General features: G+C 47.7%; 3 protein-coding genes, 1 long non-coding RNA gene, 1 other non-coding gene and 1 pseudogene across 8 annotated transcripts in view; 3 read left to right on the forward strand and 3 right to left on the reverse strand.

Annotated features, from left to right (window-relative positions):
• Positions 1 to 4,320, reverse strand: part of PARD6B (par-6 family cell polarity regulator beta) — a 19,636-nt gene extending 15,316 nt beyond the window's left edge. Inside the window, exon 1 of the mRNA XM_025399623.1 lies at positions 3,766 to 4,320. Coding sequence (XP_025255408.1) covers positions 3,766 to 3,831 — 66 coding nt within the window. The 5' untranslated portion in view covers positions 3,832 to 4,320. The remainder of the gene's footprint in view (positions 1 to 3,765) is intronic.
• Positions 4,321 to 22,222: 17,902 nt separating this feature from the next.
• Positions 22,223 to 22,329, forward strand: LOC112633842. Its single transcript, XR_003121610.1, has one exon. It is a non-coding gene; the product is annotated as a U6 spliceosomal RNA (small nuclear RNA).
• Positions 22,330 to 49,759: 27,430 nt separating this feature from the next.
• On the forward strand, positions 49,760 to 151,931 carry RIPOR3 (RIPOR family member 3). 3 transcript variants are annotated; one of them, XM_025400582.1, is made up of 23 exons: positions 49,760 to 49,887; positions 50,364 to 50,642; positions 107,116 to 107,234; positions 116,828 to 116,974; positions 121,014 to 121,092; positions 126,146 to 126,169; positions 126,460 to 126,513; positions 128,386 to 128,535; positions 128,696 to 128,759; positions 129,097 to 129,140; positions 129,314 to 129,439; positions 129,518 to 129,663; positions 133,220 to 133,349; positions 135,355 to 135,927; positions 140,527 to 140,657; positions 141,975 to 142,098; positions 142,730 to 142,865; positions 143,519 to 143,680; positions 145,047 to 145,208; positions 145,696 to 145,898; positions 148,654 to 148,737; positions 150,198 to 150,288; positions 150,734 to 151,931. In XM_025400582.1, exons 2-23 carry the CDS (start codon positions 50,640 to 50,642, stop codon positions 150,832 to 150,834), a joined length of 2,853 nt encoding a protein of 950 aa, XP_025256367.1. In that variant the 5' UTR covers positions 49,760 to 49,887; positions 50,364 to 50,639; the 3' UTR covers positions 150,835 to 151,931. The 3 variants fall into 3 exon arrangements, with proteins under 3 accessions (XP_025256367.1, XP_025256366.1, XP_025256368.1); XM_025400581.1 differs by lacking the exon at positions 49,760 to 49,887 and having other exon boundaries at positions 50,238 to 50,642; XM_025400583.1 differs by lacking the exons at positions 49,760 to 49,887; positions 50,364 to 50,642 and adding an exon at positions 101,089 to 101,427.
• Positions 115,911 to 116,267, reverse strand: LOC112633134 (annotated as a pseudogene).
• A 1,379-nt stretch (positions 151,932 to 153,310) lies between the features above and the next one.
• PTPN1 (protein tyrosine phosphatase, non-receptor type 1) lies at positions 153,311 to 227,133 on the reverse strand. Of its 2 annotated transcripts, XM_025398757.1 has the most exons (10): positions 226,547 to 227,133; positions 176,415 to 176,505; positions 172,825 to 172,925; positions 169,411 to 169,509; positions 163,397 to 163,534; positions 159,409 to 159,618; positions 158,711 to 158,872; positions 158,116 to 158,339; positions 156,580 to 156,775; positions 153,311 to 155,369 (listed from the first exon to the last, which is right to left on the reverse strand). In XM_025398757.1, exons 1-10 carry the CDS (start codon positions 226,607 to 226,609, stop codon positions 155,346 to 155,348), a joined length of 1,308 nt encoding a protein of 435 aa, XP_025254542.1. In that variant the 5' UTR covers positions 226,610 to 227,133; the 3' UTR covers positions 153,311 to 155,345. The 2 variants fall into 2 exon arrangements, with proteins under 2 accessions (XP_025254542.1, XP_025254544.1); XM_025398759.1 differs by lacking the exon at positions 176,415 to 176,505 and having other exon boundaries at positions 226,547 to 226,814.
• On the forward strand, positions 159,684 to 167,073 carry LOC112632771. Its single transcript, XR_003121441.1, has 2 exons — positions 159,684 to 160,548; positions 163,028 to 167,073. It is a non-coding gene; the product is annotated as an uncharacterized LOC112632771 (long non-coding RNA).
• Positions 227,134 to 286,927: the final 59,794 nt, after the last annotated feature.

Consider the following 286,927-nt stretch of genomic DNA (forward strand, 5'->3'; position numbering starts at 1 on the left):
GGAAAAAAAACCAAGAGAAATTGTTATGCTTCTTGTAACACAACAATAGGATTAAGAGACCTTTTTACATGAACAAAAACACTGAGAGACAAAATTAAGATTCAATCAGCAATTATTCACTATGTGAACCATTTACAACTGTTTTATCGCCTAATCTAGTTTGCCCTAGTCATCCAGAATGCATATGGACTCCCTTCCCCCAGTGTCTGTTGGTACATTCTAGAAATGCAAACTTAATTTTCATAGTCTATTTCCCTATGAATAATAATTAGGAAATTTTATGACTTAAAGACTGTTCCAGGGTTATTAAAGGACATCACCATGATTATTAAGAATCTTCCCAACCCTAGAGATACAATTAGGAAGATAAATCAGTTACCAAAGAAAAGTCACATACTAGCTGGTACCACAAATTGAACTATAGGTATATTTACATTCTTCATTCTTTTATTATCATTACTATTTTTCCCTTCCACGTGTGAAGATAATAATGTTGACACTACTGCTTTATTGCATTTTTTTATTTTTTTGAGATAGAGTCTCCCTCTGTCACCCAGGCTGGAGTGCAGTGGCTCAATCTCGGCTCACTGCAACCTCCACCTCCCAGGCTCAAGCAATTCTCCTGCCTCAGCCTCCAGAGTAGCTGGGATTATAGGCATGCGCCACCACACCCAGCTAATTTTTACATTTTTAGTAGATACAGGGTTTCACCGTGTTGGCCAGGCTGGTCTTGAACTCAAGACCTCAGGTGATCTACCTGCCTTTTCCTCCCAAAGTGCTAGGATTACAGGTGTGAGCCACCGTGCCTGGCCAACACTACTGCTTTACATGAAGAAAAAGAGATCCTAAAAATGGACCGGAACCCAGTGTGGTGGCTAACACCTGTAATCCCAACACTGTGGGAGGCCTAGGTGGGCATATCACTTGAGAACAGGAGTTAGAGACCAGCATGACCAACATGGCAAAACCCTGTCTCTAAAAAGATTAAAAAATTAAAAATAGTAAAACAAAAATGGACCAGCTAGGTGCAGTAGCTCACACCTGTAGTCCCAGTACTTTGAGAGGTGGACGCAGGCGGATCACTTGAGCTCACATGTTCAAGATCAGCCTGGGCAACATGGAGAGACCCCGTCTCTACAAAATAAATAAATAAAAATAAGCTGGGTGTAGTGACGCACGCCTATAGTCTTGCTACTCAGGAGGCTGAAATGGGAGAATCGCTTGAGCTCAGGAGGTTAAGGCTGCAGTGAGCCGAGATCATGTCATTGTACTCCAGCCCCGGTGACAGAGCAAGATCTTGTCTCAAAAACAAAACAAAACAAAAAGGACCTGCACACTACCTAGTTTTGGTTATAAACTCTTAGCAATCAGTTTCGTAAAAAGCTGTGATATCACTAAAGCAATGTCAAAGAAAATACTGTTTCAAAAATCTGTCCAAATATTTTTTAAATATGTATCAGCAATATATATTTGAAACATATAAGGTGTCACAGACACATTAGAAACACTCCTTGCCTATTTGTCAACAGCTAGAATAGTGGGACCGACTTCATTCAGCACATGTTCCTAGAATCAGTGCATGATTCTATTTAAAAGACACAGTTCACTAAAAGCGCAGTATGGCAGTTCAAATATACAACATGTAGTTTAGAAGTAAGTGAAAGATTCACAAGTCAGTTGACAAGAGAAAGGCAAAAAGCCTGAAATTCCAGTTTTAAAGCACTCAAGGTTTTCTTAGTACTAGAGATAAATTACTATTTGATTGTACTTATCAGTATACTTAGAATTCCTACTCATTTTTTTCTATGGAAAAAAATTAAAGACTTGCTACCAAGATTAGTGCTATAAACTTAAAATTTTAAGATGATGCAATATCACAAGTGTTTTTCTTTCCATAACCTCAACACCCACAAATCCAAACTAGACTTATAACAGAAATGCCGTAAGAAGGTTCAACCACTGGGCATGGAACCACTACTGCCACTATACACCGCTAGTGGAAAAGCTCTGCTATATATTTTGGGTCATCTTAACGCTATAGCTCAAGCAAGTCACTTCAATTTGCTATGCTGTGCACAGAGGACACATGGACGTGCACATTCCTTAAATTGCTATAACTACACTTCTATTCTTACTAATTCTGAAACTAGTGCCAATCCTCATATGAGTTAAGTGCCAAATCTTTTTTTTTTTTTTTTTTTTGAGATGGAGTTTTGCGCTTGTTGCCCAGCCTGGAGTGCAATGGTGCGAACTTGGCTCACTGCAACCTCCACCTCCTGGGTTCAAGCGATTCTCCTGCCTCAGCCTCTCAAGTAGCTGGAATTACAGGCATGTGCCACCACGGCCGGCTAATTTTTTGTATTTTTAGTAGAGATGGGGTTTCACCATGTTAGCCAGGCTGGTCTGGAACTCCTGACCTCAGGTGATCCACACGCCTTGGCCTCCCAAAGTGCTGAGGTTACAGGCGTGAGCCACCGGCGTCCTGCCTCAAATCGCATTTTTTTAATGATGTTACAAACGAATGTAGATTTTCTCGATGTGATTCTCAGTTACAGAAACTTAACAGAACTTGGCTTATCAACCCTAGACAATAAAACTATTCTACCCAGACGCTCTAGGAAGCTTTCCTCACTCCACTGGACCTCACTCAAATCACTCCTTCATTTTACATACTCCTTGGTAGTCTTACAATCTACGATGCTCCATTACATTTTTTTAACTGATGTACTTTCAATTTTCTCCTTTTCTGTGTTTTGGCCTTCTCAATTCTATTTTAAATGTTCTCAGGGCCCAGCCAGTGTCCTGTTTTGTATTCTGCAGTGCCTAAAAGTTATTGTTAAAAAGGCATGAAGGCTTTGCAAAAAGCAGCTTGGGGAAGTCATAACCTTTCTGAGCCTCAGTCTTCTCAGAGAATTGGACTGGATTATCTAAGCTCCTTTTAACTCTTTAACTCAAGAAACGCTTGCTGAAAATGTTCCCGTGGCTGCCCATCACCTTCAAATTCCACCTCAAAACCCCCTTTGGAAGGCATTCCCTAACTAATCCCTCCCTACAGACTACCCTGCTCACCGAGCCTTGAGACTTAGAAATTCAGTGAATACCGCAGTAATCAGCAGCAGACTGGCATACCGTTGGTCAAGGGGAAAAGTACTTGATGTGAGTAGGTAGCAGGATGGAATGAAAAGAGCATCTAGACTCAAACTGTAAAGTGCTACTCCAACGTAAGGTGATAGTGCTAATTTTACAGATTAAATGCAAAGTTAGTGCTAGAAAGAGCGCCAGCAGGAAGCAAAGCGAACTTTTAAAGGGTTGTTTAGTTCACTGGGCTCTCTCCTTCGCCGCTCGATGCGCCCCTGAACCACAGAAAGTGGGAACAACGGGGTGGTCCAGGGCCCACACTCACAGCCCAGCAGGCAGGATTCTCCTACACCTTTTGAGCCGCCTCGCATTCCACTCAGTGTGTGCCATCCTCGGGTATACCTTGGCCCCTACTCCCGTCCGTGAACACGGGAATGAGATTTACGGAATGAGATTAAATGCTGGACTAGGTCTTCTTCCTGCCGGGGCCAGGGGCGGACACTAGCGCCCCCCGATCCCCGCCGCCCCCTCCTTGGCAAGTTTATTACCCACAGTCTCCCGCCCGCACCGTCCAGAACCCGGGGCAGCTCTGCCCGTCGCCTCCCACAGCGCTTCGAGCCTGGCCCAGCCTCTCCCAGGCCCCGGCCCCCCAGGCCCGCCGCTCCGCCCAGCCCGGGCCCCGCGCACCTTGCTCTTCACCTCCATGGTGCCCAGGCAGCCGCTGCCCGCCCCGTGCCGGTGGCTGCGGTTCATGCTGAGCGCCGAACTCCGCGACGGCCTCCTCCGGTCGGGCGGTCCCTCAGGAGCGCGGGGAGCGAGTGCGCGACCGGAGGTCTCGGAAAGCGGCTGCGGCCCGGGCGCCTCCTCACAAGCACCTGCAGAGGGGGCGGCCGCAGCTCCTGCGTCTGCACTGAGCTCCACTCCGCCAGCTACTCACACAGCGGGACCGAGGGTCGGACTGGCGGCGCGGCAGGCGGGGAGGCAGCTCCCTCCCTCCGGGCCCCGGCGGCGACGGCGACAGCGCTGGAGGAGGAGGAGGGGGCGGAGCGGAGGCCACAGGCGCCGCAACCTCTCTCTCGGCCACCTCCCCCGCGAGCCCGCGCGCGCGCACCCGAGGCAGCCACAGCCGCGGCGCGCGCGCGCGCTCACCTGCAGCTGCCGAAGCTGCCGCAATCGCTCGCGCTCCGCCCACACCCAATAGGAAGCGCGCACCTGCGCCCGCGGCGCCAACCAATCGATACACGCCTCGCGCGGTGCGTGGGCGGGCCTCCTCCTCAAAAACCCCGCCTACCACCGCACCATTGGTCCTGCGCTACGAGGGAGGGGCGGGATCACCTGAAGCCATGGACCTCCGCCCCGCATCAAGCCGGAGAGACAGAAGGCGCATGCGCGGGTTCTGGAGTTTCCGCCCCGGGAAGGCACGCGGGGAGGCCTGCCGGAAGCGCGAGCGCACCTGAAGAAGGGCTCGGCTGGGTGGGCCTTTTGCGCACGCGCGGGTGCGCGCCTCGTTGCCCGGCGCCGCCGGGGGCTCGCGCCGCTTGGCGCGCGCCAGTCACAGGCACTGCCCGGGGATGGGATGCGCCGCGCGACCGATTGCAGAGGCGGCGCGGGGCTGTTCGGTTCCCGCCGGTCACCCCCACCGCTTCCAATTTGGGATGCTGCAGCCCCCAACGACGCCCCTCCACTGCCCCTTATCGTCGCTTAGGCGTCCCGCTGCAACTCTTGGTTACAAAATTCAAGTTTTCCCGCCTCTGCAGCAGTTGCTGGGGGAGAAGCTTAGGCCTCTCTTGGCTTGATTTTATCCGAAGAGACACCCTGCACACCCTAAGTCCGTCAGGTCGAAAGGGAAGGAAAGTGGGCTGAGGCGCGGGAAGGCTCCTTGCAGGCCCAGCCTCTACTCCGGTCTTTCAGGGCTTTTTTTTTTTTTTTTTTTCTTTAAACCTATTAAGTCTTCCTCTTCCCTTCTCCCGCCATTCCTTGGCCATTCGCTGTTTCTACAAATGACAGCCTCTAGGTTGTGTTCGTTTCCCGGAGTGACCAAGCTGTGTCCCAGAGCAACAAGACGCTGAATCCTCCTCTCTGAACGTCCCAAAGCCCGGCCTCTCTTCACACAGACCCTGTTGGTCATGGAGAGGCGAGGAGAAGACTGAAGATTTTGGCTGGAGGAGATTCCCAGGTCCCAAGGGCTCCCTGTGGGACCTGGGAATCCAAGAGCTGTTGAAACCTGCAAGCCAGGAAGGGGGCTGGGGAAATGGAGGTGGAGGGGCAGGTCCAACCTGAGATGTGGCAAGAAGAGTGGTTAGGATACCTTCCTCCCCTCATCTCCCTTCCCACCCTGGATGCCTCCTACCACTTGTACCCCTGTTTCCCAGCACTTGTGACAAGTTCCAGGTTTCCCATTTTTGTGTGCATCTGAGTTTTGTGAGTAATCCGCCTCCAGCCTAGAATGAAAGCTCCCAAAGGCAGGGACCGCTTGTGCTTTGCTGGCCTTGAGTAGCGCAGAACCTGGCTCCTAGCGGGTCCTCAGATGTGTCTTTGCTGGGTGCTGCAGCTGAGGGTGTCCGTTCTGCAGGCTCTTTGCCTCACCTGGGTTCAAAGGTGAGAAGCTCATTTTATTCCCCCCCTGGAGGATTTAGGTCACCAGACGTTTATGGGGGAATTTAAGGTTTTTCTGGCCACCTGTGGCAGCACAGGTGGAAAGGACACCAATCCAAGCTGAATAATAAATAAGCAAGCTGCCTCCCAAGGCAGCTTCGAAAGCACATAGGAGGTGACTAAAGCTCAGCCGGAAATAAAGTGCGTGTCAGGGAAACTGCAGGGCCTGTAACTCCCCTGTTTGGACTAGCACAGCAGTTCCCAACTTTTTTGTTTTCAAGACCCCTTTACACTATTAAAAATCATGGAGGACCCCAAAGTACGTTGTTCATGTGTTATGTGTTTCAGTATTTATCTTAGAATTAAAACGGATGTATCTAAAACATGGGAATACACAAGCATGCATTCCAACTGTCATCAGAGTGATGATGTCATCACATGTCTTGTCCCTTCTGGAAAACTCTATCGTATACTCATGAGACAATGAGAATGTGGAGAACAAATGATGTCTTAGTTTTGTGAAAGCAGTTTTGGCCTTTCAATGACCCCCGTAAAGGGGTCTCGGGGACTCCCAGAGACCACACTCTGATCATGGCTGGACTGGAAACCATGTCACCACCTTTAGAGAGCTCCGTTCTTAGGTCTCCTCCTCCTCTCCCTGATTGGCAGGGCCACACCCTGGGAGCAGTACCCCAGTTCTGTGTGAGTGAGTGTTGGGTGGTTGAGTTTTACTCCTGTTATCAGTACTGATTTATCAGGCCCTCTTGAAAAGGAAGTTCGTGGGTGCCAGTGCACCTGCGTGGGCCCTGCATTCCTGGAGGTGTTGTCACATCCTCTCTCCCTTCCCCGGGTGTGGCATCCCTCTTTACTTGGACTTTCCTTTCTAGAGGGAGGGCCAGGCCAGAGCTTCCTGGATTTCCTAAGGAAAATTATTTCAACCCGTGTGCCTGGGTTGTATAAGGAAGAAATGTGGAAAATAGTTGGAATTTGATAAAGGTATTGTGAAGGAAGAAAACCCTTTAATTCTGAGAGATGTTAAGGCCACAAGTGTGTTCACTGGGCCTGAATTTCAGCCATTCTTGAGAAGCATGATCAGCACAGACAAGGATATTATATTCCCGTTTCTTCCATTTGAAGGCTAACCCTAACCTTATTTCTCTCCATCATCCCTCTCCACCCGCAAATCCTCAAGCTAAAGCTGATCAAGACTTACATGTGGCCTGAAAAGCTAGTCCCTTGCCTGGGAGAATTAATACTCAGTGGGTTAGGGAGATAAGTAAGGTGAACACATGACATTCGGGACTCTCTAAATTATAGGTTCACAAAATTGTTAGTCCAGAATGGGCTACCAGAGATAATCATGCCCATACACTGTCAGGCCTCTCCACTCTCTGAAAGAAGTAAGTGAAGTTTACACTCCTGCTTTCTCCTCCTTTTCAATACTCTGTGTCTTTAGGTTCTACAAACACCCTGTCATGTTTGTCTGAAATCTACCTTGTGAGGTGAAAGGAGTTTGTAATTTTCCACAGTTAGTTTTCTTAATTCGTTATCGTGTAATGATTCTTCTTCCTTTCCTTCTTCCTCCAACTCTTAGGAAAAAAAAAAAAAGAGGTGGCAAGAAGTCATCTGTATTGCTGGTAAAAATTTTTTCAATAAATTTCTCTTGCCAGCTCTTTTTCTCCTTGATTGCCCAAGTTCCAACTCGATGGAACTGGTTAATCATTCTTTGAAAAATAGTTGAAGTGTGTATTTACGAATATCAGACTACTCACCGAAGCATTTTAAGCCCTTTAGTAGAGGCGGAATTAAGTCACATGATCAATTTTCTGGTTAATAGCTTACAATACGGTACTGCTTTTTGCGCGGGGCCGGGGTGGTGGTGCTCACAGAGAGACAAATGAATTGTTTTCTGTAGCCTTTAGGATGTGAGAGCCCTTTTAGGTAAAAACTCAGCTTTGCAGGAGGCCGTATGTGCCAGGCACGGTGCCTAAGCCTTGCCCTTGGCTTGGCCTGCCACGGGTTTGCTTTCTGACCCCTCTCTGGGACTCAATTTCTCCATCTGTAAATGCAGGACCTGATGAGATCATCTCCACAACCCCTTCCAGCTCTTAACATTCTGTGGTACTCCAGGGATAATGGAGATTGATCATTATTTCAACATTACCAGGGATGAACTGGAATGAAAAGAATAATCTTTCCAAAAGGGTCAACAGACAGGCTGCAGTCATCAGCCAAACTATTCCACTTCCCAGGAGGTGCTGATGAAGAGAGTTGATAGTTAACATTTATGAGACCTACCAGGTGCCAGAAACTGGCTAAGCTGCTTTCTATTTACTTATTTAATTTTAAGTTGCATGATAGAACTTTGTATTTGGAGGCACTCAGATCTTTGTTTTTTAAACTGATAGACATTTATTTGAGTCATTGCTCTGCTCTTTGCTGTCTGGGTGACCTTGACCCTGTTCCCTTAACCACTCAGAGCCTCAGATTTCTCCTCTGTTCCTCTATAAACAGAAGTAGACAGCAATGCCTACCTCACCAGATTGTTGCAGGGCTCAGATGGTACAGATATTAGTGGGTTTCATTTAGCAAATAATGTTGCCTGCCAAAGCCTTTGAAAGGAATTCCTTGAAATAAAATGGAAATGTGTAATAAATAAACGCTTCTTTTTGTTTTCACACCAGGTAACCTCTCAGTAGACATCCCTCAGAGAGGCCAAGAGCAGTCATTAAGAGCATGACTCAAGCCAGATACCTATAGTTGAGTCCTGCCTCTGCCATTTTCTAACTATGTGACCTTAGGCAAGTTCTTAACTTCTTTGAGCCTCTGTCTTCTCATCTGTAAAATGAGCATAATAAGACAATGAATTGTCTTAATTCACATACAAAGCACTTAGGATAGTGCCCAACAGAGAGTAAGGATGCCCTAAGTGTTACATATTATTGTCATTATTGCTAATTATTTTTATTACCTACTGTCATAATATAATTCATTAATGTAGCATGTATGTAATGAGCCCCAACTCTGTATATAACGTTGTGCATGGAGATAAAGGAAAACAACAACGAAAGAATGATGCTGGGATTGATTCCTGCCATTGAGCACTGTGCCCTCCATGGACAGACTGCTCCAACAAACGTTCCTGGAGCACCTACCATGGATCAAAGAAACAGATGTGAACGCAACAGAGTGCTTGCCTCCAAGGAACTCAGAGTCGAGCTGAGAAGTCAGACCCATGGAGAGGGAACCACAAACCCCCCTGGAGATGGCGGGCACTAGACTTGACCATTCAGGGGTCACATGTGGTTCTGCCACCATCCTGCTGTGGAACCCTGGACACCTGTCTCAATCTTTGTTTCCTCAGAGTAAAATGAAGATAGTAATAGTATCTACCTTCTTTGATTTAATAATTATTGATTGAGGCTGGGCGTGATGGTTCATGCCTGTTTCCTAGCTCTTTGGGAGGCCAAGGCATGAGGATTGCTTCAGCTGAGGAGGTCGAGACCAGCCTGGGCAACATAGTAAGACTCTGTCTCTATTCTTTTTCTAAAAAAAATTATTTTTATAAGGCCAGGAGCAGTGGCTCACGCCTGTAATCCCAGCACTTTGGGAGGCCGAGGCGGGTGGATCACCTGAGGTCGGGAGTTCAAGACCAGCCTGACCAACATGGAGAAACCCCATCTCTACTAAAAAATACAAAATTAGGCGGGTGTGGTGTTGCATGCCTGTAATCCCAGCTACTTAGAAGGCTGAGGCAGGAGAATTGCTTGAACCCGGGAGGCAGAGGTTGCAGTGAGCTGAGATCTCACCATTGCACTCTAGCCTGGGTAACAAGAGCAAAACTCTGTGTCAAATAAAAAAAAAAAAAAATTATTATTACTGATTGAGTACCTATTATGTACCAGGTACTAGTCTATTTTTTTTTCCTTTTTTTTTGAGACAGAGCCTCATCCTGTTGTCCAGGTTAGAGTGCCGTGGTGTGATCACAGCTCACTGCAACCTCTGCCTCCCAGGCTCAAGTGATCCTCCTACCTCCAGCACACGTTCCAGCCTCCCAAGTAGCTGAGACTACAGGTGTGCACCACCGCTCCTGGCTAATTTTTAAATTTTTGTAAAGACAGGGTCTCACTGAATGGTGTGAACCCAGGAGGCGGAGCTTGCAGTGATCCGAGATCGTGCCACTGCACTCCAGCCTGGGGGACAGAGCGAGACTCCATCTCAAAAAACAAAGCAAAACAAAACAAAAAGACAGGATCTCACTATGTTGTCCAGGCTGTTCTCAAACTCCTGGACTCAAGCAATCCTCCCACCTTGGTTTCCCAAAGTGTTGGGATTACAGGCACGAGCCACTACACCCAGCCCCATGTAGTATTCCAGATGTTAAGGAAATTGTAGTTTAAAAAAAGGACAAAATCCTGGAGCTGACATTTGCAAATAAATGAATTTAAGTATGTAGTGTGTTAGCGATAAGAGCCATGGAGGAAAATAAAGCTGGGAAGTGGGATGGGAGGCCTGGGGTGGTGGAGTGAGGAGTGAAGGGAGAAAGAAAATTTAAAGTAGGGTAGCAAGATGGCTTCTCTGGGACATTGGAGGTGAGAAAGTGAGCCTTGTGTTTCTGCAGGTTTAGGGGGCCGGGACTCAGGATGGGCGTGAGGATTAAGGGAGATAAAGCTCACTTGGTGCCTGGCACACAGCAGGGCTCAGAAAGCACCAGCTACTATTTTAAGCTATTACTCAGTGCTAAGGCCAGGGGATGAAAGGAGAGGAGTGGGAGCAGAAGAGAGAGAATGACTAAGTCAGCCCCGGGGCGGGGGGTCTGGAGTGTTTCACGGGTGAAGTGACTTAGCGCTAGGGCTGAAGAATGAGTAGGAGTTTGCTAGAGGCACGGCGGGGAGGAGGCATTCCAGGAGACGAGCTTCACAGGCAGTGGTGTGGGGGCAGGGAAAGAACATGGTGTATTCCCCAGCCAGCGAGTAGGGTGTGGGCGCGTGCTGGATGGGGGCCCTCTCTGGAGATCAGGACTGGAAAAGTAGGTGGGAAGCAGATTGAGAAGGGCCTCGGAGGCCATGGTGCAGAGTTTATGCTGGGAGACTCCACACATTTAAAACTGGGGAATGAAATAATCAGATTTGTATTTTAATAATATCTACTGAGGAGGCAGGCAGTGGCACAGCAAATTAGTAAGTCTTGCAAGGAAGGCTGTGATTAAATGGCCAAATGAGTGGTGTGGCCTGGGGGGTTTAGGGAGGAGGGAGGGTATGAAATACATTCATGTATTTTTTCATTCATTCAGCACGTATTTATTGAGGTCTAGCTAAGAGCCAGGCACAGGCTAGATGCCCAGGTTACAAGGGTGACAGACCGTCAGCAAGTGCACCAATGTGGGGTGGAAGGAGAGGCTGGGTGGGGACTCAAGGGGACCAGAGCTTCTGCCCCACAGGAAGGACTTACCTCCAATTCATATGGCTGCAGCTGCGTGGGAAGGAGGGCTTTGAAGTGGGCAGATCTGATTCTTTAAGAGAGGCTGGATTGGTTTTGTTTGTTTTTTTCAGAGACAGGGTCTTGCTCTATTGCCCAGTCTGGAGTACAGCGGTGCAATCATAGCTCACTGCAGCCTTGAAACCCTGAACACAAGCAATTCTCCCACTTCAGCTTCCTGAGCAGCCAGGACTATAGGTGTGTGCCACCATACCTGGCTAGTTTTTTACATTTTTTTGTAGAGATGAGATCTCACTATGTTGCCCAGGCTGGTCTGGAACTCCTGAGCTCAAGCGATCCTCACTCCTTGGTCTCCCAAAATGTTGGGATTACAGGCATGAACCACTGCATCCAGTTAGAGACCGGACGTTTTTATATGAAACTTCCTGATTTTTAAATGTTGGCAACTGATCAAACCGGGTACAGTGACTGAAATGAATGGAGCAAGTGTGTGTGTGTGTGTTGTGTGTGTGCTTGTGTGCGCACGCACATGCGTTCTGCTTAGGTAGAGGCATGAGCCACTGTACCTGACCAGGCCTGGAGCTTCGAGTGAAGGAGAAGAATGGCTTAAAATGAGACTGAAGCTGGACATGGTGGCTCACACCTGTAATCCCAGCACTTTGAGAGGCTGATGGCAGATCGCTTGAGGTCAAGAGTTCGAGACCACCCTGGCCAACATGGTGAAACCCCATCTTCACTAAAAATACAACAATTAGCCGAGCGTGGTGGCACACACCTGTAATCCCAGCTTCTTAGGAGGCTGAGGTGGGAGGATTGCTTGAACCCGGGAGGTGGAGGTTGCAGTGAGCCGAGATTGTGCCACTGCACTCCAGCCTGGGCGACAAAGCAAGACTTCATCTCAAAAAAAAAAAAAAGAGAGAGAGAGAGAGAGACTGACTGTGGCCGGATCATGCAGCCTCTTGCAGGCTATGACAAGGACATTGAATTTTATTCTGTGGTCATTGAGAAGCCATCTCAGAACAATTAGAAATAATTTTAAGATCTGTGGCATCTGAATCAGACCGAGATGATGGGAGTTAAAGGAAGAGGTGTTCTGGGCAGGAGAATAGCAAGAACAAAGGTTTGAGCAGAGGTTGATCAAGGTGAGGACAGTGAGGCAGGCTGTTCACATGGAGGTATGTAAAGACAATGGGAAGCCTTGGGAGATGACATTTGAACGGGCAGGCTGGCGCCGTTTTACGGAGATAATTGAGGCAAGATCTTTAGTCTCTTCCAGATTTTATCTTGTAGGCCTGAGTGTCCCAAATGTGCCTGAGGAAAAGAATTGTCTTGGGTGCTTATTAAAAATGCAGATTCCAAGCGCCTCTTCTGTGATCTCATGTCTGGTAGTCTGGAGTGCGGCCCAGGAAACCTATAATTATTCTTATTTTTTGAGACAAGTTCTCATTCTGTGCAGTTGCACAATCACTACTCACGACAGTCTTGCCCTCCCAGGTTCAAGCAATCCTCCTACCTCAGCCTCCTGAGTAGCTAGGACTACAGGTGCGCACCTCCCCACCAGGCTAATATTTTGTATATTTTGTACAGATGGGGTTTCACCATATTGCCTAGGCTGATCTCAAACCCGTGGGCTCAAGCAATCCACCTGCCTTGGCCTCCCAAAGTGCTAGAATTACAGATGTGAGCCACCACGCCCAGCAGTGAACCTGTAATTTGGACTCTCATCCTAGTGATCCTTATCTCAAGCAAGTTTAGGAAACACTAATGTAAGTATTCAGGTGTCATCACAGGTTTTTGACCTGGGAGTCAGAAATTGGTGTGTTAAGATAGATTTGAGGACAGAGAGCTGCAGGCAGGCCTGCATTTGAAGAGGCCCTGGGAAGAGGAACTTGCACAGAATGTGAAGGTCTGGACTTAGGTTGTGGAAGGGAACTGTATTTGTTTTTTTGAGTGTTTTGTTTTGTTTCTGAGACAGAGTCTTACTTTGTTGCCCAGGCTGGAGTGCAGTGGTTTGATCTTGGCTCACTGGAACCTCTGCCTCCTGGGTTCAAGCAATTCTTGTGCCTCAGCCTCCTGAGTAGCTGGGATTACAGGTGTGCACCACCACATCTGGCTAATTTTTGGATTTTTCGTAGAGACAGAGTTTCACCATGTTGCCAGGCTAGTCTCAAACTCCTGACCTCAAGTGATATGCCTGCCTCGGCCCCCCAAAGTGCTGGGATTGAGCCACTGTGCCTGGCCAGGAACTGAATTTGTTCACAAAGTACCACACGCTGGGTGGCTTAACACAACACAATTTTGCTGTCTCACAGTTCTGGAGGCTAGAAGTCTGAAATCTAGGTATTGGCAAGGTTGGCTCCTTCTGGAGTCTCTGAGGGACCGGCTGTTCCGTGCCCCTGGCCCAGCCTCTGTGGCTGCGAGCAATCACTAGTGTTCCTTGACTGGCAGCTGAATCACTCTGATCTCTGCCTCCATCATCACGTGCATCATGTGGTGTTCTCCCTGTGTGTGTCTGTCTGTCTGTCTCTGTGTCTATTTTTATAAGGGTACCAGTGATTGGATTTAGGACTTACTCTAATGGCCTCATTTTAATTTTTTCTTTCTTTTTTTTTGAGATGGAGTCTCGTTCTGTCACCCAGGCTGGAGTACAGTGGCGCGATCTCGGCTCACTGCAAGCTCCGCCGCCTCCTGGGTTCACGCCATTTTCCTGCCTCAGCCTCCCGAGAAGCTGGGACTACAGGCGCCCGCCACCACGCCCAGCTAATTTTTTGTATTTTTAGTAGAGATGGGGTTTTACCGTGTTCGCCAGGATGGTCTCGATCTCCTGACCTCGTGATCCGCCCACCTCGGCTTCCCAAAGTGCTGGGATTACAGGTGTGAGCCACTGCACCCGGCTACCTCATTTTAATTTTAATTATTATTATTATTTTTTTGAGGTGAAGTCTTGCTCTGTTGCCCATGCTGGAATGCTGTGGCGTGATCTTGGCTCACTGCAACCTCCACCTGCTGGGTTCAAGTGATTCTCCTGCCTCAGCCTCCTAAGTAGCTGGGACTGCAAGCGCTCGCTACCACACCCAGCTAAATTTTTGTACTTTTAATAGAGATGGGGTTTCACCATGTTGGCCAGGCTGGTCTGAACTCCTGACCTCAGGTGACCCACCCACCTTGGACTCCCAAAGTGCTGGAATTACAGATATGAGCCACCATGCCAGGCCTGACCTCATTTTAATTTGATTACATCTGCAAAGGCCCTATGTCCTAATAAAGTCTCATTCCCAGATACTGGAGGTTAAGACTTTATCTTTTTGGGGAACACAATTCAGTCTACAACAGGGACATAGTAATGGAATAATAATCAAAATACTCATATAATACTGATCATACTGGCTGCAAACACTGTGCTATGCATCTCACAAGCATTCCATCCTCACAACTATTTAGTGTTAATACACCATGTTTCTATTTTTCAAAAAAAGAAGAGCAGGCTGGGCGCGGTGGCTCACGGCTGTAATCCCAGCACTTTGGGAGGCCGAGGCGGGTGGATCACGAAGTCAGGAGATTGAGACCATCCTGGCTAACACAGTGAAACCCCGTCTCTACTAAAAATACAAAAAAATTAGCCAGGTGTGGTGGCGGGCGCCTGTAGTCCCAGCTACTCGGGAGGCTGAGGCAGGAGAATGGCGTGAGCCCGGGAGGCAGAAGTTGCAGTGAGCCGAGATTGCGCCACTGCACTCCAACATGGGTGATAGAGCGAGACTCCGTCTCAAAAAAAAAAAAAAAAAAAAGAAGAGCAGACTGAGTCTTGAAGAGGTGAGGCTTCCTGCTCAGAGCCTTGTCACCAAGGCAGAAACTTGGCCAGAAAGCACAGTTGAAGCAGGAGAAGGAAGAGGAAACAGAATAGTGAAATGCTTGGAGCAAGGGCTCTGGAGTCATACTTGGGTTCAAGTCCTGGTTCTGCCACTAGGGGAAGCGAGCTGGCCTCCCTGACTCAGTTTCTTCATCTGTAAAATGGGGATAATAATGCTGCCGGGCGTGGTGGCTCACGCCTGTAATCCCAGCACTTTGGGAGGTTGGGGCGGGTGGATCACAAGGTCAGGAGATCGAGACTATCCTGGCTAACACGGTGAAACCCCATCTCTACTAAAAAATACAAAAAATTAGCCTGGTGTGGTGGTGGGCGCCTGTAGTTCCAGCTACTCGGGAGGCTGAGGCAGGAGAATGGTGTGAACCTAGGAGGCAGAGCTTGCAGTGAGCCAAGATTGTGCCACTGTACTCCAGCCTGGGTGAAAGAGTGAGACTTTGTCTCAAAAAAATAAAAAATAAAAATAAAAATAAAATAATAATGGTACCTATTCCTTGGATTTTTCATAATGATCCAATGAGCTATTTTTAAGGGGTTTGATATAGTGCCTAGTATTATACATAGTAAGCGCCCCCAAAATTGTCACTATAATTCATATTATTCAACTATTCGGGTTTGTTTTGTTTTGTTGTTTTGTTTTGTTTTGTTTTGTTTAGAGACAGTCTCACTCTGTTGCGCAGACTGGAGTGCAGTGGCACAATCACGTCTCACCGTAGCCTTGACTTCCCAGGCCCAAGCGATCCTCTCACCTCAGCCCCCCAAGTAGCTGGGACCCCAGGCATGTGCCACCATGTCCACCTAATTTTATTTATTTTTTTGTAGAGACGGAGTCTCACTATGTTGCCCAGGCTGGCCTCAGCTCCTGGGTTCAAGCGATCCACCTGCCTCTGCCTCCCACAGTGCTGGGATTACAGGCAGGAGCCACCACACCAGGCTCTTCAGCTATTAAGAGACAGAGGAGGAGTGGACAGATAAGCAAAAACCATCGTGGGCATTCACACAAGGGGAGGAGCCTATTATCCCCATTTTAACCTTTAAGTTACATGTCGCCTAAAAATTGAGGAAGAAGAAAAGCCTGAAGGATTTGTTGAAAAGCTCTTTGATGGCCGGGCGCGGTGGCTCAAGCCTGTAATCCCAGCACTTTGGGAGGCCGAGACGGGTGGATCACGAGGTCAGGAGATCGAGACCATCCTGGCTAACACGGTGAAACCCCGTCTCTACTAAAAATACAAAAAATTAGCCGGGCGAAGTGGCGGGCGCCTGTGGTCCCAGCTACTCGGGAGGCTGAGGCAGGAGAATGGCGTAAACCCGGGAGGCGGAGCTTGCAGTGAGCTGAGATCCAGCCACTGCACTCCAGCCTGGGCGACAGGGCCAGACTCAGTCTCAAAAAAAAAAAAAAAAAAAAAGAAAAGCTCTTTGCCTGGCACTTAATAAATTATCTTAATGGCTGTCCCATGACTGGCCAGAACATGTATTTGGAACTTTGGGAAAAAAGTCAGTGTAGTGATAGGAATAAAAGGCATATCATGGGCCCCCGCAGAGTGGATATTGAGGAAATGAGGACCACAGGCAAGGAATCAACGATGGCTGGAGGCAGCCACAAATAATAACAGAAAAGATGAAGGAACATTAAAATGTGCAGGTGTTGGCCGGGCACAGTGGATCGCGCTTGTAATCCTAAAACTTTGGGAGGCTGAGGCGGGCAGATCACGAGGTCAGGAGTTCAAGACCAGCTTGGCCTACACAGTGAAACCCCATCTCTACTAAAAATCCAAAAAATTAGCCAGGTGTGGTGGTGGGCACCTGTAATCCCAGCTACTTGGGAGGCTGAGACAGGAGAATTGCTTGAACCCGGGAGGCTGAGGTTGCAGTGAGCCAAGATCATGCCATTGAACTCCAGCCTGGGTGACAGTGCAAGACTTCATCTAAAAAAAAAAAAAAAAAAAAAGGGCAGGTGTTGTTTCTAAAGGTACATGTAGGCTGGGCTTGGTGGCTCATGCCTGTAATCCCAACACTTTGAGAGGCCGAAGTGGGAGGATTCCTTGAGCCTAGAGGTTCAAGATCAGCCTGGGCAACACAGTGAGACCCCATCTTAAATAATAAATAAAAATTATTTTAAAATTAAAAATAGATAAATAAAATAAAGGTACGTGTACACTCTCATTTCATCTTTTTTTTTTTTTTTTTTTTTGAGATGGAGTCTCACTCTGTCACCCAGGCTGGTGTGCAGTGGTGCGATCTTGGCTCACTACAACTCCCACCTCCTAGGTTAAAGTGATTATGGTGCCCCAGCCTCCTGAGTAGTTGGGATTCCAGGCACGTACCACCATGCCTGGCTAATTTTTATATTTTTTGGTAGAGACAGGGTTTCACCATGTTGGACAGGCTGGTCTCGAACTCTAGACCTCAAGTGATCTGCCCACCTCAGTCTCCCAAAGTGCTGGGATTACAGGTGTAAGCCACCACACCCGGCCTCTCATTTCATCTTAAGGTGATGGGCACATATCAGTTTGCTTGTGACTTTCCCAGTTTTAGTCCTGAGAGTTCCAAGAAACCTTCTAGTTCCTTGCACACCCTATTTTATCTTCATCAAAACATATGGATTTAGGTACTGTTATCATCCTCAATTTACAGATTGGAAATAAAGGCACAGAGACGTTTAATAGCTTGGCCAACATCACACAGATAAGTGGCAGAGCTGTGCGGTATTGAAACCCGAGCAGTTGGGTTCCAGAGTCCTTACCCTTTTATATAGCCTTTTTTATGGTCAAATGAATTTCAATTATTGGTTTAAAACTCTTTCTTCCTTCATGAAATACATCATTTTCTTTGGGACCAGAAAGCATGCCTGTGTCTTTTTCCTCCTGCCTGGAGATAATCCTACAGGTAAAAAGTCAGTTAAGAGTCAGGTTGCAATGCCTGTTGGCTTCCAGGAGCCTTCTAGAAACATGATATCCTCCCAGGGATCTGCCCCACAGCCCCAGTGTCTGATCCGAATTCCTCATGGGATTTTTTAAGGAGGAGGAGGAGTGGTTAACCATGGAGAAGAGTTTCCAAAATGAAAATAAACCAATAAACAACATGACTTGTTAACGGAGATCCAGTGACTTCGCCTTTTTAAGTTCAACACGAAGGCGGGGAGAACGAAATCATTTATAGAACTCTTTTCTCCCCCAGGAGATATTTAAGAAGTGAACATATTATTTGATATTTAAAGGAATGCGAAGTTTATGTAAAATTATACCAATGATGACAGAAGCTTGAGAACAACAACAAAGCTGGCCAGAGTTGATGCCCACGGTTTCAGGCTGAGAAACACAGCAGAGGACAAGAACAGGGCAGCACGAACGTCATGAAAATGGGGTGATGGAGAGAAAGGCAGGGAGCCTTTCTGAGCTGGGAGAGCTTGGACAGGGGACCTCACCTTTCTGGCTCTCTAAAATTAGATGCTGGGCCGGGCACAGTGGCTCACACCTGGAATCCCAGCACTCTGGAAGGTCAAGGTGGAAGGATCACTTGCGCCCAGGAGTTCGAGACCAGCCTAGGCCACATAGTGAGACCTCATCTCTACAAAATTAGCCAGGTGTGGTAACACACGCCTGTATTCCGAGCTCTTCAGGAAGCTGAGGTGGGAAGATCACTTGAGCTTGGGAGGTCGAGGCTGCAGTGAGCTGTGATCATGCCACTGCACTTCAGCCTGGGTGACAGAGGGAGAGCCTGTCTCAAAAATAAATAAATAAAAAGTAAAATAAAATGAGACACTGAGAGTAGCTACTCCAGAGGGTTGTACTAAGAACTCTACCACACTGGGTGTGGCGGCTCACACCTGGAATCCCAGCACTTTGGGAGGCTGAGGAATAGAGGATTGCTTGAGTTCAGGAGTTTGAGACCAGCCTGGGCAACATGGGGAAATCCCATCCCTACAAAAAATACAAAAATTAGCCGGGCGTGGTGTTGCATGCCTGTAATCCCAGCTAATTGGGGGGCTGAGGAAGGAGGATCACTTAAGCCCAGGAGGTTGAGGTTCCAGTGAGCTATGTTTGTGCCACTGCATTCTAGCCTGGGCAACACGGTGAGACCCTGTCTCAAAAACAAACACACACCACACACACACACACGAAAAAAAAGGAAAAAATGGAATTCCACTAGCACTGGGCATGCTGGCTTATGTGTGTAATCCCAACACTTTGAGGGGTGTGGGAGGATTGCTTGAGCCCAGAATTTTGAGGCTGTAGTGAGCTACGATTGTGCCCCTGCAGTCCAGCCTGGGTGACAGAGCAAGATCCTCTTTCTTTCTTTTCCTTCCTTCCTTCCTTCCCTTCCTTCCTTCCTTCCTTCTTTCCTTCCTTCGTTTTTGTTTTTTTTTTTTCTCAGAGTTTTGCTCTTGAGGCTGGAGTGTGGTGACACAACCTCTGCTCAGTGCAACCTCCATCTCCCGGGTTCAAGCGATTCTCCTGCCTCAGCCTCCCGAGTTGCTGGGATTACAGGCACCTGCCACCACTCCCAGCTAATTTTTATATTTTCAGTAGAGATGGGGTTTCACCATGTTGGCCAGGCTAGTCTCAAACTCCTGACCTCAAGTGATCCGCCACACCTCGGCCTCCCAAAGTGCTGGGATTACAGGCATGAGCCACCATGCCCAGCCGACCCTGTTTCTTAAAAGAAAAAAAAAAAAGAAAAGAAAGCATCCCACCAACTAATAAAGATCTTACTTAACACTGTTTCTGGCACATGGCATGTGCTGAATAAACGGTATCTGTCACTAATCTGGACTTCTTTGGGTTTCTATTTTGAATTGTGATTAGAGAGAGCCCCAAGCTTGTGCTCATCAAAGGCTCACTGTGTCAGGCCCAAGCTAAGGGTTCTACACACATTGTGCTATTTAATCCTCACATTAATCCAGGTACTATTATTATTATGATCCCATTTGCAGATGTGAAGATTGACACTTTAGAGGGGAGAATAAATAGGTTTGCCTAAAAGATTTATACCATGCGGAAGGGGAGTAGCCTGGGATAAGGACTGAGGGCTGCTCTGACATTGCTCTCTACTGCACAACTTTGCAGGAAAAAAAAAAAATGCAATTTTCCTAATTCCAGAATTCCAGGTGCCTTTTTTTTTTTTTTTTTTGAGACAGAGTCTCGCTCTGTCGCCCAGGCAGGAGTGCTATGGCACAATATTGGCTCACTGCAACCTCCTCCTCCTAGGTTCAAGTGATTCTCCTGCCTCAGCCTTCCAAGTAGCTGGGATTACAGATGTGCGTCCCCACACCAGGCTAATTTTTGGTATTTTTACTAGAGACGGGGTTTCACCATGTTAACCAGGCTGGTCTCAAACTCCTGACCTCAGGTGATCCGCCCGCCTCGGCCTCCCAAAGTGCTGGGATTACAGGCGTGAGCCACCGCACCCCACCCCAGGTGCCTTTACGTATAAAGGGACCTACTTGTTTCTGGAAGGTGCCAGTGGGAATTTCCAAAGCGGAGCAAGGTGTGCCTGGCACTTTTCTTGAGTGGGGAGTCTTTTCTCCCGTTTAGAGGCAGAAACTTTAGGTGGAAGCTGTTTCCTGCACAGTTGAAGCACTTCAAGGTAGACTTGAGGAACTTGTGCCCTAGGACTAAATCCCCCTCACTCCTCAGTTTCATCATCCTGGGGTAAGTGTGTTCAAAAGCCTCCACTTCAAACAGTAGTCTTTGACTGGATGTGGTGGCTCACACCTGTAATCCCAGTACTTTGGGAGGCTGAGGCAAGAGTTCGAGACCAGCCTGGTTAACGTGCTACAACACAGCAACACCCTGTCTCTATAAAAAATTTAAAAAATTAGCCAGGTGTGGTGGCGTTCAACTGTAGTCCCAGCTACTCAGGAGGCTGAGATGGGAAGATTGCTTGAGCTGGGGAGGTTAAGGCTGCAATGAGCCATGACCGCACCACTACACTCCAGTGAGACCCTGTCTCAGAACAAAACCCAAAAACCAGCAGTCCATAAAATAGGATGTTTGTGCATGTGGGTTGTGTTTCCTGTTACTTGGTGAAAATGGTAAGGAGAATGTTTATCTAAGTCTACTAACCTAGTTTGAGTTTTGAAACCACGAGCAGTAAATATTGCTTGTTATTTATGTGTGGCTGTTTTTGGTATTCTTTCCTTTGTTGATCAGTTCTATGACTTGGGGGAGAAAGGTCTCCCACATCCGTCTTTAAAATCAGAAGGGTGCAGGTTTAGTGATGCGCATTATTAAGTGTGGCCATGAACTTGACATTCTAAGCTCTCACCCTTTGAATGGCTCTCAATGAGAAACCTGGAGTCTGGGCATTTTTCTTCATGTGGCTGATTCTCTCACACTCAGATAGTCATTCCTTCAGTGATGTATTCGTTCATACACCAAACATGGAGCACCTGCCACAGCTTATTTTTTCTTTAAATTCTTCTTTATTTAAACTTAAATAGAGATGGGGTTTTGCTATGTTGCCCAGGCTGGTCTCGAACTCCTGGGCCCAAGCAATCTGCCACCTTGGCCTCCCAAAATACTGGGATTCTAGGCGTGAGCCACCACGCCTGGCTACCTTCCTCACTTTAGACAACTCTTTCTCTGGCAGCCCAGTGCCTCTCAGAGTGCTAAAGTACTGGTTTTTTAAATTGTCCAAATGTTGCAGGTGGATACTGCTGTAAAATACAAAAAAATAAATTACCAGAAAAATAAAAATTTTAAACCTCAAAGACATACAAAATACAAATTTTAATTTTTTAGTTTAAGATTCAACAGAGGCCCGGCACGGTGACTCGCGCCTGTAATCCCAGCACTTTGGGAGGCTGAGGCGGGTGGATCACTTGAGGTCAGGAGTTCGAGATAAGCCTGGCCAACATGGTGAAAGCTCGTCTCTACTAAAAATACAAGAATTAGCCGGGTGTGGTGGCATGTGCCTGTAGTACCAGCTCCTCGGGAGGCTGAGGCAAGAGAATTGCTTGAACCCGGGAGGCAGGGGTTGCAGTGAGCCGAAGTCGCGACACTGCCCTCCAGCCTGAGCAACAGAGCGAGACTCCGTCTCAAAAACCAACCAACCAACCAACCAACAAAAAAGAATCAACAGAGTACATTTAGAGTAGTATTGTGCTTGAGGACACAATTACAATACAGTGTGGTAAATGTCCTCATATGTTTGAGACCCCAGATAATAGGAACATAAATAGTTTTGTGGGAACCCATAGGATTCAATTATCTATGTAGTAGAAAAAGCCTTGAAGATTAGATTCTGGTGCTTGGCTCAGCAGCAGAGCTACTCAAACTGGAATGATACAGAGAAGATTAGCGTGGTCCCTGCACAGGGATGACGCACAAATTTGTGAAGTGTTCCGTAAAAAATAAATAAATAAAAATTTTTAAAATTAAAAATTAGAGTCCAGAGGCCTCAATGTCTTCACTTGTCAGATAGTCTATTTCATAAAGTTATTGGGTGAAGGTGAAGCATCAAGCACTAGATACACCTAAATCTGAAGAATTTTAAGCAAATCTCTCATCAAGTTCCATTGGTAGTTTAATAACTCAAACTTGCTGGGTGCGGTGGCTCATGCCTGTTATCCTAGCACTTTGGGAGGCTGAGGCAGGAGGATCACATGAGCCCAGGAATTCAAGACCAGCCTGGGTGACATAGGGAGACCATGTTTTTATAAAAAATAAAAAATTAGCCAGGTGTGGTGATGAACACCTGTAGTCCCAACTACTAGAGAAGCTGGGGTGGGAGGATTGCTTGAGTCTGGGAGGTCGAGCCTGCAATAAGCTGTGATTGTGCCACTGCAGTTCAGCCTGGGCAACAGAGCAAGCCCTGTCTCAAAAAAACAAACAAACCAACCATATATATATATAATATATATAATTTATATATATATTCTTTATATATACATATATATAAAAAGAACTCAAACTGCTTACTCAAACTGACCCAGATAGACTTGCCTTGTAGAGCATCCTACAGATAAAAATATTTTAAAAATAATTTTTATTGTCCAGGTGTAGTGGCTCATACTTGTAATCCCAGCACTTTGGGGAGGTCGAGACAGGCAGATTGCTTGAGCCCAGGAGTTTGAGACCAGGCTGAGTAGCATGGTGAAGCCCAGTCTCTACAAAAAATACAAAAATTAGCTGGTGTGGTAGTATGTACCTGTAGTCCCAGCCACTCAGGAGGCTGAGGTCAGGGGATCGCTTGAGCCTGGGAGGTAGAGACGGCAGTCAGGCGTGAGCCGTGATCGTGCCATGACTTGTGACAGAGCAAGACCTTGTCTCAAAAACAAAACCATACCCAACACTTTGGGAGGCCAAAGTGGGAGGATCACCTGAGATCAGGAGTTCAAGACCAGCCTGGCCAACATGGTGAAATCCCATCTCTACAAAAAATACAAAAATTAGCTGGGTGTGGTAGCACATGCCTGTAATCCCAGCTACTGGGGAGGCTGAGGCAGGAGAATTGCTTGAACCCAGGAGGCAGAAGTTGCAGTGAGTTGACATTGCGCCACTGCACTCCAGCCTGGGTGACAGAGTGAGACTCCATCTCAAAAAACAAACAAAAAACAACCCAATAAAATAATAATAATAATAAATTTTATTATAAAAGTAGAGCATTTCAGGCCGGGTGTGGTGGCTCAAGCCTATAATCCCAGCACTTTGGGAGGCTGAGACGGGCGGATCACGAGGTCAGGAGATCGAGACCATCCTGGCTAACATGGTGAAACCCCGTCTCTACTAAAAAATATGAAAAACTAGCTGGGCGTGGTGGCGGGCGCCTGTAGTCCCAGCTACCTGGGAGGCTGAGGCAGGAGAATGTCGTAAACCCAGGAGGCGGAGCTTACAGTGAGCCGAGATCGTGCCACTGCACTCCAGCCTGGGCAACAGAGCGAGACTCCATCTCAAAAAAAAAAAAAAGAAAAAAAAAAAGTAGAGCATTTCATAGGGGGAAAAGAAAAATCTCTCCTTACATTTTTTTTTATTATGCACATACAAATATAGCAATGGGCTTACACCATGTATAATTTGTTTTTTGTTAATGAACCTTTCTTGTTACACTCAGTCATACATCACTGGTGATGCTTTCATTTTACCACCTATGTGCTCTTCCTCATTCTTTTTAGTTGCTGTGTAGTTTCCCAAGGTATAGTGTATCACAAGGCAGTCTTATGATGGTGAACATTTAGGTCATTATTACTCATAAGTGTTGCAGTGAACATCCTGTGGTATATCCTATGCACTTATGTGTATATTTCTTTAGGATAGATTCCAAGAAGTGAGCGGGTGTGTCTTTTTTTTTTTTTTTTTTTTTTTTCTGAGACAGGGTCTTACTCTGTCATCCAGGCTGGAGTGCAGTGGTGTGGTCATAGCTCACTGCACCCTCGACTTCCTGGGCTCAAGTGATCCTCCCACCTGAGCATCCCGAGCAGCTGGGATAGGACTACAGGTGTAGTCACCACGCCCGGCTAACTGGTTGTGCCCTTTTTTTAAATTTTGTATGCACTGCCAAAATCATCCTCCTGAAAGATAGTACCAGTTGTGATCAGTTGTTAATGTTGGAAAGTTCGATGTTGAACTTTATTCTGCAGATCGAGAGGCTGAACGGGGAAGAGCTTGACAGGGTCACATGGTGGGAGGGCGAGCCAAGAACACAGCCTCTGGACTCTATCCAGCAAGATTCCAGTGTTCCTGTCATCCTCTTAAAAGCCCCGTGGCTACTTACCTTGTCTGGTATGATACTCTGCACAGACTCAGGTGGGAAGGCTTTCAATTCATGTCAAATAAACCTCTGTCCTTGAGATTGTATCTTGAAGTCCCTTGTCAAATCATCCTCCAGCCACAGCTAGGTAGAGGGGGTGAAGCACAAGCTTTGAAGGCGGCCACCTTGAGTTCCAATCTCGGCTCTGCTCTGGCTGTGATTGGGACATGCTGCCTCAGCTTCCCCAGGTTGGACACAGAAACCTCACCAAGCAACTGCAGGGATACAATGGGAACGATGTGTGTGAAAGGCTCCTGGGAGGTGTTTGTTTTCTTCTCAGTCCTTCTCACCATGGAGTCGAGGACGGGGATTTGTGGTTGAGGTTTCCAACAGAGGGCACTGTCTGAACTGCAAGTGGGGAATCAGAGCCAGAGAAAGGAGCTGGTGTAGTCCTAGAATTTCGATTTAATTGAGGTCAGAGTCATTTTACTCATCACTGCTGCACAGTCTTTAGGGTGATATGGAAAGATAATGTTTCCGTGGGTTTGGAGGTTATTTAAGGACAAGAAGTGGCCATGTACCAAAATTCCATGGACACTCCCTACACTTTAATCCCTCTCTGAACTCTTTGTGTCCTAAGTGTTATCATTTGTCTTCCACTGCTCTATCTCCCATGTAATCCATCTCTGTTAACAGCACCACTATCTCTCCAGTCATCCAGGACTCTAACTTTATTTTGAACCCTCTTTCTCTGTCACTCCCCATATCCACGTGGCTGCCTGATTCTAAACCTCTAACATAGCCAGGCGCAGTGGCTCATGCCTGTAATCCTGGCACTTTGAGACGCTAAGGCAGGAGGATAGTTTGAGACCAGCCTGGGCAACATGGCGAAACCCTGTCTCCACAAAAAATGCAAAAATTAACTGGCATAGTGGTGGACGCCTCTAGTCCCAGCTACTTGGGAGGCTGAGGCAGGAGGATCACTTGAGCCTAGAGGGTTGAGGCTGCAATGAGCTATGATCATGCCACTGCACTCCAGCCTGGGCGATAGAGTGAGACACTGCCTCAAAACAACAAAACAAAACAAAACAAAACACCAACCTCTAATAAGCTGGTCTTCTCCTGTTGGCATGTAGCAGCACCCCCAGGTCAGATACTCATAATCTCCTGCCAGAACTAAAAGCCACATCCAGAGGGGTTGCAGGAGGCCTCTGCTGAGGGCTGCAGAGGCAGCAACCTGCCCTGCCCCCTCCGTTCCCCTCCCTTACCCTCCCTTAGCATAGTACTTAGTTCTTTCCAGGGTCTCTAGGCTCTGGCCCCAACCCCCCACCTTTGGTTTCCATAATAATGGCTGCCACTCATGGAGAGTTGACTGTGAAAGCTAAGGCCTTTATAGGCAGGATGTCATTTAATTCTCACAACCGCCCTAGGAGATAGGAACTATTATTATCCTCTATTATGGATGAGGAAACTGAGAGCCAACAGGGTGTAGCAACTTAAGGTCACACAGCCAGGAAGTGATGACGTTAGGATTTAAAGCCCTGTGTGTTTTACCTGAGTTTCCCAAACAGTGGTCCCAGCATCCCCCATGGGTGTGTTAAGAGGGTCCCATGAAATGTCAAAAATAGCAATGGCTTCTGTCTCAATGTTTACTTTATTTATTTTATTTTTTTGAGACAGGGTCTCACTCTGTTTCCCAGGGTAGAGTGCAGTTCTGTGATCATGGCTCACTGCAGCCTTGACCTCCTGCACTCAAGCCTCAGCCTCCTGAGTGGCTGGGACTACAGGTGTGTGACACCACACCCAGCTGATTTTTTTTTCTTTTTTTTTTAAAAACAGAGACTGGCTCTGTTGCCCCAGCTGGAGTGCATTGGCACCATCTCAGCTCACTGCAACCTCCACTTACCGGATTAAAGTGATTCTCCTGCCTCAGCCTCCTGAGTAGCTGGGATTACAGGCATGCACCACCACGTCCGGCTAATTTTTGTATTTTTAGTAGAGACGGGGTTTCATCATATTGGCCAGGCTGGTCCAGAGCTCCTGACCTCAAGTGATCCACCTGCCTCAGCCTCCCAAAGTGCTGGGACTACAGTCGTGAGCCACCGTGCCTGGCCATCAATTTCTACTTTCAAAAGATCAATAGAGTTACTATTTTAAAAATTTCCTTTAAAAACCTGGTGGCATGGGGCTGGGCACGGTGGCTCATGCCTGTAATCCCAGCACTTTGGGAGGCCAAGGCGGGTGAATCACAAGGTCAGGAGATTGAGACCATCCTGGCTAACATGGTGAAACCCCGTCTCTACTAAAAATACAAAAATAAAATTAGCAAGGCATGGTGGTGGGCGCCTGTAGTCCCAGCAACTCGTGAGGGTGAGGCAGGAGAATGGCACGAACCCAGGAGGCAGAACTTGCAGTGATCCGAGATTGCACCACTGCACTCCAGCTTGGGCAACAGAGCGAGACTCCGTCTCAAAAATAAATAAATAAATAAAATAAATAAATAAATAAATAAAATAAAATAAAATAAAAACCTGGTGGCATGGGAGCTCCCGCTTGCCCAGGGAAGGCAGATCAGGTGAGCGTGAACATCATACAGCCACCTACCTGGTTTCTGTGAAACACCTTGAGCACCATGTGGGTGACACAGTGTTTTAAGAATCAAATGACTTTCCTTTTAGACTTATATTGCTTACTTTATACCATAGTAGAACACTATTGGTTCAATCTGACAAGTTAGCGAGGAGCTTGAGAGGCTGAAAAATCAGCATTAGAAAAAAAACGGAACTCCCGACACCCCACCCCGCAGACAAACAAACAAAACGCGGAGGCCAGTCGCAGTGGCTCACGCCTGTAATCCCAGCACTTTGGGAGATCGAAGTGGGTGGATCCCTTGAGCCCAGGAATTCGAGACCAGTCTGGGCAACATGGCGAAGCCCCAACTCTACCAAAAATATAAAAAATTAGCTGGGTGTGGCGGTGGATCACCTGAGGTCAGGAGTTCAAGACCAGCCTGGTCAACATGGCGAAACCCTATCTCTACTAAAAATACAAAAAATTAGCTGGGTGTGGTGGTGCGCACCTGTAATCCCAGCTACTCAGGAGGCTGAGGCAAGAGAATTCCTCCAACCCAGGAGGCAGAGGTTGCAGGGAGCCAAGATCGCACCACTGCACTCCAGCCTGGGCAACAGAGTGAGACTCCATTTCAAAAAAAAAAAAAAAAAAACCACACACACAATTTAAAACACAACATGCAAGTGTTCAAATTGTAGTAGACTTCAGTAAAAGGTGGCTGTTAGGAGGATGGTCCTTTCACCAGAAAATATGCTCCATGAAGGTAGGGACTGTGTCTACTTTTGCTGCTGGATAAAATGTGTTCCTGGCACATAGGAGACTCAGGAATTATTTACCAAATGAATGAATGTTGATAATAGGCTGGGCGCAGTGGCTCACAGCTGTAATCTCAGCACTTTGGGAGGCCGAGGCGGGTAGATCACGAGGTCTGGAGATCGAGACCATCCTGACTAACACAGTGAAACCCCGTCTCTACTAAAAAATACAAAAAATTAGCCGGGCATGGTGGCAGACACCTGTAGTCCCAGCTACTTGGGAGGCTGAGGCAGGAGAATTGCTTTTACCTGGGACGCGGGGGTTGCTGTGAGCTGAGATCGCGCCACTGCACTTCAGCCTGGACGACAGAGCGAGACTCCATCTCAAAAAAAAAGAAAAAAAAATGTTAAGAATGTTGATAATATAGCTGTCCCAAAGATGAGATGCAAGATGTGATTTTCTGTTTAGAGGCAGAAACTTTAGGTGGTAGGTTTCCCAGCACAGTTCTCTTTAGGAGAAACTAAATGATGACCAAGATTTTCTTTTCTTTTTGAGACGGAGTTTCACTCTTGTCGCCCAGGCTGGAGTGTAATGGCATGATCTCAGCTCACTGCAACCTCCACCTCCTGAGTTCAAGTGATTCTCCTGCCTCAGCCTCCCAAGTAGCTGGGACTACAGGCATGCACCACCACGCCCGGCTAATTTTGTATTTTCAGTAGAGATGGGGTTTCACCATGTTGGTCAGGCTGGTCTCGAACTCCTGACCTCAAGCGATCCACCCACCTCGGCCTCCCAAAGTGTTGGGATTACAGGCATGAGCCACCGTGCCCGGCTGATGACCAAGATTTTCTGCCTTTTATAATTGGTGGCACACTCTCTCCTAATTATTTCATATAGTCCTTATAATCATCTTGTGCTGTGGCTGGATGAAGTGGTGTTTCCTCTTTATAGGGAGATTCAGAGAAGTGAAATGCTGTGCTTAGGGTCCCACAGTAAATGACAGAGGGCAGGTCTTTTGGACCTAAATCCAGTTCTCTTTCTACTCTCCTCCACTCTCAATACACCAAAGGAGGTCCAGAGATTGGTGACTAAATTGATCAAGTTCAGATCCCCCATCTGTGGAGTGAAGTTTGTTTGTTTGTTTTTAGAGATGGGGTCTCACTAGTTGCCCCAGCTGGAGTGCAGTGGCATGATCACGGCTCACTGCAGCCTCAACTTCCCAGGCTTAAGCGATCCTCCCACCTCAACTTGCAAAGCAGTTTGTACTACAGGCACAGGCCACCATGCCTGGCTAATTTTTAAATTTTTTTGTAGGGATAGTATCTTGTTATGTTGCCCAGGCTGGTCTTCAACTCTTGGGTTCAAATGATCCTCTCACGTCAGCCTCCCAGAGTGCTGGGATTACAAGCGTGAGCCATCGTGCCCAGCCAAGGAGTGATATTGTGATTGGCCCCCACTTCTAAATGCTGAGGACCTCCTGGTCCAAGCACCTCTTCTCTTCTTTGACTTCTTTCCCAGGATCTCATCCTGGGTCATGGCTTTCGATACCACCTGTGTGCTGGTGGCCTTCACACTGATATTTCTGTCCCCAGCCTCTCCCCTGAACTCCATTCATGCATATATAGTTGCCTACTTGGCCCTTCCATTATTTCTATCTAGTAGGCATTTCACACTTAACATGGTCCACACTGAACTCCCCACCTCCCTCTTCATCAAGAAGCAGATTACAGCTCCATCTTTGCAGTTGTATCTTCCAGATGACTACCATTAGAATTATCCCTAGGCTGGGTGTGGTGGCTTACGCCCGTAATCCCAACACTTTGGAAGGAGGATCACTTGAACTCAAGAGTTTGCCTGGGCAGCATATGGAGGCCCTGTCTCAAAATCAATCAATCAATCAGGCCTGGCATGGTGGCTCAGGCCTGTAATCCTAGCATTTTGGGAGGCTGAGGTGGGCAGATCACTTGAGGTCAGGAGTTTGAAACCAGCCTGGCCAACACGGTGAAACCCCATCTCTACTGAAAATATAAAAAACTAGCCAGGCATGGTGGCGGGCGCCTGTATTCCCAGCTACTCAGGAGGCTGAGGCAGGAGACTCGCTTGAACCCAGGAGGCGGAGGTTGCAGTGAGCTGAGGTCACACCATTGAACTCCAGCCTGGGCAATAAGAGTGAAACTCTGTCTCAAATAAATAAATAAATAAAAGTAAATAAATAAATCATAAAAATAACAAAGGAATTATCCCTGACTCCTTCGCTTTTCTCACCCCTCAACATCCAGTCCTATTGGCTTGACTTCCAAAATATATCCAGAATCCAACTATTTCTCACCACGTCCACATCTTCTACCCCGTTCCAAGCCACCACCATCTCTCGCTCGGACTCTTGTAGCAGCCTCTTCTCTGGTCCCTCTGCATCTACCCTTGTCCCTCTCCAGTTGATTCTATACAACAAGCCAGAAAGGATTCTGGTAAAACCTGTCGGATGGTGTCCCTCATCCGGTCAAAGCTTTCTGAAAGCTTCTTATCGCATTCAGAGTCAATGCTAAACTTACAATAGCCTTCCATCTCCTGTGATCTTTCGTCCTTTACGCAATCTAGCTCCCACACCATCTCCCGCCTTCAGGTCCTTCAAAGTTGCCTCTGCCACTCCCTGAAGCCCCCAGCTCTCTGCTTCAGGTCAGATTCTGGACATATTTACTTGCTTTGTCTGTTTGTCTTCCCTGCTAGAACCTGAGTTCCCTGAAGGCCTCCGTGAGAGGCACAGACTTGGTTTTTTTCCTGCTTTATTTCCAGTATCTAAAATAGTTTTGGTCAGGCTCAGTGGCTCACTCCTAGAATCCCAGCACTTTGGGACCCCGAGGTGGGAGCATTGCTTGAGCCCAGGAGTTCAAGACCAGCCTGAACAACTTGGAAGGACTCAGTCTCTGCAAAAAATACAAAAATTAGCCACGCATGGTGGCATGCATCTGTAGTCCCAGCTACTCTGGAAGCTGAGGCAGGAGGATTGCTTAAGCCCAGGAGGTTGAGACTGCAGTGAGCCAAGGTTGTGCCACTGCTCTCCAGCCTGGGTGACACGGCGAGCTCCTGTTTCAAAACAAAAATAAAATAGTTCTGGCATATAGTCTGCACTTATGAGTGAATGGGGCGATCAGTCAAAATCCATATGGTTCTAAGAGGCCGAGACTACCTTGGCCCAGACCCAAGGCAGCACGACCTAACTTTACCTTTATCTGGCAAAGAGGGAGCCAACAAATGGCACTGGTGGTGTCAGCCACAAAATAACACAGATTCCATGTTAAGGTTTGATCAGGATGCAGAGTAGGATGCAGAGTAGGCTGGGCGCGGTGGTTCATGGCTTTAATCCCAGCACTTTGGGAGGCTGAGACGAGAGGATCGCTTAAGCCCAGGAGGTTCAGGCTTCTGTAAGCCATGTTCGAGCCACTTCATTCAGCCTGGGCAACAGAATAAGACCCTGTCTCAAAACAAAAACAAGAACAAAAACAAACAAAACAACAACAACAAAAACAAACACAACAATCTCTCCTGGCCATTTGAATTCACTGGGTCTGGGATGGGGCCCTTAAATCAGCCTTTTAATTTATTATTTTATTTATGTATGTATTTATTTATTTTTGAGACGTAGTCTCACTCTGTTGCCCAGGCTGGAGGGCAGTGGCGAGTTCTTGGCTCACTGCAACCTCCACCTCCCGGGTTCAAGCAATTCCCTGCCTCAGCCTCCCTAGAGTAGCTGGGATCACAGGCAAGTGCCACCACACCTGGCTAATTTTTTATTTTTGTATTTTTAGTAAAGACAGGGTTTCACCATGTTGGCCGGGCTGGTCTCGAACTCCTGACCTCAAGTGATCTGCTTGCTTCAGCCTCCCAAAGTGCTGGGATTACAGGTGTGAGCCGCCACTCCTGGCCTATGATTTATTTCTATTTTTTGAGACAAAAGTCTTGCTCTAGTGCCTACTAGAGTGCAGTGGTGCAAACATGGCTTACTGTAGCCTCCACCTCCTGGGCTCAAGCAGTACTGTCACCTCAGCCTCTTAAATAGCTAGGACCACAAGTGTGTGCCACCACGCCCAGCTAATTTTTAAATATTTTGTAGACACGGGGGTCTCACCATGTTGCCCAGGCAGGTCTCGAATCCCTGAGCTCAAGTGATCCACCTGCCTCGGCCTCTCAACATGTTAGGATTGCAGGCGTAAGCCAATTGCACCCGGCCAGGACTTTTTCCATGGCTGTTAAAACCACAAGGTAAAGATTCAAGTGTTTTTCTTTCAAATGTATTATATAAAAAGGATTATATCTCAACAGCTGGAATCCAAACAGAATGAAACAAAAATTCAATGAATATGTATTTGTTTTTGATGCTTATTGCTCAGAGCAAAGTAAGGGAGGTTAAGCAGCAGAAAGAACCCACATCTCGTATTTAATATTAAGCAGCTGTCATCGCCCCAATTGATATATTGTTCACAGATTATGGTTTCTCTGGCACCTAAAATATACACACTCTCCATCCCTACATATAAGTGTCAAGAGTCCTTAATCATCTCCTGTGTAGAGCAGATTATATTTCCCAAACAATGAGCACAATTTCTCCCTCAAGAAAACTTATTGAAAGATGTGAGAGATTGGAATGTGTAATACAAAACAGAGATGCGGAAAAGAGGGTTTCCTAGTTCAAGAGGAAGAATGACTTTATTGACTGTAAAAATAAGGTCTGCATGCCACGAGCTGGCCTGGACCCATCTGTGTACCTCTTTTTCAAACAGACCTGAGATTAAAAACTGGCCAACAGCCAGGTGTGGTAGCTCATGTTTGTAATCCCAGAACTTTGGGAGGCTAACGCTGGAGGATCTCTTGATCCTAGGATTTTGAGACCATCCTGGACAACAGAGTGAGATTCCATTTTTTTGTAGAGATGGAATCTTGCTCTGTCACCCAGGCTGGAGTACAGTGGTGTGATCTCAACTTACAGCAACATCTGACTCCTGGATTCAAGCTATTCTCCTGCCTCAGCCTCCTGAGTAGCGGGACTGCAGGCACATGTCACCATGCGTATTTTTGGTAGAGACAGGGTTTCACCATGTTGTCCAGGCTGGTCTCAATCTCTTGACCTCAGGTGATCTGCCTGTGTAGGCCTCCTAAAGTGCAGGAATTACAGCCATGAGCCACTGTGCCTGGCCCATCTCTACAAAAAAATTCTTTAAAAACATTAGCTGGTGTGGTGGCACATGCCTGTAATCCCTGCTCCTCATGAGGCTGAGGTGAGAGGATCACGTGAGCCTAGGAGATTGAGGCTGTAGTGAGTTATGATCGCACCACCGTACTCTAGCCTGGGCAAAAGAGCAAAACCATGTCTCTTGTTTTTGAGACACAGCCTTGCTCTGTCGCCCAGGCTGGAGTGCAGTGGTGCCATCTCAGCTCACTGCAACCTCTGCCTCCTGAGTTCAAGCGATTCTCCCATCTCAGACTCCTGAGTAGCTGGTATTACAGGCACCCACCACCACACCTGGGACATTTTTGCATTTTTAGTAGAGACAGGGTTTCACCATGTTGGCCAGACTGGTCTCGAACTCCTGACCTCAAGTGATCCACCAGCCTCGAGGAAAATAAATGGAAAGTGCTGGGATTACAGGTATGAGCCATTGCGCCCAGCCGACCCTGTCTCTTAAAATGAACAAATAAACAAAACTGGCCAGCCCTTTCATAGCTGTGTGGCCTTAGGTATGTCACCTGGACTCCTTTGAGTCTTGGCTCCTATTAAAAGATGCTATTGCCTCATAGAGAGGTTGTGAAAAATGGAAGGATAGGCTTTTTGGTTAGTTTTGTTACCATAATTGTTGTTTCCTGTCTTACCTGGCCAATGAATCCCAGCAAACCTGGGCACTTTCTAGCCCCCATACCTTTGCTGGTGCAACTCATTCTTCCTAGGCTGCCCTTTGAATTTTTGTATGCCCTATGCTGACCTGCAAAGTTCTGCTTAAATGCCACCTCTTCCAAATGCCTTCCTGGATGCCACCAGTCAGAAGTAATTTCTCCCAGCTCTTATCTTATCAACCCTCCATGTGATTGCGCCTCTGGTTACAGAAGTTAGTGCAAACTGCTCCCAACGCGTTGCTGCCAACATTCCTGTGAATGGCACCGCCTCCACCAGCTGCTCAAGCCCCAAGCTAGGCTTGTTCCAAATGCTTCACCCTTCATCGCCTTTTAAAGCCGTCTGTTTTTGCCCATCTCCAGTTCATCCCCCACAGTGATCCTTCTAAAACGCAAACCTGTATTGCCACTGTGATGCCTAAAGCCCTCAATGGCTCCAGATTAGTCTAGGTGTGCCCTCCTTATCTCTGCAGCTTCATCTTTGTTTTTTGACATATCATTCACGTGCCATAACATTCACCCCTTTAAATTATACAGTTCAGTGATTCCTCTGTTTTGTTTTCCTTTTTTCTTTTTTAAAATTTACAGATGCACTTTTTGGTTTCATACGTGTGTTTGTTTGTGTTTTTTTGAGACAGAGTCTCGCTCTGTCGCCCAGGCTGGAGTGCAGTGTCGCGATCTCGGCTCACTGCAAGCTCCACCTCCCGGGTTCATGCCATTCTCCTGCCTCAGCCTCCCGAATTGCTGGGACTACAGGCACCCACCACAACGCCTGGCTAATTTTTTGTGTTTTTAGTAGAGACAGGGTTTCACTGTGTTAACCAGGAGGTGTCGATCTGCTGACCTCGTGATTCGCCTGCCTCAACCTCCCAAAGTGCTAGGATTACAGGTGTGAGCTATTTGTTTTAAGAGAGGATTTTGCTTTATTGCCCAGGCTGGGGTATAGTGGCTCGATCATGGCTCACTGCAGCCTCAACCTCCTAGACTCAAGTGATCCTCCCACCTCAGCCTCCCAAGTAGCTGGGACTACAGGTGCATGCCACCACCCTCAGCTAATTTTTACATTTTTTTGTAGAGATGGGGTCTTACTCTGTTGCCCAGGCTGGTTTTGAATTCCTGGCTTCAGGTGATCCTCCCACCTCAGCCTCCCAAAGTGCTGGGATTACAGGCATGAACCACCACGCCCAGCATCGGATGTGGTTTTTAGATTCACAGAGTCGTACAACTCTCATCACTATTTAATTCCAGAACATTTTCATAACCTACAAAAGATGGCCCAGACCCACTGGCTGTCACTCCCTGCTGTCTCCAGCCCTAGTCCCCGGCAGCCACCCATCTACATTCTGTGTCTCTAGATTTGCCTATTCTGGACATTTCATACAATTGGAGTCATATGAGAGGTGGCCTTTTGTGTCTGGCTTCTTGTTCTTACCAAAATGTTTTCAAGATTCATCCCCATTCATTGTAGCATGTATTAGTAGTTCATACTTGGTTTTGTTTGTTTGTTTGTTTGTTTGTTTTTGTTGAGATGGAGTCTTGCTCCCTTGCCCAGGCTGGAGTGCAATGGCACGATCTTGGCTCACTGCAACCTCCGCCTCCCAGGTTCAAGTGATTCTTCTGCCTCACTCTCCCACGTAGCTGGAATTGCAAGGCACCCACCCTCATGCCCGGCTAATTTTTATACTTTTGTAGAGACAGGGTTTTACCATGTTGGCCAGGCTGGTCTCGAACTCCTGACCTTAGGTGATCCACCCGCCTCAGCCTCCCAAAAGTGCTGAGATTATAGGCATGAGCCACCGTGCCCGGCCAGTAGTTCATACTCTGATGGCTGAATCATATTCCATTGTACGGATAGATCATATTTTGTTTATTCGTTCCCTAGTTGATGAAGATTTTGGTTGTTTCCACTTTTTGGCTATTATGAATATGATGCTATGAACATTTGTGTTCAAGTTTTTATGTGAACATATATTTTCATTTCTCTGGGGTATATACCTAGGAGTGGAATTGCTGGTTCAAATTGTATTCTATGGGTCGGGTGTGGTGGCTCATGCCTGTAATCCCAGCACTTTGGGAGACTGAGGCGGGTGGATCACCTGAAGTCGGGAGTTCGAGACCAGCCTGGCCAAGATGGCAAAACCCCATCTCTACTAAAACAAAATACAAAAATTAACTGGGCGTGGTGGCAGGCGCCTATAATCCCTGGTACTCAGGAGGCTGAGGCAGGAGAATCGCTTGAACCCTGGAGGTGGATGTTGCAATGAGTGGAGATTGTCACTGCACTCCAGCCTGGGCAACAGAGCGAGACTCCGTCTCAAAAAAAAAAAAAAAAAGAATTGTATTCTATGTTTAACCTGGAGACTATTTTTCATGGTGGCTGCATGGTTTTGCATCCCCACCAGCACTGCATGAGCGCTCTGATTTCCCCACATCCTCCTCTGACATCATCTCCTGGCCCTCTGAGCTCTTAACTCCATACCTCCTGTTAGTTCGTACATCAGCCTGGTTCATCTTCTCACACAGCCAAAGGAGGTGCTTGAAGATGCCTATGGTTTCAGCCCTACCAGACATAGTGCCTCCTCGTCTACCCTGAAATGAAATTCATAAATAACATAACCTACCTACCCAGATCATGAAAACATGTATGTGTAATTCTCAAACTATAAAATCAAGGAGAATAAATGGAAAGTCACTTATAATCAAATCATATGTACTTTAATGCTGGAAGGTCTGATGAAGTATCCAGGTGCCTGAACTCACAGGGGAAAAGGCTTTGCAGGTGACAGTGATCATTGCAGAAAGATCCAGGTGTGGCGCATTGTGGCTGCGTGGAGTTGCTGCCAGGGCTGTTACTCCAGAGCAGTCATGAGTGCTTGGTGAATTCCTGAGCGAAGTTAAGCACAGGCCTTTCTCCATTTATGTGGTCACTGCATTCCAGGAAAATTCAGTGTTTGTTAAAACCATGCAAAAAGTGCTCTGTATTTATATGTAAAATGGAGCCAGGTTCTAGATTGACCTAACCCCTCCTGGTAAGAATCACCTGTGTAGGTTCTTCCCCTCAGCCTCAAACATTCTTCCCTCCTCTTGCATCGGGTCACTTCACCAGCTCTTCCAGCTCACACCTTTTTATTTTTTAACAGAGTCTTGCTCTGTTGCCCAGGCTGGAGTGCAATGGCTCAATCTCAGCTCACTGCAGCCTCCACCTCCCAAGTTCAAGTGATTCTCCTGCCTCAGCCTCCCAAGTAGTTTGGACCACAGGCATGCACCACCATGCCTGGCTAATTTTTGTATTTTTAGTAAAGATGGGGTTTCACCATGTTGGCCAGGCTGGTCTTGAACCCCTGGCCTCAGGTGATCTGCCTGCCTCGGCCTCCCGAAGTGCTGGGATTACAGGTGTGAGCCACCATGCCCAGCCGGGCTTCCACCTTCTAGTAGGCTAGTCCAGCTTATTTCCCGTTTGTAGTCTTGAAGTTCCAACAAACAGGCCAGGCATGGTGGCTAATGCACTTTGGGAGGCTGAGGCGGGTGGATTGCTTGAGGCCAGGAGTTTGAGGCTGTAGTGAGCCATGGTCATGCTACTGCACTCCAGCCTGGGCAACAGAGCAGTACTCCATCTGAAAGAAAAAAAAAAAGAAAGAAAGAAAGAAAAAGAAAAAGAAAAGAAGAAATTCCAAAAAAGTAAAAACAAAGGTGGAAGGTGCAAAGTGGAGGCCTGGTCCCAAAGTGGTGCACGGTCATTTCCGCCTCATCCGTGTGTCAAAGCATATCACAGTGACAACCTGCTGCAGGTGGTTGGAGAGATAGGCTCATCTTTGATGGGAGAGGCAGCACTGGCCCATGCACGGGTTCCAGGAGGCCTGCTTACCGGGACGCTGCTTGTAGTGATTCAGGCAGCAAGCTCCCTGGAATGCGCTCTTCTGCCCCTTGTCCTGAAAACTGAAGGGCAGCTGTGGCTCTTTCTTACTGATGGAGGATCCTCTGGGAGCCTGAGCCTCCCCTCTGGTCTTGGCATCTCTTTGGGCCTGAAGATGGAGGTGAAGAAGGTGAAGAAGATTAGGGTTTTTGTTGTTGTTGTTGTTGTTTTGAGCTGGAGTCTTGCTCTGTCGCCCAGGCTGGAGTGCAGTGGCTCGATCCTGGCTCACTGCAACCTCTGTCTCCTGGGTTTAAGCCATTCTCCTGCCTCAGCCTCTGAGTAACTGGGACTATAGGCACACATCACCAAGCCCAGCTAATTTTTTGTATTTTTAGCAGAGATGGGGTTTCACCGAGTTGCCCAGGCTGGTGTTGAACTCCTGAGCTCAGGTGATCCGCCTGCCTTGGCCTCCCAAAGTACTGGGATTACCGGTGTGAGCCACTGGCGCCCGGCCCTTTTGGTTCTTTTTGAGACAGAGTCTCTCTCTGTTGGCCAGGCTGGAGTGCAGTGGCTTGATCCTGGCTCACTGCAACCTCTGTCTCCTGGGTTCAAGCAATTCTCCTGCCTCAGCCTCTGAGTAGCTGGGACTGCAGGCATGTGCCACTGTGCCTGGCTAAGTTTTAAATTTTTTGTAGATATGGGGGTCTTGTTATGTTACCTGGGCTGGTCTCAAACTCCTGGCCTCAAGCAATCTCTTGCCTTGGCCTCCCCAAGTGCTACGATTACAGGTGTGTAAGCCAGTGCACTCAGGTGAATATGTTCTGTTCCAGATTTTGTTTGGGTCTTGTTTGGTTTCATTTGGGAAGAGTGATCTCATTTTTGCTTTGGTGGCTTTGATATTTTAAGTCATGATATTTTATTTTCTTGCCACTTGCCTTGTTTCTCTTCCAACTCAACTGCAATGAAAAGTCAAGGCAATGGAGCAATCCAGCTAGTTATTCTGTAGATTTTGTGGCAAAAGCACCTAAGAGTTGAGAGCATGGACTCTAGAGCAAGACCCTTTGAGTTAGAATCCTGGCTCTGTCACTTATTAGCTGTGGGACCTTGGGAAGGTGCCTCAGTTTCCTCCTGATCATGGAGGAATCCCTGATCATGAGAATGCCATTGCTTGGGAGGGTGGTGAGGATGGAGTGAGGTAGTTGATGCAAACCCCTAAGAGCAGTGGTTGGCACCCCCGGGAAGCCCCCGAATCTTGGGTACCAGGATTATGCACAGAGTAGGCACCTCCACAGGGCAGCGGGGAAAAGAGCCAGATCAGAGTGCTTGTGTAGAGGTCAGGGAAGCAGGGCACGGCCCCTGCCGCAGATGTTTCTCAGGGGTGGAGGCAGGGGGTTGCGTGGGGGAATAAAGAGGATGGCTTAAATATTATAAAAAGCAGTTTGTCGGCTGGGCGCGGTGGCTCACGCCTGTAATCCCAGCACTTTGGGAAGCCTAGCTGGGCAGATCACTTGAGGTCAGGAGTTCCAGACCACCCTGACCAACATGGCGAAATCCCATCTCTACTAAAAAAACAAACAAACAAACAAACAAAAACAACTTTGCCGGGCATGGTGGTATGCACCTCTGTAATCCCAGCCACTCGGGAAGCTGAGACAAGAGAATTGCTTGAACCCAGGAGGCAGAGGCTGCAGTGAGCTGAGATTGTGCCACTGCACTCCAGCCTGGGTGACAGAGTGAGACTCTGTCTCAAATAAATAAATAAATAAAAATAAAAGGCAGTTTGTAATCTCTTAGGGCATTCATGAAAGAACAAAGCCAGCACGTATGGTGACTCCTGCCCATAACCGGGTCTCATTCTAGCCCTATTACGAGGTATTTGTGCTTTCAATATAAATTATAAATCTAAACAGATGCAGGGTTTGTTTTCTCCCCAAAGCAGATTCCAACCAGCATGAAACCAGCCAACACAAATAAATTGTGTGCTTAAGTCCATTGTTTCCAAAAACATGTAAACTGTTGGGTTGCAGAAAGTCGCTTTGAAGGGGCGTCTCATTAGTGTTCCCAGCATGAGGGTTCAATTTAGGTGGTACATATTTGAACAGTGTGCTGGAAATTTGTGGCAAAGAAAGACACGCATGGGGTGGGGGCGGTGGGGCCAAGAGGCCCTTATCAAATCGTACAGGATGCATTTAGGGGCTGTTGCATGAAGTGGCAGCTCTGAACGCAAGAAGAACTGTAGAATTCCTCAGCTGGCGGAATCATTTTGGGAATGCAAAGATCGCTTTCAATGTTGTGTTTGTAAGGAAATGACAGTCACCAAGTGGAGAATGTCAGGTCCTCTGAGAAACCCTGTGGGCACTCATGTGCAGAAACTATTTACTTCACTGGAATTGGTTTCTGAAAAAATTTGACTTTGCAGATCCCAAAGGGAGTGTGGCGAGTGTCTGGGATTTTCTTTCAGGTCAGGACTCGGCCTTTGCTAATCTCCAAAACTGATAAGGCCTCCAGATTTCAGGGCAGATTCATTCCTCTGCTGAACCAAGGTTTAAAGTCCTGGTTGAGGCCAGAGGGAGATCTTGTCATTCCAAAGGCCTCGCCAGCTCCACAGAGCCGACTCCTATCTGATAGATTAGTCACATGGGATCAAAGGGTCGTGGAATGAGGCTCAGGATGGGCGAAGATGACAGTAGCGGAGACGCCTAGGAGTGATGGATTAGAATATTTATCTCCAGAAACACTCCAGCAATCTGACCTTTCCCATCAGGGCAGAAGGTAGATGGGGTTGATCATAGGGGGGAATTTTTGTGCCATTATCCTCAGGTAAATGATGGATTTTACCAAGTAGAATAGGTTTGGAGACTCTTCCTTCTGTTAAGTACCATCCCCTAATCCTCTCCCCAAACTCAGACTCTGTCTCTGCTCTTCATCCAAAGGATGCTTGGGCATTGGGAAGTAACGAGTCCAGAACGGCGCAGCCAAGAGTGACGTTGCCTGGTTCCAGTCCGGCTTTTCCATGTGAATTAGACAAATGACTTCAAACCACCCAGTATTTATCAAGCACCCCCTCTAGGCACAAGCATGCTGTGATGCGCGTGGCAGTCGTGACACAGAGTACTGTAGCCCTCGGTGGCAAGGTTTGCAGGCATTCATGTTCAGACCACTGGGATTGGTGATTCTCCTCTGACTAGGGCTGGCTTAAATGCTCCCTCTGTGGTCTTTCCTCTCAGGTGGAGGAGGATGAGAAAACAGGCAATATTGTGGGATGATGATGATGAGGATGATGATGATAATAACAACAACATACATTTAATAGAAGCCAAGTATGTGTCAGGCAGCCTCACCTTTTTACATATAATGTTTCAGTGCTTCTCACATTTAACACGTATGTGAATCACTTAGAGATCCTGATAAAATGCAGAGGCCAGGCACAGTGGCTCATGCCTTTAATCCCAGCACTTTGGGAGGCCAAGGCAGGCAGATCACCTCAGGTCATGAGTTTGAGACCAGCCTGACTAACATGGTGAAACCCTGTGTCTACTAAAAACAGAAAAAAATTAGCCAGGCGTGGTGGCGTGCGCCTGTAATCCCAGCTACTCCTCGGGAGCTGAGACAGGAGAATTGCTTGAACCTGGGAGGCGGAGGGTTGCAGTGAGCTGAGATCGCACCACTGCATTTCAGCCGGGCAACAGAGTGAGACTCCGTCTCAAAAAAAAAAAAAAAAAAAAAAAAATTGCAGAATCTGGTTCTATAGTTTCGGGGTGGGGCCTGGGATGCTGCAATCTGCTGGTCTATATGCACATCGAGCAGCCAAGTATTATTTACCTAATGCTCACAGCAGCGCAGTGCGGCACTGTTGTCATCCCTATTTTACAGATGAGGAAATGGAGGCCCGGAGAGGCCAAGTTACTTGCCCAAAGTCATGCAGCTCGGAAGCAGAGAAGCCGGGATGGAACTTCAGGGCCCATGTGCTCACGCAGTTCTGCCCTGATGGGGCAGCCAGGATGCTTGGTAGAGGAGCACTGTGCCCAGAGTGGGGGCTTGGAGAAGGCTTTGGGAGATTGAGACTCCTTAGCTGGATTCCAGTGGGTTAAGAGTTAAGGTATTAACCAGGTGAAAGGCAAGGTGGGTGGGACCTGGAAAGATCCAGGCTGGGGGAACCACAGGACACAGGAGAGAGGCTGGCACCTTAAAAGGACTGAGGTTCATTTAGTAGAAAGGGAAAAGTAGATTTGGGGTCAGAGACCAAAAGGCTGTGCAGGACCCTTAGGCTGCCAGGCATGGCCCTCCCCTGAGGGCCATATCAGAGGCTCAATCTGGAAAGATCAGGGAACCTTTCTGTTCTCTCATCCTTTAAGACCCTATTGACATACTTTCCTGGGACACCCCCTTGGTCCTCAAAGGCAGAGGCCCATCCCCCTGCCTCTACTGCCCTCCCCCTGCACTGAGCGCTTGGTGCTGTGGGTCCCAATTTTTTTTTTCTTTTTTTTAAGACAGGGTCTCACTCTGTGGTCCAGACTGGAGTGCAGTGGCGTGATCTCGGCTCACCTCAACCTTTGCCTCCTGGGTTCAAGCGATTCTCCCGCCCCACCCTCCCAGTAAGTAGCTGGGATTACAGGCACACACCACCACTGCCCCGCTAATTTTCGTATTTTTTTAAGTAGAGATGGGGTTTCACCATGTTGGCGAGGCTGGTCTTGAACTCCTGACCTCAGGTGATCCACCAGCCTTGGCCTCCCAAAGTGCTGGGATTACAGGCATGAGACACCACGCCTGGCTGTGGGTCCTTATTTATATGTCTGTCTCTCACTAGCATATTTCTTCCTTTAAAAAAATTGTTTTTTGAGATGGGGTTTTGATGTCACCCAAGCTAGAGTGCTTGGTTCCATCACAGCTCACTGCAGGCTCCACTGCTCAGGCTCAAGATTCTCTCACTTCAGCCTCTGAGTAGCTGGGACCATAGGCACACGCCACCATGCCTGGCTAATTTTTTTTTTTTTTGAGATGGAGTCTCCCTCTTGTTGCCCAAGCCAGAGTGCAGTGGTGCGATCTTGGCTAACGGCAACCTCTGCCTCCTGGGTTCAAGCAATTCTCCTCTCTCAGCCTCCCGAGTAGCTGGGATTACAGGCACTTGCCACCATGCCCAGCTAAGGTTTTGTATTTTTAGTAGAAACAGGGTTTCACCATGTTAGCCAGGCTGGCCTCGAACTCCTGACCTCACATGATCTGCCTGCCTTGGCCTCCCAAAGTGCTGGGATTACAGGTGTAAGTCATTGTGCCCAGCTGCCCGGCTAATTTTTAAAAAGTATTTGTTGAGATGGGGGTCTTGCTATGTTGCCCAGACTGGTCTCAAACTCCTGGGTTCAAGTAATCTTCCTGCCTTGGCTTCCCAAAGTGCTGGGATTACAGGTGTGGGCCGCTGTGCCTGGCCTTGAGTATTTCTTCCTTGTTCTAGCATCTTGGATGAATATCCCTGCCCTCTTTACATGGTGAGGATGCTCTAGCATGGAGAGAGGTGCAGAAATCATTTGACAGTGTGAGAAATGCCACGGCATTTGGAGAGTGTATGCATGTGGAGGCTTGGGAGAGGGAGAGGGACCCTCTGGTTGCCGAGGGGTGGGAGATGAAAGGTGGCCCCTGGACTCACTACAAGGTTTACAGATGCTTTGAGCTCTTGAAGTGCCCTCTGCACTCTTCAAGGACACCTCTATGGGGGAACTCTCATGGATGGTGAAGCTTCTGGGGCAACAGAGAGTGGGTATGGGTGCTCAGGGACTTGCAAGGTCGTTTAGAATCATCCCAGGCCAGGCACTGTGGCTCACACCTGTAATCCCAGCACTTTGGGAGGCCAAGGCAGAAGGATCACTTGAGGCCAGGAGTTTGAGACCAACTTGGGCAACATGGTGAGACATCATCTCTAAAATATATATATATATAGACCGGGCACGGTGGCTCGTGCCTGTAATCCCAACACTTTGGGAGGCCGAGGCAGGTGGATCACCTGGGGTCAGGAGTTCGAGACCAGCCTGGCCAACATGGCAGAACCCAATCTCTACTAAAAGCCGGGTGTGATGGTAGGCGCCTGTAATCCCTGCTACTCAGGAGGCAGAGGCAGGAGAATCGCTTGAACCTGGGAGGCAGAGATTGCAGTGAGCCAAGATCTCACCACTGCACTTCAGCCTGGGTGACAGAATGAGACTCTGTCTCAAAAAAAGAAAAAGAAGGCTGGGTGTGGTGGCTCACATCTGTAATCCCAGCACTTTGAGGCCGAGGTAGGTGGATCACCTGAGGTCAGGAGTTTGAGGCCAGCTTGGCCAACATGGTGAAACCCCATCTACTAAAAATACAAAAATTAGCCAGGCCTGGTGGCAGACACCTGTAATCTCAGCTACTTGGGAGGCTGAGGCAGGAGAATTGCTGGAACCTGGGAGGCGGAGGTTGCAGTGAGCTGAGATCACACCATTGCACTCCAGCCCGGGCCAACAACAGCGAGACTCCACCTCTCTCTTTCTCTCTCCCTCTCTTTCTAATATATATATAATTATATTATAATACATATTATCTATCTAGGGTCTACCAAATGCCACCAACTCAGTTCCCACCTTGACAACTTTGGCCATATTCCTTTGCCACCTGGGCTCTTATGTACTTAATATTTGTATTTAAATTGATTCACTTCCTCCCCCCACAACTTTTCATTTTGACAAATTTCAAACCTACAGTAAAGTTGAAAGAATAGTGCGAAAAACATTCAGATACCCCCTTAGCTAGATTCACCAATTGTTAACATTTTTGCCACAATTTGCTTTTTCTTTTCTTTCTTTCTTTTTTTTTTTTTTGAGACAGGGTCTTGCTCTGTTGCCAGCAGACCCTGCCCAGACACTGCCCAGGCTGGAGTGCAGTGGCGCAATCATGGCTCACTGCAGCCTCAACCTCCCAGGCTCAGCCAATCCTCCCAACTCTGCCTCCTAAGTAGCTAGGACTACACCTAAGTTTTTATACTTTTTTTTTTTTTTTAATGGAGGCAGGGTTTTTCCATTTTGCCCAGGCTGGTCTCAAACTCCAGGGACTCAAGAGATCCTCCCTCCCAAAGTGCTGGTATTACAAGTGTGAGCCACCTCGCCCAGCCTACAATTTGCTTTATCTTTATTTCTCTCCATATATACACTTAAACAAACAAACAAACAACAACATGGATCTATGGTGGGAGGCATTAAAGATACTTTAAAAAGCTCTCTTTCTTTCTTTCTTTCTTTTTTTTTTTTTTTTTTTTTTGAGATAGAGTCTCGCTCTGTCGCCCAGGCTGGAGTGCAGTGGCATGATCTTGGCTCACTGCAAGCTCTGCCTCCTGGGTTCATGCCATTCTCCTGCCTCAGCCTCCTGAGTAGCTGGGACTACAGGCGCCCGCCACCTCGCCCAGCTAGTTTTTTGTATTTTTTTTAGTAGAGGCGGGGTTTCACCATGTTAGCCAGTATGGTCTCGATCTCCTGACCTCGTGATCCTCCCGTCTCAGCCTCCCAAAGTGCTGGGATTACAGGCTTGAGCCACCGCGCCCGGCCTTCTTTCTTTCTTTTATTTATTTTTTTGTTTGAGAGGGAGTCTTGCTCTGTCACCCAGGCTGGAGTGCAGTGGCATGATATCAGCTCTGCAACCTCTGCCTCCCAGGCTCAAGCAATTCTATCTCAGCCTCCCAAGTAAGTGGGCCCGTGTCACCACGCCCGACTAAGTTTTGTATTTTTAGTAGAGACGGGGGTTTCTCCATGCTGGCCAGGCTGGTCTCGAACTCCTGACCTTAGGTGATCCACCTGCCTCAGTCTCCCAAAGTGCTAGGATTACAGGGGTGAGCCACTGCAACCGGCCTTAAATAAGCTTTCTATTTCAGAATAGTTTTAGATTTTCAAAAAAGTTGCAAAGATAGTACAGAGGGCTCTATCCCCCCTCTACGGATTTCTTGTTTTTCTTAACTGTTCATCGTACATTATATGGTACCTTTGTCAAGACCAATGAACCATTATGGATACATTATTGTTAATTTGACTTTATACTTTATTAGGTTTTTGTTAGCTTTTCTCTTATCTGGTGGACTTACTTTTAAACTGAAAACAAAAAACAAAAAACAAAAAAAAACCCCTAAAAATAGAATGTTCATGGAAAACCATGATCAATTGCCAAACACAATCCTAGCTAGATGCTGTTAGCAGCGGAATGACATAAGCGTGGGGCCTGCTTTCTCTCTGTTAAAAAGGGAGATTGGCCAATGTTAGGTGTTAAAGACAGGCTAGATCAAGCTGAGACTTTCTCCCGGCCAAGTGGCATTGAACCAGCATGGTCATAGGAGCGAAATAGCTTTCTCATTATGAGATTCAGTGTTTAGTGCCCAGTCTGTGTCATCTAAAGTCAGCTTGGGTGGCACCCCTTCAGGAGCCCACCTTTGAGAAACACTGAGTGGTCTGGCTGTGCCACATCTGAAGAGGGTTGGAAACCCAGACCTGAGGCTGCCAGGCTCCAAGCCTGGAGCTTCCTTCTGCCCTGGAAGATGGGGTCAGGGCTGGGTGCCTTGATTAGTGGTGGTTGAGGGGGATGGGGGGCTGTGGGGAATGTCATTTGTCTTCTCTAGTAACTCCCCCAGCTGTTTTTCCAAAGCTGGCAGGCATTTAACAAGTGATGGACAGAAAACAGCACACTGCAGAATTCTGTCCACAGCTCCTTGTCACGAACACAAGGGCCATTTATTTGCCCGTCCTGTCGGTGAGATGCATGCGGCCATACTTTTAGTCAGTGAGGGGGTCGGACGTGGCTGAAATGAAATGGCTTTCTCAACTGCCCTTTGCATAATGTCTGAATTTGTTCATATTCATTCCTTGAAAATGCCGCAAAGTGGTTTTTGTGTTTTATTAGTTAGAGTAGGTGATATTGCTTCCTGAAACCAAGACTTTGCTTTCCAATATGTATCTGCCGTCCTCATTTCCAGGAGACTTCAGCCCACTACAAACTAACTCGGACGGCTCTGCTGCCCTAAAGGAATTTCACTCTGGAATAAGTCACTGTTGGCTCATGGGTCTGGACATCTAACCGGAGGTGATTCAAACTAGAATGTTTGCAGAATTTCTGGGTTTACCCCTAAGGATTGCTCTTTCTTCCTTATTTCCTTCCTTTCATTTTTTTTCTTTTCATTTTCTTTTCTTTTTTGTCTCTTTCTCTCCTTCCTTCCTTCCTCCCTTCCTTCTTTCTTTTCTCTCTTTGTCTTTCTTTTTGGTGGGGGTGGGGGGTGTGTTCTTTTTCTTTTTCTTTTTTTTTTTTTTGGGACAGGCTCTCACTCTGTCACCCAGGCTGGCAGGCTGGAGTATGGTGATGCGATCTCACTGTGCCTGTAATCCCAGCTACTCAGGAGGCTGAGGGGGGAGAGTCGCTTGAACCCGGGAGGCAGAGGTTGCAGTGAGCTGAGATTGCACCACTGTACTCTGCTTCCTGAGCTCAAGCAATCCTCCCACCTCAGCCCCGTCAAGTAACTGGGGCTACAAGTGAGAGCCACCATAACCCGCTAATTTTTTTTTTTGTACTCCTCTTTTTTTTTTTTTTTGAGATGGAGTTTTGCTCCTGTTGCCCAGGCTGGAATGCAATGGCGTGATCTCAGCCTACTGCAACCTCCGCCTCCTGGGTTCAAGTGATTCTCCTGCCTCAGCCTCCTAAGAAGCTGGGATTACAGGCATGTGCCACCACACCCGGATAATTTTGTATTTTTAGTAGAGACGGGGTTTCTCCATGTTGGCCAGGCTGGTCTTGAACTCCCGACCTCAGGTGATCTTGGTCTCCCAAAATGCTGGGATTACAGGCAAAAGCCACCACGCCCGGCCTTTTTTTTGTACTTTTATTAAAGATGGGGTTTCACCATGTTGCCCAGGCTGGTCTTGAACTCTTGAGGTTAAGCGATCTGTCCACCTCAACCTCCCAAAGTGCTGGGATTACAGGTGTGAGCCACCATGCTCAGCCTGTTTCTTTCTTTCTTTTAATTATTATTATTTTCTTTTATTAATTTAAAAAATAGAGACAGGGTCTCACTATGTTGCCCAGGCTGTTTTCAAACTCCTGCCCTCAAGCAGTCCTCTCACCTCAGGTTCCCAAAGGGCTGAGATTACATGAGCATGAGCCCCTGTTTCCTGCAGAATGCTATTTATTTCTGACCTGACGTACTGTAGAATTATTTTAGTTAGTCCGAGGAGGTGAATGGTTGTGATGAAATTTTCTCCACATAGGGGCGCAATGTCCCTAAAGAAGATAGATGGGTCAGGCGCGGTGGTTTATGCCTGTAATCCCAGCACTTTGGGAGGCCAAGGTGGGCAGATCACTTTAGGTCAGGGGTTAGAGACCAGCCTGGCCAACATGGTGAAAAGCAGTCTCTACTAAAAATACAAAAATTAGCCAGGCGTGGTGGCGGGTACCTGTAATCCCAGCTACTTGAGAAGCTGAGGCAGGAGAATCGCTTGAACCTGTGAGGTGGAGATTGCAGTGAGCCAAGATGGTGCCACTGCACTCCAGCCTGGGAAACACAGTGAGACTCCGTTTAAATAAAAAATAAAACACATTTTTTAAAAAGAAGGAAGATGGTTGGGACAAAAGTAACAGATCCATCTATTTTCACTTTTAGAAATGAAAGGATTACAGGTAAAAGCGTCACTCCCAAATTCTTTTCCCAGAGGTAGCAACTCAGTTTGGCTTACATCCTTCCAGCCTGTCTTGCTGTCTAAGCGTTTCCACAGTGTTTCATTTTATGTGTGTAAAGGGGGAATGTTACACAATCAGGATTCTACCAAATGTATCCTGCTGACCCCCTTTTCACTCAGTAATATGCCTTGGAGACCCACCTCTGCTGTTCAGTGCAGACACAGCTCTTTTAAAACTGCTGGCTCAGCTGGCACAGTGGCTCACGCCTGTAATCCTAGCACTTTAGGAGGCCAAGATGGGAGGATCACTTCAGGCCAGGAGTTTGAGACCAGCCTGGTCAACATAGTGAGACACCATCTTTATTTAAAATAATTTAAAAAAAAAAAAAAAAAAAAAAACAAAAAAAAAAACTTGGCTGCCTCATCCCAGCCTGGGAAACATGACAAGACCCTGACTCTATGAAAAATGTTTTAAAAAAATTAGCCAGGTGTGGTGGCTCACGTCTGTGGTCCCAGCTGCTTGGGAGGCTGAGGCGGGAGGATCGCTTGAGCCCAGCAGATGGAGGGTGCAGCGAGCTGAGATCACGCCACTGTACTTCAGCCTGGGTGACAGAACAAGACCCATTCTCAGAAAACAAAAAAACAAAAAACTGCTGCCTGACGTACCATATCTTTCACATCTTGTTCAAGCAGTCATTATTGGATGAGTATTTCAGTTATTTCCCATTATTTCCTATGATAAGCAGCTCTCAGCAAGCACCTCTGTTCCTGTCTCCTTGTGCACAGGCATAAGCGATGTACTGGCTGGTAGGAGATGCTCATCTCTGGTTTTCAGAGATCTTTGCCAAATTACCCTTCAGAGTCTGTGTGTGCGCTTTAGTGGGGAGGGGTATCCATTCCTGTTCTTTGGTGCTGTTTATTTCTGGTTTCTTTTCCACATTAGCTGCAGAGTGGAAAGGAGCCAAGGGGAGGGAGAGAGAAATCCGTCTCTAGGTGTTCCAAGGCCCTGGATGTGCCACAGGGCCGGCCTCTCCTCCGGAGGCGGTAAATGGCTGCTTTGTTCTTGGGTTCGTCCCTGAGCAGAATCAGAACGCAGAGACCTGTCAAGTGGACAAAAGAAGTTGTGCCCATCCCCAAGCTTGGATCCCACCCCTTGACCCGGAGAAACTGTTAACTTTGTAGGAGTCGCACACACACCGGTGTGACGGGGCATGGGGTGAGCGCCCACCCCGAACCCTGAAATAATTAAGTTATAAAAAAGAAAAAAACATAACAAAAGAGCCTGACCCTCACTAACGGATGTAAAGGAAAGAACCAAGCTGACTCTCCATCTAGGAGAAGTGGGAGGCGCAAAGGGGGAAAGGGGCTTGGGGGAAACCCAGGACGGAAGGAAGGGGTGTGCAATGGATCAGATCTGGATTGAAGAGGGGGACAGATGGGAAAGGGGAAAGAAAGGAGGGAAAGGAGAAAGAGTGAGGAAGGTGCTGGAGGACAGTGACAAGGTAAGAAGAGTAAGGAGAGGGCTGGAGGAGGGAGGGGTGGCCAAGAGCAGTTTCGGAGGGGTAGGCTGCGTCCCAGTCTGTTTGTGATTAGCACGCAGCCTAGTGCAGAATGGAGTAAACAGAAACTTCCAGGCGTCCCCTCCGCCCCTCTCTGAGGCAAAGCAGAAATCAGATGCTCTGTGATTAATCGTGGAGGATTCAGGACACGACCACAAACGCTGTGCGGACTTGAAATTAGCTGCCTTTTCCCAGTCCCCTTGCCAAAATGGGAGTGGGGGGTGGGACGTGAAGGGGTGGGGGCCCCGCCTGCGGGGGGCCAGCATGGAATTCCCCCCGGCAGAGCTGGGAGTGACACTGACAAGCAATCGGCCGCGTCCAGAGCAGCAGGCGGCATCCGGGGGGAGCGGGGCCGGCTGGGGGGCTCCAGGAGGGCTTCCTGGAACCCCAGCTCCATGGCCGCCTGCACCCTGACACAGGCCAGATAAGAGTCCCGGCTGCATTATCAGAGCCCGGCAGGGCACCGGCCTCCCTGCACCAGAAGGAAGACTGGGGGCGCAGCAGGTCCTCAAGGCGATCTTCCCAGAGAGCGAGACCCGCGGCTGGTGGCCAGAGTGGATGGACTTTGCCGAGCCCTAGCTCAAGTCCGGGAGTCCCGGGCCAGATGGGGGCAGACGCTTGCTGGCGGCAATAGAGAAAGTGAGGCAGCTGCAAGGAGGGCGGCGGGACTGCACTTGAGTGTCCAGACCTGCTCGATGGTGAGTGTGAAGTGACTGCTTCCCATGTGTGCCGCGACGCCGCCTTGTGTGGACAGACTTCTGGAGCTGGGGGTGACGGCGGGGAGGCAGCCCTTCCTCACAGGCCACCTGGAACTTCCAAGGCCAGAGGAGGGAACCTGGGTTGAGTCTGAGCTGGGATGGCGGTATCGTGCTGTGTGGTCTTAGGCAAGTTACTTGCCCTCTCCAGGCCTCCGTTTGTCCATTTCTAAAACCGTGGTTGAACTGGGTGATCTTTAAGAGATTCTCATGATGACAGCTATTCCTTGTGCATCTGCGATAAGCCAGGCACTGTGTAGGCATTTCTGAAGCCTCCGCTGGGGAAATCCCTGTAAGCCCGCTGTGGGGTAGGTATTATTGGTGTCCTCATTGTACACTGAGGAAACAGCAGCTGGGAGAAGCGAATGGACTTGCTGAGGTCACACAGTCCGTCAGTGGCAGAAACCAGAAAAGACCTAGGTTTTTCCGACTCTGCTTTGGCTAAACTCTTCTGCACACCCCCAGTATTCTGTATTCTGTGCTCCATGGTTCTGCAATTATCCCAAGCAGCAGGAGTGAAGGAGAAGGAGGTGTGGATGGAACATCAACTGCAGGAGGGAGGCAGAGGTGGGACAGGAGTGACAGGCTGACACCGGCAAGCAGCCTTTTACTCTCTAAAGGATGTGTCAAGCCAGGGTGGGGGCTGGCGGCCCTGGGATGGGGCAGGGGCTCCAGGCTTGAATGACGAGCACCCAGTGCAATTTCCTAGATTTGCTGCCTTGTTGTAGGAGGCTCCTGGGGGCATGAGAGAAGAGGGTTAATATGTCAGAGGTGGAGAGAACTGGGGGCAGGGAAACTGGCATATGCCTCAACTAGGTTTTGTTCCAATTTTATTTTGCCTTTGCAGAAAATCTGTTTCGAATCACTCTGGGCCCGTGCAGCGTTTTTGGATGAAATAGAATTGTGAAACGCATACAGCGCTTTCCACATGCCTCCCCTGGGGGGAATCACATATTAATATTATCGTAAGCTATTTGCATATATATTCCTGCAGCTGTGGCTGGCAGCACCCAAGAGATAAGAGACAGATAAAGTCAGCTCGTGTCTCCCTGGCACGGAAAGGGAGGGTGCAGGTTACATTCAAGAGCCAGGAAACACACAGCAGGTGGGGAATCCCTGGGGTTCCAGGCATCAGGCCAGAGTCAAAAGTCCCAGCACCCAGATGTGGCCTTTTCTTTTTTCTTCCCTTGGAAAATTCCATCCTGAAGCAGCTCTGTACTGATCCAGGCCTCCTTTCCTTTCAGGGACTGGCTGTGAATCCCCCACTGCCCACCTTGGGGACGAGTCAGCCCTGAGTCTGTGGTCTCAGCTCTGGGAGCAACTTGTCCAGAAGCTCCCCCAGTCCCAGGCAAACTGGGACAATTGGTCACCCTACCGAGTTCCACCCTGGATTTTCTTTGTGACCTTGAGCAAGTCACTTCCCTTCTCTCAGCTTCCTCATCTTTAAAACAAAGGGATTATTTTAGGAAAGCTCTACAATCTCTCTGCAACCCTCAGATTCCATGAGTCTGGTTGAAGAGCACTTAAGTTCTGGGTGAGGGTGTCTGAAAGTAAGATGAAGTTTGGAGGGAGGCCGGAGGCAGTGGCTCACGTCTGTAATCTTAGCACTTTCAGAGGCCAAGGCAGGCCGATCACCTGAAGTCAGGTGTTTGAGACTAGCCTGACCAACATAGTGAAACCTCACCTCTACTAAAAATACAAAAAATTAGCTGGCCGTGGTGGTGCGTGCCTATAGTCCCAGCTGCTCGGGAGGCTGAGGCAGGAGAATCGCTTGAACTGGGGAGGCAGAGGTTGCAGTGAGCTGAGATCATGCCACTGCACTCCAGCCTGGGAAACAGAACGAGACTCCATCTCAAAAAAAAAAAAAAAAAAGAAGTTTGGAGAGGAGGAAAATCTCCCCGCCACTTCCCTAGAGAAGTCCAGGATGGCACTGGAGGAGGCTGGAATGAAGGTGGGCTTGGGGAAAAGGACTGATGGCCTGTGGTACCATCGGCACGGGGGTCAGTTGTAACAACCCGATGGCCCTGCAGCTTCTGAGGAGCCTCATGGGTTGTTGAAAGCGTGTCATGATCTTGTGGCCCAGCGTTTGTACTGAGTGCTTTGACCCAGAGGCCCACTGGTTGCTGAGGTTTTCCCCATTAGAACCTCAGTGCTCCCCCAGGATCCCCCAGTTCTTCCTGGGGAGCCCCAAAGGGGTATTTCACGTGCCCTCGCGAACCAGTCTCTTGTTTTAGTCATCCTTCCTGCTTCCTCTTTCCTCTGGGGCCGTTTGGAGATGCTTCCCTGCCCAGCACAGCAGCGCCCACGATGCCGTCTCTGTAAACTCCCAAAGCTTCCCGCTACTTAGCGCTTGAGATGCCCTGGGTTCTGGGCAGATACGAAGATAATGGCTTCCTCCTCAGTTCAGTGATATTCTTTGCCATGTTGTCCCCACACAGAGGTGTGCTGGAGTTAGCTTGTACCAGCTTGTGAAAGCTGATTGTCAGATTTTCAGGAATTAGGTGAATGGGTTGCTAAACGCAGCCATTGTTAAATATTAAATTATATGAACTTACAATTAAATAAATTATATGAAAAACAAAGGTAATCAAGGCTGAGTGTGGCGGCTCATACATGTAATCCCAGCATTTTGGGAGGCCGAGACAGGAGGATCGTTTGAGCCCAAGAGTTTGAGACCAGCCTGGGCAACATAGCAGGACCCCATCTCTACAAATAATTTGAGAAAAAACTAGCTGAGTGTGGTGGTGCGTGCCTGTAATCCTAGCTACTCAGGAGGCTGAGGTGGGAGGATTGCTTGAGCCCAAGAGGTCGAGGCTGCCATGAGCTGTGATCTCACCACTGCACTCCAGCCTGGGCCACAGAGCAAGACACTGTCTCAAAAAAATAAAAATAGATAAACAAATAATTAGAAATTTTTTAGAAAGGAAAATATTAACTGGTATTTCTGAAGAATTATACTCCTTCATCAATTGTAACCATAGGTTGATTACAGATTTTGCTGGGGGCAAAAAATCAACAAAACTGCTACCTGTGAATGAAATGATTATATTACATGTACAAAAAAGGGTATTGTAAGTTTTATTTTTATTTGTAAATTGTGTGCTGCACATCCTTTATTTGAAGACAATTTTTTTTTTTTTTTTTTGAGATGGAGTCACTCTGTCGCCTAGGCTAGACGACAGTGGCGTGATCTCGGCTCACTGCGACTTCCGCCTTCCAGTTTCAAGCAATTCTCCTGTCTCACCCTCCCAAGTAGCTGGGATTACAGGTGCCTGCTACCATGCCTGGCTAATTTTTTATATTTTTGGTAGAGATGGGGTTTCACCATGTTGGCCAGACTGGTTCAAACTCCTAACCTCAAGTGATCCACCCACCTCAGACTCCCAAAGTGCTGGGATTACAGGCACGAGCCACTGCGCCCAGCCTACATCAATACAATTTATAATAAACCGAAGTAGTGTGTGTGGATATGCAAATATATGTACTCGCCCATGCACACACGTGCACCACACACTCACTTTCCGGGGGAGAGAGCTGGTTGCTAAACCTTTGCCAGCGCACCACTGGTTCCACAGCACCTATGGTCGTGTCCGGGTTGTCCAAAATCCTCTCACGAACAGTCCTCAGTCCTCTTCCAAAGGAATTCAGACCCCAGGCACAGGCCTTGGATGCAAATCTTTCAACTTTCTCCTCTCACTTAAACCAGCAGCCCAACTGCTCTCTCTTGCTGGAAGCACTGGAGTGGATGCCGACATATCGGGTGGGGTAGAGACCCTGTCTACACTAGCAGCATCTGGGCCCCAGCTCCACTAGCGACAAAGGCCCTGGGACGCACTCTCCATTGCGTCCACTGTGTCTGCATTCGCAGGGCATTTTGAGTCGGTCCGCAGCGGCTCCCGATTAGTCCTGTTCCGTTTCTAGTCTCTCTCCTGCCATTCTTTGTTTTCATGCACATCGAATGATGCCCTAACAGAAACGGCATCTTGGAAGAAGTCAGAGGAACAGCTAAGCCAAACCTATAGGAAAGTTCAGACAGCTTGCTATTTTTAGAAACTCTAGGAGCCAGGTGGGCCCTTTCCAGTTGTAAGGGCCTAAGCCAGCAAGCACGAGAGGAAAATATTTCTCATTCCCAAGTTCCGCTCTCTTATAGTCCAGGCCAAAGAGGAGGCCCAGGTGGGACATTAGCTAAGAGAAGCGCGACTGCACTACAAGAGGAGAACCATGCCCACGGCAGTTTAAAAGAGAACTAAAACGTGCATTTTTTTTTTCTTTTTTTTTTGTTAACAGAGTCTTACTCTCTCACCCAGGCTAGAGTGCAGTGGCGCCATCTTGGCTCACTTCAACCTCTGCCTCCCAGGTTCAAGAGATTCTCCTGCCTCAGCCTCCCTAGTAGCTGGGATTACAGGTGTGCGCCACCACGCCTGATTTTTGTAGTTTTAGTAGAGATAGGTGTCTCACCATGTTGGCCAGGCTGGTCTCAAACTCCTGACCTCAGGTGATTCGCCCACCTTGGCCTCCCAAAGTGCTGGGATTACAGGTGTGGGCCACCGTGCCCAGCCTATTTTAAAAAAAATTCTATCCCATCAGGCCAGGCACAGTGGCTCATGCCTATAACCCCAGCACTTTGGGAGGCCGAGGCAGGAGGATCGCTTGAGACCAGGAGTTCAAGACCAGCCTGGTCAGCATAGCAAGACCCTTGTCTCTACAAATATATTTTAAATAATTAGCTGGGTGTGGTTGCATGCACCTGTGGTCCCAGCTACTCAGGAAACTGAGGCAGGAGGCTCACTTGAGCCCAGGAAGTTGAAGCTGCAGTGAGCCATGTTTGTGCCACTGCAATCCAGCCTGAGTGACAGAGTGAGACCCTGTCTCAAAAACAAACAAAGAGAAACGAAAAAGAAATTCCGTTGGCTCACCTGTCAACCTGCACCCAGAGGCTGACAGCTCTGTGTCACCTCCGCTCCCTCCACCCTGGTCCCAGTGGCCATGGTGTCTCTCTCTGGACTATCGCAGTTGCCTCCTCACCAGTGTTTCTGCTTCTCTCTTGCCTCCCTCCTGGTCTACTCTCCGTGTGCAGCCAGCGAGGTCCTGTTGAAATGAAATCAGATCCCGTTCCTTCTCTGTTCAGGACACCTCCTGTCTCCAGCCAGCCCTGGTCCCACCTTGCCCAGAGCCCAGGCAAAGTCCTCACCACGGTCCACAAGGCCTGCAGGGCCCGGGCCTCTCTGACCTTGTCTCTCCTCCCTCCCACTCCCCACACTTGCTGTTCTTGAGGTCAGGCACAGTCCTGCCCCAGGACCTTTGCAATCGCTTTTCTCTCTGCCTGGGTGCTCATTCTTCACATATCCACGTGGCGCACTTGTTCATATTGCCCAGGTCTTTACACAAACATCACCTTCGCAGTGAGGCCATCCTGACTCTCCATTTAAAATTACAGCCTTCCTTCACCCGCTGGTCTTCTCTATCCCTTTTCTGGTTTATTTTTCTCCTTACCACGCATGTCTCATCATCTAACATACATATATATTCTTATTTTCTTAAGTGTCCCCTGCTGGATGCTGGAACGTGAGTTTCCTGAAGGTAGGGATTTTTTTTTTTTTTTTTTTTTGAGATGGAGCCTCACTCTGTCACCTAGTATGGAGTGCGATGGTGCAATCTCGGCTCACTGCAACCTCCGCCTCCCAAGTTCAAGTGATGCTCCTGCCTCAGCCTCCTGAGTAGCTGGGATTATAGGTGCACACCACCACGCCCGACTAATTTTTGTATTTTTAGTAGAGACAGGGTTTTGCTATGTTGGCCAGATTGGTGTCGAACTCCTGACTTCAGGTGATCCACCCGCCTTGGCCTCCCAAAGTGCTGGGATTACAGTTGTGAGACACTGCGCCTGGCCTCCTTTTTAAAAAATGGACCTCAAGTAAGCAGAATTGACCGGGCACAGTGGCTCACGCCTGTAATCCCAGTACTTTGGGAGGCCGAGGCGGGTGGATCACCTGAGGTCAGGAGTTTGAGACCAGCCTGGCCAATATGGCGAAACCCCGTCTCTACTAAAAACACAAAAATTAGTCAGGCGTGGTGACACGAATCTGTAATCCCAGTTACTCGGGAGGCTGAGGCAGAAGAATCACTTGAACCCAAGAGGTGGAGGTTGCAGCAAGCTGAGATCTCACCGCTGCACTGCAACCTGGACGATGGAGTGAGACTCCATCTCAAAGAAAAAAAAAAGAAAAAGTAAGTAGGATTGAATGATTCATAATTCCATAATGACGTACTGAAAGGGCAACTGAACAGCTCCACCTACCTTTCCATCTAACAAGCTCTTTATAGTTATTTATAAAATGATAAACACCTGTGAAGCCACGGCCCCGCCTAAGTGCTGGAACTCAGACAACCATTTTACATCTACTTCTGAACTCTTTTCCCATCTTGCCTCCCTCCCTCTCCCACTGTGGTAGTAGCTGCTTCTTGAATTCTGTGTTTAGCTTTCCCTTGCCTTTCTAAAAATTGTGGTAAAAAACACAGAATTTACCACTTTAGCCATTTTAGGCGTACAATTCAGCGGCACTACGCACATTCACAATGTTGTGCAATTATCAGCGCCATCCATTTCCAGAACATTTTCTTCTTCTCTATTTCCCTTGCTTAAAAAAATAGTTTTATCACTTACATGTATGCCAAAATAATGTGTCATTTACTTTTACTGCTGTTTGAACTTTACATAAAGATATATCTTGTCTTCTGGCACGTACACGCAGACACACACACACACACACACATACATATATATTTTGAGACAGGGTCTCACTCTGCCACCCGGGCTGGAGTGCAGTGGTGCAATCTTAGTTCACTGTAGCCTTGACTTCTTGGGCTCAGGTGATCCTCCCACCTCAGCCTCCCTGGTAGCTGGGACTACAGGCATGAACCACCACACCGGGCTACTTTTCTGTAGAGACAGGGCTTTGCCATGTTGCATATTGCCCAGGCTGGCCTTGAACTCCTGGCCTCAAGCAATCAGCCTGCCTTAGCATCCCAAAATGCTGGGATTATGGGTGTGAGCCACGGTGCCCAGCCCCTGGCACTTATATTTTTATAAATCATTTTATTGCTAAAATTCATTGATATGATTGCATAACACTTGTTCATTTACTTTTCCCTGCTGTGTACTATTCCATGGCATACCAGCATTTATTTTTCCTGTCTATGACCACGTGGGTTGTTTCCATTTGTCAGTTTTGTTTGCTACATAAACGGTTCTGCTTTGAGGGTTCGTGTACTGTCCCATCGCACACATACAGGATTGTGTCTCAAGTATGTACCTGGGAGTAGAATTGCTGGAATATGAAATCGTATGCTGAATTATCTTCCAATGGTTGTACCAATTCACAAGCCACCCTCTACACATGGCATTTGTCAGATGTCTTACTTTTTGCCACCTGAATGGGTGGAATTTCCCCTAGATCTTGACTGACACCAAGGACGGGGCTGGAATGTCCAAAAGCCTTGAATGGGCTGCGTGTTCGTGACGTCCCACATCTTTGTGGCACAGCTTCTCCTGGAGGAGAGCCAAGCCTGGCAGCTGTACTACAGAAAGGAACACGCGGAGTAGGGATTACAGATCTAATAACGTCAACTTTTCCTTCCTCCCCTCCACCTCCTTTTATTTGGTCTGGTTCTCACCGTGTGTGGGAAACGGTGTGGTGGGGAAGGGGCAAATCCTTGGTCCGTGACGGGCACTGTTGCATGCACTCTACAGATATTGCTATTAATTATTTACCCCTCAGATCCTGCAAACAGAGGTGCCCTTAGAAGCCCCACTTTACAGTATGGAAACTGAGGAACAGAGAGGTTAAGTAACTTGCCTGATATTACACAGGGAGTAAATGGCAGAACTGGGTTTGAATCCAGCTCTTCTGGCTTCCTCCGAGGTTTATGCTGCCTTTCAGTAGTGCCTGCAGTTAAAGGTTGCAGACTCCTCAGTCCTACAGACTTGGGTTCAACCCTGGATCCCCTACCACCTCTGAGCAGTTATATCACATCTCTGAACCTCAATTTCTCTAAAATGAAAAGAGCCATCTTTTCCAGAAGCCTCATTATATGTTTTTTTCTTGTGCCTTATTGTTTCTTCTCTTTTCTTCTTTTGTTTTTTGAGACAGAGTTTGACTTTGTCATCCAGGCTCAGTGTAGTGGCACGATCTTGGTTCACTGCAGCCTCCACCTCCCGGGCTCAAGCAGATCCTCCCATCTCAGCCTCCTAAGCAGCTGGGACTACAGGCATGCACCACCATGCCCAGTCGGTTTTTATATTTTGCAGAGACTGGGGTCTCACTTTGTTGATCAGGCTGGTCTCAAACTCCTAAGCTGAAATAGATTCACCCACCTTAGCCTCCCAAAGTGCTAGGATGAAGGTGTGAGCCACTGTGCCAGCTCTTGTTTCTTGTTATGTTATATTCCCCTTCTTGAAGTTTCCCTGGAATATGTTCTTTGGCTTACACCTGTCAGAGCTTATCCCTGGAGCTGAGGGGGTATCAATGCCACTCACACTTGTACCTGCAAATCAGGGTGCCCTCCCACCCCCTGACCTAACAAAAGTCAAAGGCTGTTCGTAGGAGCAGGAGATAGGTGCTGGGCGTCAGGAAAGCAAGTGTCCACTCTGGGCTGGCTGGGCTGGTTTGGGCCACTGACCTTCGTGACCATTGTATTGTGAAAGAGGCTGCTCTGGTTGAGCTGTAACCAGCACAGGCAGCCTTTGGCCAGGTCGGCATGAGATTACCAGCCGCGCACGGGCGGCTGCACACAAGTCTGCAATACCTATTCTGAAGGGTAATTCTCTGGGATAAAGCATGTTTATATTTTTTAGGGAGGTGGGGAAGAAAATTCCATTTCTGTTGCCAATTAGTTCTGCTTGAGAACAGCTTTTCTCAACACCAACATATTGGCTGCCCAGACTTGAGTTCTGTTGATTAACTCAAAGTGGGGAAAAAAGTGATTTTTCTTTCCTTCCTCCACCCCCAACCGTGAAACCCGGCTGTTAGTGATGAAAGGGGTCCTGTGGATCATTTAGTTTTCCTTGTCATGACTCCAGGAAAGGCTATAAAAATAATCAGTGGGCCCCGCTGGCCGTAATTGACTGTAGAGAGAAGTTGGCTACCACAGCGCCTGAGTTATGAGAATCTGTTTCAGATGCAGGCTTCAGTTGAGCCTCCTCTAATGACACCTGCTCCCCAAGGCCAGCGGAGGGTGGGGGTGCTGACGCTTGTCTGCACACTTCTCTTCCTTCCCAGGTTCCAGGGAGCTCCTGGCAGAGCGACCCAGGACAAAACAGAGATGCTGGGAGGATGGGACCAAGCATGGGTCTGGCGCCTGCTGCTTGCACCAAATTTCAGGTCTACTGTTTGTTTGTCTGTTTGTTCTGAGACAGGATCTCACTCTGGTTGCCAGGCCGGAGTGCAGTGGTGTGATCTCAGCTAACGGCAGCCTTGACCTCCCAAGCTCAGGTGATCCTCCCACCTCAGCCTCCCGGGTAGCTAGGACTACAGGTGTGTGCCACCACGCTTGGCTAATTTTTGCAGTTTTTTAGTAGAGACGGTTTTTTTTTTGTTGTTGTTGAGACGGAGTCTCACTCTGTCACCCAGGCCGGACTGCAAGGGCGTGATCTTGGCTCACTGCAACCTCTGCCTCCTGGGTTCAAGCGATTCTCCTGCCTCAGCCTCCCAAGTAGCTGGGACTACAGGTGAGCGCCACCACGCCCGGCTAATTGTGTGTGTGTGTGTGTGTGTGTGTATTTTTAGTAGATATGGAGTTTCACCGTGTTTGTCAGGATGGTCTCGATCTCCTGACCTCGTGATCCACCCACCTCAGCCTCCCAAAGTGCTGGGATTACAGGCGTGAGCCACCGTACCAGTGGAGATGGGATTTTACCATGTTGCGCAGGCTGGTCTCAAACCCCTGAACTCAAGCAAGCCTCCCGCCTCCGCCTCCCAAATTGCTGGGATTACAGGTGTGAGCCAGCGTGCCTGGCCCAGTCCACTGTTTGTTGACCATGAATCTGGGTTCAAGGAACTTCACTTCTTGGTGCCTCTGTTTTGTTTTTTTTTAAATTTTATTCTTTTTTTTTTAATCATAAACTCAACCAAGTGGCACCTTCATTTTATATATTTTTAAAATATTATATATATAATATTTTTTGAGGTATATATAAAATTTTTTGAGGTACATATGTTTTAAAATATTATATGTGTGTGTATATATATATGTCTCTGTGTGTGTGTGTGTGTGTGTGTGTATATATATATATATTTTTTTTTTTTAGACAGGATCTTGCTTTGTCACCCAGGCTGGAGTATAGTGGTGTGATCATGGCTCACTGCAGCCTCAGATTCCTGGGCTCAAGCAATCCTCCTACTTTAGTCTCCTGAATAGCTGGTACTACAGGTGTGGACCACCAGGCTTGGCTAATTTTTTGAATTTTTTGTAGAGATGAGGTCTCACTTTGTTGCCCTGGCTGGTCTTGAACTCCTGAACTCAAGTGATCCTCCCACCTGGTATCATTTTAAAGGTGTCATTTTAAAGAGATAATAATGGTTCCTCCTCCTAGGGTGATGTAAGGATTAAATGAGTTAATAACATGCAAAGCACTTGCAAGCAGCCCCCACCATGTGCAAAGTCCTGTGTAAACAGCTTTTGTTATTTATTCAAGACTCCCCCACTCTTCCTCCCTTGACACTTGAGTCGTATGTGGTGCCAAAATATCTTAGTCCCGTCCCCTGCTGATGGACATGAGATCAGTTCCGATCTTTGGTGATCACGAATAGCACTGTGCTGAATAACCTGTGGCTTGTGTGCCAGCCCCTCCACTCACTCCTTAAGGTATGTGACCCCTATAATAACCCTGGCCTTGGACTTTCCTTCCTGGAGCCTGCAGAACGAGGAGAGATGTGTGGGCATGCGGCCAGCTCTGGCCTGGCATGCAGACAGGCCTGTGGGGTGGGGCGGGAGGTGGGGGCAGGCCCTCCCTGAGCCAGGTGGGACAGATTCCTACTGTGTCCCTCTGGTGAGTGAGGAGCTATGGGGTGAGTGTCAGAGGGTTGCAAGGTCACCCAGCCCCCATATTCCTGGCAAATGCCCTTATGTGGTCTGGAGAGAGGAAACCTGTACTGTGCCATCTGGGCTCTGCCCATTTTTTTGTAATCCTGTTCCTCTAGGAAGCCCGCTGGGATCTCTGCTCCAACACACTTTGCTATATTGGCCACTGGTTTAGCACCCATAGTGGTTGGTTCTCTTCTTGCGGAGCAAAACCCATGATGATTGAGAAAATGAGTTCTGGAGTCAGGAGGCTGATTTTGGTCCCAACTTCCCAGCACCTCCACCCTTGCAACTCCTGTGGCTCGGTGTCCTCATCTGAAAGCAGACTAAGAAGACGAATAATAAGGCCAGGCACGGTGGCTCATGCCTGTAATCCCAGCACTTTGGGAGGTCGGGACAGGTGCATCACTTGAGGTTAGGAGTTCGAGAGTTTGAGACCAGCCTGGCCAACGTGGTAAAACCCCATCTCGACTAAAAATACAAAATTTAGCTGGGCATGGTGGCACGTGCCTGTAATTCCAGGTACTCGAGAGGCTAAGCCGGGGAATCGCTTGAACCAGGGAGGCAGAGGTTGCAGTGAGCTGAGATCGCCCCACTGCACTCCAGCCTGGGTGATAGAGCGAGACCCTGTCTCAAAAGAAAAAAAAAAAAGCCAGGCATGGTAGCCCATGCCTGTAATCCCAGCACTTTGGGAGGCTGAGGCGGGTGGATCACCTGTGGTCAGGCATTCGAGACCAGCCTGACCAACATGGTGAAACCCTGTTTCTACTAAAAACACAAAAATTAGCTGGGCGTGGTGACACGAACCTGTAATCCTAGCTACTCAGGAGGCTGAGGCAGGAGAATCACTTGAACCTGGGAGGCGGAGGTTGCAGTGAGCTGAGATCGCGCCATTGCACTCCATCCTGGGTGACAGAGTGAGGCTCCATCTCAAAAAATAAAGAAAACAAGAAAAGTATAATAGTAATGGCAACAAATTCACGGGAAGGTCTTGTGTGGTCTCAGGGACATAATGCAAATGGGGTTAGACCCTGTGTCTGGCACAAGAAATATAAGCTGGTGTGAGAAAATGACCCATCTATGGGAATGCCTGGGCCACAGGCAGTTGCAGCCACCTCTGAAGGGAATTAGGCCGAATTCCCAGGAACTCGGTAAATCATCCACCCTCAGAACTGAGTTTTCTCTAGAAAATGAGGGTGCTAATGATATGTATCCCACGGGTTTGATGTGAGAATTAAATGAGACCAAGCACATATTGCTTTGCGTTTACACTGTGGTCTTGTTGATATTATTAGTTATCCGTGTTGATAGTTGTGAGCATCCTTCCAGACACTGGCACGATGTGGTGCATGCAGCTGGTGCTTAGTGACTGCAGATGGATTGACGGACAGGGCCAAGTGTGAAGTAGAATCTGGGCTGGGTGTGGGTGGCTCGTACCTGTAATCCTAGCACTTTGGGAGACTGAGGCAGGAGGATTGCTTGAGCCCAGGAGTTTGAAACCAGCCTGAGTTTGAAACCAGCCTGGGTATAAGCAAGAGCTCTACAAAAAAAAAAAAAAAAAAAAAAAAAGGTAGATTCTGGAGGAGGCACTGATAGAGGGTGCAGCCCTCAGGGAGAATAAAGGGAAAAAGCCTGATGTGACCTCACCTGTGGGTTTTTTGTTTTGTTTTGAGACAGAGTATTGCTCTGTGGCCCAGGCTGGAGTACAGTGGCATGATCACGGCTCACTGCAGCCTTGACCTCCTGGGCTCAAGTGATCCTCCTACCTCAGCCTCCAGAGTAGCTGAGACCACAGGCGTGCACCACCATGTCCGGCTAATTTTTGTATTTTTAGTAGAGATGGGGTCTCGCTGTGTTGCCCAGGATGGCCTTGAACTCTTGGGCTCAAGTGAACCTCCTGCCTTAACCTCCCAAAGTTCTGGGATTACAGGCATGAGCCCCCACACCCAGCCCTAACCTGTGGTTTTATAGTCAGCTACAGCTTAATTCTGGGAGATGATGGGCCTTATCCCACACACCATGGCAAGGACGTGACACAGCAGGAGGCAGACCCACTTCCCCTGACTCTCAGGGCAGCAACCTTCACCCTGACCTTCAGCCCCATGCAGGAAGCAGCCCGTGGGGGCAAGATACAGTGTCCATCTGTGGCCAGAGCCCTTGCACATTTTTGACATTTTTGCATCTTGGGACAAAAGGCGAAGAAACTCAGATGAACTGGTTCTTGTTTCCTGGTGGAAAAACATTCCTGCTCTGATGGAATCTTCGCTGTTGTGTGGTTTTGCCTGTGTTTGTGTCTCTCCCTCACTACCCTACAGTTCAGCAGTGGCTATTCTAGAAAACTCATAGAGGGTAGATCCAGGAATGATTTCTGGGATTGTCTGAGGATATTTAAGGGGCCAGAGGGCTCCCTGCACCACTGATGCTGGCCCTGGATCTCCTGCCCCTTCTGCCATTGGACTTGCCCTGAATGAGTGAACAAGTGAAAGAGCAGACATTTGCTAGACAGCTGCTGCCCTCCAGGCACTGGTGTGCTGGTGTTCCACTGCCTGGGGGCTGAGAGCCACTCAAAGCATTCGTATTGGGAAGTTGGCAGGGATGGTCTGGTCAACAGCATGGGCGTTGGCATTGGCGTCAGATGAACCTGCCTTTGTCAGTCCCTAAATAGGGTGGCCTTGGACACACCTGCCTGAACCTGTTTCCTCAACTGCAAAATGTGAATACAGATAGCACAGTGTGGTCGGTGAGGACTGAGCAAGGAAGTGGCTCTAGCACTTGGCACAGAGTTGGCCCTTAAAAGCAGGCTTTAGACCAGGTAGACCAAATTGAAATCTAGATCCAGCTATGAGTCCCTTAACTTCTCTGAGTCTTTTTTTTTTTTTTTTTTTTCCTGAGGCGGAGTCTCGCTCTGTTGCCCAGGTTGGAGTGCAGTGGCCAGATCTCAGCTCACTGCAAGCTCTGCCTCCCAGGTTCACGCCATTCTCCTGCTACAGCCTCCCGCCACCTCGCCTGGCTAGTTTTTTGTATTTTTTAGTAGAGACGGGGTTTCACTGTGTTAGCCAGGATGGTCTCGATCTCCTGACCTCGTGATCCACCCGTCTCGGCCTCCCAAAGTGCTGGGATTACAGGCTTGAGCCACCGCGCCCGGCCAACTTCTCTGAGTCTTGGTCACTCCCTCTGTAAAATGGTATAGTAATAGTGGTGGTTTCCTCTTACAGTTGTTGTGAGGATTTAGGTGAATTCACACATATGATGCATTTATAATGCAGGGAACCTAGTGCATAGCAACCACCTGCATTAGCTGCCTAGGACTGCTGTAATGAAGCACCTCCAACTGGGTGGCTTCAAACAACAGAAGCTTGTTCTCTCACAGTTCTGGATGCTAGAAGTTTGAAATCAGGGTGTGGGCAGGGCCACTTTCCCTCTGAAGACTCTAAGGAAGAATCCTTTCTTGCGTCTTGGCTTCTGCTGGTGGTCAGGGATGCTTGTTGCTCCTCAGCTTGTAGCTGCACCACCTTTACCCACCACTTCCTGTGTGTCCCGGCTTTTTTTAGACAGGATCTCACTCTGTTGCTCAAGGTGGAGTGCAGTGGCCTGATCATAGTTCACTGCAGCCTCAAACTCCCAGGCTCAAGCAATCCTCCCACCATGGCTGGCTAATTAAAAAAAAATTTTTTTTAATTTAATTTAATTTATTATTTATTTATTTTTTAATAGAGATGGGGTCTTGCTATGTTGCCCAGGCTGGTCTTGAACGCCTGGCCTCAAGTGATCCTCCTGCCTCAGCCTCCCAAAGTGCTAGGATTATAGGTGCAAGCCACCGCACCTGGCTTTTAGTTTCTTTTTTAGAGACTGGATGGGTCTCAGTATGTTGTCTAGGCTGATCTTGAACTTCTGGGCTCAAGCCATCTCCCTGTCTCAGCCTCCTAAACCACTGGGATTACAAGTGTGAGCCACTGTGCCCAGCCCCTATCCTCTTCTAATAAGGACACCAGTCATTAGACTTAGGGCCTACCCTAATCTAGTATGACCTCATCTTAACTGCTTAGATTTGCAAAGACCCTATTTCCACAAATGGTCACATTCTGTGTCTCTGGGTGGACTTGAATTTTGGGGGAACACTGTTCAACTCACACCACCACCTAATCAATAGTAGCTATTATGAACACTCCTCTTACGACAGAATTTGCTCAATGCACACTATGTGCTGGGCACTCCTCCAAACTCCTTTTATTCCTCTTCCCATTTAATCCTCTCCGTGACTCTGTGAAGCAGGTACCAGGATTATCTCTGTCGAGGGCCAGAGAGGTGAGCTGATTTGCCCAAGGTCACACATGTTAGCAAATGGTAAATCTGGGGTTGGGACTCTTTTCTCTGTGACTCCAAAGCTGGCAAGGTTGTGAGACCCTCCAATCCCGTCCCAAGAGCTTAGAGTCGGCTGCACATTCTATGCCGGAATCCCAGGCATCAGAGATACGCTCTTTCCTGGCCCACACCTCCTTCCAGACACATCTTCCCCAGAGAGGCCGTAAAAAGTGGGGGGAAAGGAATCTTGTCTTTATAATGGCCAACATGGAGTTCTGCTCCTGCCTTGGACCGCTCGTGGCCGGCTCTCCCGTGGGTCGAAAGCGGTGTGACTCCCGTGCATGGCAGAGCTTGCCAGGAGTGTATACTTCATGCCTGACATCTGGTAACATTTTGGGAGTCTTGACTTGGGGCTACAAATGGAAAAATGGTTCATGAAGGTGTGATTTATTCATCATCAAGATAATGCTATTAAATAAATGCTCACAACGATTCGCTCCATCGGGTCAGGGAGCCCTGACTTCCCGGGCCAGGCCTGGCGAAGGCCCTGGCAGGGCAAGGCTGTTTCTTTGATGCTGAGGAGAGGGTGGAGGCGTGGTGAGGCCGGACTGGGGCCTGATGGAGGCAAACAGTCACGCTGCCGGATGATGAATGGCAGTTTACATTTTAACATGCCTGTGTCTTGGACGTGGAGTAACTGGCTTTGGCTGATCGGGGGTGGGTGCAGTTAGGAGCCTCTCACAGCCATGAGCTGGAGAAGAAAGGAAGGTCATTTCCAGAGACTGGGGCTTTGGGGCCTGGAAATAGTTGCTCTGTCAGCAGGGAGAGCCAGTGGGTGGGTTGGAGGCCCCTGAGAGAGATCAGGGGCTCCTGAAGGGCAAAGCCAGGCTGCCCACCTTTGCAGGGGGTAGCTGGCAAGGGTGTAGGAACCAGCCACATGGCAGAGAGCAGTGCCCCAAAGCCAGGCTGCCTGGGTTCAAATCCTGCCTCCCTCACTGACCAGCTGGGCCTGGGACAGTCCTTCCCTAACATAGGGACCATTACAGGGCCCACCTCAGAGGCATCTGTGGGCATTGCAGGGGCATATGGCACCTAGGGGTCTTCACTAAGTGTTAACTGCAGTTGTCACGGTGGTGATGGTATCTAGAGAAGAGTGGAGGCTGGGATGCAGAGAGAAGCAGCCCTGCTGTCTTCTGGCTGTAGATCAAGGACAAGAGTTACCTTGCCTTCTGTACAGCAAGTAGGAGCCTTCTCCTGGACCTGCCTCAGGGCAGTGGGGACATCCACCGGTCCGGCTCTCAGCACATTCAATGCTGGGGTTGGTTACCACCCAGCTTGGACAGCCCACATAAGCAGCATCACTGGGCTTACCCCCAAATCTCTATGCACTACAGGTGAGTTGCCATGGGCTGGCAAGCAGTCCCCACACCTGTGGACATCGAGGATCTGTCTTCACATCCCCTTCTGCCCACATGGCTCCAGACCAGGAGGAGACGGGAGGACAGGTGTGCACCTCTATGGGCAGCCAAGCCTGGGGTGGTGGGTGGGGAAGGTGTCAAGTCTGATGCATGTCTGTTAGGGTTCCGGGCACTGTGACGTGCATCCAGGTGGAAAGTCCATTCTCCTAACTTGGAGTCTGGCATCTGTTACAGCATGAGAGCTGGGACCTGACCCTTCCCCTGTGTCCTTGTTACCCCCAGGACTGGCCACTGACAGAGCTGTGGTCAGGCTGTGGGACTCGGGCCAGCTGGTCGCAGCCTTCCCACAAGAGTCAGTTACTGGGGCTATCAGATGCTGTAGCTGTTGGTTTGTTTGTCTCTGTGGTGCCAAACTGGGCCAGCTTTTAGGCAAGAGCAACTTCATGGGGAACATAATCAACGACAAAAGGATGGCAGAATGTGGCCTGGGGGTTGCCCAGTGGAGGGCAGAGGGTGCTAGGTTGCCTGGCCATGACGCCTCTTCAATACTGAGCTCAGCAGGGGGCTCCAACCCCTTTTACTGCAGGACTCTGCTGGCTTCTGACCAGAGGTAGCTCTAAGCACACTGGTCCTTTGGAGCCCCAGGAGGAACTGACTGGGGTAAAGAGGATGGAGGTAGGGCTTCACCTTGGTGAGGGGCTTTCCTAGGGGGACAGCCAGGTGCTTGGCCTTGTGACAGCTGCTCAGTGAGGGTTACTCACAGCCCCATTGGGACTTGCTGATTGGGCTTCACTTCCTGATTCTGTGATATTCACATGGCTCCAGTTAGTAGTTCCATCCATCCATCCATCCATCCAGTCGCCCACCCACCCACCTACCCATCCGTCCATCTACCCACCCATCCACCTAATCATCTACTCATCCACCCATCCATCCATCCATCCATCCATCCATCCATCCATCCATCCATCCATCCATCCATCCATCTATCTTTTCTTCCTTCCACCCATCCATCTATCCATCCACCAATTTACCCACCCACACACTCACTCATCCATCCATCCATCCATCCATCCATCCATCCATCCATCCATCCATCCACCCATCCATCCACCCACCCACCCACCCATTCATTCACCCACCCATTCATCTATTCATTCACCCAACTATCCTTCCATCCATCTATCCATCTACCCATCTACCCATCCATTCATTTTCGTGATCCTCACAATTAGCCTGTATGTTGGGGATGTGCTATTATGCCCATTTTCAGATGAGGGTATGCACATACAGATTAAGAACTGGTCTGAGGGCAGAGCTAATGAGTGGCTGTATTAGTTATCTATTGCTATTAGTTATCTATCTATTAGTGGCTAGAGACTGATTTCAGTTCTTTTCTATGTGGGTATCTCCAGCATGGCAGCTTGCTGTGTCAAAGCAAGAAAGCCAAGAAGTGTGTGTGTGTGTGTGTGTGTATGTACGCTCACATGAGAGAGAGGGAGAAAGAGAGAGAGGTGGAAGTCACTGTCTTTTATAACCTAATCTCGGAGGTGACATCCCATCCCTTTTGCCATATTCTGCTCATTAGAAGTGTCCACTCATGGCCAGGCACGGTGGTTCATGCCTGTAATCTGAGCACTGTGGGAGGCTGAGGCAGGTGGATCACTTGAGGTCAGGAGTTTGAGACCAGCCTGGCCAACACGGTGAAACCCTAAACAACTAAAATACAACTAAACATGACCCTAAACAACTAAAATACAACTAAAATAAACCCTAGACAACTAAAAACACAAAAATTAGTCAGGCATGGTGGTGCATGCCTTTAGTCCCAGCTACTCGGGAGGCTGAGGCAGGAGAATCACTTGAAGCCAGGAGGTGGAGGTTGCAGCGAGCAGAGATCACACCACTGCACTCCAGCCTGGGTGTCAGGGTAAGACTCTGTCTCAAAATAAATCAAATAAATAAATAAATAAATAAATAAATAACAGAAGTGTCCACCCAGGAGGTGGGATCACTGGGGGCCATGCTAGAAACTGCCCACCACAAGGCCAAGCCAAAGTTTGAACCCAGTCGGATCTGACTTAAAACCTGTCCTCCCGGAGGAAGCCAACTACAGAGCCTAGTTCTTCCCCAGTCCCAGAGACCAGCCACCTGTCTGCTGCCACGCAGGGTTGGAATTTAATCACACATTAGCCTCACTTCATGGGTGTTTACTGAGCGCCTACTATGTGCCAGACACAGTGCTCCACAGGATGGTGCGGTGCCTGCCCAGGGGAGTGCACTGCTGGTGACAGATACCCGTGCTGTACATTTACTCACCTGCCACGTGGGTCTGCAGAGAACATGTCTTTCTTTATTTCCTGCAACTGATCTGATATTTCTCACAAAGCCTACTCATAGGGCAACAAGGAAAAAAACTAGATTTAATTTAATCTGATCCAGTACTTTAGAGGCCTTTGGTAATGCTTGGTCTCAAATTTCCTTCTGCTCCTCCCAGCTTTTCTCTAAGCTGGCACTGGGTGGGTGGGGGTGGGGGTGTCCGGTTGTGGATGACGAGACTTCCCAGGAGGAGAGGGGTTTGGGTTTCCAGCCATGTCTGATGCCCAGGATTGCTGTTTGACTTTCTGGCATTTTGGCCGAAACCAGCAGCTGGTAAAACTCATGCTCTGGGCCTAGGCCTGCCTGGCTGACTTGGCCCTACCTTGGCTCAGAGGCCCCTCTTCTTCTCTTTTTTTTTTTTTTTTTTTTGAGACGGAGTTTCTGCTCTTGTTGCCCAGGCTGGAGCGCAATGGTGCGATCTCGGCTCACTGCAACCTCTGCCTCCCGGGTTCAAGTGATTCTCTTGCCTCAGCCTCCTGACTAGCTGGGATTACAGGTGCCCGCCACCATGCCTGGCTAATTTTTGTATTTTTAGTAGAGATGGGGTTTTGCCACGTTGGTCAGGCTGGTCTCCAACTCCTGACCTCAGGTGATCCACCTGCCTTGGCCTCCCAAAGTACTGGGATTACAGCCTTTTTTTTTTCCAGAGCATTTCTGAATCTACTCTCTACTGCGTCTGACCCTTACCTGGGCCATCGACTCCCAGACCCTTCTGCAGGTCCCTCTGCCCCTCACCTTAATGAGGTGTCACCTACTGAGCAAGAACGCATTGAGCCCATCCTGGCCCGGAGAGGACCCAGTGCAGCCAAGGAAAGCAACACACCAGAGCTTCCTTCCTTTCCACTTGCTGCACCTCCAGAGGCCCCACCCCTAAGCTGCTGGAGGGTGGTCTCAGAACACTTTCCTCCCAAGCCCCCAGAGGGTCAGTGCACAGCAGTGGCTTCTAAACCTACTGTCTCGTAGCAAAGTCTGTGTTGATGATCAGGAACTGGATCTGCCACGGTCCTCTTTATTCCTTCTGTACAAATTCAAATATTTCCCAGGTAGCCAGGTGCCTCAGGCCTGAGAGGGGAAGCGCTACTTACCCAGAAAGGCCGAAGAGGAAAGCCCGCTAATATTTTTCAAGCTATTAATATTACCTGTTACCAAAATGATCACACACGTGATTAGTCACGATCGTGGTAAAAGTGCTGAAGAAAAAACCTAAGAGTAATGAGGGTGTAAGGAGAGCGGCCTGACCTAGCCCGGGGCTCAGGAGAGGTGGTCCTGAACCAGGGTTGGGTAAGGGGATCCAGAAGGAAGAGTAGGGTGGCTGGGTGAAGAGGGGAATGTGTATGTGCATGTGTGAGCGTGTGCGTGAGTGCGCCATGTGTGCATATATGAGCACACGTGTGCATGTGGGTGCACGTGTGAGCATGCATATGCAGATGTGTGTGCTGTGTGCATATGTGTATTATGTATATGTGAGCATACGTGTGCACGTGTGTCTGTCCTGTGTGTGCACGTAAGCAGGTGCTGTGTGTGCACATGTGAACACATATGTGCATGTGTGCATGTGAATGCATGTCAAGTGCATGCGTGAGCTGTGTGTGGTGTGTGCATGTGTGTGTGCAGCCTCATCATTTCCCGAATTTTTTTTTTTTTGAGATGGAGTCTCATTCTGTCGCCCAGGCTGGAGGGCAGTGGCTTAGTCTTGGCTCACTGCAACTCCACCACCCGTGTTCAAGTGATTCTTGTGCCTCAGCCTCCCAAGTAGCTGGGATTACAGGCGCCCACTACCACACCCAGCTAATTTTTGTATTTTTAGTGGAGATGGGGTTTTGCATGTTGGCCAGGCTGGTCTTGAACTCCTGACCTCAAGGGATCTGCCCGCCTCGGCCTCCCAAAGTGCTGGGATTACAGGCGTGAGCCACTGTGCCTGGCCATTTCCCCTGATTTGAGGCACTCCATTCTCTGAGTCTGGATTGCTGGGTGGGTGTGTGTGGGAGAGGAACCGCACTGAGGAGAGTTAATCGGATTCTCTGAGGATGAAGTGCAAAGGCTGGGGCCTCTGCAGGAAGCAGCTTTGCCTGTTCATGGGAAGCAGCTTCTGGAGCCTGAGTGGTTGGCACCACCAGGGACCGCAGTGGTGGCAGCAGCAGGGGCAGGAGGAGGAAGGGCACTGTGTCCTCCATTAGGAATGTCCTCCTCTCTTTCCTGCTGGGCTCAGAGCTGAGAACCAGGATACAGGTGGCCAGGCGCCTCTGTCAGCAGACTCAGGGGCCTGGGCAGAGTCAGTTTCCCCACCTGTGCACAGGGGAGAAAGAGATCTGTCTCTGCCAGGAGGATGAGTGGATGGTTCTCCCTGGGCTGGCAGAGCAAGCCTCAGACTGAGGGCAGCCAGGGCACAGCAGGTCATACTCCCATGGCAGAATGATGCTGAGGTTCCCAGGGTGTCCCAAACACTCTTCCCACCCCCTGCCCCAGTCTCATGAGAGGGCCATGGACCCTGACACTGTGACTACCCTCTGCTAGTCAGGCAGACGCTAGTCACAGCGGCATCGAATCACAGAAACAGCCATCGCAGTGGGCAGTATTAGTATCCCCTTTCCTCAGAAAGGGAAATGGAAGCTCAGAGAGGTTACGGAACTTACCCAGAATCACAAAGCGAGCATGTGTCCCACGTCTATGTGATCCCAAAGCCTTTGCTCCTCTGACTCCCACAGCTGCTGTGTGACTTTTCAGTTTCCTGAAAGGGAGAAGAAAACAATTTGCTGTAGAAAAAGCTTCAAGCCAGACTTCAGAAATGCCCAGAGCTGTGAGTTCAGTATCACAGCTCCTGCCCTCACCTCTCTGTGCAGTGGCCGCGCAGTGAGCTGAGCCACGGTGAGGGTGTGTTAAGAACTTAAAGCAGAAACTCGATTTTGAAATGTTCAAGGACAAGGCCAGAAAGGCTCCTTTGGGGATGGGGTGGAGGTTTCAGTCCATTTAAGTGGGCTGGAGGGGAATTTTAACTTTGCCGGCTGATGGTTAATGTTCCCTTCCCAAGGTATTCATGATTTATGCTGATGCTTTAAAAGAAAATTTAGCCAAGCTAGGTTCAGAGTCCAGGAAACTAAGGACAAGGCTTTCAGGAAAGCTTTGTTTGGAGGGGAGGTTAGGAGGGATAGAAGAACACTCCAGATACCTCGCCTCCACTCACCCAAAGGAGAGGTCACCTTATCACATAAGACCGTAAGATAGCTCCCCAGGAGGGATCATGCTCCTAAGATGTTTCTTCCTACGTTCGAAGAAATGGGTGTCCAAGGCTGGGTGTGGTGACTCATGCCTGTAATCCCACCACTTTGGGAGGCTGAGGCGGGTGGATCACTTGAGGCCAGGAGTTCGAGACCAGCCTGGCCAACATGGTGAAAACCCATTGCTACAAAAAATACAAAAATTAGCCAGGCGTGGTGGCACGTGCCTGTAGTCCCAGCTACTTGGGAGGCTGAGGAGGGAGAATCGCTTGAACCCAGCAGAGGTTGCAGTGAGCTGAGATGGCACCACTGCACTCCAGCCTGGGCAAGAGTGAGACACTGTCTTAAAACAAAAACAAAAACAAAAAGCAAGCAAACAAACAAAAAAACAAAGAAATGAGTGTCCTGGCTGGGTGCAGTGGCTCATGCCTGTAATCCCAGCACTTTCAGAAGTCGAGGCAGGTGGGTCACCTGTGGTCAGGAGTTCGAGACCAGCCTGGCCAACAGGCAAAACCCTGTCTCTACTAAAAATACAAAAATTAGCTGGGTGTGGTGGCGGGCGCCTGTAATCCCAGCTACTCGGGAGGGTGAGGCAGAAGGATGGCATGAACCTGGGAGGTGGAGCTTGCAGTGAGCCGAGATTGCGCCACTGCACTCCAGTCTGGGCGACAGAGCAAGATTCTATCAAGAAAAGAAAAGGGAAAGGGAAAGAGAAAGAAAAGAGGGTGTCCTTTCTCTGTATTCCAGGCCTCTTATCTTAGCTGAATTGAAGAAAAATGTGTATAAGGCCCTAGATATTCACTGTCACGTTAATAAACCCTTCCTTGGTATCCATTCTGGGGTCTGAATGGAAAAACGAAAGGCCCAGAATCTGGGCCTTGGGACTCAGCATTACAAGGGACGAGACCCTGATTTATACCAGCTTAAGCCAAGACGGGAATTTACTGGCTCATAAAATTTAGACGTCTGGGATTCAGTTTGGCTTTAGGTATAGCCGGATACAGTGAGGTGTGTGGAGATGGGGGCTTTAGGGCTGATTTTCCTTCACCTGGCTTGGAGGTGGTTCCTCGGCTGAACCAGTCATGGTGGCCAGAAGAATGTGGAGGTGACTGTCTGTGTTCTACTCCATGTAACTACGTGCACTGAACGTGCTGTGGGATCATTCACCATAAGAAACCCGCCCGGCAGTCGTGGAGGCTCACGCCTGTAGTCCCAGCACTTTGGGAGGCCGAGGCGGGTGGATCGCAAGGTCAGGAGTTAGAGACCAGCCTGGCCAACATGAGGAAACCCCATCTCTATTAAAGATACAAAAAATTAGCCCCGTGTGGTGGTGCGCACCTGCCATCCCAGCTACTCAGGAGGCTAAGGCAGGAGAATTGCTTGAACCCAGGAGGCGGAGGTTGCAGAGCACTGAGATCATGCCGTTTGTCTACAGCCTGGGCAACAGGGCAAGACTCTGTCTCAGAAAAAAAAAAGAAAAAAGAAAAGGGGTCTCTGAGCCAAGGTAGAGCCAAGTCAGCCAGGCAGGCCTAGGCTCCAGCAATCTTCTTGCCTCAGCCTCCTGAGTAGCTGGGACCACAATCACACATCACCACAACCAGCTTTTTTTTTTTTTTGTATTTTTAGTAGAGTCGGAGTTTTGCCATGTTGCTCAAGCTGGTCTTCAACTCTAGGGCTCAAGTGATCCTCCTGCCTCGGCCTCCCAAAGGGCTGGGATTACAGGTGTGAGCCACTGCACTCAGCCAGTACCATGGGTTTTGTTTGTTTGTTTTGTTTTGTTTTTTGAGACAGGGTCTCCCTCTGTTGTCCAGGCTGGAGTACAGTGGCATGATCTCGGCTCACTGCAACCTCTGCCTCCCAGGTTCAAGTGATTCTCCTGCCTCAGCCTCCCAAGTAGCTGGGATTACAGGCATGCGCCACCATGCCTGGCTAATTTTTGTATTTTTAGTAGAGACAGGTTTTTGCCGTGTTGGCCAGGCTGGTCTCAAACTCCTAACCTCAGGTGATCCTCCTGCCCTGGCCTCCCAAAGTGTTGGGATTACAGGCTTAAGCCACCATGCCCGGCCGGGTTTCTTCTTTACCCCCTCTTTTTCACTTCATGGTAGACACAACACCCTTTCCTAGTGAGCCCAAACACAGCCTCAGACTCTATCTCAACACTATACCCAAAGCAACCAGTATCTCCCACCTTGGTGTTGGAACCTGAGCCAAAACTCTTCATGATTCCTGCTCCAAGCAGATGGAGATCGAAAAGCGCACTCTGAGCATTGAGTGATCTGCCCAGTGTCACAGGGAACTCAGGCACACAACCCTCCTGACTCAGCCAGCCCCCTTTCCTGTGGGATCCTGCCTGGTGTGAGCCTTGAAAGCAGGTCTGTCCCTCAGTGGAGATTTCCACTCTAGGCAGCAGCTGCACGTGCACATGGAGAAGAAACAGACTTGAGGTCAGAGCAAAGCCAACAGCGCGACTGCCGACCCAGCTCTCAGGGGTGGCACACAGACAGGCGGGAGGGCTCACGGCCTAGCAGCCACACTGTCCACCACAGAGATCTCACTGGGCTTCACGGTGTCCTACCTTAACTATTAGGTTGGTGCAAAAGTAATTGCAGTTTTTGTCCTTGAAAGTAATATATTGGGACCAGGTGCGGTAGCTCACACCTGTAGTCCCAGCACTTTGGGAGGCCGAGGCAGGTGGATCATATGAAGTCAGGAGTTCGAGACCAGCCTGACCAACATGGTGAAACCCCGTCTCTACTAAAAATACAGAAATTAGCCGGGTGTAGTGGCGAGCGCCTGTAATCCCAGCAAGTCAGGAAGCTGAGGCAGGAGAATCACTTGAACCCGAGAGGCGGAGTTTGCAGTGAGCCAAGACCATGCCATTGCACTCCAGCCTGGGGAATAAGAATGAAACTCTGTCTCAAAAAAAAAAAAAAAAAAGAGAGAGAGAGAGAAAGTAATAAGTACTATATTAGGTATTCAAGCATTAGATACAATTAAATCTAATAATGTGCTCGAGTTGACGGCCACTCTCAAATGGTGAGAGAGGTGAGGTGTTTTCCTTCGGGGATGGGGATCAGGGTTGTCTTGGATGGTGGGACAAACGGCTGGCAGCAGTCTAGGGAAGCCAGAAAGTGGTGAGTAAATCCTGAGGTGGCCATGATTCTGCCAGCTCAGCTTTGCCCAATAAAGGGGAGAAAACAGGTGGCAGAGAGCCAGCCGCTTGTTTGCCATAGGAAGGCACTGAAAGGCTGTCCTGACCTCTAGGGGCCTCTTGTGATATGAACGTCATCATTGTAGGGAGCTGACCTTGGGGTCATGTGCTCACCACGCCAAGACCTTCACATGCGTTATGCTGATTAGTATTCACAGAATAGCCCTGGGAGGCAGGTGGAGTTATTCCCTCTGGTCAGATGCTGCACTGGGGACTTGGAGAGGTGGAGTCGCACTGCCTGACCCTGGCTCTTAGCCACTGTGCCATACTCCACGGGCTGGCAGACACTGTGAAGCAGAACAGAACAGGGTATGTGAGTCACCTGACAATCATTAAGCACGTTGTAGCGAGCAGTAGGTCTGGGTAAGGTGCTGGGAGGCAGCATGCGGGAGTCCCAGCCTCAGGTCACTTGCTGAAGGACAGAGGTGCACTGGAGAAAATGTGGCCTCGGAGGCAGAATCACGTCAGTGAATACCTGTGTGACTCACTCAGTTGAGCTCAGGGCCTACAAACAGGTGCAGTCAGCAGTTTGAAAACTTTTTTTTTTTTTTTTTTTTTTGAGATAGTCTCTCTCTGTCACCCGGGCTGGAGTACAGTGGTGAGATCTTGGACCACTGCAACCTCCACCTCCCCGGTTCAAGTGATTCTCCTGGCCTCAGTCTGCAGAGTAACTGGGACTACAGGCATGCGCTATGACACCTGGGTAATTTTTATATTTTTGGTAGAGACGAGGTTTCACCATGTTGGCCAGGCTGGTCTCGAACTCCTGACCTCAAGTGATCCACCCGCCTCGGCCTCCCAAAGTGTTGGGATTACAGGCGTGAGCCACTGTGTCCGGCCTGAAAACTTCTTGTCTAGCACAAACTCCCATTGTACACGTGAGAAAGCTGAGGCTCGGAAAGAATTGATTTCCCCCTTGTCACCATGGCCAGAGAGTGGTGGGATCAGGACTGGGATCCTCCCTGGGGTCCTGGTCCAGTGGATACCCCTGTGGGTCTAGAGAGAAGGTATGAACTGTGATGGAAGGGCAGTGGTGGGCCACCTGAGAGGAGGGTCCTGGGTGGGCAGAGACATCCAGGCACACCAGATGAAGAAATAGCTTAGAGCACTGTGTCTTGCTGTCTGCAACAACTCCCTAGGGGAGGGATGACAGCGGTCACGGCTGCACCTGTGAAGTCCACCACCTGGGCTCCAACCTAGCCCTGCCGCTCTCCAGCCAGTGGCTCTGGGTGAGTCATGTCACCTGCCTGAACCTCCTGGACCTCAGCACCTTCCTCTCAAGTGACATTATCCCATAGCCCATTGCCTGGCCCTTAGTGCCCAATTTCACCAATATGACCAATTATGACTGCATACTTATTTACATTTGGAAATTTACTTTTTATTTTTATTTATTTATTTATTTCTTGAGACGGAGTCTCGCTCTGTTGCCCGGGCTGGAATACAGTAGCGCAATCTCGGCTCACTGCAAGGTCTGCCTCCCGGGTTCACACCATTCTCCTGCCTCACCCTCCCGAGTAGCTGGGAATACAGGCTCACGCTCAGCTAATTATTTTGTATTTTTAGGAGAGACGGGGTTTCACCATGTTAGCCAGGATGGTCTCCATCTCCTGCCCTCCTGGTCCGCCTGCCTCGGCCTCCCAAAGTGCTGGGATTACAAGCGTGAGCCACCGCGCCCGGCTGGAAATTTACTTTTAATTCCTTTTGGCTTTCCCCTTCTCTGAGGGCTCCTTCTTTAGAGGGTCCTGCCCTGGATGAAGACAAAAGCAGACACTCCCAGGTAGTCTGGGACACACCCACGCCTCCCGTGGGTCTGGAAGTGGCTGGGGGAAGAGTGAGTCTGTGGCTGATCCTTTTCCTCATCAGGAGTCAGCTCCTTGGAGCCTCCAGGGATGTCTGGAGCGGCTGCTGATTGCGGAACCAGCTGGAAGGGAAATTAGAAGGCAGATGTGGCCACAATGGAGGCTGCAGCAGTCAGAGCTTCCCCACAGTGTAGTGGGACAGGTGCCACGCCTGGAGCCCCTCAGCCCCATGTTCAAATCCCAGCATCGTCACTGCCTGCCTGTGGAGTGGATGTGATTCCTCCCATGGTCAGCTGAACTGGCTATGGACAGCAGCTGTCCCACGCGGGAGCCCAGGGGAAATGGAAAACATCTCCACCCCAGGCCAGCTTCCCCTTCTCTCCCAGGCCCCGACCTGCCCTTTAGACTCAGGAGTCCCTGCTTCACCCTTTGTCCGGAACCTTCAAGAGACAACACAACTCTGATAACAGCAGTTCTGAGGCTGAGAAGGGGTTGTCGTGGGGACAGCGTGTTCCTGCAGCTAAGCCTTAGCCTCTTTGCCTCTCCTCAGAATGCTTCAGCCCAGGAAAGGGGAACTTGTCACTTGGGACTTACAGGGACACTGTTTGGAATGTAAACTCTCCCAAAGAGCCTCTGCCTGCTTTAGGGAGGAATGTTTGTTTGGGTTCTATGAATCAGAAACCTACTCTACCAATTTCAGGTTTAAAAAGGATGGGTCATGAGGCTATGGAGATGTTTCTCTTGGTTATTAAAAATATGTTAGGCTGGGTGCGGTGGTACATGCCTGTAATCCCAGCACTTTGGGAGGTAAAGACAGGAGGATTGCTTGAGCCCAGGAGTTGAAGACTGGCCTGGGCAACATAGTGAGACTGTGTCCCTACAAACCTACAATTTTTTTTTTTTTTTTTTTTAGACGGTCTCGCTCTGTTGCCCAGGCTGGAGTGCAGTGGCATGATTTTTTGCTCACTGCAACCTCTGCCTCCCGCGTTCAAGCGATTCTCCTGCCTCAGCCTCCCAAATAGCTGGGATTATATGCATGCACCACCACGCCTGGCTAATTTTTGTATTTTCAGTAGAGATGGGTTTTCACCATGTTGGTCAGGTTGGTCTCGTACTCCTGACCTCAAGTGATCCACTCACCTTGGCCTCCCAAAGTGCTGGAATTACAGGCATGAGACACTGCACCCGGTGTCTTTTTTACAAAATTACAAAATTTTGTTTTTTAAATTAGCCAAGTGTGGTGGTTCCTGTAGTTCCAGCCACTTGGAGGGCATAAGTGGGGGGTACTGAGGCGGAGAGGATCCCTTGAGCCCAGGAGGTCGAGGCTACAGTGAGCTGTATTTGTGCCACTGCACTCCAGCCTGGGTGACAGAGCAAGACCCTATCTCAAAAAAAAAAAAAAAAAAAAAAAAAAAAGTTAAATCCCAGAAAACCCAATGACACTAATTTAAAGGAAGATTTGTTGGTTCATGTAACAGAAAGTTCAGGGGTAGTGCTGTGATTTGGGGGTGTCTGTCTCCAGCAAAACTCATGTTGCAATTCGATCCCCAATGTGGCAGTGATGGGAGTCGGGGCCTAGTGGGAGGTGTTTGGGCTATGGAGGTGAATTCCTCATGAATGGCTTGGAAGTGCCACCCTCTCACTAGTGAGTGAGTTCTTGCTGTCACTCTCGTGAGACTGAATTGGTTCTCCATCTAACCCACTGCTGTGAGAGTGGGTTATTATAAAGCCATGATGACCTTCAGGTTTTCCCCTGTTTTGCAGTCTCCCTTCTGTTTTCCCTTTTCCTGAATGTGGTGATGCAACGTGTAAGCCCTTGCCAGAAGTCAGGGCCATCTCTTTAAATGTCTCAGCCTGCAGAATTATAAAATGAAATAAGCCTCTTTTCTTCATGCATTACCCAGTCACAGGTATTCTTTTATAGCAACACAAAACAGACTAAGACAAGTAGAGTGAGTTTCAGGTGAAGCTTGATCCAGCCACTTAGCTCTATCACTGGGATCCAGAATCCCACAACACCCGCTCCTCTTTCTATATGGATGTACTCCCAGAATGACCACCCCACATCCAGGTATCCATGACCTTTTAACTCAAGTAGCTGAACCAGCAGGAACATCCTGTGTCTCTTGATCCACATTTCTGAGGGAGGGAATCCAGTACCCAGGCTCATCCTTTTGGGGCATGCATCTGAAGTCATGTTTGTGGCCAGTGAGTGAATGGTCTCTCCTGGGTCCGGTGTCCGTAGCTTGCTCAGTCATCAGTGGCCAGACCATGTGGGTCACATGCCTCCTCCACCCCCTTAGAGACAGGGTGTCTGAGAAGGGGTCACAAATAGGTCAGTCACCCCAATACCTCCCCAGAGAAGTCAGGACTCAGCTGGTGAGTCTCCAAGGACCCCGTAACTCCTCCCTGGCCTGGAAACCACCCAAAGAGGCCTATTTTGGTCTTAATTTGTAATTTTGGGAGAATTTTAAGTTTGGTTCTGGTTAGAATTTTTTTTTTTTTTTTTTGAGACAGAGTTTTGCTCTTGTCATCTAGGCTGGAATGCAATGGTGCAATCTCGGCTCACTGCGACCTCTGCTCCCATCCGCCTCCCAGGTTCGAGTGATTCTCCTGCCTCAGCCTCCCAAGTAGCTGGGATTACAGGTGCCTGCCACCATGTCCGGCTAATTTTTGTATTTTTAGTAGAGACGGGGTTTTGCCATGTTAACCAGGCTGGTCCTGAGCTCCTGACCTCAGGTGATCCACCCCCGTCAGCCTCCCAAAGTGCTGGGATTACAGTCGTGAGCCACCACACCCGGCCCTGGTTAGAATTTTTATGCCTGGGTATTTCCTGATGTTTTGTTTCTGGTTCATTCAGGAGGAGAAATTCAGACTTCAGTTTAGGAAATGGTTTTAATCACTGTCCCCAAGAAATCGGCCAACAAGTACACGTGTCCACCATGAGGTGGAAAACCCAGAATCATTTTCAGATGGCTGTTAACCAGCGGCAGGATGGCTTCTGCAAGCAAATGCTGTATTATTATTATTTTTATTTCATACCAGGAAAAGGGTTTTATCTTCAAAACAATGTATCCACGTCACTAATCAGTCTGGAAGAACTTGTTTGGCCAAATTTAGAACCCACAATAAGGTCAGAGAGAATAAATTTAGAACTGAACTCTGAGCTGTCAGGGCCAGCAGTTCCGTTTGGCACTGTGTACTTGCTAACTCCATCTGCCACCTTGAGCTTGATTGTATTTCCCCTTTACCTCCCAGGTCCACCAGAATTTGCAGGATAACGTAGCCTTGGAGAGTAAGACCTGGCATCTAAACCTGTCTTCACCATTTAGAAGCTGTGTGACTCTAGGAACGTGTTTCACCTCTCTGAGCCTTAGTTTCATCATCTTTTAAAGAAGGATGGAGGTAATAATAACATCTTATAAAATAACACATTGCAAAGATTGATTAGAATTTTTTTTTTTTTCTTCTTGAGACAGAATCTTGCTCTGTTTCCCAGGCTGCAGTGCAGTGGGGCAGTTACAGCCCACTGTAACGTTGATCTCCTGAGTCTAATCAATCCTCCCACCTCAGCCTCCTGAGTAGTAGGCATGTGCCACCACACCTGGCTAATTTTTAAAAATTTTATTTTGTAGAGATAGGATCTCACTCTGTTGTCCAGGCTGGTCTTGAACTCCTGGGCTCAAGTGATCCTCCCAGCTTGGTCTCCCAAAGTGCTGGGATTACAGGTGTGAGCCACCTCTCCCAGTTCAACCATTCTGATTTCTGTCTCTGAATTTGAGTACTCTAGGAACCTCATATAAAAGGAATCGTACAATACTTGTCCTTGTGTAATGGGCACGTTGTCTTAGCATAATGTCTTCATGGTTCATCCATGTTGTCACATGGGTCAAAATTTTCTTCCTTTTTAAGGCTGAATAATATCTCCTTGCATATATACACACCACATTTTGTTTATCTATTCATTTGTCAGTGGACATTTGGGTCTCTTGCACCTTTTGGCTATGATGGATAATATGGCTGTGAATATAGATGTACAAATATTTGTTAGAGTCCCTGCTTTTGCTTCTTTTGGGTATATACACAGAAGTTTGATTAAGACATTTTATGGAGGCTGGGTGTGGTATCTTACACCTATAATCCCAGTACTTTGGGAGGCCGAGGTAGGAGGATCACTTGAGCCCAGGAGTTTGAGACCAGCCTGGGCAATAAACTGAGGCCCTGTTACTACAAAAAAAAAAAAAAAAAAAAAAAAATTAGCCAGGCATGGTGGTGCACCTGTAGTCCTAGCTACTTAAAAGGGAGGCTGATGCAGAAGGATCCCTTGAGCCCAAGAGTTCAAGGTTGTAGTGAAGTATGATCGCACCACTGCACTCCAGCCTGGGTAACAGGTAAGACCCTGTCTCTCTCTAAAAAATGAAAAAGATATTTACCCTATGTTTGGCATATAGTAAACGCTTAACACATTGTAGCCAATAAAACCAGTATTAGAAAAATACTGGGTGAAATTTTTAAAGTGCAGATTTAAGAATGAGATGTCATTTTTGCCTGTCAAATTAACAATAACTAAAAGGTAATAATCCTCAATGCAGCTGGGATGTGGTAAGATGGGTCTCTCTCTCTCTCTCTTTTTTTTTTTTTGAGATAGAGTCTCACTCTGTTGCCCAGGCTAGAGTGCAGCAGTGTGATCTTGGCTCACTGCAACCACCACCTCCTGAGTTCAAGCAATTCTCCTGCCTCAGCCTCCCGAGTAGCTGGGATTACAGGCATGTGCCACCACGCCTGGCTAATTTTTGTATTTTTAGTAGAGATGAGGTTTTGCCATGTTGGCCAGGCTAGTCTCGAACTCCTGACCTCAAGTGATCCGCCTGCCCAGGCCTCCTAAAGTGCTGGGATTATAGGCGTGAACCACCACGCCTGGCCTCTTTCTTTGTGTGTGTGGAGAGATGGGGTCTCACTATGTTGCCAGGGCTGGTCTTGAACTCCTGGGCTCAAGCGATCCTCCCACCTTGGCCTCCCAAAGTGTTGGGACTATAGGTATGAGCCACCTCGCTTGGCCATAGGGTTCTCTCATACACATCTGTAGCTAATCTTTCTAGAAAGCAACTTGCAGTGCTAAATATGGTATATCAAGGCTCTTGGAAGTGATCATACTATTTGATCAATCATTTAACTTCTGAGAATTCATCCCAAAGATGGAGCCTCAAACATAGACCAAGATTTGGGTCTAGAGATGTTTATCACAGCAATCTTTATAATATTGTGGAAGCAACCTCTATTTCCATCCATAGGAAACGGTTTAAAAACTAATGTATGGACTATTTTGCAATCATTAGAAATGCTTGGCTGGGCACAGTGGCTCATGCCTGTAATCCCAGCACATTGAGAGGCCAAGGCGGGCGGATCACGAGGTCAGGAGATCGAGACCATCCTGGCTAACATGGTGAAACCCCGTCTCTACTAAAAAATAGAAAAAAATAATCAGGTTTGCTGGTGGGCACCTGTAGTCCCAGCTACTCGGGAGGCTGAGGCAGGAGAATGGTGTGAACCCGGGAGGCGGAGCTTGCAGTGAGCCGAGATCACGCTACTGCACTCCAGCCTGGGCAACAGAGCGAGATTCCGTCTCAAAAAAAGAGAAATGCTTACAAGTTGACTGGGCGCGGTGGCTCACGCCTTGTAATCCCAGCACTTTGGAAGGCCAAGGTGGGTGGATCACAAGGTCAGGAGTTTGAGACCAGCCTGACCAATGTGGTGAAACCGCATCTCTACTAAAAGTACAAAAATTAGCCGGGTGTGGTGGCGGATGCCTGTAATCCCAGCTACTCAGGAGGCTGAGGCAGGAGGATCATTTGAACACAGACAGGAGTTTGAGGCCCGCCTGGGCAACACAGCAAGACTCTGCCTCTAAAATGAGGCAATGAAACAGGAAACTGTATATACTATATTGTTTTATGAAAAAGAGATAAATATTGTATATATTTCTCCTATAAAATAGGTACTGTTTGCATTTACTGTTGCTGAACCTTCACTAAGCTCTATATATACTTTCTCTTGTTTACTCCTCCCAACAATCAAAGAGGTAGGTACTATTGTTACAGCATTTTACAGATGAGGAAACAGAGGTTCCAAGTGGTAACATGATTCTCAGGGTTACACAGCCAGCAAATAGCAGAGCTAGGATTCAAACCCAGGCCCTTCAACTCCAAAGAGTATGAAAGAAGAGGACAGCCTGGCCAACATGGTGAAACCCTGTCTCTACTAAAAATACAAAAATTAGCCGGGCATGGTGATGTGGGCCTATAGTTCCAGCTGCTCAGGAGGCTGAGGCAGGAGAATCGCTTGAACCCAGGAGGCAGAGGTTGCAGTGAGCCGAGATCACGCTACTGCACTCCAGCCTGGGCAACAGTGAGACTCCGTCTCAAAAAGGAAAGAACAATTCTGCAGTCAACCCTAACCTAACCATAGGAGTGATTTTTACTTTCTTCTTCATAGTTGTATTTTTTCCCCAAACTGGGAGGAGGTAGAGGGAGCAATTTACTAGATAAAAAGGGAAAGAAAGAAAGAATTGCTAGTTTCAAGCAGGCATCTTTGAAGATAAAACATGAAGGTCTCGTGCCTCATGCCACGAACTCAGTTCGTGTTCATCTTTTTTCTGGTTAAAGAAGAGCAGAGTGTCCTGGCTGAGTCTTTTGGCTGATTACTTAATAATGGGAGGGTGTGCTGTGGACACACACACACACACACACACACAGCCCACGCCAACCGAGACAGGAGGGAGACAAAACCCAGCAGTAGCCAAAACTCTGCTAGATCGATGCAGACTGTTACAGGCGCAGCTTTCCAAAAAGCAGAGCTCAGTGAAATAAATATTTTTCCTGTGAGAAGAGGCTTAAGTCGGCGATCTTAACAACCCCCCAATTCATTCCAGATCCACTCAGAGCAGCTGGCGTCAGCGGGCCCATCTTGATACACTTAGGTTTGCTTGCTAACTGCAGTGAGCCCGTGTGTCTGGCTGCTTTCACCCACTGGGCAGTGTGCCCTGGGGCACTGGGCAGGGGGGCAAGGAGGAGTTTGTCCCTGGGGAACCCTCTTCCCACTCCCTCTCAGCTCCCCACAACTTCTGAGGGTTTCTCACTTTTTTTTCCCCCGTAAAACCACTATTTAATCTAAACTGGAGGCCTGAGAACTCAACCTCTTCTTGGCAAAAGGCTCCATTCTCTTAGTCCTGGAGACAATATGCAGGAAGAATGTACAGTCAGGGACTCAGGAAACATACAAATGGAAAGTCTGGGTTACCTCAAAAAGCGGGAGCTTCACTACCTAGGGAGAAATTCATTGATTGGTTCATTTACAATGGTTGGCTGGGTGCAGTGGCTCATGCCCATAATCCCAGCACTTTAGGGGGCTGAGTTGGGCGAATGGATGGCTTGAGGCCAGGATTTTGAGACCCGACTCGGCAACATAGCGAAACCCCATCTCTACTAAAAATACAAAAAGTAGCTGGTGTGGTGGTGCATGCCTGTAGTCCCAGCTACTCGGGGAGTTGAGGTGGGAGAATCACCTGAGTTTGGGAAGTTGAGGCTGCAGTGAGTGGTGCTGGCGCCATTGCATACCAACCTAGGGGAAAGATTGAGATGCTGTCTCAAAACAAACAAACAAAAACTGCCAAACATGCAAAAACAAAGCAATGTTTAATTGAATCACCTCCTAAGTGTAAGATGTGGAACAAAGCTGATATAAGAGAGGACAAAGCCACTGGAGATACAGATTCATTCATTCATCTATCCCTCCATTCATTCGTTCATGGAAATTTGCTGAGTGCCTCCTATTTGTTAAGTCCTCTCCTCCTAGTGCTGGGGACTTAGCAGTGAACCACGCAGACAAAAACCCTGCCTCCTGGGTGGGTCATGAGGTCAGGAGTTCGAGACCAGCCTGGCCAACAGAGTGAAACCCCGTCTCTACTAAAAATACAAAAATTAGCCGGGCGTGATGGCGGGCACCTGTAGTCCCAGCTACTTGGGAAGCTGAGGCAGGAGAATCAATTGAACCCGGGAGATGGAGGTTGCAGTGAGCCGAGATCGCGCCACTGTACCCCAGCCTGGGCGACAAGAGCAAAATTTCATCTGAAAAGAGAAAAAACTGTGCTTCCTAGTACTTGCCTCCTAGCACTTCTAGTTGGGATGACAGACATCAGACAAGGACAAGGTAATGTATGGAATGTCAGATGGTATTAAACGCTAAAGAGAAAAAGCAGGAAAAGGGAATTGGGAGATAGGGGGCTCAGTGGTCACACTTACAGATGAGGGGCCAGGAAAGGCTTCATGAGAGGGTATATTGAAGTCACAACCTGCAGGAGATGAGGGGAGCGCATTAAATAACAGTGACCCCTGGATCACGCAAGTCCCTTTTCAATGATCTTTCAGTGCTGATTATGCCAATGAGAAATACCCCAGGCGGGTGGATTGCTTGACTCTAGGAGTTTGAGACCAGTCTGGGCAACATGGCAAAACCCTGTCTCCACAGAAAAATACAAAAAGTAGCTGAGTGTGGTGGTGCATGCCTGTAGTCCCACCTACTTGGGAGGCTGAGGTGCGAGAATTGCTTAAACCTGGGAGGCAGATGTTTCAGTGAGCCAAGATGGCATCACTGCACTCTAGCCTGGACAACAGAGGGAGACTCCGTCTCAGGAAAAAAAAAAAAAAAGCCAAGTGTGGTGGCATATGCCTGTAATCCCAGGAGGCTGAGGTGGGAAAATTGCCTGAACCCAGGAGGCAGAGGTTGCAGTGAGCCGAGATCGTGCCACTGCACTCCAGCCTGAGTAATAGAGGGAGACTGTCTCAAAAAAAAAAAAAAAAAAAAGTATAGAATTTAGTGGGTTTTTTTTGTTTTGGTTGTGTTTTTTGGCATATTCACAAAGCTGTGCAACCATCACCACTAGCAGTTTTACCCCAAAAAGAAACCCCATACCTATTAGTAATGACAATGACTCCCATTCTCCCCTCCCCCAACTTCTGGCAATGACTGATCCACTTTCTGTCTCTCTGGATTTGCCTGCTCTGGACTTGGATGTCAGCGGAGCCATACCTTCTGTGGCCTGCTGTGTCTGCCTTCTTTCACTTAGTGTACCGTTTTCAACGTTCATCTGTCTCGCAGCCTGCATCAGGGCTTGGTCCCTTTTATATGGCCCTATCGTGTCCCTTTGTATGACAGCCCCACATTTTGTTTACCCACTCATTAGCTCATAAACATTTGAGCTGTTTTTACTTCTTGGCTACTATGAATAACGATGCTCTGAATGTCTGTGTACAGGTTTTGCGTGGACATATGTTGACATTGCTCTTGGATGTATACTTAGGAGTGGAATTGCTGGGTGGTATTTACATGTAACCATTTGCTTAATTTCATACTTAACCATTTGAGGAACTGCCAAGCTGTTTTCCAAACCAGCTGTGTGCTCTTGCTTGTCACCAGCAGTGTACCAGGGTTTTAGTTGCCCCACATCCTCTCCAGCGCTTGCTGTGGTCTGTCTTTTGGATGATGGCCACCCTAGTGTGTGTGTGTGTGTGTGTGTGTGTGTGTGTGTGTGTATAGTGGTATCTCCCTGGGGATTTGAGCTGTATGCCCAGTCGTCAGGACTTCGGTCAAGGCTGTGCTTATGGGTATAGAGAGGGCCCAGCGATTTCTTTTTTCTTTCCTTTTTTTTTCTTTATTTTATTTTATTTTATTTTTTAGACAGAATCTCTCTCTGTCACCCAGGCTGGAGTGCTGTGGTGCAATCTTGGCTCACTGCAACCTCCACCTCCCAGGCTCAAGCGATTCTCCTGTCTCAGTCTCCCGAGTAGCTGGGATTACAGGCGCCCGCCACCATGCCTGGCTAATTTGTGTATTTTCAGTAGAGATGGGGTTTCACCATGTTGGCCAGGCTGGTCTTGAACTCCTGGCCTCAAGTGATCCACCTGCCCCAGCCTCCCAAAGTGCTGGGATTATAGGCGTGAGCCACCGTGCCCAGCCTCGGTGATTTCTTGAGGGACAGTCAGTGGGGCCTCAGAGTTTGGAACCTGGGAGGATTTGGGGGTGGGATAGGCCTGGGGAGAGTACATGCCAGGGACAGAACTGGGAGACTGGACCCACCCCCTTCCTGGGCCCAGGGTCACCTCCTCCCTTAACGGTGTAAGGCCTTGGTCTCAGGCTTCATTTTAGACCAAGAGAAAGAGGTTCTACAGCAGAACTCTAAATACAAATCCTTCCTCAGGGAAGCCAATGCAAAGGGAATCTTGAGGAGGGAGCTCCACTCAGGCCTATGCCGGACTCCAAGGGGGAGTTCAAAGACATAAGGCTTTGTCTTTGCCCCGCCGTATCCGCAAGAACATAACGCATGTATCATCTACTTTCCCCAAAGTTGTGATTTTCTGTTCAGGTTCCTGATTCCCTAATTGGCCTGTAGCTCCCAGAGCAGCAGATCTGGGCTCCTCCCTATCTTCTTTGGTGTGTGGGCAGTTCATTGAAGAACACTGGTGCATTGGTGTTAGTTCTCAGCTGGTTTCTAATATTTAACATATACAGTGTTTCTTGAGCTATTACTATGTGTCCTTACGACGCATACCCTGCTCTGATGATATCCGTACATTTTATTTCCACTGCTATTTCACAGAGGAGGAAACCGAGGATATAAGAGGTGAGCAAGGGAGTGTGGACAGCGTCCCACAGCCAGTGGATGGAATTGCCAAGATTTGAGCATCGTTCCATCTGACTCCAGAGCCTTTGTCTCTAACCACTAGACTATACTGGGAGGGTAGATTGAGTAGGAGCCTTCCATATTCAGGCTTCCTTGACAGAGGGTGTATTGGTTTTCTATGGCTGTGTAACAAATGATCCCAGACCTAGCAGCTTAAAACAATATCCATGTATGAGCTCACAGCTGTGTTGGTCCAGAGTCTGCTCATCACAAGGCTGAAATGCAAGATGTTGGTCAGGTTGAGTTCTTGTCTGGAGGATCTGGGGACAAATCCCCTTCCAAGGTCATTCAGTTCCGTGGGGCCATAGGACTGAGGTCCCCATTTCCTTGCTAGCTGTCACTGGGGGGCTCCTTTCAGCTTCTAGAGGCCTCCCGTATTCCCCACCATGTGGCCACCTTCATCTCCAAAGCCTGCAATGGAAAATCTCTCTCACGCTGAATCCCTCTCATACTTTGGACCTCCTTGGCCAGTAAGAGCCAGTATTATAGGAGGCTGAGGCAGGAGAATCGCCTGAACCCGGGAGGCGGAGGTTGCAGTGAGCCGAGATCATGCCACTGCACTCCAGTCTAGGCCACAGAGCGAGAGTCAGTCTCAAAAAAAAAAAAAAAAAAAAAAAAGCCAGTCCTATTTGAGGGCTCTCTAATTAGGTCCGGCCCACCCAGGCTAATTCCCCCTTTTGTCATATACGGTAACCATGGCAGTCAGATCATAATATTCCCAGGTTCTGCCCACAATCAAAGGGGTGGAACCTGTGAATATTATGGGCTTAGAGAAGTAAAGCGTCTTTGGGATCATCTTAATATGCCACTCACAGGGACTGGGGAAGGTCTTGGGTGCTGATAATAACAATAGCAATAGCAACAGTGATATTAGTACTTCTTTTCTTTTGCTTAGAACTTTGTGGATTACAGACTCATTCTACATCTGTAATCCTGCAGGAGGCTGTGATGGACTGAATGGGTCACTCTGAAATTCATATGTTGAGGTTGGACATGGTGGCTCACACCTGTAATCCCAACACTTTGGGAGGCCAAAGTGGGCAAATTGCTTAAGTCCATGAGTTCAAGATCAACCTGAGCAACTTGGTGAAATCTCTTCTCTACTAAAAGTACAAAAAGTTAGCCGGGTGTGGTGGTGCCTGTCTGTGGTCCCAGCTACTCAGGAGGCTGAGATGGGAGGATTGTTTGAGCCCAGGATGTGGAGGTTGCAGTGAGCAGAGATTGTGCCACTGCACTGCAGCCTGGCGACACTGTGTGAGACACTGCGTCAAAAAAAAAAAAAAAAAAAAAAATTCCTATGTTGAACCCAAACCCCCATGTACTGTGATTAGGAGGTGGGGCCTTTGGGAGGTGAATAGATCTCAAAGGTGGAGGCCTCATGAATGGAATTAATGGGGTTAGTGCTCTTTTTTTTTTTTTTTTTTGAGATGGAGTCTCGCTCTGTCGCCCAGGCTGTAGTGCAGTGGCCGGATCTCAGCTCACCGCAAGCTCCGCCTCCCGGGTTTACGCCATTCTCCCGCCTCAGCCTCCCGAGTAGCTGGGACTACAGGCGCCCGCCACCTCGCTTGGCTAATTTTTTGTATTTTTTAGTAGAGACGGAGTTTCACCGTCTCAGCCAGGATGGTCTCGATCTCCTGACCTCGTGATCCGCCCGTCTCGGCCTCCCAAAGTGCTGGGATTACAGGCTTGAGCCACCGTGCCCGGCCAACTAGTGCTCTTATAGCAGAGGTTCCAGAGTGTTCTCTTGCCTCTTCCCTCCAAGTGGGGATGAAATGAGAGGACCATAGTCTGCAACCTGGAAGAGGGCCCTCACCAGAACCTGACTATGCGGTCATCCTGATCTCCAACTCCTTGCCTCCAGAACCATGAGAAATAACCCCCAACCCCCACCCGCCGGCTTATGGTTCTCTGTTACACACAGACTGCAGGCTGTAACATATGTGCCTGTATCCCCATTTCACCCATGGGGCGAGTACAGCTCAGACAGGAGACTGCCTAGCTAGCCTGGCTGGGCCTGGAGCCCAGATCTTTTGACCCTAGGCCAGGGCTTTTGGCGCCCAGAGCATCCCCTGCCCCCACTGGAAGCCTCAAACCTCATTACCATCCTTGGAAGGGGGCAAAGTATCTGCTTCCAGCCAGCCTAGCCCTCGGGGAGCACTTCCCTGTAAACTCACCCCATTGGGTCATCCAAATGGCTTTTACAGGAATTGCCTGTGGGCGAGCAACCTCACCTCATTAAGCAGGAAAAGCAATAAAGCCCGAGGGCTGCAGAATCAGCATAGCTCCTGGGCAGGAAGCGCCCAGTCCCTGGGAGTGGGGAGGACAGGCAGGCTGGGCCAGGCTTGGCTGTATGGCCAAGACCAAGGGTCCATGCTCTCCAGAGGGGAAAGTGTCAGGACTGTCACCATTGTCCCACCTCTGAGTGTGCCAGGCATCCTTCCTGGGGGCCTACTTTTTTTTTTTTTTTTTTTTTTTTTTGAGTCGGCTTGCTCTGCAGCCAGGCTGGAATGCAGTGGCATGATCTCAGCCCACTGCAACCTCTGCCTCCTGGGTTCGAGTGATTCTCCTGCTTCAGCCTCCCAAGTAGCTGGGATTACAGGCACCCACCACCACACCTGGCTAATTTTTGTATTTTTAGTAGAGACGGGGTTTTGCCATGTTGGCCAGGCTCATCTCCAACTCCTAACCTCAGGTGATCCGCCCACCTCGGCCTCCCAAAGTGCTGGGATTATAGGCATGAGCCACCGTGCCCTGCCCCTAATTCAATAACATCATATCCTTATAAGAAGAGGGAAGACCTGTGAAGACAGAGACACTGGGAAGTACCATGGGACAACAGAAGCAGAGATTGGCATCATGCAGTTACAAGACCAGAAATGTCAAGGATTGGTGGCCATCACGGGGAGCTCAGAAGAGGCAAGGAAGGATTCTTTCCTAGATCCTTTAGAGCAGGGGTCCCCAACCCCTGGGCCATGGACTTGCACTCGTCCATGGCCTGTTAGGAACTGGGCTACAGAGCAGGAGGTTGGCAGCAGGCAGGTGAGCGGAGCTTCATCTGTATTTAGAACCATTCCCCGTCGCTTGCGTTACCTCCTGTCAGATCAGTGGAGGCATTCGATTCTCAAAGGAGCACAAACCCTGTTGTGAGCTATGCATGCGAGGGATCTTGGCTGCATGCTCCTTATGAGAATCTAATGCCTGATCATCTATCACTGTCTCCCATCACCCCCAGATGGGAACGTCTAGTTGCAGGAAAACAAGTTCCGGCTCCCACTGATTCCACATTATGGAATGTGAGTTGTATAATTATTTAATTATATATTACAATGTAGTAGTAGAAATAAAGGGCACAATGAATGTAATGCACTTGAATCACCCCAAAACCACCCACCCAACCCCCACCCTGGTCGATGGAAAAATTGTCTTCCACAAAACTTGTCCCTGGTGCCAAAAAGGTTGGGGACCGCTGCTTTAGAGGGAGCATTGCCCTGCCAACACCTTGATTTGGACTTCTAACCTCCAGAACTCGAAGACAATAAGTTTCCCTTGTTTTAAGCCACCCAGTTTGTAGCATTTTTTTTTTTTTTACAACATCCCCAGGAAACCATAGAGTACTCTGAATTATTGATTGATTGATTGATTGATTGAGATGGAGTTTTGCTATTGTCACCCAGGCTGGAGTGCAGTGGCAAAATCTCAGCTCACTGTAACCTCTGCCTTCCAGGTTCAGGCAATTCCCCTGCCTCAGCCTCCAGAGTAGCTGGGATTACAGATGCCCACCACCACGCCCAGCTAATTTTTATATTTTTGGTAGAGATGGGGGTTTCTCCACAATAGTGAGACTGGTCTAAAACTCCTGACCTCAGGTGATCCACCCGCCTTAGCCTCCCAAAGTGCTGGGATTACAGGTGTGAGCCACCATACCTGGCCACTACCCTGGATTTTAACCTTAGCAGCACAAAGTGGTAAGATAAGCTATACATTGTATTTTGTGTTTTCCTTTTAATAAAGAGAAAAAGAGCAAGTCCTCGCAATTGAAAGTGACTGTAAGATAATGCAGTGGCTTCCTATGTATAGATGAGGAACTGGAGGCTCAAAGAGGATAAGTGACTTGTCTAAGATTACATAGTGAGAATGAGGCAAAGGCTAGACTTGAACTTATGTTGACACCTCTGTGTCAGTGTGTGGTTGTGTATCTCATAGGTTATTGGCATGTCTGTAAAGAGTCCCAAAATCCTAGTCCCTAGATGTCACTTTTCTTTTTTTTCTTTTGAGACGGAGTTTCGCTCTTGTCGCCCAGGCTGGAGTACAGTGGTGTGATGTCGGCTCGCTGCAACCTCCACCTTCCAGGTTCAAGCGATTCTCCTGCCTCAGCCTCCCAAGTAGCTGGGATTACAGGCGCCCACCACCATGCCCGGCTAATTTTTGTATTTTTAGTAGAGACAGGGTTTTGCCATGTTAGCCAAGCTGGTCTCAAACTCCTGACCTCAGGTGATCTGCCTGCCTCAGCCTCCCAAAGTGTTGAGTACAGGCGTGAGTCACTGCGCCCGGTCCCCTTTTCTTTTTCACATGAGCTCAAAACTTAGTACTATCCTTTTCCTTATGGGAACTACCTATGCTAGCCACATTTCCTGTAATGTGAGCCCCTGTGAAGCAAGCCTTCTTTCCCTGGTGATCTTCATTACAAAATTGGAGATGCATTCCCAACAAAATCATCTCCCAGTAGACCCAAGTAAGAATGTTTGGCAAAGTAGAAATTAATTAATAAACAACTTGTAGCACACAAACTCTAGTGTCTGCCTGGAATATTTTGCAACACTTTTGGAAATTCTAGAATTACAATCCTAGCACAAGCTGTTTATTTCAGGCTGTTAGGCCACATACATATCTCACATGCTTGAGAATCTACTGACTCCACTCAGCATCAGGAATGGAGCCCCTCTTCCTTTTGTGTGGGCATTTATAGTGGCTGGTAGAGCAGGGTTGCAATACCTGGGAAGACCAGGAGGGGTCTGCTTCCAACAGGAAATGGATTTAAGGCTGAAGGTTCTTGAAATTCAAGGCTTTGGGTTCTAGAAAATAAGTCTGTTCCTTTGGGAGGAAATCCACTCTCCTCAGGATGTAGGTTTAACCATCTGACTTAAATTCACTCAGTCTTGGGTCAGACATGGTGGCTCCCACCTGTAATTTCAGCACTTCAGGAGGCCCAGGAGGGTGAATCACTTGAGCTCAGGAGTTTGAGACCAGACTGGGCAACATCGCAACAAAACCCTGTCTCTAACCAAAAATACAAAAATCTTCTGGCATGGTGGTGCACACCTATGGTCCCAGCTACTCAGGAGGCTGAGGCAGGAGGATCACTAGAGCCCAGGAAGTTGAGGTTGCAGTGAGCTGTGACTGCACCACTGCACTCCAGCCTGGGCGACATAGTGAGACCCTGTCTATAAATAAATACATAAATACATGAAGTTGCTCAGTCCTGGAAATGGAACAAAGATGTGAAAGAAAAATCTGACTTTTCCTGCCTCCCTACCTAGACACGATCCTGCCCCAGGGAGGCACTTCAGCTGGGGTCAGAGTGCCTAGGACAGTCTCCCTCTCCAATAGGCACCAGGATGAAAAAGAAACTGCATATTTCACTGTCAAAAGAAAAACTAGAACAGCATGCCGGCTTGATGTGTCTCTTGTAAATTGTTTACCTCTGGAGGACCAGATGGCTCATCTCTTGTTGAACCCTTGACCACTTCCCGTGCTGTTAACAGCCTCCACTGGCTCACGTGGCTGTGCGGGAGTCCCAAGGCCGGCTGGCCTGTGGGGAGTTGCGGGCATTCCAGAGGGCTGACTCAGCAGTCCTGGGCTCTGGATGCTTGAGGAAATGCAAGACAGGAAGGATCTAGGTTGGGCAAATGGTCAGGTGTGGCAGGGATGGACAGCAGCTGGAGGGAGCAGGGATGGGCTTGAACTGTCCATGCCTACAGGGTTCCCAGTGCCCTTAGGCTATGGCCCTAGCATCTCACCCACCTACAGAGTCCTTCTAACGTAGTCCCCATTCACCTCACCTGCTCACCTCTTACCACTCAGATGCCTTGGAATGTCAGCGTTTCCCCTGGCCCCACCTCGCCCTGGCTACGTGTTGGGTGGAGTGGGAGAGGCCGCATCTCCCGCTGCTGCCTTACAGGCCTGGGGAGGATCCACAGACACAGGATGGATTACGAACAGGCTTTGTCCTGACTATGATATGATCTGACTGTGGTTTTTTTTTGAGGGGTAGAACGGGACACAACGGTGCTCTTGCCTTCCTGGGCAGTGGGCAGCGAGCTTTTGGCCGTCCCTGCCTGGGCTCCATCCTTAGACACCACAGAGCAAGGCCTCTCTGGAGCTGGCTGCTGGAATTTTTTTTGTAAACTACTTTATAATAAGAAATAGGGGCAGGGCGCGGTGGCTCATGCCTGTAATCCCAGCACTTTGGCAGGCTGAGGCAGGCGGATTGCCTGAGGTCAGGAGTTCGAGACCAGTCTGGTCAACATGGTGAAACCCTGTCTCTACTAAAAATACAAAAAAAATTAGCTGGGCTTGGTGGCGTGTACTTGTAATCCTAGCTACTCGGGAGGCTGAGGCAGGGGAATTGCTTGAACCATGGAGGTGGAGGTTGCAATGAGCCGATATTGCACCCCTGCGCTCCAGCCTGGGTGACAAGAGAGAAACTTCGTCTCAAAAAAAAAAAAAAAAAAAAAAAAAAGGGCTGGGTGGCTGGGTGTCGTGGCTCACACCTGGAATCCCAACACTTAGGGAGGTTGAGGTTGAGGATCGCTTGAGCCCAGGAGTTTGACAGTAGTCTGGGCAACATGGTGACACCCCATCTCTACAAAAAAAAAAAAAAAGAAAGAAAGAAAAAAAAAGCAAACAAAAAAACCAAAACAGAAATTAGCTGGGCATGGTGGCACATGCCTGTAGTCCCAGCTACTCAGGAGACTGAGGTGGGAGGATTGCTTGAGCTCAGGAGGCAGAGGTAGCAATGAGCCAAGATTGTACCACTGCACTCCAGCCTGGTGATAGGGCCAGATCTTGAAAAAAAAAAAAAAAAAAAGAAGAAGAAAAGAAGAGAAAGATGTACCAATCCAGGTCATAAAAAGTATTACATGTTTATATTAAACAAATTAATGCATTTAACATGTATGCATGTTCTCCTTGAGCAACTAAAGTGGTAATTTGTTTCTGTGCACAAGAAAAGCCTAGAATTAATATATCTATTTTAGCAGTTATAAAATACTATGTTTTTAGTGTCAAAAATGTGCCTTAAGAATTTTTGGTTGGGGTCAGGTGCAGTGGCTCATGCCTGTAATCCCAGCGCTTTGGGAGGCTGCAGTGGGAGGATTACATGAAGCCAGGAGTTCCAAACCAGCCTGGGCAATATAGTGACAAACTAATGGACTTTTAAATTTTTTGTTTATTTTAAAATTTTTTTTGCAGATGTGGTCTCACTCTGTTGCCCAGGCTGGAGTGCAGTGGCACGATCCTAGCTCACTGCAACCTTGAACTCCTGGGCTCAAGAAATCCTGCTGCCTTAGCCTCCCAAGTAGCTGGGACTACAAGTACGTACTACCATGCCCAGGTAATTTGTAAAAATTTAGTTTTAATTTAAAAATTTTACTTATGAGTGACCATGGCCCAGGACATAGCCTCAGGGGATCCTGAGAACATGTGCCCAATTTTTTTTTTACTTCTCTCTATGTTGCCCAGGCTGGTCTCAAACTCCTGGCTTTAAGCGGTCTTCCCACCTCGGCCTCCCAAAGTGGTGGGATTTGGCCAGACATGGTGGCTCACGGATGTAATTCCCGCACTTTGGGAGGCCACGGCGGGAGGATCACTTGAGGTCAGGAGTTTCAGACCAGCCTGACCAAGATGGTGAAACCCCAACTCTACCAAAAAAAAAAATACAAAAATTAGCCAGGTGTAGTGGTGCGCACTTGTAGTCCCAGCTACTCAGGAGGCTGAGGTGGGAGAATCACTTGAGCCTGGAGGCAAAGGTTGCAGTGAGCCAAGATCCAGCCACTGCACTTCTGCCTGGGGGACAGAGTGAGACTCCATCTCAAAAAAAAAAAAAAAAAAAAAAATGCTGAGATTACAGGCTTGAGCTGCTGCATCCAGATCTGATGGACATTTTACTTTTCTTTTGGGGGTTTTTTTTTTTTTTTGAGACAGAGTTTCGCTCTTGTTGCCCAGTCTGGAGTGCAATGGCACAGTCTCGGCTCACCACAACTTCCGCCTCCCAGGTTCAAGCGATTCTCCTGCCTCAGCCTCCTGAGTAGCTGGGATTACAGGCATGCACCACCACGGCTGGCTAATTTTGCATTTTTAGTAGAGATGGGATTTCTCCATGTTGGTCAGGCTGGTCTCAAACTCCTGACCTCAGGTGATCTGCCTACTTTGGCCTCCCAAAGTGCTGGGATTACAGGCGTGAGCCACAGCGCCTGGCCTCTGATGGATATACTTTTTTAAAAAGTCACTGTAGTATTCATGTGGGGCACAGGGTAAGGGCGAGGCAGGGATTAGTCCTGGTGAGTAGGGGTGGAGGTGGGAAGGAGGGGACAAATTCAGGGTATTTCTGAGGAGCAGTGGAATATCTTGACCAAGGCCTTCCTCAGCTGGGGAGATGGAGCCATGCCCTGGGGGACTTTGCAGCCTGGCTGGGAAGACAAGCTTCTCCCCCAGGGAATTAGATACCAGTGGTTAACAGATTAGCAACTTAATCTTAGAGACTGAGAAAGCAGTTTCCAAACTCTAAAACACGGAAGGAAAGCCCGTGACAGATTTGGCCACATAAGTATTTGAAGCTTGTGTCTCTCTCTCACTCACTCTCTCTCTCTCCCCCCACCCTTTCTCTCTCTCTCTCACTCACACACACACAGAACAATTTAAGATTAAAAGGTGAGGGGCTGGGAGAAAACTGAGAAAGGATGGTCATCTAGGATTTATCAGCCGCTCCCAGGAAACAAGAAGAAGAAGGCAGATAACTGGACAAAGGAATAGGAACTGGTAATTCCCAGAAGAGGAGATTGGGAAGCCGGTAAACCTAAGGAAATATACTTAGTCTCATTAGGAATCAGGAAAATGCAAAGTAAACAAAGGCCCACCCCTAAGAGTAGTAGCCGAATGTAAAGGAGGGAAGTGGGAGCAGGAGGAGCCTCTCCTTGGAATGGGGAGGAGCCAGCCAGGCTCTGCGGAAGCAGAAGGAGGTGGGTGTACTACTGCGATGGCACAAACACACGTCCACGGGCTCTCCAGGGGGCCCCACCCTCACCCCCCAGACCGTTTCTAGGAGTAGTGGCTGAGCAGAACCCAGTGGAGGCCACCACCCCGCATTGCGAGGGTTAAGTAAGATGCTGAAGGTCAAGCATGAGGTCCGGCCGGGCACTTCCAGGGGCTCTGTCTCGGCCAGGCCAGTGGCCATGCTGAACTGGGAGCAAGGAGAGTGGGAGATAAAACCCTCAGTTTCAGTTGTTTAGCATGGGAAACGCTAAGCTGATCTGTGTACCACAGCTCCTGGGTGGGGAAGAGATGGGGAGGGAGCCTGTGGCCTGGAGGTGGCTGCAGACAGATTCCCAGGAGGGCTGGGAGGGGTCAAGGGCAGGGTCATGCTATCCTACTTCCCTGGGCACTTCCCTGAGCTGTGGGGGTGAGTGACAGGCTGTGTGTCCAGCCCAGTGTCCGGGATTTAGAAAGAGGGGGTCTGCTCAGCGGGGGCAGAGCACAGGCTCGAGGCCAGACTTCCTGGGTACCAGGAATTCAGTGAGTGAATTCTTTGAGCAATGCCTGGCACTGCACAAGTCCTGTAGCCGTGTTGGGTACCACTGGCATTATTGCAGTTTTCAGGATTTGTTTGTGTGTGTGTGTTGGAGTCTCGCTCTGTCACCCAGGCTGGAGTGCAGTGGTACGATCTTGGCTCACCACAACCTCTGCCTCCTGGGTTCAAGCAATTCTCCTGTCTCAGCTTCCTGAGTAGCTGAGATTACAGGCATGCGCCACCACGCCTGGCTAATTTCTGTGTTTTTAGTAGAGATCCGGTTTCAACATGTTGACCAGGCTGGTCTCAAACTCCTGACCTCCAGTTATCCATCCACCTCGGCCTCTCAAAGTGCTGGGATTACAGGCATGAGCCACCGCACTCAGCCTGTTTCCGGTTTTTGATAGTCAAACAAAGTTGCTGGGCCTGGAACAGCGACCACCAGGTCACCTCACTCCCTCAGTGTCAGGAGTCTGTCTGCAGTCCCCAATTGCTCTCACCTTATCTCAGTCCCTCCTGCCTGTCCTCATCCTTATCACTGCTCCTACAGCTGGAGACCAGGGTGGGGTGCATTTGAGATGGGATCCCCAAGTCAGCCTGTGCTTCTTGGAGGCCCAGCTTCCCCCACTCCCTCCCACGACCCTCCCACGACCCTCCCACAGCCCCATCTTTATCTTCCTTCACCCCCCACGCCCCGTGCTCTCTTCCCCAGCCTGGGCAGGCCCCAGCTGCCTTCCCACCTGGCGCCCCGATACACGGCCACCCCCACAGTGGCCTCAAGAGGCTTCTCTCCCAAAGAGAGACTTTGTCTTCAAGGTGACTCCTGGCTGACCCCTGGCATGGCTGGTGGGAGTGGTGACGGGGCAGTGATGGGGCCATTTGAATTAAAACACCCTCTGGATAATTCACAGAAATTCATGAGTCATCTTTATCTGGGAAAACGCCAGTGGAGTGGGCTGGGACCCAGGGCTGCAGACTGACAGACAGAGGGAAGCGGCCTCCCTGGACCCCGGTCCTCACTCCCGTGCCTGCTGTTGACTGATCTGCAGGCAGGAGGTGTCCCTTTGCCTGCAGTCCTGGGACAGTGGACCGCAAGGGACACTGGGGCTTCCCAAAGAGTTGCTTGTTCTTCTCCTAAATCAGAAATCAGGGCACTCATCGTCTGTCTGTCCATCAGGCCGCTGTCCTCTGCACAGAGACACCTTGGGTGTCCCCTTCTGGCTCCAGGTGGTTCTGGAGGATGGCAGAGCCAGGACCATGGGCTGCCGTGAGGGTGGTTCCAACCTGCTCTATTTAAACCAAGGGTCCTTTAAATTTGTCTCTTTTCATTTAAATACATTCTTTAAAAACAAGCAGGCCGGGCATGGTGGCTCACACCACGTGGATCGCTTGAGGCCAGGAGTTTGAGACCAGCCTGGGCGACATAGCAAGACCCATCTCTATAAAATATATCTCTATATATATATTTAAATTTTCTTTCTTTCTTTCCTTTTTTTTTTTTTTTTTTTGAGACAAAAAATCTTACTTTGTTGCCCAGGCTGGAGTGCCATGGTGTGATCTCAGCTCACTGCAACCTCTACCTCCTGGGTTCAAGCGATTATCCTGCTTCAGGCTCCTGAGTAGCCAGGATTACAGGAGCCCGCCACCACACCCGGCTAATTTTTGTATTTTTAGTACAGACAGGGTTTCACCATGTTGGCCAGGCTAATCTCGAACTCCTGACCTCAGGTGTTCCACCCGCCTCAGCCTCCCAAAGTGCTGGGATTACAGGCATGAGCCCATAATTACAGGCGTGTGCCTGGCCCCAAAATTTTTTTAAAAAAGACAGAAAAACTCCCTGCCCCCAGGAGCTAAGATTCTTGAGAAGGATGCTTGATTAACTGATGAATAAGACAGTCAGAACCGTGAGTTCTTTGAAGAATACGGGTGAGGGGCAAGGCCACATTAGCCAAGGGGGTCAGCGAGGACCTCTCTGAGGAGGTGGCCTTGGTTGTGAGGCCTGCAGGCTGGGAGAGAGTGATATGGAAGTCCTGGGGGAAGGGAGGGGTGTGCCAGGCAGAAGGCACAGCCAGGGCAAAGGCTGGAGGGGGGCTCCGGCTGAGGCCCGTGCTTTGGCAGGGAGGAGGAGTTTGGGTCCTTCTGGCTCTTCCAGTCGCCTTTGGGTGGTCCAGGCAAGTTGTGTGACCATCCTGGGCTTAGTCTTGCCATCGGTAAAATGAACGAGTTGGACTCTTGGACTCCACACTTTCTCGGGCCCCCTCTGGTACAGGCAAACTGGTTCCCAGAGAAGCCTCCTCGGGCGCCCGTCTGTCTTCTGTGTAAACTCACATTCCTCTTCCTGGGCTATTTTGCCATTTCCTTTCATGCGAAACCAAAGGAGCTATTTTGGAAACTCCTATAAGCAAACTAAGCCCTGGCTGGCATTTGAGTGGATAAAAAAGAGCCCTAAGTGAGGGACTCAGGCATAAAAGCCACCCAGCCCCGAAAGCCCATGACGTTAAATTTAGATGTTTTACCTCTAAATGAGGTGAAATTGCAGGTTCCCTCTGGCTGGCAGTGGGGAGGAGACGCAGGGCAGCTTCGGCCAGCAGTGAGCAGGACAGATTTAGCGGGAGTGGGCTCTGCTTCCTCCAGCCACACCTTGGGGACGGAGGTCCAGGACAGTCCCCAGTGTCTGGGAGCATCTGGCATCCTCTCCCTGCATGCACCAGCCAGGTCTGAACGGCATCTGTTCTAAGTGCCAGGCCAGAGAGAGGCAGCGAGGGACACGGAGTGGAAGAGGCTGTCCTGTCTGCCACCAAAGGTTTGGAAACTGCATGACTCTGTGCCTCCCTGCTCTGCCCTGGGGCCCAGCAGGGTCTCTGCCCTGTCTCTCATGCCTGCAGAGTGCTGGTTACCCAGGGCTGCCCTAAGCCCCCCGAGCGTCCCTCCTCTCTTCCCGATGCCTCCCCAGGGACCTCCTAGACCTGCCCACAATCCGGTAGCTAAAGGGTTAATGCCACCCCCAGCAGGCGTGGTGACATATGGTGGGAGGGGACAGGGTCTTCAAGACCCTGCTCCAGCACCCAGCCTCCACTTGCTGCTGTGCGAGTGCTTAAATATCAGGAATGTCACCCTTAGTCGCAGGTGACAAACTGGACCTGTCAGAAACTGTTCGCTGAAGGCTCCTGAGATTCTGGGTCTCAGCCTGGCCATCCCATCCCCAATCATCGAGGGGGAGATCTGTCTCTTTTACCACAAGAAACACAGCTTGGCTGGACTCCAGGTCAACGTCATGGATCAGCCCCACTAGGCCCAGCCGGGAGGGGGCGCAGCTGAGCTGCCTGGGAACCGTCACTGTTCGCCGGTCCCAAGGGGCCCACAGGGGCTGGGGCTGCAACACCCTGAAGCCAATAGAGGTTGGGCTTGATTTTTCTCGGCCACCATCCAGGGCTACCTTTCTAGCTTGGCAGGTCCCCCTTCCAATCCTATTTCCATCCTGGGGCCTCTTCCCTCCTGGAGGAGGTCTGGCTCCTGGGAGGGGGGCGTGTCCTCAGCAGAGCTCCGGGAGCAAGCGCAGCCTAGTCCCGAGGCCAGGCTTTGGAGTCCACGCGCCCAGGTCCACTTCCAGCTCTGGCACTTCCTACCTGTGTGACCTCGGAGGACTCATTTCCGTCCTCTCTGAGCCTCGGTTTCCTTCTTTTCTTCCTTTCCTTTTTCTTTTCCTTCTTTTCTTCCTTCCCTTCTTTCTTTTGAGACAGGGTCTCACTCTGTCAGCCAGGCTGGAGTGCAGTGGTGCAGTCTCAGCTCACTGCAGCCTCGACTTGCCGGGAAGTCTCCAGTGATCCTCCCACCTCAGCCTCCCGCAGTAGCTGGGACTACAGGTGCACGCCACCACACCTGGGTAATTTTTGTATTTTTTGTAGGGACCAGCTGTCATTAGGAGACCCAGGCTGGTCTCGAACTCCGGGGCTCCAGTGATCCGCCCACCTCAGCCTCTCAAAGTGCTGGAATTACAGGCATGAGTCGCCATGCCTGGCATGAGCCTCGGTTTCCTTATCTGCAAAATGGGGGATAATAATAGTACTTGTCTCATATGGTGTTGGAGAATGAAATGACAATTTTAAGTCCTTAGAGCAGGTAGCAAGCAGTGCTAGCTACCCAAGGGTCAGAGGCAGGGCCACCCATCATCCTCAACAGCTGCTGCAGCTTTTGTAAATAAAGTTTTACTGAAACACAGCCATGGCATAATTCATTTACATAATGTCTGCAGCTGGTTTTGCTCTAAAATGCTAGAACTGAGTAGTTGTGACAAAAACTGTATGGCCTGAAAAACCAAAAATATGTACTATGTGGCTTTTTATTTGTTTGTTTTTGAGATGGAGTCTTGCTCTGTTGTCCAGGCTGGAGTGCAGTGGCTTGATCTTGGCTCACTGCAACCTCTGTCTCCCGGATTCAAGCGATTCTCCTGCCTCAGCCTCCAGAGTAGCTGGGACTACAGGCGTGTGCCACCACACACAGCTAGTTTTTGTGTTTTTAGTCGAGTTTCACCATGTTGGCCAGGCTGATCTCGAATTCTTGACCTCAGGTGATCCACCCACCTCAGCCTCCCAAAGTACTGGGATTAAAGGTGTGAGCCACTGCGCCCAGCCTTTCTGTCTGGCTTTTTACAGAAAACATTTGTTCATCTTTGCCTTAGAGTCTAGCACATAGTGGTTATTATTATTATTACTGTTACTATTCCAGCACCCTCCTCTCGGGTTGCACAGCCTGGTGAAGTAGGGGAAGCAGCGTCAACCTTTCCTTCATTGTTTTCTGGTTCAATAAAGATGTGTTATCAATCTTCCATGCACCTGGTCCCTGCCTGCAGGGAGCTCCCTGTCTACAATGGGGAGATAGACAAGTCACCATTCAGAGTCCACTATAACAGAGGAAGTCAGGGGCGTCCAGAGGAAACACCGGACACAGCTAGGAGTGGGGAGGTGTCCAGGAAGGCTTCCTGGGGGAGGGGACACGTGGGCTGAAAGATGAGGAGGGTTTAGCCAGGAAGCCAATCCATGTGGCAATGGCACGTGGAAGAAGGAAGAGCCAGACTTCAGTTTGAAAAATGTGTGTCCTGGTCAGGCATGGTGGCTCACGGCTATAATCCCAGCACTTTGGGGAGTTGAGATGGGTGGATCGCTTGAGCTCAGAAGTTCAAGAACAGCCTGGACAACATGGCGAAACCGTCTCTACAATAAATACAAAAAGTAGCTGGGTGTGGTGTGCCTGTAGTCCCAGCCACTTGAAAGACTGACGTGGGAGGATGGCTTGAGCCCAGCAGGTGGAGGTTGCAGTGAGCTGAGATTGTGCCAGTGCACTCCAGTCTGGGCAACAGAGCCAGACCCTGTCTAAAAAAAAAAAAGAAAGAAAGAAAGAAAAGGAAATAAAGGAATATGTGTGTCCCTGAGTTGCCTTTCACCTCTCAGAGCCTTTCTTTCCTCATAAGAAAAATGGGGCCACTGAACCTCATAGTGCTGTGAGTGATTAATCTGCTGTCAGGTTCTGCAGGTCTGCTCCGAGCCTTAGTTTCCCTCCTTTGTCCTCCTCTATCTCACACTGAGCAGAAGGACCTGGGGCTTGTTTTGAGCATTGCATGGGGAGGAACTGCTTAGCAATTGTCCTTCTTTCTGACCTTGAAGTGGAGTGACTGAGGTGAAGCTCCAGGAATGGCCCGGAAGGCTTCTGATGGGGAGGTGCAGAGGGAGGGGCTGGGGAGACCCCTTTCAGCTCCAGTCCCCAGGCTGGCTCCAGAGCACGTCCCAACTACACGCCTTGGGGAATCCCTCCCTACTCCGTCCTTATTCTCTTGCCTGGCTTGGCTGGGGGGATCAAGCAGTTTGAGCAGCTTCTCAGGCCCTGAATAGGTGCTGATAGGGGCAACAGCAGTGAGGAGCTCCTAAATGTTTAACAAGCAGCAGACAGAAACTCTAACTTGTAGAACTTGCCGCTTTCTGTGGTGTAAATACTCTTACTGTGGCTGATTTCAAACCACCAACATGATGTCAACAGGCTCACAAAATTCCTGAACATTTAACAATGGACTCTTTTTTGTTTTTTTTGTTTGTTTGTTTTGTTTTTTGAGTTAGAGTCTTGTTCTGTTGCCCAGACTGGAGTGCACTGGCATGACCTCAGCTCACTGCAACCTCCACCTCCCAAGTTCAAGCGATTCTCCTGCCTCAGTCTCCTGAGTAGATGGGACTACAGGTGCCTGCCACCACCCCCAGCTAATTTTTTGTATTTTAGTAGACGAAGTTTCACCATGTAGCCCAGGCTGGTCTTGAACTCCTGAGCACAGGAAATCTGCTTGCTTTGGCCTCCCAAAGTGCTAGGATTACAGGTGTGAGCCACTGTGCCTGGCCCAGTTGACTCTTGTGAGCTGGTACAAGCTGGCTCAGCACAGCACAGCACAGGAGGGGACTGTGGGGGATCTCTTTATGGGGGGCAGTTTCAAGGCCCCAGTGCAAGGCACTCCTGACCACAGGTAAGACAAGCTCTGACATCGGGCATCCTCGGGTTCTAAACCCAGTGCTCAGGTGCCCTGCTGGGGCCCCCGGGCTAGTCTCATCACTTCTCTGAGCCTCAGTTTCCTCATCTATGGAATTAGGTCATCAAAAGCTCCTGCTCTTAAGAGGGTTGTGTGGATTTCATAATTTACATAAAGCATTTAGTGCAGGGCCAGCTTAGTAATGAGTAATGAGCACTTGATGAATGATGCCTCAACTTCCCCATCTGTACACAACGCTGCTAGTCATGGGTTCATAGCTGTTCATGGATTCGTAGCCACTCATGGGGCACCAGGCTTGCCACACAGCGAGTGGTCAGCAAATGCTTGCTACCTTCCTCCATCAGGGCTAGAAGCCGCTCACTTCTCACTTGGCTCTCCCTGAGTCACCTGGCTCATCTGGGTCCCCTGGCTCACCTGCAGGGCTGGGGTCTTAGCCAATTGCACAGAGAGAGCCAGCCCTTCTGACGTGTCTCTTGCACACTGTGGGCTCTCAGGACGTGCTCTCCTTGGTCCTTCCAGCAGTCTCCATGGGAGGTCCTTTCTGAATTCCCATTTTACTGTTGTGATCACTGAGGCCCAGAGCCTGAGTAGCACAGCTGGGATTTGAACCCAGATCCACTTTCTTTGTTGCCAAGCTTTCCTGTGTACAGCACATGTGGGGCTGTGGGGTGGGGGATATATGGGAGGAGGCTTGTGGAGGCTGCACAGATCTGCCAGGAGATGCACTAGTAGATGCTGCGCAGATGTGGCTCGATAGAGGAAGTTTTTCCAGGCAGAGGCCCCCAAGTGAGCAGAGGTGTGGCAGGGTGGACTTGGCCCCTGGGGGAAAGAGATGTTGGAACATAGGGGTCTCATCGTGCAGGAAGATGAGGGCCTAGGTGGACTGGAGCTTTTTCATAGGTTTTGTCTGGGCAGTGGGGTCCCTGGAATCCTTGGATTGACACCACCCTGGCAAAGGAGCAAAGTATGAAACTATAGCAGCTGAGATTTAGGTTAGATATGAAGGAGAACTTTCCAGTTGCCCATGCTAGAAGATGCTGACCTACATTCCCAAGGGATAGGGTGGCATTTTCCCAATCTAGAGATGGTTTGGAAAAAAGAGAAGATGGCCAGGGCTCGGCTTTGACCCCATTGCAGGGCGGGTCAGAGACGGGGCAATGGATCGGGGTGGAAGCAGCTTTGACACCAGCAGCCTGGCTTCCTGTGAATTGGGCTTTTCCACCCGCTTCTCAAAGCCCTCCCATGGCTCCCAGTCACCCTTGCCCCATTGTAAGGCCAAGCCCCTCCTTCAGGCTACCAAGGCCCCTCGGGACCCGAGCCCTGCCGGCCTCTCTGACCTCATCTTTAGCCCCCTGAGCTTCTTGCTGCTTCTGGATGACACCAAGGCCCCTCATGCGTCCTGGCCTTTGCTCAGGCTGTTACCTCGGCCTTGGACACCCTTCCCCTTCACCCCACCTCAGCCTTCCTCCTCAGCTCTTGGGTGCCTCTTCACAGCTGGGTCAGATGCCCTCTGGGGACCCCCATCATTCCAACATAGACTCTGTATCATGACTGTTCGGCCCTTGAGGATGGGGGGACTTGGCCTGCCTTGCAGAGTTCACCTGTGTTAGGTGCTCAGGGAGGGCTGGAGGAGGGAGAGGAGTGTCTGTGGGGGTGAGAGGGCTGTGTTCAGGAGGTGCCGTCCTCCTGCTCTGGGAGGCAGCATTGCCCGGCATTAGGGACCTGAGAACAGAGTGCAGAGTACAGACACCTGGGTTCAAATTCTGTTCCCATCACTGTCCCCCATCAGGTCCCCTACCCTTATGGGACCTCAGCTTGCTGACCTGTAAGCCGGGCACAGTACCAGCCCCCACAACACTCTGGGGCTGTCGTGAGGTCTGTAGGTGGTGGTGGAAGGTGGCTGACCTGCGGACAGCACTCGCTGGATGATGGTGCCAGGCTGACTCTCCTGTCCTCTCCTTGCAGGTGACCACCATGTCAGTGAGGTTGCGGTTCCTGTCCCCTGGGGACACAGGGGCTGTGGGGCTCGTGGGCCGGAGCGCCTCCTTCGCAGGCTTCAGCAGCACACAGAGCCGGAGGATTTCGTAAGTTCCGCCCATGTCCTGTGTCGGGGTGCAGGGGCGGGGCTTGTTAATGGGCAAGGGCAGGGACATCCTCCTCCTGCTGCCAGAGACCAGAAGGCTCACTCTCAGGCTGGCTTGCAGAGAGAGAGAGAGATTGAGAGAGAGAGAGAGAAAGAGAGAGAGAGAGAGAGAGATTGAGAGAGAGAGAGAGAGAGAGAGAGAGATTGAGAGAAAGAGAGTATCTTGGTGTTGGGATAAACCTATCATTTCCTTGAGACCTGAATGGTTATCATTTCAAATGCTCCAGAAGTTGATCTGCTTGAGCTTAGCAGGTCCACTTGGCAGATAAAAAAAACTGAGGCTCTGGCTAGGCACAGTGACTCACGCCTATAATCCCAGCACTTTGGGAGGTAGAGGCAGGAGGATCACTTGAGCCCAGGAACTTGAGACCAGCCTGGGCAACATAGCACAACCCCATCTCTACAAACATTTTTTTGAAAAACCAAAAAATCAGGTTGGGCGCGGTGGCTCATGCCTGTAACCCCGGCACTTTGGGAGTCCGAGGCGGGCGGATCATTTGAGGTCAGAAGTTTGAGACCACCCTGGCCAATATGGTGAAGCCCCGTTTCTACTAAAAATGCAAAAATTAGTTGGGTGTGGTGGCACGTGCGTGTAATCCCAGCTACTTGGAAAGCTGAGGTGAGAGGATCACTTGAACCTGGGAGGTGGAGGTTGCAGTGAACCGAGATCGCACCACCGCACTCCAGCCTGGGTGACAGAGCAAGATGCCATCTCAAAAAACCCCACAAAAACACCAAAAAAGAAAAACAAAAAAACCAGAGGCTCAGATAGGTGGAGCCACTGACCCAAGATCACAGAGCAAAACTGGCGCAGGGTTGCGTCTCCTAAGGGCGGGGTTGGGAAGGAATGTTCTTCCTGTCTGAAAGACTAGGCAATGGGGCCACCTCTTCTGGCTCTGTGACCTGGGGCAAGTGACCTCACCTCACCAGCCTTGTTGTCTTCATCTGAACAGTGGGAATTGTGGGTGCGCCCTGCTCCTGGGGCTGTCAGGAAGGAACCACGAGGGAGGCAGGGCCAGCAACCCATGTGGCCGGTGCCGTGGGGGGTTATCAGATGAGGGAGCAGGCTTGGCACAGATGGGCCTGGGGGGCAGCACTGACCCTGTGGCCGAGTTCCCGGGGTTGCTGGCTGGACCAGGCCCTGCCTGCTGCCCCGTCCTGTGTCTCCTCCCGCTTTAGGTACTAAGTCCCTGGGCGGAAGATTGTTTCTGCTCCCGGAGGCCACAGCCTGATAAGCTCAGGCCTGCTGCCCCCTGGCTCCAGGGCCTCATGCCAGGCACTGTGCAAGCCCTCAGGGAACCGTTTACGAGTGGGCAGGCCTGGGGACTGGGGCAGTTTTCCGATATCCTGAGGGGGCCAAACTTCTGTCTGTCTGAGCCGATGGGGTGGACGGGTGGGGGTCCCCAGCCAGAGCAGAGTGCAGAACCCAGTAGGTCAGTGAGTCAGTCAACAACCAAATCCCACCATGCTCTTCCCCGACTTGAAACCCTGCAGATTCCCATACTGCTTAGAATAAACTCAGTGCCCTCCTGGCCTAGAGGCCCCTGGGACCTGGCCCCAGCAGCTTGCCTCCCTCCCTTCCCAGCCTCAGGGCCTCAGCACACACGTGCCCTCCTCCTGCAGTTCCCGCCCCACTCCTCCAGTTCCTGCCGAATCACCTGCAGGCATTGACTTACTGCTAGGTCCTGGGGGAGGACCCTCGATCCCCAGACCAGGCCAGGTCCCTCCTGTGTGTGCTCCCTAAGCTCTTTCCCAGGGGCGTTTGCTGCTGGGATAGGACCCCACCTCCACCCTGCCGAGGTCAGCCCACCCAGCTCACTAACCTTTCCCTGGGGGCTCCCTTCCCATGGGTGCCAGGACCCCAGGGTTAAGATACTGGAGTGTCCCAGCTGAAAGCACCTTAGGAATCCCGGTTCACGCAGCAGATATTCATGGAGCACCTACTCAGGCCCTGTCCTGGGCTTTATCAGAGGCCCTCACTTTCTTGTAGGGGTCTGTAATCAAGGCTGGGAAGGTCAGCTGTGCAGATTACCTGGCTAGGGGGCCATCCAGCCCAGCTGACCCTCTCCAAGCTGTGTGCCCCAGAGTGAGGCTGGTCCACTGAAGCACTATAGGGACCCCTGTGTGGTCTGGAAGGAGGGGTAGGGTCTGCAGACCCTGTAGCCAAGGGCAGCTTCAAGAGCAGGCAGCCTGCGCTCTGTACGGTAATTGAATGCTCTGCCGTTGTGCTCTAGAAAGTTTTTTTTGTGGGTCTCACTCTGTCGCCCAGGTTGTAGTGCAGTGGTGCAATTCACTACAGCCTTGACCTTCTTGATTCAAGCGATCCTCCCACCCCAGTCTCTCAAATTTTTTTTTTTTTTTTTTTCTTGAGATAGTTTCTCTCTGTCGCCCAGGCTGGAGTGCAATGGCGCAATCTTGGCTCACTGCAACCTCTGCCTCCCAGGTTCAAGTGATTCTCCTGCCTCAGCCTCCTGAGTAGCTGGAGGACTACACACCACCATGCCTGGCTAATTTTTGTATTTTTTTTTCTTTTGAGACAGAGTCCCGCTCTGTTGCCCAGGCTGGAGTGCAGTGGCATGATCTCGGCTCACTACAACCTCCGCCTCCTGGGTTCAAGCAATTCTCCTGTCTCAGACTCCTGAGTAGCTGGGATTACAGGTGCACGCAGAGACAGGGTTCTACCATATTGGTCAGGCTGGTCTTGAACTCCTGACCTCAGGTGATCCACCTGCCTTGGCCTCCCAAAATGCTGGGATTATAGACGTGAGCCACCACGCCTGGCCTAATTTTTGTATTTTTAGTAAAGACTAGGTTTCACCATGTTGGCTAGTCTGGTCTGGAACTCCCGACCTCAGGTGATCCGCCCACCTCAGCCTCTCAAAGCGCTGGGATTACAGGTGTCAGCCACTGTGCCCGGCCCCAAGTAGAAATTCTTATTTTTTTTTTTTTTTGAGACAGTCTTGCTCTGTCGCCCAGGCATGCAGTGGTGCAATCTAGGCTCACTGCAACCTCCACCTCCCAGGTTCAAGCGATTCTCCTGCCTCAGCCTCCTGAGTAGCTGGGACTACAGGCATGGGCCACCACACCAGCTAATTTTTTTTTTTTTTTTTGAGACGGAGTCTCTCTGTCACCCAGCCTGGAGTGCAGTGGCCGGATCTCAGCTCACTGCAAGCTCTGCCTCCCGGGTTCACGCCATTCTCCTGCCTCAGCCTCCCGAGTAGCTGGGACTACAGGCGCCCGCCACCTCGCCCGGCTAGTTTTTTGTATTTTTTAGTAGAGACAGGGTTTCACCGTGTTAGCCAGGATGGTCTCGTGATCCACCCGTCTCGGCCTCCCAAAGTGCTGGGATTACAAGCTTGAGCCACCGCACACGGCCAGTTTTTTTTTTTTTTTGAAACAGAGTTTTGCTTTTGTTGCCCAGGCTGGAGTGCAATGGTGCAATCTCAGCCCTCTGCAACCTCCACTTCCTGGGTTCAAGTGATTCTCCTGCCTCAGCCTCCCGAGTAGCTGGGATCACAGGCATATGCCACCACACTCGGCTAATTTTGTATTTTTAGTAGAGACGGGGTTTCACCATGTTGGCCAGGCTGGTCTTGAACTCCTGACTTCAGGTGATTCACCCTCCTTGGCCTCCCAAAGTGCTGGGATTACAGGCATGAGCCACCGCACCCAGCCCAAAATTCTTAATAAATTTTGAATAAAGAGCCTTGCATTTTTATTTCGCACTAGACTCCACAAATTTCACAACTGGCCCTGCCTGCAGCTCTCCTCCTGCCAGGCCTGTGGGGGCCTCTGAATGTCCTGCATCCATGGGACATGTCCCCTCAGGCCCTAGAGGGGAGCTCTGCCCAGAGAGTGCCCCCACGGTGGACCCCTGCCTCTTGTTGGCCCCGTCCTGGATGCCTGGGATCAGCTCTTTGGGAGGAAGGAGGACAAAGGTGATCCATCGCCTTGACACCAGGGCTCGCTGGCTGTCAGCAAGGGTCCCATGGTGTCTAAGTCATAGTATAGGAAAGACAGCCCTGATGGCTCTAAGTATCCCGGACCCCTCCTGTCCCCCACCTGATTGTCAGGGATTCCAGAGGATGCTGGGCCTGGGCTGGTTCAGAGGTCCCTGGGCAGCCCCCACCTGGCCTCGGCCTCTGTGGCCCCCTTGTGTGAGGGCAAGGAAGAAGCTGCTCACGCCAACGGGGAAGCGGTGCATCTATTTTTAACTTCCTGTCTCCGTCGAGCTCCCTGGGGTCTGGACCCTTGGAGCCAGGGCTGGAGCATGATTGGGTTTCAGGCCCCACCTTCTGGCCTTGTTCCCCGGTAACCCGAGCAGGCGGAAGTGCAGCCACACTGTCCAGGCAGACAACCTGGCAGGAGGGCGGGGCTCTGCGTGGAGAGGGTGCCCACCTGCACCTGGACCCCCACCCTGGCACCTCGAAACCCGTTTCACTATAGACAGGGCTTTTTATTCCACAGTCAGATGGCTCACTTGGGGAAGTAACCTGGTGGGGAAATTTTATACTAAGATGTGAATGATTGACATAATAAGGCCATTTCCCAAGAGCTGGACCTGGGGGGTGGGAGGATAGAGAGATAAGAGGATAAACAGAGAGGATGAAGCAGGAGAGGGCCAGGCCCTGACACTGTCCCATTCTGCCCCAGTTGACAGGCATGGCTGCCCTTCCCCCTTTCCTGCCCCTCCTCAGCCAGGTCTCCCTCCCCCAGGCGGTCAGGCAGGTACTCCCTGAGCCAGGAGCCACTGGGGCATCCTCCTCAGCTTGGGAATTCCTCTGTTGGGATGGCTAAGGAGTGTGGGTGTGAAAACGAAATAACAGCCATGAATTTACAAGGAGGAGGCTGGAGAAAGAGGCGGCTCATATCCAGCCCTGCCTGTGATGCTGTCAAGCACACAGACTCTGGAGCCAGAGGCAAGTGATACAAGTTCTGTCTCCTGGACTGTACCAGGGGGCCTGACCTCAAAGGCTGTCAGGAGGAATGGGTCCATACAGGTAAAGCACCAAGAGCAGGCCAGGCGGGCGCAGTGGCTCACACCTGCAATCCCAGCATTTTGGGAGGCCAAGGCGGGTGGATCACTTGAGCTCAGGAATTCAAGACCAGCCTGGGCAACATGGTGAAACCCCATCTCCACCAAAAATATGAAAAATTAGCTGAGTGCAATGGTGCATGCCTGTGGTCACAGCTACTCGGGAGGCTGAGGCGAGAGGCTCACTTGAGCCCAGGAGGCGGAGGCTGCAGTGAGCCGAGATCACGCCACTGCATTCCAGCCTGGAAGACAGAGCAAGACCTCGTCTCAGTTAAAAAAAAAAACAAAAGCGCTGAGAGCAGAGCTTGAACTTGGCAAGTGCCGAGTGCATGCCTGTCATCATCACTGAGCGGCCAACACCGCCAGTCACCTGGGTAAATGGTTGGCTCATGTACTTGTTGCATGGAGTCTTCACCTGAAGCCTGTGCAGTCAGTCCTATAATTGCCCTGCCTGGAGGCTGGGGGCAGGTGCAGGACTTGAGCCCAGCCCTGTCTGCCTCCAGAGCCTGCACTTGCAACAGCCGAGTACCAAGGCCTCTGCCAACCACAACAGGCAGAAGGACTGCTGTAGCAACCTCACATGAGGGCTGGGGCTGGCGGGTTGCATGTGCCCATCTGGAAGCTTGTCTGGCATGCCAGGGGCTGTTTAATATTTACTGAGTCCTCCCAGACCTGGTGAAACATCCGGCCCCAGAGGCTCTCCCTGCCCCGGCTTCTGTGACACCTGGGCCAGGCATGCAGCCTGATTTGGCCATCTGGAGGCTGCACGCACATCACCTTTCCCGGGTGGGCGGGCCCTCAGAGTGGCCACTGTGCCTGTCCTGTTGAACCTCAGACAAGGAGCATGGGGCTCAGAGCTTTCCCAGGAGCAGGTGCATTCAGGTATGGCTGCAGCAGTGAGGGTATAAGGTCCCCAGGTGGACGGAAGCAGGGCTAGGCCAAGGGTGCACACCTGCTGGGGACTGGAGGTGGGAGCTGGGAGTGAGCGGGCTCCTGCAGCCCCACCTCCAAACTGCCTGCCCCACTGCCTGCTGCCTGCCTGCCGGGGTCTCTAACCTGTCAGAAACCCGCCTTTCCCCGAGGCTACAGCCCTGACCATCTCTGCCGGCCTTGAGATGGCAACCTTGCGGAGGGCCTGGTTCAAAAGGTGGGTGATGGGGCCTCAGGGAGGGCAAGGGGAAGAGGGAGCACAGCCCCTCTGGGCTTTGGAAAGCATCAATTAACATTAAATATATACAAATGGCCGGGTGCGGTGGCTAATGCCTGCAATCCCAGTACTTTGGGAGGCCAAGGCGGGCAGATCACCTGAGGTCAGGAGTTCGAGACCAGCCTGGCCAACAAGGTGAAACTTCGTCTCTACTTAAAAAAAAACAAAAATTACTGGGCGTGGTAGCAGATTCCTCTAATCCCAGCTACTGGGGAGGCTGAGGCAGGAGAATCGCTTGAACCTGGGAGGCGGAGGTTGCAGTGAGCAGAGATCATGCCACTGCACTCCAGCCTGTTGACAGAGCGAAATTTCGTCTCAAAAAAAAAAAAAAAAAATATATATATATATATAAAAAATAATACCTGTCTCCTAGGGTGGTTGTGGAAGTCGAGATATTTCTATAAAGCCCTTAGCGAGCTCCTGGCGGCTGCAGTTGCCCCAGTTACTTAAGCTCATGTGTTCTCACTAAGCTCCCGGGGCCCTTGGGCTTATGGTATCAGCTGTTCAGCGGCCCAGTAGCCCTGGCCTGAGCTTAGTTTCTCTGCTCTACAGACATTACTTGTCATTGTAAAGGTGTTGGAAGCTGGACTTTCTCTGGGAGCTGCCCTTCTGCTCCTCTCACACATCCTGGGTCTCCAAAGCTAGAGAGGCCCTGGGTCCAGGCCCTCTGCAGACTCCCACTTCTGCTTGGGTCAAACCTTGCTCCTTGCTGTCCACTCCCAGAGCACAACAGGTGCCCCTCTCCACCCTTGCTCCCTCTGTCCCCAGCTGGGAACACCCAGGGGTGCACTCGCTGTCCCACTCTGCCTGCAGGGGCCAGGATCTCTGTTCTCCAATCCTCTTGGGATGCTATATTTTCCTCCATTCAGCTGAGCTTAATATTTACGAAGTACCTAATATTTTCTTCTTTTTTCTTTTTTTTTTTTTAGGCGGAGTTTCGCTCTTGCTGCCCAGGCTGGAGTGCGGTGGCATGATCTCGGCTCACTGCAACCTCTGCCTCCCAGGTCCAAGCGATTCTTCTGCCTCAGCCTCCCGAGTAGCTGGGATTACAGGTAGAGACATGGTGAAACCCCGTCTCTACTAAAAATACAAAAATTATCCAGGTGTGGTGGTGCATGCCTGTAATCTCAGCTACTTGGGAGGCTGAGGCAGGAGAATCGCTTGAACCCGAGAGGTGGAGGTTGCAGTGAGCCAAGATTGCACTATTGCACTCTAGGCTGGGTGACAGCGACACTCCGTCTCAAAAAAAAAAAAAAAAAAAGAACTGATGCCAAAGTTAGTTCTAAGAGTCATTTCTGCCCTGTCTCTTTTGTGAGAATGTGGTCATTAAGTGATACCTGGTGCCAGGGCACCTGGCCGATGGCTTTAGAGGGCTAAGAGCGGACTTCAACACATCTGTTGGTGAGCAAAGGCTTCATCAACCAGCCTGGTCCTCAAGCCTCATGGATAAGTTATGGGATCCTGAGAACGGGCTTAGATGCCAGGGAAACCAGCTCTGTGCTGTGATGAGGGTGCCCTGGCCTTGTACTCCTGTAATCAGTCTTGAGATGCTGCTACATCGCTAAAGGTTGGGGGACCCAGCCGTCACCACTGAAAGGCAGTTTTTAGGATCATCCAGTCCACACTCCCAACTCCAGCTGGCTTAAGCTAAAAAAGAGTCAGTTGGCTCATGTACCTGCAAAGCCCATGGGCAGGTTCAGCTTTAGACATAGCTGGATCCAGGAACTTACTGTCATAGAGATTTAGCCTGACTCTGTTTGTTCCTCTGTGTTGGCTCCAGTTTCCCTACATGGTGGCAAATGGAGGAGGCTAGAAGTCCCGGGTGTATGTTCCCCAGGTTAGCAATGCCAGGGGAAAAAACCTTTCTCCCTTCTGTGAATTCTGAACTCCTGGCTGGCTACTGGCCAGGTTTGATCCCCATATTTCTTGGCCTAGGGGAGCAGAATATGTTGACTAGCGCAGGCCTGGGATGTGGATTTGTGGAAGAATGCTCGTGTGCACGTGTGCATGTGCAATGTGTGTGTGCATGTTGATTGGTCAGGCTACCTTTCCCCCAAACCACAAGTATAAAAAGCAAAGCTGGGGAGGTTCCCCAGAGGAAAATTGAGGTGCTACTACTAGAGGGAAGTGATGGAAGCTGGGCAGGTAAAGCCAACAGATGCCTCCCTGTGGGTAAAACACAGGACTATGACTTGGCCTCCTACACGGCTTTGTCTGCACAGGCAGAGCATGCTGATCAGAGAGCATTGGCATTTGGGCTGCTTGATTGTATTTCTTGCTGTAAGTTCATTTCTGATATCAGACTTTTATTACTTTTTTTTTTTTTTTTATTGTCAAGCTGTTCTTTATTTCTGGGAGAGGGCAGGGGATGGGACTCAGTCTTTCCTGGCAGTGGCTTTCCTCATGGCAGCCAGAACATTGCTCAGCTCCTTCCGCTTCCTCTTGGTACAGATGTGCATCCCCACCCTTTCCTTGATGAACTTGAGGGTCCGTTTGTCCTTGGAGACCTTCAGTAACTCCATGGCGCCCCGCTAGTATGGGGCAAAGCCACACAGCTCTCAGATCATGTCCCACACAAACTCAGTGTATTTGGTCAGACGCCTGCTGTGGCGGCTGTGCCTGGGCTTGCTCACGCTCTTGGTCACCTTGTGGTCCTTGTTGAGGCCTATGGCTATAGGATAGTGCAGAGCCAAGGCTGCTGCTCTCCAGTGGCAGCCATGGCAGAAGGGCTTTATTACTCTTAATCCTCAAATCCAGGCTCCTTATTTTTATTTTTATTTTTATTTATTTATTTTTTAAGATGGAGTCTCACTCTGTCATCCAGGTTGGAGTACAGTGGTGCAATCTCGGCTCACTGAAACCTCCCGCCTCCCAGGTTCAAGCGATTCTTGTGCCTCAGCCTCTGGAGTAAGTGGGATTACAGGCATGTACCACCACACCTGGCTAATTTTTATATTTTTAGTAGAGACAGGGTTTCGCCACGTTGGCCAGACTGGTCTTGAACCCCTGATCTCAGGTGATCCACCTGCCTCAGCTTCCCAAAGTGCTGGGATTACAAGCATGAGCCACCGTGCCCAGCCCCAGATCCTTATTATACAGATGAGAAAGCAGAGGCTCAGAGAGGCTCCATAACTTTCTGGAGACCACACTGCTTGGTGGTGATGGGGGTGGGACTGAGCCGGGTCTCCTGACTCCCTGTGGCTCTGGTCACTATTTCCAAAGTGCCTGCCCCTGGAGAGGGCTTTGTCAGGACCGGGCTCTGATTTCTCTTCCTCTCCACCCCTTCTCACAGAAAGTCCATCAACAGGAACTCCGTGAGATCGCGAATGCCTGCAAAATCCTCCAAGTTGTACGGCACGCTGCGAAAGGGGTCGGTCTGTGCAGACCCCAAGCCCCAGCAGGTGAAGAAGATCTTCGAAGCATTGAAAAGAGGCCTCAAGTAAGGCTGGGCTGTGTGCTGCTTCTAAGAAGTGCATTCTTCTACCTCGCCTCCTCTCTGTCTCTTCCTGGGGAAGCGTGGGTGGGTCTTGTCTACAAGAGGTGACAGGTTAAGTTCCTGGTCATTCGTTTAGTCAACAAGTATGTCACGGTGCAGCCATGTGCTCAGCCCGGTTCTTGGGCACTGGAAACCTGGCAGTGACTAAGGCAGGAGGATTCTGGTCTTGTGGAGCATGCAGTGCAGAGGAGCAGATTTGATGCTATCAATCAAGAAGCAATGCAATCAGTCATGCAGTCCATCATGGAACTTCCACCTGTGCTGAGTGCAGTGGAGAAGGGTAACAGAGAGACGGTATGTCGAGGGCCTCAGCAGACAGGATGATCCTGGCAGTCACCGAGGAGGTAATGACAGTGTCTGACACACAAACGGTCTGAAAAGGCGCCACCATGCTCACCTCTGGGGGACAAGCGTTGTAGGCAGAGGCAACAGCACGGGCAAAGGCCCCGCAGTGGGAGCCTGAACTGTGAGCTCACACACACAGGAGGTCAGGGCAGTGGGTGTCTGAGTGAAGGACAGACTTGCTCAGAGACTGACTGATGAGCTGGGCTGAGGCCCGCACAGGAAGAATGAGTCACTCCACAAATTTTTTTTTGAGATGGAGTTTTGCTCTGTTGTCCAGGCTCAAGTGCAATGGTGCAATCTCAGCTCACGGCAGCCTCTGCCCCTGGGGATCAAACAGTTCTCCTGCCTCAGCCTCCCGACTAGCTGGGAGTATAGGTGCACACCACCACACCAGGCTAATATATATATATATATATTTTTTTTTTTTTTTTTCCTTTTTTTTTGAGATGGAGTTTCACTCTTATTGTCACGGATGGAGTGCAATGGTATGATCTTGGTTCACTGCAACCTCTGTCTCTCGGGTTCAAGCGTGAGCCACCATACCTGGCCTAGGCTCCTTATTTTACAGATGAGAAAGCAGAGGCCGAGAGTAGCTCCTGCCTCAGCCTACCGAGTAGCTGGATTACAGGCGCCTGCCACCATGCCTGGCTAATTTTTTGTATTTTTAGTAGAGATAGGATTTCACCATGTTGGCTAGGCTGGTCTCAAACTCCTGACCTCAGGTGATCCGTTCGTCTCAGCCTCCCAGAATGCTGGGATTACAGGCGTGAGCCACCGTGCCCAGCCAATATTTTGTATTTTTAGTAGAGACGGAGTTTCGCCATGTTGGCCAGGCTGGTCTTGAACTCCTGACTCAAGTGATCTGCCTGCCTTGGCCTCCCAAAGTGCTGGGATTACAGACGTAAGCCACCATGCTCAGCCCACAAATATTTATTGAGGCTTACAGAGTGCCAGGCCAGGGGACAGAAGTAAACTAAACACACAAAATCCCTACCCACTGCAGAGCTGACTCCTAGTGGGGAAGAGACAGACAATACACAATGCAGAAAAGAAAAGGACAGAGAATATCAGATGGTGTTAAGGGCCACAGAGGAAAACAGGCCTGGGTAAGAAGGCAGAGGCAGGGAGGGTTCATTTTAAATTGGGCAATTGGAAGGGAAGGCGTTGCTGAGAAGGTGACATTGGAGCACACGCCTGAAGGGGTGGAGTGAGCCATGCGGATAATGGGAAAAGAACATTCCAGGCCAGGCTAGCCACATACACAAAGCCCCTGGGGCGCAGCAAGGAGGCCAGCGTGGTTAGAGCCAAAGGAAAGAGGATGAGGTCACCGGGCAATGGGGACCAGATGACAGGGGGCCTTGTGGGCCAAAAAGTGGTTTCCCGGAGTGATTTTCCCCAGATACAGTGGTACTTAGACCCTAAATTCTCTCCTACCTACATCTTTGTTTTTTTTTTTTGAGACAGAGTCTCACTCTGTCACCCAGACTGGAGTGCGGTGGCATGATCTCAGCTCACCGCAACCTCCGCCTCCTGGGTTCAAGCTATTCTCCTGCCTCAGTCTTCCAAGGAGCTGGGACTACAGGCATCTGCCAACACACCTGGCTAATTTTTTTTTTGTATTTTTAGTAGAATGGGGTTTCACCATATTGGCCAGGATGGTCTTGAACTCCTGACCTTGTGATCCACCTGCCTCAGCTTCCCAAAGTGCTGGGATTACAGGCTTGAGCCACCACGCCCAGTCCCTACATCTCTTATTTATAGATGGGGCACCTGAAAGAGGAACCAGAGTCAATTAAAAGTTGAAACCAGGCCGGGCGCCGTGGGCCTGTAATCCTAGCACTTTGGGAGGCGAAGGCAGGCAGATCACAAGTTCAGGAGTTTGAGACCAGCATGGCCAACACAGTAAAACCCCGTCTCTACTAAAAATACAAAATTAGCCGGGCATGATGGGGCATGTCAGTCATCCCAGCTACTCAGGAGGCTGAGGCAGGAGAATCACTTGAACCCGGGAGGTGGGAGTTGTGGTGAGCCAAGATCACACCATTGCACTCCAGCCTAGGCGACAGAGCAAGACTCAAAAAATAAAAAAAGTGAAACCACCTTAGAATGAAATGGTTTTCAAAATATACATCCTTGTTCGGGCACAGTGGTGGCCACCCTGTAATCCCAGGACTTTGGGAGGCTGAGGCAGGCGGATTCCTTGAGCCTAGGAGTTTGAGACCAGCATGGCAATATGGCAAAACCCTGTAGAGGTGGAGGTTGCAGCGAGCTGGGATTGTGCAGAGTTGGAGCTAGGATGTGCATGGAGGGTACAGCCTGTTTCTGAAGGGCAGATTCTGTGTCCTTTAAGGACCACATGTTTGAGACTTGTCTGGGGCCAAGGCAGCCCCTTCTTCTCAGAGAGCTCAACACTTCAGTGAGTAGCAGCCTGGCAGAAGCTCTCTTTTCCACATTTGAGGTGGTGTCAGTAGAGCCCAGAGAGGGTGAGTGACCTTCGTAGGGTGACTCAGCAAATCCAGCAAGATGGGACTCCCTGCCCTGGCCCCCCACATATCTAGACCCCTCCTTTTTTTTTTTTTTTTTTTTTTTGGAACGGAGTCGCTCTGTTGCCTGGGTGGGGTGCAGTGGCGCCATCTTGACTCACTGCAACCTTCGCCTCCTGGGTTCAATCAGTTTTCCTGCCTCAGCCTCCTGAGTAGCTGGGACTACAGGTGTGTGCCACCACACCCAGCTAATTTTTTTGTATTTTTAGTAGAGATGGGGTTTCACCGTGTTAGCCAGGATGATCTCGATCTCCTGACTTTGTGATCGCCCACCTCAGCCTCCCAAAGTGCTGGGATTACAGGCGTGAGCCACCGCGCCTGGTCTAGACCCTTGACCTTGAGGGAGGTGTGCCATGATGGCCTCCCCATGAGCTGGGCCCCAGCTTGGGAGGGGGTGAAGATTTTGGGCTCTGAAGGCCACTGTGTGGTTTCAGACCTGGGTCAGCCTCTTGTCTGCTGTGTGACCAGGGCTGGGGTACTTGCTGCCTTCGAGGGTTGGTTTGTCTGTCTTTAAAATACATATACTAGGCTGGGCGCAGTAGTTCATGCCAGTAATCTCAGCCCTTTTGGAAGCCAAGGCAGACGGATCATCTGAAGTCAAGGAGTTCGAGACCAGCCTGGCCAACATGGTGAAACCCCGTCTCTACTAAAAATACAAAAATCAGCCAGGTGTGGTGGCACACACCCATAGTCCCAGCTGCTCAAGAGACTGAGATACAAGAATCACTTGAACCCAGGAGGTAGAAGTTGTAGTGAGCTGTGATCACACCACTGCACTCCAGCCTGGGCAAGAGAGGGAGACCTTGTCTCAAATAAACCAACCAAAAAAAAAATAAATAAATAAAATGCACATAATAACAGTAGGACCTACTTGTGGGCCTGGTGGGGGAATTAACTAGGAACTTCCCCATAACCAATTTTGCACGGTGCTGGGCACACAGCCCCCAGTGTGAGGGGGCTGGGCTTCCTACCTGCTTCTGAGCCCCGCTGAGCCCCGTGTCTGCTCTCCACACGGGGACACTGTCCATTTGGCCTGTTTCCTTTCCCTTTCTTGTTCCTCTTCCATTTGAAACTCTTCCTCGCTCTCCTTGCAGGGAGTATCTGTGTGTGCAGCAGGCTGAGCTGGACCACCTGTCTGGACGCCACAAGGACACCAGGAGGAATTCCAGGCTGGTGAGACCCCTCCCTGCCTGCTTCCCACCCAGATAGCCTCGGCCAGGAGTAAAAGATGAACCTGCGTTCCCCCTAGCCTATGTCACGGTGTGACTCTGTCTCAGAACTAGAGGTTTACGGAATAGCCTCTTTATGTTGTGCTGAGTTAACTTCACTTTGGCACATAGAGCAGTTCACACGTTTTAGGCCCACGTCACACTCTCTCTCGGTTCTAGAAGTAACGCTAAGGTGGGCAGAGTATAGAGGTGCATTTCTTTTAGGTCGTCCTACTTTATAGACCTTGGCCATCAGGTGACCTGGACTTGAGATGGCTTCTGTAATGCCAGGAAAGTGGGTCAGGTGTCACATCTCGGGTATGTCACAGTGGCCCCTGCCGCTGTCCTTGATGAAGCCTGCGTGTTCCTTCAGTGTGCAGCTGACAGGCAGCATTTCCTGCCATCATCAGGGGAGCGTCTTTTTTTTTTTTTTGAGACAGGATTTCCCTTTGTTGCCCAGGCTGGAGTCCAGTGGCCCAATCCCGGCTCACTGCAACCTCCACCTCCTGGGCTCCAGCGTTCCTTTTACCTCAGCCTCCCAAGTAACTGAGACTACAGGCGTGCACCACCATGCCCAGCTAATTTTTAACATGTTTTTTTAGATACAGGGTCTCATCATGTTGCCTAGGCTGGTCTTGAACTCCTGGGCTCCAGCAGTCCTCCCGTGTCCAGCCAAGGCAGTGTCTTTGAGGCTGGCCCTGGGCCCTGTGTTGCTCAAGGCTCACCTGCTCTGGTTTTTGCCTTTCTCTTAGCAGAGACAGACTTAGCAACACACATACACACACACACACACACTCACAAATAGCATACCTCATTAAAATTTTTTTTTTTTTTTTGAAACGGAGTCTCACTCTGTTGCCCAGGCTGGAGTGCAGTGGCACAGTATCAGCTCACTGCAACCTCTGCCTCCCAGGTTCAAGCAATTCTCCTGCCTCAGCCTCGTGAGTAGCTGGGATTACAGGCACCCACCACCACACCCAGCTGTTTTTTCACATTTTTAGTAGAGATAAGGTTTCACCACATTGGTCAGGCTGGTCTCAAACTCCTGACCTCAGGTGATTTGCCTGCCTCGGCCTCCCAAAGTGCTGGGATTACAGGCATGAGCCACTGTGCCGGCCTCCCCTTTTGGTTTTTCAGACAAATCACAAATTTGTTTAGGTATAAGTATATCCCATGGAATCTCTGGGACATACTTATGTGAAAATAATTGTTCCTTGTTTATTGGAAATTTTAATTTTAATTAGGTGTCCTGTATTTTATCTGGTGACATGGCTAGGATCCCACTGCTCAGGGACTTCATCCTTCCAGCGGGAGGATCTTCCTTTTATCTGGGAAGTCTCCGCTGCTGCCTTGCGAAAACCCCACATGTCCTTAATGAATTAGATTTGGAAACAAAAGCAAGGAGGCCTTGCTGCTGTGGGATTCTCCTCCCAGCCAGTGTTTCCCAGAATCCCTCCTCCAAAGCGCCAACGTGCAGAGCAGGCCACCAGCTTGACTGAGGGACTGGGAAATCGAGGAGGGGAGATGAGTTTTTCTACTAAAATAGCATCCAGCAGCTCAGCGCAGTGGCTCACGCCTGTAATCTCAGCACTTTGGGAGGCCAAGGCAGGTGGATCACTTGAGATCAGGAGTTTGAAGCCAGCCTGGCCAACATGATGAAATCCCATCTGTACTAAAAATACAAAAATTAGCCAGGCATGGTGGTGGGCAGCTATAGTCGCAGCTACTCGGGAGGCTGAGGCAGGAGAATAGCTTGAACCCAGGAGGTGGAGGATGCAGTGAGGTGAGATCACACCACTGCACACCAGCCTGGATGATAGAGCCAGACTCTGTTTCAATGAATGAATGAATGAATGAATGAAATAAGCAAGCCAACAAGCAGCTTTCTCTGTATCCTGGCTCCAGCAGAGAGGGCCTTGGAGTGGGCAGGGTGGGAGAGGTAAGGGTCCAGCCTCATGCGTGTGCCAGGCAGGGACTTGGGGAGGGAAAGGTCTGCCAAGCTTAGCATGCTTCACCCTTGGTGGACAGTTGGGCGGGTGACCAGCAGCAGATGGTGGGAGGAGGTGCTGCCAAGATCTCCTCCAGCTCCAGCACCTGCCCCTCTTCTCACACGGGTGCAGCGAGTCTCACCCCGTGGACTTCCTTTCCCATTCTTTCTGTTCTAGAAGTAACTCTAAAGTAGGCAAGAGTATAAATACATGTATGTTTTAGCTGCTCCCATGTCATAGATGGGCACACTGAGGCCAGGGCACAGTGACCGCACTGGAGCCACACAGCAAGATGCCTATGTTGGGTCCTGCTCCTGTGACACTGCTGGTTCTCATTTAAAACAGATACTGGTTTTCGAGACGTTGCTGGGTAGTCACTCTTCTTTTCAAAGGCTTGGGATCTTTCCTCTTTGTTTATTTCTTTTTTTTTTTTTTTTCGGAACGGAGTCTCACTCTGTCACCCAGCCTAGAGTGCAGTGTCAAGATCTCCGTTCACTGCAACCTCTGTCTCCCAGGCTCAAGTGATTCTCCTGCCTCAGCCTCCCGAGTAGCTAGGATTACAGGCACACACAATCATGCCAGGATAATTTTTGTATTTTTTATTTAGTAGAAAGGGGGTTTCACCGTGTGGGACAGACTGGTCTCGAACTCCTGACCTCAGGTGATCCACTCACCTCGGCCTCCCAAAATGCTAGGATTATAGGCATGAGCCACCGTGCCACTCCTATTTCTTTATTTCTTAAATGAAGTTTTAATTGTTTCTTAATTTTAAAAAGATTTTATTTATTTATTCATACATTCATTTATTTATTTATTTATTTATTTATTTATTATTTATTTTTTTATTTTTTTTTTTGAGACGGAGTCTCGCGCTGTCGCCCAGGCTGGAGTGCAGTGGCCGGATCTCAGCTCACTGCAAGCTCCGCCTCCCGGGTTCACGCCATTCTCCGGCCTCAGCCTCCCGAGTAGCTGGGACTACAGGCGCTGCCACCTCGCCCGGCTATTTTTTGTATTTCTTAGTAGAGACGGGGTTTCACCATGTTAGCCAGGATGGTCTCGATCTCCTGACCTCGTGATCCGCCCATCTCGGCCTCCCAAAGTGCTGGGATTACAGGCTTGAGCCACCGCGCCCGGCCCATTCATTTATTCTTAAAGAGATAAGGTCTTACTCTGTCACCCAGGCTGAAGTGCAGTGGTACGATCATAGCTCTCCATCACATTGAACTCCTGGGCTCAAGCAAACCTCCTACCTCAGCCTCTTGAGTAGCTGGGACTACAGGTGTGTGCCACCATGCCCAGCTAATTTTTACATTTTTTGTAGAGATGGGGTATTGCTATGTTGCCCAGCCTGGTCTTGAACTCCTGGGCTCAAGTGATCCTCCTGCCTTGGCCTCCCAAAGTGCTAGGATTACAGGTGTGAGCCACTTTACCTGGCTTAAATGGAATTTTTATTTCTTTATCGTATACGTACAATTTCACATAAATACATACATGGGACTTTTTGGGGTTGAATCCTTCTTTCTCTCTTGATTGATGCCCTCCTCCATTCGATCTTCTGTGTCCCACCCTGTTTAACCCTTGAGAACAATTTTGTATTGATCTTTCCATATTTTTCTCTCTGGTCACATAATCATGTAAATGTGTTTAGCAGTTGTGAGTTAATAATTGTCTTACAAAAATGAAATGTCAATTTACATACTCTCCTACAGCTTACTTTTTCTTCCTGGTGGATCTCCAACCTCATGGTAACCCCTCCAGGTTCAGACATAGTGACTGTAATCTCCACTGGCAATTAACAGCCAGTGAAAATTAGAGTCACTATATTTTAAAATTAGAGCCACTTAAAAAACAAGAGTTTTTTAAACATTTGTTTAAAAAAAAGTTTCTTGGCCACACTTGTTCATGTGCATATTGTCTGTGGCTGCTTTCCCGCTATGATGGCAGAGTTGCTTAGTTAGGACAGAACTTTGACCCTGATGAACTTAATCCCACAGGCAGGTACAGCACTTCACATGCCTTAGGCCCACTTCACATTCTCTTTCTTGGTTCTAGAAGTAACTCTAAGGTAGGCAAAGATGTGTATGTTTTAGATGGTCCTACTTTTTTTTTTTTTTTTTTGAGATTGAGTCTCGCTCTGTCGCCCAGGCTGGAGTACAGTGGCGCGATCTTGGATCACTGCAACCTCCACCTCTGAGGTTCAAGTGATTCTCCTGCCTCAAGTCTGGCAAGTAGCTGGGATTACAGGCATGCACCACCATGCCCAGCTAGTTTTTATATTTTTAGTAGAGATAGGGTTTCGCCATGTTGGCCAGGCTGGTCTCGAACACCTGACCTCAAGTGATCTGACCACCTCAGCCTCCCAAAGTGCTGGGATTACAGGCGTGAGTCACTGCGCCTGGCCAGGATGGTTCTAATTTATAGATCTTGGCATGGGGCGCCCTGGCCTGCCAAACCTGACATATTTACTATCTGGCCCTTTATAAACCTATGGAAAGGTTTGCCTGCCCTGATGATATTTGTCTTGGTCGCACCCTGGTCTCTGGAATGGATAGACTTAGGAATTCACCATTAAGGCTTGAACTTCTGTGCCATGTGCCCCTCCCGCTTCCATCCCCCTCACATTCTTTTGGTCATGGCTGAGGCCATCCCTTCAATCCCAATGGTTCCCATTTTGTCAAGGGCCTTCTGTGTCCTTTTTTCTCCCTATGAGGCAGGTGCTTCTCCTACCCTGCTTTACATAGCAGGAAATGGAGGCCCAGAGAGGTTGAATGACTTGCCTGGGACACACAGCTGGGAAATAGAAGAGCCAGACCTAGAACTGCCTCATCCAACGTGCATGTGTTTAATCAGTGCTGTCCTTGGCGTGGACAGCAGCCTGCCATTGGCAGAGGAAGGAGTGGGGGTGGCTGTAGACATGGCTTTCTGTCCTCTGACTCTGAGCTCAGGCAATGCCAGCATAAAGCCTCATAGGCCTTGGAGGAACATGTGGGACTCTGACAGCTTCTTCCGCCTTCCTTTCCTCCCCCACAGGCTTTCTATTACGACCTGGACAAGGTGAGTCTGCATATGGTGAGTGAGGTGAGCTGGGCCCTGCTGGATGAGAATGACTGTGCCTCATTGCATCCTCCTGGCTGCCCGATGGGCAGAATACCTGGGTTTCCTCCCCATTTTAGGAATGGGAAGGCTGAGGCTCTGCGATGAGCCTTCCTCAGGGATGGTGAGGGCCCGGCCCAGCACTAAACCCCATTCTCTGAGTTAGGACCTGCAGGAGGGTGGCAGGGGCAAGCAGGGCCGGCGGGTGGCCCGGGCGACTTTGCAAACATCTTCCCTTTTTCCGGGAGAAGCAAACGCGCTGTGTGGAAAGGCACATTCGGAAGATGGAGTTTCACATCAGCAAGGTCAGCCGGCTCGTGGGTGTTGCAGGGTGGGGCAGGGTAGTGCCAGCTTGCTGGGCCTCAGCTAGGTTAGCAGGAGCTGGGGAGGTGCCCTCGGAGCAGGGGTCAGGGCCTTGGGGTATGGGGCAGCTGCAGGAGGCTAAGGATAAGCAGGGGCCTTGGGACAGTTGAGGGACGGCAGGGGCTCAGCCCTGAGGTGGGAGTCGGGGGGCTCAGCCCCGAGGTGGGACTCTCTGAGGACAGCGTGGGCTCTTTCTTCAGTTTATGCAGAAAGACCTCATGCTCAGTCTTAGATGGCTGGGAAGGTTGAACCCTCCCAGCCCATTGTACAGATGGAAAAGCAGAGGTCCAGAGAGGAACATGGGTTGGCCCAAAGTCGCACAGCAGATCCTTAAGCTTTAGAGTCTGCAGTTTCATGATCTTGCTTTACTCCCCGCACTGCCCAGTGGGTGGCAGGCTATCACAAACTCACCTCCCGTTTCACTGTTGAAAAACCAGGCAGAGGAGGAGAAGGGACAGATTCCCTTGTCCCTTTCACTCATTTTTGCTGTGCACATTGTGTGCCAGTTGCTGCCAATAGCTGGGTATGCAGCAGGCGAGGCAGGAGTGGTGGGCGAGGCGGGGAGGCGGGTGAGGCGGGGTGGCGGGCGAGGCAGGGGTGGCGGGTGAGGCGGGGTGGCGGGTGAGGCAAGGGAGGCGGGTGAGGCAGGAGAGGCGAGTGAGGCAGGGGTGGCAGGTGAAGCAGGGGTGTCAGGAGAGGCGAGTGAGGCAGGGGTGGCAGGTGAGGCAGCGGTGGCAGGAGAGGCGAGTGAGGCAGGGGTGGCAGGTGAGGCAGGGGTGGCAGGTGAGGCAGGGGTGGCAGGAGAGGCGGGTGAGGCAGGGGTGGCAGGAGAGGCGGGTGAGGCAGGGGTGGCAGGTGAGGCAGGGGTGGCAGGAGAGGCGGGTGAGGCAGGGGTGGCGGGTGAGGCGGGTGAGGCAGGTGAGGCGGATGAGGCAGGGGTGGCGGGTGAGGCAGGTGAGGCGGGTGAAGCAGGGGTGGTGGGTGAGGCAGGGGTGGCGGGTGAGGCAGGTGAGGCGGGTGAAGCAGGTGAGGCAGGTGAGGCAGGTGAAGCGGGTGAAGCAGGTGAGGCGGGTGAGGCAGGTGAGGCAGGGGTGGCGGGTGAGGCAGGGGTGGCGGGTGAGGCAGGGGTGGCGGGTGAGGCAGGTGAGGTGGGTGAAGCGGGTGAGGCAGGTGAGGTAGGTGAGGCAGGTGAGGCGGGTGAAGCGGGTGAAGCAGGTGAGGCAGGTGAAGCGGGTGAGGCAGGTGAGGCGGGTGAAGCAGGTGAGGCAGGGGTGGCGGGGGAGGCGGGGGTGGCGGGGGAGGCGGGGGTGGCGGGGGAGGCGGGGGTGGCGGGGGAGGCGGGGGTGGCGGGGGAGGCGGGGGTGGCGGGGGAGGCGGGGGTGGCGGGGGAGGCGGGGGAGGCGGGTGAGGCAGGGGTGGCGGGTGAGGCAGGGGTGGCGGGTGAGGCAGGGGAGGCGGGTGAGGCAGGGGTGGTGGGTGAGGCAGGGGTGAAGCAGGTGAGGCGGGTGAAGCAGGTGAGGCAGGTAAGGTGGGTGAAGCAGGGGTGGTAGGGGTGGCGGGTGAGGCAGGGGTGGCGGGTGAGGCAGGGGTGGCAGGTGAGGCAGATGTGGTCCCTGCCTATGGGGGTTCACGTCCTACTGGGGCCAGGGGTGAGTGCTTTGAATGGGACTGGACAGGTAGTGACTGCCACCATGGGCTGGGCTAGTGGGGTACTTAGCTCAGGGAGGGCCTCTCCCAGAGGGGAGAAGTCGACAGGCAGGTGTGGGGCCGCCCCTCCGCGTGGGCAGCGCCACCAGCCCGTGTGCCCACCACAGGTGGACGAGCTGTACGAGGACTACTGCATCCAGTGCCGCCTGCGCGACGGTGCCTCCAGCATGCAGCAGGCCTTCGCCAGGTGCCCCCCGAGCCGTGCGGCCCGAGAGAGCCTGCAGGAGCTGGGCCGCAGCCTGCACGAGTGCGCCGAGGTGGGCTGGGCCAAGCTGGGCCGGGCAGCAGGGGCAGTGTAGAGCTGGGTCGGGCAGTGGGGACACCGAGAGCTGGGCCTCTGTCTGGCTGCAGGGATGGTTAGAGGCCCCCGTGGCCTAGCCCCAGGCAGCCTCCTGAGCCAACTCCGGGACTTTGCAGGACATGTGGCTCATCGAGGGGGCCCTGGAGGTTCACCTGGGCGAGTTCCACATCCGGATGAAAGGTAACAGGGCTGAGAGGGGTTGGGCGGAGGCCTTTCTGGAGGCCCTGAGACCTGCTGAGGGGCGCGGGAATTGGCTAGAATCCCAGGAGTCTGAACCCAGCCCTGGCTTTTGCATCCATGTGACATGTGACCTCTGGCAAGTCCCACCCCTCTCTGAGCCTGGTGTGAGGGCCCAGCACCCTCCTGCCCATTATCCATCATGATGGTTTTCCCCTCCCCCCATCCTCACCCCACTGAAACTGAAAACCTATACTCGGGGGACCCCCATCGAGGACGTGTGGTTCCAAGTCAGGGACAGTGGAAGGCAGAGGGGAGACTGGCCATGTCTGTGTTCCAGGCTTGGTGGGCTACGCACGCCTCTGTCCCGGAGACCACTATGAGGTACGGCCACCCTCCGGGGTCAATCCTCAGGGCTCCCCACCAGGTCTTTGGGGGACGGGAGCTGCTGGGAACCAGGGTTGCAGGTGGGGCTCTGTCTGGCAGGGAGGGCCCTGGGCGGGCAGCAACGGGATACCCATCTGGGCTGACGCGGCCCCTCTCGGGCTGGTTCACAGGTGCTCATGCGTCTGGGCCGCCAGCGCTGGAAGCTCAAGGGTCGGATCGAGTCAGATGACAGTCAGACCTGGGATGAAGAGGAGAAGGCCTTCGTTCCCACGCTGCATGAGAACCTGGACATCAAGGTGGGGATGGGGCCTGGGGGCGGGGCTGGGGTGCCTGGGTGCTCAGCTCAGACACCACCCTCCAGCCTCCACCCCTAGGTGATGGAGCTTCGGGGCCTGGGCTCGCTGGCTGTGGGCGCAGTGACGTGTGACATCGCCGACTTCTTCACGACACGGCCACAGGTCATCGTGGTGGACATCACAGAGCTGGGTACCATCAAGTTGCAGCTGGAGGTGCAGTGGAAGTGAGTCCCGCCCAGCCTGGGGACAGCGGAGGCCTGGCCGGCTGCCCCTGGTGGCCTGACCACACTCTAGCCCTGGGTTCCTGCACCAGCCTCCACCGAGGGTGTCCCTGCCCTCACGGGTCCTCATCTGTCCCTCACTCCTGCTCCTCAGTCAGGTCGAGGCCTGGACCTTCTCTGCAGCCCCTTCCTGCCTTTCCGGTTTTGCTTCCATTCTTGCTTCTGAACCCGACTATTAAAGCCTCAGGGAAGTTTGCGAGGGACACTATCCAGGGCCTCCACGCTTGGCTCCTTGAAGGAGGCTCACCTCTCCAGGGAGGCCCTCCTTGCTGCTCCCACCCCCTCATTCCTGGCCGACCCTGGCTGCCCCCCAGGCCCAGGGCTAAGTGGTCACCTGCGTCCCCTTCTCGGCTGCAGACCCATGAAGCCCATGTCCGTGAGATCATCCCCTGGAGCCCATGAGCGTGCCCATGAGCGTGCCCGTGAGCGTGGTGGGCTCCAGAGCTCTTTGTTCTAAGGAAGCCTTGCATTTCCAAGGCGTTCCCTTCCTCCTCCTTGGTACAGGGGCAGCAGGAGGGAGGGCTGAGGAGCCTCGTCTGCTCTGTGCTTGCTCTGGCCAGTCAGGGCTGGTCTCTCTCCTCTCTCCCTAGGCTGGGTGTCTGAGCTGGGGGTCACAGAGCTGCTGCCCTCTTCCCCCGTGAACTGGGTGAATTCTGGTGAGCGACCACCTGCACCCTCAGGGTCCTCACCTCTCTGGTAGGGCTGAGAATACCTCTTGCCCAGGGGCCCCTGAAGTGTACCGGGTGGTGGGCAGCTCAATGCCATCCAAGCCTAGGACCCAGGGCGCCTGTGGGTCTGCAGATACTCCAGGCAGAGAAGCGGGCACTTGCAGAGCCTCTGAGCTGTAGGACTTCTGGTCAGGCCAGGCCCAGGTGCCACGAGCCAGGCCTTTGTGCAGATAATTATGAGCAAGTTTCTTTGAGGCAGGAGGGTCTACGGGGACCTACCTGCTCCGAGTGCAGGGCTGGACACAGGCCAGGCTGAGCATCACTTGCCTCGGTGCTCCCATGCACTCACCTGGCTTCCCAGCCTTCCCTGTGCATGTTCCACATGGAGTTTCTTCTGTAAGGGCGCCCCTTTTACAGACGGGGGGTCTGAACTGAGTGTCCCCTGCTCATTGGCTGAGCTTCTTAAAGGGGCCTCTAACTGGGGGTGTCCAGTTGTTATTGGTGGAGGGTCTTGACAATGAATTGTCCAGGTCCTTGGCGTTTTGAACAAAGACTTGAACAAAATGTACAAAAGTAGCAGAGGAATGAAATGCAGGAATGAAGCAGCAGGGCTTTATTAAAGCAAGAAAGCAGGTTGGGCACGGTGGCTCACGCCTGTAATCCCAGCACTTTGGGAGGCCTAGGTGGGCAGATCACCCAAGGTCAGGAGTTTGAGACCAGCCTGGCCAACAAGGCGAAAGCCCGTCTCTACTAAAAACACAAAAATTATCCAGGTGTGGTGGTGCGGGCCTGTAGTTTCAGCTACTTGAGAGGCTGAGGCAGGAGAACTGCTTGAACCTGGGAGGCAGAGGCTGCAGTGAGCCAAGATGGCACCACTACACTCCAGCCTGGGCAATAGAGCAAGACTGTCTCAGAGAAAAAAAAAGAAAAAAGGCAAGAAAGCACTCTGCAGGGTGGGAGTGGGCCCAAGCATGTGGCTCAAGGGCCTGGTTACAAAGTTTCTGGGCTTTAAGTACCCCGTTTGAGGTTCCTATGGGCTGCCCCTTGTCTGGATAAAGGATTTGGTCTGTGGTTAGAGGCTGAGGTGGATGGCACCCTATGTAGATAGAGGGATGGTCCTTGTTTTGCCCGTAGCCCATCCAAGGCATCCTCCCTTTCCATCTGGGCCGTGTGGAGGTGGGAGGGCTGTGGGGAGCGTTTCTTTTGATCCTTCAGTGTGGGGAGACGGGATTTTCCCTTTTGGGTTAGCTTTAGGAAGATTGCGTTAATTGGCAATTCTCTGTCCCTTCAGACCTTGGTGTCCTTCCTTGATTTAGCATACACTGGCCTGAGGTTTCTGCCTCCAGATCCTGCTCTCCTGCTCCTAGTCATTGTCCCTCACCATCTGGCTCAGGGCCCTCAGGGTGGTCAGAGGCTGAGTAATTTTTTTTTTTTTTTTTTGAGACAGTCTCGCTCTGTCGCCCAGGCTGGAGTGCAATGGCGTGATCTCGGCTCACTACAACATCTGCCTCCCAGATTTAAGCAATTCCCCAGCCTCAGCCTCTCAAGTAGCTGGGATCACAGCTGCCCGCCACCATGCCCAGCTAGTTTTTTTGTATTTTTAGGAGAGATGGGGTTTCGCCACGTTGGCCAGACTGGTCTCAAACTCCTGACCTCAGGCGATCCACCCGCCTTGGCCTCCCAAAGTGCTGGATGACAGGCGTGAGCCAGTGCGCCCGGCCTTGAGAAACATTTCTAAAGGGGTCAAGGCCATGTAACTTGGAGTTCCTAGGCTGCATCTGTGACCATGTGCAAGGCCCTGGCCTTGGAGACCTAGGCCTCCATTTCCTGTTTTTTTTTGAGATAGAATCTCGCTCTGTTGCCCAGACTGGAGAGCAGTGGCATGATCTTGGCTCACTGCAGCCTCCACCTCCCAGGCTCAAGTGCTTCTCCCACCTCTGCCTCCTGAGTAGCTGGGACTACAAGCGTGCATCGGTCACCACGTTAGCCCAGCTCATGTATTCATTTTTTGTAGAGATGGGGGTTTTGCCAGGTTACCTAGGCTGGTCTCGAACTCCTGAGCTCAAGTGATCTGGCTGCCTTGGCTTCCCAAAGTGTTGGGATTACAGGTGTGAGCCACCACACCCGGCCCATTTCCTCTTAAATCCGTTAAGTACAGTGATGTCTGAAGAGTAGCCAAAGCCTTTAGTGATCTTTAAGGCTTTGGAGACAGAGAAATCTCTGTATGAATTCAGTTCCATCTCGCGTGGTTGGTTGTGACACTGCCCTAAGCAAGTCACCTATCTCTCAGAGCCTTCCTTTCCTCCCCTGTAAATAATTTTCCAGGCCACAGAGGGCTGTCACTGGGGGTGGAAATAAGGATTTGTGTAGTGTTTAGTAGAGGCCGGGCTCAGTGGCTCACGGCCTATAGCCCAGCACTTTGGGAGGCTGAGGCAGGCGGATTGCTTGAGCCCAGGAGTTCGAGACCAGCCTGGGCAACATGGTGAGACCCTGTCTTTACAAAAAATAAAAATCAATTTAAAAATTAGTCCGGCATGGTGGTACATGCCTGTGGTCATAGCTACACAGGAGGCTGAGGCAGGAGGATCACTTGAACCCAGGAGTTCAAGGATGCAGTGAGCTGTGATGGCACCACTGCACTCTAGCCTGGGAATCACAGCAAGACCCTGTCTCAAAAAACAGTTTAGAGCAGAGTTCCTTGCACACCATCCATGCTATTATATTGTAAGATGAAGACCATCTACCTGTGTAACCTGTGTAACCTGGGCCGTCTGGGCCTGAGATGGCCTCTGGGCACTGATGGCATCCTGGCCTTCTGTTCTCTCCTCCAGCCCGTTTGATACTGAGAGCTTCCTGGTGTCACCCAGCCCCATAGGCAAGTTTTCTATGGGCAGCAGGAAGGGCTCCTTGTACAACTGGACACCCCCGAGCACCCCCAGCTTCCGGGAGAGATACTACCTGGTGAGTGGGCCTTCCCCGGGGCAGGGCTGCTGTGGTCACCCTGGGATGGGGGCAGCACGCGGGGGCTGGGCTGAGCAGTCTGGCCCTCCCAGACATGGCAAGCCTCAGGCTCAGCCTCCGTTTGGGGTGATCCTGGGTGTTCTCTTGTGCGCTTTCTTCCTCTGCTGCTAGCCTCCATCCCAGCCTGGGTTCTGGGCTTGGCTGGTTCTTCAGAACATCTGCAATGGGCTCTCTGGATGGTTCTACCACCCCAGCCATGGCCTTGGCCTTAATATATACGTTTCTAGTAATATTACTTGACAGAGTGCCTAGTAAAACATCTCTTTCCCGTGATCTCCATGGATCAGGGTCCCCTCCTTAATGCCAACTCCTGTAATCAGTTTCTTCCATATTCTTCCAGAGATAGCAATCTATCTACTAGCAAGTGTATGCACCTCTTTCTTTTTTTTTTTTTTTTTTTTTTTTGAGATGAAGTTTCGCTCTTGTTGCCCAGGCTGGAATGCAGTGGCGCAATCTCAGCTCACTGCAATATCCGCCTCCTGGGTTCAAGCGATTTTCCTGCCTCAGCCTCCTGAGTAGCTGGGATTATAGGCACACACCACCACATCCAGCTAATTTTTGTATATTTTTAGTAGAGATGGGGTTTTACCATCTTAGCATTTTAGCCAGGCTGGTCTCGAACTCCTGACATCAGGTGATCCACCCACCTCAGCCTCCCAAAGTGCTGGGATTACAGGCATGAGCCACCATGCCCAGCCCTCTCTGGACTTCAATTTCTGTATCAGAGAAGTGAGAATAACAGCACTGCCCTTATGGGATTGTTGTGAGAGTTAACTGAGTTAATGAACACCAACCATTATCATTGGTTCAGCTGATGAGAGATAAGCGTTCGTGTCCATGTACCCAGATTCACAATGTGGCACTGTATTCACCACCCGTGTGGCCTGAGGACCTCTCCAAGGTCAGGGCAGTGCCACCCCCATGGGGTGTGGTGAGGGTAATGCGAAGGCCCTAGAGAAGGGCCGGCAACCTCAGAATGCTTAATGACAGTTGCTGCTGTTTCTGTGGTGTGTATATCGGGCCCTTCATTCATTCATTCGTTCATTCATTCATTCACTTCACTCATTCAAAACTAGGCTGGGTGCAGTGGCTCATGCCTGTAATCCCAGTACTTTGAGAGGCTGAGGCAAGTGGATCACCTGAGGTCAGGAGTTTGAGACCAGCCAGGCCAACATGGTGAAACTCCGTCTCTACTAAAAATACAAAAATTAGCCAGGCATGGTGAGGTGCCACTGTAATCCCAGCTACTCGGTAGACTGAGGCAGGAGAATTGCTTGAGCCCGGGAGACAGAGGTTGCAGTGAGCTGAGATAGTGCCACTGCACTCCAGCCTGGGCAACAGAGTGAGACTATTTCAAAACAAAAAAAATGAAATTATATGCTAGGCTCTGCTCCACGCCAGGCAAAGACTGTGCCCTCAGGGAGCTGAAATTCTACAGGGGAAATAGATGATACCAAAATCCGACAAGTGCACAGTCAGCCCAGGGGCGTAAGGACTGTGGGAGACAGCAGGAAGGGAAGGGGCCCACTGGGGCCAGGTGGAAGTTGCCGCTTAAAAAAGGCTGTCCAGGGCGGGTTCTCAGGAGAGGTGACACCTAAGTAAGGTCCTGAGGAGGCGAGGGCACAAGCCGTGAAGGCACATGGGGAAGAGTGGCCAGAGCACAGTCAGTGCAAAGGTTCTGAGGCAGGCACATGGGGCCCAGCCCACAGGGCATGAGCAACAGTCAGGAGGCTGCTGGGAGTGAGTTGGAGGCGGAATGAGGGATAAGTGCAGAGGGGGGACAGGGTCTTGTCTGCACCTCTGGGATGCTGGTCGCCTGGGCAGGCCTCAGTCATCCTGAGAACACGGGCATGCGGAGCAGGTGTGTGTCAGGGGAAGCCCCTCTGGGGGACTTGCTGTGGTCCCTGGGGTGGCTGGTGAGGCCACTCCTGTGTCCCCTCTCCAGTCTGTTCTACAGCAGCCAACACAGCAGGCCTTGCTACTCGGTGGCCCAAGAGCCACCTCCATCCTCAGCTACCTGTCTGACAGCGACCTCCGGGGTCCCAGCCTAAGAAGCCAGAGTCAGGAGCTGCCTGAGATGGACTCCTTCAGCTCTGAGGACCCCCGAGACACGGAGACCAGCACGTCAGCGTCCACCTCAGATGCAGGCTTCCTGCCGTTGGCCATCGGCCCCCACGCCTCCATTGAAGAGGAGGCCCGGGAGGACCCCCTGTCCCCAGGTCTCCTGCCAGAGATGGCCCACCTCTCGGGAGGCCCATTTGCAGAGCAGCCTGGCTGGAGGAACCTAGGAGTGGAGAGCCCCAGCCTGCCACAGGGCTCTCTGTTCCACAATGGCACAGCCCCAAGTAGCCAGAAAGGCCACGAGGAAGGGGCAACCGGGGACAGAGAGGAGGGACCTGGCGTGGCCCTCGAGGGGCCTCTGCAGGAGGTCCTGGAGTTGCTGAGGCCCACGGACTCCACCCAGCCCCAGCTCCGGGAGCTGGAGTACCAGGTCCTAGGTTTCCGGGACCGGCTGAAGGTATGCCCACCCCACCCTGGGCGGCGGCCCTGCTTTGCTGATGGCATGGTGACTGGGAGTGGGCTCTGGGGCCACACAGCCTGGGCCGGCATCCTGGCCTCATCCCTGCGTGACCTGGGTAGGCCATGTCTCTGTGAGCCTTGGTTTCCTCATCCGGCAAGTGGGGATAACAACAGGCTTCATGGGGCTCAGGAAGAGTCTAAGAGTTCAGAGTAACAGCTCAGCACATCCAGCCAGAACCTGGCCCATCTCTCATCTTCTGACCTGGGTGGGTGGGGCTGTGGCTCGTGGCTACAAACCCAAACTTGGAGTGTTGTCAGGGTCAGAGCTGGCTCCGTGGAAGGCCCCATACAGTTCCGCTTGCCTCATCCATGCACCCCGCACTGAACCTTCTCCTCCACAGGGCTCATACCCCAGGGCGTTCTCAGTTCACAGGAGGGCTTAGGTGGCAGGTGGCTTTCAGAGGTGCTGACCTGGGCAAATTATTATATTCCCCTCTTGTGTTTACACAAATTTGAATGTACATAAAATGTATACCACTAGTACCTATTAATACATCTATTAACTTAAGGGCGTCCTTCCCTGGACACCCTCTTTTATTTTTTATGTATTTATTTTTTGAGATGGAGTCTCACTCTGTTGCCCAGGTTGGAGTGTAGTGGTGCAATCTCGGCTCACTGCAACCTCCTCCTCCCAGTTTCAAGCGATTCTCCTGCCTCAGCCTCCCAAGTAGCATGGATTACAGGTGCACACCACCACGCCTGGCTAATTTGTGTATTTTTAGTAGAGATGGGGTTTCGCCATGTTGGCCAGGCTGGTCTCAAACTCCTGACCTCAAGTGATCCCCCTGCCTCAGCCTCCCACAGTGCCGGGATTACAGGCATGAGCCACTGCACCCGACCTGGACACCTTCTTTTAAATGGCAACTCCCACCCTTCCTGCTCTGTGTTCCCGCGGTCCTTATGCCCTCAGATTGGCTGTGCACTTCTCTGATTTTGCTGTTTTCTGTTTTCCCCTCTTTTGTGTAAGACACACTTTGGCACTGAAATAGTTAACAGCTCTCTTCAAACACATTTTATCGCTACCCACACCTCCAACAGGACAAACCAGCACAGGAGAAACAAGTTTCATTTCTCACTTTATATCCATAACTTTAAAAATATGTTCCATTTACCACTGCTATGGTTGTTAAAAAGGACCTGCCTAAAATTTCCAGAAAAAAATTTAAGAAATAATGTCACCTTTTTTGGTATTTTATGTTTTTCGTTTTTCTTGAGACAGGGTCTCACTGTGTTGCCCAGGCTGGAGTACAGTGGTGCAATCTTGGCTCACCGCAACCTCTGCCTCCTGGGATCACACAATCCTCCACCCTCGGCCTCCTGAGTAGCTGAGGCTACAGGCACACATCACCATGCCTGGCTAATTTTGTTTATTTTTTGTAGAGACAGGGTCTCACTTTATTGCCCAGGCTGGTCTCAAACTCCTGGACTCACACAAGTCTCCCGCCTCAGCCTCCCGAAGTATTGGGATTACAGGCTTGAGCCACGGTGCCTGTACCTTTTTTGTACTTTTTATTATTATTATTATTATTTTTTTGAGACGGAGTCTCGCTCTGTCACCCAGGCTGGAGTACAGTGGCCGGATCTCAGCTCACTGCAAGCTTTGCCTCCCGGGTTCACCCATTCTCCTGCCTCAGCCTCCCGAGTAGCTGGGGCTACAGGCGCCCGCCACCTCACCTGGCTAGTTTTTTGTATTTTTTAGTAGAGATGGGGTTTCACCGTGTTAGCCAGGATGGTCTCGATCTCCTGACCTCATGATCAGCCCGTCTCGGCCTCCCAAAGTGCTAGGATTACAGGCTTGAGCCACCGTGCCCGGCCTCTTTTTTGTATTTGAGTCAGCATGCACATTTGTCACATACTTGTATTTTGAAAAATTACACCCGATTTACATAAAAATGTTAATGCCGCAATAATGTAATCATTTTAAACATCTTTGAGGAACTTTTCTTTTTTTGGCAAACGAAGTCAGAACAATGCAAATTGATTACAGACAGTGGTTTTTAGTTTGACTTTCTGGAGAGAAATTACACACACATTTATGCAAATCTATGTGTATATGAATACGTGTATGATGCTGGGTGCGGTGGCTCACGTCTGTAATCCCAGCACTTTGGAAGGCCAAGGCAGGTGGATTGCTTGAGGCTAGGAGTTCAAGAGAAGCCTGGCCAACATGGCAAAACCTCATTTCTACTAAAAAGACAAAAAAATTAGCCGAGCGTGGTAGGGTGTGCCTGTAGTCCCAGCTACTTGGGAGGCTGAGGCAGGAGAATCACTTGAACCTGGGAGGCGGAGGCTACAGTGAGCCAAGATCGCACCAATGCACTCCAGCCTGGGCAACAGAGCAAGACTCTCTCAAAAGAAAAAAAAAAAAAAATCGTGTGAGTGCATACATACACACACACACATACACGATTTATCCTCATTCTTCGTGGATTCTGTATTTTGAAATTCATCTACTTGCTAAAATTTATTTCTAACCCCCAAGTCAATACTCGAGGTGATTCCAAGTGGTTTTTGGGGCTGGGCAGAGTGATAGAAAATCTGAACTGCTCGAAGCGTACATTCCCAGCTGAGGTCAAGTGAGGCAACGCTTTGCCTTCCTGTTTCAGCGCCCAAACGGTAAACAAGCTTCCTCATGGTCTATTTAATGCCATGTTTTTCAAGTTTTTGTGCTTTTTGTTGACGGTTTCACTGTTTCAATGCCTCCCAAGCCCAGAGCTTCAGTGCCGGCTGGTGTTCCTCAGTCCAGGAAGCCTGTGAAATGCCTTACGGGGAAGATGCGTGTTAGATGAGCTTCCTTCAGCCATGAGTTGTAGTGATACTGGCTGTTGAGTTCAATGTTAATGAATCAAAAATAGCCTTTTTTTTTTTTGAAATGGAGTCTCACTCTGTTGCCAGGCTGGAGTGCAGTGGCATGATCTCGGCTCACTGCAACCTCCGCCTCCGGGGTTCAAGTGATTCTCTTGCCTCAGCCTCCCTAGTACCTGGGGTTACAGGCACCTGCCATCATGCCTGGCTAATTTTTGTATTTTTAGTAGAGATGGGGTTTCACTGTGTTGGCTAGGCTGGTCTTGAACTCCTGACATCAGGTGATCCACCTGCCTCGGCCTCCCAGAGTGCTGGGATTACAGTCGTGAGCTACCACATCCGGCCAACAATAGCTATTAAATAAGGTGTCTTTAAACCGAAAGACACATACAAGGTTCTGTATTGCTGTGTTGATAAAACTGCTGTGACCAGAGGTTCACAGGAACCAAACCCAGTATCTCCCTTAGGAGCAGTGGTTTAGCTTTTGCTGATTCAGTTTTATAGAACATAACTAATTTTTTTTTTTTTTTTTTTTTTTTTGAGATGCAGTCTCACTCTGTTGCTCAGGCTGGAGTGCAGTGGCGCAATCTTGGCTCACTGCAACCTCCGCCTCCCCAGTTCAAGCAATTCTCCTGCCTCAGCCTCCTGAGTAGCTGAGACTACAGACCTGTGCCACCATGCCTGGCTAATTTTTGTATTTTTAGTAGAGATGGGGTTTCATCATGTTGGCCAGGCTGGTCTCGAACTCCTTACTTCAAGTGATCTGCTTGCCTTGGCATCTAGAACATTACTACCTTGACTATTGAGAATCAACAGTCTATATGCATGTGTGTATTGATACGCACGTGCATACACATGTATGCATATATTTTTGCATTGGAAAATGTGATCTCTGCAACTAGCCTTGCTATTCCCTTCGTCCTCGAGATTTTCTCTTTGGGCTCAATGGTTAGGATCCTGGTTTTGCTTTATGGCTTCTGCTTGGGCTGTGCCGTGACTGCAGTTTGTGTTGGACAAGGCCTGGGTGGGTTGTGCTGGGAACGGGGGCAGGGACCAGCCCTGGAGCCAGCCACGAGTTGGGGACAAGACAGAAATCTCCAGGGAGGGAGCTGCCACTGGAGGCTCTGGTGACTTGACCAGTGGTGGGGTGGTGGCTCCAACACTCTCCGTTAACCTGTTGGGGAGAGAAACCCAACAGGGTGGAGGAACCTGGAGCCCACAGGCCTTTGAGCCTCGTGAAGAGGCGTTTGCCTGACCTACACTATGTATTTAAAATACTTTGAAATTTGTTGTTGGTATTTCAAAACTGGGCAGTTTCCCATACAAATCCATGTTTTAGGGTTTTCTTAGAACTGGGCAATCTATGAGCACGGCCGCCTCTTAGGGGAGGCACCTGTGCTCCTGCCTCCCCGGTCCCTGCTGGGGCCACTCACTCACTCTTGCCATTGGCCTTGTCCCCGTGGGGGTTTGAGATACAGGGGAGGGTTTTCAGATCTGTCTCCCTCAAGATTCTGCTCCTACCTTGTCACAGGCCATTCAGGAGGGACTCTGGGGGGTGCCACGCCTGGTGCCATGCCTTGGGCCAGCGGCTGGGCTTGTGCTGGGGGATGGTGTGTGGGATCAGGGCTCAGGACTGGACACTGCCCAGGTCTGCTGTGAGGCCCCTGAACAGTGTCCCAGTCGGATGGGTGGGGCCCGGCGCTGCCCTCAGGTCTGGCCACTTCGTCCACAGCCCTGCAGAGCACGGCAGGAGCATGCCTCGGCCGAGAGCCTGATGGAGTGCATCCTGGAGAGCTTCGCCTTCCTCAATGCCGACTTCGCCCCAGATGAGCTATCCCTGTTTGGGGGCTCCCAGAGTCCCCGGTGAGTGCACCTCCTTCCAGCAGTAACCCAGTGGCCAGCACTCCCACCGGGTGACCCGAGCTCCACATTTCCTGCTGGCCTCCCGGTCTGTTTCTCCCACTCTCCTTGGCTCAGCTCTTGTCACTCTATCGTGCACCCCTCCCCACACCATCCCTGCACATCCCCCACTTGGCTCAGAGCTGGTCCTCAGTGACCATGAAGTGGGTGAGATCATCCCAGCTTTGCCCTGGGCATTCTGCTCCAAGGAATACGCTTTTATTATTATTTTTTAAACCTTAAAAAATAACCACCGAGTATATAGAAGTTCTTTGAGGCCAGGCACAGTGGCTCACACTGTGAGCTGTAATCCCAGCTCTTTGGGAGGCCGAGGCAGGCGGATCACCAGAGGTCAGGAGTTTGAGACCAGCCTGGCCAACATGGCGAAACCCCGTCTCTACTAAAAATACAAAAATTAGCCAGGCATGGTGGTGGGTGCCTGTAATCTCAGCTTCTTGGGAGGCTGAGGCAGAAGATCGCTTGAACCCGGGAGGCGGAGGTTGCCGTGAGCCAAGATCGCGCCACTGCACTCCAGCCTGGGCGAAAGTGAGACTGTCTCAAAACAAAACAAACAAACAAAAAAAGCTCTTTGCCCTCTAACCAAGGTGCAGCAGTACCCAGTGCCATTCCCTCTGTCCCACCGCAGGGCCCACACCTCCCATGACAGCTGCCCTCGAGGCTACACAGCCTCACCTTCCCCACCCTCTGAGGGCTTCTGCATCCACATCTCACCACGTGGAAGAGCGGGGGCTAAATTCCTTCTCCTCGCCTCTCACAGTCCCATGGGCCAGTGTGGGATTTCGTGCCACACTCGCTTCCGCCCTTCCTGAGTAGTCGTGAGTGGGTCGGGCAGCAGGTCCAGCCTCTACCACGGAGCGGACTTGGTGTGAGGTGCTCTTGCCCACCATATTTCATGCACCCCTCATGGCCTTGAGTGTGGGGCTCCTGCCTCCCTTGACAGATGAGTCAGCTGAGCCTGGGGGAGGCAGGCTTGTCCAGCGCCACAGAGCTGGGATTAATTGGAATTGTCTTCTACCTCCACGAGACATCCTGGAAGACGACTGCCCGCCCTGCCTTCCCCAGGCCCTGGGCCACACCGTCCAGCTCTGTTTTGAGTTGCTGCCGCCCTTTGCTCCTTTCCCCTTCCTCCTCGGTTGAACTCCCTGGGACCTGGAGTGGGCCTCCCTGACCTGGGGCTCTCTGGGAAGGGAGGGTTCCCCCTACCCTCAGAGGGAGCTGAACTGCTAACCGAATGGTCACCCAGTTCTCAATTCAACTCAGAAAGGACCGGCCCCTGCCCCCACCATCATCACTGAAAACGTCATCCAGGGAACTCACAGCCGGTGCCCCGGAGCTGGACGTGCTGCTGACGGTACACCTCCGAGTCTGCAAAGCTCTGCTGCAGGTGGCTGGGCTAGGGGACTTGTCAGGGCGGGCAGACGGGTTTGGAGTCCTCTTGGCAAAGGGCTCATCTTGAAGGTAGTGGGAAGCATCGTAAGGGGTGACAGACCCGCATCCTGGAAGCCCGTGAGACTGAGGCTGTTCCCCAGTGGAAGAGGCAGACCAGGGTCTGGGTGAATACTCCTGTGGCTCTTATGCAGCCCAAGCCCTAAACCAAAGGCTGTGGTGGTGACACTGTCATCTATAGATGCCAGAACCCTAATGCAAACTGGCTCAGCCGAGAGGAAAATGTATCGGCTCATGGCATTGAAAGCCTCAGAGGTAGGCTTCAGGCCTGGCTGGATGCACGGGTTCAAATGCTATCAGGACTAGGTCTCTCTCAGTTCTGCTTTGTAATGTGGGTTGGCTTCACTTTCAGGCAGGTTGGTCCCTGGCAGCAAAGGTGGTCCCTGGCAGCCCAGCCTGCATCCCATTAGCTCAGCCACCTTGGTGAAAGGGGAATCCTCAGATGACAGTTAGGGAGCTGCCCCCAGGACAGAAGAGGTGGGCACGAGCAGGTGGGAGCCAGAGTCGTAACGGCTGCCCTCAGCGGGCATGTTCCATGCTAACCTGAAGCATTGTGGGCTGCTTCCCAGAAACTGGCCTCCCCTAATTTATCAAGGCTGGTCCAGGAATGCCTGCTGGAAGAAGTGGCACAGCAAAAGCATGTTCTGGAGACACTTTCTGTCCTTGACTTTGAGAAGGTCGGCAAGGCAACATCCATCGAAGAGAGTAAGTCGCTGCCTACCACCCAGGGGCTGCGTGTGTGAATGGCGCGCGGGGACGGGATCAAAGCTCGGGGAGCCTCTTCTCCCTTCCTAAGAGCCAAAGTTAACCAGGGCCCAGAGTGGAGGCTGTGGCTGGGCTGGGCTCAGAGATACACACTCTTTGTGGGGAGGTAAGGGAGGCAGGTCTTGGAGCTGCAGCATACTCTTCAGTCAGCTGTGTGACTCTATAGGCAAATGATTCACCTCTCTGAGCCTCTGCTTCCCTATCTGTATAGGAGGAGGGAACTGCATAGGATTCAGTGGGCTAACCCTAGGCTACATTCAAGGTGCAGAATGTGCCCTCAAAGAGTAGTTGTGATCCCGCTGTGCCTCTGCCCTGTGGGACCTCCCCTCTCAGAAGGCCAGGTTCCTTGTCCGTAAGGAGAGGCTGGTGACAGCAGCCCCTCCCAGGTTGTTGTGGGGACTGCAGGTGGTGGCCCTGGTAAGATGCTTAGAGCCAACGCTGCTCATGTGTCACATGGGAATGCAGGGAAGGGACCTCGCATCAAGCCACACCGTCCTCCCCACCCCCTCAGGTCCCAGTGGAGGGAAACCTTTGGGGTCCTTGTGACGTGCTCTCCCCGAGCCACCATTCAGTTTCTGAACTGGGGCTTTCAGTCATCCCACAGGCCTCGCGGAGGAAGGGGTGCCTGAAGCTGTGGAGAGGGTGCACAGGGCCTGGCAGAATCCTGTCCTGCCCTGCCACGAAGCTGCTGAACCAGCTCAAGAAAGCCTTCCTGCACAGAGTCAGAGGGAAATACCCGGGACAGCTGGAAATAGGTGGGTTCCTTCCTGTCCTGTCGTCCCCTCCCACAGAAAGGCTGTATTGAGTCTCCAGGGCCTGCAGGGTGGCCACAGCTGGCCTCATTTCAGCCCTGTCTTTGCCTCTGAGTGTCTTCATGCCATCACACGGAGGAGGTTTCTCAGCTTCAGTGCAAGTCGCTGCCCTTTCACTGGGCGAGAAGGGGCCTCCGCCTGGGGCCTTCTGAGCAGTCTGTGGAGCCCTGAAGCTGCGTGCAAACCCTGATGGGCCAATGTATTTTTATTTTCTTTTTCTTTCTTTTTTTTTTTTGAGATGGAGTCTCACTCTGTGGCCCAGGCTGGAGTGCAGTGGCACAATCACGGCTCACTGCAACCTCACCTCCAGGGTTCAAGTGATTCTTCTGCCTCAGCCTCCTGAGTAGCTGGGATTATAGGTGCGCACCACCACGCTTGGCTAATTGTCTTTTTTTGTATTTTTAATAGAGACGGGGTTTCGCCATATTGGCCAGGCTGGTCTCGAACTCCTGACTTTGTGATCCGCCCGCCTCAGCCTCCCAAAGTGCTGGGATTACAGGCATGAGCCACTGCGCCCGGCCGCTGGTGCATTTTTCTGGGGACAGATTCCATGCCTCCCACCAGAGCCTGACGGGGTAAAGAATGAACCTGACGGGAAGGGAGGCCTCTAGAAATGTGGGCTGGACTGCGTTCTTCCCAGAATGCGGAGCCATAGGGCCTTCTCTGGAGCAAGTGAAAGGCGACAGTCATGTTCCAAGCACCACCTGGGCTGCTGGTTGACATGCATATTCCTAGGCCCTGCCTCGGGATTTAGATCCAGGTGTGGTGTGGGGCCCTGGGCATGGGGATGAACCCAACACGGTCTGACTCAGGGTGCGTCGGAGTCACAGTCCTGACTCCAGCTGGGCACACTCCTCCCCCATGGCACAGGGAGTACAGTGAAGGACACCTGCCCTTGTGCCATCAGAAACCCTTTTATTTTTTTTGATATGGAATATGGAGTTTCACTCATGTTGCCCAGGCTGGAGTGCAGTGGTGCAATCTTGGCTCACTACAACCTCCACCTCCCGGGTTCAAGCGATTCTCCTGCCTCAGCCTCCAGAGTAGCTGCGATTACAGGCATGTGCCATCACACCCAGCTAATTTTGTATTTTCAGTAGAGACGGGGTTTCACCATGTTGGTCAGGCTGGTCTCGAACTCCTGACCTCAGATGATCCGCCCACCTCGGCCTCCCAAAGTGCTGGAGTTACAGGCGTGAGCCACTGTGCCCAGCCCAGAAAGCCTTTTAGCTGACCAGGTTACTCCCAGCTGAGAAGCGTGGAGGGTCGAGGTCTCAGTTTCTCCTGATGTGCTCTCCCCTTTGGCCAGTGTGCCGCAGGCTCCTGGAGCAGGTGGTCAGCTGTGGTGGGCTGCTCCCCGGAGCTGGGCTCCCCGAAGAACAGACCATCACCTGGTTCCAGTTTCACGGCTACCTGCAGAAGCACAGTGTCTCCGACCTGGAGAAGCACTTCACCCAGCTCACCAAGGAAGGTAAGGCTGGGGTGGGTGGCTGTCATAGCAGAGGAATATCCACGGGGCCCTGTCACATGCAGTTTCTCAGGTTATAATTTGGAGCCACTACATCTATCCCCGCCAACTGTTCTTTTGGGAACCCCGTTTTAGTGAGATTCCGCATTCAGCCAATGGGGGCTGATATCAGCTCCAAGGTAAGTCAGCTTTAAAAAGCACGGAAGAGAGTTCAGAGCTGGGCAGGAGGGTGATCTTGGCTGGCCAGAGTCCCTGGAGTGTGGGCTGTGGTTTTATTAATTTTTGGAGCATATTTGATTCCGTGTTAAAAGGCCTTCCTGAAGATTCCAGGAGTTCCCTGGGAAACTAGTCCAGACTGGGCCTTGGTGATCATCCCGGTGGGTCTGGGATTTGTTCCTCTGTGGCTACTGGCAGCAGCCAAGCAAACTTGCAGCTGTCCTGCCAAACTCCCACTCAGGGGGCCCGGGCCCACCTCTTTTCTGTCTTCTAGTGACACTCATCGAGGAGCTTCACTGCGCAGGGCAGGCCAAGGCGGTCCGGAAGCTGCAGGGGAAGCGGCTGGCCCAGCTCCAGCCCCTGCCCCAGACTTTAAGAGCCTGGGCGCTGCTCCAGCTGGACGGCACTCCGAGGGTGTCCAGGGTGGCCAGCGCTCGCCTGGCGGGTGCAGTCAGGAACAGAAGCTTCCGGGAAAAGGTACGTTGTCCAGGGCAGGTGGCAGCCCCTGGCCACAGATGTGTGGGCACAGGTAAGCAGGTGTTCTCATGGAAAAGTACAAAGAAGTGAGTGCCAGGGGCTGCAGTGGCTGTGAGCTATTTTGATGGAGGGACCTGGGCTGCCACCTAACACACATGAATGCACCTTGCTGCTGCCAAAGCCAAACATCTGAGATGTCACTTTGCACGCTGAATGTTTTTCTCAGTGGTTTGTTTATTTATTTATTTATTTATTTATTTATTTATTTAACAGAGTTCTGCTCTGTTGCCCAGGCTGGAGTATAGTGGCATGATCTTGCAACCTCCGCCTCCTGGATTCAAGCAATTCTCCTGCCTCAGCCTCCCGAGTAGCTGGGATTACAGGTGCCCATTACCATGCCAGGCTAATTTTTGTATTTTTGGTAGAGATGGGGTTTCACCATGTTGGCCAGGCTGGTCTCAAACTCCTGATCCTGTGATCCGCCCGCCTCGGTCTCCCAAAGTGCTGAGATTACAGGCGTGAGCCACTGCGCCCAGCCTTTCTTAGTGTTTTGATAGTCATCCTTATTTACTTTCAATTAATATTCGTGGCTACCTGGTAATGGGTCATTGTGTTCAGTCCATTTGAAAACCAAGAGAATGGACCTCTCTGCCTTTTCACTCTTGGCCTGTGACTACTGTATGTTTAAGCCGCGACACTCTGAGGGGTTCAGGAAGGGTGACATCAAGGGCATAGTCTACACTGCTGGTCTCAGCTCCAGACTGGAGAGGAAATCTCCAGTTCCGTTGCCAATAGCCCTTCTTGGAGCCCATCCGCCTACTTTGTGGTTATTTTAAACTCTTTATTTGGAGACTTTTGAACTTGCAAAAGTAGGCAGAGCAATATAATGAATCCACCTGCACCCATAACCCAAGCCCAACCACCATCAACTCATGGCCAATCCTGCCCCTTCTCCCTCCACTTCCCTGTATCACTTTGAAGCAACCTGAGGCATCCTATTTGACCTTAAATAGTTAACTATATGTGTCAAAAGGTTAAGAATTCTTTCAAAAATCACAACTCTAATACCATTACCTTATCTAAAAAATTAACCATGAATTTCTTTGTATCATACATCTTATGTTCAAATTTCCAAGCCTCAAACATCCTGTTTTTTGCTAAACTAGGATCTACATAAGGACACACATTGTGATTGGCTGATGGTTTTCAATTTCCACTTAATCTAAAGGCTTTTTCTCCATTTCTTTTTCTGCTTGCAATTAACTTGACAGTCCCAGGTTGTTCTAGACTATCTAGACTTTGCTGCTTGCAGGAAGTTTAATGGTAGTTTAATATATTTCTCTGTTTTCTGTAGTTCCTGAAAACTAGTAGTTGGTTGGCTTCCAGGATCCATTGAAGTCAGGTGTATTTTGTTTTTTTGGGTTTGGGGGTATGGGGGTATCTTTTCATACTGTAAACAAGGCCTCCATGGCCAGATGTGGTGGGTCACGCCTGTAATCCCAGAACTTTGGGAGGCCGAGGCAGGTGGATCACTTGAGTTCAGGAGTTCGACACCAGCCTGGCCAACATAGTGAAACCCCATCTCTACTAAAAATATAAAACAATTAGCCAAGAGTGGCAGTGCATGCCTGTAGTCTCAGCTACTCGGGAGGCTGAGGCATGAGAATTGTCTGAACCTGGGAAGCAGAGGCTGCAGTGAGCCGAGATTGTGCTACTGTACCCCAGCTTGGACAATGAAGTGAGACTCTGTCTCCAAAAAAAAAAAAAAAGCCCTTCATCTTCATGTGACAGACTTGAGAGAGTAGGAAACACTGAGGTGGGGGCCAACCCAGTGACAGATCGCTTGCCCTCAGGTGAGGGTGCTGAGGAGGGAGTGGGCTGCCATGACCTGGCACCCCGGGATTAGAGGCAGTGGGTAGTGTGACATTTCCATACTGATATGGCCTGACAGCCTTCACCAGTGCCCTGTGTAGGAGCGGGAGAACCCGATCCTACTCCCAGTCTCCCTGTCTTCCCAAAGCAGCTGACACTTCGGAGAGCCACCTGCAGATGGGCCCCCCCACCGCCCCACCCGTGCAGTTGAAGGTGCAGCCACTCGACTGAGTGAGCACAAACCCACTCCTGGGTTTCCCTTTGCAGCCGCAGATGCTGGACTCCCCTGCGGGCCGGGCATGACCCCGTGTGCTTTCTAACAAACCCTACAGCAACGCATGAAACAAGTGCCAGCTTTGTTTTCAGCTGAGTCAAGTTAGGCCCAAAGACATGAACTGATGTGGCCATGGTCGTGAGACTGAAGAGGGCACGGTCACCGCTGAGACTGGACAGGGGGGCTGAGGGGAATAGGCAGGTTTCCCTCTGGCCTGAGGCAGCAGCGTTGCCCGTTTTCAGCTGAAGAGGGCGACGCACATGGGATGATCAGTTCTTTTGTTGTTCTGAGCTGGGCATCTGATTTCTCTAATTCAGCATTTTATAGACAGCAGTTTCAGAATGCACTTCTGGAATATTATTAGACAAAAGGAGTTTTCTTCATTGTATTAGCCCTGGGACCAGTTTTTAGGGATAAATTAAACACCACAGTATAGCTCTTGTGACTGTGTACACCTGACCCAAAGATGGACTGATCCTGTCCTGAACGTTGTTTAGAGAAAGATGGGCACAGCGTGCCTTACTGTCGGCACCTGGTGGTTGATGGACCCGGAACCATGGACTCCACTTCTGCTCACCCCTCCATTCACAGCCTCCTTACTCTCCCCAGGCTGTGCTCTTCTACACCAACGCCCTGGCAGAGAACGATGCAAAGCTCCAGCAGGCCGCGTGCCTGGCGCTCAAACAGCTCAAGGTGAGCCTGACGTTTCTTATTAGTGGCTGACAGAGAAGCCTGCTTGTGGTTAGGGTTAAGGTTAGTTAACTTTAAAACGATTTCACTGGGGCCGGGCCATGGTGGCTCACGCCTACAATCCCAGCACTTTGGGAGGCCGAGGTGGGCAGATCACCTGAGGTCAGGAGTTCGAGACCAGCCTGGCCAACATGGCAAAACCCATACAAAATTAGCTAGGTGTGGTGGCACATGCCTGTAGTCCCAGCTACTCGGGACTTGAACCCGGGAGGCGGAGGTTGCAGTGAGCTGAGATTGTGCCACTGCGCTCCAGCCTGGGCGACAAAGCAAGACCCCATCTCAAAAAAAAAAAAAAAAAAGTATAAAATACAGAGATAGAAAAGAAAGTTATCCATCATCCTAGAATGTAGCAGAAGCAACGGCTGACATTTTGGTATGCTGCTTTTAAAAGTTTGTGGGTATGCGTGAGCATTTAAAATTGTTGATCCAAACATAGTTTAAAAACAGTCAACAAAACAAGAACATTTTGTGTTAGACTGGCAGCACTTTAGAATTCTTTATTTGTGGTTTTTTTTTTTTTTTTGGTCTTTTTTTTTCACTTTAGAATTCTGTATGAAGGGGCTATCAAGTATACACCTTAATTTAACCTACTCACCCGCTGTCATAGGAAATAGTTTTCTTCATCCAATTTTTATCATAAAGCATGTCATTGTGATCATGTTTGTGCATAAAGCTTTAAAAACAGAGTTCTGAATGATTTCCTTAGGCTAGACCCAATTCTAGGGCCAGAGAATATGAGCATTTTTGAGACTCTTGATACAACCCACACATAGATCCCATGGATGTGAGGGGATGCCCGCTTTCCCTCAGCCTCACCTGCATTTGGAATTGCACAGCTGCTAGATGAAAGATAGTTCAATACAGATTGAACTCACTCATCCCATTCTTTCTGGGATGAATCAACAGGAAATTCTAAGAGGAGAAGCTGGTTAGGATCAGAAAACCAGCAAGGGCCGGGTGTCCAGTAGAGGGCGCTGCAGCGCATGCCGGTCCTTGGCCCACAGGAGCAACCCGCGCCAGGGGCATGTGCCAGAGTCGGGCGTACTGGCACAGGCTGCCCTGGAGAGTAGGGTAAAGAGAGCATGGGGGAGGCAGGAAGGTCCAGAAAGCAGCAGGTCTCCTCCTTTTCAATTCTAGCCTTTCAGCAGGCATCCAGGAAGACGAGTTCTGCCAACAGCCTGACTCCCTAGCAGGTGTCAGGGCTGAAGAGGCGAGACACTTCCACAGTCCAGAGGTGCCTCTCATGCACCTGAGGCCACCTAAAAAACCTGGAAGCCTGGAGAAAAAGAAGGGGCTGAGGCCCCAGAGACCACGCTAGGGCTGGCCCTGCAGGGCCGCTAAGTGGACTCTACCTGCTGTTGAGAAGGCCCCCAAAGGATTCTTTTTCTCCTAATCTCGAGCAGGGCATTGAAAGCATCGACCAGATTGCCAGCCTGTGCCAGTCTGACCTGGAGGCCGTGCGGGCGGCAGCCCGGGAAACCACACTCTCGTTCGGTAAAGTGGCACAATCTGTGCAGCGCAGCGGAGTTCCTGGGGCCCTCAGAACCTGCGAGAGGCCACATCCAGCTCTCCCAGCAGGCAGAATAGCTCTGGGGTACCCGGGATGGGCACCGTTAGCAGCCCTGGCACAGAGCCAACCTTCACCCTTTGTGGCATCCTGCCAGGGAGTGTTCGCTATCTTCTTAGACTTTATGACCTTTGGGATAGAAGCCAGAGGCAAGGCAGGGTTCCGATTCAGCAGGACATCCTAGAGTTAAAGGCAAGGCCCCCCAGGCCATGTGAGTCACCAGGTGGGGGCTCCCGCACATACTCCCTCCCCTGCCACTTTGCAGAGACCACCGAGACCCACAGTCACTAAGCACTAGGGCCACCTTGGCCCAGGAGAGTCGAAGTGCCAAGGCAGGATCCAATCTGGTGACAGGTCCCTTTGCTATTTCAGGTGAAAAAGGACGGTTAGCTTTTGAGAAGATGGACAAGCTCTGCTCAGAACAAAGAGAAGTCTTTTGCCAGGAGGCAGATGTTGAAATCACAATATTTTAAAAAATCCTGGTGGTTGAGCACAAATCTCACATCGGTTTTTTGCCGCTGCCCGGCTTGGACGTAGCCTGCGCGCTGGGTAATGGTGCTGTGCACTCCTCCAGGAGTGTGAGCTGTCCAGAGCGCTGCCTGAGGCTCCAGCCACTGACCCAGCCCCAGGGCATGGGCTGGTCTTTTGTACAGAAGCAGAAAAAAGCAAGGCAGGGGCTGCCAGGCCTCAGTGGAGCGCTCGACTTCTGGCTGCGGGTCTGTGTGACCTTCCCAGGGATGCAGAGCTGAGCTGCACTAGGTGGCCACCTACAAAAGGGCCAAGGCCAGGCAAGTCGAGGCCCTAAATAAAAGGCTCCAAGACAAGTGTGTAAAACTCCAGGCCTCCCTGCCGGTCAGCTGCTTGGCACTTCTGGGTCAACAGGCGCTGGGATGCAGCGGGCTGGCAGGTGGCTGGCCCTGTTAATGCAAGACTGCTCAGGTCATTTCAGCAGCAGCCAGGTGTCACCTTGGTGAGCTGGGGAAGGCGGGAAGGCACAAAGCCAGGGTTTCTACACGCACACTCTCAGCCTGACCTGCAGCCAGAGTGCCGGTGGAACTCCCAGACAGCGGCTGGTGGACTGAGAACCTCATTTTCCCCGTTCAGCAGCACAAACGGAAGAAGCCACCACATCAGCCCAGGAGCCCTGAGTAGCACAGGCAGCAGGGCCACTCACTCTGGCCATCCGCACCCAAATGCAATCAAGCCAGCTTCGGAAGCTACCCTAGGGTCTCGTCAATAAACCGTTACAAAAGCCATCAACTGGCCTGAAGAAAGAGTTCACTGAAGAACACACTGTTTTAAAGAAAGAAAATTAGTTTCCTATTTAAGTCTTAAAAAAAGCAAACCATGTCCTGAGATGTCTGTGTTAATAGTGCAGACAGAACCTAGGGTTTGAGGTTGCTCTAGCAATGGCATTGGAGAACTTTAACTTGAACATTCTCATCGATACTTCCTGTACATATTTTGTGCTTTTTGGTTTAACTTAGTATTTATTTGCCTTGTTCATATGTTCCATTTTCTGAAATTTCAATTAAACTATTTTAATTGGTGTTTCACTTTTTACCCAAAAGAGAGTAGACAGCGGTTGTTTCCCCAAACACCTGCCAGTGGGGAGGTCACTCCTGTGGTCTTGTGGTGCGCTGTGGGGACACTTAAAGGAGGGCGGCCTCAGGCAGCGGCTCTGGTAAACGCTGTCTCCAGGCTTCTCTGCATGCTCTCGAAGGCTCCAGGCGTGCTCTCCCCTATATGGGCACTCTGTGGCACGGCCTTTGCCCTTTTGCCCCATCTGATTTCTGGCAAACCCCCTCTTTTTTTAAGCATCAGCAGTACCCACTTACAGCAGGGGTCCTCAACCCCCAGGCCACGGACCGGTACCGGTCTGAGGCCTGTTAGGAACTGGGCTGCATGGCAGGAGGTGAGTGGCCGGCGAGCAAGCATTACTGCCTGAGCTCCACCTCCTGTTAGATCAGCTGCAGCATCAGGTTCTCATAGGAGCGCGAACCCTATTGTGAACTGCATGTGTTATTGTGAACTGCCTGTGCGAGAGATCAGCTTGCAAGCTCCTTATGATAATCTGATGCCTGATGATCTGAGGTGGAAGTTTCTATCCCAAAACCATCCCCCACCACCCCCAGGCCTGTGGAAAAATTGTCTTCCATGGAACCAGTCCCTGGTGCCCAAAAGGTTGGGGACCATTGCCCTAGAGCGTTCTCTTCTTGAAAGCTTAGAGGCCCTTTTTATACCTGAAACAGTGGGAGCAACACTGACATCTGCAGCCCTAGGCCCCTGCGGGTCCACATGACCACAGCCTGTCCTTTTCCCAGTCTCATGAGCCTGGCCTGCAGCCAGCTTTGAAACAGTCGAAGAACCTTGGAGGGTACCGGGGAACTCTTTGTACTATTTTGGCAACATTCTGCAAGTCCAAAATTACTTCAAAACGAAAAGTCAAAAAAATCACTTTGGGGGGAATTTTTACATTGTTTAATTTTGTACACAAATGAAAAACTGTACTAATTTTTTATCTTATTTTTAAGTCAACTCTATATCAAATGGACTTTACGTACTGAGATGCGGTAACCATTGTGTCTTACAGGTAATTGGGTAAGGGACGTGGTTTTGAGATTACAACTCAAAACACTGTTCTTCAAACAACACTGATAAGTTTGTTAAGTTATCCAAGGGCCCTCTACATGGGAAGCGTGGGTTTGGGAAGGAAGTGGGCTGAGGCCTAAGGTGTTCAATAAGCTCACCCTCAAGGAAAGCGCTCCAGCCTGAGGGCGCTGGCAACGCGGGGATGCTGAGGTTAATTCTTAGAAGTGGAAAACTCGAACCCCAGCTGATTGACAACATCTGTTTCACATCAGCAGGGATGGAAAGAAACAGGAGTTGCTCATCCTGGTTTAGCTCAATTAAGCAAAGAAAAAAAAATGGGAAGCACCCCAAATTCACGTTCTTTAGAAAAAAAACTTTATTGTTGCAGCTAAAACGCAAACCCATCATGAATATGGCAAGTTGGAAAACTGTACAGTCTGACAGTTCTGTGAGGTCACAGAAGACCCTGAGACACGCCCCCCCCCCACCCGGTCATGCAGCCACGTATCCACACACACCTGAAAAGGTATTATACCAAAACTTGCTTTTTTTGTTTGTTTTTATTTTTGTAAAAATGGTTTATTCCATGGCCATTGTAAAAAATAATGACCTGATGAGTAAATATTGGCTTAAGGCATATAGCAGAGCAGCTCGCTACCTCTCTAACATACGTGTAACAAGGTGGAGAGCCAGCTGCTCTCCGAGGATAGGAGGTTAAACCAGTACGTCCATTTTGAAATGCTACTATATATACACACCCAAACTACTACATACATATACAGGACTTAAAAACAACAAGCCCAGCTCAGAATGCTTACAGCCTGGCACCTAAGCCTTATCCACACCTCACCACAGCTCTATGGGGTGATGCCTCGAATGTTCCCACGACAGAATTTCTCTGTACTGGCTTCTACCACGAGAAAGGCAAAATGTGAAAATGCTGGCAAGAGAGTAGCTCGGGAGCTACAGCTGCCGTGTTTTCTTGTTAAAAAGCCACTTAATGTGGAGGTCTTCAGTTCCCTTTGCAGGAAGAGTCGTGAGCACCATCAGGCCCCACAGGGTTCGAGGGTGGGGCAGACGCGCCTCTCTCGGCAAGGTGAACCCGGACGGAGACGGCGGCAGGCTGCCTAAAGGACCGTCACCCAGGCTGTTTCAAGAAGTGTGGTTTCCAGCAGTTGCCTCTCTTCCAAATCACAGTCTGCTCAAGAAGAGTGCTGACTTGGAATGGCGGAGGCTGATCCCAAAGGTGGGGGGCGGGGGGTGTCCCTGCTTGCCTAAATCATGTCCAGAGCGTGAGGTGTGAATATGGCTTCCCATACCCTTGGAATGTCTGAGTTACAGCGAGACCCTGCTGCACCAGGACAGGCCGGGTCTCACCAGGAAGTCACTAGAGTGTCAGGCCAGGAATGAGGCAAATGCCTATTCCTGGAAAACTGCACCCTATTGCTGAGTGACAACGACTTCAGCAACAGGCTTAGGAACCACAGCCATGTAATGATCAGGTCATGCACAGGCAGGTTGGACTTGGACATGGGGCACATTAGTAAGCAGAGATCAAAGTTTCTCATTTCAAGCACATATTTTTCATCAGGACACAAGAAGACCTTACATGCATTCTAGTACACACGGGAGAGCAGTGATTGAGAACTAGATCTAGCAGATAACAGGGAGGAGAATAAGCGGGACAAAGTAATCTCACATCATGTTTCTTATTAAATACCCACGTGTTCATTATATATTATAGCATTGTTCTATCTTCTCACGTTACCCACAATATCACTAAATAACGACTGCCTTACAACCGTCCTCCTTCCCAGTACTGGTCTGACGCAGCAGGCCCATGGCAAAGTCTTCCATTCCCAGTACTACCTGAGGATTTATTATTGTACTTTTTGATAAAGCCCTTGATGCAAGGCTGACATCAAAAATTTTTAATACATTATTGGTTCAAGAAAATGCTAGTGCACTATGGACACCTTTGGGGAAAAATTGTTTAAATAAATATGGAGTGGAGAGTTGCTCCCTGCGAGTCAAGGGGGCTGTTGGTGTACCACCTGCCTGGGATGCTCCAGGAGGGAGCCCTGGGTGGGGCGAGCCTCCAGACAGGTGCAGGCCCCTTCCCTCTGCGCCGCCAGCATGGTACTCTTTCACTCTCCTCAAAAAATGGCTTGTGGATTTGGTACTCAAAGTGGAAGGGGCAAAAAGTAAAAGGATGAGGGGTGAGACACACATCCGGGGAAGATGGGTTTTAGTGCAGAACCAACGTCCGTCCGGGGCCCGGCTCTCTACGCGGTCCGGCGGCCCTTACCTACCGCGGCATGCCTGCTAGTCGGGCGTGGGCTCTGCGGGCAGAGGCGGACAGTGGGTGGAGGTGGAGTGGAGGAGGGTCAGGCTATGTGTTGCTGTTGAACAGGAACTGGAATGAAACCAAACAGTTCAGATGAGCCCAGACCCGCACCCGCAGAGCTGTCGCCTCATGCACGACCCCGGCCACACCCCCCGGCAACTTCAACCTCCGAGGGAGCAAAGGGGGTTTTGGTTTTATTTTTTACAGTAGCCCCTTCTCCCCAAAAATCACCCCCAAGGAAAAAATTGTTTGCATTTTGCAAAACCATCTGATGTACTCAGATGGCCACCTGAAAAGAGGTAAAATATTTAAAACGATGAAAAAGTCTCAGGAGGTCATTTCCATGGCCAGAGCTCTGAGGCTAGTCCTCTCTTCCCCTTACTTAACAGCAACACACGTCTAACGTGTGGATTTCTGCTGAAATGGCACTTCTCCCAATGAGGTGGAGCCCACTCCTCTGAATTAACAGAGGGCTGACATGCTGAGGGCCACCCTGTGGTGACCTCTGACCCCCAGGGAGAGGACTCGAGGACACTCTTTTATGGGAATGGGGTGATGAGGGCTGGTACATGAGCAAGATGGCTGTCACAGGAGGGAGCAATGGAGAAAGGACAATGGACACCCTGAGCAGAAGCAGAGGCAGGTTCTGTTTCTCTAGACGGCCTTATGTTGCTGTTCTTACAGTGGGAAAGCTCAAAGACCCTGTCCTGGCTCAGTGTGCACACAGCTGAGGGGGGCTTGAGCGCAAGAGCGTCCTAACCCTCTTCTCCAAGGGAGTTTACATTCGTAAAAGTTTGGGATTCCTTCCCTGGGAAATCAAATATAAATTATATAGCTAATTACATCACCTAAGGGTACGAGAAAGTTTCGTTAAGTGCCTAGTTTGTTTTTTTTCCAGAAATAACAAAAAGCTGCTTTTTATAAAGGTTAAAAACAACAATGTGTTGTAATTCTATTTTTTTCCAAAAACAAAGGAATAAAAAAAAGAGAAAGAGAGACAGACAGACGTATTTGGCATTTTCTCTACTTACTCCTGAATAGGTTAAGGCCCTGAGATTAGACTCTTATATTCTTGGGACCAGAGGGCTCCTTAAAACCCCAGTGCATCGATCCTTAATTCTCGTTAGCCCTTCCACAGTTCCAGACTTTAAAAACCTTTGATCTGTTTCTTCTGAGACTGGCTCAGATGCGCCACAGAACTGAATCCTACCATCGGGCTAGCGGCCAGTGCTCTCTGCACACGAGCATCTCGCCAGCGCGTCTGTCAGTGGAAACATACCCTGTAGCAGAGGTACGCGCCGGCCGTGAGGACCGTAGCCACACACATGTTGACCAGGAAGGGCTTCCAGTGACTCAGTGCATGGTCCTCCTCCTTCTTAGGCGGTGACGGCTCCCCTTTGGCTAGGGAGGCAGCCTGGGCACCTCGAAGACTTCCCCCCACGACCCGACTTCTAACTTCAGTGTCTTGACTCATGCTGAGGAATCAGAGGGGCAGAGATGGTTTACTCACTTTGGAGAAAGTGAATGGCAAGGATGCTGCTATTGTGGCAGGAATTCTGGGAAAAAACAAGCCACGTGTAGACAGAGTAGGGTGATGTTAACCTTCCAGCGAGCCAGCCCCTCTTCTTGGCGGGAGGGCCAGGCCAGGGCCCACAACAGCCTGAAGTCCACTTGTCACCCCCTCCCCCAGGTACTTCAGACAGCACCCACACCCAGGGTAGGGTTCACAAAGTGCCTGGGCGATTGGGCACTGTGAGGATTTATCTGGCTGGAGGATCCACTGGTGTACACACTATTGTATGACTTGCCTTCTCATGTACTGCAATTGCAATGTCTGGCCACATCAGTACACCCAGATCTCATTCTTTAAGAGCTATAGAATATCCCAACACCGGGAGAGAACGTAATTGATCAGGTCCCTGGTTATATCATTGGCTTGTCTCTAATTTTTCACTACTACAAGCAATGCGACAACAAACACAACTACCTATACACATCTTTACATGCTTATTTTGAGAGTCGCTGCAGGGTAAATTTCTCCATGTATACAACTGCTGGATCAAGTATGCACACGTCTTAAAACTTCCCTCCGGAAAGCAGGTACCAAGGGCACGGCCGGCAGTCATCTCCAGCTGGAACTAACACCTGCTCGTTCTGCAAGCTTTCTGTGCACGGCCACCTACTGCAAGCAGCCTTTCCTGACCACCTCAGTGGACACCTCTATCACATCACTGTCCATGGGCTCCCACCAAAATATGCTTTGGGTCTGCCTTTTTCCCAACAAGATGATCTAGAACACAGACCAGGGGACATGTTCTAGTTAACTCAGTACACCACACATATCAATAGGTACTCAATAATGGTTGTTAACCTGCAAGGAAGTAAAATGGGATTTAATCAAGACAACATAAAAAAGGTTACAGTCCCCAAAGGACCACTGTGGGGACTGAGGGCACATGGTCAAGCCTGGACATCACATTTCAGGACTGTCCGGAAGCCTGGGGGAGGGCACTATCATCAGGGGGCAGAAAAATGCTACTCGGTGGCACCGAGCCCCTCATTCCAACAAGCACCACAAGGTGGCACTAGAAGCCCACAGAAGTGGCTCATGTCCTGCGGCCACCCTATGCCCAATACCGGGCCTCCCGCAGTCAGGAGTGGAGTGGCTGTGGTCCACACGCCCTGTTCCCCAAGGATGCGGAAGCACTGCTTGCCAACAGGAGGCTGCGTCCACAGGGTTTCAGTACCAGTGTGTGTTTCTAGAACAGAAGGTCATCTTCCCTCAACCCAACAAGCCGGGACCCAATCATATTACCTTTCCATGCTGTAGGGTGCGGCATTTAAGGGGCTTCCTGTTTCTTCCTTGATGGGGCAGTCTTTATCCTCCTGGGTCTCATCCTTCACCCACTGGTGATTTGGGAAGAACTCCCTGCATTTCCCATTGTGTGGCTCCAGGATTCGTTTGGGTGGCCGGGGAGGTGGGGGGACGTGCTCGGGTGGGGGCTCCAGGTCCTCGTGGGAAAGCTCCTTCCACTGATCCTTGAAAGAGCAGCAAGAGGAAGTCCTATTAGTGTTCGCGTCGGCTGGCTTGTCAGGAAGTCCCCTTGCGTGAGCAGAGGTGGCGGCTTGGCGAGGGGCTCTCGGCCTCTCGGGGCTGCAGCCATGTACTTGGAAGATGAAATCTTTTGAAAATAAAGTCTCTTCTTCCTATCGATGCTCTCTGTGAGCACTTCAAAGGCACAAAGTGCAACATGGTGAACATTTTGACAACTTTCTAGCTATTTTAAACATGAAGGGTAGCTATTTCCCCTGACACCAGACGGTGTTTGAACTTTTACAACTGACAGCCTCCTTCAAAGACAAAAAAGTTAAAATGGTCACACCTGGATTCAAACAAAGGCAATGCTGACCTGCACAGAGGAGTCCCCCATGATGAATTTGGCACCTTCGATCACAGCCAAGTAGGAGAAGCGCAGCTGGTCTGCTGTCTGGATCAGCCCCATCCGAAACTTCCTCATTTCTAACAGCACTTTCTTGATATCAACGGAAGAAGGGTCTTTCCTCTTGTCCATCTGAAAGCCAGAGAGGAGACGTAAGTCAGCCAGGTCCAGTTCTCAAGGGCAATGTGACTAACACAGGTAGATGTCTGTCCCCTCCCAATCTCATGCTGAAATGTGATCCCCAGTGTTGGAGGTGGGGCTGGGTGGGAGGTGTCTGGGTCAGGGGGGCAGGTCCCTCATGAAAGGCTTGGTGCCCTCCCTGAGGCAATGCATTCACAAGAGATCTGGTTGTTAAGAGTCGGGACCTGCCCATCTCTTGCTCCTGCTCCCCTTCGCCTTCCACCATGACCGGAAGCTCCCTGAGGTCTCCCCAGAAGCCGAACAGGTGCTGGCGCCATGCTTGTACAGCCTGCAGAACCGGGAGCCAGTTAAACCTCTTTTCTTTATAAATGACCGAGTCTCAGGAACGCCTTTATTAGTAATGCAAAAACAGACTAACACAGTGAGTCTCTGTATTTTGGAAGAGGAGTGCTTCAGTTTCTATTTAGGAAAAAACATCACAGCAGAGCAGGTGGAGCTCCCCAGGGTGCCCGCAAGGGCCTCCTTACCAGCAAGAGGCAGGTATCAGCCAGACAGAAGGTCCCAGACCTGCCGATACCCGCACTGCAGTGCACCACGACGGGCCCATGCTCCGGGCTCAGTGACCCTGACTCTCGGACTTTGAAAAGAAAGTTCAAGAATGAGGCTGGCGATTCGGGGACTCCAAAGTCAGGCCATGTGGTATAGTGGAAATGTAAGATCTCTCGAGTTTCTTGGGTCTGAAAGAGAAAAATACTCACGATGATTCTAAGAGAATCATCTGTACAGAAATCACTAATTCCAAGTACACACAGAATCACCTTCCACTCATTGACCTCTAAGAGGAACATTAATTCTCAGACTTTCTCTCCCAGCGTCCACACACCCAGTCAACAAATACCACGCCCTGGGGCCAGGCCCTGGGCTTGACACTGAACCTGCAGGGTGCACCTGCTTAGACTTCACGTCCCTTCCGACTGACGAGTCCCCTCACCTTTTCTCTTTTCTCCCTATCACTTCTACTGTCTACATGGTCACAACTGGTTTCTCTCTGTCTCACGAGTCACAGTGATGCTGCGTGGCCACCCACAAAATCCTGTCATGAAGCCCTGCAAGGCCTCCCATGAAAAAGTGAACAAGGAACAGCAGGTGAGGCACTGGCTCTGGGCAACTTTCAGACAGGGCTTCAAGATGATCTGGAGGTTTCAGAGGATTGTCACTTTAGAGAAAAAAGTAACAGACTTGGTCTCCAAAGACTGGTGACTCCAAGGTGTGGCTCAACACTCAGCTGACGAGGTAGTCAAGGCGAACGACATCAGCCCATGAACCGAGCCTGGGTGCTGGCACTGCGCTCTCCCACCAGCTGCTCCAGGCGGGCACTCCCATCCATTTTCCTGAGGAGGAGGTGGACATTTGGAGGCAGAGAGTCCATGCTCAAAGCCTGCTGCAGACACTTTTGAAAGGTGGACCCCAGCCCTTGTCCCAGAGTGTCTCTTCCCCTGGCTGAGTCTGCCCCACAGGAACAGAAACAACGGCCTGGGGTCTGTTTCCAGCTCTGCTCCTTCCTTAAGGCTTCCGGCAGCTGTGATCAAAAGGCAGCCCTCACTAGGGGAAGTGCCCAACATCTTCAGTGACCTAAGAGCTCATAGTAAATGGGAACCAACCACTTGGTAAGCAATGCCCTGAGAGGGAAAGGGCTCCGGAAGTGAAAGTCTCCTAACATGGGCCCAGGAAGACAGCCACAGACAGGAACCATACCAGCCTGGAGGGTTTCCCTGTGGCCTAGTGCCAGGGCCACCTGGAGAGCAGCTGATGGCAGAAGGATTCAGGCCAGAGATCTGCTCATGATGTCTTCCTTCACTTGACGAATGTCCACACTATGCCAACCATGTGCCAGTTACCGTGTCACGGAGGCGGAGGCAAAGATACCACTTCACCCTCACTGAGCTCATGGCAGAGTTACTAGGACCTCCCCCAACTCCGCTGGGATGAAAATAATACATATTTAACCCTGCCTCAGCCATTAACTACACTAGTAAATAATATTTAATATTTATTAAATATTAAATACAGTATCTTGCACAGAACAAGGAGAAATTTGTGTATGTTAGGATAATTGCTAGAATCATACTAGGCAATTCCATCATTCTTTCCTCTCTAGAAAATGGTATCCATATAACCTTAATGACATTAAAGAAAAAGAAATATTTCTTCTATTTGGGGCGTGCAGGTGAGTGGGGAAGAAAAGGACTTAAAATGTATTTTAAAAAATTAATATTATTATTTTGAGACAGAATCTCGCTCTGTCGCCCAGGCTGGAGCACAGTGGCATGATCTTGGCTCAATGCAACCTCCACCTCCCAGGTTCAAGCAATTCTCTGCCTCAGCCTCTCAAGTACCTGGGATTACAGGCGCCCGCCACCACGCCCGGCTAATTTTTTTGTGTGTGTTTTTAGTAGAGACAGGGTTTCACCATCTTGGCCAGGCTGGTCTTGAACTCCTGGCCTCGTGATCCACCTGCCTCGGCCTCCCAAAGTGCTGGGATTACAGGAGTGAGCCACCGCGCCTGGCCGTTAAAATGTATTTTAAAACTGAGTAAGAAGCAAGCATGCCAAACTCAAGTTTTCTTTTAATCCTTGAAGGTGTGGGTTACCGCCCACTGATACCCTCCCTCACACCTGCCCACATCTTTCACAAGGAATTCACTCCAGTCTTGTGCTAGAACAGACAGCCATGGCTGAGAAAAGCCTTTTAAAAACAAAGTCTATGGGAGCAAACAGATCCTAACATCAAAACCTCTGAGCTGGCTGTATTCATTCTGCCAAGCAAAAAGCACACAGCTCTTCTGCTCTGTTGAAATTCAGTTTCCCTCAACAAGCAAAGAGTTCCCCAGAAGTCACTCTTAATGTCAGGTTTGCAAACGCTAAAAAGCATTTTTTTAAAAGTCTACTGCATAAATCCTCTAGCACATTCCAATATGCTGCCCATGTTACTCCTGAGAATCTTCCAGAAAGCGCCTCCATCCACTGTACTCAGAGCCCCTCTGCCCTACCAGGGCTATGGCAGGACTGCTGACTCTGGAGCGGTCACCACCAGAGGGCAGAAAGCACTCGCAGCAGCTGCACTGCTACCGTCCTCAGGAGCCAGGCAGCCTGAACCCCTTCCCTACTTCCTGGTAACCTGTGCTAAATTCTAGATCTTACTTTCACTATTCTTTTTTTTTTTTTTTTGAGACAGGGTCTTGCTCTGTCACCCAGGCTGGAGTACAGTGGTGCAAGTATAGCTCACTGCAGCCTTGAACTCCTGGGCATGAGCAATCCTCCTACCTCAGCCTCCTGAGTAGCTGGACTATAGGGGAGTACCACTATGTCTGGCTAATTGTTTTTGTTTTTTTTTTTTGTAGAGACGGGGGTCTCGCTATGTTGCCCAGGCTGGTCTTGAACTACTGGCCTCGAGAGTAATCCTCCTGGCCTCAGCCTCCCCAAGTGCTGGGATTAAAGACATGAGCCACCGCAGCTGGTTTACATCAACTATGAAATGAATGGCAGGAACCACGATGATTAAAAAGTAGTGCTTGAGAAGGGGAGGCATGGGGTCACCCAGAAGCAGATCCCTCCCCACCCACACAGCCCTGGAGCCCCAGTCCACATGGTCTCCCTACAGCTCCATCTTCCCTTTAGACAAAGCCCGTGCTACACACCCACAGTAACTGCTAACCCTTCCCACACAGGACCTCCCAGAACCCTGGCAAAACCTGCGTTTGACAGAAGAGGAAACGGAGACACCGTGACGAGCTGGTAAGGTGGGACCAGGATTCTACCCCAGTTAGGTTCCAGAGGTTGGTGGCTTGCCATCTTCACTGGCGCCCCCAGATGCTGCCTCGCACTCCCTCCACTGTTCCCCAGAATGAAACGAACACCTCCAAGTTACGGATCCAGGGGAATTATTCTGAAGCCCCAGGAGCAGAGCCTTCAGTGGTGGTGCTGCTTACCACAATGCCTTGCCATGTCCCAAGACCAACTTTTACCAAGCAAGTAGCTGGTGTTATAAACTCTTCCCACAACAAATGAACCCAAGACCAGGCCTAGAAAACTTCCACTAGCTATAAAACTGGAGTGAGACCCCAGACCCCTTCTTCCCTCTCTTCAGACTCAAAGACTGAGGACCACAAAAAAGGCAGCATGCTCCGCTGGGACCTGCAGACTGCCGCTTCGGTCCCTCTGCAGCTGCACAAGCAGGAACCAGTCTTTTGGGTCAGAAACTCTCCTTTCCCTAAGAACCGGTGTTAACTGTTGTTAAAGGTCAGAGAGAGCACTGTGGTTTCCACCCTCCCTGGGCATTCCTGGGTACTTGGTAGGTGCACAAGTAAGCTCCGCTCACCTCAGTGCCAAAACCACATCTTGCTCGGGGTATACAAAAGCCAGGAACACTGGCATAAGGTAATATCACCCAAGGGATAAAGAAAGAGGCATCTGAACCAGTAGCCGCCTGAAGTGCTGAAGTGCGTGCCATACTCACTGTAAGGTTTTCCAATTCTAGCTGTCGCACTGTATAATATGATTTGATATCTTCAGAGATCAATGTTAATTTCAAGTTTGTGTCTTCAAAGATCATTTCTTTTTCTTCTTTTTGTGGCCAGTACTGTGCGCATTTTAACTGGGGGAACAAATAACAGTGAATTATGGTGAGCAACCGTTTTCCTATGGCAGGAGGCCTGGAGCACATCCCACAAGCTTCATGATAACCCAAAGACCTGGGGTTTTCTGAACATGGAAGCCATGGTCAGCACAGATGCCTGCCTCATGGGGAGATGGGGGTGGGGGCACGAGGCTGCTGACTGGGGCAGGTTGTGCAGACAGGGCTCAGACTTCCAAACCCATCAGCTCCCTGGTCAAACACAGCAGTGGGGTCCTGCAGGGCTCTGACGCTTTCTCACAGTCTATGAGGTGAAGCCAGATTGTACAAAAGGCTTTGAAACTCCTCTATGTAGCCATTTCAAACATTACACAGGACCTGATCAGGCTGCTGGCATAGAATGTAGGTGCCTTACTCTGCACAGAAAACTCACAGGCAATTAAAAATAAAACTGGGAGAGACGGCAGGTGAGGCCCTTTGGAAAGGCTGAACGGTTGTCACCAAATGCAGACTCCCTTTCAGAGGCTTGGAGACAGGCTCCCCAGGGCTTGCCCTTTCATTCTGGTTTGGTTCAGTTCATTCAGAAAAATACTTTTGATGTTCTATTTTGATAATCTGAGACACTATTTGATGTTCTCGATTTAAATGTAGCTTGTTAAATTTTTCTTTAAAACAAGCAAATTTATGAAAATTTGGTTTCATTTAGGGTCTAAGACAAAAACGGACTCGAATTTAGTGACATTTACTGAATCTGCCTCAGTTATGCAAACGTTTCTGCTCATGGATAACTGTTGTGGACAAAAATGGCAGATCAACAGGGGCAGAGCTACCGGGTCAGCCTGACCATGTGCCTGGACATAGGGAAGCTCAAAGCCCTTATGATTTTCAGCGGAAGAAATGTCAGCGTGTGTCAACAGCTCTTTGGCAAATGACACTTGCAGTTCACGTGCACTGACCCACTCAAAACCTCCTCTGGGGCAAAGGATGGTGTGGGTGAAGGGAACCACTTCAGGGCCAGCTGTCTGTGAAGAGAGACTGCTGTACCCAGCAGTGACAAGGTGGGCCATGGAGGAGGGCTGAGGGGGAAATGCTACAGAGGGGGAGCAGCAGTAATTCAGAAGAGGGAAATGTTTCAGGTCAGCCAAAGTTACAGGAAAGAAAGATCAGAGAAAGCTCTATGCAAGAGGCAGGTTTTGAAAGATGACTAGGATTTCCTAGGCAGTGACTGCAAATAAGCCAGGCTGAAAAGAGCAGCTGGAGAAGGGGCCAGCAGAGGCCCAGATCACAGCTGACTGGCAGCAGGCCCACGGACCTGTGGCATCATCTGGGGGCAATGAGGAGCCAGGAAGCACTTGAGGAGGGTGAATATAGAACCACAAATGCCTATTGGTCCTGCTCTGCTAAAGCTGGAAGCTGCCCAAAAGACAAAACCAAAGCAAAATGTGGGAGAAACAAATTAAGAAACACCAGGTTGTGATGCCAGCATAGCAGCAAACTTCTCAGTGCCAGACCAGAAGCCAACAGAGCTTTCTGAAGAGTCTGGACATGGGCCTGTCTGAAGTCTTAGCCAGTTGCATCCATGTCACCTTCCTGGATCAGTGATGAGTTGCCAAAACTGAACTCTTGAATGGGGACAATCTGTCACCACTGAAGCAATTCTGCCACTCAGCATGGAGGCGCTAATTACATGGCAAGACCCCCACCTAGCCACAGTGGGTGTGGCAGCTGAAAGCAGGAACTTAGAAGAACGTGAAAAGATGCATTAATCCCACACTTCTAACAAGTAGATCTTATAATGCCTCAAAGACCCCAGAAACAAGAGACTGATCTGATAGGTTCCACACCACCCATGCTGGGGTGCGCATTCCACACAGTGAGCAGAGAAGGAAGCAAAGAACAGAAATGCAGGAGGAAGAGGCCACCATTCCTCATCTCATGAGCAGGGTAGATGAGTCTTAAATTTCACCTCCAGACAGCAAGCACTCACTTTCAAAACCAAACCTAATGCCTAATAACCCTCTGTAATCTGGGTAAAGACTCAGACTTTGGAACTGTACAAGAGGAATTCTGTCATACAACTAAGTGTCAATCACCCAATATTTATTTTTAAGGACTCTCAGGTGTCTACAGCAGCAAGCTGTGCCCTGCCATTTCCAATAGAAATTTTTGTTTTAAACACATAAAATTTTTAAAAGGCACAAGATCACTATTTTCAGTTACCCTATTACATTGATATATACTGCCATGAAAAGTAGACAGACTTTTATTAGAACATAGTTCTTCACTAGGCCTCAAATTGAGTCCTATCTTGGGTTGGCACCAGAGAAACATGGCGGTGCCAACATGCTGGCATCTCTTGTAGTTGCTGTTTCCACCATGAAGGCAGATGTTAAAGAGTCCTTGGGGCCTTCCCAAACAAGTGGGCAGGCGGTGTTTAGAAAACCTATGAAAGACATCTACATTAACCCTGTGACAGGTAATTTGGTTTCGCCAAAAATTATTAACACAGAGAACTAAGTAAGTAATTCTTAACACAGAGAACTAAATACGAGAGAAAAAATGAATTTTATGGACCCTGTGATACAAAGTGCAGTGTTTTGTGCATGAAAGCACCTGAAAGCAAACGGCAGCTTTAGCGAGGATTTCAGGAGAGAGATACAGGTGAGATTCTGCAATGGCCAATTAAACTGCCCTTGCTTACTTCCCCCATCTAAACAACAATCCCAACCCTTACGCCATGGTGCAGCCTACACTGACGTGTCTAAAGTCAATCCTTAAACAGAACCAGTGAGAACTCTAGCCATCTGGATGACCCCAGTCTAACACACACAATCATCTTCTGCATAACTGGTTTCCAGGAAGCCCAGGGTCCCAAAAGACAACAGGCATGTTTGCCAAAAGTAAGAGGGAGCATCCTACACTATTTGGTGAAGGAAGGAAATTAGAAAACAAGTATGCATTAAATGAAAACTCCCCAAAAGCAGGTTTTACCACAAGCTGTGTGGATCATTTATAATTAGATTAGCTGAGCAAATAAGATACTGTAACTTCTCATGATTTTTCCCAGCCAGCCCTCTGGGAAGGATAATGCTGATACAGAATTGAAAATGTTGATCCCAAAGAAACTTTAACAATCTCAAACCATACATTGTTTTTCATGCCAATTTGCATGCCCAAGTAATCCTCCAGTGGAATGGGATACTTAACAAAGGAAAGTAGGGACTGCTGGCACAGTTATCACAGTAAACTACAGCAAAGCCAACCAGCCATGTTTTCGATGCCACCACAGTAACCCAAAGGGAAAGGTTGTCACAGTGGATCTGTGGGCCATTTGTGGTCAGCCTTGGGTGACAGACAATGAAGCACAGGGCCTGGTGAGGCTGGAACACGTAACTACAGTGCTGGACACTGCTCAAACACATAACCACAGCGGTGGACACCGCCCCTTGCTGTAATGTGACAATGATTGCTAAAGCAAATCTTGTGCTCACAGCAAAGAGGTTTTACCAAACACTTAGCAACAAAGAAATAAATAAAAAGCAAATGCTACTGTATCTGGTAATTTCTGAATAAATGTCTTGATTTAAAATTCCCAACCCTCAATACCATCTAGAGCAGTGGTTCTCAACCAGGGGCAATTTGGCCTACGAAGGGACATTGGACAAAGTCTGGAGTCTAGACACAGCTGACTGCCACATCTGGGGAGGGGGTGCTACTGGCACCTGGTGGGTAGAGGCCAGAGATGCTGCTAAACATCCTACAATGCCCAGCACAGCCACTCCCTGTCCGGATCCCTAGCAGAGAATGATCCAGCCCAAGTATCAGTAGTGCTGAGGGTCAGAAGCCTGCAGATGGAGCCGTGCTGAAGGCTTCCACAGGCCGCCAGGCTTCCCCCTCCCTCGCAGAGAGTGTGTGCTGTGGGAACCTGATGCTTTGTTTCTTTACTCATACTTGCTGACCAGTGGTGAAGAGTGGGGGTTTGCTTCACATTTGTAACTTCACATTTTACTAATCAAGCTACTAAGGAGGGAAGAAAAAATTTAAAAACCACCTTTCACTGAAAAAGTTATTTTCTAAGACAAGATACATTGTATCATCAACAGAACACTCAGGTAAGCTCCCTATCTGTTATTATTGGGCAAATAAATACTTTCAATTTTTTAAAAAAGTAGGCAAAGGCAAAAAAACAAAACAAAACCCCAACCCCAAAACAAACCAAACCAAACCCCTATGATTTTAAACATGCGCTGTCCCAAGAGGAAGGCTTTCTGCGAGTAACTAAAGCCGTTTCTTTGTGTGTGGTGGAGGGAGAGGCTTTGTGGTTAATGCTTCAAGTTTTCACTGCTGAAGTTTCCTTTGATGTGTTGCTTCTTAACACTTGGATTTTTACACTCTAGGGCCATGACTGTGCTTTTTTTTGGAAAGGTGGCCTCTCTGGAGCCCCCACGTTCTTCTGTGGCTGGAGGCAACCAGGACAACTGTGAGAACAATGTCCCAGCTGAGCCTGGACCTGGCAAGGCCCAGGGACACCCAGTTCCCTGCTCCTGGGCCACACGTTCCTATTGGTCTCCACGATCCTTAGCTCGTCTCCTCCTGGACCCCGCAGCAGGGCTGGCAGTGCTGGGGAGCAGCGAGGGCAGGGAGGCCAAGGAGCCTGTGGCCCTGCTGAATGCTGGCCTGTGCCTGCACGGGCAGACGGTCTACACAGACTATCTACACAGTCTACACAGGCCGGTCTACATAGACTATCTACACAGGCCGGTCTACAGAGACAGTCTACACAGGACAGTCTATACATGATGTCTACAGAGACGGTCTACACAGGACAGTCTATACACGACGGTCTACAGAGACAGTCTACACAGGACAGTTTACATAGACAGTCTACACAGACAGTCTACACAGGAGAGTGGCTGCCCAGAGATCGGCTATCCTCAGCTATTCCAACAGAGTGAGGAGGGCAAGGGAGAGTGCAGGCAGTTGGGGAGCTGTGGGCAGCCATCCAGGGGTGCCTGGAAGTGGGATGAGCATGGGCACTGGGACTCCTTGGCCCAGAGAACATGGTAAGAAACTAAAAACGAAAAGTTTGTCCTGGCTAAAGTTCCAAGAGCGGTGAGAGGTCTGTGTCCAGGGGCCTAGGGCCAGACCTGCAGGGTTCTATAAGCCACACCATGCACTAACCTGTGAGGCAAAGGGAACCACACAAACGTTTTCAGCTGGGAAGAACTGTGGTGACACTTGGATTTGAGAAAGCTCATTCTGGAAGCATGGTACAAAAATGAACTGTGGTGAGTTGAGAAGGAGAGGTGGCCTGCACAAATGGACACCATGCAGCCACACACTAGCCCTAGGCGTGTTTGAAAAGTTGCAAGAACTTAGAATGACACACACCCTGAAGTCAATGCTCACTCCGAAGAGGTATGGCAGGGCAAGCATCTGGGTATTGGATTGAGGCAAATCTCATCTAGAGTCAGCCACTCCCACAGCTCCGCAGAGGTAGCCACACTCTCACCAGACAAAAAATCAGACACCATGAAGATGCACTAAGAATTTGCTTTTCAATAAAAGTAGGTCTCCATAACTCCACACACAAGTCCACACTGTGACGAGAGCCGCAAAGGCAGCGCAGGTGGGCGGAGCACCACACGCACCGCGCTCTGGAGAAGGTGTGGGCGAAGAGGTCCATGCAGTTCTTCCGCCGCCTCCCTTTCATTCACTTCATTAAGTGGTTGATGACCAACATGCATTTATTTGCTGCTGTTTTAATTTTTTTTAATAAAAATACTACATAAAGGAAATACAAAAGCAAGAAAAATAATTTAAAAATCTGGATGAAATGTTAACTGTATGGAGTGGTGCGCATGATCACATACACAGCAGATGAATCCGAGACTTACCGAACCTTTCTCCATCACTCTGTTGAGCATGACGACACCCCTGCTTTTCTGTTCCCACACCATCTCCCAAAAGTGACCGCATGTGTTAGGCAAAGGGCCCTGCAGACACAATAACACAACATGTGACATCTGAAACATAACACGCCACAGCGTGAGCTCACCTTCTGTAGTCAGCTAATGATAGCGCCCTCAGTCCCCACAGCTTAGGCAGAGTGGTGGCTGAGGCTGCGACAGGGACCCACCTCTCTCTGCCTGGTGGTCAGTAACTGCAGCTCCATTTTCTACCAGGCAGCAAAAGGCCATTTCCGCATCTCAGTTCAGGGCTGGCCGACCAAGGACAGAAAAATGCCGATTCTGCTTTCTGGCTCAGGCAGGCCAGCTAAGGGCCTCCACTGAGATTTGTCCCCAAGGCCCTTGGGCTATGGGACAAAACTCCTTGGTGCAGATGAGAGGCGGTGTGGGGGCGTGACCAACCACAACACTCCTCTCGGTTCCAATCATGTCATCTCGTGACCTTGGGCAAGTCACTTCATCGCTCCCTGGTCAGTTTCCCCATCGCTTACTTGACTAATAATAGTACCTATTCACAGAGCTGTGAAAATGAAGTACATTCATTTATATAAAGTACTTAGCACAGTCCCTAGAATGCAGTAAACACACAATGAAATGTCAGCAACTATTCCTACTAACAGCAATGAGGACCCTGATGGCAGACAGCCTCCCTCCTTGGCCCAACAAACTTAGGAGATGTAGAAACACAAATAGTCATTGAGGTGGCCCAAAGGGAACAGAGTCACTGGGGCATGAGGGTGTCTGCTGAGCAGCTGGCCCATTTCACTCCAGCTCACCTGGCAATGGGCACAGATGTTTACTGGACACAGGGTATGAATGCCTTGAGTTTGTCTCAATTATTAGCAGTCGCTGGAAGAGACATCGCCTATTACCTCCACATCAGAACCTGTCATGTCCTCATGTCCTTGGCCAGCATCACTTCTCATGGTTTCCATTCTCATCTATTTTCATCTAAGCTCCATTTCTTGTTTTTTTTTTTGAGACAGAGTCTCGCTCTGTCACCCAGGCTGGAGTGTAGTGGCGCAATCCTGGCTCACTGCAACCTCTGCCTCCCGGGTTCAAGTGATTCTCCTGTCTCAGTCTCCTGAGTAGCTGGGATTACAGGTGCACACCACCACACCCGGCTAATTTCTGTATTTTTAGTAGAGACGGGGTTTTACCATGTTGGCCAGGCTGGCCTCAAACTCCTGACCCAAGTGATCCGCCCGCCTCAGCCTCCCAAAGTGCTGGAATTACAGGTGTGAGCCACCACACCCAGCCCATAAACTCCTTATTCTTAAAATCTTCTCCCTTTGAGTCCCATCACACTTGGCTCAACCATGCTAGCCCTCAGTGTCCTCTCACTTTCTTTCCTGAGCTCATCTTGAACTTACTGCCTGAACAAGACAAGTCAGCACTCCCTGTGCTGAAGGGACTTAGAGAAAAGCAGGCCACATTTAACTCTTCCCTCCCCAGTGAACAGAAAAACAGCTCCTGGCAGTCAGAAATCCCGTGGCACATGGCTGATGACCTGGGCCTTGCATTCTCCACCCTGGCATGAAGACTCCAGTCACTGCAGCTCTCCACTACTCCCTTCATGTCTTCCCTAACTCCCAACACCACCCCAGTTTAGAATGGTCTGAAGGATCACAATCCCCTAAGATCTGCAAAGACACACACCACACTTAGCTGACACTGCACGGGGGAGGTGAAGGAGGACCCCTTGGACATTATTCTCTGCTCTTCTATACTTCCGACTTTTAAAAAATGAGAAGACAGACTTGTATTATTACATAATGATGTAATATCATGAAAAAAAATGGGAAGGGTGTTCTTGGTTTGGGCACTAGGAAAATGTTTCAGTCATAGTGTCCAGGGGTGATACTTTGGGGTCGGGCTGCCTCGACTCCCTTAGTAAATCCCCAGGGCAAAGGGAAACTGTGTAAACAGTTTCTCGACATCCCCAGTGCCACCTCACAAACCAGACAGAACTTCCCATGTCCCAAGGAAATGCTAGGATGCGGGGTAGGCAGGACAGTAGCACAAGTGTACATGGCATTTGCTAATGCAACACTTGACATGATACACCCAATAACAGGTATTTAAAGGGCTTCCTGACTCCACATCAGAGCTGAAGGGCTGAAATCAGGAAGCAGGAAATTTGACTTCTCCAAAAAGCAAAGTCCCCAAGAAGTCACTTTTGCCTCAACCTTATCCCCAGACCTCTCCCTCCTTATCAACCCCCTCCCCCATAAGCCTCCCCTAAATACCCCAGTGGTGCTGGGAGGACCAGGAGCTCAGGGTCTGGTAAAGGCCTGCCCTGTATTCATGTACCAAGAACTTACTCAATGGCCCCACAGGACTGAACACAGCTGGGCTGATGCTCTACATCCCAGATGACGAGAGGCATCTGGGCTGATTTTGGTCATAAATGGGGAGCAACTGGGACAAGACAAAAAGGCAGTGAAGAAAGGCCTCAGTTGAATGCACCCTGACCTAGCTTCTTGCTCAAAGCAGCCTTTCTTCATACAGCATTCTGGCTTCCCCAGAATTTTAATTTCCAAATTATTAAGCAAAATTACAATGTTCGAAATCACCCTATGGCCTAAAGCCATATAAGACTAAAAGCTGACATGGAATGAGAAAACAAAAATTATGATGAAAAACAAAACAAGAAACTCAGTCTTTTTAGACCAACTTACAGGTAACAAGTTAAGACTTGAGAAGATTAATTAAAAAGCAACTCTTTTTATCCTCTTTCCCAGATACCCTTTTGGTCACAAGCCACTGAGTGTTTTACAAGAGGCTCAATTATTAAACCACTTTCAGGATTTTGTTTCCATAAAGATGCCAAAAGCCAACAGAAATTTTAAGTCATTTTTCATGCTTGTTCACATGATCTAATGATGCCTTTCTTCTGGGCCAAAGAATGAGAACCATGGCGAGCTACTCTGAATGGCTCTGGACAGAGATTCCTGGTCTACTGCTAACGTTCTTAGATTTGCCATCACAAGTGCTTGATGCTCTACGACAAATACTTCTGGAAGCAACACAGGTACAGACCCTCCTCCAGCCACGACTGCTGCCTCTGCCAACAGACCACAGGCAACTCTGGCATTTTAATGTTGTTTTTTATAAGCTCTCATTTCCAGCAATGTCATCTTACACTTCCCAGAAAAGATTAGCGTTCCTTACAACCAAACTGAACCTTTGAAGGAAGATTTTCCCCCTTCCTTGTTGCTTTTTGGTTTGCTGAAAACCTGACCTTCTAAAGGATGTGGCAGATTTTATTTGAGGTGTGGATAACAGCACTCTCAAACTCTTAAATTGACATAAAAAAAAAAATTCAGACAATCTGCTTACCTGGGTAAGGATGTAACTCCTTTGGGCTTCTTCCATTTTTATCAAACTAGCGTTGATATAGTCGTTATCTTCTTGATGTAGTTTAATCCGACTATGGTCAACTGAAAGGCAAACCAGAACTCAGAGGTTAAACCCGGAAAAGCTGAATGTGTCCATGCAAGTGCACACCCTACAGAAAAGCAAAGGTGAGTTGGTGGCATTGGGGCATTCACACTGGCTGAAGCCCTGTTTTAGTTGAGATTAGTCATCAGTATGGGGCGACTGGGATTTTCTGAAAGGGTTTTCGGAAGTGTTTTTGAAACTTCACACTATGAAGCAACAGCGGTAAGCCATATTACAATATGGATCATGTCCTATCTGGGAAATCTGTTCTCAGCTCATATCTTGTTATGACACTTATTACTCTCCCCTCAAACCTTCCAGGACCAGAGGAGGGCATCAAAGGATCTGTTCTCTGATGTGTAACTTTTTTTTTTTTTTTGAGTCAGAGTCTTGCTCTGTCACCCAGGCTGGAGTGCAGTGGCATGTTCTCAGCTCACGGCAGCCTCCGTCTCCCGGGTTCAAGTGATTCTCCTGCCTCAGTCTCCCGAGTAGCTGGGATTACAGGCACAGGCCACCATGCCCACCTAATTTTTGTATTTTTAGTAGAGATGGGGTTTCACCATGTTGGTCAGGCTGGTCTCGAATTCCTGGCCTCAAGTGATCCACCCACCTCAGCCTCCCAAAGTGCTGGGATTTCAAGTGTGAGCCACCCATGCCTGGCCGACATAAACTCTTAGAGAGCAAAAAATATGGTGGCTTCAATCTTTAAAAGGGAACAAAATCCACCATAAATTCCACCTAGTCCCTACAGCTGTTGCTAGTACAATGAGCTACAGTAGGTAGGATTTAAGATCGAACTTCAACCTCACCTCTGTCCAGTAGTTTCAAGATTAAATGACCTAAGTACACAGCAGCATGAAGTCATACCTTGACCTTTATACAAGGTTTTTGTTTTTTTTTTAAGTTCAAGTATAATGAACTTCAATGATTCTAAATTTTTAAAATTCAGAGCATATCACAAAGACATTTGAAAGAGAATTTAAACCCAAACACTGAAAGCATATTAAATGTATCTTTTGGTTTTTAGAAATAAACTCTCATTTGGAAGTTCTGCCCCAGATCACTAAAAGAAAAAAGCCACTTTTTTTCTTGTATCATTTGTTTGTCACAAAAGCAGTAGTAGCTCCCTGAGGGCCACTTTCCTTATCCTGTTAGTAGAGCTAATAAGAGCAGGTGGGGACCTTTATTTCTGGCACAGCACAAGGGACAATAAACTCAGGTGACCACCCATAAATAGTACCTTCTCCCTACGTCCCAAGGGGAAAGGAGACACGAATGGGGATAAGTGGTCTGGGGCTTTTTGTTCTAAAGGAGGATTCCAAAGAGAGATGTCTTTGAGAACCAGCCACCATCTGGAATACCGTTTCTCATTATGGACGCTTAGTACAAATAAAGATACTTGGATAATTTTTAAGTGGATCATAGAGATAAAAGACCTCAAAAAATTATGTAATGGTACTGGTGGGTTATGTGAGTGGGTTCAAACAGCACTGGGTGACTCTGGGCAAACAACTCACCTCAGAGCCTTGGTTTTTTTAACTTGCTAAACGGTAGGTGACAAGAGGGTTGTGGGAAGAGTCAATGAGCTGAGGTGTATACAGAGCCTTGTTCAGCAAGTGCCTGTAACTGTGGACTGCTGTCATCACCAGCAGCACCGTGAGCTGGGCAGCAGGTGACCTTCTACCTTGACTCATTCTTCCCCATAACCTTCACAGCAAATGACTGTTTCTACTGGAGGATAGGAGTAGGGGAGAAAGATAAGACGAGTGGGATTGGGAGTGAAAAAGCTGGAGAATTGTTTCCCTGGAAGAATTTTTTTTTTTTTTTTTGGCTAGTCAAGTAAAGCAGTGGGGATGGAGAAGAAACAAAGAAATCTGTAACTGGTTGTGATCATATAGTTGTAAACACTACTGTACTTGGACCAGCCCCTGGAAGAATATTTTAAAAACTGTTTTTTTTCTCTGTAAAACTGATTCATAAAACCATTTAGATAAGAAATGTTAAAAAATGTAGCAAAGGAATATTAAAGACAAGATTATTCCCTAATTAGAGCAAGTACAGCAAAAGCTAGAGACCCAGGGTATCCTGGCACCATGTGAAAGAGGTGAACGGTGATGGTTCTGTCGCGTTCTGATCAGCGGTCTGGAGGTTTCTGGCAGGACTTCACAGAATCCCCAAGGTTTTTTCTTTTTGTTTCTAAACAAATATCAATGAGGTGCCTCAGCTGAGACGTGCTAAATCAAGAGTACCATGTGTTGGCACCAATCATGTCACCTGATGACCTAGAAGTGCACTTCAGATTTTGGTGACAACCATCCCCACCACCGACAACATTTATTGAGCACTTATGTCTGCGTGAGGTACTGGGCGCTGGGCTAAGCGGTTTATGTTGCTTCATCTTTACACACTCCTATGAGAGAGAACAACCTGCCCAAAGCCACTCAGCTCTAAGTGGCAGAGCTGACACACAAAACCAGGCAGGGAACCATGGTGGCAAGCCAAGAGGCACACGTTCTACACCAAGTCTAAGTCCATTTTTAGACCCCTTCCAGGAATCTGGGCGCCACCTAAGTCAGATCAGGATGCACTGCTAACCCTTCTGGCAGAGAACAATGACAGCCACCACTCCCAGCCATGGGCACAGGACCTGTAGGAAGTGCTCACTGGAGGAATGACTGGATAATCTTCTGCATCCCTGGCAGAGCATACTACCACGGAGACATTGGCAGCTATGACCCCTCACTGCCTGACAATGTCTAAAGACCTGGAGGGGGGTCAAAAAAGCCTCTGTGGCCTAGAGGAGATGGCGCAGTTCACGTCCTGTACTCATTCCAGTTTTCCTTGCTTTATGCAAATCCTAACATGTTAAGTTATTTACTTTTCAGCTACCGGCGGATTGACAGCCAATCACTCAGAAGGCGGACAGGGCTGCCACAGGCCAGCAGGCACACTGACAATCTTAGGAAGAACTAACAGCAGGAAAGAGGGAGAAAAATGACGAGGTTGGCAGGGGTGGAGGCAGTGGGGACTCCAAGCAGAGCTGCCTTGCATATTCAGTGCAGGGGACAACAGTGCCCACCCCTGAAGGCCTGTGTGGGGCTTCACTACAGCTGAACACAGTGCTTGTGCTCTAATGACGCTACTGCTGAGTCATCCAGAAAAGCTTTTATTATGCCTGCTATCCTCTGCTTCAGCTGGTAGGAAAATGATTCATCACAAAAACAGTCAAAGCTAAAAAAAAGTGCTTTGAACTTCACTGAATTTTCCAGAAACTGAAACCTCAGCCCTTCTATAATGGTGGAAAAATGAGCCATTACTATACGTCTCTAATGCCTTTACTATAGGAAACAATCAAGTCATAAACCTCTGCTACATTGATTTATTATTATATTTCTTATTATACCAAACCCCGAGGCGAAAGGAATCTTGACTAAAAGGGCCTGCAGCAGAGGAAGAGCAAGACTGGTACCAGCCACGTGGATACTTACAGGGACTGACGTCTCTGTACCTATTTCGGTTTTTGTTCTTAGGAAGCTTGGCCACTCTACATGGGAAGTCACTGGCTTCGTGTCGGATATCCTACAAAAAAGAATAAAGACATTTAACTGACTGCCAGGCACTGAGGAAGACTCAGCAAAGAAACAGACATCAAAGAGAGCTGGACAGTATGGGAAACGCAAGGTGATAATTCAGAGGTATGTATCAGGTCATGGGGGAAAACCGAGGAGGAACGAGCACAGGCCTGGGGTGGGAGGCAGTGATGTGGGGCAGGAAGATGGAAAGATGAGGAAGAGGGCAGAGAGACAGACAGGAGGGACAATTTACTCTGGAACACTCCACACAGCAAAGGCATGGGGGCTGGAGATCGCATCTCATGCCAGGAACAGTGAGTGGGCAGTAGGAGGTATGACAGACGGCTGGAGGACACGGTGGGTAGCCCAGATCGTGGAGAGCCTTGAAAGCCAGGCCTGGGAGTTCCAACTGCAATTTCTATAAAGCTACGATTATTAAAAATAGATAAAATGTACTTTTATGCCAACAAACTATCCAACTGCTTTCCTAGGAGGTGGTAAACAAATCCTATCACCCCTGTTTCAATGGAAGACTACACCATGGCTCCTGATCACACCTAAAATTCCACTATAATCACATTAAACAATCTTTTATTTGTATTTGTTTTATTACTAAAAAATAAAATACACAAAACAACGTGAATGTACTTACTGCCACTAAACTGTGTACCTAAAAATGGCTAAAATGGAACACTTTATGTTTTGTATATTTTAACCATAATTTTAAAAAAAAGACACTGTCCCCCATGGTGGGAATAGGAGAGCAGACAACAGCAATAGAATTCTGGAAGCTGGAAATCAGGCTGATTAGTGGTTGGCAGTTGTGAGAAAGCAAAATTACAAGTGAACAGTAAGAAAGCCAGACTGCCGGCCGGGCGCGGTGGCTCAAGCCTGTAATCCCAGCACTTTGGGAGGCCGAGACGGGCGGATCACGAGGTCAGGAGATCAAGACCATCCTGGCTAACACGGTGAAACCCCGTCTCTACTAAAAAATACACACACACACAAAACTAGCCGGGCGAGGTGGCGGGCGCCTGTAGTCCCAGCTACTCGGGAGGCTGAGGCAGGAGAATGGCGTAAACTCGGGCGGCGGAGCTTGCAGTGAGCTGAGATCCGGCCACTGCACTCCAGCTTGGGCGACAGAGCGAGACTCCGTCTCAAAAAAAAAAAAAAAAAAAGAAAGTCAGACTGCCCGAGATTTTCACTCCATATTCCTCCAAAGGCTCTGGCTGTGCTCCCAGTCAGGAAGGAGGAGTGGGATTCCCTGCAGGGGACAAAGGTAGAGCCATCTGGGAAGACCTGGATTGCCATCTCATTCCCCAAGCTCCTTCCAGGCTCCTCAGACTTCTGCAGAAATCTAAAGACATACTTTCTGGAAAAATGTAAACCAGGAGGTCTATGAACTGCAGCAAGACTGCTGGCACAGTGGAAGATGTGAGCGCTCCACCAAAAATGGGGTAAGAGCGGCCATGCACAAGCCAAACACCAGGAACTCAAGTCCTTTTCCCCAAGAGACACTCACACTGCTGGCAGCTAGACCCTTCTCCTCCAAGTAGGAGGCAGAACATCTCTAGATAATCTGACCAGGCAAAAGGCACAACCAAAAGACATCCTCAGACTGCACAACTGGCAGCCTCCCTAGAGGCCCTGTGGCTAGCGCAGTGTTGACAGGCTCCTTACACCTGCTCAAGACTCTCACACTCCAATAAGCCCTTACTCTCCACCACAGGCAGATACCACTGATGACCAGATATAACAGGAAAGTCTCTAACAAAAAAAAAAACAGAAAAAAAAAAAAAAAAAAAACCCTTAGAGGAAACAAACTGCAGAGAATAGAAAGATTTAAAATATATACTAATATACTAAGAAAGAAAAGTCATCTTGCATCTACGTATTAAGAACAGAATGTTATATAAAATAAAGATGTCTCTTGAAACTTAAAAACAAGATAGCAAAAATGACAAGTTCAATTGAAGAATCAAATATAAGTAGAAGAAATCCCCCTGCCCAAGAAAGTAAAGTCAAGAAAAAAAAATAGAAAATTAGCAAACAAGAAAATACAAGGAAAGAAAACATCAAAAAGTAATTCAAGAAAACCTCCCCAACCCATCCAGTACTCTGCATAATGACAAAAACAGACCCATTCTAAGGCACAGTAATTGCAATCCCAGAATTCTGCGGACAAAGAGAATGTTCTGTACGTTTCTGGGAAGAAAAAACAGTTCACTTTCAAAGGATGAGGTGATTAGCATAGCTTCAGACTTTGCAAGAACACTGAAAGCTGGCCAGCAATGAAGCAATGCCTTCAAGATTCTAAGAACAATGATTTCCACCTGGAATTCTATACCTAGCCCAACAGACATGAAATGAGAAGGGACAACAAAAACATTCCGAGGTGGGTGGATCGCCTGAGGTAGGAGTTCAAGACCAGCCTGGCCAACATAGTGAAATCCCGTCTCTATTAAAAATACAAAAATTAGCTGGGTGTGGTGGCGGGTGCCTGTAATCCCAGCTACTCGGGAGGCTGAGGCAGGAGAATCACTTGAACCCAGGAGGCAGAGGTTGCAGGGAGCTGAGATGGCGCCACTGCACTCCAGCCTGGACAGCAAGAGCAAAACTACATCTCAAAAAAAAAAAAAAAAAAATTCCCTGACGTGTAAGGTCTCAATACCTTTATCATCCATGCTCCCCTTTTCTCAGTAATCACCGGAGCATCTTTTCCACCTGAGTGATTAAATAAACCAAGAAAGAGAAAGATATAGGATACACGGGGGGTCGGGGAGAAAGACCCAAGAGTGAAGACAAAGGAAATCTCTGCAAAAACTGGAGGGAGATACAGCACGGTGACAACTACATGACAGACACGGGAAGTGAGCAGGCTAGATTGGAGGAGTATGACTCACGAGATAGCTGTGTGAACACGCTATCCCAACCATGCCATACCAACCATGACCTAACAAAACTACCAGAGGAAAACAAGAAGACCTGAAATTCAGGAAACTGGATATCCAGTAGAGAAGAAAAGCAAAGAAAGTCTCAAGATGACAGCTGTGAGTGGCAAGTCTATAGACCAACCACCTAGATACACGGAGAATGGAAATTTCAAGTGGGATGTCTCCAAGGAAAAACTTGAAACTGAAACCGCTCTGTCCAATACAGTAACACCGAGCCACATGTGGCCAGTCTGACAAGAGATGTTCTGTAAGTGTAAAATATGCATTGGATTTTGAAGACTTAGTAACAAAAGAAATAATAAAAGCAAAATATCTCAAGTATTTTAAATACTGACCATTTATTGAAATAACATTTTGAACAAACTGGGTTAAGTAAAAGATACTATTAATTTCATCTGCTTCTTTTGACCTTTTTTACCACGGCTACAAGAAAAGGGAAAATCATGTATGTGGGTTGTAATATGCGTCTACTGGACAGCACTCCCTGATCTTGTGGAAAATTGTTCTGTAAGGCTATAAGAAGATATGGGAAGATTAGCAAAAGGTACAAAGAAAACTATGCAAATAAAAAAGAAAGCAATTATCATGGGGTGTGGTGGTATGCATCTATAATCCCAGCTACTTGGGAAGCCGGGACAGGAGGCTCACTTGAGCTGAGAAGTTTGAGATGAGTCTGGACAACATGGCAAAACCCACCTCTACAAAAAATATAAAAATTAACCCAGCGTGGTGACAAGTATCTGTAGTCTCAGCTATGCAGGAGGCTGAGGTGGGAGGATTGCTTGAGCCCAGGAGTCCTGGGCTGCATGCGCTATGCCGATTGGGTGTTCACACTAAGTTTGGCATCATTATGTTGACCTCCCAGGAATGGGGGACCACCAGGTTGCCTAAGAAGGGGTGAACTGGCCCAGGTTGGAAATAGAGCAGGTGGAAATTCCTATACTGATCAGCAGTGGGATCGTGTCCACAAAGAGCCACTGAACTCTAGACTGGGCAACATAGTAAGATCCCATCTATTTAAAAAACAAAATAGGAAAAAAAATTAAAAAGTCAATTATGAACAACAGAAATGTTTAAAAAAGAAACACAGTACAGTACAATACTATCTGTGACTACGTACAGAGGCAAATAATGTAAACAATGAGTACCGATTTAACCAAAAGGTAAAACATTGGGAGAATGGGGGAGGTGAAGCAGAGGGAAGGAAAAGAAAGGGGATGGCTGTTTAAGAAAACTAAATCCTCCACCTTAGTAACGGTCTCGATTAATATACCAAAAGATAAACATTTTGAGGTGGGCACGGTGGTATGTGCCTGTAGTCTCAGCTACCTGAGAGGCTGAGGCGGGAAGACCGCTTGAGCCCAGGAGTTCAAGGCTGCAGTGAGCTACGGTGGTGCCACTGTACTCCAGCCTGGGCGACAGAGTTAAGACCCTGTCTCTGAAAAATAATAAAAAGAACGTATAAGTTTAAAAAAGATAAACATTTTGCTTAGAAATATGGAGATACAAACAAGCTGTAATCAATCAGCAGAACAAAGACTGGGAGTGGTGCTTGATGAGAAAGACCAGAGAAATGGTCTGAGGTGGGGGCGGCAAACCACCAGATTTTGTTTTTTTCAAATGATGGGGTTTTGCTCTTGTTGTCCAGCCTATTAATTTCATCTGCTTCTTTTGACCTTTTTTACTATGGCTACAAGAAAAGGTAAAATCAAGTATGTGGGTTGTATTATATGTCTACTGGACAGCACTCACTGATATTATGGAAAATTGTTCTGAAATAGTGCGATCTCGGCTTACTGCAACCTCTGCCTCCTGGGTTCAAGCAATTCTCCTGCCTCAGCCTTCCACGTAGCTGGGATTATAGGCATGCACCACCATGCCTGGCTAATTTTGTATTTTAGTAAACAGACAGGGTTTTACCATGTAGGTCAGACTGGTCTCGAACTCCTAACTTCAGGTGATCCACCTGCCTCGGCCTCCCAAGGTGCTGGGATTACAAGTGTGAGCCACCGCACCCAGTCAAACCACTGGATATTATCATAAACTGATTAAGGTACTATTTGACTCCTTGAGTCATGTGCATATTCAACTTAGATTTTTTAAAATGTCCACATTCTGCTATTCTGCTTATTTATTTACAAAACTATAAAATGGCAGGTAAGAGTTTTTGACTCATACTAGAGAGCAACTAATAACAGAATGATGGAGCTGGGAGTGGTGGCTCACGTCTATAATCCCCGCACTTTGGGAGCCGAGGTCGGAGGATTGTTTGAGCCCAGAAGTTCGAGATCAGCCTTGGGCAAAAAAAATGATACCTCGTCTCTACAATAAACTTAAAAAATTAGCCGGGTGTGGTGGCGTGCACCTGTGGTCCCATCTACACAAGGGGTTGAGGCAGGAGGATCACTTGAGCCCAGGAGATTGAGGTTACGGTGACCCACAAATGCATCACTGCACTCTAGCGTCCCTAACCTGGGCAACAGAGCGAGACCCTGTCTCAAAAACAAAAACAAACCCCACACGAAAAAACGACAGCATGATGACAGATTACAAACCTACCTAAAAGTAAATAAATTAATCCAATAGTAACACGTCCACTGCATCACTTACAGATGAGATTAAGCTTTCAGGGAAACGCCATACAGCAGAGAGAAAAAAAAAACAAAAACCTGAAAGAGTAAAAATCTAGGTCTTAAATTTGTTGTTCTACTTATCATTTGGAAGCATTCAGCAGTGAGTACAAATTCTGCCCTTGAAGTGAAAAACAATCTAGTCAGTCCAGCTGGTGTGACTGGATGAAGATGTAAGAAATATCTGATACAGATAAACCACTCGACTAACGAATATATACTCGGAGCAAATAAGGGCCAAAATGTCAATAACAGTTGCAACTGATTTTATTCAGCCAAAAGGATTATGCATATGTACTTTTTTTGGTGTGTGTGTGCATGCCTGAGAGAGAGAAAAATAAAAAAAAAAAGAAGAGATGGAAGAAGGAAAACGTGGAGATGTCATTTAACAAAGACATTGGGAAAATAAAAGGTATCTACGTAATACTTTTAAAAAAATAGATTTTAAAATTAAGGTATACTCAGAGTAAAATGCAAAGATCTTAAGTATGTACTTGAGTAAGTTTTTAAAACTGCCTTTGAGGTATATTTTACAAATAATAAAACATACCCACTTAAGGGTTCAGTGAGTTTTAAGCAATGTCTACAACCATTTAACTATCAATGCAACCAAGATACAAAACATTTCCATCACCCCAAAAAGTTCACTTGTGCTTCTGGTTCCAGTCAATTCAACCTTCCACTCCCACTCGCCTACTGCCACCAAGGGCAACCACAGTCTGCTTTGTATTGTTCACATTTTTTTCCATACCATCTATCTAACTTACTGCATTTACTAGCACACAGTTTGCATAATACTTTGAATTCTCTGTTTTTCTTCCTGATACTGTTAATTTGTATGTCTTCTCTTTTTTTCTTGGCCAGTTTAGCTAGAAATTTATCAATTTTATTGATCTTTACAAAGAACCAGCTTTTCAATTTAATTGATTTTCTTTGCTCTTTGTTTTATACTTCATTAACTTCTACTCTTATTTCCTTTCTTCTTCTTACTTTGGATTTAATTTGTTCTTTTTCTAATTTCTTACAGACAGCATGTAGTTGGGTCATGCTTTTTCAATCTAATCTGACAATCTTCATCCTTTAATTCAGGTATTTAGAATATTTACATTTAATATAACGATTGGCATGGCTGGATTTAAATCTGCCATGTTGCTAGTTTAGTTGCTTTCTATTTGACTCATTTGATCTTTGTTCCTTTTTCCCCCTATCTCTGCCTTCCTTTGAATGTTTTCCTTTTTTTGCATCTATCTTATCTGCACCATTGGCACATTAGCCATATCTCTTTATTTTCACCTTTAGCGGTTCCATCTGGTTTACAATATGCATTTAATTCATAATGGTCTACTTTCAAATAATAGTGCATTTTACCAAAAATACGGCAACAGCAATTGTCCACTTACCCTTTATGCTATTATCATACATCTTTACTTCTATGTTATAAATATATTACTTTTGCTTTAAATAAATTTTAAAATGATAAAAATATATTTCATATTTATATATGTCACTTTTAGCAGTCCTCATTCTTTTAGATATATCCAAATTTCCATCTTTTATTATTTCTCTTCTGCTTCAAGGACTTCCTTTTTTTTTTAATTCTAGTCTGCTGGCAACAAATATTCTGCCTTTATTTTTTCCCCAAATAAGTCTTTATTTCACTGCCTTTTTTTTTTTTTTTTTTTTTTTTTGAGAGATGTGGTCTTGCTGTTGCCTAGGCTGGAGTGCAGTGGCGGTCCTAGCTCACTCCAGCCTTGAACTACTGGGCTCAGGCAATCCTCTCTCCTTAGCCTCCAGGCTAGCTAGAATTACAGGTGTGGACCAGCACATCCAGCCAATTTATTTCATTTTATTTTTTGTAGAGACAGGGTCTGGCTATGTTGCCCAAGCAGATCTCAAGCGATCCTCCTGACTCAGGCTCCCAAAGTGCTGGGATTGCAGGCATGAGACACTGTACCAGGCCTACTTTGGTTTTTTTTATTTTGCTGAAGGTTTGTTGAAATGCTTGAATCTGTTGCTTTATAGTTTTCATTAAACCTGGAAAAAATTTGAACATTATTCCTTCAAGTATTTTGGGGGCAGACTTGTTTAATATTGTTCCATATGTCACTAAGGATCGCCCCAATCCACATTTTTTTCCTCTCTGTACTTCACTTGGGTATATTCTCATATAGATGTTCACTGTTTTTTTTCTTCTGCAGTGCCTAAACTGCTACTAATCCTATCCAGTTAAAGTCTCATTTCAGATACTGTATTTTTCTTCTTTAGAAATGGTATTTGGTTCTTTTTCTTCCATTATCCTCATTATGTTGTTTTTCTTTAAATCTACTAAGTTATTTATAACAGCTGTCTTAATGTCTTTATCTGCTAATTTATCATCTGTCATTTCTGGGCTTGTTTCTATGTCTGATTTTTCTTCTAGCTTAGCATCACATTGTTTGCTTGTTATTATTACTTCTTGTGTATCTGACGGTTTCCGGTTGAATATTTCTACCAAATATCCTATGTATTACGGAGGTCTGTCTCTCCATTCTGGCCAATGCAAACTTGAATGAGTGCTGGGAATTATCCATTCCCCAACAGTTGTTCTTTATCCAAGCTCATGAAGATACACCCTAGCAAGTGTATACTGTATCCAGCCAGACTCAAGGTGATCCCTTTGCAGATTTCTGGAGTTCTTTCTGTCACAGCCTGCTCATCCTTAGTACCCTGCTCTGCAAATCCTAGCCATTTCAGCCTCCTTTGAACCCCAATCTGCATCCTAAACTCAGCAAGATCGCCAGGCAGAAAGTTCATCCTAGGGCTCATCCCTTTCCAGTCTACTAAGGTAATGCTTTTATTATCACTCTACAGTTTTCATATTAGTCACTAGATAAAAATTAGATATCAGAGTGTCAACATTTATTCAACAAGTATAAAGGGCCTAATGTGTGTCAGGCACTGTTTTGAATATTGGAGCTACGGCAAAGAACCAAACATAAAAAGTCCTTCCTTTATAGAATTTACCTTCTATGAGAGAGAGAGACAGAAAGACAAAATATATGTCAGCTGATAAGTACTAAACTGAAAAATCAAGTAGAGGAAATAAAAGGAGAAAGTTGGGGAGTTTTTTTTTTTATAATAAGTAGGATAGTCACAAAAGACCTTCCAGTAAAAGTGACACTGTAACAGAGATCTGACGAAGGTGAGGGAGTGAGCCATGGGAATGTCTGGGGGGAATATTCCAGGTAGGAGGATGCTTGGCATGTCTGAGGAAGAGAAGAAAGCCATTGTGGTGGGAGTGAGGGGCTAAGTGGTGGAGATGAAGCTGCAGGTCAGGGAGAGCATGCTGGATCCCAGAACAGGTATATTAGTACTATACCTGGCTAGTTAAAAAAAAATTTTTTTTTTTTTGGTAGAGATGAGGTCTCATTATATTACCCAGTTGGAGGCTGGTCTCAAACTCCAGGGCTCAAACAATTCTCCAGTCTCAGCCTCCCAAAGTGCTGAGATTACAGGCATGAGCCACTGCACCTGGCCGAGGATTTCTGCTCACAGCAGTAAGTGGATCCCTTCTGGCTGCTACATGCAGATAGGATTGCAGGGATCAATGGTGTAAGGAAGGATACAGTCAGGAAGCTAAGGTAACAATGCAGCAAAGGATGTTGGTGGCTGAAACCACAGTGACAGTAACAGAAGAGGTGAGAAGGGGTCGGTTTCTGGATAATTTATTAGAAATCACAGTTTCTGGTGAATCCCTCATCTTTCCCTATTTTAGAATGGTACATGGAAAACATACACATACTCTGAGTACAAGTCTTTATATTTCATTTTGTAAGATAAAATGCCAGGCTTAGAGTCTTCAAATTGAGGGGTGATAGGACCTATACAATAAAAGGTAACTATAACATTAGTGGTTTGGAAGAAAGTAACCATACCATAACAGCAAAACAAGATTTCTGTATTCTACAACTGTATCATAGGTAAGCTAACTTTCCAACAGCTATAGAAAAAGCAGATTCATGACTAATGAACACATTTAACTAGCCTTCCACTGCAAGCACAAAATGTCCCTAGAAGATCTTTTATTATGCTAACCAAAGATTAAATAAATACTTCTAATCTACTGAATGTGTAAAATTTCCACAGAGAAAACAAAATAAAATAAAAGCCTTTAAAACTGGTAAGATGACTGCTGGGTAAACTGATGAGCCAAACCAAAACGGAATAATAAACTTGCCATGAAACAGATTCCCAGAAGAGTCCCCTAAACAAAAACAATAAAGATGTCAGGAATCATTCAGTGTCTGCCTCAGCATTTCAGCGCTGGATCACACTAAATTAGAAATTTTACCAATGGGAAATGGTATCAACAGGTAACAAACAGATTCTTTACGGATCCCTCCTTCCCTTAGTCCATACCTCAGCGGTTTTTTTAACAGCCTCCTTGCTCCTAGTGTAGATTTCAGAAATGTGATAGAATAAAACACCACACATCATAGATGTCAAATGTGTATGGCTCTCCTAGAGTGCAAGCCTGATCATGTGTTCCTGAAGCAGGCCTGGGTGTGCCCAAAGCTTACAGGTAAATGGTTTCCATTTTACTGTATCATTTTACATAGGCATCAGGCACCCAAAGTGATCTGAATCATTTCTGTGGTAAACCATTGTCATGGGAGAAAAAAGCAAGTCTTTCCAAAGTTATGATTTAGCTAGGCTAGGAAGATTCACAAACACTTGATCAAGTTTAAACAAAGCATCTGCTGAGCTGGAGATTTTAAAAGGGTGAAGGAAGTGAGCAGGGCAGAAACCTTCCTCACCTGAATAGTTTCTACAGCTCTTCCTCATTTCCCATCCTCCCCCACTCATTTAAGAAGATAATCGATGATCTCCCAATGAACACAAAGGGGTAACATAAAGCTCTGGTAACAGAATGAATTAGAGCCTGGAGTTAATTAATTTTTATATTTATTCAGGAAAGCTCAATATCCATTATTCAAACACCTCCCAAATTCAATTAGGCAAAAAGTCAAACTTGGGTGAAAAGCTGACAATGTTTGATTAGAGATTTCTATTTCTCCTGAAAACACAGGCATAAAAGCCAGTTTAGCCTTGCGGAAATATTTCTATGTTTACATTAAGCACTTCATCAAGCGAAACATCACAATCTGGGTTTAACACCCTTCTCCTCGGTCCACAATTGGGTGAATGTCTCTTAGAGGCTCCACGGGTAAAAATGCATTACTCATTTTAAAGCTATCTGCTAAGTGAAGAAGTAGACAGCAACCCATTAGCAGCCAGGAGTCTGAGAAGAAGTGCTTTGGACTCTCACCTTAGTGTCCCCTCCTAACATAGGCCCAGGCCCAAAGTAGGCACTCAACATAATTTTGTTAACGGAATTAATGGATGCTTCTAAAGGTTCCCAAAGCTTAGTGTCCTTAACACTATACCAACATTCTTTACAGAACAGAACAGAAGTGCTCCTGAAAGGGAGTATGTATAAGCAAATATCTGATCCAATCCTATTTTCTCAATTACTTGTTACAAGATGGAAGTTACTGAAATTACATTTTATTTATTTATTTATTTGCAGTTGACCCACACAGGCTTCTGACCAAACAGTGCCAAAATAGTTACTAAAACATGGATTCAAAGCAGAAAGAGTAATTTTTGACAGTGATCTCTGTTTTAAAAGTCTAAAGGAAGAAAAAATTCCAAGGGTACGTCTTACTCACTGGAACTTCAGGGAACGACAAAGTCCCTTGGCACCCATCATATCTTCTAAGCTCTCCTGGAACCTCCATTCTACAAATGGTTGCCTAATTTGATTGTTCGAGTTGTTACCTGGTTCTTTAGGGAAGCTACTGGCTCTCAGAAATGTACAGACAGAGCTAGATTGAAGGGAAATGCAGAAGTATAGTAAAGGCAATGATTTAAAATGCAGTAAGTGAACACACGGTGTACATTTCCTGGAACTCTTGCAGTAGTCGCTGAATAGGGAGATATATATAGAAGGGTGGTGGGGTGGCTAGCATAAAATTTTAGAAACCAGATCTTCAAAGTAATGCATCTTGAACAAATTCTGTTAATCACAAATCTCATTATAAATGAGAAAACTTCTGTGTAACAAAGTATACTCTGAGGAATACACAAATCATCAGAGGTTCAATATCTTCCAAGTCAAAAGCAAAGCTATATCCTTCATAGATGAAAGTTAATGAAACAATATATATGTACTACAAAAACGTTAGGAAAATATTTTTAAATTTACATATACATTCATATAAGCAATATGAAATAAGTCAAATACTTAATATTAAATGCTAAGATAAACTACACTGTTTAATAATAAAGAAAAAGCTTAAAATTAAGCTAATCAGTACCAAGTGTGTTTTGGTTTAAATTTTAAAATGACTATGTACTGAATAAGAACACACACTAAAAAGCAAACCAGAATCTTATGTGATAGTTGAATGAGAGACAGGGGTTGAGGGGAGGAAGGAGCAAAACTGGTCAGCATTGAAAAGGCAGCAGGGTACCAAGTAACTGTCCCTGCCACAGCTGGAGGAAGCATTGGGTCTGCTTGTATAGTGGTCTGGGGCAAGGTTAATAGATACTGGAGCTACAAATCACTAACAGAACAATTATGTGCACTTGGAAAACTACATGGAAAAAAAATAATCAACTGCTTTACAAACTTCCCACAAATCAAGAGATAAGGGCAGGAATGAGAGTATGAAAAAATGCTTCGTGAAACTGGCATGGAGACCTCCTGGTGGAGACGGTGGGGCTCGTTTCACGCTCTGATGTACACCCACTGCTCCAAACATAAAACAATGGTCAATTAAATTTAGAGAAAACCATAAAGGCACAGCTAGGCTCGAAAACAGCATGAGAATGAAAACAAAAGGCTCCCAACTCAAAATAACCTACAAGCAAGGTATCAAACGCAGAAGATAACTAGTTAGTTCTACAAAAGATAACCAACAAATCAACTAGAAGAAAAATCCATTCCATATGCAATTTACTGTAAAGTTGTTGGGGACTTTAAAAATAAACACACCTGGGCCGGGCGTGGTGGCTCATGCCTGTAATCCCAGCACTTTGGGAGGCCAAGGTGGGCGGATCACTTTAGGTCACGAGTTCAAGACCAGCCTGGCCAACAGGGTAAAACCCCACCTCTACTAAAAATACAAAAATTAGCTAGGTGTGGTGGCAAGCGCCTGTAAGCCCAGCTACTCAGGAGGCTGAGGCAAGAGAACTGCATGAACCCAGGAGGCAGAGGTTGCAGTGAGCTGAGATTGTGCCACCGCACTACAGCCTGGGCACAACAGAGCGAGATTCCCTCTCAAATTAAAAAAATAAATAAATAAATAAACATACTTGGCCAGGTGCAGTGGTTCACGCCTATAATCTTAGCACTTGAGGAGGCCAAGAAGGGCAGATCACGTGAGCCCAGGAATTCAAGACCAGCCTGGGCAACATAGTAAGAGCCCATCCCTACAAACAAACAAACAAAAATTAGCTGGGTGTGGTGGCTCTCACACCTGTAGTCCTAGCTACCTGGGAGGCTGAGGTGGGAAGGTCACTTGAGTCCAAGTAGTTGAGGCTGCAGTGAACTATGACTGTCACTGCACTCCAGCCTGGTGGCAGAGTAAGACCTTGTCTCAAAAAAAAAAAAAAAAAAAAAAAGAATAAAATAAGCAAATAAATATATTTAAGATTAGAAATACATGAAGGAATCGTGTATGAAAAAGATGTTATGAATAAAAACAGGAAGAAGTAAAACCAGAACAAGGAGATGCGACTGAAGAAATGATAAATCCTGGAAATAAAATGAATAATCATGAAAAATTTTTTAAAAACCTCAAGAGATAGGATAAATGCTAGATTAAACCCAGTCAAAGCATGAGCAGATTGAAAGCTACTACAGAGGAATGTGCCCACGATGCAGCACGAATAATTATGAAACACAAAACAGAGCAGTTCAAAAACAAGGGGGATAAACGGACTCCAGTCCATACCTCAAAATCAGCACCGAGACATGGAGGCAAAGGGTCAAGCTGCAGGATGTTGAGAATAAAAAAATCTTCAAAGTAAACTACAATATTGTTTGGAGGCTTAATAGAGCATTAACATGGTCATTTACTTAATTTTTTAAAACTCTATGGTTATGCAGCCATTTAAGATAAGAAACTCTTAAAAATTCAATAAAAATGGACCACTGTCATTGATGGTGACCCTAAATCACTTACAATGCTAAGCCACTTTATATGTGTGTGGCTAATAGCTATTTTTGATTCCCTGAGGCCTGATGTAGTTTCAGAACTGAAAAATTATTTTCCAGCTAGAATGAGATTCATCTGGAATGGAGCATCCTATCTTTAAGAAAATACTGTTATCAGTAAAAGCAACATATTGACATGGTGGTCTACCACTGAAAAATTTTAACACGGCCGGGGGCGGTGGCTCACACCTGTAATCCCAGCACTTTCAGAGGCCGAGGCAGGCGGATCACAAGGTCAGGAGTTTGAGACCAGCCTGACCCACATAGTGAAACCCTGTCTCTACTAAAAATACAAAAATTAGCTGGGCGTGGTGGCATGCGCCTGTAATCCCAGCTACTCAGGAGGCTGAGGCAGGAGAATCGCTTGAACCCGGGAGGCGGAGGCTGCAGTGAGCCGAGATCATACCATTGCACTCTAGCCTAGGTGACAGAGTGACACTCTCTCAAAAAAAAAAAAAGAAAAGAAAAGTTAACGCAGATAAAATGAATTTGGGCCTTAAACCAGAATTTAGAAATAGCACACCAACTTCAATATAGTAAGCTACCAGAGCCTTTATTTATATTATTTATACAAAGAATTAGAATAGAATCGTTATCAAAGATACAAAAATTGCTTTTTCAAGTGTCCTTGATTTTAAATCTTATTTTTACAGTCCTTAATATTGTCTGCTTTTAAAAAATCACTTATGTTTTCTGTTAAATGTCAAGAATTTCACCTTGGGTAGAAATCAATAGGCAGAAAATGAATCAGACTTACAGTAATTGATGTCAATAAAACATATTGGAACCACTATTTTTTTTTAAATGCTGAGAACCACAAAACCATTCCTGTAAGAGAACAGTCTAAAAAATTAAATCTACTTTCACTTCTGTTTTGTTTACCTTCTGCTTTCCATAATGACAGCTTAAGAACTTCAGGCCCTGGGCTTCTGGCTGTTTGCCGGAGGACAGTGGTACAGTTGACTAAGGACACATGTAGTTGGCAGACATCTGCAAGTGGAAAGCTCACGGCTTTCCTTACCGGGAACCAGACTACCAATCACCAGCTTCTGTCCTCCATGGTCCCAGGGAGAAAGGTACCATAGGAATCCACATGATACTCCTACCCTGAAGTATGGAGAACCATCCTCACAAAACAGGGATGATACTTTGGTGAACAATTTGGAGTGTGAATGGAAGGAAAATAGAACATCAAAATGAAACTGGCTTTGGTTAAGAATTTCTTCTATATTCCAAGAGCAGCACAAGATTCTGCTACCAGAACCAAGGAAAAGGCATATGTATTATTATCAACCAAATGAGTCTATGAAGTGCTTTCTAGATGTAGTGTACTTTTCTACATACCATCTGAGGGGTAAGGATGAAGAAGGAACAGAGAATAAAATATGACCAATGCCCGAAATTATTTGAAACGAGAGTGCTTCAGTGAAGCCACAACAATAAAAAGACAATCTGGGGAAGAGAGGAAGCAGGCAACCAAGCTCCTCTGTGTGGCTTTCCAAAGAACTCGCCATATGCATTAAGAAAGCAAGGTTTAGATTCAATGCATTAATCCCTTCAATTCATCCAAATATCGACTGAGCATCAACTATGTGGCACGTACTAAGCATACAAAGACTCACAAGAAAGACAAAAGTCCTGCCCTCACAGAGCCTGCGCTTCAGTGGGGAAGACAGTCAAACAGATGTCTGAGCTAGGCGCTGTCACATGCAACCCTCACAAACATTACATCCTGGCTCATTGTTTCTATTCTTTTGTAGAGACAGGGGGGTCTCGCTATGTTGCCCAGGCTGGTCTTGAACTCCTGGGCTCAAAGCGATCTGCCTGCCTTGGCCTCCCAAAGTGCTGGGATTACAGGTGTGAGCCACTGAGTTCAGCTGGACTACCCTTATTAAGGCAGAATCGTTCAAAGGCCACAACCTCTAGCTGCACCTGCATCTTTCTTTTTGCTTCTTTCTGGGGATTAAGAGTTCTGGCACTGAAAAGTGCCTGAGAACAATGGTGCCAGACGGTACACATAAAACCACATGTATCATACATTATCAGCAGTTTAAGGATAACTTGGTCTACATACAGATTTCTCATCTTTTTCAGACTAATCCACAAGGAAGATGCAATTCCACTAACATAGAGCTAATTTAAGATGTTGCTGAATAAACAGCAAAGATTTAAAAATCATCAGTTCAGTGAGTGCTTACTATTTACTATGCCAAGATGTGTTATGCCTTGTCATGATGTTACAAGAAACAAAACTCACTTTAGCCCATGGCCTACGGTTTTCTATTGTTCTCCCCACTACGACGTCATGCAATATTCAGGGTGACTCGAAATTCCTACTCAAGAAAATGTATCTGGACCAGATGCAGTGGCTGATGCCTGTAATTCCAACACTTTGGGGGGGCTGACGTAGAAGGATCACTTGAGCTCAGGAGTTTGGGACCAGCCTGGACAACACTGACAATTATAAATAAAACAAATAAAATAAAAAGTAAAGGAAGACATTGTACCTCTTGATGGGAATCACACTCAGGAAATTGCAGAGAGGTGGGAGAAACCTGTGGCTACTTCTGCCAACAATCTAATGTTATTTTATTTATTACGATTATTATTACTTTTTGAGACAGAGTGTTTCTCTGTCACCCAGGCTGGAGTGCAGTGGTGCAATCTGTGCTCATTGCAGCCTCTATCTCCTGGGCTCAAGCAATTCTCATGCCTCAGTCTTCCGAGTAGCTGGGATTACAGGTATGTGCCACTACACCCAGCTAATTATTTCTAGTTTTAGTAGAGATGGGGTTTCACTGTGTTGGCCAAGCTGGTCTCGAACTCCTGACCTCAGGTGATCCGCCCACCTCAGCCTCCCAAAGTGTGAAAGAGACAAATACCTCAGCTCCTTACTTCTCAGGTACAGCAATGTGGAGGCATGGTCCTCGCAGTCTCTCAGACATCCCCAGTGGGTTTGAGCCCCACTGGCCCAGTGGGAACCTGCTCATTCATGTCCCTTCCCAGACATCGTGATTTGTTTCTTTCTGTCCCTTGCCTTCTAATCTTTTGGAATGTTAGTGTTTTTCTTGTTCATATAAGCTCTTTATATATTTTAAGATCATCAACTCTTTATCTTTACTAGAAATCACTTTTCCAACTTATGTGTTTGCACATTTAAAAAATCAGGCAGGGCACAATGGCTTACACCTGTAATACTAGCACTTTGGGAGGCCAAGGGAGGAGGACTGCTTGGGCCCAGAAGTTCAAGACCAGCCTGGGCAACATGGTGAAACCTCATTTCTACAAAAATAAAAATAAAACAAGTAGCTGGGTGTGGTGGTGCATGTCTGTGTTCCCAGCTACTCGGGACGCTGAGGTGGTAGGATCCCTTGAGGCCCTGAGGTCAAGGCTGCAGTTAGCCATGATCAGGCCACTGTACTTCAGCCTGGGCAACAGTGAGATCCTGTTTCAAAAAAATTAACACTGAAACAATTTAGGCCAGGTGCAGTGGCTCATGCCTGTAATCCCAGCACTTTGGGAGGCCAAGGCAGGCAGATCACGAGGTCAGGAGTTTGAGACCAGCCTGGGCAACATGGTGAAACCCTGTCTCTACTAAAAATACAAAAATTAGCCAGGAGTGGTGGCCCATGCCTGTAATCCCAGCTACTTGGGAGGCTGAGGCAGGAGAATTGCTTGAACTCAGGAAGCGGAGGTTGCAGTGAGCCAAGATTGCACCATTGCACTCCAGCCTAGGTGACAGAGTGAGACTCTGTCTCAAAAAAAAAAAAAAAAAGTTTAAAAGTAGTTTTTAATTTTTATGTATTCCAACCTATTGACCCTTTCCTCTGCAATTTCCTTTATTGCTTCTAAAAGTAGAAAGTCTTCTTCCTCAATATGGGAATATCACCTTTTTAAAAAAGCATTTAACATTAAACCATCTGAGTTTATATTTTCCTTCTACAATTTTCAACTATGCCCATTATATTGCCTTTACGTCTCATACTATGCTGAGAACAGGCGTTTCTTCTGGTTTGGTCAGCTAAACACAGTTCTACTACGCGTGGTGTCTTCTTTGCCTTGTGTATTTCAGTAGCTCAAAAGGCTGCATCCTCCTCCGGCTCCCGAAATTCAAACAGTAACAAAATGCAGCTGCATCCGGTAGTTCTGATTTCAGAATGAACACATCACTATTTTTCAGAGATAGACAAACTATTATAATTAGATAGAGTTGGTTTTTAAGAAGATGATGCAGGTTACCTTCATTCTTTGCAACTATTTAGCAAATTAAAGGTCAAGAGGAACACAAGATTAAAATATAAGGAATTTTAAAAACCCACAATAGTATTTTTGTAGTTAAATACTGCTTCTTTGTCCTTCTGTATGAAGAATGGGCAGGACGGCTCTGGTAAAAACACTTCCCCCTTCCCCCACATTTATGTTGTGTATAAACTTGTAGTAAAATACAAGAAAATACTGAAACATTAAATTGTTTCTGTTTACCATGTTCATATGCAGATATTTAAAACAAAGAAAGCATAGCTCTCCATGGCAGTTATCTGACTTCTAAACTCCAACGAAGCAAGTTGTATTTTATCAAATATATTTAATTAAGAAGCAATGTTCAGAGTATCTATTTCATGTAATAGTCAATAAAATAGCAAAATCTCAACAAATATATCTTACCACTTCCTCAACATATTTAGTAAAATGGGATTTTAAAAAAGTGTTCTTATCTCTTTCCTCTCTAGTCACAAGCCTTGGGCAACAACAGATGGAAGATCTTTTGGTTGTCTGCCTTCTTAGAACGGAATACATAAAAAATAAATTGTCTATACAATGCAAGCAGGCAGTAAACCTTTGCTAATAACATATGATCAATTTTTAGAAGCTTTTGAAAGCTGAGGGATGCCAAATCCTTTCTTAAGAGGGCTTGCTCAATATCTCAAAGCCACAACTAAAACTATATAGGAACCAAAATCCATATACATATTGCTAGAAACAGATCCGGGGTCGCTATTATTACATAAATAACTTAGGCCTTATAAACAGCTGTTGCAGAGATAATATCCTTTAAAGATATTACACAATTGGCTATACACTCTTCCTCCAAAGCTCATGAAATGATGACATCTAAGTTAGGCTAAGAGGAAAACAAAGCCCTAGGACCTGCAAAAATCAGGATGAACAAAGAACTTTAGCAACATTAAATCTAGTCAGATTTTCACGCAACAGCAGTATATAAACTCGGGGAAAAAAATCACTATTAGAATATGTCTTTCCTGCTGTGCTAAAAATCAATCTTCACAAGGTTACTCAAAGCAAACAGTATAAAGATATTTTTGTGCTCTTAAGAGGACAAGATAGCTAGAAAGCCAGAATTGTAAAACTCTTTTAAAGTAACTGGTTTTACCCAACCCCCTACGTGTATTAAGGCAATATGATGCCAAAGCCAAGTTTTAAGGATCACCTTCAGAGTGAAGTCCACATTGTACATGCAGCAAATTTCTGTCCTTGCATTTCAAGTTATGCCAAGTGTTGATGGGGCAGGTAACTTTGTCATGGTCCCTGTCCTCAATGAGTTCCCACTGTGGCCACAAATAGTGTTGAGTAGAAAGTACTGATCAGAGGGGAAGTCTATTCTACAGGAAGAAGGGAAAAACATCAAGGTTGGCTAGTAAAAACAAGAGTAGCAAATTCAGGAGTAATTGCAGAGCAGCCACATCTGGTGCAGAGGAAAGAGGAAACTTCCAGGCACCAGTGACCTGCTACCTCTCCTTGCCAACTTTGGCTGGCCTCAATGGGTGGTAATAAATCATACAGCTGCGTCCAAGCTGCTTCCCCTAGTCTGTTCCGGCACTGTTGCTTCGAAGGAAACCTCAGCAATGAGGGCCAGGATGGAGAAGGGATGGCCATTCTGAGGCTAGAGCAACGTCAGAAGCCTGCTGCTTATGTCACTCTGTTGGTTCTTGCCATCAACACAAAAGGTTCAGACAGAAGAGAGGAAGCTCACACCATACTACGATGACTTGTGACTGGGTCTGTTGCCCAGGCTCTTAGAAAGGAACATGGGACACAAGGACAACTGCTAAATGTCTTGCCACTGTTCACCAAGCCTGGAGAGGCTTCCCAGAGGAGATGATAGATGAGCCGCCTCATACATCTCAAAGGAGCCGACACTCGCAGGTCTGGCTTGGTCATCAGCACAGCACAACTATGCAGACACTGGGTCCTCCATAAGGACTTACTGAATAAGTGTGCCAAACAGGCCAGGAAGAACCAAGGTGAAAGCAGTGGATGTGGATTGAGAAAATAGACATAGCATGATGATGACTATGGCAAACAAAATAAGAACTGCATAAGAAAGCACCAGTGACCAAGTCAACTTTGAGAACTTTCTCTGTTCTCTCCTTGACCTCCTTAACAGAAGGCTCATGGGGCATTTTTCAGCAGTGAGTAATTTCCTGCTGATATCCAGGGAATGGCCGGGTGTTGAGAGAAACATTTCTCGGAAGAATGTGCCTCTTCACCTCTACTTCTCCTGCAGGTCGCACTGTTTTCTGATGTGGTACATTCCTGAGACGGAATGTAGTACATTCTATCTGACACAGAATCTAGGCTCCTCACAGCCTCCTTGCAAACTAGGGACTGAGCAGGTGGATGGCTAGGATATCAAGAAGATTTTCACACGGAGCCCCGAAACAAGCCAGATAGAGTGTATAATCCACAGCATTCCCAGTGGCAGTAAGACCCAATGAAGACACAACACAACTCAGGCAGGGGTGGCAAGTACTGTCTTCCCAGCTCCCTGTGCCTCAAAAAGCTCACCGTGATGATTAGATCCCTAAAGGCTGGACTCTTGAGTACTTGCAGACTGATGGGTACCTCTGCAGAACCCTGGACAGTAGCAGCTTATTTCCTGGATATTTTGCCTTTCTACCTGAGTCCAAAGTACAGGTGGTAATGGCTCCTCCAATCCCTGAGTGACATGGTTTGCAGTTTTGCCCCCTCCAAATCTCAGGTTGAAATGTGATCCCCAATGTTAGAAATGGACCTAGTGGGAGGTATCTGGGTCATGGGGGCAGATCCTTCATGAACGGCTTGATGCTGTCCTCATGGTAATAAGTTCTCACTCTCTGAGTCCATGTAAGAGCTGGTTGTTTAAAAGAGTCTGGCACCTCCCCCTTCTCTCTCATAATTTTTCTGTTAAGTTTAAATTTATGTTTTTAAAAATTTTTAATAAGGCCGGGCACGGTGGCTCATGCCTGTAATCCCAGCACTTTGGGAGGCTGAGGCAGATCACGAGGTCAGGAGTTCGAGACCAGCCTGACCAACATGAAGAAACCCCGTCTCTACTAAAAATACAAAAAAACTAGCTGGGCGTGGAGGCACATGCCTGTAATCCCAGCTACTTGGGAGGCTGAGGCAGGAGAATCACTTGAACCTGGGAGGCGGAGGTTGCAGTGAGCCAAGATTGCACCATTGCACTCTAGCCTGGGCAACAAGAATGAAACTCCGTCTCAAGAAAAAAATTTGTTTTTTTAAATAAATGAAGTTAAAAAAAGTGAGAGGAAATGAAAGAAACAGACGACAGGCAAAGAAGATCAAACATACATATAACAGGCTGAGTTCCTGAAGAAGGAAACCGAAGCAATGTACCAGATGAAAAACTGAAAACTCTAATTCAAGATTTTCCTGAAATTAAAAAAAAAAAAAAAATTTAAAACTACATATTGAGAGAGCACATGGATTTTTGAGGGAGAACAACCCAAAACAGCCAACACCAAGACATGGTTGAATAAATGATTAGACTTTGAATTAAAAGCTTAAAAAAATCCTTTGTTCCTCAAGCCCTGGAGTTCAAAACTGCAGTAAGCTATGACTGCATCACTGCACTAAAGCCTGGGCAACAGGGTGAGATCCTGTCTGTTTAAGAAAACAGAAAAAGAAAGAGGGAAAAAATCCTTTGGGTACCTAGGCAAAAAACCCTGTCAGTTATAAGCAAAAGATAATTAGACTGTCAAACATTTACAGCAATGCTTTATACCAGAAGACAATAGAATAACATATTTACCTTAAAGAAAGAAAATGTGATCCAAACATTTTTATATACAGACAAAATGGCCTTAAAATAATAGGCTGCTGACAAACTATTATGAATGTGTACTGTTGATTCACAGAATATCGTTTCCATAAGCCCCTCCTGAGGAATCTAGGGCAGAAAGAGCTTTAGGAAGAATCGAGAGAAGAGGCCGGGTGCGGTGGCTCACGCCTGGAATCCCAGCACTTTGGGAAGCCGAGGCAGGTGGATCACCTGAGGTTGGGAGTTCGAGACCAGCCTGGCCAACATGGAGAAACCCTGTCTCTACTAAAAATATAAAATTTGCCAGGCGTGGTGGCACGTGCCTGTAATCCCAGCTACTTGGGAGGCTGAAGCAGGAGAGTCGCTTGAACCCGGGAGGTGGAGGTTGCGGTGAGCCGAAATCGTGCCATTGCACTCCAGCCTGGGCGACAAGTGAGCATTAATATTTACTAGTAGGTCTAAGATAGAAGGATATAAGGGAGACAACACTCTATACTACGGCTATGTCCAAGGCAGGAGCACAGAACAGGATGAGTTTGTGAAAAGTAAAACAATCTTGCTTATTGGTTTTATAAGCAGCAGCTAGGAATACTTCAAATCAGACTCGGGGGGAGGGTGAAGGTAGGGAGAAGAAATGAATATTAGCTAACTTCAACACTGCTCACACAAGGGAATCACAACAACAGCCCAAAACTGAGAAGATGAAGGGCATACAATAAAGATATTAGTATAGAAGCAACTATTAGAAAACACAAATGTTCCTAAATACCAAAAGATTTAATGATTTATAAAATTTCTCTTCATATTATACAAATAACATGTCCAGCGTATATAATACAAAGATATAACGATAACCTAACCAGTGTTCGGTCTGGCAGTGTCTACTCTTCTGCACTCTTCTCCAAACACACACAAACATAAATAGCGAATTCTTACTGCTTGTTTTTACACAGATAGCATCACACTGTCCACATGACTCTGACAGTCACACCTAACTAGTTTTTCTTCTCAGGTCCTTGCTGTTTGCTTGCATAGCCCCTTGGCCGTTTTATCTCCCGTTTCTACATTTTTTTCCAGCTGACTTTCTGGTCAGTGTGCTTATAGCTACCCCATGCAACCTGACAACCAGCTTCTCTTCTGTCCTTTTCATGCTTTCTCAACTCCAAATACTCTAACACAACTTCAATTTCACTTTTTTTTTTTTTTAACTTTTTACAACACCCTCAAATCAAAAATTGGGATTGTTTTCTGATTATAAAGGTACTGGGTTTCCATTTAGAAAATTCAAGCAACAATGAAAGCCAAGAAGTATAAATCAACTGACCACCTATGTACCAATCAGGGTGGTGAATATCTTTTCGGTTATTTGTTCCCCAGAGAGGCAACCAGGGGAGAAAGTTCGATGGTCTATTACTACCTGAGAACAACATCCACTCAAGATGAAGAGTAAGAGCTCAAAGCCTCCTTTGTTGCTGGTAATTTCCCCATGTTTATTCTTCTACTTACTCTACTCTGCTTAAATTATAGGCCACTTGACATGTACATTACCGTCAGGCCTTTTTCAGACACTGCTGACGCTTCAGTCCATTTTGAACAGCATTCAACGGTTCTCTGTTGGTTAGGTATCATCCAGCATACCTTTCAGCAGCCACGGGGGCAACTATAAACCGGCTAAACCGTATCTAAACAATCAATAGGATGATAAAGTACAAGCAGATCGGAATTCTGTTTTCAATCTCATTATTTCTCTTACAGGTAGCTGCTTTCTTAAAACAGGTTTAGAGAAAACATACAAGGATATGAGGGAGATATGACTAGGAGAGGGGATGCTTTTTGAGGGCAGAACAAAACAACCTAGAATTGAATCACATTAAAAACAGCTTTACTAAAAAAAGAGTATTGAAAACACAATGCATACGTAAGTGAATACAAGTAAAATTGGGGAAATATGAATAAGACGAGTAGACTATATCAATGTCAATATCGTGGTTGTGATACTGTACTGTAGTTCTGCAAAATGTTATGGGTAGTGGATGGGGGAACTGGGCAAAGTGTACATGGGATCTGTTTTTTTTATTTTTATTTATTATTATTATTATTTTTAAGACGGAGTCTTGCTCTTGCTGCCCAGGCTCGAGTGCAATGGCACCATCTCGGCTCACTGCAACCTCCGCCTCCGGAGTACAATCGATTCTTCTGCCTCAGCCTCCCAAGTAGCTGGGATTACTGGCGCCTGCCACCATGCCCAGCTAATTTTTGTATTTTTAATAGAGATGGGGTTTTGCCATGTTGGCCAGGCTGGTCTCGAACTCCTGACCTCGTGATCCGCCTACCTCAGCCTCCCAAAGTGCTGGGATTACAGACCTAAGCCACTGCGCTCAGCTCTGTATTATTTCTTACAACTGCACAGGAATCTACAATTATCTCAACAACAATTTCAATTAAAATATATGATTGGCAAAATACAGATCAAAATGTTTAGAGTGCTTATAAGCTGCAGTGATAGGAATAAAGAAAAATTTTACTTTCTTTGTTTTCCACAGTAAACATGAAATACAGTATAAAAATAGAAAAAAAGTATTTCTTAATAAAAGGTAAAAAGATATAATCCAGACTTGGGACATGTAAAAAATATTTTATAAAATCTCAAGGAATATAAGTAAAGAGAATACAGGACTGTTCAACAAATCACAGGATTTTAAGTTATTAAAAACATCCCTAAAATTAAAAAAATCTGGGTAAACAAAGGGAAGGGCCTATGTATAGTGGTAAAACATTAACTTAAGGGAATGGTATGTCAGGAGGCGACGTACTTTAGGGACCAATGTTCTGGCCACACACCTTCCCTGTGTCCTTCAAAATTGCTAAGCCACTTCTAATCACATCATTCTTTAGGCCTTGCTTAAGTGCCCAAGGACCACTTCAAACAAGCTCAAAGCTCCTTCGTAAACACTTGCATTGCATCTTTTATTTTTCTTTCCCAGCACTCCTCCACAATTAAAAATTAATCATTTGTGTGACTGTTTCACATTGGTCTTCCTCTTATGACTATAAAAGAGGCCATGGGTATGCGTTTCTGATCAGCACACCGCCTGACAACTGCAGTCCCAGAATATATTTTTAATGAAGTAAGTGCCAACATAACTTACATGAATATACAGATGGCTATCACGCTGCTTTATAGGGAAAAGTAAGACTTTTCTGTTCAAGAATAACTGTTAGGTAGGTAGATGACTCTCAAGAGCTGAGTCTTCAATAAGCTTTATTTAATTTCACAAACATTTCTGAAGGATTTATGGAGGTATCCCATCTTATGTGGTCACTAAATCCTATAGTTAGATATGAGGTAAAATTTGCACACAATCAAAATTAACCTCAGGAAAACATACCTTAAATTGCCAGCATCTAAGCCTTAGACACTTTAATGCCTACATTTTAACCTCTTTTCTCTTTTCAACGGATGCCTCCCTTTCCCCAGAGGATATCAAAGTGTGGTTTGATATTGGCAACGTGCTGTTCAAGGAATTTCTTTCTCTCTTTTTTGGGGGTGGGGGATGGGGAGCAGTACATATGGTTTAATCAAGGAAGGCTAATGTATGGATGACACAAGCCCACAGGGTCACTGAACATTAGGTACTGAGGATACAAAGATGTTAAAGTTAATCCCATGTTCCTATAGGGTTCACATTCTAGCTAAAAAGAAAGTAATGCATAAGCAATTGAATAAAAATATTAATTCATATAAAATGTCTAAGCATTAAAAAGGAAGAGCATGCTACAAAATCCTATTCTGCCCGTCAGAAGCCAAACACTGTTCTTTCTAGCAGCTTGCTTTCTGCAACCAAATCCTAACTTTCCCCTAGGCAGACGGAGTCCTCAGGCGAATTAGGGCAAAGTTAATGCGCTCACAGAGGCAACAGAGAAAGAGTATTCATAATAAAATATTTCCCATACTACAAAAAAGGGGGGATTCAATAGAAAGGACAGTTCAGTGTAGGAAGAGAGAGGCACGTGCTCTGCTGAGGCAGGGGCTGTGAATAGAACGGAGGGTGGCTCTGCAGGCAGAAGACACAGCATCAGTAAACACAGAATGTGGAGCATGCGCTGCAGGTGTACGGGGGCCTGGCCAGGAGAGCAAGGGAGTGCCTTTATCCGGGCATGCCTTCAGCACCTGTGTTAGGAATCTGGAGGTAACACCCTCATCAATGGGGAATGGAAGTTTTCAAGTAGGACAGTAATACATCACATGTCCTCCCACAAAAGATACAGCAGAAAGGAAGGACCTGAATCAGCTGAAGGCGACTTTGAAGACCACAGATGAGAAGGGCCTGAACTAAGGCATGGGAAGGAAGTGAAGGAAAGAGTTTCAGACATACATCCCAAGAATAAAATTGGGCCTGTAATCCCAGCACTTTGGGAGGCCAAGGCAGGAGGACTGCCTGAAGCCAGGAGTTCAAGCCCAGCCTGAGCAACACAGTGAGACTCTCTCTACAAAAAATAAAAATAAAAAGTTAGCTGGGCACGGTGGCACGAGCTTGTAGCCCCAGCTATTCCAGAGGCTGATGTGGGAGGATCATTTGAGCCCAGGAATTTGAGGTTACAGTAAGCTATGATTGCAACACTGCACTCCAGCCTGGGTGACAAAGCAAGACCGCGTCTCTTTAAAAAAAGGATAAGAATTAAGTTGGAGGACTTGGCAGTCAACTGGATGTTAGGGTAAATTAGAGTTGAAGATTACTTTGAGTTAGAGTAACTAAGGAATAGATACAAATATTAACTTGTAAATGTGTCCACTGACTTTATAATTACTCAATGTATTTCTCAATACAGCAAAAGAAAAAAAGTATTATAGTAAAAACAAAAATCAAGCTTACAAGACAGATAAAGCAGTCCTCTACATTACAAAATACACCCTTCAAACAAAAGCAGCAGAAAGCTTAGAGAATACATTAGACAACATATAAAATCTTATGGGTAACTGACTTCTGATATATTTTAAAAACAATGTAGCATATTTTCACAGGATAAAAATACGGCTTAAGTGCTTGAGTGATTTTCTGGCAAAAATAATTAAACGTGTTACAAGGAACTGCTGGTAAGTCAGAGCAAGAAAATCTAAAGTCTCATTTGAATTAAATTTGCTAAAAGCAGAAAGTGCTATTTAATATCACAGCTTCAGCCGGGCAAAGTGGCTCATGCCTGTAATCCCAGCACTTTGGGAGGCTGAGGTGGGCAGATCACAAGGTCAGGAGTTCGAGACCAGACTGACCAACATGGTGAAACCCTGCCTCTAATACAAAAATTAGCCGGGCATGGTGGTGCGCGCCTGTAATCCCAGCTACTCAGGAGGCTGAAGCAGCAGAATCATTCCAACTCGGGAGGCGGAGGTTGCAGTGAGCCGAGATCACGCCATTGCACTCTAGCCTGGGCGACAGAGCGACTCCATCTCAAAAACAAAAAAAATATGACAGCTTCTACAGCCAGACAACCTGCCCCTCTTCTGTGCTCATAACTATTAAGGAGAAAAAAAAAATGATGAAAACTTCCATCACTCTCTGCCAGAAGGCACTTGTGGAACAATCTGGAGTTCTAGGGAGCAGCCCTGTTCCACCTCCAGCCTCACCTGACCTATCTTCTTGGTTACAGTGATGCCAGACTGAACCTTTTGGAAGTCGTACATCAAATCTTCCTTTCTGGGAGGGGGCAAGGGTGCCCCTTTCTGCTGAGAAGTGAAACAGCAGCCACCAAGTCTGGGACAAAAAGCCTCATGTGAACAAGCAAGGGGCCTCCAGCTCTCGACGAGCCAGCTGAAAAAAGCCCATTGAAAAGAGTGGGCTTCTACATGGAAATCCCTTAGCCTGCATCTTCATCAGCTAGCAATCGAATGCTCTTGCATTTCAGCAGTGTTTGGCTGAGGACAGAAATGGGGTACAGGCTGAGTATATCCAGGTAGGGGGCGGGGGGCAGTGGGTAAAGTGATGTCTCCCGGACATGAGAGCTCCCAAGACAAGTTGGAAGCCCTCTGTACAGTTATGTACTGCCATGAAAAGGTCTTGTCAAGGGAGGCAATGTAAACTCTAGAGGCTGTTATTTCCTGCAACGTGATATATACAATGGAGAATTAGATGGAAATGTGTGTACGGTTTACAAGATTAGTCATCTGGGATTCTACAACTTCTCACAGCAAAATTAAAATGTAATAACTCTGCCACAACATTTAGATTTAGAAATTCGCTAGAACACATCAAAAAAACTATATATTTATTTCAAAATCAAGAGACTGTGATAGGATATTCAGTTGCAGACCAGAGGCAAAAATCCTGGTCAAAAGCAAAAAAAAAAAAAAAAAAGTGGTATTAGAAGAACAAAACAGGGCAATAGCTGCAGACCCCAGGAGAAAACAAAAGGGGATAGTGAAGACAGCCAGGCCCAAAAAGTGTTCCTGGAAGCTACTGATCTCCACCCCAGCAATTCTAGCCTAATCCTGTTTCTCAGGGCTCTAGTATACACCCTGCATCCCTGAACCCAGTCTGTACTCCAAAATTCATGGGAATGAAACTTAACTGGAAATGATAAAACCAATTCCAGTGCCAGGATTGCAGGGAAGGGGATCTATGAATACACACCCACCCACAAACAGACACACACACCCCCGATCGTCCACATGGAACCCAGAATGTTTTTTATTCATACAATCATTATTATGTGTAATATTAAATACATTACATACAAATCACTATCATACATAGTTCCATAGGGGAATTACATATTAATTGGAATACTGCAGGTATGTTGCAGATTACACAGGTTCTACAGACTCATTTGGGATTTAACCACCATTCCCAACACGGATTCTACAGGACAATACAATCAGAGCTCCAGACAACCAACTTTCCAACTTTCCAACTTTTCAAGCATGACACATTTGTGCATTAAGGACTGTCTGTACTTTCATGCTTGATTACCATTTTGACTCCATGTCAGCTAAAAAAGTCCATCTGAGCATCATTCTCTGAACTGACCCAAAGAAGATTTAAGGAGTCATTCTGTAAATAATAAACTGTGAACCTCACAAGCTAGGTACTCCATGACATGTAAGACTGGCCATGGCTTTTACCCAAAGCCTCTCGATTTAAAACAGATTATATGAGGATATTTAAAAAACAAACTCATGGACACAAAGTTTTGCCACAAAAAGATGCTGTTCTACTTTGCAGGCTATTGTAGTTAGTTTTTCAGCTGTTTATTAACATCTCCATCCTCCATCCTCTTCAACCGGCATTGGTAGGTCACAGATCTCCCCTTAAATACAGAGGTAGAAAGTACAACTACAGACAAATTCGATACCAGAAGATGCAGTTTATTACTAGTCTGCAGCCAATCCCAGGTCACAGGCGCACATGTGGAGAACCACAGGGCTACCATGGTTACCTTGTGCATAGCCAACACCACATGCCCTGCAGCCTTATAGGGAAGTAGCCCTAAGATCCCACATGTCAGTAATTGCTAGTGGTAGCTGTGGTGGCCATGTAGGGAAAGGATGGTAAGGAGAGAAGCAGGACAAAAAGTATGGCTGTGGGTGGGGACTCGGTAACACACAGAGTACGATTAGGAGGACAGAGCAAGCATGGCAGAGCCCAGCATACTGGAATACAAAGGATCTCTACTTCCCACACTGTCCACGACAGCTTCTATAAGACTCCCTGCCAGGCACAGTGGCTCATGCCTGTAATCCCAGCACTTTGGGAGGCTGAGGCAGGCAGATCCCCTGAGGTCAGGAGTTCGAGACCAGCCTGGCCAACATGGTGAAACCCCGTATCTACCAAAAATACAAAAATTAGCTGGGCATAGTGGCAGGCGCCTGTAATCCTAGCTACTAGGGAGGCTGAGGCAGGAGAATCGCTTGAACCCAGGAGGCAGAGGTTACAGTGAGCTGAGATCACACCACTGCACTCCAGCCTGGGTGACAGTGCGAGACTCAGTCTCAAAAAAAAAAAAAAAAAAAAAGACTCCCACCAACAACCCCGCCTTGAAGGTTTTATTTCTACTTTGTTCTCCACTGTCCCACCTCTGGCCTTCAATCTCATTAAAAGGCATTTTTATGTTTAAAAACACTCAGTAAATAGCACTGAGGATTCAGAACCACAGTCTAAGTGAGAAAAGCAGAATGAAAGCCAGTGAGTGCAGTGGTCTGGAGAGGAACGGTCTATTCTGTTCAAACTCAGTTACTCTGATGACAGGCAATCAAAGGCTCCAGGAAAGTAGTGCATCAGAGGAAAGGTGCTGGACCAGGAGAAAAGGGTTCCCTTCAGGTCCCAGGTCTGCTCTGGGACCACTAATCAGGCTGGGTCTCAATTCACTTAAAAAACAATCCTTGGCCAGGTGCAGTGGCTTGTGCCTGTAATCCCAGCATTTTGGGAGGTCGAGGCAGGAGGACTGCTTGAGCCCAAGAGTTGTAGACTAGCCTGGGCAAAATAGTGAGACCCCGTCCCTACAAAAAAAAACAAAAAACAAAACAATTAGCTGGGCACAGGGGTACATGCCTGTAGTCTCAGCTGCTTGGGAGGCTGAGGCAGGAGGATCATTCAAGCCCAAGAGGTTAAGGCTGCAGTGAGTTGTGACTGTGCCACTGCACTCCAGCCTGGGTGAATCCCAGCACTTTGGGAGGCCAAGGCGGGCGGATCACCTGAGGTTGGGGGTTCAAGACCAGCCTAGACAACATGGTAAAACCCTGTCTCTACTAAAAATACAAATATCAGCCCAGTGTAGTGGTGCATGCCTGTAATCCCGGCTACTCCAGAAGCTGAGGCACGAGAATCGCTTGAACCTGCGAGGCGGAGGTTGCAATGAGCCGAGATTGAGCCACTGCACACCAGCCTGGGCGACAGAGTGAGACTCTGTCTCAAAAATAATGATAATACTAATAATAAATCAAATATAACAAGAAGCCAAACCAACCCTAAAAATCCCTTTTCCACAAGAATAGACATGTCATCAGCTCCAAGCTATAAAGCCCAACTTGCCTAGTCAAGAACAAGTTTTTGACTAAGTTTATTTTTATACCTTCCTTCTCTATTCAAATAATACCATTCATTTCATAAAGATCCAGGAGATGGGGGGAAAGTTGAGATCCACAAATAAAAGAATAATCTTCAGGGCCGAACTAAGGATAATATATTAAGAAAAAAGTTAAAAACAATGATTTGGTTTCAGATGCAAAAGTGTCACCTGCTCAGAACTTTTGCCATAAACTTTCTGACAAGATCAAAATCTCAGGAAATTCCAAACCAATAAAAGTCTAAAGACAAATTACTTAGGAAAAATGATCTTTGGAGACCCAAGCATGCTCCTCCCATTGTCATCCAGTTTTTACTTTTATATTGGACTACCAAACCCACCACAAAATCATATGCTAAAAAGAGCTTTGCTTCCTGCAAGTTGAAAAATCTCCGGCTTTTAATAAATGCCTCTATTTCCAATCAGCACTGGTCAGTCCCAGCTACCAAACCTACGAAGTTTGAATGAGAGAGACTCTCTCATACTACCGACGTCTCTCATACTTGGCCAGCACACTGGAACACAAGACTAATAAGCCACAGGGAAACCAGCTCTCCAGAGTGTCATGGTCTGTGCAGGGCATGGAGGCAGGGCCAGCTGATGAAGACATGAACTGCTTCAAGATGAGACTTAGCCCCATCGAGCATTAACATAACTGGGATTAGATCCACTGAAATTCAGTCCAATTCCATGCAAGGCACCGTGAGGGAGCTACCAAGCATTTACACATAGTTCTCAATCAGAAATAGTATACAATCTCACAGGGGAAAAACACCACATACAGAAAATGAATATAAAAAGGGACAGAAAAAACAAAGTGTAAAATGTAAATTGATCTTGGGTAAGTAACACATGGTTCAATACAATACCATAAACTCAAAGCCTCCCTATCAACCACAGTTTCCAATTCATGAACCTTCTAAATACCATTCTTACCTATTCATTCAGGAACTACTTATTGGGTATTTACTTTTTTTTTTTTTTTTAGATGGAGTCTCGCTCTGTCACTCAGGCTGGAGTACAGTGAAGTGATCTCAGCTCACTGCAACCTCAGCCTTCCCAGTTCAAGTGATTCTCCTGCCTCAGTCTCCTAAGAAGCTGGGACTACAGGCGTCCGCCACCATGCCTGGCTAATTTTTGTATTTTTAGTAGAGACAGGGTTTCATCATGTTGGCCAGGTTAGTCTTGAACTCCTGACCTCAAGTGATCTGCCCGCCTCAGCCTCCCAAAATGCTGGGATTACAGGAGTGAGCCACTGCGACTGGCCTTATCAGGTATTTTCTATATGCCAAACACTATATTGGGTACTAACAGATACACTAGAACAAAAGCAGTCCCGCCGTTTATGAGATTTGATAGATTATTTGGCAATAGGTAAGTAAACAGACTATTACAGAGCAATGTGTGTTATTACAGTATACTCAGACATGGTGCTATGAAAGGAGGCCTTCAGAGGGCCATGGGAGGACCTAGACAAGGCTCCTAACTTGGACCTGTGGAAAGGGGAAATCAGAGAAAGCATCCCAAAAGAAATGTGCAAAATGTGACTGGAAAGAAGAACAAGAATCAGTTAAGTAGAAGGCAGGATATTCCAGGCAGAGGAAACAGCATATGCAAGGCTCCATGAGAGGCAAAGACCACCACAACTTCAGGAACAAAGTGCCTCTGACGGCTGTCCCAGAGTGCACGGTGGATATGTGCACACTCTGAATTCAAGGGCCAGTGCCACTTCCTGGGTGAGTGAATGAGATGGCTCAAAAAGAACAAAAGGGCTAAATGAAAGCAGCAGATGGGGTAAATCCTGTAGGAACTCCTCAAGTTGAGGAACAGAGAAGACACCGACAAGTGAGGTCTAGGATTAGCTAGAGAAGCAGGAGATATAAAAGAAAAGGAAAAAATAGAGTTATTAAAACAGGGAAGAGAATATTCAATAAGCAAACACAGGTCTGCCACACTGAACTGCATTAAAATTAGGATGCAAACTATCCACTGTATTAGCAACAAGGAAGCAGATCTTCCTTGTTCAGGCCAGGTGCGGTGGCTCACACCTGTAATCCTAGTACTTTGGGAGTCTGATGTGGGCAGATCACTTGAGGCTAGCCTGGCCAACGTGGTCAACATGCCAACAAGGTCAACAAGCCTGGCCAACGTGGTGAAGCCCCATCTCTACCAAAAATACAAAAAATTAGTCGGGCATGATGGCAGGCACCTGTAGTCCCAGCTACTCGGGGGGCTGAGGCAGGAGAATTGCTTGAAGCTGGGAGGCGGAGGTTGCAGTGAGCCAAGACTGTGGCACTGTACTCCAGCCTGGGCGACAGAGCAAGACTCTGTCTGGGAAAAAAAAAAAAAGAAAGAAAGAAAAAGAATTATTTCAGTGGCTTGGTAGCATAGAGCCTCACTTCCCTGGAAGATAAACACAGAGTGACTGGAAGATGAACGATGGGCACAGTGACCTATTTACTTCAAAAATTTCAACTGGAGGAGAGTAAAAAATAGCGGCTGCAGGGGCAGTCTCGGCTGGAGGAAGCTGAGAATGTTGAACTGGCATACAAAAGATGATAACTGGGAGGGCCTGGAATCCATTCCTCAGAGAGTCACCAACCCCTTATTGCAAGATGCCTTGAACAGGCAAGATGGGAAGGGGTCAGGAGCGCAGACTGAAGGTTGCCTCAGACAAGGAGCAAAGGCTCCTTTTCCCCTGTGAGAGAAATGAGGTGGGAAGGATGACAGGTAAGCTTTAGAGCTGATGGCCAGATGCCGAGGGAGACAGATTGGAGATTAAAGACTGGATTTCTAGGGGCTCAATACTGGGAGATTTTTTTCCCAGCAGCACTTAGGAGCCTGAGCCCAGGAAGACAAAGGCAGGTGCGGAGCCTGCTCCAGGGCTAGAGGTGGTAGGTAAGAAGATGGCCACAAGTACAGTGGAGAGGCAGCATCTAAAGTGACTGACCACAGTCTCCACTGCAGAAGGAGGGAAGTGAGGAGGCTGCGGTGGCGGGAAGGGAGAAACAGCTGGAAATCTGAATGAAGGAGAAAACCCAAACTAAAGAAAGTGACTGAGCGAGGGAACATGGAAGCACAGAGGCTGTAACTAGAGAGCAGAAGGTCTGAGCTTAACAACAGGTGAAAGGTAGAGACGACCTCGACAGCCAGGGAGGGAAATAGCTGGAAGAGAGGAACGGGAAGTTCCCTGGGACAGGAGGTGATGATGCTGGGTGGGCTGCCCAAATGCACTGACATGGGCCAGGGGTGACAGAGCCTTGAAATGGAAAGATAGGTTGTGAGCCAGTAAACTAAGGGGACTAGGGAGTGCTGCAAAGGGGCCCATTTAAAATACAACTAAGCTGGGCATGGTGGCTCACACCTGTAATCCCAGCATTTTGGGAGTCCGAGGTGGGAGGCTCACTCAAGCTTAGGAGTTCAAGACCAGCCTGGACAACATGGTAAGACCCTGTACCCAACCAAAAAAAAAATCATTAAAAATAAAATTAAATACAAAAACAGAAGGCAAGCAAGTAAGCAATTCCCCACTATGGCAATTTATTGACTAGAAAACTTAACTCCTAAGATATATATGCATACAAATACATACACACACACACCCCCTCTATGTGCTCCCCCACACCCCCCAGGCATTTTCACTCTTCTCAGCAAATCAGAAAACAAAAGCATAATCAACAAACTGGGGTCTTCTCCAGAGTTCAGACTTCTAACCAGGATGCCTTTTTATCACTCATTATTACTCATCCCTTTCTTCAAAACCGCTGCCTCCCCCTGTGATAGTGTGGCCATATAATGCACACTTCAGTGATTCTATCAAGGAGTTGATGAACTATGGGTTTTTTACCCCATACATCTACTTCTGTCACATATGTTCCATGGTATCCACTCACTGACACACAAATGACTCCAAAAGAAAATAGAAAGAGAAAAAAAATCTCCTCACCATTCAAAAAAATAGTCAAAGTACCTTTTTATTCTCCTTTGTCATCCATTTTTAAGGAAAACCTTTCCCCATTCAGATGTTTAAATGATTTGTAGTCAACAACTATTAAAAAAAAAAAAAAATCAAATCCAGGACTACTTCTATATATAATCCTCACAGCTAGAATTAGGAATAGGAAAAAAGGGGAGACGTTTTCACAACTTCAATGGTTTGCAGACAGCTAGTTCTGCTATCTATGTGGCATAGATGGCATAGGGACTGCTTCTATATGGCAAGGGAAGAATTTAATACATGTGTGAATAGAAAACGGGGAGCAATCAGGAAATCATTCAGAATTACTCAATATAATTTTTGTATGTAAATTTAAGTAACCAGGCCGGGCGCAGGGGCTCACATCTGTAATCCTAGCACTTTGGGAGGCCGAGGTGGGCGGATCGCCTGAGGTCAGGAGTGCGAGACCACCCTGGCCAACATGGTGAAACCCTGTCTCTATTACAAATACCAAAAATTAGCAGGGCGTAGTGGCAGGTGCCTGTAATCCCAGCTAGTCAGGAGGCTGAGACAGGAGAATTGCTTGAACCTGGGAGGCGGAGGTTGCAGTGAGCCGAGATCGCACAATTGCACTCCAGCCTGGGCAACAAGAGCAAAACTCCATCTCAAAAATAAATAAATAAATAAACTTAAGTAACCACAAAAATATCTGTGATCATATCTGAAGTGTTACAATGCCTAAAAATTCAGTCTTATCACTTAGCCATTTAAAAGATAATTATCAGTACACTTGAATTTTTTAAATAAGGTGCTTGACTTGAAAGAATCACTCAAAGCTATCTATGTACTGAGAATTGCTAATAAGACTACATAGGCCAGGTGCAGTGGCTCATGCCTGTAATCCCAGAAATTTGGGAGGCCGAGGTGGGCGGATCATGAGGTCAGGAGTTCGAGACCAGCCTGACCAACATGGTGAAACCCTGTCTCTACTAAAAATAGCAAAAATTAGCTGGGTGTAGTGGCAGGCGCCTGTAATCCCAGCTACTCAGGAGGCTGAGGCAGCAGAATCACTTGAACCCGGGAGGCGGAGGTTGCAGTGAGTTGAGATCGTGCCACTGCACTCCAGCCTGGGTGACAGAGTGAAACTCCGTCTCAAAAAAAAAAAAGATGACCACATAATGGGATAAACCAGCCAACATTATTGAAAATATCCCTTGAAATTCACAACAACTAAATGAGACCTTTATTCTCATAGTGTCGGCTGCAAGTCAGTGAGCTAGGCACATATTTTCAATATATTCCTAGTGGGAAGGCTAAAATTTGAAGATTCTTCTAAAAAATCTTTATATATTAAAATATAATTCTGGTTTTTTTGTACAAATCAAAGATTATCTGCACACATACTTGGATAAAAGTTATCACTTCACTTCAATGAATACTGTACTGCCTGCCTACTAATTACAGTGCACTGTTGTTGGTGTTCTAGGGCTACAAAATTTACAATGAAACAAATATTATCCTCCTGGAGAAGACACCTACACAGATGCCTTCACTATCTGGTCTCATGAGCTCAAGGTCATGATGGAATAACCTCCACTAGGCTACCCTTCTGGAAGCATTTAGAGGCCATATGGCAGTCAAGGTTAAAAGTAATGGCAGAGGAAACATAAAAAGGAAGAGAGGAAAAATATATACAATAAGAGAATAATGCATATGCATTGTGTGAGGGGGTAGCAGAGAAAGGTTAAGACCAAAGAGGAAGGAAGTGAAATATGATCTCATCCTTTCAAGCCTAGGTGACACTTAATATGAACAGAGACGGACAAGAAGTCAATCCCAGATTAGGGAGGGACTCAGAGAACATACAGGCTCACTCCTCCTTGTCCTTCAGAACTTCAACTAGATACTATCTTTATACACTTTCCTTTATTTGTTTTGCCTGTTCCCAATCCCAATTAGATACCCTTTCCTGAGTATCCCCACAGCACCTGGAGCCTAAGCCTGTAAGAGTTCTTATCACCGTAAACTGGGATTATCTTTATGCAGACACTTTGTCTGCTGGACTACTGAACTTCCTAAGGGCAAGTACCAAGTTTTTCTTCCTCACCACATATCCCGACTGCCCAGCACACAGCCTGGTACCTAGTAGTTGTTCATGTATTATTTGTTGAATGACTGAATCAATGGACACTGGCTGCAAGGAGCTTACAATCTAGAGTAGAAAAGCAAATGAAAGATGGACAAAAAACTTCACAGAGAAATTGGTCCGGAATGGTTTTAATTTCACATACACAAAAAAGTATAAAGCAGCCATGCTGTCATGCCATATTATCCCAGAGTGCTAAAACACTGAGCTGGTTTTGTCCTTTTGGGAAGGGTTCTCTGAAGCTTCGGAGCATTCTCCGAATGTTCTATATTTAAACACCCCACCACCTACCAGATGCTTCCCCTGGACATCCTCTATCAACATGTTCACAACCAGATCACCATCTTCTTTGCACACCTGTTCCTTTTCCTGTGTCCCCACCTTGGTGAGGGGCTGCATCTTTCATCTAGCTATCTATTTCCCTAATCTGGAACATTCCTTCCATTTCCTTTTCTTCCCCTTCCCCCACATTCAATAAATCACCAAATCCTCCTGATCTGAGACAGTAAGGCATAGAGATTAAAAATACCTGGCCGGGCGCGGTGGCTGATGCCTGTAATCCCAACACTTTGGGAGGCCGAGGCGGGTGGTCAGGAGTTCAAGACCAGCCTGGCCAACATGATGAAACCCCATCTCTACTAAAAATACCAAAAAAAAAAAAAAAAAATTAGCCGGGATGGTGGCAGGCACCTGTAATCCCAGCTACTCGGGAGGCTGAGGCAGAAGAATTACTTGAACTCAGGAGACGGATGTTGCCATGAGCCGAGATCGCGCCATTGCACTCCAGCCTGGGCAACAAGAGCAAAACTCTGTCTCATAAATAAATAAATAAACAAAAACAAATACCTTTCCCTTTGGAGAAAGATACAAAACTTAGGACAAAGACCTGGACTGGGTTATAATGGTAAAGAATCATCCTTATCTATTGCTTGTTCTAATTTGCCATACACGACATACCTCTATAGAGTAACAGGTGTTCAAGAAGGATCAAAGAAAAAGCATGTCCTACAACATAATATGTACTTCTGTTGCTAAAAGGGAGAGACCTTCAACAAGATACATTCCTCCCTGCAACCTGTGTATGGATTTTCTTTTCTTACGGCTATGAGGACAAGGTAGAGCAACCATCTAGTCAGGAAGCTGGACACATGACAAATCGTATCACTCCTGACCAAGTCACAAAACAAGTCATTAAAAACCTTACTTCGTAGCCATCTCGGTGCAAGCATATTTGGGCAAGTCATTCTTTTATCAGCTCCCATTAGGCCCACCCAATTTAACTTCAAGTTGGTCATCAAAAATAGTTCCTGGAAACAACTGAACATGCGACAGAAATACAGACACACTCAGTTGCCTGAGGTGGGAAAAAATGGTGGTGGCTTCTAACTTCCTCAAAATAGCAGAAGGGGGCAGAGGATAAAGAGAAAAGAGGAAGAGCGGGAAGGGAAGGAGCACCTGGCCAACGATTTTATCCCGGACTTTACGGTCAAGGGCACTCCCTCAGGCCACTAACCCTTTAGCCCTTTGCTTCAATTTTATTGAACGATAATACACCAAATACCTACACAAGGCCAAGCATCACATAACATTAACATCAAGCTTGACGAGAAAACCCAGCTTGGGGTAGGGGTTGCAAACTCAAGTGCTAGGTAGTGCACACCGACAAGGACAGCGTGACCCACTGTGGGACTGTGGTAAACTCTGGAACACACAAATGTCCATCCAAAAGGAGTTGTGTCCCTCAGTCCAGCAGACCACTGCCAGTGTAGGATCAGATGGTGTGATTTTCAGATTTTTCGAGAGAGGCCAGAATCCAGAGTTGCATGTCATTTCTCCTGATTCATTTATAAACAATGGCACAAATTAAACTCTTCTCTTTTTTAAAAAACATTGTGTGAAGCAAGCAAAATATGACTGTCGGTGGCCAATTTGTGACATCTAGGTAAGAGGTTAGAAAACTAGGCAAAGGTCAAAAACTACAAACTCTCTCTTCCTATGTCCTAATAAATCGGGGAGGCTTAGCACAATCCCCTGTCTTTCTTCACAGCCATGTATTTAGAAGCTGAAGCAATGGCCACACTGCCACAGTGCTATTGTGAAGTTGAATCCAGGACACAGGAGAAGACTGAGGGCCTGAGACCTCACTGTCCTCCTAAAACATTTCCTGCTATTATACACCAATTGATAGTATATAATAAATAGCGCTTCATGTAAAGGACTTTGCACAGTGCCTGAGGCACAACGCAGAATTCAATAAATGTTAGCTATTAGTGGGTTTTATCCTGAACAAGGGTAGAACATGCCACAGACTGTGTGTGTTTCTCTCACAAATGGAAGATTTTTTAGTCCAATTACAAAATCCAACATTCCTCTTTAGACAAAAGAAGAATTTCAAAAGGAACTACATTCATCCATGTGGCATTCAGGAATTTTAAAATATAATGTGGTTTATGCCCCAACAGGGCATTTTATTATTTTTAAGGAAATAATGGTTTTTTTTAAGTTTTAATTTGAGTTAGTATGAAATTTTAAAGTTCTGTCCCACTTTTAGATCGGGGGATCAGGAACAGCCACATAATGCTACCAAATCCCACATGAGTAGGCCATTTTTTCCAGAAAGATCACCCCACGCTCTGGTCTCCTCCTGTGACCGTGTCTTTGTAGAATGTGAGACCCAGGTAATGCTATATAGCTGTCTAGTCTAATGACTACATTTTACAGATCTTGTATGTAACTCCTCAAAATCCCACAACAGTCAAAGGCAGAGTCACAATCCAAACCCGGTGTCCTGAGTCGTCTTCTTCCATGACCTCACATGTCCCCTCCTGTGAGTAGTGCACATGTTCAGGGTGGCTGCTTCAGGCGAGCAGGGCAGCTTGAGACTAAAGCTCTGAAACACAACTGTTCTGTGTGAAACTAACCAACACTGGAGACAGATACAGGCACCTACCCTTAGGAGCAAAATGTTCTATCAACCAAGGGCACAGGCTGGGGAAGGTTTCCTACACACAGCCCAGCAGAGTCTTGCTTCTATACATTGCAGGCATGCTCAAAATCTTTTAAAAATCCTCTAATATCAACTGTGCCTTTTTAACCACTGGCTTGGAACAAGAATTCCATACCTGTATGAAAGAATTTACTTGCTGGAAAAGTAGAAGTGTCACAAAGCAAAGGAATCAAGGTTTTTTTTTTTTTTTTTTTGAGATGGAGTTTCACTCTTGTTGCACAGGCTGGAGTGCAATGGTGCGATCTCAGCTCCCGGCAACCTCTGTCTCCCAGGTTCAAGTGATTCTCCTGCCTCAGCCTCCCAAGTAGCTGGGATTACAGGCATGCACCACCATGCCCAGCTAATTCTGTATTTTTAGTAGAGATAGGGTTTCATCATGTTGGTCAGGCCAGTCTTGAACTCCCGACCTCAAGTGATCCACCCACCTCGGCTCCCAAAGTGCTGGGATTACAGGCGTGAGCCACCGCGCCTGGCCGGAATCAAAGATTTTTAAATACTGTCACTATGCTTCAAACTGTCCAACTTCCAAAGTACTGAGAAAATATTTTTTGAAATGTAGCCAAGTATAGAATATAGACTGTGTCCTACATTCAAAAGTTGTCTTTCTAGAAAGCATGTTTTAATGGCAAAGGATACAAAGCAAGCTGTAAAAAGAGACTAAAATTAGCTAAAACCGCAAATAACTTAACATACTTATCACTTCCTTATGATCAACCTACAAAAATCAAACTTTAAAGGCACTTACAAAACCAAAGGTGGGAGGCCAGCTGCGCCCTTTAACTTTAGCTCTACCCTTTCCTCCTTCTAACATGGACCCTGGCACGTAAACATTGCCAGACAATGACATTGTATTAATGTGAAGGAGAGCAAGCACCAGGGAAACCACGGGAGCTCAGTTTTGCACTGTAAATAAAAGAGCATGTACCATGCAGTTCTTAAGTGGTTAGAAAGGTAACTACCTCCTCAAACTGAAGATGGGAAATGAAGATGAAGGCCCACACCCATCTCCAGCTGCATTTCACAGACAGCTAAGGACATACCACACTCCCACTTCAAACCAAAGTATTCTTCCATCTTCTAAAGCCATCTATTTCCTACTTTCAAAAGCAACATCTTCCAAGTCTATTGGGAAACCAAAAGTTTGTCACCATTCGAGTAGTGGAACAAGTTGCAAAATGAGGCTTAGTTGACAAACATATAATCTTGGGGGAAAAAAGTCACTGAGTTTGTTAAACTACATCTACTTTTTCAGTGATTCTCTCTCTGAGTGTATTAACTATGTCTGGTAAGTTTTGTGATAAATTTTTTGGAGACACTTCAAGCTCACAAAGGATGAAAACAAGTGGTTGAGGATGAGAACAGAACCTACCAATACCACTGTGCACACTCCAACATTGTTACTCAAACTTTCAAAAGCATTTTCATCAGCAGGTAGAGAAATAGGGGCAAGTAGCAGACCTGGGTAGTTATTTGTGGTGTGAACAGGACAAACAAAATACTGATAATGGCACCAATATTCCTAAGATTTATCCAAGAAAAACTGTCAGTAAGGCATGAAGGAATATTTAGAAATGCTCAGAAATGATACCATGATAGGTACATAAAAGGGCCCATTAAAACCCAGCATTCTAGGGATGTGGATTCTCAAGGAATGTTCAAGAGCAACTCTTAGGTGTGGCTAAACCAGCTTGCACGCTGGAGACTGCTCCAAAAATTTGGTTCTGTGCTTGTATAAACCTGATGTAGCTTAATGTAACTTCCTGATCTTGGCCCCATTCTGCCTCACCCCACCTCGGAGGATGATCCTTAACACTCTGGCAACAGGGAGGCAGTGTCGAGGTAGTGGAGAACAATAGTAATGCTCTTAACTCAAAAGTCCTGTCAAGATACAGTTCAGATCAGAGTAAAAAACAACAAAGCAAAACAATGACAACAACAACAAACCAAAAAATGATATTCCCTCCCCAGGCCCAAAAAAAAATTCACAGGGTACCTTCTTAGAGGCCGCTTTTCTCTATGCAAAAGTTAGCCACAAAAATATTTATGACTCAGTGAAGGCGTATTTTCCCTTTATCCTTACAGAAGCAAACTAAGTCCTGACTATTTGAAAAGTAAAACAGTAGTTGACAGTGACAAATATTCAACCATCAAGGAGAATTAAAGCTAATTTACCACGTTATGCTAAATGCAGTTTGCTTATTCGTTCTCGAGTGAAGTTATATTCAGAAGTGACTTCATCCTTAGACATTTTTAAGTAACCCATGTTTGTAAGAGAACTCTATTTGAAGTAATTACTTGATGTTCACTTTCCTGTAAGAAATTCGCAATAGTGTACAATCCTGTAACCAGTGCCCATCTGAATAAAAATTAGCTAAGCTGTTTGCTATAATTTAACGTGGTGACTTTTAAGTAAGATTCTGCAAAAGGAAGAGATGTGCCAATAAAAGATCCATTAAGAAAGAAAAAATGTCGAAAAACATTTCTTAACAGAGATAAGGGAAGAGTTTTCCTTTTCTAATCACTAAGAAATTTTTTAAAATTATTTTGAAGACCTAGTTTTGCTATGCTCATCTTATCTTTGCGAATGACGTTGCTCACCCACAAAAGCCACAAACACAGCCGAGGCTTCCTTCTTCATCTGTGAAAGTAAAACATACCTCAGTCTCTAGGAAGAAACATCTGAAAAGTAAAGACAAGGAGACAGGGACACAAGCCTACTTGGGGCCCAAAACTTTACTTCAACAAGTGGTTAATCCTCAAGAAGGATTTAGAATTTTCCAGCACTAGATTCAGAGTAGTAAAGAATATGTTTATTTCTCAGAGAAAATGTAGACCTTAAGTGTCCCTTTGCCATGTTTACTCTGAGTCCATATTACAGAGCTGACTTCAGAGCACTAATTCTATCTAATTACCATAGGGTATCCATAAAACCTTACTGCCTTGGTAAAACCATAAGCATTCAGTATATCGAACCATGTCACCCAATTGTCTCTTAAAAAAAGGATTGGGCCGGGCACAGCGGCTCAGCCTGTAATTCCAACACTTTGGGAGCCTGGGGCAGACAGATGGCTTAAGCCCAGGAGTTCAAAACCAGCCTGGGCAACACAGCAAAATCCCATCTCTACTCCAAAAAAAATACAAAAGTTAGCTGGCCGTGATGGCACATGCCCATAGTCCCAGCTACTTGGGAGGCTGAGGTGCGAGGATCACTTGAACCCAGGAGGTGGAGGTTGCAGTGAGCCAAGATTGTGCCACTGCACTCCAGCCTGGATGACAGAGCAAGACCCTATCTCAAAAAAAAAAAAAAAGTATTAAAAAAATAAATTTTAAAAGGACTGAAAATCATTTATAAGTACTTGGTATTATTTTATTTGTAGTGTGACTTGTACCAAAGCGCAGACATCAATAGATTTGATGGCTACAGTTTTCTTTGGTTGTTTCAGGGCAGGAGGGAATCTTCCATGTGAAATGGACTTGTTTCCAGTTTTCATACAATCAAAATTTACAAGCTGTCAGCAAGATACTCATGATTATGTCAAGCTGCTTTGAAAAAGGAGAGGGCACCAGTTAGTAAACTCTGAAGACCATTTCTACACAAAGTAAAGCATTATTTCTAAAATCCTGGAGACTTAGGTACTTTCTTCTCAAATATAGCAGATGTGTCAACTATCATATTATTCAAATGAAACAGACCAGATTTAGGTTTCCTCCTAAAATTACAACATAAAGGGCAGCTATTCTTTGCGTACCTAGTTAGGGTTGAAGCTTTCGTAAATTCTCAAGAATCAGTTCCTCTATCTTTTACAGGAAAAGCCACCCAATTGCTACTTGAGAGAAAAACTGCAAAGGGACAGCGTCCGTGTCAGGGCTACTCATTTTCCCACATTACTAAGTCAAATGAACTCCATTTATCAAAAACGTTTCATGCCCCTTGGGAAAAAACACCCCATTCTTTTGAGTTGTTAACTATACTCACAAACCTCCTATAAATTTTTGAGCCTAATCGTACCCACCCACACCTTACCAAACTGAGTAACCGCTGCAGTGTTTACAAGGAGTATTCAGGAACATTAAATTCTATTTGTGAGTACATTAAAGATTTTTATTACTTGACCTGAACTTAACGATCTGTTAGTCCAGGATCACTTTGACAAAGGGAGAAATCAAAACCCAAAGAAAGTAAGGGACTCACTCAGCACTGTTAGTATGACAGCTGAGACTACAACTATACCCAGACACAGGGGACACTAGAAAAAGCAAAACATGAAACTACTCTCTTGGCCCTAAGGGTGGTCTGATCAAAGGCCAAAAAGTGTCATTACCATTTATAGTTTGAAAAAAAAAAAAATCAAAGACTTGGTAACGGTCGCTATTTTATGGCGAACTATATTTTATATCCCAAAATCAAAAAATATTTTATGAACCAACCACATGCAAAAGCCCGCTAGAAGGCTTGTGAGAACCAGTGAGGAGTGATGAAGGCAGAGGAATTCAACAATTCTTAGAGAGACAAACACATTACCTCCAAGTTGCCTGTAAAGTTCACCGTAGGCCAAGTACAAATTTGTTGTTACATTTAAAGCTTCTGTGAAACAAATCAGTGGTATCAGCTTCTACTGGATAAGAATGCCAGCCTTTCTTCCAAAGCCACTACAGCAGGCAATACTAAATTACCTCATTAGGCCATGATTCAAAATGTGCTAGGACTTTCTCCCAGAGTGACCTCTGCTATTGGTACTAATGTGGGCTAATCTATTAGTCTCCATCATTGCCCCCCTAGAGTGGGAGCCAGGAACCATGTTTTGTACATCTTTATACCATCAGGCTAGCAAAGTACTGACCACCAATTCAATCCCAACTTCTGTTAGGTACCTACTCTGTGCCAGGAGCAGAGGACTTCGAGATGAATGAGAAAGATAGAACAGGTGGCCTCGGGAAGCTTGGGCTCCGCTGGAGATAGACCTGGGATATAAAGTAGCAGCTACAGCGGGCACAGTGTCTCATACCTATGATCCCAGCACTTTGGGAGGCCAAAGCAGGAGGTTTGCTTGAGCCCAGGAGTTTGAGACCAGCCTGGGCAATATAGTGAGACCTTGACTTTATAAAAAATTTTTAAAAAATTTTACAGACGTAGCTACAATGACAGCAGGACTTTAGAAGAGATATGTGCCAGCTTGTATGAAAACACACAGGTGATGGAGTAAAACTCCGGTGCAAGGAAGCACACATTTGAGCTGGAAGACGCAAGCTAGACTGAATGGGAGAGGCATCCTCAACAAAGTACTTTGCAAAGGTATAGAGGAATGAAGGGTGAGGATGAGTCTGGAGAACGCTGCCTTTTCTTGTCTGGCTAGAATGGAAGCCACATGGGAGGCAAGGACTGGAAGCTGGCTGCCATGCTAAGGAGGAGTTTGGACTTTACAAGCGTTATGAAAGAATCAGAAGTAGTTACACAGAGGAGTGACAGGCTCAGGTCTGGTTTTAGAACAATTAATTACTCTAGTGATGATGGGACCATATTAACGGGTAACCGGTTTCACTCATTTCTGCAGTGTGAAACTAGAAACCATTGCAGGCTCATAAGCAACATCTGAGAACCTAGACTACTAGTGTGGTGGAAAGGATGCCATGGTAACCAACCAATGAAATGTGGCAGAGGGAATCATCAACTACTCCAAAGTCCCCAACCCTTCTGGATACTCAAAATGTGAACATGGAATGGCTGGTGCCAAACTACATCGTCTGGGAACAATGACCCAGCTAGAATTCCAATTTTCCTGAACAGGGGCAGCATAAAGCAACATGCCCAGCCTATTTGCCAGTAGTAGTTGTTACCAGAAACAAATCAGCATAAACACTGTAGGGAGGAATGTCAAATTGTGCAAAATATATATAGGCTCAAGCAGGCCTCAGAGAAAGTACCTGTAAGCCAGGCATGGTGGCCCACGCCTGCAATCCCAACTTCGGGAGGCCAAGGTGGGAGGATCGCTTAAAGCCAGGAGTTCAAGACCAACCTGGGCAACACAGCAAAACCCCATCTCTATTTTTAAAAAAGAAAGAAAGAAAAAGCACTGCTAGGAACAAAAATTGCCAAAAGGATTCTGTAATCTACAAGATCAGAGGACAGTTTTCTTTAACAAAGAGAAAAGGGAAAGAATCACAAAAGAAAAGGCCATTATTTCAGTAGCTAAGTCAAAAAACCTCCACAGGAAATTTCTTATTCATTTCTACTGTGAAATTCAGTACTCATTCAATTACATTATTCAATACTAGGTATTTTAATAGGTTTTGAGGAGCTATTCATGATAAAATGCAAAATGGAGGAGAAGCAACGGCAGATAACTTCAGGCTAAGAAAAAGCGGCATTACCATTACCCCCCAACTGACTTTTTGGAACCATCTGGTATGGTTTACTTACTTCCAAAAACATCAAAGTATTCCTATAAAAATGCCAGTGATGTCAAATAACAATAGCAAAAAGTTCTTCCCTTCACTATTTCTACTTGTGTTCCCAGTTAATTTAATATCAGTCCAGACAATTACAAAGGTATTTACACCATTTCCAAAGTACTGATCAGACACCTAAATTTAGTTCACTCAAACCAGGGTTAAACAAGAACATTTAGATCTAATGGGTCACTCAAGATGACTAGAACTTCCCAGTCTCTCCATGTCATTTCCGTTGTCTTTTTTTTTTTTAAGTGAAGTGAGTCATAGTGTATAGATCTTTCTCCTTTGCATAAAATAGTTTTTTTTTTTCCTCTGAAGAAAATGGTATTTAAGTAAACGTTATTGGCAAATTTTAATATTCATCTTTTTGGAATATAACAACATAAGCTGTATATCAGTAAGGAATTTTAGTGAATTATTGTTACACAGTTTTAACCTAGTCCGGCATTAGATTGTATTTCATAATGAAAACAGCTATAAAAACAAATGTCAACTGGAAGAGTGGCCCATTTTACAAAGCCTGCCTCTAACATGAATAAATCTTGCCTTCATGTCACAAGCTACTATTGCAGTCCCCTTTATCTGAAACAATCAAATCATTCACACTGAAATATAGTGAATGGTGTCAGAGAATCAAAGAATTTACAGATGAGAAAACAAGCAAAACACCGGACCCAACCCCTCTTAAACTACAGATGGAGGGCAGCACATGAGCTAGTCTTTTCATTCACTCAACCCTCTCTCCTCTCATTCTAGCTCAGTAAAACCAATCTATTTTCCTCATCTGGGCTCGCTCTCTCCTCTTAGACAGCTAGGCCCAATCTAGCAACGGGATGATCCGAAAGTGCTTAAATGCTAGAAAACAATGTCTTTAAAGTCATCTATATACACTATCAAAGCTGACTTTTTATAGACCTAGATGCTTATTAGCATCTATGCTATTCATTAAAAATACGGTTATGCTCACTTTATCAAATTGACCTAGCAAAGAATCTCTGCCTGAAAATTTGTTTTCTAAGCCACCACATTCCTCAGCACTCAAAAGTCCTCTTCACTCTTGATTCTTTCCCCAATAGTTTTCAAGTTTTTACATCTTTTTGTTCTAATTAGAAAATAAGTTAGAATAACTGACCTGTTTACCAAGTTGTAAGCAAAAATTACATTATTTCTCTAATCACAATAGGCTAGGCAAGCTCAAAGTATGACTTTGTATAAGGCTGCCCTCATTTCGACATCTATAAAATATTAATTTTTTAAACTTCCATTTTCTATCAATTGTAAACACATTTCTTTGAATCCCTGAAAAATAATGGTTTTGGTAAACTGATACACACCTTGGAAAGTCAGCCACTTTAGACTCAAGGTCATTTGAACTGTTTCAGAAAACCCTACAGTTGTATGACAAAGAGCTACTTTTACACTTAGAAAGGAGAAAAGCTTCTGATTTCAAGATTCTAGTAAAGAAAAATACCCATACAGTGGAGGTGAGAAAAGCCCTCCGTGACAATTCTCCAAGACCAAAAGAAACTACCTCCGGGAATGTGGCAATCATTAAGAAACAGGGAAAATCTCAACACCTTGACTAACTTGTGGAGTTTACTTATGGCAGAAAAACTTATGAATAATGAAGGAAATGAATTGAAGACTGACACACTCCATGCTAGTTGCATGCTTAATACAGTTTTAACAATGCTTGGGTGACAGGTCAGCCCACTCTGGCTTTAAATTGTAAGAAATAAAATTCAACTAAGAACTAAGTTACAATACGTATTTCTTGTTGTCAACTCAGTCAGTTTCAGTGGAAAAGACTTCTCCACAATGCTTCCACTGTGATGGGATGTATCATAATCAACTCCAACACTTCAGATCAACAATTTTCATTTAAAGCCACTTTAGACTCTACTGCATTAAACTGATGCAGAAAATTTGTCTACACATTCTCAAAGTCACTTGTGGAATTCATTCAACTAATTCAGAGACCAGATATGGCATACAAATTTTATATACTGATCAATCATACTTATTAGTATATAGATTACAGTGGTTAGAAATATTAGTCTAGCAGAAACTAATATACACACTACAGTTCAAATAAAAAGAGTCCTGTCAAATAAGCTTGATGTAAATCCACATGAAAATCAAGGCTGCCAAAAAAAGGCTTTTGTTAGTCAAGCATACCAAAGAACTGCTTAAACCTTTTTTCCTTTCTAAGCAGTGCTCAAAATAGATTTTAATACTACAGCTGATGGATCTCACAATTTGCCTTTTGAGCCTATAAGCTGAAACCAGAATCAAGTGCCGTCTCCCTTTACACAAGTAACAAAATCTCTCTATTCTGTATATCGCTTAAGATTAGTGCAAGTGTGGTTTTAGTATATCTTCACAACCCCCGCAATGACATTTAATTGGGAGTATGTATTTTCTTCAGAGGATTTAGCTGCTTGTGAAAGGAAGAGCTCTTTGTGTTTTTAACTATTTGTTTTACAGATCTATGAGAAATCCTACTTTCCTAACTTTTTAACACACAAGGAGATGAAGACTCCTAAGACAAGGTCATCTCTGCCATGACCAAAGACTAAGCTGCTCACTGAGGAAAGATGCTATTTTAGAGAGGGTTAAAACGTTAACCTTCCTGATTCCCTGCCTGAAAGGATAATATCATGGCCCCAATGGAGTGGGTACCGCAGGCCTCCTGGCTAGAAGGTTCTTTAGCCCCATATTATCATGGTTTTCTGCTCCTTTTGGTTCAGCTCACAAAGCAAATGTCTCTTCCTTTGACAGGCCTTCCCTGATCCCCTTCTCTAAGGTAGCCGGCTTTCTATGCAGTCACCCTGTACCCCGTTAGGAATTCGTTCTCTTCACAGCACTTGTCTCTATCTGAAATTATTTGCTTTTGTGTTTGATTGCCCTATTCGACTCTACGCTCCACTAAGGCTAGCATCTTGCCTGTCCTGTTAAGCAAACACCATCTCCAATGCCTAAGCGGTGCCTAGCACAGAATAAGCTCGCCAACTCCTATCCAATAAATGAATGAACAGAAAGGGGGAAGGGGACTGTCATCCCTGGGACTCGACGCACACTGAGACTAGGGGAAAAGGAAATGTGAAGGAGGGAGGGGGGGAGTAACCTTTTTCCCCAGGGAGACAAAGGAAGAGAGTCTGAGGTGGTCCAGTCCAGAAAAGGAAACAGTGGGGGTGCTAAATCAACCCAGGGGACAAAGAGTGGACAGGCAGGGGGCGGGGTCGGGGTGCGAGGGATTCGCGTTGAGCACAGACAGGCGATCCCCGGCTTGAGAGATCACCCGGGCTGCAGAACAGGAGGGAGGTGGAGGATCGAAGGGGGCTCCGAGGCTGCGGCGAGAAACAGGCCCACCCCGGGGACAAAAGGGGGGGGGACGCAGTGCGTCGCTGTCCCATCGAATCCTCAAGCAGGAGGAGCAAGGCAGAGGACAAGACCCAGAGGGAGTCTGGAGTCTGGGGGTCTGAGGGGATGTTCAAGCGGCCTAAGCGAAGGGCCCGCCACGCTCCGGGGCGCTCCCGCACCTGGTAAATGGCCGCCCAGCTCCCGGACTTGTCGATCTGCTCGAACTCCTTTTCCATCTCCATGACCGGCCAGGGCGGCTGCTGCGCCTCCTTCTCGGCCCACTGCGCAGTCTGCCGCTCTAGGCCGCGTCGCGCTCTTAGCCCTGAGGCCCGCTGCAAGCACCAACTCCCGCCGCTACCGCCGCCCTAGCCGCCGCGGCTTCTTCATGTCAACCGGCAGCCGGAACTACGCACCGCGCCTGCCAGGGGCTCCGCCCCCGAGCAGAAGAACCAATCAGCGATCGAAAATGTCGACAAGCACTTCCGCGGGGAGGAGCCGGGGGAGGTGCTAGGAGAAGTGGCCCCAGCACCGCGAGATATCTAATTGCGCGCGCTCCCTCCTCCGCTCCGGGGCTCTGGGCTCGGGCGTGGCGCGCGCCCGTTGCCTAGGCGACCCCGGGAGCCCTGCCCACTGCGCGTGGGCTCTCCAGGCCCGGGAGGGCCTTGAGTTCCAGCCTCCACCCGGCCCGTTGAGTCACAGAGTGAGTGGCCTTAAAGTAGTCATGCACCTCCTTTCCTGCAGGGCCTGGGCCCCGGCCTCGGTAATCCAAGCTGGAGTATGGGCGGAGGGCACCGTGCTCTATTTCCTGCCTCCCAACTCTGGCCAGATGTCTGCCCTCTTTTCATGAAACTCAGTGTCATGTTTCACCACGCTGCTGGGGAACCCACTACTCTCTAAGGGTAGTGTCCCTGTCTGAAACGCAGAATTTCCACTTGGGTGCTGCAGGAATGAATGGATAGCGATGGAAGGATTTTAAGTGTTTCCCAGAGTATCAAGGAACTCCTGCTCAGACTGAACTAAGCAGAGCACAAATTCCACGGTGCGTTATGTTAAATAAAAATCATAGGAGCCCAGGAGCGGTGGCTTATGTCTGTAATCCCAGCACTTTGGGAGGCAGAGGCAGGCGGATGCCTTGAGGCCAGGAGTTCCAGACCAGCCTGGGTAACATAATGAGAACTCGTCACTACTAAAAGTTAAAAAATTAGCCGGTGTGGTGGGGCCCAGCTGCTGGGGACTGAGGCAGGATGATCACCTGAGCCCAGGAGGTGGAAGCTGCAGTGAGCTGTTTTGGCGCCACTGCACTCCACCTTGGGTGACAGAGCGAGACCCTGTCTTAAAAAAAAAAAAAAAAAAAAAAGGGCTGGGTGCGGTGGCTCACACCTGTAATCCTAGCACTTTGGGAGGCCGAGGCAGGTGGATCAGCTGAGGTCAGGAGTCCCAGACCAGCCTGACCAACATGGTGAAACCCGGTTTCTACCAAAAAAAAAAAAAAGTAACCGGGCGTGGTGGTGCATGCCTGTAATCCCAGCTACTTGGGAGGCTGAGGTAGGAGAATCGCTTGAACCCTGGAGGCGGAGGTTGCAGTGAGCCGAGATAGCTCCACTGCACTCCAGCCTGGGCAACAAGAGTGAAACAAACAAACAGAAAAAGTTCTGGCATAGGGTCCCAACAGACTAAACTAAAAATCAAAATGGAGTCACTCATGCTAAAGTTCTACATCATCAGACTGATAACCTTTCCTGAAATCAGAAGAGAGATACACACCCTGATTTCCCAAACAGACCGTTTTAATCAACATAATGAAGTTCGCTTTGCTTTAATCCTTACAACAAAAAGTAACCTGAAGTAACCCGATGCGAACCAATCAGTTATTTCTCTCTTGTTCTCTTTCCCTGTTCCTGCCTTACAAGGAAAGTAACTTTGAAATGACCAATCTGCTTTTTGTTCTTTGTTTCTGCTTTTTTCAGCCCTTTTCTGTCTATAAAACCAACCTCCTCTGCTCAGCTCATTGAGACACTTGTGCTGCTTTGTGGAATGAAGTCTTGCCCGATTCTAGAATCACAAATGAAGCCAATTAAGATGTTTAAACTAAAAATTTGTTATAATTTTGTCTTTTGACATTTACAATCACCTGGGAAGTGTGTTAAATAATGCAGGTTCCTGGACCCATCTCCAAATCATTCCGATATCTTTGGTCTAGGGATGAGGCCAGGAATCTGCATTTTCACCAACAACTCCAGCTGATTCTGGTACCTGTGATCCTTGAAGCACCCATGAGCAGGTTGGTCAGGTTGCTTTCCTGCAGGCTCTAGTTTAAACCATCCCCCTCTGGGCCTGGCATGTCATGTGAACGTTGTGAATTCCAGGAGGTTTGAAAACCTAGAAGAGAGAATTGTCTTCATTCCGTGTTGCCCAGAGCCACTGCCTGGTATTATCAGCTGAATTCCAGCTCATTCCTTGAGTGCTTGTGGCAGGCACTATGCCTGGAATTCTAAGTACACATTCCCATTCAATTTCCACAACAACCCTCCAATACAGGTGCTATTATTTCCATTTTATAGACAAGGGAACTGACTGGCTGTGATGGCTCACGCCTGTAATCCCACCACTTTGGGAGGCCGAGGTGGGCGCATCACTTGAGGTCGGGAATTCAAGACTAGCCTGACAAGCATGGTGAAACCTCATCTCTACCAAAAATACAAAAATCAGCAGGATGTGGTGGTGCATGCCTGTAATCCCAGCTACTCGGGAGGCTGAGGCACAAGGATCACTTGAACCTGGGAGGCAGAGGCTGCAGTGAGCTGAGATTGCGCCACTGCACTCCAGCCCGGGCAACAGAGTGAGATCCTGTCTCAAAAAAAATTAGCCATATGTGGTGGCGTGCACCTGTAGTCCCAGCTACTCAGGAGGCTGAGGTGGGAGGATCACTTGAGACTGGGAGATTGAGGCTGCAGTGAGCCATGATCATACCACTGCACTCTAGCCTGGATGATGGAGTGAGACCCTGTCTCAAAAAAATAAAAATAAAAATAGGCCAGGTGCAGTGGCTCACACCTGTAATCCTAGCATTTTGGGAGGCTGAGGCGGGTGGATCACCTAAGGTCAGGAGTTCAAGACAAGACTGGCCAACATGGTGAAAGCCCATCTCTACTAAAAATACAAAAAATAGACGGGTGTGGTGGTACACACCTATAATCCCAGCTAATTGGGAGGCTGAGAAAGGAGAATGGCTTGAACCTGGGAAGTGGAGGTTACAGTGAGCTGAGATTGAACCACTGCACTCCAGCCTGTGCGATGGGAGCAAGATACCATTCAAAAAATAAATAAATAAATAGTAAAATAAATAAAAATAAAAAATTAGATGAGGGGGGACCGGGTGCAGTGGGTCATGCCTGTAATCCCAGCACTTTGGGGGGCTAAGTAAGGGTAGGTGATCACCTGAGGTCAGGAGTTCGACACCAGCCTGACAATATGGTGAAACCCCATCTCTACTTAGCCAGCCATGGTGGTGTGTGATTGTAGACCCAGCTACTCGGGAGGCTGAGATAGGAGAATTGCTTGAACCTGGGGGGCGGAGGTTGCAGTGAGCCGAGATCACACCACTGCACTCGGGCCTGGGTGACAGAGCAAGACTCTGTCTTAAAAAAAAAAAAAGAGAGAGATGAGGAAACTGAGGCACAGAGAGGCAAAATTACTTGTCCAGAGTAGCATTGCACATTGGTATGGAAACCTGCATTCTAACCTGGTCTCCAGAGCTTGCTTCGGAGCCAGGCTTCGTGGGTCCAAGTTCCAACTGAATAAATACTAGTGGTGCAAGCTTGGGCAAATTTTCATTAATCTCTGATCTCTGCTCTCCTTTGTAAAACAGAGATAATAAAAGTGCCCACCTCATAGGGCTGATGTGAAGATTGGATGAGTACATATCATGCTCTTAGTATACTGAGTGGCTAAATAAATATTAACTGTCATTACTACATATCTTTAAATAATAGCAAATAAAGGAGATAAATGAAATGTTATTGGGCCGGGCGCGGTGGCTCAAGCCTGTAATCCCAGCACTTTGGGAGGCCGAGATGGGCGGATCACAAGGTCAGGAGATCAAGACCATCCTGGCTAACACGGTGAAACCCCGTCTCTACTAAAAAATACAAAAAAAACTAGCCGGGCGAGGTGGCGGGCGCCTGTAGTCCCAGCTACTCGGGAGGCTGAGGCAGGAGAATGGCGTAAACCCGGGAGGCAGAACTTGCAGTGAGCTGAGATCCGGCCACTGCACTCCAGCCTGGGCGACAGAGCGAGACTCCGTCTCAGAAAAAAAAAAAAAAAGAAAGAAAAAAGAAATGTTATTGAATACATGCAATTAACTTGATCACCAACATCTTTAGAAAGCAAGCATTCCATAGGGGAAAATTGAACAAAAGATGCCCATTCCAGTGAAAACTGTGGGAGCTGCCACACTTGGAAGCTGCCTAATTGAAGTCTTAGTTCCTTTAAGTGACCGTCCAGACTCCTGTGCTCCTCCCGCCCTTATACCCTTATTGTTTTTGAGTTCTAGTTTGTCTGGAACTCACAACCCTGGGAGCATCCTGGAACGAAAACAGAGTTGGTTCATTCCTATCCCTGTATGTCAAGCTAAGTAAGTAAATAAATGCCCATCCTGAGCCCAAGTGGCCCTCACGCCTGCAGCAGGTGCCACCCAGTGACTGGAGAAGCCTTTTTTGTTTTGTTTCGTTTTGTTTAAGATAGAGTCTTGTTCTGTCACCCAGGCTGGAGTGCAATGGCGTGATCTTGGCTCACTGCAACCTCCACCTCCCAGGTTCAAGTGATTCCCCTGCCTCAGCCTCCCTAGTAGCTGAGGTTATAGGTGTGTGCCATCATGCCCAGCTGATTTTTGTACCTTTAGTAGAGATGGAGTTTTGCCATATTGACCAGGCTGGTCTCGAACTCCTGACCTCAGGTGACCTGCCTGCCTCAGCCTCCTGAAGTGCTGGGATTACAGGTATAAGCCACTGCACCCAGCCTGAAGTAGCCTTTGAATGGGGGCAAAGCTATACACCGGGTCTTGGTGGGGGAGAGGGGAGTTGGAGGCAGCCTCAAGCAGGGTCCAAGTTTGGGCTGTTTAGAGGCTGTACTTGTTTCCAGTGGCTGCTGTAACAAATTACCAGAAATTTGGTGGCTTCAAATAACAGAAATTTATTCTCTCATAGTTCTTGAGGCCCAGAGTCCAAAATCAAGGTGTTGACAGTGTCTTGTTCCCTCTGAAGGCTCCAGGGGAGGGTCATCCTTTGCCTCCTCCAGCTTCTGGTAGCTCCAGTCATTCCTTGGCTTGTGGCTGCCTCACTCTGATCCCTGCCTCTGTCTTGGCAGACTTTCTTCTCTGTATATCCTGTTCTGCCTGTGCCATTTCCCTCTGCCTTGTTCCTACAAGGACGCCTCTCTTTGGATTCAGGGCTCATCCTATCCAGAACGATTTGGCAATCCCATCTCAAGATCTTAAATTTCTTACATGAGCAAAGACCCTTTTTCCAAACAGGTCACATTTATAGGTACAGGGACTTGGACATATCTTTTTGGAGGCCTCCACTCAATCTACTATAGTGGCAGAGAGTAAAACCTTGCCACAAATATTGATCCTGAATGAAACCCCTAATTTCAGGTACCAGTTAATTTGCCCTTCCATTCATTGTGTACATAGCTTTTAATATTTCGATCATGAAACCCTCCTATGCAAAATCCTCCGACAGTTTCCCATCCTACTTAGAAGAAAACCCAAATTATGTCTAATCCTGGCCCACAAGGCCCACGTGACTTGGCACCTCACTGTGTCCCCTCGCTTACTTCCCTGCAATCTCCGGTGTATCTCCAAATATTTGGGGCTGGCTCCCACGCCAGGACCTTTGCACCAGCTGTTCCTTCTGCCTGGATCACACTTCTTGCAGATCTTCTCAGCTTTCAGGTCTCAGGTCAAATGTTACCTCCCCGAACAGGTCTTCCCTGACCACCTTCCCTAAAATAGTCCCCAGTCACTCTTTAGGGGAGGATCCTCTCTTTCCTGTTCTAGCTTCTGGTGGCTCCTAGCACTCATCTGTGTCTTATTTATTTGCTGACTTGTTTTCTTCTCCTGCCCCTCATTGTCATGTTCTAGGAGGGCAGGGACCTCGACTTCTTGTCTGTCTCCTTGATATTTGGTTGAGAGGAGGAACTCAAGGTCTACCCTGACTCTCTGAGGCTTGGTGTTGACCTGCAAAGCTCTGGCACTTCCCTGCCAAGGCCTGACCTAGAAGCAGCCATGCCCTGGGATCTTCCAGTGATGTGATGGTGGTGATTGGGAATCTGTAGTGATGACTGGTTAGAAATAGACAAATGATCATGTGACATGATGGCTAAAACCTTTTCCTGGCAGGCAGGCCTGAGGAATGGTCTCACACGGCTTCTCCAGCCTTTCCTTCATGGATTTAGCTAATGGAGGAAATCAGCACTACAAATCAATGACCCATTAAACTTTTTTAAATGTCCTAAGAGTCGTCAGTAGAGAAGGATGGCTGTTTACCAAGCCTCCAACAGATCACTGACTCCCGACTTAGTGAGGTCAGCAAGTTTCCTGGAAAAATTGGTCCTGATCTTCTTCCTGGGAGATGGCACAGTTTTAAGAGCTTGTGATCCTGAATGAGCCTTACTGCGTCTCTAATGACATGTCGCTTCCTCAGAGAGCCCCCTTCTGACCACTTCTAATAAACAGTGCTCTATCACTCTATTCCTTTTTCTTCTTGGCACTTACCAGGCATTTAATGACTTATTTTTTCCCTAGTGTTACCATGTGATATGATGTTGTATATTTGTTTTATGTGTTTATCATCTGTATCTGCCAGTAAATGTAAACTTCTTAAAGAAAGAGACTAAGTCGATTTGGTTCATTGCTGTCTTCCCTGCACTACAGATCATTCCCAGAAGAGCCTGTCAGTTTTAGAAGATTCTAGAAACGAACATAACAGGGCTTCTTTATACATCATAGACTCAGAGCTCAAGAATCCTCAAGGTCATCTAGCTTCCTCCACTCACCACTAGGTACACATAGCCAGGAAGGAAGGTGGCTCTTCCCTCCAAGATTCACCTATGCTCGCCTAACAGAGTTTGGACACTTTGACTGGTTGGCTGACTTAGGGACAACCAGACACATCCCTGCAATGGAATAAGTATGAGGCAAAGCCAAGGCCAAAAGCACTAGAAACTGGGTACACAGAACTCCAACCTTCAGCCATAAACCATGCTAACTAATAGCGTTACTTTTTCTTTCTTTTTTGAAGAAAAAAGAAGGAAACTTTGTTGCCCCAGGCTGGAGTGCACTGGTATGATCTCAGCTCACTGCAATCTTTGCCTCCCAGGTTCAAGTGATTCTTCTGACTCAGCCTCCCAAGTAGCTGGGATTACAGGCACTTGCCACCACGCTTGGCTATTTTTTTTATTTTTTATTTTTTTAGTAGAGATGGAGTTTCACCGTGTTGGCCAGACTGGTCTCAAACTCCTGACCTCAGGTGATCTGCCCGCCTCAGCCTCCCAAAGTGCTGGGATTACAGGCGTGAGCCACCACGCCCAGCCTAAAAGCATTACTTTGAATTTTATATTTCCCCACAGCCCTGCAAGCCTGGTGTTTATCCACATTTGAGAGATGAGAAAATAGCTGCTCAGAGAGGCTAAAGAGGTGAAAGAAATGAACACCCAGTACAGAATGCTGGCTTGCACGCTGAATGACAGAGCACCGTGGTACAGAGCTAGGAGCTTCTAACCCCTGAGGCTGCTACTCACTAGCTTACAGGCCTGGGTTAAGTTGCTTAATGGACGTCCTGGTGTCAGCTTGGATACTTTCCAGTGAGAAAAACCCAACTGAAAAGTGGCTTTCGCAAACGGGGAATTTACTGGCTCATGAAATTGGGAAGTCCAAAGGAGGCTTGCTTCAGGCACCACCAGATCCAGGGCCTCAAACAACATCATTGTGACTCTGTCTGTCCCCCGCTCTCTTAATCTTTCTCCCCCTGTGCTAGCTTCACTCTCGAGCAGGCTGTCCTCTAGAGGGAACCAGGATGGCCCCAGCAGCTCCAGGCTCACAGCCTGTCAGCTCAGCAGCTCCAGTGGGAAGAGCTTCTTTTCCCTGCTGGGCCCTGAGTCCTGGCCTTGAGTCTTATTGATCCAATTGAAGCTCACATGCCATCTCTAATCCAATCCCTCTGCCCAGGGGAGAATTTGTCAAATGAGAAAACTGAGGCTCAGAGAGGCCAGTTGTTTAACCAAGGTCATACAGCCAGTAGGTAGTCAAGTGGGATTTAAATCCAGGCAGCCTGATTTTAGCATCTGTGTTCTCAGCCATGAAGCTGTACAGTCTCTCCAAGGACTCCCATGAGCTCTAAAAACAATAGTAATAACAATGAGGATAATAATAATGATAATCGTTCATTAACACCACCGCTGTGGAGCCTGTACTATTATGATCTCCATTTGAGCCGCGGCACAGAGAGGTTAAGCAACTTGCCCACAGTCACACAGATGAGAAATGGTGGAGTCGGGATTTGAACCCAGTTCAGCTCTATTTGCTGCTTCCAATTCTGAAATTGTATTAAATATATGAGTTCTGCACTGTTTCAGAACTCACGCGAAGGTTAGCAGGCCAGAATCTCCCACTCACATCTTTACTGGGCTTCATTTTTACCGGGCTTCATTTTTATAGACTCCCCTGCCTCTTTACCACCCGGAAAACATTTTAAGCTTTACAGCAAGTCATTAAAAAGAAACAAAAATAAATGCATAAATATAATCCCACACTGCCTGTCTGGTAAGAGCAACTTCCCCGATGGGGGAGGAGGAGGCATTCAGGGGGAACTAGGGGAATCACATGTGTTCTGAGAAAGGAGTGTCAGAGATGTGCGGGAAAGTTCAAGGAGGGAAGTTGGACCCCAAAATGGAAACCAGTCCCAGCCCCATGCTTTCAGCAAAGGAGGAGTCTGGGGAGGGTTTCCAGAGGCCACTGCAACATCCTCCACACTCTAGTTTGCAGGGCTGAGACTTGCGTGGACACTTTCATTGCACGCATGGTGGTTCTGGGTGTGGGTTCTGGAATTAGGCTGATTTGGGCTCATGTGTCCTCGTGCAAGTTCCTTACCCTCTTCGATCCTCGGTTTTCCATCTTTTACAGAAGGCAGGGATGTGATGATTAAATGAGAGTATGCGTGTAAAGCACTCAGCCTGGTCTCTAATTCACAGCAAGGACTCAAAAAATTTGCTGTTGTTCTACAGTTGTGTAAATTGCTGAATGGAAAAAGCAGGCTACCATTTGTCTTCAGAAGTTTTCATAATATATGTTGCAACCTGCAATTTTACGTCCCTCTTTTTTGTTCTGCTGCTGTAGGTGAACTTAGCTGGTTTCAATGGTGTGTGTGCAACCTGTGTGATTGCAGAGTCGCATGCTCAGAAGGGGCCTGCACTTGGTTTCCTCTGCTGTCTTTGCCTTGAAATTCTTTTTTGTTTGTTTTTGAGACTGAGTCTCGCTCTGTTGTCCAGGCTGGAGTTAAGTGGCGTGATCTTGGCTCACTGCAACCTCTGCCTCCCAGTTTCAAGAGATTCTCCTGTCTCAGCCTCCCAAGTGACTGGGATTACAGGCACCCACCACCACGCCTGGCTAATTTTTGTATTTTTAGTAGAGTTAAGGTTTCAGCATGTTGGCCAGGCTTGTCTCAAACTCCTGACCTCAGGAGATCAGCCCATCTCAGCCTCCGAAAGTGCTGGGATTACAGGTGTGAGCGACTGCGCCCAGCTGAAATTAGTAATAATTTTTGAAAAAGGAGCCCTGCATATTCATTCTGCATTAAGCTTATGTAACAGTTTTGGAGGTGAAGTCTAGATTTTCAAGTTTTTGAAGGAGATTTGGAGCGGTTTTTGTCTTTGAAGATGGGAATGTTCTTCCGCCATTATTCTGGGAGAAATCACTGCTTTTGGGGAGAATCCTAAGACACTGATATTATCCAGATGCAGACTCCCCATGTTGAATTGTTTCTTATTGTTTAATAACACTAGGTATGTTAGCTACGTGTATTGGGCTTTGACTAAAGACTAGGCTCTGCACTAAGCTAGCACTTTACCTTTATCATCTCTCTAGATCTTCCCAACAACTGTGTAAGAGAAATTGTCATTAACCCCATTTCACAGATGAGGAAACTGAGGCTTGGAGTGATATGTGACTTGCCCACTGTTCACACCAGCATTGTGATAATGCATGTAAGTTGGGTAGATCTGTACTAGGACCATAGCCTTTTAGAAAAGAGGAATGAATTTCTAAGCTTTGATTTAGCTAGAAGGGTTCTTGAAGTCCTTGAAAGAGATGTGTATCTTTTTGGCCAAGTGTTTGCTCCAGTAGTTTCTGTATTTAAAGATGGAAATGGTCTTCTGTTTGAGACTTGACTGTGCAGAGAAGAGGGGCTGACCTGAATTTTCCTTCTCCTTGTGTTGGTGGGAAGCCCATGGAGAGGACTCCCATTTGGAATAACTGAAAGTGGAGGGACCCAGGCTTGGGGGATCGCACTTACAACTCTTGTGATGGCCCCACCCAGGCCACAGGGAAGTGAGCTGCAAGGGGAACCATATGGGGAATCATACTTTCTTCAGGAGAAAATGCCCTTATTCTGGGGTAGACAAGGAAGTCAGATGCATTGTGGGAAGGGGAGGACCTTTTGCTTTATCTGGGGCAAAGAGGAGAAAGAGGGGGTCCTAAATTCTAGGGAGAAGGAGTTAGGCAGCCATCATCCACGGGAGTAGGCTTGTTCTCACAGCATGATAGCATGCTAGAGAGAAAGGAGGGTGAAGACCAGCTGGAAGGAAAGCATGAAGCAGTTATATGACCTCCAAGCACTATTTATTTACAATTTCATTTTGCGTTTCCCTTTTCTGCATTGTAATTCTCACCTGCTATCCCCAGGGCTTCAGTAAAATTTTGTTAACTGCTATGGGCTCATCTTAGCTGCTGGGTCAGATACTAATTGTCCCCAATGTCAGTTCTCTGCTTTCATAGAAACAGGATTGTAACTGGGTGCATGCCTGCCTGGCTAAAGACTACATTTCCCAACTTCCCTTGCAACTAGATGTGCCATATGACTACATGCTGACCAATAGGATCTGAGTGGAAGTGATGTGCGCCATTTCTAAATCATGCCTTTAAAGGCTTGGTTCAGGGGACAGTGTGGGGTGGAGTCAGGGTCTTTTTTTTTTTTTTTTTTGAGGCAGAGTCTTGCTCTGTCACCAGGCTGGAGGTACAGTGGCACAATCTTGGCCCACTGCAACCTCTGCCTCCCGGTTTCAAGCAATTCTTCTGCCTCAGCCTCCTGAGTAGCTGGGACTACAGGCGCGTGCCACCACAACCAGCTAATTTTTGTATATTTAGTAGAGATGGGGTTTCACCATGTTGGCCAGGATGGTCTTGATCTCTTGACCTCGTGATCTGCCGACCTCGGCCTCCTAAAGTGCTGGGATTACAGGTGTGAGCCACCACACCCGGCTGGGTTGGGGTCTTTCTTTCAGCTTTTCTTCCGTACTACTGCCTGGAATGTGACATGGTGGCACCAACTTGAACTGGTGGACAAGAGCAACATGGAAGGGATGGAAGAAAACAAGATAGAAAAAGCCTGAGACTCTGACCCCATGGGCCAGCCCCATTAGCCCCAGACTGATCACACACTGTTACATGAGCAAGACATAAAAGGGCTGATATTCAGCTGATATGCACAGCTACAGTCATCCTGACTGCTTGTACATATCATTCTAACTGGTTAAAAATAAATTTCTGGGTTGGGCGTGGTGGCTCACGCCTGTAATCCCAGCACTTTAGGAGGCTGAGGTGGGCAGATCATGAGGTCAGGAGTTCAAGACCAGCCTGACCAATATGGTGAAACCCCTTCTCTACTAAAACTACAAAAATTAGCCAGGTATCTTGGCAAATACCTGTAGTCCCAACTACTTGGGAGGCTGAGGCAGGAGAATCGCTTGAGCCCAGGAGGTTGCAGTGAGCCGAGATCGCGCCACTGCATTCCAGCCTGGGTGACACAGCAAAACTCAGTCTCAAAAAAAAAGTAATAAACTTCTGCTTTGTTTAAACCACTGTTAATGAGGGTCTCAGTTATAGTAATTGAACTTATATTCTAATCAATCCAGCCATGTTTTGGGGGCTGTTAAGGAAGAGGGCTGGGTACTACTTTCAAGTTGAGATGGTGTTAGTGACAGGAGCAGCATCCTGGTACAGACAGTTAGGAGATGGCAGACAAGGGCAGTAGATGCCCTGGGAGAAACAGCTCACTGTGGTTGCCAAGCAACCACAAGCATGGTCCAGGGGACATGAGAACATCCCCCAGAGATTCTGAGTAATATCCTGCAGAAAGAACTTGATGGAAGTTTGGTCTTCCTAGGGTCATGGGGTTCTGTTGTTAAATATTAAAGAGGAAGCTGGAAATCTGGGGGACAACTGGGGTTATAAACAGGGCCCAGTGAATGTTAATTCCCTTCTGAGGCAGACACTGTTGGTTGTCTATCTATTTATCTTTCTCTTCCCCCTTCTTGGCTGACAGTGCCTGTCCATTATAACAGAGCCTGAAAAACTGGGAGGCCCCTTCCAAGCCTCCTTTGCATTAGGGCATGGGTATGGGACTCAATCCTGGCCAATGGCAGTATTGCAAAATCTGCCCAAGAGCTTCTGGGAAAGATTTTCCCTTATTGTAAAAGAGACTTATGGGGCCTGGCATGGTGGCTTACGCCTGTAATCCTAGCACTTTGGGAGGCTGAGGCGGGAGGATCACTTGAGGTCAGGAGTTCAAGACTAGCCTGGCTAACACGGTGAAACCCTGTCTCTACTAAAAATACAAAAAATTAGCCAGGCGTGGTGGCAGGCACCTGTAATCCCAGCTACCCAGGAGGCTGAGGCAGGAAGACTGCTTGAGCCTGGGAAGCGAAAGTTGCAGTGAGTCAAGATCATGCTACTACGTCCCAGCCTGGGTGACAGAGTTAGACTCTGTCTCAAAAAAAAAAAAAAAAAAAAAAAGTCCGGAAACGGTGGCTCATGACTGTAACCCCAGCACTTTGGGAGACCAAAGTGGGTGGATCATAAGGTCAGGAGATTGAGACCATCCTGGCTAACATGGTGAAACCCTGTCTCTACTAAAAATACAAAAAATTAGCCGGGCGTGATGGTGGGCACCTGTAGTCCCAGCTACTGGGGAGGCTGAAGCAGGAGAATGGCATGAACCTGGGAACCTGGGAGGCGGAGCTTGCAGTGAGCTGTGATTGAGCCACAGTACTCCAGCCCGGGCGACAGAGCGAGACTCCGTCTCAAAAAAAAAAAAAAAAAAAGAGAGAGAGACATATGGGAGGAATATATATATATTTTATACACCAGGCTAAGATAGAGGAGCAAAAAGATAAAAAAGCACTTAGGTCCTTGACATCACTGAGTTATCGAATTGTCCCTGGGACTGCCTAGCTCTGAACTTACTTGAAGACATCATAAATGTTTTTACTATTTAAGCCACTTTGGGTTGGTTTTTTTTGTTACCTGCAGCTGAGATCATGCTAACTGATACAGGGTCTTTGTATTCTGTCTCTGCCTTCCTTCAGCCCTATGGGTCTCATGTTTAGACATGTTCCTTCCCCAGAGCACCAGTTGTTTGAAGTCAAGATCTTTTGGAAACTACCTGTATTAACTTATCATCACTGCCCGCTAAATAAGATTCTTTCTGGTCACTCCTTACTTCTTCATTTCAGGAGCGAGATTGGTATCTGGTGGGGTGAAAGCAGAACCTCAGCCTTCATTCAACTCTGTATTTGGGTACGGAATGATCCTCTCATATTGGTCTTAGCAACCTGCACGTGTGTCTCTCTCAGCAGACTGTCAGCCCTCAAGGTTGTGGATCCTGTAGTATTCATCTTTCTATGTCCCCAGGGCCTAGCCCAGGACCTGGGCGAGAAGAGGTGCTTCCTGAATGCTTGTCAAATAAATATATGAAGAATTAATCATCACATCCCATTTTATCACCTCCCAAAACAGAGTCAATTTCCCTCCCCACTGCCTTCCTGCATTCCTCTAGGGCAAGATGGTTCTTGCAGGGAGAGAGTGAGGATGAAGAAGAGGTTAACCCAATTCTCATTTCCAAAGCAGCTTTCAATCCCTGCCTTCTTAAATTACCCTTAATCTACCCACTTTCAACCTCAACAGTGGGTCAGCACTGAGCAACTCTGACTTTGGTCTCCTTTAAAAAAAAGGAAAAAGGAAGGAAGGAGGGAGAGAAGGAAACTCTGCCTGTATTTAAACCATTTCAAGAAACAATGGATGAACTAAAGAGAGAAAAAATTTAAAGTGGGTGTTTTCACACGCAGAGCTGGAAGTTCTAGCATTGGAGGTAGGACATTTTTGTTGTTCTTATTTCTTTTTCTATCACAAAAGGAATACGCATTTAATGAAGAAAACTTGAAAAGTGCATATAAAATATACACAACTTACTTTTTTTACTTTTTTTTTTTTAGACAGAGTTTCACTCTTGTTACTCAGGTTGGAGTGCAATGGCGCAATCTCGGCTCACCACAACCTCCGCCTCCCAGGTTCAAGCGATTCTGCTGCCTCGGCCTCCCTAGCAGCTTTGATTACAGGCGTGCACCACAATGCCCGGCTAATTTTGTATTTTTAGTAGAGACGGGGTTTCTCCATGTTGGTCAGGCTGGTCTTGAAATGCCGACCTCAGGTGATCTGCTGCCTCAGTCTCCCAAAGTGCTGGGATTACAGGCATGAGCCACCGCACCTGGCCCACAACTTATTTTTAACTCTTACTACTTGTGCTGGTCACTGCTCACGTTTTGGTAAGCACATTTTCACAAGTTCTTAGGTCTCTCTGTCACTTCATCTCGATCTTCATCCCCCCTTTATTCTAATCCCTCCCCTTTCACTCTGTCTGTCTTTCTCCAGGTCTCCGTCTCTGTCTCTTTCTCTTTTTATCAAATTTTTTTTTTTTTTTTTTTGGTGACCGAGTCTTACTCTGTTGCCCAGGCTGGAGTGGCACAATCTCAGCTCATTGCAACCTCCGTTTCCTGGGATCAAGCAATTCTCCTGCCTCAGCTTCCCAAGTAGCTGGGATTACAGGCATGTGTCACCACGCCTCAGGTGATTCGCCCACTCAGCCTCCCAAAGTGCGAAAGAGATAAATACCCCAGCTCCTTGCTTCTCAGGTACGGCAATATGTAGGCATGGCCCTCGCATGGGTGGGTTTGAGCCCCACTGACCCAGTGGGAACCTGCTCATTCATGTCCCTTCCCAGACATTATTTGAAGACATTATTTGAAGACATCAGGAGCATTTTTACTGTTTCAGCCACTTTGGATTGGCTTGTTACTTGTAGTTGCGAGCATGCTAACTGGTACATGGTCTTTGTCTTCTATCTATCTCTTCCTCTAGCCCTATGGGTCTGAAGTTCAGTCATGTTCCTTCCCCGGAGCCCTAGTTGCCTTGGAAGTCAAAATCTTTTAGAAACCACCTGCATCAACTTGTCACCACTGTCCTAAATAAGAAACTTTGTGGTCTTAGCTCCCCACTTTCCCACTCCTCACCTACTGCCTCCAAGGATCTCCCCAGGAGTAAATTACTTGCATTTAAATCCTTGTCTCAGAGTTGGCTTCTGGAGGAACTCAGATGAAGATGGCAGACTTTTCACTCTTCCTTTTGTCTAACTAAAAGGCTTCAAACAGAAGTTTCTTCTTTAAATGATTGTGAATCCAAAAATTTCTGGCATATTTAAAAGAGCAGATTGTCCCAACTTTTAGTCCTCAAGATATCAAAAATATTTCATCTCCATCTAGCACCCCCGCATTACACACCTACTTTGTGCCAGGCACTTTACATGTGCCGCAGGATGATGTTAGGGGTGCTCTGAGTCCCTTGGCCTAAGTTCAAAGGTCATTCAGTAGTTGGGGTCAGCCACCTTCTTTCACTGTTCGCTGTGGAGTCATTTCAGCAGAATGGCAGCGCATCCTTATGCCCATCCTACTGCGGGCAAGAGTAGTAGGAGAAGGGGAAAGAGAGCACGCCTTGCTTCTTCTGCTCCCCCTACCCACTGTCCTAGCTCCAAGCCACTAGAATCATGAGTCTGGCTTGAACTGGGTGACGTGGGGCCAGGGGATCTAGAAGAACTTTGAATCAAATCTGAGAATGAAATTTTTTTCCAAGGAAATTTACATTCAACTATAAAACATATACAGAAAAGTATATGTATGTACACATACACAGATATATCATACGTGCACAGCTCAATGAATTTCCCCAGACTAAACATGCTCACATAACCTGCACCAAGATCAAGATACAGAACTCTCCCAGCCCCTCAGAAAGCTACCTTGTACCCCTCCTAGTCACTACCCTTTGCCAAGGGTGACCACTATCCTGCTAACACCCTGGATTGCTTTTGCCTATTTTTGAACTTCACATAAATGAAATCATGCCGTGCATGCTTTTTGGTATCTGTCTTCGTTTGTTCGACATCACGACCGTGAGATTGGGTCTCGTTGTGCTTCACTGGTTGAGACTGGCATTCTAAGTGGAGGAGGTTTGGGTTTTAAGACCTGAAATAGACAGCTTTGGTAACCAAAGCGTCAGTCAGGCATGCTGTGGAATTGTTGAGAGGTCGGTTGAGGAAGCCCACTCTTAGTAGCTCCATGACTTTGGACAACTCACTTCCGTTCTTTTTTTCTCTATTTCTGTAGAAGGGGATAACTATTGGTCCCTATCTCAGAAACTCACTGTGAAGATTTGATGAGTAATGTATGCCAAGAGCAGAGGCAAGTGCCTGGCACAGAGGCAGGGCCACCTGGGAGCTTGCCACTACCTCTGCTTCTGCCTTGACTACCACTACTCTGTTATTCTGATCATTCCCCAGAGGGAAAAAAGAAATTTCACCAGAGACCATTTGGTAGCAATTATTGTAAAAATAAAGTGGTTTCATAGTTACACCTCAACAAGTTGAGATGTGTCCCTGAACCAGTTAGACATGTGTCATCTCAGTTAAAGTTCACATTGGCCGGGCGCGGTGGCTCAAGCCTGTAATCCCAGCACTTTGGGAGGCCGAGACGGGCGGATCACGAGGTCAGGAGATCGAGACCATCCTGGCTAACACGGTGAAACCCCGTCTCTACTAAAAAAAAAATACAAAAACTAGCCGGGCGAAGTGGCGGGCGCCTGTGGTCCCAGCTACTCGGGAGGCTGAGGCAGGAGAATGGCGTGAACCCGGGAGGCGGAGCTTGCAGTGAGCTGAGATCCGGCCACCGCACTCCAGCCTGGGCGACAGAGCCAGACTCAGTCTCAAAAAAAAAAAAAAAAAAAAAAGTTCACATCAACCCTGAGAAGTGAATGCTCGTTTGACAATTGAGGCAACTGAGGTTCAGAGGGAAAAGAAATGCACTCCCTCAACTCACTCCCACAGGGTTACAGAGCGAGTTGGTGGTGGAGCCAGGGTCTCTGCAACCCTGTGTGCTATTCTCCTTGCCCTTTTACCTAATTCTCCTCCTGGAGCTGGTGGGTCCTTAGGATGCACGGGGATTACCCCATTGGACTGCCTTTGGCATGACCTTCTAAAGCATGCGGTGCTGCTTTAGAACTTACCAAAATATTTTCTGTGTGGATTTCCCATCAGCCTGTTCACATTTGGCTTAATCTTTCTTGTGGGTCTCATAAGTAGCACTTTATGAAATACCAGGTGAGTCAGTCATACTCAGCAAACGAGTTTTATGGTGACTAAGAATGTTGGGGCTTTTTGCTGAAATTAGTCAACTGAGGTAACAGAATTCTTCCATTGCATATCACAGAAATTGGTTCTGGTCAGGCTGGGTGTGGTGGCTCATGTCTGTAATCCCAGCACTTTGGGAGGCCGAGGTGGGCAGATCTTCTGAAGTCAGGAGTTCAAGACCAGCCTGGCCAACATGGTGAAACCCATCTCTACTAAAAATACAAAAAATTAGCTGGGCATAGTGGCGGGCGCCTGTGATCCCAGCTACTCAGGAGGCTGAGACAGGAGAATCGGTTGAACCTGGGAGGTGGAGGTTGCAGTGAGCTGAGATGGCGCCATTGCATTCTAGCCTGGGCAACAAAAAAAAAAAAAAAGAAAAAGAAAAGGAAAGGAAATTGGTTCTTACCAACAGAAACAGAAAGGCAATTTGTTAGAAGGATGTAAGGTGCTTTTTGGAAATGGAGCAAGAAAGCTCTGGAACCAAGTTTAGAAAGAATTGGCCACATGATGCGCTGGGGGATCTTGCTGGCATCAAGTCACGAGTGTGCTCCTCAGCTCTGAGGGTGCGGCACTCAGGACGCTCCGGCTGCAAGTAACAGAAAACTCAACTCAACCTGGCTTAAGCAGTAAGAGAGTTTATTGGTAGGAAGGGCAACACCAAGGTTGGTTGATTCAGAGGTTCAAGAATGTAATTGAGATCCAGGGTTCTCTTTCTTTCTTCCCATTACTATCCATGTGTTGGCTTTATCTGAAAGCTGGTTCCCTGTGGCTGCAAAACAGGGCAGGCTGCCAGTAGTGATTATGAAAGTAAGATCATTTGCTAAATCATCCAGTGTGAAAGAGAGGGAGTGTCTCCCCATAGCTCTCTCTTGAGAGTAAGGAAATGTTGCTGCCAGAAGTCCCCAAGAAATCTATCCTTTTTTTTTTTGAGGCAGGGTCTCACTGTGTTGCCCAGGCTGGTGTGTAGTGGCGTGATTATGGTTCACTGCAGCCTCAACCTTTAAGGCTCAAGCAATCCTCCCACCTCAGCCTCCTGAATAGCTGGGACTACAAGAGTGCCCCACCACAGATAATTAAAAAAATGTTTTTTCCTAGAGACAGGGTCTCACTATGTTGTCCAGGCTGGACTTGAACTCCTGGCCTCAAGTGATCCTCCCACCTCAGCCTCCCAAAGTGCTGGAATTACAAGTGTGAGCCACTGCAGCCAGCTTTCCTGGTGTCCTTTTGGGCAAAACGGGCTTGGGCCTGTTCACTCCTGAACGAATCATCAGCAAGAGGCACAAGGGATGATTTTGGTCCCCAGGGGACATTTGACAACGTGTGAAGACATTTTTGGTTATCGTAACTAGGAGAGGTGCTAGTGGCATCTCGTGGGTACAATCTGGGGATATATCTATGTATCCTATAATGGACAGGACAGCTCCTTCCCATCCCTTACACACAGAAAAGAATGAACTGTCCTCAGATATCAACAGTCCTGAGACTGAGAAATCTTGGCTTAGACAAATCAGGCACATCCCTGCTCCTGGAGTATAATAGCCTGGTGAGAGTCATCCACAGTTTCCACTGCAAACTTTCTTTCAGAACTTTTTTTTGTCATTCTGTTTGAGATTGAAATTTCAGAGAGGGTGTGTTTGGCTTGGCCTGGGTCACCTGCCCACTTACAGACTAGTAGAGGACAAGGCACTGTGGTTGGCCTGAAGTTCCCCCACAGGAAGCTTGGGATACTGGCATGGGAAGTGGGACGGATGTTAAGCAAGCAACAACAACAAAAAAACCCACCTCTACTGGGATGAACTTCCTCAGTGACATTTCTTACAAAGAAGAGGAAGACATCCTGGAATGATATGGGGGAGGGGTGAGGAGAGGGAGAGTACAATATATATTAGCTTGGCTTTATTATTTTTATATATATTTTTTGAGGTGGAGTCTCACTCTGTTGCCCAGGCTAGAGGGCAGTGGCATGATCTTGGCTCACTACAACCTCCACCTCCCAGGTTCAAGTGATTCTCCTGCCTCAGCCTCCCGAGTAGCTGGGATTACAGGCATGCGCCACCATACCTAGCTCATTCTTGTATTTTTAGTAGAGACAGGGTCTCACCATGTTGGCCAGCCTGGTAGCTTGACTTTAGAGATGACTGTCATCAATTCCTTCCCTCCCCATATGTGTGTGTCACTCCTCCTTGAGATACGGGGTCTCCCCATCCACCTCCTTGAATTTGGCCTGGGCTTGACCTTGTAACTGTTTTGACCAATAGAAAATAAGGGAAATGATGCTGGGTCGGTTCTGGACTTCTTGTCCCAGTAGCCAACTGCATGAGAGACCCCCATGTGAGAGCCACTCAGCTAAGCTGTCAACCCACAGAACTGTGAGTGGTACTAAATAATTGTTGTTTTTAAGCCACTAGATTTTGAAGTAGTTTGTCATGCAGCAATTGATAACTGGAAAAATACATCAATATAATATACATATAAAATAAAGATATTTCTATTTTCATATTTACTAATCATATTAGCTAATTTTGCATTGCTATAAAGGAAAACCTAGCCTGGGCAACATGGTGAAACCGCATCTCTACAAAAAATAAAAAAATTAGCCGGGCATGGTAGCTCATGCCTGTAATCCCAGCATTTTGGGAGGCTGAAGGGGGCAGATCACTTGAGGTCAGGAGTTTGAGACCAGCCTGGCCAACAGGGTGAAACCCTTTCTCTACTAAAAATACAAAAAGTAGCTGGATGTGGTGGTGTGCACTTGTAAGTCCCAGCTACTCAGGAGGCTGAGGTGGGAGGATTGTTTGAGCCTGGGAGGTGGAGGTTGCATAAGCCACAATCGCACCACTGCACTCCATCCTGGGCGACAGAGTGAGACCCTGCCTGAAAAAAATAAAAAAAAAAAGGAATACCTGAGGCTGGGTAGTTCATAAAGAAAATGTTTACTTGGCTGGCTCATGGTTCTGCAGGCTACACAGGAAGCATGGCGCTAGCATTTACTCACAGCAGGAGGTGAAGCCGGAGAAGGCATGTCGCATGGTGAGAGAAGCAGCAAGAGAGATGCCAGGCTCTTTTAAACAACCAGCTCTTGAGTGAACGAACTGAGTGAGAACTCAGCCATTACCAGGGGGAGGGCCCCAAGCCATCCGTGAGGGATCTGCCCCCATAACCCAAACACTAGGCCCCACCTCTAACACTAGGCCCCACCCCACTAGGCCTAGGCCCCACTAGGCCCCACCTCTAACACTAGGGATCACATTTCAACATGAGATTTGGAGGGCACGAACATCCACTGTATCACTCATATTTTAGTTAAAAATATTTGTATTATAAAAGTAAAAAAGCATCATGAAAATTTGGGAAAAAACAAACACCCCTAGTTACACAGATTTAACTCTAATCACAATCAGCATTTAGTTGTGTATTCTTCCACTATTTTTTTCTTACACAAGTTTTCAATCCAGCAGTTTGAGAGCATCTCTTTTTTTCTTTCCTTTTATGTCATCATTATTATTCTACATGGTCATAGCGTCTTCATAACCAGCAAGATATAAGAGCTACCTGTAGTAGACTGAATAATGGTCTCCCCCAAAGATGTCTGTGCCCTAATCCCTTGAACCTGTGAATGTTACTTTATATGGCAAAAGGGGCTTTAGAGGTATGATTAAAATATGGATCTTGAGGTGGGTGGTGGGGGATTACCCTGGGTTAGCACAGTGGGCCCAATTTAATCACAGAGGTCCTTATAAAAGGGAAGCAAGAGGGTCAAAGTCAGAGAAGGCCATATGAGGAAGGAAGCAGGGTCAGAGAGAGGCTGGAAGATGCTATGCCACTGGCTTTAAAGATGAAAGATGGACCAACCATGAGTCAAGGACTGCGAGCGGCCTTTAGAAACTGGAAATGGCAGGGAAACAGATTCTTCCCCAGAAGCAAGGCATGAGTTTCGCTTGAGTTTATCTCCACAAGACCCATTTTTGGACTTCTGGCCTCCAGAACTATACAATAATAAATTTGTGTTGCTTTCGGCCACTAAATTTATGGTAATTTCTTACAGCAGCAATAGAAAACTAAGACATCACCTTACTGAGCATTTTACACACATCATCTGATTTAATTTTCACAGCTGCCCTGAGGGACGGGTCCTATTACCATCAGCATTTCAGAAATGAGAAAGCTGGTACTCAGAGAGACGAAGGGACTTCCTCAGGCCTCACAGCTGCGACTTGCAGAGCCAGGGACACATGCTAGCATTACTATTTATGGTGGTACTTAAAAACACCACTTATGTAGGATTTATCTGGATTCATGTAAACATACAGACGTTGGTCTATGCCTCTGTCATTTGCTATTTTTTTCATTGTTTTTTTCTGGAATTAACATTGTGAGTTCTGTGGAAGTCCCACCAGCCATCAGATGAAAACCGCAATTTTGAAATTGCAAGGGTCATTGACTCACTAGACAGTTTTTTGTGTGTTTTTTTTTTGGAGACAGAGCCTTGCTCTATTGCCCAGGCTAGAGTGCAATGGCACGATCTCGGCTCACTGTAAACTCTACCTCACCTGTTCAAGAGATTTTCATGTTTCAGCCTCCCAAGTAGCTGGGATTACAGGTACCTGCCACCACACCCTAATAATTTTGTGTTTTTAGTAGAGATGGGGTTTTACCATGTCAGCCAGGCTGGGCTTGAACTACTGGCCTCAAGTGATCCACCTGCCTTGGCCTCCCAAAGTGCTGGAATTACAGGCATGAGCTACCATGCCAGGCTTAGACAGTCTTTATTGATACTGGCACCAAAGGGTCTCATTTAAAAAGATGAAATCCAAGTTCGATCTGGGGTTTGGATGGGCCAGATGTAACTTTGAAGATCTGCTGAATTTTCACTGTTATGTCAACCTCCTGTTTTTGAGATTGAATTTTCATGATACATTTATAGAAAATCTGCAAAGCTCCTGAAATGGAGTCAAGATTAAACACATGTCTACTCTGAAGATGGCCAAGAGTCTGAGGATTATTTTCGGCTCAATTGAGCTTTCCCCTCCTCCTGCAGGTTGGTCTGTCCGTGAGCTGAGCTCACAAAGGTAAGTGTGGGACCCAGCAGTGTCTCCCCAGAGTGCTTTTGCATTTACCTGTTTGGAACAATGTTTTGTGTATGTGCTGGAAACCAGTCCTTCCTCTCAACCAGCAACAAATGTCTGCATTGCCTTATCTTTCTTTCGTTTGCTCGTAGGTAAGTGTGGTTCAAATGGTGAGCATGGCCAAGTCCTGGACTTTCTAGCTTCCTGTTACCCGAGTTCCCCCAGGAGTCAAGATTTGCTTCATAGTTCTTACCAAGCTTGATTTATTTTCTTTTTTTTTTCTGTCTTTCTTTTTTCTTTTTTTTTTTTGAGACAGAGTTTCATTCTGTCACTCAGGCTGGAGTACAGTGGCATAATCTCAGCTTACTGCAGCCTCTGCCTTCTGGGTTCAAGCAATTCTCTTGCCTTAGCCTCCTGAGTAGCTAAGATTACAGGTGCCCACCACGATGCCCGGCTAATTTTTATATTTTTAGTAGAGACGGGGTTTCACCATGTTGGCCAGGCTGGTCTCAAACTCCTGACCTCAGGTGATCTGCCCGCCTTGGCCTCCCAAAGTGCTGGGATTACAGACCTGAGTCACCACACCTGGACTATTTTCTTTTTCTTTTTAGATTTTAAAATTTATTTTCTTTTTCTTCTTACCTTTCTTATTTTTTTTCCCTTGAACCAGAACCCAGCTTGATTTCCCCCCAAATGTGCAATTGATAGGCCTACTGTAGAGTCTTCTTTATAATAACTTTTTACTTTTAAAAAATAAAGGCATTATTTATCTCAGTAAAATTTATCCTATCTAGTGTACAGTTCTGTGATTATTTTTCTTTTTTTTGAGACAGGGTCTCTCTTTGTTGCCCAGGCTGGAGTGCAGTGGCGCAGTCATGGCTCACTGCAGCCTCAACCACCTAGGCTCAAGTGATCCTCCCACCTCAGCCTCCCAAGTAACTGGGATGACACTACAGGCAGGCGCCATCACGCTTAACTAATTTTTTCTATTTTTTGTAGAGATGGGGCCTCATTATGTTGCCTAGGCTGGTCTCAGCTCAAGCAATCTGTCCACTTTGGCCTCCCAAAGTGCTGGGATTACAGGTATAAGCCATCGCACCTGGCCGGGTTTTGTAATTTTTGACAAATGCAGTCATCTAACCACCACCACGATTGAGGTTTAGAACCATTCTATTACTTGTCTTCCCAATTTCCTGGGGACCCTTTGTAGTCTACCCTTGTGCCCACCCCCAGCCTTTGGCAACCACTTATCTGTTTTCTGTTCCTATAATTTTCCCTTTTGCAAAAGACCATATAAATGGAATCATATAAAATGTACCTTATGAGTCTGGCTTTTGTAATTCAGCATGATGCTTTTGAGGTTCATCTACATCATTGTGTGTATTAAGAGTTCTCAGCTGGGCGTGATGGCCCACGCCTGTCAACCCAGCACTTTGGAGGCCAAGGCAGTTGGATTGCCTGAGGTCAGGAGCTCAGAACCACCCTGGTCAACATGGTGAAACCCTATCTCTACCAAAAATAGAAAAATTAGCTGGGCATGGTGGCAGGTGCCTGTAATCCCAGCTACTTGGGAGGCTGAGACAGGAGAATTGCTTGCAAACGGGAGGCGGAGGTTACAGTGAGCCAAGATCATGCCTTTGCACTCCAGCCTGGGTGACAAGAGTGAAACTCCGTCTCAAAAAAAAAAAAAAAAAAAAGAGTTCTTATCTTGTTATTGGTAAGTAGTATTCCATTGTACAGATGTACTGCCGTGTGTTCAATCTTTCCTCAGTGGAGGGGCATTTAGATGGTTTCCCATATTTTGGCCTTTATGAATAAAGCCACTATAAACATTCTTGTACAGGTTTTTGTGCTTTATTAAATAAAAAGTTTTTATTTCATTTGAGTATATTTCTAGAAGTGGCATTTTTACTTTTTTTTTTTTTTTATAGAAATGGGGGTCTTACTGGGTTGACCAGGCTGGTCTCAAACTCCTGATCTCAAGCAGTCCTCCCATCTCAGCCTCCCAAAGTGCTGGGATTATAGGCATGAGCCACCATGACTGGCCAGGATTGTTGAGTTGTATGATAACCATAGGTTTAACTTTACTAATGAACAAACAAACCTGCCAAACTGTTTTCCAAAGAAACTGAACTGGAAACTTCCAAAGAAACTGAGGCACGAGAATCCCTTGTACCTAGGCACCTCAGCCTGGGCAACAGAGCAAGACTGTGTCTAAAAAAAAAAAAAAAAAAAAAAAAAAAAAAACACAAAAAAGAAAGAAAAGAAAAACAACCAAAAAAGCTGTACCATTGTGCATTTCCACCAGCAGCACATGAGAGTTCCAGTTGCTCTGTGTCTTAGTCAGCACTTGATGTTGTCTGTTGTCATTTAGTTTATCTTCATTATTTTAACCATGCTGAAACGGATTTTAAAAGTAAAAATGGCTGGGCGTGGTGGCTCACACCTGTAATCCCAGCACTTTGGGAGGCCAAGGCGGGTGGATTACCTGAGGTCAGGAGTTCAAGACTAGCCTGACCAACATGGAGAAACCCCCGTCTCTACTAAAAATACAAAATTAGCCAGGTATGGTGGTGCATGCCTACTCAGGAGGCTGAGGAAGGAGACTCACTTGAACCTGGGAGGCAGAGGTTGTGGTGAGCCGAGATTGCATCATTGCCCTCTAGCCTGGGAAACAAGACTGAAAGTCTGTCAAAAAAAAAAAAAGGAAAAGTGACCATGGATAAAGGTTAAAATTTGTAACTCAGACTCTAAGGCTCTGTGTGAACTAAGCCCTGCCCATTTCACCAGGCCACTCTCTATTCTCCAGTCTCCTTTCAGGTCTGGCTGCAGGGCCTTTGTACATGCCATCTACTCTACTCAGGATGCCATTCCTGCTTTCTGCCTGGCTAATGCCTATTGTCACATGGATCTCGTCCTGAAGGCACTTTCTTGGGGGTATGCCTAGGTTCTATTTCCTTGTTACATGTTTTCGTATCTGCCTTTCTTATTTACCACAGTGGTTCTCAACTGGGAGTGGTTTTGCCCCCCAGGGGACATTTGACAATGCCTGGAAACATTTTTGGTTGTTACAACCAGGGTAAGAATGCTACTGGCATCTAGTGGGTAGAGGCCAGAGATGCTGCTAAATATCCTACAATGCCCAGAACAGCCTACAGGAATGATCCAGTCAAAATTTCACTAATGCGGAGGTTGAGAAACCTGTATCACAACGTAATCAACTAATTTTTTTTCATGACTGCCTTCCTGTTCCCATCTCACTCCCCCACTTCCCCATCTAGGCTTCCCTTGCCCCCTCCCCGCCATGTGTATTTAGTTGTTTAATGCCTCTTTTTCCTGCTAAAGTGTAAAGCCCAAGGGGCAAGGATTGTGTCTGTGTTGTTCTCTATATATTGCATATCATAGGTGCTTAATAAATGTGTTGAATGAATAAAAGAGCAAATGAAAACGATCTTTCATAAAGCATATCTTGAGGACACCAGAAAGCTTTCCTCTTGACTACTGTCTTGGTAACTCTAAATATTATTTGGAAAAAAATAAATGAGGGGGTGGGGAGGAGGGAGAGGGAGAGAAAAGGAGAGAGGAGGAGGACAAGGAGAAAAGGAAGAGGGAGATAGAGAACACTGTCTTTGTAGACTCCATCTGAGCTGGAATTCCAGTACTTAACTGTCACATAGCCAAGAGCAAGTCGCTTTCCCTCTCTGAGTTCGTTTTTTCTCATCTGTAAAATGGGAATCAGAAAATGAAAGTAACTGTGCTAATGGTTGGCAACTACCCTGCACTTTATGAATGTTAGTTTTGTTCCTTTCTCCCTTCCCCTCCTTCTCTTTAAGTTTCCTGGCCAGCATCACTCCTCACTCATCCTCCTCAGCCTACTGCAAAGAGCTGCCTGAAGCTAGATGGACAGTTCTATAAATGCCGGTGACGTATATCCAACTTCCAGCACCCGCATCTCTCTGCCCAGAGCCCGTGTGTTTGATGTGCGCATGGCAGGTCACATGTGTGGGAAGGGAAGTGTGTTGGAGTTGATGGCCCCAGGCGCCACCTTCAACCACTGAGAGTGGTCATTGCGGATAAACAGCACAGCTTCTCCAACCCTTCCTGAGACAATCCTGAGGTGTACTTCACATTATCCCCCGAGGGCCCCTCTGGGACTAGGCCCCAGTTGCCCATAAAGGTAACTAACTCTTTTTTTTTTTTTTTTTTTGAGACAGAGTCTTGACCTGTTGCCCAGGCTGGAGTGCAGTGGCATGATCTTGGCTCACTGCAACCTCCGCCTCCCGGGTTCAAGCGATTCTCCTGCCTCATCCTCCCAAGTACCTGGGATTACAGGCACCCACCATCATGCCCGGCTAATTTTTGTATTTTGTTTCACCCTGTTGGCCAGGCTGGCCTTGAACTCCTGACTTCAGGTGATCCGCCCTCCTCAGCCTCCCAAAGTGCTGGGATTACAGGCATGAGCCACCACCCCTGGCCATCTTCCCATCTTCTAACTGGTAGCATGTGCATCTTTTTTTTATGAGTTCTTTTGTTTTTTTCTTCTGGTTGTTGGAGCAAAGCAGCCTAGGAGGTTGGAGAATGAATACTCCTTCTCTTCTTTCCAGCTGCCTTCAACCAAGGAATGGATAGAGGTGGTATATAAATACCCCAGCTTCCTGATTGTTTTGCAGTGGGCAGGTCTATGCAGACTTACCCCAAAGTCCAAGGAAGCTGAGAGGCTGAAGAGATGATGCTGACATACTCAGTTCCTTAGAAAGAAACTTTTAATAGAAACTTAGAAACAGATGCCGTGTCTGTGTCTCCTGCAGTGGCCAGACAAGATGGTGGATTCCCACTCCATTATCTCCCAGACCCAGGGCTTCTATACCATAGGAGAGGGGTGGTTCAGAAGGGATGTGTAGGACAATTGAAGTAAGATAACATCAAGGTTGTTTGACCTAAGGACAGAATTTAGGGTCAGGACCTGCTCTTACACAAGGAATAATAGATAAACTAGAAATCTTAGAGGCCTTCTTGGAACAGGGGTTAATCAGAAGCCGACATGGTGGATTAGCTTCCAAGATGGAGTTGCTTTAGCCTCCCCCCTGATCCTTCAGGTAGGATAAGTCTGAGATATGTGTTGTACACAGGTGGAATTAAGCTTCACTTGCCTAGGGCAGTAACTTGCTTAATATTGGTTGTCGTCCTTTCCCTGGGTCTCTTTTCTTCTCTACTCATGTTTCTTTTGCCTTCCAAAGAAGTAATGTGTCCTTGAGCCTTTGTCTCAGGGTCTGTATCTGGAGAATCTAAACTAAGATATGAGGCGTGCTAACAAGGGATTCCAAACTAAGACACTTATCAATTAGATCCAATTGCTAACAGTCTTTCTTTGAATCTCCCCAAAAGAACAGAATGGAACATGCTGTTCTTCAACTAAACAGCACTCCTGTTTACCATCTGGGGCCAAACCACAGGGCTCCTATTCCCTGAGTGGAAGGACCTCATCTTCCCATGGCATTCACAAGCCTCACACCCCACCCTTTGGTACATAAATCACCCCCTTTATTTCACATGAACATCTTTGTTGTATTTTGCAGAAAGTTACCCCCACTGAAACACAGAGGACGCTCTGTTGGTAGCTTTGGAAATATCCCTTGGGGCTCCAGCTGGGAGCATCTCTTGTTCTTGTTCCTGTGTAGTTACTTTCTGGGGATAGTCACACATGTTGAATGTTGACAGGGAAGAGTTATCCTAGTCCAGCACTTTCATTTGCCAAAAATAAGTTTTGCGGATGGCTGATGGGAAATCCCACAGGGCCTACCAATGGTATCATGCTACTTTATGCTGTTTTCTGAATGTTCTTTCATTTTATAACGTGAATATAATGGATGTTTGCTGATTTGGGGCCACCCTGCATCTATAGCACTCTCTTCCATGCCAAGTAACCTGAGTTTCCATTTGGGAACCATCCGTTCTGGAAGTTCTCTCCATTAAGAAGTTCCCTTGAGCCAGTAACCCAACAAGGAGCATGTGACTTAGCACCAGCCAACCAGAGCAGCGGAGGTACAATAACTACGATGGTTGTCCGGGCACGGTGGCTCACGCCTGTAAATCTCCAGTGCTTTGGGAGGCCGAGGTGGGTGGATCACCTGAGATCAGGAGTTCAAAACCAGCCTGGACAACATGGCGAAACTGTCTTTACTAAAAATACAAAAATTAGCCAGGTATGGTGGTGGGAGCCTATAATCCCAGCTACTTGGGAGGCTGAGGCAGGAGAATTGCTTGAACCTGGGAGGTGGAGGTTGCAGTGAGCCAAGATTGCACTACTGCACTCCAGCCTGGGTGACAGAGCAAGACTCTGTCTCAAACAAACAAACAAACAAACAAACAAACAAACTATGATGATTGGCTTAGAGATGGGTATGTAGTACAAATTGGTCCAATCAGAGTTCATCTCAGGATTTGTTTGGTAGCTACTAGGAAGGCATGCTTTCTCTTGCTCCCTCGTGAGCTTAGAGTGGTTGGGGAGCTAACAAATGCACTTGGCTCAATGAACATCTCAATTCCAGAGGAGTTGTTTATTCCTCCAGCTCTCCTGTGGGGTCACCATGGTCTACTGTGTCCCTTGACTGAAGGAGGTCACAGCTTCTGTTGGGTGGCCTCTTTGTAGAGCTCCCTCTCTCTGGACCTGGAGACCACTTCTTCCTTTGCTCCTCCAGGCCACTGTTACTATATGGGGGTGCTAAGGACCCCTCTGTTAGTATCTAGCTGTGATAAACTTCCTTTGTTACTATCCCTGGAGTGATGCAGCATCCCTGGGTTCTGTAAACCCCACCTACATTTTGTTGTTTTTGTTGTTAATTATTTGTCAAGAGAAACTATTTCTTTTTTCTTTTTCCTTTTTTTCCTTTTTTTTTTTTTTTTTTGAGACAGAGTCTCGCTCTATTGCCCAGGCTGGAGAGGAATGGCGTGATCTCGGCTTACTGCAACCTCCACCTCCCGGGTTCAAGTGATTCTCCTGCCTCAGCCTCCTGAGTAGCTGGGATTACAGGTGAGCACCACCATGCCCGGCTAATTATTTTTTGTATATTTAGTAGAGGGAAAATTTTGTATATTTTGTATACAAAAAAAATTATTTTTTGTATATTTAGGGTTTTACCATGTTGACCAGGCTGGTCTCGAACTCCTGACCTTGTGATCCACACGCCTTGGCCTCCCAAAGTGCTAGGATTACAGGAACGAGCCACTGCACCCGGCCAAGAAACTTCCTAACTTCCTTCCTCCCTCCCTCCCTCCCTCCTTTCTCTTCCTTCCTTCCTTCCTTCCTTCCTTCCTTCCTTCCTTCCTTCCTTCCTTCCTTCCTTCCTTCCTTTTTTTTTTTCTCTTTTGAGACAGTCTGGTTCTGTTGCCCAGGCTGGAGTGCAGTGCTGCAATCTCAGCTCACTGCAACCTCCACCTCCCAGGTTCAAGCAATTATTCTGCCTCGTCCTCCCAAGAATCTGGGATTACAGGTGTCCACCATGCCCGGCTAGTTTTTAGTAGAGACGGGGTTTCGCCATGTTGGCCAGACTGGTCTCAAACTCCTGACCTCAAGCGATCTGCCCATCTCAGCGTCCCAAAGTGCTGGGATAACAGGTGTGAGCCATGTCGCCTGACCAAGAGAAACTATTTCTTAGCTCACATATTCATGTTTCATAGTTCAGGAACACAAGTCAGTGCAAACTTCTAGGTATTTCAACTCAAAGAAATTCTTCATAGTCTAAGATCACTTTGCACTTTGAAAGATATCAGACTTCCTCATCTCAAAATCTTTTATGGAATCATAATTTCTGTAGAAATCTGCATATGCCTTCTTTCTTGGTTCAGCCATAGCAATCTTATAGAAAGCTGCAACTGCCAGGGATACCATGAATACTCCAACAATATGAAATCACAGACACTTGACAAGAAGGCCATGCATCAGAGGTTTTGTCAACGCACCGGAAGCCATGGTCATTACTGTCCTTGATAGGTATGTCAACCTCAACACCAACATCCTTCGTGGCTGATGGAGAAATGGACGGTCCCCACCTACATTTTATAGACAGTGCATTCATAAAACTCTCCTCCTGCCAGGGCCCAGACTGAGTGAATCCACCTAATGGCCCTAGGCAATAGGTGCCTTTATTGTCATCCTTGTTTTACACATCAGAAACTGAGAGACAGAGAAGCTAAGTGAGCTCCGTAAAGCCACAGAGCTAGTAATTGGTGGTACTGATATGGGAGTGGGGGCAGGGAAGTGCTGGGAAGGGAAGGGCGTGGTACCTGGGTAGGGCTTCACCCTGGGCCTGTGCCCACGGACCTAGGTGAGGACAGGCATGTCTGTTTATCTGCACAAATGTTGCATTTCCTAAGACCACCCTGGCTTGCCATGCCTCCATCCTATGCCTATAGAAACCCCGAGACCCTAGCAGGCAGAGACACAAGTGGCTGGATGCCAAGAAGAACACATTGGCGGAAGAAGACACAAGCGACGGCCAGGTGCAGTGGCTCACGCCTGTAATCCCAGTACTCTGGGAGGCCGAGGCGGGCAGATCACTTGAGGTCAGGAGTTCAAGACCAACCTGGCCAACACCATCAAACCCTGTTTTACTAAAAAAAAAAAAAAAAAAAATACAAAAAGTTAGGTGGGTGTGGTGGCGGGTGCCTGTAGTCCCAGCTACTCAGGAGGCTGAGACACTAGAATTGCTTGAACCCAGGAGGCAGAGGTTGCAGTGAGCCGAGATCGCGCCACTGCACTCCAGCCTGGGTGACAGAGTGAGACTCGATCTCAAAAAAAAAAAAAAAAAAAAAAAGCAAAAAACAAAATACACAAAGACACAAGCAACTAGACCTGGAGAAGAAGGAACCGGCATAAGAGCACACCATCAGGCACCTGCAGATGCCGGCAGGCCATCGACCAGTGGAACTATGTGGAGTTTGGCTGGGGTGGTTGGAGGAGAGCCTGGGCCACTTGGTGGCCCAGGTCCAGGGGAAACCATCTTCCCACTCCATCCCCTTCTGGCTCTCCCAACTGCTGAGAGCTACCTCCACTCAATAAAACCTTGTGCTCATTCTCCAAGCCCACGTGTGATCCAATTCTTCACGTTCACCAAGGCAAGAAACCCCAGGATACAGAAAGACCTCTGTCCTTGAGATAAGGCCGGGGGTCTAATTGAGCTAACACAAGATGTCTATGGACAGTTAAACGAAAAGAGCACCCTGTAACACACGCCCACTGGGGCCTCAGGAGCTGTAAACATTCAGGCCTAGACACCGCGAGGCCCCACAACCTGCCCGTCTGCCTGCTCCCTCTAGGGGTTTTGAGCCGCGATGCATTGAGGAAGTGAGCCACACCCCCATCGCATGCCCTTGGAGGAGCATAAGGGAACTTTTCCCCTGTCGGTACCAGTGTTTGAACCAAAGTCTGTCTGGCTGTAGAAACCATATTCTTCACCAGTGCGCAGGCCTTGGTACCTTAGAAATGTGGGGAGAGGGACTAGGTTGTGGATTTGCTCCTAACCCATCATTAACCTGCTGAGGGCCTCAGTTTCCTCATGTTTTTGGTTAAGGACCAGTCCAGGAGTTGCAAACTCAAATGCCTGCAGGGATCAAGAAGTGACATAAATGAAGGGAATGAACTGTTTCATTGTTATGAAGAAATGTATTTTCTCGTTTTTTCTCTTTTCTTTTTTGAGACGGAGTTTCACTCTTGTCGCCCAGGCTGGAGTGCAATGGCGAAATCTCGGCTCACTGCAACCTCTGCCTCCGGGGTCCCGGTTCAAGCAATTATCCTGCCTCAGCCTCCTGAGTAGCTGGGATTACAGGCATGCGCCACCATGCCCGGCTAATGTTGTATTTTTTAGTAGAGACGGGGTTTCTCCATGTAGATCAGGCTGGTCTCAAACTCCCAGTCTCAGGTGATCCACCCACCTCAGCCTCCCAAAGTGCTGGGATTCCAGGCAAGAGCCAGTTTGCCCCAGGCCTTTTATTTTATTTTCTTTTTTCTTTAAACATGTGGCCCTCTTAGTCTATCTTTCCTTTCTCCATTAGCATAGAGAACTGGGCACAGAGACAAATCATTTAGAAACCGCACTTGGCTGACAGTAATAGAGACTTGATTTCAGTGACTTAAACATATTAGAGATATATTTCTTTCACATAAAAACATGTCTGAAAATCTGCATTCCAAAGAACAGATACGGCAATTCTATGATGTCGTTAGGGATCCCATTTCCTTCCATCTTTAGCATAGAACCTACCTCCTCAAGGTCACAGAATGGCCGCTCAAACTCCAGTCATCATGTTTATATTCCAGGAAGAATGGCAAGACACCAAAGGGCTTTCTTGGAAACCCCACCGTCACCGTCAACTTCCACTTACCATTCTTTGGCCATTCAATCAGGCATTGCTGACATTTTGGACTGAATAATTCTTTGTTGTGGGAGGGAGACCTGGGGATTAGAGGGCTGTCTAGCAGCATCCTGGCCTCTACCCACCCACCAGATGTCAGTAGAGCACTTCCTGCCTCCCTCCCTGCCCTTGTTGTGGCAATCAAAACTGTCTTCCAAGACTTTGCCAAATGTCCTCTGGGGGACAGAATCGGCTCTGACTGAGAAACACTGGGCAATTCTTAGCTTCAAGAGAAACTGGGAAATGTTATTTCAAAATGCATTGCCAATAGTGTAGGAGTTTCTATAAGTAAGAAAGAAGTAGAGGTTGGACATATGGATGGCAAATAACAGTCTTGCCCCAAGAGAACTCATTCAGTTTCCTTTTAATTCTACTTAAACAAAAACAGTGACCCAAAAGTGATGATAAACAGTGTCAGGCTATAATAGGGAAGGGTGGGGACTGTGGCACAGTGAGAGCCAAGGACCCATCTAAAGGAGGTACAGGATTTTTATGAGCAGCATTTTACCCACAAGATACAAGTTTGCAACATTTAGTCTATACAATTTCAAAACATGTACTATGGAAAATTTCAAACATCATCTACAAAAATAGAGGCATATAACTAACTCTCCAGTATCCACCTTCAGCAACTGTCCACATTTTGTCAATTTCTTTGTAAGCCTTTCCTTGCTTCACCAGTAGTTGATACTAAGTTGTTCTTTTTTTTTTTTCTTTTTTGTGAAACCATCATGCTATTAGCACACCTTCCAAAATTAACAATTACATCTTAGTATGAACCAGATGATTTTTTTTTTTCCTTTTTTCAGACGGAGTCTTGCTCTGTGGCCCAGGCTGGAGTGCAGTGGCACAATCTTAGCTCACTGCAATCTCCACCTCCTGGGTTCAAGCGATTTTCTTGCCTCAGCCTCCCGAGTAGTTGGGAATACAGGTGCACGCCACCACCCCCAGCTAATTTTTATATTTTTAGTAGAGACAGGGTTTTACCATGTTAGCCAGGATGATCTCAATCTCCTGACCTTGTGATCCACCCTCCTCGGCCTCCCCCTCAGTGACACACAGAGAAGCACACATGCAAACACAGAAATACAAACACACGCAAGCATACATAGACTGACTCACGAAACACTACACAGAGATTCTAGCATACACATAGAGATATACACAGAAACAGACACCACACACACACACATGCACATGCACATGCATGCACATACTCCTCAATCATTTCTTTGTTTAATTTTTTGTTTTGTTTTGTTTTGTTTGGTTTGGTTTGGTTTTTTGAGATAGAGTCTCACTCTGTCGCAGGCTGGAGTGCAGTGGCATGCTCTTGGCTCACTGCAACCTCTGCCTCCCGGGTTCAAGCGATTTTCCTGCCTTAGCCTCCTGAGTAGCTGGGATTACAGGCACCTGCCATCATGCCTGGCTAATTTTTGTATTTTTAGTAGAGATGGGATTTTGCCATGTTGGCCAGGCTGGTCTTGAACTCCTGACCTCAAGTGATCTTCCTGCCTTGGCCTCCCAAAGTGCTGGGATTACAGGCGTGAGCCACCGTCCCTGGTCTATTTTAATTTTTTTTAGAGAGGGTTTCACTATGTTGCCCAGGCTGATTTCAAACTCCTAGGCTCAAGCAATCCTTCTGTCTCGGCCTCCCAAAGTGCTAGGATTACAGGCGTGAGCCACCACGCCCGGCCCTCGATCACTTCTTCAAGGATGTAGCACACGCCTTGAATTTAGACCTGCAAGCACTTCAAGCTGGGCGGGAACTAGTGCCTGCTGGGTTTCCACCCACCTCCTGCCATCTCCCTTGTGCTGACTCATATTTGACCCTGAACTTGTTCATTCACCCAGGCCTTTGCTTTCTTTTGTGCAAAACAAGGAGAACAATTCCAACTCGCCTCCCAACAATGAGGCAGGAGCAGTGTAACTGAAGGACTGCACATGCTCTGTGCACATATTAAAGTGCTTAATAATTACCACAAAAATAACAGCAGTGATGAGGTGATTATAAGCCCCAGCAGAAGCTCCACATAAACAAAAAGGTCCAGAAAGGGCTCTCATGTTCTTAATGTTCCGATTCTACACAATCCAAGACCCACAACCCACAGCCCTCCTGGCCCTGAATCCTTACATTTGCCTTCTATTAATACATGAAGACATTTTTGGTGGCCTGACAAGAGAAAAGGTTCAAAGTCCGAATTCCCCATTTGTGCCATTAAGGGAGAAAGATATTTTGCAACTTGACTCCTAAATTAGAAGATGATTTCCAAATCATCTTCTAATTAAATGTCTCCCTTTATCTCTGCACCATTTATATTGCTGCTGACACAGCTTCGGAGCCGGGTGGTGCTCAGGGTCAAAGGGAGGCGGGGTGGTACATTCTTTTTTTCTTTTCTTTTTTTTTTGAGACAGAGTCTCCATCTCTCACCTAGACTGGCGCAATCTCAGCTCACTGCAAACTTCGCTTCCTGGGTTCAAGTGATTCTACTGCCTCAGCCTCCCCAGCAGCTGGGATTACAGGCATGCACCACCTTGCCTGGCTAATTTTTGTATTTTTAGTAGAGACGGGGTTTCACTACGTTGGCCAGGCTGGTCTCGAACTCCCGGCCTCAGGTGATCCACCTACCTTGGCCTCCCAAAGTGCTGGGATTATAGGCATGAGGCACCGTGCCCGACTGGGTGATAAATTCTTTAGGTGCACGCTTGGAGATGCCCAAACAGGCCCCTGGCTCCTGCCATGCCCTGCAGAGGACACTCTTAAAATATCCAGGGGACAGATGCTATTTTTGAGGTGCAGCTTAAAGGCTGCCTTGTGGCCCCTACATAATCTGCCATCACACTGAGCTTGCTTCAAAATAGATCTTGCCTTGCCTTTTGTGCTTCCAGGAAACTTGGTTTCTCAGTTTTGACTTTCATCACGAGTTAGATTTGCTGATTCCACAAGTCCGTATAAATGGCATTAGACAGCCGAGCGCCGTGGCTAACGCCTGTAATCCCAACACCTTGGGAAGCTGAGGTGGGCGGATCACGAGGTCAGGAGATCAAGAACATCCTGGCCAACACAGTGAAACCCTGTCTCTACTAAATATACAAAAAATTAGCCGGGTGTGATGGCACACGCCTGTAGCCCCAGCTACTTGGGAGGCTGAGGCAGGAGAATCACTTGAACCCGGGAGGCAGAGGTTGCAGTGAGCTGAGATTGTGGCACTGCATTACTGGGCAACAGAGCAAGACTTCACCTCAATACGTAAATAAATAAATTAATTAATTAAATTAAATGAATAAATGGCATTAGACAATATGTACTCCTTGGTGTCTGGCTTCCGTTGCTCAACAGAATGTGAGATTGATTTGTGTGGGCTGTAACAGTAGTTTGTTCATTTTCATCCTTTTAATATATGTGTGTGTATATATATATACGCACTAAAATAATGTATACTAATAATATATTTAGACTATTTCAGTAAACTTCCCAGATTATATATTAAATAATATATTTGTGTGTGTGTGTATATATATACACACACATACATACATATGTACACATTCATATATATATAGTAAACATTTGTCCATTCTGCTGTTGAACATTTGGGCCATTTCCAGTTTTGGGTTATTATGAATAAAGCTGCTATGAACATTCTTTTCTTTTCTTTTAGAGACAGAGTCTTGCTCTGTTGCCCAGGCTGGAGTGCAGTGGCACGATCTTGGCTCACTGCAGCCTCTGCCTTCCGGGTTCAAGCAATTTTTCTGCCTCAGCTTCCCTAGTAGCTGGGATTACGGGCATACACCACCACGCCCAGCTAATTTTTGTATTTTTAGTAGAGACAGTTTCATCACATTGGCCAGGCTGGCCTCAAACTCCTGGCCTCAAGTGATCTGCCCACCTCGGCCTCCCAAAGTGCTGGGATTACAGGTGTGAGCCATTGTGCCTGGCCTTTTATTTTTTATTTTTATGCCCTGCCCTTTTCCCACTCCCCACCCTCACCATGGCCCTAGGCAGGGTTGGGGAAGGGAGAGAGGGGGAAGTTGCCACTCAGATGTTTATTGACTTCTCAACCTTAACACACCCCGCCCTGGGGTACCCAAGCAAAATCTGGGCACCTTTCTCTAGCCTTCCCAGCCCAGTAGACTCCACCACCACCCATGTGGCCACGTAAGCCAGAAGTCGGCCTTGAATCTTCCTTGAGTCTGCTCCGTTACCTCTCCTGGGCCACATCCAACTCATCCATTGCAATTTCAAAGTGTCTTCAATCTGCCTGCTCCTCCTCACCACTGCCACCTCTCAGGTGCAGTCCCCAGCTCCCTGTCCCTCCCTCAGGGAACTGTCCAGCCTGCTGAGCAGTCTCCTGATTTACGTCTTGCCTTCCTCCAGTAGTTTCTCCAAATGGCAGCAAGCTGCTCTTAAAATGGAAATCAGATCATCTTCTTTTGAATGTCTTCCCACTGCATTTGGACGCAAGACCAGACTCCTAAGTGGTGATCTACAAGGCTCAGCAGCCTCAGGCCACCACTTGTCACATGTCATCCTTCCCAGGAACACTCTTAGTTCCTGAAGTACACCAACCTCTTTCTCAGCCTGGGGCCTTTTGCATATGCTGTTTCTTCCCACAATCCGTTATTAGTCCATTGCATATCTTTCTAAGATGGTTTATGCATGTACAAGCAAATGTGAATATACATTCTGTTCCTCCCCACTCCCTTAAAATGTTATGAGTCCATGCTGTGTGTGAATAAATCTGTAGGAAGAACTCCTAAAAGCAGAATTGCCGTGGTAACAGCTATGGTCATTTTAAACTTCATGAATAGTGTTCATGTGGAATCGCGTCAGTTTACGAGTGCTCATTTTCAGACACGCTTACCAACACAGCGGATTGTCAGTTCGAGACTTTGGTTAAACCAATGCAGTGGTGTGTGTGTGTGGGAGGGGGTGGCGGTGGGAAATGGTATCTCATTTCTCTTTTTATACATGAAATTGAGCTTTTTTTTTTTTTTTTTCCCCCTAGTTGAAGTTTTGCTCTTGTTGCCCAGACAGGAGTGTAATGGTGCGATTTTGGCTCACCAGAACACCTCCCGAGTTCAAGTGACTCTCCTGCTTCAGCCTCCCGAGTAGCTGAGATTACAGGCATACACCACCACACCTGGCTAATTTTGTATTTTTAGTGGAGACAGGGTTTCTCCATGTTGGTCAGGCTGGTCTTGAACTCCCAACCTTGAGTGATGTGCCGGCCTTGGCCTCCCAAAGTGCTGGGATTACAGGCGTGAGCCACTGTGCCTGGCCAAAATTGAGCATCTTTTGATATGCTTAACAGCCATTTGCTTTTTCCTCTCTTCGACCTTTTTTTGACCACTTTCCCACTGAGTTATTCATCTTTTCTTTTATTTTGAGACAGGGTCTCACTCTGATGCCCAGGCTGGAGTACAGTGGCATGATCACGGCTCACTGCAGCCTCAACTTCTTGGGCTCAAGTGATTCTCTCACCTCAGCCTCCCTGGTAGCTGGGACAACAGGCGTGCACCACCATACCTGGCCAATTTTTGTATTTTTTGTAGAGATGGGGTTTTGCCATTTTACCCAGGCTGTTCTCAAACTCCTGGGCTCAAGCAATCCACCCACTTTGGCCTCCCAAAGTGCTCGGATTACAGGTGTGAGCTACCACACCTGACTTAAAACATTTGTTAATTTGCCCTTCTTCTTTTACCCACTAAGATGTTAGCTCCTTGAGGGCAGGGACCACGCATATCTTGTTCACCATTGTATCCCCAGCAGCTTCCACAGTGCCTTGCATACAGGAGGTGTTCATGGTGGACATCTGTAGCTGTGTTCACCTTTTTTTTTTTTTTGAGATGGAGTTTTGCTCTTGTTACCCAGGCTGGAGTGCAGTGGCACAATCTCAGCTCACTGCAACCTCCACCTCCTGGGCTCAAGTGATTCTCCTGACTCAGCCTCCTGAGTAGCTAGGATTACAGGCACCCACCATCACGCCCAACTAATTTTGTATTTTTAGTAGAAACAGGGTTTCACCATGTTGGCCAGGCTGGTCTCGAACTCCTGGCCTCAAGTGATCCACCGGCCTTGGCCTCCCAAAGTGCTGGGATTACAGGCATAAGCCACCACACCTGGTGCTTCTAGAAAATGTTTATCCCCCCCCCCCCAAAAAAAAAGAAAGTAAAATAGAAAATTTTTATGCCTATGTGAGTACATTTATATGTACATGCCAACATATTGTTTCACTTTTCATTTTCAAAAATGATTCTACTATGCATTCTGTTCTGTCCCTTCACTTTTTCATTTAGTAATATCCTCAACCAATGACTCAGAGGAAAATGGATGAGGGATATATACACACAAGTGCACAGAAAAGGAAATACAAATAGCTCATAAACATATGAAAGGATGTTCAACTTCCTTTATAATAAGAAAAATGCAAATTAAAAGTACACAGAGATCATTTCTCGCCTATCAGATTGGCAAAAATCCCAAAGTCTGATAACACACTGTGTTGGCAAGGCTGCAGGCAAAAAAAAAGCATTTTTGTACCTTGTTGGTGGAGGTGGAAATTGGCACAATCCTATGGAGGACAATTTGACCATATCTGTTGAAATGACAAATATATATATACTCTTTGATGCAGCAGCCACAGCTTCTGAAAATGTATCTGTCAGATATTCTTGCTCAAGTGCAAAATGGCATGTATCTGGGGTCGTGTTTAGAGCAGAGGTTTATTGTCTATCTCCCTCATTAGAAGGGAGAACCTATGAGGGCAGGAACCTTGCTGGTCTTGCTCCCCCATGACTGCCCCAGCTCCTAGCACTGTCCTTTGAACATAGTAGATGTCACAAAGACAACCCTCACTCAATATCTACATGCTCTTCTACCTCTCGCAGCCTTCCTTGCAGTAAGGTTGGAAATACATGGCTCATTTATGCCCAGTGGGATATGCAAAAGTGATGGAAGCTACTTCCTGGTCTGGCCGTTAAAAAATTCCATGTTACCTTCTAGCTCTTTCTTTGCCTGCTGTGTTCATCTCTAAGACTTCCTGTTCCAGATAAAGAAGGTGAGGTAGGAGATCAGTAGGACTTATTTTCCAAGCACAAATCACAGCCCTGCTTATCAAAACAGGATGCAGTAAAGAAACTGGCTGAAACCAGCAGATGGTGACAAAAGTGACCTCTAGTTGCCCTCACTGCTCATTAGCATAAAGACACTCCCACCAGCACCAGGACAGTTTACAAATGCCAGGGCAATGACCCGGAAGTTACCTTATATAGTTCTGGGAACCCTCTGCCTCTTTTCTAGAAAAGTCTGAATAACCCGCCCCTTCATTAGCATATAATTAAGAGTGGGTATAAATATCGGCAGCCCTGGTCTGCAGGGACTGCTGTTCTGGGCTGTGGTCTCTGCTGCTGTTCTGGGCTGCTCTGCCTATGGAGTAGCCCTGCTTTATCTGCAGAGCAGTCCCTCTGCTGCACACTGCTGCTCTAATAAACTTGCTTTCTTTCACTGTTGGCTCACTCTTGAATTCTTTCCTGAGTGAAGCCAAGAACCCTCCCAGGCTGAGCCCCGATTTTGGGATTCATCTGCATCAGCCTGTTCCAGATGGAGAAAAGTACTCAATTTGTATCATAATGCAAAGCAAGAAATGAACCTTTGCTGCATTAAGTCACTGCAATGCTGGCTTTGTCCCTACAGCATAGCCTATTTTATTCTGACTAAAGTACTGTAGTAGGTGCTCAATAAAAACTTGTTGAATAAATCTAAGCTGTAATGAGCATTCTTGTGCCCTGGATGAGCTACCATGTTGCTGGGTCAAAGACTACATATTTAATACTTTGGTAGATAGCACAAACTGTCCTCCAGAAATTGTGCATCAATTTTTGTTTGTTTGTTTTATTTTGTTTGAGACAGGGTTTCACTCTGTCACCCAAGCTGGAGTGCAGTGGCACAATCACAACTCACTTTAGCCTTGACCTCCTAGACTCATGTGATCCTCCCACTTCAGGCTCCCAAGTAGTTGGGACCACACGCATGCCCCACCACGTCTGGCTATTTTTTTTTTTTTTAATTTCTTGTAGAGGCGAGGTCTAGCTATGTTGCAGAGGCTGGTCTTGAACTCTTGGGCTGAAGTGATCCTCCCACCTTGGCCTCCTAAAGTGCTGGGATTACAGGTGTGAGCCATGGCACCTGGTCAGTTTGCATTAATCTATATTCCCACCAACAGACATAATGATAACTCACACATAGAGATCTTGCTCTGTTCCAGGCACTATGCTCAGGGCTTTGTACATATGAAATACATTCACGCCCACAACAGACCTATGTGGTAGGTATGATTATTGTCCCCATTTCACTGATAAGGAAATGGCAGCACTCGGAAGTTAAATCACTTGCCCAAAGTCACACAGCTGGTAAGAAGGGGAGTGTTTTTAAAATTACAAATTTCCAATGTCCTACTTCTTCCAATGAACGGGCCAAGGTCCAGGAGTCTAAGACTCCCCATATGCTGCTGATAGTCAGCCAGCTTTGGAAACCAGCTCCCTGGAGGACTTAAGCTAAAGGTGCCAAAGAGTAGGTTTTATTTATTTATTTATTTTTAATACAGAAGAGTTCTCGTTATGTTGTCCGGGCTGGTCTTGAACTCCTGGGCTCAAGCAATCCTCCCACCTTGGCCTCCCAAATTGCTGAGATTACAGGTGTGAGCCACCGTGCCTGGCCAAGTTATTGTTATTTTTTTAATGCTGCTATAACATAGGGGCCTCCTTGGCAGGCATCTTCCTTTAGAAGATCTTAAATATTTATTGAACAGGAATAAACTGATATAAGTGAATCAAACTTGTATACTTCCTTCTGTTAAAAAATAAAAATGAAAAAAAAGAAGGCCAAGTGCGGTGGATCACATCTGTAATCCCAGGCACTTTGGGAAGCCAAGGAGGGAGGATCACCTGAGTCCAGGAGTTTGAGACCAGCGTGGGAAACACAGTGAGACTGCATCTCTAAAGAAAATTTTACAAAGAAAATTAGCCAGGCATGGTGGTGCACGCCTATAGTCTCAGCTACTCAAGAGGCCAAGGTGGATCACTTGAGCCAAGGAGTTCAAGGCTGCAGTGAGCTATGATCACACCACTGGACTCAAGCCTGGGTGTCAAGCAAGACTCTGTTTCAAAAAAATACCAACAAACCAAAAGAATAAAAATCAAGAACAAGAGAAGAAGGAGGAGGAAGAGGAGGAGGAGAAAGAGGAGAAGAAGAAGAAGGAGAAGGAGAAAGAAGGAAGAGGAGGAGGAGGAAGAAAAGAAAAGGAGAAAGAGCTTTATTTATATATGCCAGGCCAACTTCTTTAGAGGTGTATTATTAGAATATAATTTCATCTGTGGGGCCCAGAGACAAAATAAGAGACTGAAATATGATAAGCATTTATTTGTTTTTCACAGGGATGTCTGAGATGGGTGGGTGGCTATGTACCAGAAAGTTGTCAGAGGCTTGAGCCCCTAACTTGTTTTCCCATTCTCACCAGCATGTTGACCCCATCCAGAGGTCCAAATGCCTGATCACCAAATGCCAGTCCCATGTTCTGCTCACATGTCATTGGCCATACCTCAGTCACATGGCCACTTCTTGCTGCAAGGGAGGCTGGGAAATGTAGTCTTTATTGCAACCAGCCATGTGTTTCCATGGAGCGTTTATCACTGGAGAAGGGAAAAACTGATACTGGGGACAACTCTCAGACTCTACAACTGGAGGCATTATTAAAGAGCTTAGAATTTAGATTCTGGAACAAAATAGATTACTCGTTCCCAATAGCAGCACTGTGCCATACGGTTTCAGAATTTTAGCTGACCATGACTGCCAATTTCAGGAGGCCCACTTGGCTGGTCTTGGGGTTTGTGATATGCCTTATGGTTGCATAATGCAATAAGCACATGTGGGATTACAAACTAATCAACAGCAATAGTTTGGAGCCAACAACGTTTCTTTTTAAATTTCTTCTCAAGGGTGTCTTTGTCAGTGTCAGAAGAGAGGTTAATTAATATTTTGCTGATTATATAAGAAGTTACATGTAGAAAAACCAAGATTTTTTTTTGGCTCTAGGCGTCTACTTTTTTTCAGCAGTATTTTAATTCCATAGATATGTTGGTGTCCAGGGAGAGCCTGAATCGCCTGCCCCTTATACTAGTCTAATCTTTGGTATTAACAGACTATCCCTGCCCCCACCACCACCTGAATACAACTTGATTCCAAATAAGGAAAGAAGGAAAGTGAACACAAATTATTCATGGGACCCATACTAAGTCCTAGGCACTCAGCTGGGTGAATAAGCCTCCTTCTTGTGATGGGTGACTATTGTTTTTACCTCCCTGGCTCCCATTTCCTCGGCCTCTGTAACAGCATCACAGTTTTTGCAGAGAAGACTCCTGGCTCATTGTCAGTTCACCTGGTTAAATGGGGCTGAGCTTACTTCTGGCTTTGAATACAGGCATCCGACCCAGGCCTGATAATCAGTGTGCTCCATTCCAAGGATTCAATCCTGTACTTTTTTCAGAACACTGGGAAAGAGGTTTTTTGTTTTTTGTTTTTGAGGCAGAGACTTGCTTTGTCACCCAGGCTGGAGTGCAGTGGAGTGATCTCGGCTCACTGCAACCTTTGCCTCCCAGGCCTCAAGCGATTCTCGTGCCTCAGCCTCCCAAGTAGCTGGGATTACAGGCGTCTGCCACCATGCCTGGCTAATCTTTTTGTATTTTTAGTAGAGACACGGTTTCACCATGTTGACCAGGTTAGTTTTGAACTCCTGACCTCAAGTGACCTGCCAGCCTCAGCCTCCCAAAGTGCTGGGATTATAGGCATGAACTACTGCGCCCAGCTGAAAGAGAAGTGTTTTCAGCTGGACTTGAAGCTAGTGCAGCACGGGCCTGGAGCTGCTGTTGTCTACCTTTGCCATCGTGTACTCATTCCTTCATTCAGCAAATACTTACTGAGCACCTACTATGTGCCAGGCAGTGTTCTAGGCACTGGGCTATAAAGTGGGGGAGGGGAACCCCAAACCCTCAAAATCCTTGCCTTTAAGGAGGCAAGGAGGATATTCTAATGGGGACAGGGATACAGAAAATAAACAAATACATGTGAAATATGGTCAGAGGATGATAGGTGATATGGAGCAAAAAACAAAACAAAACAGCAAAGGCCTGGTGTGATGGCTCACATCTGTAATCCCTGCACTTTGGGAGGCCGAGGCAGATGGATCACTTGAGGTCAGGAGTTCAAGACCGGTCTGACCAACATGGTAAAATCCCATCTCTACTAAAAATACAAAAAATTAGGTAGGCCTGGTGGCAGGTGCTTGTAATCCCAGCTACTCTGAAGACTGAGGCAGAGGAATTGCTTGAACCCAGGAGGTGGAGGTTGCAGTGAGCTGAGGTCATGCCACTGCACTCCAGCCTGGGCGACAGAGCGAGACTCTGTCTCAAAAAACCAACCAAACAACAAACAATAACAACAACAATAACAACAACAACAGCAAAAACCAAACAGGATAAGGAGGGCAGGAGTATGCAGGGGTTACACCATGTTGTCTAGGCTGGTCTCAAACTCCTGACCTCAGGTAATCCACCGGCCTTGGCCTCCCAAAGTGCTGACTCCCAAAGGCATGAACCACTGCATCAGGCCAGTTTATTTATTTATTTATTTATTTATGTTTTAGATAGAGTCTCGCTCTGTTGCCCAGGCTGGAGTGCAGTGGCGCAATCTCAGCTCACTGCAACCTCCGAAGCTATCCTCCCACCTCAGCCTCCATAGTAGCTGGGACTACAAGAGTATACCATCATGCCTGGCTAATTTTTTTTGTATTTTTAGTAGAGATGGGTTTCACCATGTTGCCCAGGCTGGTCTCAAACTCCTGACCTCAGATAATCTGCCTGCCTTGGCCTCCCAAAGTGCTGGGATTACAGGTGTGAGCCACTGCACCAGGCCAGTTTATTTATTTATTTATTTATTTATTTATTTATTTATTTATCTATCTATCTATCTATTATTTTTTGAGACAGAGTCTTGCTCTGTCGCCCAGGCTGGAGTGCAGTGGTGCAATCTCGGCTCACTACAGCCTCCGCCTCCTGGGTTCAAGTGATTCTCCTGCCTCAGCCTCCTGAGTAGCTGAGAGTACAGGCACGTGCCACCACACCCAGCTAATTTTTGTATTTTTAGTAGAGACAGGGTTTCACCATGTTGGCCTAGATGGTCTCGAACTCCTGACCTCATGATCCCCTCCTTGGCCTCCCAAAGTGCTGGGATTACAGGCATGAGCCACCGCGCCCGGCCCAGTATATTTACTTTTAAAGGAAACTTGATATCTCTACTGCATCAGTCAAGTCGAGCTATGTTTTACTGCAGTAACAAACAGTCCCAGCATCTCAGGAGCTCGTTAATGACAAAGGTCGATTTCTTATTCAGATTGAGGATGTGAATCCTCAGTTACTGTCTCATTATTTATTGGTTGCGGGTCGCGGCAGCTCTGCTCTGGGTCATAGGTTAAAGGTACAGCCCATTCCTGGGGCAGGCTATTCCCATAGCAGAGAGAAACCACACGACAAAGCCACTTCTCAAAAGTTTAGCTCACACTCTGTTGCCTAGAGGAAGTCACACAGCCAAGCCTGACTTCAGTCGGGAGGGTCACCAGGGAATTGCCAATGGGATAAATACTTCGACAATAATACAATCTACCACATCTACTGTAAGGGGAAAACCAGCACCACTTGCTCTCAATAGAAGGTGACCACAAAAAGTAAATATTATGAAAACATGTAACTTTATTAAATTCTAGCCAAATAATTTTGCCTTCTGAAGGCACTAAGTCTGAGGCCCACTCTCAAACAGAAAGTTCGGAAGGGAGGCAGATGAGTGTTAGGCATTAACGTCGTGTTCCTATCAAACTGAGACTGCCGCCTAGATGCGATCAGAATGATTGACAGAGAATGAAATGTTATTCCATACTGGGGTGCTGTGCCCACCAAGATCTCCCCATGAATCCCCACTGGTACTTGGTCTGCACTCTGGAAGACCCGGCTTCAGAATCGCTCTAGGGGAGTACAGAAGGAAGCTCGGTGTTTGCGAGAGTGATGATAACATGACAGTCACCTGTTAGGGGTGCCGCTGCCTTGCACAATTTCATGAATGGGGCCCCTGAAGTTGTGCAACATGGCGGTCCTGGAGAGACTCTCTGCGGGTTACTTCATTTAATTTCCACCTCCTCTCTGCCAGGTAGGCAGCATTGCCTCCATTTCACAGCTGAAAAAAACTGAGATTCAGGGAAGTTCAGTGCCTGGCTCAGGACCGCAGCTGGAGGGGGTTCGGGGAGAGAGATTCTAACCCTCCGGCTCGAAGGTGTAGTTTCAGACTTGGCCACTTGGTGTCACTCTCTCCAAACTGTCGGAAGACCCTCTGAGCTGGCCGGTTTGTGAGGGACTCGGGGCCCAGCTAGTTGCACATTGATTCTCAGTCTGGCAAAGGGGCCCCTCCTGTCCTCCCTCCGCCCTGTTACCCTTGGGGGATGCAGAATTTCTGCCTGTTCCCTGTTTGAACTGAGTCTCTGAGTACGCCTGAGCCAAGCACTTCACAGGCATGATCTCGCTCGAGCCTGCCAGCAGCAATGTGGTCTCAGACTGCAGATGAGGAAACAGGCCAACAGCGTAGGAGCAACTTGCCCAGTTAGTAAGTGGCAGTCAGAATTTGAACTCAGATCTGAGTTAGAAGCTTGGCGTTTTGATGCCCAGAAAGTGTATGGTAGGACAGTTGTATTAATTCTCGATTTTTCATAGAATGTATTTCCAACCACCTGACCTCAGTCTCTGTAAATGTCCTTGGCAATGAAAATAATCTGCCTGTTTAGAAAAGTGTATGTGTTTTTTGGTCTTTTCTTTTTTTCATGTAGAAGTTAGTTTTCCCCTGACTACTAAGAGAACACTGAGGTGTTTACTTACTTAATTTTTTTTTCAATTATCTGAATATACCTTGATAATATTGTATTGTATTGTATTGTATTGTATTGTATTGTATTGTATTGTATTGTATTGTATTGTATTGTATTGTATTGTATTGTATTTTATGACGAAGTCTCACTCTGTCACCCAGTCATCTGGGCTCACTGCAACCTCTGCCTCCCAGGTTCAAGCAATTCTCCTGCCTCAGCCTCCTCAGTAGCTGGGACTACAGGTGAGCGCCACCACGTCCAGCTAATTTCTTTTTTTTTTTTTTTTTTGTATTTGTATTTTTAGTAGAGACGCGGTTTCACTATGTTGCCTAGGCTGGTCTCGAATTCCTGGGCTCGAATGATCCTCCCACCTTGGTCTCCTAGAGTGCTAGGATTTACAGGCGTGAGCCATCACACTTGGCTGGTAATTATTTTTTAAAATTAGAAAATCTAAGTAAAAAGAACAAGCTGTAACCGGAAGTGGTGGTGCATGCCTGTGGGCCCAGCTACTCAGGAGGCTGAAGCTGGAGGATCACTTGAGCCTAGAAGGTCAAGGCTGCAGGGTGCTATGATTGTGTCACTGTACTCTAGCTGAGGTGACAGAGTGAGACCCTGGCTCTGTATTTTTAAAAAAGAACAGACCAGGCACAATGGCTCACACTTGTGATCCTAGCACTTTGGGAAGCTGAGACAGACGGATCGTTTGAGCCCAGGAGTTCAAGACCAGCCTGGGCAACTTAGTGAGACCTCGTCTTTACAAAAAAAAAAAAAATTAAAATTAAAAATCAGCTGGGCATGGTGGCAAGTGCCTATAGTCCCAGCTACTCAGGAGACTGAGGTGGGAGGATTGCTTGAGCCCAGGAGGCAGAGGTTTCAGTGAGTGGTGATCGCATCACTGCACTCCAGCCTGGGTGATAGAGCAAGACCTTGTCTCAAAATAAATAATTGATTAGAGAAATAATAAAAAAGAACAAAATAAAAGTCGCTTTTAATTCACATCAGCCACCCAGAGATAAGTGCTGTTGACATCTTAGAGCATATCCTTCAAGGCATTTTTCTCTCTGTCATCTATCAATGCATTAAAAAGTTCAGTTTTTAAAAACTAACGAGGGAATGTATTCATATGCAAAAATTCAAAAGATACCAAAAGATTTACAGTGGGTCTTTTCCCTCTAATCCTTCCCTCCCCATAATCCATTCTGGTTATCATTTCTTGGGGATCATTACAGAGACATCCAGAACATAGATAAGCAAATATGTGCATGGATTCCTGTACTCATTTCTCTAAATAGAAGTACACCACACACCCTGTTCTGCACTGGGATTTTGTTTTTTTCAACTTAGCAGTGTACCTTGGCAGATCTTTCCAGATCAGCACTAGAAGAGCATTCTTCGCACATTCCATTGTCTGAATATAATAATTTATCTAACAAGTTTTCTGGTGATAGTCACGGAGGTATTTCCAGGGTTTTGCTGCAACAAATAATGCTGTAATTAGCATCCCTTTCACAGAAGTCTTTCCATGTATTCAGAGCTATTTCTGATGGATGCATTCTTAGCAACTGAATCGCCCAGTCATAGGGCAGGTGCGTTTAAACATTTTGACGCTAGTTGTCTAAATGCTCTCTAAGGTTGTACCTACCAATCGTCATTTGCACCGGCGACCTACGCAAGCTCTGGTTTCCCCACATTCTAGCCAAGGCCAAGTATTATTGGACTTCTTGATCGTGGCCTTGCTGATAGGGGGAAAAGGTGTTCACCATAGTTCTAATCTACATATTCATTGTTTATATGTTAGATTGGACATTTAAAAAATATGTTCAAAGACTGTTTATATTTCTTTTCTGGTGGCAAAGCATTCAAGTTGTTTGTCTATTTTTCTCTTGGATAATTGTCTTTTTGTTGATCTGCTAGGGATTTTTATATACTAAGAAAATGAGGTATTTGTTTCTCATACATGTTATAAGTGTTCATATTTTTAAAATATATCAGGCCGGGTGCAGTGGCTCACACCTGTAATCCCAGTACTTTAGGAGGCTAAGGTTGGAGGATCACTTGAGTCCAGGAATTCGAAACCAGTCTGGGCAATATGCTGAAACCCTGTCTTTACTAAAAAATGATGGCAGGTGCTTGTAGTCCCAACTACTCGGAAGGTTGAGGTGGGAGGATTGCTTGAGCCTGGGAGGTGGAGGCTGCAGTGAGTCGTGTTCACTCCAGCCTAGGTAACAAGCAAGATTCTCTCTCTCTCTCTCTCTCTCTCTCTCTCGCTCTCGCTCTCTGTGCGCGCGTGCGCGCGCACACACACACACACAGATATAGATACATCAAACAAAAAATGAGATCTCATTGTATACAATGTTTCTGAGGCCTGTGGTCATTTGATAATATATTGTGCATCCTTTCCCATATCTGTATTTCTTTGAGCAAAATTATTTGTTGATAGTTAGTGAAAAAAATCCCTCTGAGTACACTGGAAGTTCATCAAACACAAGTGGCTCTGAATTGCTATGAGCACAGCAATAACAAGTATCCAAGAGGAGGCTTGTGAAGCATCTCGTGTGTTTCATCTGTTTATGCACTTAATTTAATCCTAAGCATCTCGTATGTTTCATCTGTTTATGCACTTAATTTAATCCTCCCAACAAAACTGTGACGTAAATAACATCATCCCCATTCCAGATGAGGAAACTGAGGCCCAGGAGAGTCATGGGATTTGTCCAAGGCCTTCCAGATGGTCAGTGGAAGATCTGAGATTCAAATCCATGTCAATTTGTGTTTGAAACATTGGCTACCGCCTTCCATGACCTTAAATCCCCACATTCCCAACTAGTCTGGATTAAACATCCGGAAGGTACGTCCCCATCCTCCCCTCCCACCACCCTGGGCTGGGAAGAGTCATGTAGTTTAGGGCCGGGCCACCAGGAGGCACTAGGGACACATTTCTTGCCTGTTGTGTGGGGCTAGGAGCCGGCTGGGGCCAGGCACCCTGGGACGGGGCAGTACTTGGGGCCTGATGATCCTGAGGGCTGAGGTGGCTCAGGCCAGAGGAAATGGCTCCTGCCACGTCTGGAGGAAATCACCTCTGGTAGCCTTCAGGGACTCCTAGATATCTGGCCATGGCTCAGCCCCTGTGGGGACTTGGATTCCTGTAGATCCGGGTTCTTCAGCCTGAGCAGTAGTACACGGGGTGGAGTACACGGGGCAGCAGAATCTTTTGCTGCAGGGATCTGTCCTGAGCTTTGTAGGTTGTTCACAGTCTCCCTGGCCTCTACCCGTAAGATGTTGGTAGCCCCTCCCCACCCAAGCTGTGACAACCTAAGATGTCTCTAGACATTGCCACATGTCTCCTGGGGGGGCACAGTTGCCCTCGGTTGAGAACCGCTGCTGTGGACGCCCAGGGTGGGCAGGCCACATACATGACAGGAGCCAGCCCTGTGTCAGATAATAGCAGCTCACACCTCGAGAGCCCCACAGGGAGAAAATCATTGACACTCTGTGAGGCGGGGACTGACACCACCTCTGCTTTACAGATGACGAAACGGAGGCCAGAAACATTCAGTGACTTGCACGAGGCCACACAGCCAGTATGTAGCAGAGCTGGGGCTTGAACCCAGGCCATCAGGCTCTAGCGTCTGTGCCCCTAACCGCTCAGGCAAGATGCACTGCTGGTCCATTGAATCCACAGGAGTATTCTCCATGGCCACAAATAAATACATCTCCCACAATTTCCTCTTTACCTAAGTTCATTTTCCACTTTTGATGAAGAGCCAGCTGTAAGAGATTTTTCTTTTTTCTTTTTTTTTTTTTTTTGAGACGGAGTCTCGCTCTGTCACCCAGGCTGGAGTACAGTGGCCGGATCTCAGCTCACTGCAAGCTCTGTCTCCCAGGTTTATGCCATTCTCCTGCCTCAGCCTCCCGAGTAGCTGGGACTACAGGCGCCCGCCACCTCACCCGGCTAGTTTTTTTGTATTTTTAGTAGAGACGGGGTTTCACCGTGTTAGCCAGGATGGTCTCGAACTCCTGACCTCGTGATCCGCCCGTCTCGGCCTCCCAAAGTGAGATTTTTCTTTTTCTTTGTAATGGTACTGAGAAAAACACCAGCCCAAACAGCCATGATAAATGGCAGCGGACACAACCTCAATAGCAGGGCTGCATTGTGGAGCAGTGGGGACTGTGAGCACTCAGAGGGCTCAGCCCCGTCAGTCCTGGTATATTATTTCCTGGTATGGGTGCTGCCCCAATTTTGCAGGAGAAACCAGAAATCTAGATTTTTAATGTGAAATTTCCTAATTTTAAAATAATGATAATTCAAAAAAATTAAAAACCCTGTGAAGATCAAACAAAATATGTCTGCAGCTCAATTTACCCTGATAACTGCCAGTTTGCAATCTTTCCAAAGGGCACATTCAATGTCCAGGAATAAACCCTTTCACCCTCTTAGTGCCCCCTGCCTTTCATCATTATTTATTTAGTTAGTTCTTTTATGTATTCAGCCACCCATGCATTCTATGCATGCATTCCACCCACCTAGTCATCCATTAATTCATTCATTTACCCATCCATTCATTCATCCCTCCATCCATCATCCATCCCTGACCTAGCCAACCATCCATTCATCCATCCATCCATCTATGCGTTCACCCATCTCTCCAGCCATTATCTATCTCTCATCCATTCATCCATCCATCCATCCATCCTTCCTTTCATCCATCTGTTCATCCTTCCATCCATCCACCGGCCCATCCATTCATCCATCCATCCATCCACCCATTCATCCATCCCTCCATCCATCATCTGTCTCTCACCCATCCATCCATCCTTCCATCCACCCACCGATCCATCCATTCATCCATCACTCCACTCATTATTCATCTCTCACCCACTCATTCACCCATTCATCCATCCCTCCATCCATCATCCATCTCTCACCCATCCATCCATCCTTCCATCCACCCACCCATCCATCCATTCATCCATCACTCCACTCATTATTCATCTCTCACCCACTCATTCATCCATCTATCCATCCATCCATCCTTCCTTTCTTCCATCCATCTATCCATCCATTTATCATCCAACCACCCATTCATCCATCCATTCTTCCAGCCTTCCATGTGTTAACATCTACTTTAGTGGAAATGAAAAAAAGATGACAAATCAGACAATGATAGAACCAAATGGTGTTAAAATTTGTGTGTGCGTGTGTGTGTTTGTGAGTCTCACTGTCACCCAGACTGGAGTGCAGTAGCACCATCATGACTCACGGCAGCCTCAACCTCCAGGGCTTAAGAGATCCTCCTGCTTTAGCCTCTTTAGTAGCTGGGAATACAAGTGCATGCCACCATGCCCAGCTAATTTTTTAATTTTTGTAGAGATGAGATCTCACTATGTTGCCCAGGCTGGTCTTGAACTCCTGGACTCAAGCAATCCTCCCGACTTGGCCTCCCAAAGTGTCGGGATTGTAGGTCTGAGCCACCGCATCCAGCCCAAATGGTATTAAGTTCAGACTCTGTCATTGATCAACTGGGCAACCTTGGGCAAATTATTACACCTTTTGAGCCTCAGTTTCTCCCTCTGGGAAATGGGGCTAACAGTAGTACCTTACTCCTTGCAGGCAGGTCTTCAGGGTTAGGCAGGTGAGGTGAGGTAACATATGCGAGTAGGGGCAGGTGGCAAGGCCCTTTCTTTACAGACGCTGCCATGTGACATGTGTTATGCTGCAGGGAAACACAGGGCTGTGGCGTTAGGCAGGGTTGCTAGCTCCATCTTGGGGTCTGGGGAGTGGGGGCATCCAGCATGTCTTGCCATGTCCAGAGTTGGGAGAGGAGTTGCTTTGTTGTCGCCACAGCTTCCCCTGGTCAAGCTGACACCCTACCCCGCCCGGCACACGATGGTTTTCCTGCTCTTGCTTAATTTCTAAAAAGCAGCTCTTTCTCTGACCACCCTGCCACACCCCCCTCCCCCACCCCCTGCCCCAGTTTGTGTGGAGCAGAAAGGGCTTGCAGATTCCTTCTCTAGATTTGTTGTTATTTTTTTCCCATTTAAATTGAAACCATGCTTATTAAAGAAGATTAGAAAAAAAAAACACATCAAACAAGAAAGAAGAAAAATTATTTTTTGTTCCATCCTTCTAACAAAACCACACTAAACAGTCTGTTTCTTTCTTTTCCCCAAGTCAGGGTATTGGACTCTGTGTGTGTGTGTGTGTGTGTGTGTATGTGTGTGTGTGTGTTGCAGTTGTAAATCATTACTGTTCCACTCTTTACTTTTGTGTTTTTAAAAATTTTTCCATTATGGATGATCCTCAACTAACAATGGTTCATTTTAGGATTTTTCGAGTTTATGATGGTACGAAAGAGATAGGCATTTGGTAGAAATCATGCTTTGAATTTTGAATTTTAATCTCTTATCAGGCTAGCAATACGGAGTACAATAATTTTACATGAGATATTCAGCACTTTATTATAAAATAGGCTTTGTGCTAGATGATTTTGCCCGATGTAGGCGAATGTAAAGGTTTCGAGCACCTTTAAGGGAGGCTAGGCTAAGCTATGATAATGTTCAGTAGGTTAGGTGTGCTAAATGCACTTTTGACTTAATGATAAAACCACTTACAGTGGGTTATCAGGCTGCAGCCCCAACCCGAGTCGAGGAGCATCTGAATTACCTAAGCCTTTCCCCGCTGTGTTCTGTGGGAGAGAGAACAGGCGGAATGGCACAGCCAACATTTACTGAGTGCAAACTCGGTGCCAGATGTCTTTCTAAGTACTTGTATTAAATCGCTTCTTCCTCACAACCACCCTGTGAGGTAGAGGCCATCACTATGCCCTTTTTCCAAATGGGAAAATTGAGGCCCAAGGTTGCACAGCTAAGAGGCGGAGCTAGCATTTGAATCCAGCAGGGTCAGCCACAGGGCTGGGTTCTGGCCATGCTGGGCCACCTTGGGCCACCCGCAAACAAGTAACCCCAATCCACAGTGACTGAAGCAGGGATGAGGAATGTACAGGAGCATGTGATAGCCCCAAGACCATCCAGGGACATCAAGGAAGGCTTCCTGGAGAAGGTGACATCTCAGCTGAGAGCTGAAACACGAGTGGGAGGTGGGAGGTGAGGGCGCTGCCAGCAGAGGGAGCAGGCATGCAGGGACCCCAGGGAGATATGGGCAGCAAGTGTTGCCAAGCTGGCACCACTGACCCTGCTGGTAGCAGTGGGCAGGGAAGATCACGCAGAGGCCATGGTCCCAGGAGCCCTGAGAAACCCTGGGAGGCCCCAAAGCATTTTAAGCTGGTTCGAGGCATGACTGGGGAGGCCTTCCCCCTCCAGGCTGGGCAGTGCTCCTGCTCTGCCCCCGAAGCCTGGCCATTCTCCATTTTAGCCCCCTGCACCCTGGCCAGTTTTTGCCTGTTTATCCTCTCTCTTCCCTCCTCAACTGAAGAAAGTTCTAGAGGGTGGGAATCCGAACTGATTTCTTCACTTCTGTGGCCTAGATCAGAGCGGGGCAGTTACAATCGCTGTGTGGAGATGGTGCCAGTTCTGTCTGCCACAGCCTTGGAGGCAGGGCCCCTCCTGTGACCCCCGGCTCCTTGGGGCTCCACGGGATGTGTCTTCAGGTTTGCAGGACTCTGCTCCAGCTTGCCCATGGCGTCCTGTTTGGTTTAGGAGAGGCCCCAGCAAATACTGAGCCCATGTTGCGCCTCTTGGCACTGTTCTCCAAGGCCCAGAGAAGTGGTTCCATGTGGGGCCAGCTTCCCACTTCCTTCCGGTTCCCAAACCCGTCTGGAGCCCAACGCAATTCAGCTTCCTCCTCCAGACACACCGCCTGCCCCCACAGCTGGAGACGGGACAGACTTGGGGCCATGGCCCCTCCTGCACTGGGGCGGAGGCCCCCAGGGTCACTGTTTACTCCCGGCCCCCTCAGCCAAGCCTGCTATCTTATCAGCTCAAACACTTCAGAGTTCAGGCCAAGAAGCCAAAGTCAATTTTGAAAAAGTCTTTAAAAGGCCAAATCACAAACACCAGCAAGGGTGGGGTGGGCTGACGGGTGAAGATGAGGTTGGGGAGTGGTAAACTCTCAGGCTGCTCTACCAGATTCAAAAGGACTCAGTGATTTTCCTGGGCCCAAAGGTGCATTCAAGGACCATCACTGCAGCACCGCCTGCAGAAGAAAAAGACTGGAGCTGCCTGAGGTGTCCAAAAGTATTCTACGGTTTTTAAAAATAGTGACTGCAGTCACAGCTACTCAGGAAGTTGAGCTGGGAGGTTGAGCTGGGAGGATTGCTTGAACCTGGGACTTAGAGACTACAGTGATCTAACATCATGCCACTCTGCCACTGCACTCCAGCCTGGGTGACAGAGCAAAACCCTGTCTCAAAAAAAAAAAAAAAAAAAAAAAAAAAAGCCAGATGCAGTGGCTCACGCCTGTAATCCCAACACTTTGGGAGGCTGAGGCGGGCAGATCACCTGAGGTCAGGAGTTCGAGACCAGCCTGGCCAACATGGTGAAACCCTGTCTCTACTAAAAGTACAAAAATTAGCTGGGCATGGTGGTGCACGCCTGTAATGCCAGCTACGCAGGAGGCTGAGGTAGGAGAATCACTTGAACCTGGGAGGTGGAGGTTGCAGTGAGCCGAGATCAGGCCACTGCACTCCAGCCTGGGTGACAAGAGCAAAACTTCGTCTCAAAAGAAGAGAGAGAGAGAGACAGGGAGAGAAAAAGAGAGAGAGAAAGAGATGGTGGGGGGGGGAGAGAGAGAGAGAGAGAGACCAGTTACTCTGAGCTCTTGATGCATACAGCTTTCTGTGCAACTAAAACACACACATACGATGTGTGATATGGAAACAGCTCCAAGATCAATTATGAAGAAGAAAAAAGAAAAAGCAAAGACATAAAGCAGTGTATTGAACTAGATCCTTTCTGTGTAAACAGGAAAGATGAGGATATAGCCCATATGCCTGTTTCTGCACAGAACATTTCTGGAAGCACTTACTAGGTACCTGGAAACACTGACTGGCTCTAGGGCAGGAGTCAGAGGGAGACAGACTCCTCTTTGTACACTCTTTGTACCTTTTGACCATCTTAAAACCATGTTGGCCGGGCGTGGTGGCTCACACCTGTAATCCCAACACTTTGGGAGGCCAAGGTGGCCAGATGACCTGAGGTCAGGAGTTTGAGACCAGCCTAACCAACTTGGTGAAACCCCGTCTCTACTAAAAATACAAAAATTAGCAGGGCTTGCTGGCGTGTGCCTGTAATCCCAGCTACTCAGGAAGCTGAGGCAGGAGAATCTCCTGAACCTGGGAGACAGAGGTTGCAGTGAGCCAAGATCATGCCACTGCACCCCAGCCTGGGTAACAGAGTGAAACTCCGTCTCAAAAAAAACCCCCCCAAAACAAAAAAAAATGTTAATATAATATAGAAATAAATAAACTAATAAGAATACTAGTGATTTTGTTCCAGCCAAATGGCCAATAACAAAAGGTGCAAATAGCAAAAGGTGGAGGTGGGGGACGGGTGGTCGCAAAAGGTATAGTGACTTTCAGTGTAGATGAGATCATGGAAGACACAGCTCACGAAGCATCTTGGGCCTATCTAGATTCTTCTCAGTAGAGTTAACCACATTCAAACAGAGCTTTCAAAGTTCCCTCATTCTTACAAACCTGGCTGTTTAAAATGTACTTTCAAAACTTCCCGAGAATTCCATAAAGTAGCATCAGATCACTGTAGAGATTGATCGATTAATTCAACAAATTGAACGTATTGTTTTAGGTGATGGAGATGTAGCAATGAACAAGACAATCATTATTCCTCATCTCCTAGAGTCCATGGGTCTAGGGGGAGTGCCAAGCAGATAACAAGTAAAGAGCAACAACATGCAAAAACAAATACGACCATTTCAGAACCTGAGAGGCACTGGGAAGAAACTGAGGCCAGGGAATGAAATTGATGATGGCTGGTGTGGAGAGTGGTCAGTGAGGGGCTCTCCTCTCTAAGAAGGTAACCTTTGAACTGAGACATGAAGGAGGAAAAGGAACCAACCACAAGAAAATCAGGGAAAGGGTAACTCCAGGCAGCAGGAATACCTAGGGTAAAAGCCCTGAGGCCAGCCACACTGAGCTTTGCTGTGATAGGAATGAGAATGGTGGCCAGTGTGGTGCAGGCTTAGAGAAACAGCCAGAGAAGAACAGAAAAGCCAGATGGAGAGGTGAGCAGGGGCTGCTCCTGTGGTCTTGTGGGCTTGGTACAGAGTCCGGATGAGGAAACTGAGGCTCAGAGAGGTTAAATAACTTGCCCAAAGTCACACATTTAACAATGGCTGAGCCAGGATTCAGACCTGGGCTCCCAACTTCATACCCAGTCCTCTCAACATTCACCTATGCCCATATGTGGCAAAAGCATTAAACATGTATTTAAACACAGCCTGTGCTCTAAGAACACTGTGTGTGTGTGTGTGTGTGTGCGCGCGCACACACACACACACATGCATCTGCGTGTTTGTATGTGAGTTTTAATTGCAAGGAAAAGTGCACGCATCATACATAAAGAGCCCAGTGAATTCTCGCCAAGTGGACACATTCGTGGAATGAGCACCCTGAGACAGACAGGATATTCCAGAAGCCCCCTTGATGTCTCTCCTGGTAAATCATCCCCACCACTGCCCCCAAGGTTAACGGCTGTCCTGAATTCTAACCCCATAGATGACTTTCGCTGGTTTTGAACTTTCCACAAAGGGAAGTACACAGTGTGTGCTCTTCCCATCTGGCTTCTTTCGCTCAGTATCCTGACTGCACGGCTTGGGGAGTTCCGGTAGACCCTGACTGCCACGCTGCGAGAGGGCAGGTGGACTCCCAGAGTGCTTCCATCCCATGATGAAGGCCAGGAGAAAGCTGCCCGCACAAAGACAGTTCAAAGTACGTTGTTACGTGAAAAAGTCAGGTACAAAACCATCTGTGTAGCCCAGTCCCATTTTTGGAAGGGATAAAAAAGGTCTCTTTTTATTTAGAATAAAAAATGATCCTGAAAAATATGTTAAATTTCCTCTCAACTGTGGTGCGTTATAAACACTTAGCAAATCAAAATAGCCTCTGGATGGAGGGGGTCATCTTGTGTTTGGGGCCATGTTGAACAAAGAGTAGGATCTGCCAGCTACACTCACTTGCCATATGAAAATTGTCATTCTCAGCTGGGCTCTGTGGCTCACGCCTGTAAATCCCAGCACTTTGGGAGGCTGAGGCGGGCAGACAGGAGTTTGAGATCTGCCTGGCCAACATGGTGAAACCTCATCTCTACGAAAAATACAAAAATTAGCCAGGTGTGGTGGTGTGTGCCTATAATCCCAGCTACTCTGGAGGCTGAGGCAGGAGAATAGCTCAAACCCAGGAGGCAGAGGATGCAATAAACCGAGACCACACCACTGTACTCCAGCCTGACCAACAGAGTAAGACTGTCTCAAAAAAAAAAAGAAGAAGAAGAAGAAAAAAAGATTGTCACTCTCTCTGTCACCCTTTTTGGCCCACTGATGCACAGTGAAATTGCATGAGTTAAATGCCTGGAAGATACAATTCTACAAGATTCAAGTGTTACGTGGAGGATTTTCCTGCGTGGTGGGGATGGCACATGGATTTTTTGTGTTTCCTTATGTATTTATTCTAACTTTTCTTTTCTTTCTTTTTTTCTTTTTTTGAGAGATAGGGTCTCACTCTGTCGGCCAGACTAGAATGTAATGGCACAATCTCGGCTCACTGCAACCTCTGCCTCCCAGACTCAAGCCATCCTCTCACTTCAGCCTCCCAAGTAGCTAGGACTACAGGCACATGCCACCATGCCCGGCTAATTTTTGTATTTTTTTTTGTAGAGACGGGGTTTCACCACCACGCCCAGGCTGGTCTCAAACTCTGGTATTCAAACGATCTGCCCACCTTGGCCTCCCAAGGTGCTGGGATTACAGGTGAGGGCCGCGACGCCCAGCCTTACTCTAACTAGCAAAAAATAAGAACAATAATTCATATATATTAAATAACACCTGCAGCAGCAGCAGCAGCAAACAGCAATAAACTGACGAAACAAAAAGAAAGCACAGCTGTCCCCGTTTATGTGCTTCTGGAAGGTCAGCTAGAGAAAGGGCACGTCACCCCGATGCACTGATCACCCCGATGCACTGAGTCAACTGCACAAGAAAGGCAACACTGACTCCTCCACATCCAGGGGATCATTCAGCCTATAGGTGGTTTAAGGGGCAGCCCCAAAGCCAGGTGGACTGGGGTTCAAACCCGAGCCTTGCCCCTAACCAGCTGTGGCTTGGTTACTCCTCCTGCACAACAAACCCACCCCAGAACGCAGCGGTGTAAAGCAGCCATTCTCCTCACCTGGAATGATAGCTCTCAGATCCTGTGGCCAGGAATGCAGACAGGGCACAGCAGGACAGCTGGTCTCTGCTCCACAGTGGCTGGGGCCTCAGCTGGGACAGCCTGGAGGCCGAGGGTGACTTGGTGGCTGGGGTGCTGGCCTCAGTCGGAGAGTCTTCACTTGTGTGTCTGGCAGCTGCTGCCGCAGCTGGGCCATCAGAAAGACACCTGTGCATGACTTCTCCGTGTGGTCTCTTCACTTGGGCTGGTTTGGGTTTCCTCACACCATGGTGGGAAGGGGGGAGTGACTGCTAACGGGTGTGAGCTTCCTTTTGGGGGCAATGCAAGTGTTCTAAAATTAGATAGTGGTGATGATTGCACAACTCTGTGAATACACCAAAACCCACTGGATTGTGTACTTTAAAAGGGTGAGTTTTATGGTATGTGAATTATATCTCAATAAAGCTGGGTTTTTTTTTTTTTACGAAAAAAAAAAAAAAGAAGAAGAAGAAACAGATCATGAGGATGAGAGATGCTGCTGTGAGCATCTTAAGACAGCACGATGCCCAGCTGGGTGCACTCCCTGTAATTCCAGCATTTTGGGAGGCCAAGGCAGGAAGATGGCTTGAGCCGAGGAGGCTGCAGTGAGCTATGATCTGGCCACTGGACTCCAGCCTGGGCAACAGAGCAAGACACTGTATTTAAAAAAAAGAAAAGAAAACACAATTTGCCACACTGTGTGAGGCACTATCTTTCTATGCCTCAGTTTCTTCTTCTGTAAAATGGGACTACTTAATAATCAAATGAACTCATAGGGTCTTTGGGGGTGAAGAGAGGCAATTCTGAGCCTAGTAGCTGGCACATGGTGAGTGCTCAGGAAGTGTTATTATTTCAAACAATAAAATGCCATAAGGCAGCAGTGTGTAGTGTTAATTAAAACAATGGGTTTTAGAGCCAACCCTCAAATTTGAACCTAGCTTTCCCAGTGGTTAGTTACTT

This window comes from Theropithecus gelada, chromosome 10 (genome assembly GCF_003255815.1).
Source record: "Theropithecus gelada isolate Dixy chromosome 10, Tgel_1.0, whole genome shotgun sequence".
Taxonomy (NCBI): Eukaryota; Metazoa; Chordata; class Mammalia; order Primates; family Cercopithecidae; genus Theropithecus; species Theropithecus gelada.

Excerpts from the sequence above, each read along its gene's own strand:
- PTPN1 (XM_025398757.1), bottom strand. The coding sequence starts at position 226,609 with ATGGAGATGGAAAAGGAGTTCGAGCAGATCGACAAGTCCGGGAGCTGG. Across the intron at positions 159,619-163,396 it reads TAGAATTGGAAAACCTTACA|ACCCAAGAAACTCGAGAGAT; the intron begins GTGAGTATGGCA and ends TTTCTCTTTCAG. Across the intron at positions 155,370-156,579 it reads GCGCGTACCTCTGCTACAGG|TTCCTGTTCAACAGCAACAC; the intron begins GTATGTTTCCAC and ends GTTTCATTCCAG.
- RIPOR3 (XM_025400582.1), top strand. Across the intron at positions 140,658-141,974 it reads GGGGGCTCCCAGAGTCCCCG|AAAGGACCGGCCCCTGCCCC; the intron begins GTGAGTGCACCT and ends AATTCAACTCAG. Across the intron at positions 142,099-142,729 it reads TCTGCAAAGCTCTGCTGCAG|AAACTGGCCTCCCCTAATTT; the intron begins GTGGCTGGGCTA and ends GCTGCTTCCCAG.